Source organism: Choloepus didactylus, chromosome 22 (genome assembly GCF_015220235.1).
Source record: "Choloepus didactylus isolate mChoDid1 chromosome 22, mChoDid1.pri, whole genome shotgun sequence".
Lineage (NCBI taxonomy): Eukaryota > Metazoa > Chordata > Mammalia > Pilosa > Megalonychidae > Choloepus > Choloepus didactylus.
The window spans coordinates 36,981,310-37,223,589 of record NC_051328.1 but is presented as its reverse complement, the minus strand read 5'-3'; the positions used below and the strand labels follow the sequence as shown (position 1 = coordinate 37,223,589).

The 242,280-nt window shown below is 46.4% G+C and overlaps 2 protein-coding genes and 1 long non-coding RNA gene across 12 annotated transcripts; 2 read left to right on the top strand and 1 right to left on the bottom strand.

The window, feature by feature from the left end:
• Positions 1-9,285: 9,285 nt before the first annotated feature.
• SDR42E1 (short chain dehydrogenase/reductase family 42E, member 1) lies at positions 9,286-19,279 on the top strand. 10 transcript variants are annotated; one of them, XM_037816148.1, is made up of 4 exons: positions 9,520-9,741; positions 12,973-14,093; positions 14,347-16,078; positions 16,638-19,279. In XM_037816148.1, exons 3-4 carry the CDS (start codon positions 16,011-16,013, stop codon positions 17,749-17,751), a joined length of 1,182 nt encoding a protein of 393 aa, XP_037672076.1. In that variant the 5' UTR covers positions 9,520-9,741; positions 12,973-14,093; positions 14,347-16,010; the 3' UTR covers positions 17,752-19,279. The 10 variants fall into 10 exon arrangements, with proteins under 10 accessions (XP_037672080.1, XP_037672079.1, XP_037672076.1 ...); XM_037816146.1 differs by having other exon boundaries at positions 9,520-14,093; positions 15,122-15,220; positions 15,983-16,078; XM_037816144.1 differs by having other exon boundaries at positions 9,520-14,093; positions 14,347-15,220; positions 15,983-16,078.
• Positions 19,280-69,452: 50,173 nt separating this feature from the next.
• On the bottom strand, positions 69,453-234,924 carry PLCG2 (phospholipase C gamma 2). Its single transcript, XM_037816318.1, has 33 exons — positions 234,828-234,924; positions 228,445-228,673; positions 178,049-178,192; positions 174,420-174,513; positions 173,920-173,967; positions 165,703-165,787; positions 163,993-164,076; positions 151,996-152,039; positions 149,892-149,964; positions 145,788-145,889; positions 143,766-143,884; positions 142,140-142,225; positions 140,772-140,892; positions 137,751-137,919; positions 134,532-134,636; positions 133,429-133,518; positions 132,584-132,759; positions 131,023-131,223; positions 129,965-130,084; positions 125,685-125,865; positions 124,120-124,191; positions 120,689-120,798; positions 117,364-117,460; positions 116,025-116,091; positions 113,416-113,573; positions 108,907-109,009; positions 107,280-107,489; positions 105,747-105,892; positions 104,730-104,844; positions 102,513-102,680; positions 96,994-97,082; positions 74,216-74,400; positions 69,453-73,533 (listed from the first exon to the last, which is right to left on the bottom strand). Exons 2-33 carry the CDS (start codon positions 228,626-228,628, stop codon positions 73,491-73,493), a joined length of 3,789 nt encoding a protein of 1,262 aa, XP_037672246.1. The 5' UTR covers positions 228,629-228,673; positions 234,828-234,924; the 3' UTR covers positions 69,453-73,490.
• A 4,060-nt stretch (positions 234,925-238,984) lies between these two features.
• On the top strand, positions 238,985-241,793 carry LOC119518534. Its single transcript, XR_005213798.1, has 3 exons — positions 238,985-239,000; positions 240,549-240,690; positions 241,683-241,793. It is a non-coding gene; the product is annotated as an uncharacterized LOC119518534 (long non-coding RNA).
• The last annotated feature ends 487 nt before the right edge of the window (positions 241,794-242,280 follow it).

Here is a 242,280-nt window from a genome sequence, read left to right as displayed (position 1 = left end):
AAGAGAAGGTTATAAAGAAGAATATATAGTCTGATCATATCATGTCCTTATAACCTAAGTGTCAGCTGGAACTCTTTGGACTCTGGGATCCAGATAAGATTGGTTCAAATTCACAATCCAATGGCCTTGGGAAGTCAAAGACATGCCAAGATTTCTTCTAGTTCCTAGAGAACTACCCTCTCATGGTTCCTTCTGCCTCTTGTCAGACATCACTTTGCTTCACATTCTGACCTTAATGTAAAACACACAACCACTCTCTCCTGTTTGCAAAACAGTTAATTAACAGCAGTAAAGTCAATCTGATCAAAGTCCCTCCTCCCTTCAGTAGCTGGGGGTTGGGATGGGAGAGATGCAGAAGAAGAAGGAAATATTTACATCACCAAGCATGCACGACAGTAAAAGGAACTCTGATTATGAAGAGAGAACTTCACCTCCTTCCACCACCTCAATGGAGTTTCACTGATCTCATAGATGCTTCCTGGAGCTTCTCTCACTTCTCTCACTCTCTCTTTAACCTCTGCCCATATTGTCCCATGGACTCTAGCTTCTCTTCCCTCTATTCTGCAGAGTTAGCTCATGGCCCACTCTAACTCCTACTCCCCAACTTACATTTTCCAAATTTATGCCACTCACAGACTTCCAGTTGTCAGTTGAGGGCAATGTTTTCCTTCTAGTAGCACAGCACAGAATTGTTGGACTCACCCTTGACTCTGCTCTTTGACTCACAAACACATCCAATCCATCAAGAAATCTTGTTGGCACTACCTTCAAATATACCCAGATCCTGACCACTTCTAACCACCTCCCCTACCACCAACCCGGCCCAAGCCACCATCATCTCCTGCTGGATTGCAGCAGTAGCCTGCCAATAGGTCCTCTTGATTCTATCCTTGTCTCCCTGAAGTCCACTCTCAACCAAGCACCAAAGAAATTCTTTTATAACTGTACTCACATCACATCACTCATCTGCTGAAACCCAGCAAAGTCTACCCAGTCTCACCCCAAGTAAAACCCAAAATCCTTAAAATGCCTACTAGACTAGATTATCTGGCCCCTGAAGCTCTTGGATCACATCTCCAATTTCCCTCCCCTCCCTTCACTGCATTCCAAACTCAAGGGCCTCTTTGCAGCTCCTTAAACATGCAAAGCATGCTCCTGTCTTGGAGCTTGGCTCTGCCCACCCCTCTGTCTGGTATGTGGTTCCCCTGGTGTCCATTTGACTAATCTCCTCACCTCCTGTAATTCCTTGCTCAATGCTGTCCTACTCAATGAAGCCAGCCCCCGTGCCCACCACCCCACCTTTAACATGCTCTAAATTTTCCTTTTCTTTACCACTTTTTTCCTTCTGACATACTATATAATGTTCTTACTGAGTTTACTGTTTATTGTCTATCTCCCCCTCCACCTTCCCCCAGAACATAAGCTTCATGGGAAGGTGACCTTTGTTTTGTTTACTCTTTTATCCCAAACACGTAGAACGGTTCCTGGCACATAGTAAGTGTTGAATAAAATTATACTGAACAAATGTACACATGCCCATAAAAGTGTTCAAGAGAAAAAGGGCCTTCCATATAAAGGATCCCACTCTCCATAGGAGGCAACTGAGATTATAAATATTTATTACAGATGATTGATAGATAGATGATAGCTAGATTTTGGAGAGATTGACGGATGGATGGATGGATAGATAGATAGATAAATAGATAGACAGATAGATAGATCCAACAAAAACAACAGCAATGCACACCCTTTGCCCTTACTACAGTTGGGGGAGGCACAATTTATAATCCCAGGAGTACCGTAAACTGGCCAGACACTGGGAAGGAATCCAGAAGAATGTACAAGAAGTCTATGTAGAGTGCCACATGCCAAGTCTCAGCACCTACAGAGAGAGGAGTCTGGAAAGACTTCCTTCCCTTAGACGGCTCCTTCCACCCCCCAACTCCCCACTAGCTGTGAGGACCTGGATCTCTCCAGCCACCCCTTTGAGGGGCAGGAAACCTTTCCCTGGTGTTGTCTTTCTCTCCTTCCACCCTCCCAAGGCCCTGTGATCCCTGTTGTGTCTTTGGTCCCCAGGCCTTCCCCCACAAGGCCCCATATCTTGTCCTACCCTCCCACTCAAGGCTCAATTTTGGCTTCATCTCCTTCCACATGACTTGAGGGAGCAATGCAGGGACAAGCTGTCTCTGGACCCTGGGGTCGGCCTTCAGGCTGGATGGTTGAGAAGATCATCAAAGCTCACAGACTTCCAGGATCAACTTGCTGAAACTTGCTGACACTTGCTGACACTCTGTGTCAACATTCACAGCACTGCTTATACTTCTGCAGATGCATCTGAATAGATGCACATCACTTTCCAAGAAACATCACCTGAATGTTCCTTACAAACAAGGAAGAAGAAAGAGAAAGAAAAAAAAGGAACTTCACCTGTGTACTGTGCACCATGTATTAATATTACAATGTACTACCTTGGTCTCTGAGGGAGGGAAAACGATTGGGTATGCTGTGACTTAGGTAAATTCCCACTAAATATTGATGCATGTATAATTAGAATGACTAAAATAATCCCAGCATAAACTTACCCTAGCTGTTAAAAGAGAGGCAAAGTTAAGTAATTTGATCACAAAAATTAATACAAGTTGACTCAGTTTTCAGTGCTGCTAATTAAAAACCACTTATTCGAACCTCACTTTCACTCCTGGGTTTGTACTTTTCTATCCTTGTCCCAAGAGAGGAATGTGAAAGTTCCCATGAACACAGACTTCATTTTGAGATAGTGGAGGAAGAGAATTATATTTATTTTGCTAAGGTGACGGATCCTAAACCTTTACCCATATTGATTTCGACATCCATGACACACTTCCATGGGCATTCCCAGGGTCACAGACCATCTTGTCCTCTCCCACTCAAATAATATTGAAATAGAATGAGATTGGCATTATTGCATGTGTAATCTTTTTACTACAGTGGCTTTATGAAATAAAATTTATGTATCAGAAATTCATCCATTTAAAGTATACAATTCAAGGTTTTTAGTACATTCACAGAGTTGTGCAACTATCACCACCTTTCATCACCCTGAAAGAAATCCCATACCCATTACCCTTTTACCACAAAGCCCCTGCCCCAGACCCTAGCAACCACCAATCAACCTTCTGTCTGTATACATTTGCCCATTCTGGAAATTTCATATAAATAGAATCATACAATATGTGGTCCTTCACTTCTGGCTTTTTTCCTTTACCATGATGTTTTTGAGGTTCATCCACACTATAGCATGTTTCAGCACTCCATTTTATTTTATGGAAAAATACTATTCCTTTTATGGATATGCCATATTTTTATCCATTCATCAGTTGATGGACATTAGGGTTGTTTCCATTTTTTGGAATAATGCTGCTGTGGACTTTTTTTGCATGTGTACAATTTTTGCATGTGCAATCTTGAATCTGATCTACAACAAGAGCAGCTAACACTGCCTGGGGGGGTCTGCTGGGGACACAGGCATCATCTCATGTCATCAGTCCAGGACTCCTGTGTGCAGAGCCAGGACTCAGTCCTACAATGATATGAATACAAAATCCATGTTCTTAATCTTGCTACACTTTCTCTAAGTCCAAAGGTTAGAAAAGGTAAGCCATTCATAAACCTCAATTTAACATCTCTGCTATAAGTAAGCCATTAGTTAGAAAACCTCTTTAACAGATCACACACATGGCTTGAAAGCTGTCTCTCTCCAAGGGGTAGCCCCCTGGAGAAATTATTTCTAGGGGTAGAGGAAGGTGCCTCAGAATGTATCGAAACAGTGTCTCAGATGCTGGTGTTACCCAGGAACTGCAGCAGAGCTTTAAAAAGCTCCAGAAGCAATGGAGAGGTTGATGCTGAGAAAGAGGACATGTAGGAAAAGGGTGGAGTGAGGGGATTTGGATCATGCCCCCTCCGTCCTGTAGATTTATTTGGTCTTGCCGTGGCCTACTGGATGGAACCAATACTTGAACAAAGCCTTCTCCTTCCTCAAGATGCGTGAGCCTTCCTGGCAATGTGGGACACGGATTCTGGGAATGAGCCTGACCCTGGCACTGAGGGATTGAGAATGCTTTTTGACCAAAAGGGGGAAAAGAAAGGCAACAAAATAAGGTTTTAGTGGCTAGGAGAATTCAAATAGAGTCAGGAGGTTGTCCTGGAGGTTACTCCTATGCAAACCTCACCTAGATATGCCAAATGACCACATTATGATAGGCCCATATCAACAGTAGTCCTGAAAACCCTAAAGAATACCCAGATCCTTATGTGAGACTCTATAAAGGTTTCACTCACTAAGTTTATTCATCAGAAACTTAAATCCTTCAGAGTGCTCCTATGCCACTGAGGCAATAGCCTCTTCAAGAACATCAACTAGATGTATCCCCTTTGCTCATAAAGTAGACATCCCTGAAGATCAGGAAAGTGATTGAACTAGAGGAAGGGGTAGCAATAGACAAGATGGAATTCAACAAAGGATTATGAATACTGAATCTCTATATAATTTTCTTCTTAGTTGCTAGGGTATTAGAACAGTTAGAAGGAAAGAATTGAAATGGTGGAACTGTTATCCATAGCATCCTTTGAAATTTGTTCTATAGCTACTTGTTAAATTGTAAGTTGAAAGTTGTCACCTTTTTGTATATATTTCACAATAAGGAAATAACTGAAACTATGGTACTGTAACTCAAAACGTTTTTGGAGATTTCCTTTATAACTACTTGTTAAATCATACTTTCAAAGATATTACCTTTCTGCATATATATTATATTTCACAATAAGGAAACAACTGAAACTGTGGAAATGTAACCCATAACATTCTTTGAAATTTGCTCTCTACTTGTTAAATTGCACTTGGAAAATTATCACTTCTATGTGTATATGTTATATTCTAATATATATATGGTGTCTTCAATAAGTAACAGTACAGGTAATCTAGATTGCTGGAACTAGTGAGCCAGCTCTACTCCATAAGGTCATTCAGAGACCCAGGTTCCTCCTATTTTGTTGCTCAAACTGTCCCTAGGGTACTTTCCTCATCCACGTAGTTAAAGCCGAGTCACTGACCAATCTGAGTACCAGTCCAAGGGAAGGGGAGTAAAGAAGACAAACAATATCCTATTAAACATTTGATGCAGAGATTGCACACATCCATCACACAGAATTGGCAAAATCTTAGCCACATGGTCATATCTAGCTTCAGTGGAGGCTGCTAAATTTAGTTTTTATTCTGGATTATCATGAGCTAATAACACTCTATTATTATGGAAGAAGGGAAAGGCATATTTTAGGTGGCAATAAGCAATCTGCCACAAAGCACACATTGGTTTGGTTGGTAAGGGTAGAGAGTGTGTTCTTTTATGTGTGCCAAGAATCCATTCTTTTTTTGGGAAACCATATCAGACATGTTCTATAATAATCCTGCTCTGTCCAATAGTTGGGTGAGACCAAATCCCACCTGTGGTCGATTGGATAATGGCCCCCAAAGACATCCCATCCTAATCCCTGGAACCTGTGAATATGACCTTATATGGTAAATGATTAAATAAAGGATCTTGAGATGGGGAGATCATCTTGGATTATCCAGGCAGGCCCTAAAGTAATCACAAGCATCCCTACATGAAGCAGAAGAAGATTGGACTACAGGATAGAGAGATTTGAAGTTGCTTCACTGATGGCTTTGAAGATGGAGGAAGGGACCTGAGCCAAGTATTGTAAAGAATGCAGCTCCAGGAGCTGGAAAAGGCAAGGAAAAAGTTTCTCCCTGTGAGCACCCAGAAGGAACATACCTGCCAACCCTGATTTTAGCCCCATGAAACTGATTCCAGATTTCTGACCTCCAAAACTGTTAGAATGTAAGTGTGTGTTGTTTTAAGCCACCATGTTTGTGGTAACTGGTTACAGCAGTGATTAAGAAACTAATACACCATCCCAGGGTTAGTCAATCAGAGTATATCATCTCCCGGTGGCTGGTTAAGAAATGGCCAGAATTCTTCCTGGAATTTTTACTGGAACTAACAGAAAAAGACAGTCTTTCTCAGGGATCTAGCCTATAAAGGAAGATGTTAGCTTGCGGCTCCCAATAAACCCCATCTATGGCTACAGGGAGAGAGCCATACAACCACAGACAAGAGGAGCTGGGAAATGGAGAGAGAGAACTTTGATGATGTTTGAGGCTCTAAAGCTAGATCTACTTTTAGAGTTTCCAGTTATTTGATCCAATCATCTGAACCTTTGCTTTAGCTAATTTGGGATGGATTAATGTGATTTGCAACCCAAGGAGTCCCGGTTAATCTGGCTGGTAGCCATACTCTTCAGTCCCTGATAACACTGAAGGACAAAAGGGACAGGCACAAGCTTTACTATCTCCGGGGGTCCTTTGTGTGTTACTAGGAGAGACCCCAACACTCAAAATAACGTGCAGTTGTAATCAGCACGATTTAAACAGTTTAATCAATATTGAGAAAGGCATGGGTAATAAAAGTTAGTTGGTTCAAAAGTTGTTTAAGAGGAAAAAGGAAAACCATTGACCCAAATAGGATGCTTGATAATTGTGAATAAGTGCCATAAATGCTTACGAAAGAATGTTAAGATTCTTAATATGAAAGAATGTTAAGATTCTTAATTGCTGAATAAATGAAATATAAACAGTCATTATGTTACTTGGAGGGTTTTTGAATATGCAATGGGGAAAAACATTTTATCAAATGCACTGTAAGTGATAAATGCTGGTTTCCTTTCCTAATACAAATCAATCCTTGCAACCATTTGCCCCCATTAAAATGTAGTTCTATTTTTTCTATTATTTTCCCTTTTAATTTTTTTTCATTAGTAGAAGAAAACAGGTTTATCCAGGAGATAGAGCAGCAGAGTGGAAAGAGCATGGAATGTGGAGAGATTTGGAGCCAGAAACATTGGTTTTTAATCCCAGCCCTGTCACTCATTAGTTTCACGACTTTCCACAGTCACTTAACCTCAAAGAATTTCATACCTACCTCAGAGGGTTTTAGGGCAAAACACCTTTTAGTGCCATGCTTCTCAATCTTACTGAGCACATGAATTGCCTGGGGGGTTTGCCAAAATGCTGTATTAGGCCAGGAATGGGGCCTGAGAGCCAGCATTTTGAATAAGCACCCAGGTGAAGTTGATGTTGCTGGTCTACCCTTGTGGGTTTTGGGGTGTCTGCCAAGCTCACGATGTTTTCCCTTCTCTCGGAACTGCCCCAGCCTATAGCAGTGGGCTGTTAATAGTCATGTGTGTATCCCCTTGCCACAGCTGACCACAGCACAGGTGGATTTCTGACCCAAGTGAGGCCAAAAGGTCTCATTTGCAAATCTGAGGTCTGGACCATAAACAACCAGAGACATGGTATCTATTCACATGTTCATTCATTCAATGAAAATTTCCTGAATTCCCTTTCTTTACCAGGCACTATATCAGGCAGTGGAGATACACCAGTCAATAAGGCAGGTTTCTGCCCTTGTGGATCTTTCCTTCTAGTATCATACAAGACAATTTCAGGTCAGCTAAGTGCTGTGAAGAGATTGGAGAACTTCAAGGGGTCTCAGGAGACCAACCTTAAACAGGGGTGTCAGGGAAGGCCAAGCTCCTGCTTCTCCTCCTTCAGTGACCTTGGAGGCCACATGTTGAAGGTGGTGGCATTACAAATGAAAGAAGCCCAGTCTACAATCTAAGTGGTCCTATGGAACAGTGCCTGCCCCTCTTCCCTGCTCAATTGGACTATGAAGAGGGTGAGGAATATACTTTTATTGCATTAAACCACTGAGGTTTTAGGGTTTATCTGTTACAGAAGTTAGCACTCCTTCCCTTACATACATACAATTATTCAACTCTGAGATCCCCCAAATTGCCCTTTTTTCACTTAGCTAAAGTCATTCTCTATTACTTGACACCCAAAGAACATTAACAGATACAATTTCTGTGAGCATCTGATGAGCTAATAAGTAGGAAAGTGCTTTGTAAGGTATAAAGTGTTGTACACTCATGAGGAATTATGATGACAACAAACTGATGTTTCTGAAATGGATCCACTGTCTGGATCTGTTATGGGGGGTGGGGGTGGGGGTGGAGAACTAAACAAGCATTTACATATAAACTCACACTGATACCAGTTTCTTTCTCTGGTCATTTCTATCTTAGATTGGTTGTTCAGACTTTTACAAAATTAACTCACTAAATTGCAGTGAGAAGCTAAGGAAGCAATTCTAAAATTGGCCATTTTCCTTTAAGACCTAAGTGCTTAGATGAAAAAAGAGTCCTTGGTGACCAAGAATATTAACAGTTAAATTTGCAACATTCCTTCCCATGCAGTAAATCTGGGCCTCCCTCAGGGGATCTTGAAACCCCTAAAGGAGAACTCACTTCTGCACTGCATCTTCAGGGGGGGGTCTATTCTTCCTCGGCTCCTTGTCTCAAGGACACATAGTAGACACAGCCGATCTTCCAGCCCCCGCCGAACCCTTCCTCTAGCAGCCCGGGCAGAGCTGTCCCTGAAGAGTCCTCGGTACAACTCTAGCTCAAGTCTCCCAAGACTTGTGGCTGGACCACAGCTGGGGACAAGCTAGGAGCACACGGCAGAACCTCCTATCAGAGAGGCTAACGCAGGGGACTCAGCTTTCCTCACCTGTCTTAAGTTTTAGATCCCAGGGCTTGACTTTGTTCTTGTGACTTTGAGTTCTTATTGAAAACTGAGTGATCGTAAGGGTGTCTTTGAATCTAAAGGTTGTACCAGTTCTACCAGCAAGAGCCACCACCACGAAGCCACCGAGATTAAGTCCTTCCCCCCGGGGGCCCACTTAGCGCGCGAACATCCAGGGTGTGCACCCTTCCTTAGAGCACGCTCATGGCGAAGATGCAAAAGATGGGCACCTCAGGGAGACCTCCGAATACGCCGCCCGACCTTCCTTTCTACATGACTTTTAATTTCTTGGTTCCTTCAGCAACACAGGTTAGTCCTGGCATCATTGCTTGCTCAGTGGCCAGAGGAAGTGGGCTTAGAAAAATATGGAAAATCAGAGGCAAGGGAGAGCATGCGGGAACACATATGTGGAAACTCAAAGATTCTTCGAGACTAAGAAAGCTAAACGGAGAGCGAATATTCAAGAGACTCGCGGAGCCTGCTCCGTGCGTCCCTCCCTCCGTCCCTCCCTCCATCCAGGCAACAATGCTGACTGAGCTGAGCGCCTCCCACGTACCGGGCGCCGTGCTCCGCGTTGGTGGGGGACGCAGAGACGAGGAGGACGTCTGAAAGCAGAAATTGGAAGTGAGAACAGCAGGGCAGGTGACCCTCGAGGGCTCCCGCGAAGCCGGGACACAGGGGCTGGGGGCTGGGGGCGTGGGGGGGATTCCGGGAGCGACCCTGCTACCCCAGCACAGGTGGGCGCGGCCCGCACGGCGGAGAGGCCTGCGGGTCATAGAGCTGCGGAGACCTCCGGGCTTCCCAGAGCGGCCCGGAAGCGGCTCCCCGAGGGCGGGGTCGGGCCCACGGCCTAGCGCGCGGCTCCCGGGTCGGGCGGGTCCGAGGGCTGTGCAGAGCCCCGCCGCCGCTGTGAGGGTCCGGGGTCGCGAGGGACGTCGCCCCTCCGCGCGGACGCTGGGCCCGAGGCGGGGCGGCGCGTCGGGGAACGGCCGAGGGCGACCACGCTCTTCCCGGTGGCAGGTGGCGCGGTAGCGAGTGACGCCGACCCGGGTGGCGGAAAGGTCACCCCCCTTACAGTTGCCCCTCTGGGTTTCGAGGATCCGGGCTCAGCTTGGCTTTCTAGAATGTCGCTCAGAGATCCTAGGATGTCTTGCTTCCCTTCTAACAACAGCAACGAAAAGACGGCAGGCGCCAGGCTCAGAGCCGTCAACAGGCGTCTGTAGCTAGTTAGACTCGATGATCTGTCATCGCCCCCCCCTCCTTTTTTTTTAAGATTACTTTCCTTTTATGACATTATCGTGGTTTCCCATTTAAAGTGGTGATGTAAGGTTCCCATTTAAAAAGGTAAATGGACTTAAATAAAACATAAACAGTAGTACCAGGGTTAGCAGGTATGGCAGGAAGCACGCAGGTGCCAAGGTGGTGACGGAGAGAGAGACACTGCGTGTTCCCACCCGCGATGCCAGGCTCTGGTGAGGAGCACAGGCTGGAGCGTCGGGGACCCCGGCTTCAGGCCCTGGGTCAAACGGCCATTTGCAACCTGCCTAATTGGGGCAAGTTTCTTATCTCTGAAAAGTTGGTGGTAGTTATAATAGTATCTAAGTCAGAAAAGTGTCCTGAGGCTTCAATGATAGGCTCTACAAGTCTCCAACGCCTAATAAATAATAAATGTAGCTGTAGTTATTATTTCCATTTTAGAGAGCAGGATACGGTGTCAGAGATGTGCAGTGGCTTGCCCATGTTCACACAGGGCATTGGTGGAAGAGCCAAGTCTAGGACCCAAGTTTTCTGATTTCCAACCTAGGAATCTACCCTGCATCACTGCCACCTGTGCCTCAGGTGAGGCGAGGCAGAGCCTCCTCCCTGCTCCTTAGGAGACTGCAGAGCATGTCAGCTGAGAGATCCCCAGGAGACTCAGATCCCCAGTGCTTCACAACAGGAACTCTGCAGTGCCCTACATGCTGCTGCTAAGATGTGAGCTGTGGAGTCAGACATACCTGGATTCCAGTGGGTGTGCACCCCTGTGCCACCAGTCCCTCACCGTAAGACTTGAAGCCAGTCACTTCTGTGTCTCTGAGCCTCAGTTTTCTCGTCTGTAAAGTGGGAGGAACAATTTAGTACCTGTCTCAGATGGTTGTTATTAGGATCGAGGGAAATCATTCATGGAAAGGGCACTAGTACCCAGTAAGTGCTTAATAAGTGACAGCTGCTATCACACCTATTTGCAGACAGGGCAGATATGCTGACCTAGGGAGGTGAGGAAGTCCAACTGTAGTATGCCACCCTGCAGATGTGGGGGGAAAGGAGCCTTTGAAAAGGCTGCAAAGAATTCATCCCATTTCGACTTCCTGTGTCTTCTTCACTCTGCCCAAGACTTCCTGTCCTGCATATTCCTGGAGAAATGATCTGTGCATGGAGTTTATGGGGTGCTTTGGGAAACAGCTTGGAAATACCAGTTATAAAATTATTTGCTCTAGTCATAAGCATTGTGAAGTAATGCAAGAGTCTTTTATGCAATGAGTATCTGGGTTAAAGGAATGTGAGTGGGCAGCTGGACAAGCAAGTTTGGTGTGCTTAGAGATGATGTCCCCGAGCTAAAGACAGCTGCCTGCCACCTTCAGTTATGTTCAAAACATTAGACGCCAAATGCCCATATCTCTTAGGGGTATATCAGCTTTTCACTTAATGCTATGCTCTTGGTTAATCTTCTTCCAAAACATGTCTGGCCTTCATGTTTTAACCTCATGTTTCATACACCCTTTATCTGTATTGGGGTTACTCTCTTTATTGTCTTTACTTCTTCATCTTTATTGCCCTATTAAACACAATTTCCATGTCATGCATAGAATTGGAACAGCACCATTTCACAAACCTAGCATCAGTATATTTTCCTGATTTTAATACAATAAGAATGCAGTTACCTTTTACCTCTAGGAGTATTTGTGCTGTAATTTATAGGGTTAACCTACCTGGCGATAATATTTTGATCTTCTTTTAAAGTAAATATGGTAAAGTTTTATTTTTATGAAAGCAGTCTTAAATACTAGCTCTATGCCACATCTCTAGTGCACCTGGATTTGTATATTGCGTTGCAGTATCAGGAGGGTTGGTAGCCTCATCATCTTGGGCTCACGGGGCTGAAGGAACTATGTGGATAATCTAAGGTTCTTATTACTAATCCTTCGCATTTAATTAGGTCTCTGAAAATCTAAAGCACTCCCAGCCATTTTTATTAGTTTCTTCTCATAACTTCTCTGTGAGATGTCAGCTTTATTACCCTCACTTTTACCTGAGTATTATCAAGAGGTCAGGCATATTTTAAATTTCATTTTTTCCTGTTTGTAATTAAGATTCCTTTTCCTTGATCATGGACTTAACTTCAGCCTGTACCTGCTAAAATGACTGCTCGGGTCAGAAGTTAGCCTCCCACCAGAGGAAAGCAATTACTGAACAAAGTCAAATTTTGGAAGAACCTTAAAGCAATTCCAATTATAAACACTGGTGCCCAGCCCTAGAAGAAATCAGATGGAAACTAATTAGTAAAAGAAAAGCCATAAAGTGCATGAAAATCGGGCAGCTGGTTGAAGTAAAAATGTTTATGCTCTTTTTCTCCTTTCTGGCCGGGTGTTCATGGGAATTTCTTAGGGTTTTCTGGAAAATGTGCTGACTGAGATTTCCATCTGCTTGTTGATGGAGGAACCAGGAAGGAAGAAAGGAAGTAACCCTCGGAAGGGTGCTGTTAACAACTGGTAATCTGGCGGATAGGTTTCTGGTCATTGCTTTTGTCTTGCCACTTATTAGTTTTTCCATATTCATTACCATGTTCTTCATCCAACCGTCCTGATCAGGTCATTCAGACAAGTTCTCGCCTGGGATCATTCTGGAATTAGTTGGAAGGCAAAGAGAAGTAGCCTGAGTAGGCCTGGCAGGTGTTCCTAATTTGAAAGTGGGCGTACCTGGCATGATGCAGGAGCAGGTGGGCCACGACTGACCTGTGGTCTTGTGACTGGGCTGGAATGTATCATTTTAAAAACAAAGAATCATTGGAGATTAGGAAGCATTTCAGTTGGAATTTTTTTAAAATTGGGCTCTTTGAGGCTTTGTTTGTTTTCTGAATCCCATATGGTAGAATTTTTCTGGATATATTAAGATTATTTTACACTGTTATCTGGCATCCTGTTAATCAAAGTCATTGTGTTTTGAGGAAGGGTTTACCTTCCTCAAAACTTCCACCTGGAAGCTGCCTGCTGCCACTTCCTTCAGCTGATTGTGAACTCTTGTCCTAATTTCAGCTGGACACACTGGCATTCCTGTGCTCACGGAGACCCCTCTAGCCCGGATCCTTATCACCCCTTACCTGGACTTTTGCCTATCTCCAGGTTCTCCTCCTCCAATCCATTCTCAGCTTGATCTTTCAAAAGAACTAAGCTGCCCTGTGTGAACTTTCAAAGGCTTTCTATTATCTACAGCATAAATTCTAAGTCCCCAGAAGAGGCCTCAAGGCTGCCAACAAGCCGATCCCAGGCTATCTTTCCACCCTAAATCTCCTGCTACACACTTGGGCACTCTCCAGACTGTTTGCCCAGACAGCCTCCCTGTCCCACTTCCATTCATTCCTGACGCGCCTCCAGCCTGCAGGAGCCTCTCCCTCTGCTGGCCGGTGTCCTCCCAGCTGTCCTGGTTCAGCTCCAGTGCTCACTCTGCCGGGAAGTCTTCCCTGATCTGCCGTGTCCGAATCAATTTCTCCCCTCCACCACCCACTTGGTGTTCCCACTTTGTTTACACCAACATTGTCGCAGCAATCTGCTTTTGCCTTTTTGCCTTGAACTTGAGATGTTTGTACAAGCTTCTCTCCTCCAGTGTTAAGCTCCAGGATGTCTCGTTCTGCTTTGCGTCTCACATTCCATAGCTCGGAACTTTTTAGGAGGTAAGTTGAACTACAATAGCAGAATTGATTGGAACACGTAACAAGGACTCAGACACCACAGGACCCTGCACAATTCGTACCCATCATAATTTTACTAAATTAGCTGGACTTTATGGTGTTCGAAGTCATCCGTACATTCAACAAACATTTATGGAGCATCTCCTGTGTTCTCGGTTCTGGTAGGGGCCTCCTAGTGACAAAGGGCAAAAGGTCTCAATTCTCATGAGTTTAAGGTAAGCGGGAGCTATTCTAGATGGGGCGATCAGAAAAGCCCCTCTGGGTAAGTGACATTTGAGCTTCTCTAAATATTGAGAAAGATGCAGCCAGGCAAAGATCTGATGGATGAGTGTGAGGAGGCCTCAAGGCACGAATGAGCTTGACATCTTTAAGGAAAGCAAAGAAGGTACTTGGAGAGAATGCACCATTGGCAGAAGAGTGTGAGACGAAGTCAGAGAGGGAGATTGCAACCAGGTCATGGAGATGAAGGTAAGAAGTCTGGATTGAAAAATTGGTAGCTGTCATCTGTGTTTGAAAATAGAGCATTTGCAATCAACCAGATGTGACTGTGTTAAATACTAGAATTGACTGTATCTGGTTTTATAGCTATTCAGAACACAATAGGTCGCTCTTAGGTGAGTAACATACATAAAGATACATATGTTAAAGGCATGCTGGTGTGTTCATTCTTCATGTTTTTTTTTTTCTTTTTTTTTTTTTTTTTTCGTAATCACAACTGCAGCAGTGGCTTAGTTTTACCTTTGGAATCCACCTGCCTCCACACCATCTTGCTCAACTTTTTATTTCTCAATCTTCTTCTCTTCTGCATACCCTAAGAGGCTGGTTGACTCTTGTCTTCAGCTGTCACAACAACTGATTTCTGCATGAATGATCTGATTTGCTTTCCTGGCAAACTAATACATTCAGTTTAACTATCCAGAAGAACTCGTCAAATTTTTTAACCCCATACTTTTGAGAGAACGTGATAGAATAATCAAATGCCCAAATACAAGGCTAAGGAAATTTGAGAAATGATGTTTATGGAATATCCATACTATGTCCTGCATTTTGCTGGGCATTTTTTGGTACGTTATCCCATTCAGTCTTCATAAGCTTGGTGACGGCCCTACTTTTTAGATGAAGCAACAGGCTCAGAGGGATTAACTTGTCCGACTTCATATGGCTAGTAAAAGGGCTCCAAAGTTCATTTTCCTTCCATTTGTGGTCTAGTGGTAAGAGCATGGATTCCTGGGGCCAGCCAGCCATTGGGTGTTAATCCCGGCAAACTTGGGCTTTATTTTCCTCAGCCAAGAAACAGAGAAATGATAGTCGTTTTCTGATAGGATGCTTGTGAGGACGGAGTAGTCAATGTATGGAAAGTGCTTCGCATACTGCCTTGGCACCTAGGAATCATCATTCTGTTAGTGTTTGTCGCTATGACTGCCACTGCACCGAGCTGTTGTTTTAGAAACCTTAGAGTTCATAGCACATAGCAGAGCTTTGTGACAACTTTGCAGAAGAGTCTCAAGAAGTCTCGAGGATTTTCTTGGCAATGGTCTGGTGACCATTTAGGAACAGAGGGAAGACATCAGTCACCCTGTGGGTTCCCATCCCAGGTACGTGTGCACTGGCTTCAGACTTCCAGCCTCACCCTACGTTGCCCACCCTGCGCTGCTCCCACTCCCTGCCTGGCTCCACCCTCTTTCTTCTTCACATCCACTTTGGGGAGCATTAGTTGCAGTCGTGGGCCAGAGCTGGCACGGAGGAGGGAGAAACAGCATGCCTCCTTTGACCTTTGCACTTGCACTTGCCCTTGACCATACTTGTAAGATTTCCTGGTGGGGGTGGGGAGCGTGGTTTGCTATGGAAAGGAGTTTCCCCCATTAGTATAGTGCTAATAAAACACTGATATTAAACTAATCATGCTGCAGCGTTCTGTTTTAAACAAAAGATGTTGGAAATTTGTTTTCAAGTTCTGTCTTTGATTTTCTGGTGCATGGGGGCAGGGGGGGATGCCTTCTCCCACCAAATTTGAGTGAATTACTTTCAAACACACTCTAATATTTTCCAAGGATTAATAATAGTGCCTTACCTTTGAAAAATGCTTTGTGGTTTTGAATGCATTCCCAGGTACGTTACCTTATTTAAGTTTCACAAGGACCTTGGCAGGTAGGCAGGGCAGATAGTGCTTTCACCATATTACCTAGAAAGAAATTTGAAGCTCAAGAAGTGAAAGGTTATAGGGCCGTGACTAGAACCCAGGCCTAAGCTTTTCTTTCTACTGGAGTGTTTCCTTGTTTGTTTTTGTTAACCCCAATTTAGGGAGAATCACATGTACATTTGGCTTGGTAATAGTGTTGCATATTTCTTTCTTATAGGTCCAGTTATATCTTTCAGCAGCCACATATGGAGTTCCAGAAATCCTCAGAGGAAACTGTCCTCATAACAGGAGGCGGTGGCTATGTTGGTTTCCGGTCAGTGTATCTCTAAAATATGCCCATAGAATTATTTTGCTAATAGTTCCTGGAGAAGGTATAGCTTTCAGCTCTGACATTAATATAATGTAGACTTGAAAAGTGAATTGTGCTGTGTACTGCTTGGGATATTGAAATTAAGAACTATAGATATAGTCCATTTAAGAAGATTCTTTATAAAGCCATTCATATTGGGGGGTGGGGGGAGTTATTCACATCACCAAAACCAATTCCAAATAATAGATACTCTTTTACAGTTATGTTGTTGTTCATAAATATTTCAAAGAATGGGTGGTGGTCCTGGAAAAGAGGGGAAAAAAGTAATTTGTGGAGCCCACTGTCTTTGAAGATAAAACCTCTCTAATTATGATTTAAGAAGATACAAGGATTCTCATTTTGAAATATTTGAGTTGCATAAGACTTACACTAATGAACATGTGAACTCATAAGCCAAGGAGACTTGGATCAGCCCCATGTTGATTGGGAAATGATTTTATGCTCTTTTCCATGGCAGAGCTTAATAGTGACTTGATCTAATTTTTACTTTTTCTCATTTCAGGCTAGGCTGTGCGCTGAACCAGAAGGGAGTCCATGTGATTCTGTTTGACACACGCAGGCCTGTTCAAACTGTTCCAGAAGGGATGAGGTTTATTCTTGGAGACATTCGCCACCTCTGTGATGTCGAGAAAGCCTTCCAGGATGTGGATGTCACTTGTGTGTTCCATATTGCCTCTTATGGCATGTCAGGGCAGGAGCAACTGAATCGAAACCTAATAGAAGAAGTCAACGTGGGGGGCACAGAGAACGTCCTCCAAGTTTGCCGGAGGAAAGGAGTGCCAAGATTAGTTTACACCAGCACTTTCAATGTCATATTTGGAGGTCAAGTTATCAGAAATGGAGATGAATCTCTGCCTTACCTACCTCTTCACCTCCATCCTGATCACTACTCTCGGACCAAATCTATTGCAGAGAGGAAGGTGCTGGAGGCCAGCGGTACAGCCTTTGAAAGAAACAGTGGCATCCTGAGAACTTGTGCTCTGAGACCAGCTGGCATCTACGGGCCCGGAGAACAGAGGCATCTCCCCAGGATAGTAGGCTACATCGAGAGGGGCCTGTTCAGGTTTGTGTATGGGGATCCCAGGAGCCTGGTAGAGTTTGTCCATGTGGATAACTTGGTGCAGGCTCACATTCTGGCCTCAGAGGCCCTGAGCGCTGACAAGGGCCACATCGCCTCTGGGCAGCCCTATTTCATCTCTGACGGCAGACCAGTGAACAACTTTGAGTTTTTCCGGCCTTTAGTCGAGGGCCTGGGCTATCCGTTCCCATCCGTCCGCCTGCCACTGAGCCTCATCTACTGCTTTGCTTTCCTCACAGAGATGGTCCACTTCATTTTGGGTCGGCTGTACAACTTCCAGCCCTTCCTCACCCGCACCGAAGTGTACAAAACTGGTGTCACACATTACTTTAGCCTAGAGAAAGCCAGAAAAGAGCTCGGTTATGAGGCTCAGCCATTTGACCTCCAGGAAGTAGTAGAATGGTTCAGAGCCCATGGCCACGGCAGAAATCCTGCAAGTTGTGACACAGAGTGGTTTGTTTGGGACAGACTGTTGGTCTTTCTTCTGGTTCTAGCAGCTCTCGCATGGCTGTCGTCTTCTGTGATTCTGTCAGTATGATGAGGACCTAAAAGGAAGGAACTGATCATGCTTGCAGAGGTGTTTTTCAGGGAGCATGGGATTTTAAATATAGATAGTATCTCTGGTGCTGAATTTTGGCTCTTTAAATTGCTACTGAAGAGTAGATTTCTTGAGTTATTTTTTAACCCTTTGCACTATTCTCTGCTAGGAGAAAAAAAAGCAAAGATTAGTTTGAAATTTGGTTTCTTGTATCCTTACATGGGTACAATAGAAGTTATTTTTGAACTATATTGCTCAGCTTAGAATTGAATGTGAATTTCTCAAAAGCCAAACATGCAATGATTTCTGTTCCAGACATGATGCACCTACTAAAAATGCACTAAAAATTGGACTGATACAGGAACAGCAAAACACTAATAATAGGCTTGGAAAATGTGTAGGAAACACCACATTGGGCCAGATTTCTCAGACCAGCCTTCTGAAAAGGTTATGACTGTTGCAGAGGAGGCATTCGCTAGTCAAAGCCTAATTTTTATGTATTAGCTTTTGCCCTTGGATCTAAGAGTCATTCCACCTGTGTGACCAGATGGTAATGTTTGACTTTTAACAAATAGACCTTTACCCTACCTCACTGGGTTCTTGTGAGGATTAGGTTAGACACAGAACATGAAGTGCCATTCAACACGCACAAGACCTTTTTATTAATATTGTTCTTACACACCCACATGCGGGTTTTCCTCCTCAAAGTATTCTCTCTAGAGAGGCTGCTATTGCTCCTAACTGTTCCGGAACATCTTTTTAGTATGCTTCAGAGCCTGCAATAAGTGTGTTATGATAGACTCAGTGTTGGAAAAGTTTTGGCCTCTGAGGATAGATTGAAGTTTAGAAACATCTAAAAAACTGGTAACTAGGGGAGGTGATCAAGCTGGAAGATGCCATTTTTAATTTAAAAAAAAAATGATGCATAACACTAAACACAAAGCATAAACTGGATTTCTTCTGGAAAGAATTTTGCATCTCTGAAGGCAACCCCCGAAGAAGAATGTTTTGGACAGTGGCAGCAGGGTCCAGCCACCCGTGGGGACTGCTGTGGAAGACGGGCAAGTTATACCGGTGCAACAAAACTAAAGTGGGAAGACTACTGAAAATCTTTACCCATTCCATGATTCCAGCTGCAGAAAGGCTAGTATTGACAGACTTTAAGAGGGAGGATAGATTGCTGTAGAAAGTTAAGTTAGAGTTGTTCCAGGAGTATTTGTAGAAGATGGCTGCTGGGTGATTGTGGTCAGTCCCCATTGAAGGCTGCCTGGATTTTAGGAAAAAGAGCTGAGCTTGATGTCAGCAGACCTGCAAGCACAAATGTTTTGCATGGCCTAAGCCAAGTCACTGAGGCCTCTCTAGACCTGAACTTCCTCCTTGGGAAATGGGAATAACTATTTTTGCCTTTTCTAATCAACCTGTCCACCTCACAGGGTTTGTTGCGAGCATTAAAAATAAGATGTGGTGAAAGTACTTTTAATACATAAATAAAAACTTATTTCAAATTCCACTTGGACAGCAACACAAATATGAGGTGTTGGTGGTGATTGTTTTTAAGAAATATTTGTGGAGTCCTTTACATCACAAAGAAGCTTTTGCTTTAGTCTGGGGTTAACGCATATGAGCACCTACAGCAATATGTGACATTCGGGGTGCTAGACAATACAGGGGCCCTCTACTGACTTACGGTCCAGTGGTGACATGTCCACATGAGAAGGTCACTGATACCCCAAATGAGTACAGTCAGGCACTTATCCCTGGTCAACTGAGAGACAGCAAGACTTTTTAAATACAGTTTAATGAAGTCCTCAAAAGAATGATATATTCTCAGTTTTCTTAAAGGAGTATACTGAGCATAGTTTGGTTTGCAGTTTTTTTTTTTCATAATCAAGATATGTATGTGAAATTCAGGATCAATATGTAAACCTTATTGTCATCCTGGTATGAGACATATTTGACAAGTTCCACAATATTTGACACAGTTGTCCACTCTCTCCCTGAAACACAATTCATTTATTTTCATGAACTCAGACTCTTCTGGCCTTGTCCTTGTATTAGCTACCTATTGCTAGGTAACACATTTCCCCCAAAACATATCAGCTTAAAACAGAAAACAAGACTTCACAGTTTCTGTGGTCAGGAATGTGGGTGCAGTTCAGCTGAATCATTTTTGCTTTGGGTCCCTCATGAGGGTCACCTCTTGGTGTCAACCAGGGCTGTGGTCATCTGAAAGCTCGACTGAAGCTGGGGATCCACTTCCAGAACGTTCCATCCTTGTTCCTTGTTCCTCATCCTGTGGACTTCTCAATAGGACAGTTGAATATCCTCATGACGAGGCAACTGGTTTCTCCTAGAGCGAGGGATCCAACAGAGCAAGATGGAAATGGCAATACCTTTCATGACTTGGCCTCAAAAGCCACACACCAGCATTCCTTAGCATCATACTGGTTACGCAGGCCAGCCCTGTGTGGGAATAAGACATGGATGCCAGAGGTGGGGATTGTTGCCCAGACTACACTGGCTTTGTATGGGTCTTTGGGTCCCAACCTTCTCACACCCACCCTCACCCCTTTTGGCCTGTATAATGTCTGTTTCGTGTCTCAGCTTAAGTCTTCTTCCAGAAGTCTTCCCTGAGCCCTCTGATTTAGGATGCCAAATAATTGGTACCAGTAATTAGTCCTTTAATTCTAACACATTTAAGTAGAATAGTGGGTGTCACTCTGAAAAACAAGGGGAAAAAAGCCTGACTTGATCAATAATAGTTAACACAAAAGCACACTTTATATATGGGGAGGCAGGGAACGGGGTTTGTATGGGTCGACCCAAACACAGGCATTTGAGTCCTGCAGTTTCTTTTCCATGAAAGAGATCAGGGTTGATGGTTGAAGTTTCAAGTTCTACATCACTGGAAGTGTTCAGAGGGAAGAGAAATCTTAGGTAAAAACTTTTTTTTTTTTTTTTTTTTCAAATTCCACTCAGCAAAATAGAGGCCTGACCTAGAAGTTTCTCTGGAATCCCTTCCATCCTTACCTGGGCATGGTCCCCAACGTGCATCCGATAGAGGGAGACATGAGGCTGCCCCCTTGATTGAGATGGTCACACCTTGGGGATGGCTGCATTGCCTCATAGCAGGTGCTCTCAGCAGCCAATGCGGCACTGGGGAAAGAGCCAAGGCCTCGGTCAGAATCAGGCAAGTGGCAGCCACAATTCAGCCAGATGTAGGACTATTGGGTGAGGTCTTCACCTTTTGGAACCTCTAGTTTATCATCTGTAAATTGTCAGATGAAGTATATGATGTTTATGACCCTTCTGGCTCTGAGGGTTTATGATTTTACAACAGCTTGGCTGCAGGGAGGGGTCTTTGATGCACAGATGGGAGACGTGGCCTAGGTAAGAAGCACAGTTTTATAAGGAGAAAGTGAAAACAGTTTGTGGGCACAGGCAAAGCCTGGGTTGATGGCAGCACATGGACATGTTCCAAATGCTTCCCCTCACAACCATCCCAAGTCCTAAGTTCTCCTTTACAGTCCAATTTTGAGGTTAAGCATGGTCTCTGGAGGCAAGAATGGCTCTGAAAGTTCTTCCAAATCTCACAGTGCCCCAAAGGTCTGGGTTTCCACAACTCTATCTCCCTGAAAATCAGACCACAAGAGCTGGGATTTTTTTTTTCTCAGCAATTCAGGAGACAGTAAAAAATAGTATGTGCAATGAAAGGAATTTTTATACAGAAAATGTATTTTGAGGCCGCAGTGCAAAGGCCCAGTAGCAGGCCCTGTAGCAGGAGCCACAATTTCTTACATATCATTGAATCACCCAAACACATCCCAGGTGATATAACGATGCCCAAACACGTGCCTAGGGCGGCTCCACCAGAGACCCCCGCATAAACCAACCGCCCAGCGCGGCGCCCCTGCGGCTGACGTCACAAACAAGGCCTGGCCAATCAGAGTCTGACATCCTTCTGGCCACAGTTATTGGGCCAAGGTGGGCCAATCAGCGCCCTCTTTTCAACTTCTCTCCGGGAGCCCTGTGTGGAAGGCGCTGGGGACCGCTTCTTCGGAAGGAGAGGCGTTTGCGGCTGCTGAGTGTCCTATCCCCGCGGAGACTCCGAGCTCTGGGAGTGTTTGGGCTCCGGGATCTGTGAGTTAACTAAAGCAGAGCCAAGAATTGGAGAGGGAGAAGGTCCTTGATAACGCCGGATCTCCGGGACCCAGCCGTGCCAAACCTGACTTCAGCCTAGATCATCCTGACCTGTGAGTCTCGGTACATTTTCTTCTCTGCTCAAGTTCTCTTGAGTTGTTGGGTGTTTCCTCCCTGAATTCAAAAAGGTCCCGGCTTCCACTCCTGAGTCCACGCCCGGGCACAGGTGAACATATCCCGTGGTTTCCAAAGACAAACTAGACTCACCTGTGTGCCTTCATCTTGCAAAGAGGGTCCTCTTTTGGCCCCTGAGTAACTAAACATTTGTTGGAGTCTTTATTCCAGAATAGATTAATTTCCTTTTCTAGAATCGTGAAATGATAGTCTGTCAGGGCTGGGCTCGTTTAAAGCAGTCTATTCAAACTCCTGTGTTTAATAAGAAACTTGCCTGACAAAGTGATTTATTCCCCAGAATATAGACTTCCCCTGAGGACAGGGACCATGTCTGTTTTGTCTACTTCTATATCCACAGAACCCGGAATAGTTCCTGCATTTGCCCAATAAACACTTGTTGAATGGCTGAAGCTATTTACTCAACCAGTTGGCCCCTTATCTGAGATGACTGCTCTGATTTCTCAGCCATCCCTTCTTTTAAACCTGTGATTCCCAGTGCCACCTGACTCCAAACTCCTCTCTTGCAATTCTGATTCGGTGGTCTGTGGATTGGGAGTCCGCCCTCCAGGTGTTTCTTATCTGCCAACCAGTTTGCAGGTGAAATTGCTGCTAGAAAGGCTTCCCTTTCGAGACACTAAGTGGGAGGCTCCTGAATTTTCCATGGCATCTTCCCTTGAGGGTGCTCTGCTGTAAGAGTGCTCAGCACATCTTGCCAAATGGATGAGGGGGGAGAAAGGACTCAAAAAAAGGACCTTAGATTGAGGTGAGCTGCTACATCCTCTCTTATGTAGGGCTCAGTTGTTCTTTGTTGACTGGCAAGCACTGCCCTATCACAAAGTGGATTTTTCCAGCCCATTCAAAACCCCCTTCCTTTGGCCAAAGGGCTTCTTTTGTGACACCCCCCTCCCCACGTTGGGTCTAGTTACCTGATCTTTTGGCACAAAATAGACGTTTGCTGTTGAAAATGTAACCAGAAATCATAATATGCCCTATTAAATGGAGCCAACCAGTTGTGACATCTCTAAGCTGTGCAGATGCCTAAGATATCAATCACCCTTCTGTAGTTTAGAAGCCATGCACTCCAGGAAAGATAAGTCAGGCACTGAACTCAGGTAATTATGATGGATGCCAAATCGAGCTCACCACAAAGAAATTACATAGAACAAAGTGATCTGGGCAAGTGTCTGTCAGCCAACACAGGATTTATTGCATCTGCAGTAATTTATTATGTTTGTTTGTAGCATAATGATGTTATAATAATAACATTAATAAGGTGATTGATACATGTAAGTAATTTTAAAAATTCTTTGTTACTAGTATGTAGGATTTTAATCCTGGCAAATATCTAGGTCCTTGTCCACCGGTCTTCCGATAGAGCCTTATTACAGATCTAAAGCAAAATATTTTCTTATCAATGTGTATTTTTAAACATTTGTTATGAGGAATGTTTCTTCTTGTGCTCTTAATATTTTCTAGGAGTTAATGTCCTGAATAGCTAATAGGGATCTGAAGTGTTGCCCAGCTTTAAGGAGGAATTATTTGCTATGTTGCCGGAACAATTACTGCCACCACCCTTCCTCTGAGTTATAGTCGTGCTACTTCCATAGGAGATTTTGTTTCTGAGTATGTTCAACATGGGAATAACAGTGGCTATTAACCTGTCACCCTACTTAACTGAGTTACTCGAAGATGATCATTTTTAATACCATCTACTTGAGAGTTTGCTGTATGTAATGCTTTCTACATGTCTTAAGCTCATTTAATTCTCTCATGACTTTAAGAAGTAAATGCATTTTTTAGGTACAGTTTCCACGTAAGGAAACTGAGGCTTAGAAAGGTGAAATATTGTGTCCAAGGTCACCTAGCTAGGAAGTGCTAAAGCTTGGATCTGAGCCAGGTCTACTTGAATCCAGAGAACAAAATCTTGACTGCCATGTTTGAGGTGACTTTATCGATTTAGCATGGCACTATTCAACACGGAATATGACCCGAATTGCAGTTGCACAGGAAATAAATTAATTTAATTGTAGCAAAAGTGCTTAACTGCAAATTGTGACTTTTGCTGCACTAACTCACAAGTTACCATCAACAGTTTGCTTGCATTATTTTACTGTGCAAATTGGGGGGGGGGGGGTGTTGCTAATCTCTTGGAATCCCATATATTTTGTGAGGATCATGGCACATTTGAGCTGTAACAGCCCAGAGGACATCCTTCAAGAATAGCTGATTTGTTTTTATACCTAATAATATACTGACACTTTTCATATTGTGCATGTGCTATTCTCCTCTCCCCAAGTTACATTATGAATTAGTATCGTGAGAGCAGAGCCCAGGTAGTAGTCGCTGCTCACTGCCTTTCTCGTCCCCTGCAGTCTCTTACACCATTCATGGAGCACAGGCCTAATAAAAATCAGCCGAAGGAGTGAAAATGCAGTGTCCAACTTGTAGAGATGCCCTACCGATTTCCCACAGAACTTTTTCAAAGCAGGGCAGGGCAGAAGTTTCTCTAAGCACTGGGAAGACATTTCCTCTGGCCCAGTGGAAAAGAATTCTTTGGTGATGAGTGATCATGCTAGTCCGTGGTTCTTGCATGCTCAAGGGACTCACTTGTTTGCTTGCTCTTCCTTAGGCCAGTTCTGTTTGCAGTGTGACTTTGAACAGGTTATTACTTCCGTTCCTCATCTTTAAAGTGGAGATAACATACTCCCAACTCATCTCGTGGTGGCAGGGGTGGCAGAGGACTTGTGTGGATGCAGTGGCACAGAAGCCCTTTGTAACCTGCAAAACATGATGCCTGTAGATCTTTAATGGCGCGTCCACTGGCAGAGGCGGAGGGGTTTGGAGGGGAATCTGGGGGAGGGGCATAGGAATAGATGCAAGACATGTTAGTTGACTTTGAGACATTCAAGTGTAATGTTCAATAATTAATTAGCAGCCTGAGGCTGGAGTTTGAATGAAAAGAAAAACTGGATGCACAGATGATGGATGATTCATTACTACAGAGCAGGTGCTAGTGTGCTTACTGTGGTTTTAAATACCTCAGTTTGATGTTGTTTTGAGCTCTTAACTGAAAACTGGAGGGTTGTGGAGTTTTTGTTTTTGTTTTTTTGGCATTGCAGAGTAGATTATACCATGCTAGGGGAAAAAATAGTAATCTATGCCTCTCTGCTCTAAAATGCAATAAACACCACCATGGCATATCTTGGTTTTAAATCACAGTGGGCTGAAAAGTCAGTATAAATTGATGTCTTTGTCAGGCTTTTAAATCTATACTCTCAGAACATTTCTTTTAAGTTTCTTAACATAGATTCAAAAATATCTATACAAATTATGCACAAATACATTTCCTTGTAAAAAGTTTAAACTGCAAGTAAAGCCCCATACCCCTTTTGCCAACATCCCCCAAATTCTGGATATGTATGTATCTGTATCTATAGAAAATAATGTTGTCATGTGCATATCTTTCTCCATAATATTGTCTCCTACTCCACTTTTCCTTCTGCTACTTGTGTTTCTCACTCAACAGTATGTCTTGATGATGTACCTGTATTGGTCTGCATCCCTTATTTGATGACATAGGGGGCATGCAGGAATATAAATACGTGGCCATATGTCCCAGTTTATCCTGGAAAGTCCTAATTTATGTCTAGACTCCCACCCTAACTTTTTAGTGCCCCCTTTCACTTTCCTATAACTCCTATTTTGGATAATGAATTGTATTGGGCATCCTGTTTGTATGATATTACAATTATATAAAGAAGTAAGTATTTTTCTGCATTATGAAGTGTTTTCAAGGGGAAAACATCATTTCGTACATGTAAATATGGTATACTGTATGTTAGAATCTAGTAGGAAATAAAATTCTGCATATTCAGCAATATCCTACTAACAGTGAAATGAAAGTGTAAAATTACCGAGTTAAAGAGAATTTTATATATGTGTGTTTGACAGTGATACTTTTACGTAGCAGGCAACAAAATGCATTTACTGGTGTAAGAAGTAAATAATCTGACACATGGTAGTGTAAAAGCAAAGACTGGCCCTGTATTTCACTGAACACAGGTAACTAAAAATGAAAACCACAATCTAAAATACATTTGAAGGAATTCTTTTATCGTATGTGCAAATCAAGCTAATATCAGTAAAAACTGGTAGAGCCGTAACAGATTTGAATAAATTCCTTTGCAGGTAGTCATTGTGCATGTAGAAAAATAAATATCTCAGTAAATATTGGTATAAATTATGTGGCACAATGAAAGAATTCCAATATCAAGTTGTGAAGGTGGTAAAATAAACTTTTTCACAGCATAATATAGAATTCAACAAGCAACAGGGAGAACATTTTAATGAATTCAAATGGAACTTGATATTTCTGTAAATATAGCAGCATAAGTCCAAAAGTGTTTGTAAAATGCGTCATAAATGTTTTACTCTTCATTTCCTCAAAATCCTAAAAAGCCATCTGCACTGCCTGAATACAGGTGATTCTTGTTCTAATTGGCCATCACTGCATTGCTAGTAGAGTGGATAACAGCTTCAAACAGTTGTCCTTTGCATTGTGACTATTGCTGTAGGAATTCCCGTGCCTGGCGCTTGGGAGACAAGTAACAGATCCTGCCCAAGCCAACTCTTTTAGGAGCAGAGGTGTTCAGGGCAGGTGGCCCTCCTGCCCCCCCACCCCCACCCCCACCTCCCCACCCCAGGATGCTCAGGAAGCCTGTAGCTTCCCGGGTGGGGAAGGGCTCTTTGTTCCACGTGCCATGACAGAACTTTCCTACTCAGGCTTCCACTTATCTCTGGCTGTGCTACCACCACCTCCCCCTACCCCGCACATCCATCCTCCAGGGGATAACTGGTGAACTGGACTCCTGACTGCCTTTCTGCTCCCCACCCTGGGCCCAATGCAGGGCCACGACCTGGCTCTGAGGGAGGAGGGTCCACAGGTGAGTTTGGTGGCCCCCAGCCCAGATCTTGCCTTAATAATGCAGGACCATTGGATGTTTGAGATTTTGGATTGATAGTGGTACAAGGCGTCTTATATATAAAACCGCCAAAGAAAGTAGAGATTCCTTATTGTTTTAACAACTGCATAGTGTTCCATAGTGTAAATATACCACAGTTGATTTTTCATTTCCCTACTGGTGTTTTATTCTGTTTGTTTCTAGTTTGAGGCTTTATCAAATAGCACAGCCATGAATGCTCTTATCCAGGTCTTCTTTGCACACAAATGCATCTCTCAGAGAGATGCTCAAGAGTAGAATGGAAATTTTAATAGATACTACTATATCATTTAGACATGCGTTCCCCTGCACATTAATAATATATGTAATATATATGAATAACATGTATCAACAGTCCCTTAAGGAAACGTGGGGTTTGTTTCTCTCATGTAACACGAAGTCCACAAGGCAGCAGGTCTGGGCTGATGTGGCAGCTCCATGGTGTCAGGATCAGGCTTCATCTTTCCACAGTGGTACCCTACATCTCCTGGTCCCAAGAAGGCTGCTGCACTTCTGGGTGTCATTATAGACAAGAAGAGAGGATCAGCAAGGCCAAGGGGAAATAACAGCTTGCTGGCTGGATCTGTCCCTTTTCAAAAGTCCTCCCAAAAGCTCACTTAGTGATTTCCTCGCACATCCCGGGGTGGAACCAAGACACGTGGCCGCTCCCAGACTGACCGCGGAGGGTGGCCGGGAGATGGGATTGTGGATGGGATGGGGCTGCCACGCTGTTTCTTTGCCCTCCAGTGTGGCCAGGCACATGTCCACTCCCACCAGGCTTCCTGCTTCCCCACGCCATTGCCAGAACTTTCTCGCATTTGAATTTTTGACAATCTGGAGAGTGAAAACTGGTATCACTTTTTTTTTTTTTTAGTGCACATTTCTCTGATTACTCCTAAAGATAGCATCTTGTCAGGTAGTCAGGGGTTTCCTCTCATGTGAAATGCATGGTAATATTTTTCCCCCAGTTCTCATTGGTTTGTTCATCATTGCATGGATTTGTAGGATGTGTTCTGGGTGATGGTCTTTTATCACATGAGTCATGGATAGTTTCTTCCTCTCCAACACTTACCATTTAACTTTGTTTCACTTGTCTTATTTTAATCACATACTAATTGTGATTTTGTTGTCAAATCCATCAGTTTTTGCTTTTATTTTGATATTTGCTTATGAAGATCGTTCCCATTCTGAAGAAAAAATATTGAATGCTTTCTTTTAATACTTTTAAAGTTCTGGTTTTTACCTTCTCACTTTTATCTAGTTTTTGGTTGTTTCTTTGTTTTTGTGAATGACATGAAGTATAGTTCAACCTTAGTATTTTCTAAGTGGATAGTGGTCTCGACATAATTGGACTACTCATCCTTTTTCTGATTTCATATCTGTCGTTCTCTCTTTTCCCTCCTTCCCCCCTCCCTCTTTCTCTCTCAGTTGAGATATTTATCTTTTACTGTGCAGATAACATAGTTTCAATTATTAAGGATTTATAAGGTCTTTTAATTTGCTAGAACGAGTTGCCATCCTCTTTAATTTCTTTGCAAAATTGCCAGGCTATTTATGTACATTTTCTTTTCCATTTCAATGTTAGAATCAGCTCGTAAAGTTCTATGAAAAACCTCAAGGATTTTTTTTAAGTCGGTTTACTTAAATATTATAGATGAATTTGAAGATAATTGACATGTACAGTATTGAGGTGTTTCCCTTTTCAAACATGGCATATCTCTCCATACATGTTTTGTGTCCTTTTGCAAAGTTTCATAGTTTTCATATTAAGGTTTTGGGCATTTTTTGTTAGGTTTATTTTAGCAACAACATTTTTATTTCTGCTGTTGTGACTATTTTTATTGTAATCATTACATATTTTAATGGATTACTGCTGATAAATGGAAATACATTTGATTTCTGTAAGTTGATATAGCCACCGTGCTATACAGTTATTAGTTCTGGGAGTTAGCTGATTTTCTAGGTAGATAATTATATCAATCTGCAAATAATGATGACTTTCCCTTTGTTTTTTTGTTATCTGAGTTCTTTTCTTGTCTTATTAAATTGTCTAGGATAGCCTGTATAGTAGATAATCTTTTCTTCATTCTAAGTGCAATGAGATTGCTTTTATATTGATCATTAAGTATGACGTTTTCTGTAGGTTTCTAATAAGTTCCTTTATCACGTTAAGGCAGCACTCTTCTCTAAACTTTTTTTATGGAATATAATTGACCCATTTTATCAATTTATTTATGGAGAATATTAGTCTATTAATATGGAGAATTCATTAATAGGTTTTCTCATATTAAAGTATTATTGGGTTCCTGAGATGGAACCTATTTGATTACCAAAATCAATGTTTAAATTTGGGGATTTCTTAATTTCTTTCTTTTTTTTTTTTTTTTTTGAGATGAATTCACATATTAGCGTATTAACAATTTTAAAGGATACCATTTGGTGGTATTTAGTATATTCATAGTGTTTTTAAATTTATTTTTATTACAGAAGTTGTAGGTTTACAGAAAAATCATGCAGAAAATGGAGTTCCCATATACCCCCCCCTTCCACATGCAATTTTCCCTATTAACACGTTGCATTAGTGTGGTAATTATATGACAATTGATGAAACAATATTATTATAATTATACTGTTAACTATAGTTTGTAGTTTACATTAGACGCCACGGTTTATATCGTACAGCCCTAGGTGGTAATTTTCTTTTGTATTGGAGAAGTTGCAGGTTTACTGAAAAATCATGAAGAAAATACAGAGTTCCCATAGACCCCTTCACACCCGTAATTTTCCTTATTACTAACACTTTGCATTTGTGTGGTAACTTTGTTAAAATTGATGAAACAATATTAATATAAATTCTGGACTATAGGAAATAGTATAATTATATTAGGAGTCACTATTTTGTAAGTCCTATGATTATGTTAAAATTTTTTATTCTGGTAACACATACAACCTAAGATACAACCACATTCAAATATATTTCAGTGGCATTAATTACATTCATGATGTTTTGCTACCATCATAACCATCCATTACCAAAACTTTTCCATCATAATATGTATTCTAGTTTTATGACTATATTAATTTTCTTATTCTAATTATGTCAGTGAAATAATACAATATTTCACCTTTTGTGTCTGTTATTTCACTCAACATGATGTCTTCAAGTTCAACCATGTTGTCACAGGTATCAGAACTTCATTCCTTTATATGGTTGAGTAATAGTCCCTTGTATATATGTACCTCATTTTGTTTATCCATTCATCTGTTGATGGGCACTTGGGTTATTTCCATATTTTGGCAATTGTGAAATGTCGCTGTGGACATGGGTTGCAAAGGTCTGTTTTAATGCCTGCTTTCAATTCTATGGAGCATATACCTATAAGTGAGAGTACCAGGTCATAAGGTAATTCTATACTTAACTTTCTGAGGAACAGCCAAACTGTTTCCCATAGCAGCTGCACCATTTTACACTCCTTCCAACAATAAATGAGTGTTCTTATTTCTCTACATCTTCTCTCACACTTGATGGTTTCTATTTTTAACTAGTAGTTTTTGTAGTGGATGTGAACTGGTATCTAATTAATGTTTTGATTTGCATTTCCTAATGGCTAATGATGTTGAGCATCTTTTTATGTGCTTATTTGCCTTATTGGATATGTGGTTTTCAAACATTCTCCCATTCCAAAGGTTGTCTTTTTACTTTCATGATGAAATCCATTGCACAGAAATTTTTGATTTTGATGAAATCCCATTTATTTTTTCTTCTGTTGCTTGGACTTTTGGTGTAAAGTCTAAGAAAGCATTGCCTAGCAAGTCTTGAAGATGTTTCCCTATATTTTGCTCTAGTAGCTTTATAGTTTGGGTTCTTATATTTAGTTCTTTGATCCATTTTGATTTAATTTTTGTATCTGGTGTGACGTAGAGGTCCACCATCATTCTTTTGCATATGGGTATGCAGTTTTCCCAGCACCAAATTTTGAAGAAACTGTCCTCTCCAATTGAGAAGACTTAACACCCTTGTGAAAGATCAACTTGTCATCTCTCTTTCTAAGCCCACTTGGGAGGTAAACTTACTGCCCCCCCCCCCCCAATGTCGGACATGACTCCAAAGGTGTAAATCTCCCTAGCAGCATGGACATGACTTCCAGAGATAAGTCTGGACCTGACATCATGGAATTGGCAATGCCTTCTTGATGAAAAGGGGGAAGAGACATGAAGCAAAGACAAGTCTCGGGGGCTGAGAGATTTCAAATGCAGTCAAGAGTTCATTCTGGAGTGCATTCTTATGGGTTATGTAGATATCACTTTTTACTCTTTACTGTATTGGAATAGCTAGAAGGAAATACCTGAAACTGTTGAACTGCAGCCCAGTAGTCTTGATTCTTGAAGACAAGTGTATAACTACGTAGCTTCCATGGTGTGACTGTGTGATCGTGGCTCACACTCCCTTTATCCAGTGTACGGACAGATGAAAAATGGGAACAAAAATTAAATGAATAATAGGGGTAGATGGAATTTTTTGGGTGTTGTTCTTTACTTGTATATTTATTCTTATTTTTAATTTTTTGGAGTAATGAAAGTGTTCAAAAATTGATTCTGGTGATGAATGCACAACTGTATGATGGTACTGTGAACAATTTATTGTACACTGTAGATGACTGTAGGGTGTTCTAGTTTTCTAATGCTGCTGGAATGCAAAGTACCCGAAATGGATTGGCTTTTATAAAAGGGGCTTTATTTGATTACGCAGTTACAGTCTTAAGGCCATAAAGTGTCCAAAGTAACACATCAACAATGAGGTACCTTCACTGGAGGATGGCCAATGGTGTCTGGAAAACCTCTGTTAGCTGGGAAGGCACGTGGCTGGTGTCTCCTCCAAAGTTCTGGTTTCAAAATGGCTTTCTCCCAGGACATTCCTCTCTAGGCTGCAGTTCCTCAAAAATGTCACTCTTAGTTGCTCTTCGGGTGTTTGTCTTCTCTTAGCTTCTCCAGAGCAAGAGTCTGCTTTCAATGGCTGTCTTCAAACTGTTTCTCATCTGCAACTACTCTCTCAGCTTCTGTGCATTCTTCAAAGTGTCCCTTTTGGCGATTGCAAGCTCACTCCTTCTGTCTGAGCTTATATAATGCTCTAGTAAACTAATCAAGGCCCATGCTGAATGGGCGGGGTCACACCTCCATGGAAATTATCCAGTGAAAGATCTAACTTACAGTTGAGTGATCGCATCTCCATAGAAGCATCCAATCAAAAGTCTCCCAGCCGGCAAGATGGCAGACTGGTGAGCTGTATGTTTTAGTTACTCCTCCAGGAAAGTAGGTAAAAAGCCAGGAACTGCGTGGACTGGACACCACAGAGCAATCTGTCTTTGGGCATACTTCATACAACACTCATGAAAACGTGGAACTGCTGAGATCAGCGAAATCTGTAAGTTTTTGCGGCCAGGGGACCCGCGCCCCTCCCTGCCAGGCTCAGTCCCGGGGGAGGAGGGGCTGTCAGCTCCAGGAAGGAGAAGGGAGAATTGCAGTGGCTGCTCTCATCGGAAACTCATTCTACTGATTCAAACTCCAACCATAGATAGACTGAGGCCAGACACCAGAGACTCTGAGAGCAGCCAGCCCAGCAGAGAGGAGACGGGCATAGAAGGAAAACAACACGAGAAGCTCCAAAGTAAAAGCAGAGGATTTTTGGAGTTCTGGTGAACACAGAAAGGGGAAGGGCGGAGATCAGGCCTTGAGGCGCATATGCAAATCCCGAAGCAAGGCTGATCTCTCTGCCCAGAGCACCTTTCCTTAATGGCCCTGGTTGCTTTGTCTATTAGCATTTCAATAACCCATTAGATCTCTGAGGAGGGCCGTTTTTTTGTTTTGTTTTTTTTTTTTCTTTTTAAATCCTTTTTGCTTTTTCTAAAACAATTACTCTAAGAAGCTCAATACAGAAAGCTTCAAAGAATTGAAATTTGGGCACGTCAAGTCAAGAGCAGAACTAAGAGAGCTCTGAGACAAAAGGCAATAATCCAGTGGCTGAGAAAATTCACTAAACAACACAACTTCCCAAGAAAAGGGGGGTGTCTGCTCACAGCCACCATCCTGGTGGACAGGAAACACTCCTGCCCATCGCCAGCCCCATAGCCCAGAGCTGCCCCAGACAACCCAGCGTGACGGAAGTGCTTCAAATAACAGGCACACACCACAAAACTGGGCGTGGACATTAGCCTTCCCTGCAACCTCAGCTGAATGTCCCAGAGCTGGGAAGGGGGAGCAGTGTGAATTAACAGAGCCCCATTCAGCCATCATTTGAGCAGACTGGGAGCCTCCCAACACAGCCCAGCAGCCCAGAACTGCCCTGGGGGGACGGCACTCACCTGTGACATAGCACAGTCATCCCTCAACAGAGGACCCGGGGTGCACAGCCTGGAAGAGGGGCCCACTTGCAAGTCTCAGGAGCCATACGCCAATACCAAAGACTTGTGGGTCAGTGGCAGAGACAAACTGTGGCAGGACTGAACTGAAGGATTAGACTATTGCAGTAGCTTTAAAACTCTAGGATCATCAGGGAGATTTGATTGTTAGGGCCACCCCCCCTCCCCGACTGCCCAGAAACACGCCCCACATACAGGGCAGGCAACACCAACTACACACGCAAGCTTGGGACACCAATTGGGCCCCACAAGACTCACTCCCCCACTCACCAAAAAGGCTAAGCAGGTGAGATCTGGCTTGTGGAGAACAGGTGGCTCGTGGACGCCACCTGCTGGTTAGTTAGAGAAAGTGTACTCCACGAAGCTGTAGATCTGATAAATTAGAGATAAGGACTTCAACTGGTCTACAAACCCTAAAAGAACCCTATCAAGGACAGCAAATGCCACGAGGCCAAAAACAACAGAAAATTATAAAGCATATGAAAAAACCAGACGATATGGATAACCCAAGCCCAAGCACCCAAATCAAAAGACCAGAAGAGACACACCTAGAGCAGCTACTCAAAGAACTAAAGATGAACAATGAGACCCTAGTACGGGATATGAAGGAAATCAAGAAGACCCTAGAAGAGCATAAAGAAGACATTGCAAGACTAAATAAAAAAATGGATGATCTTATGGAAATTAAAGAAACTGTTGACCAAATTAAAAAGATTCTGGACACTCATAGTACAAGACTAGAGGAAGTTGAACAACGAATCAGTGACCTGGAAGATGACAGAATGGAAAATGAAAGCATAAAAGAAAGAATGGGGAAAAAAATTGAAAAACTCGAAATGGACCTCAGGGATATGATAGATAATATGAAACGTCCGAATATAAGACTCATTGGTGTCCCAGAAGGGGAAGAAAAGGGTAAAGGTCTAGGAAGAGTATTCAAAGAAATTGTTGGGGAAAACTTCCCAAATCTTCTAAACAACATAAATACACAAATCATAAATGCTCAGCGAACTCCAAATAGAATAAATCCAAAAAAACCCACTCCGAGACATATACTGATCACACTGTCAAACATAGAAGAGAAGGAGCAAGTTCTGAAAGCAGCAAGAGAAAAGCAATTCACCACATACAAAGGAAACAGCATAAGACTAAGTAGTGACTACTCAGCAGCCACCATGGAGGCGAGAAGGCAATGGCACGATATATTTAAAATTCTGAGAGAGAGGAATTTCCAGCCAAGAATACTTTATCCAGCAAAGCTCTCCTTCAAATTTGAGGGAGAGCTTAAATTTTTCACAGACAAAGAAATGCTGAGAGAATTTGCTAACAAGAGACCTGCCCTACTGGAGATACTAAAGGGAGCCCTACAGACAGAGAAACAAAGACAGGACAGAGAGACTTGGAGAAAGGTTCAGTACTAAAGAGATTCGGTATGGGTACAATAAAGGATATTAATAGAGAGAGGGAAAAATATGGCAAACATAATCCAAAGGATAAGATGGCCGATTCAAGAAATGCCTTCACGGTTTTAACGTTGAATGTAAATGGATTAAACTCCCCAATTAAAAGATATAGATTCGCAGAATGGATCAAAAAAAATGAACCATCAATATGTTGCATACAAGAGACTCATCTTAGACACAGGGACACAAAGAAATTGAAAGTGAAAGGATGGAAAAAAATATTTCATGCAAGCTACAGCCAAAAGAAAGCAGGTGTAGCAATATTAATCTCAGATAAAATAGACTTCAAATGCAGGGATGTTTTGAGAGACAAAGAAGGCCACTACATACTAATAAAAGGGGCAATTCAGCAAGAAGAAATAACAATCGTAAATGTCTATGCACCCAATCAAGGTGCCACAAAATACATGAGAGAAACATTGGCAAAACTAAAGGAAGCAATTGATGTTTCCACAATAATTGTGGGAGACTTCAACACATCACTCTCTCCTATAGATAGATCAACCAGACAGAGGACCAATAAGGAAATTGAAAACCTAAACAATCTGATAAATGAACTAGATTTAACAGACATCTACAGGACATTACATCCCAAATCACCAGGATACACATACTTTTCTAGTGCTCACGGAACTTTCTCCAGAATAGATCATATGCTGGGACATAAAACAAGCCTCAATAAATTTAAAAAGATTGAAATTATTCAAAGCACATTCTCTGACCACAATGGAATACAATTAGAAGTCAATAACCATCAGAGACTTAGAAAATTCACAAATACCTGGAGGTTAAACAACACACTCCTAAACAATCAGTGGGTTAAAGAAGAAATAGCAAGAGAAATTGCTAAATATATAGAGACGAATGAAAATGAGAACACAACATACCAAAACCTATGGGATGCAGCAAAAGCAGTGCTAAGGGGGAAATTTATAGCACTAAACGCATATATTAAAAAGGAAGAAAGAGCCAAAATCAAAGAACTAATGGATCAACTGAAGAAGCTAGAAAATGAACAGCAAACCAATCCTAAACCAAGTAGAAGAAAAGAAATAACAAGGATTAAAGCAGAAATAAATGACATAGAGAACAAAAAAACAATCGAGAGGATAAATATCACCAAAAGTTGGTTCTTTGAGAAGATCAACAAGATTGACAAGCCTCTAGCTAGACTGACAAAATCAAAAAGAGAGAAGACCCATATAAACAAAATAATGAATGAAAAAGGTGACATAACTGCAGATCCTGAAGAAATTAAAAAAATTATAAGAGGATATTATGAACAACTGTATGGCAACAAACTGGATAATGTAGAAGAAATGGACAATTTCCTGGAAACATATGAACAACCTAGACTGACCAGAGAAGAAATAGAAGACCTCAACCAACCCATCACAAGCAAAGAGATCCAATCAGTCATCAAAAATCTTCCCACAAATAAATGCCCAGGGCCAGATGGCTTCACAGGGGAATTCTACCAAACTTTCCAGAAAGAACTGACACCAATCTTACTCAAACTCTTTCAAAACATTGAAAAAAATGGAACACTACCTAACTCATTTTATGAAGCTAACATCAATCTAATACCAAAACCAGGCAAAGATGCTACAAAAAAGGAAAACTACCGGCCAATCTCCCTAATGAATATAGATGCAAAAATCCTCAACAAAATACTTGCAAATCGAATCCAAAGACACATTAAAAAAATCATACACCATGACCAAGTGGGGTTCATTCCAGGCATGCAAGGATGGTTCAACATCAGAAAAACAATCAATGTATTACAACACATTAAAAACGCGAAAGGGAAAAATCAATTGATCATCTCAATAGATGCTGAAAAAGCATTTGACAAAATCCAACAGCCCTTTTTGATAAAAACACTTCAAAAGGTAGGAATTGAAGGAAACTTCCTCAACATGATAAAGAGCATATATGAAAAACCCACAGCCAGCATAGTACTCAATGGTGAGAGACTGAAAGCCTTCCCTCTAAGATCAGGAACAAGACAAGGATGCCCGCTGTCACCACTGTTATTCAACATTGTGCTGGAAGTGCTAGCCAGGGCAATCCGGCAAGACAAAGAAATAAAAGGCATCCAAATTGGAAAAGAAGAAGTAAAACTGTCATTGTTTGCAGATGATATGATCTTATATCTAGAAAACCCTGAGAAATCAACGATACACCTACTAGAGCTAATAAACAAATTTAGCAAAGTAGCGGGATACAAGATTAATGCACATAAGTCAGTAATGTTTCTATATGCTAGAAATGAACAAACTGAAGAGACACTCAAGAAAAAGATACCATTTTCAATAGCAACTAAAAAAATCAAGTACCTAGGAATCAACTTAACCAAAGATGTAAAAGACCTATACAAAGAAAACTACATAACTCTACTAAAAGAAATAGAAGGGGACCTTAAAAGATGGAAAAATATTCCATGTTCATGGATAGGAAGGCTAAATGTCATTAAGATGTCAATTCTACCCAAACTCATCTACAGATTCAATGCAATCCCAATCAAAATTCCAACAACCTACTTTGCAGACTTGGAAAAGCTAGTTATCAAATTTATTTGGAAAGGGAAGATGCCTCGAATTGCTAAAGACACTCTAAAAAAGAAAAACGAAGTGGGTGGACTTACACTCCCTGACTTTGAAGCTTATTATAAAGCCACAGTTGCCAAGACAGCATGGTACTGGCACAAAGATAGACATATAGATCAATGGAATCGAATTGAGAATTCAGAGATAGACCCTCAGATCTATGGCCGACTGATCTTTGATAAGGCCCCCAAAGTCACCGAACTGAGCCATAATGGTCTTTTCAACAAATGGGGCTGGGAGAGTTGGATATCCATATCCAAAAGAATGAAAGAGGACCCCTACCTCACCCCCTACACAAAAATTAACTCAAAATGGACCAAAGATCTCAATATAAAAGAAAGTACCATAAAACTCCTAGAAGATAATGTAGGAAAACATCTTCAAGACCTTGTATTAGGAGGCCACTTCCTAGACTTTACACCCAAAGCACAAGCAACAAAAGAGAAAATAGATAAATGGGAACTCCTCAAGCTTAGAAGTTTCTGCACCTCAAAGGAATTTCTCAAAAAGGTAAAGAGGCAGCCAACTCAATGGGAAAAAATTTTTGGAAACCATGTATCTGACAAAAGACTGATATCTTGCATATACAAAGAAATCCTACAACTCAATGACAATAGTACAGACAGCCCAATTATAAAATGGGCAAAAGATATGAAAAGACAGTTCTCTGAAGAGGAAATACAAATGACCAAGAAACACATGAAAAAATGTTCAGCTTCACTAGCTATTAGAGAGATGCAAATTAAGACCACAATGAGATACCATCTAACACCGGTTAGAATGGCTGCCATTAAACAAACAGGAAACTACAAATGCTGGAGGGGATGTGGAGAAATTGGAACTCTTATTCATTGTTGGTGGGACTGTATAATGGTTCAGCCACTCTGGAAGTCAGTCTGGCAGTTCCTTAGAAAACTAGATATAGAGCTACCATTCGATCCAGCGATTGCACTCCTCGGTATATACCCGGAAGATCGGAAAGCAGTGACACGAACAGATATCTGCACGCCAATGTTCATAGCAGCATTATTCACAATTGCCAAGAGATGGAAACAACCCAAATGTCCATCAACAGATGAGTGGATAAATAAAATGTGGTATATACACACGATGGAATACTACGCGGCAGTAAGAAGGAACGATCTGGTGAAACATATGACAACATGGATGAACCTTGAAGACATAATGCTGAGCGAAATAAGCCAGGCACAAAAAGAGAAATATTATATGCTACCACTAATGTGAACTTTGAAAAATGTAAAACAAATGGTTTATAATGTAGAATGTAGGGGAACTAGCAGTAGAGAGCAATTAAGGAAGGGGGAACAATAATCCAGGAAGAACAGATAAGCTATTTAACGTTCTGGGGATGCCCAGAAATGACTATGGTCTGTTAATTTCTGATGGTTGTAGTAGGAACAAGTTCACTGAAATGTTGCTATATTTTGTAACTTTCTTGGGGTAAAGTAGGAACATGTTGGAAGTTAAGCAGTTAAAAAAAAAAAAAAAAAAAAAAAAAAAAAAAAAAAGTCTCCCAGCCAATCAACACCAATACATTTCCTGCCCACACAAGACTGCATCAAAGAAAATGGCATTTTGGGGGACATGGTACATCTAAACCAGCACATATGGTCTGTGAATATATCTCAATAAAACTGAATTAGGAAAAAAAAAAAAACAAAACAAAAGAACCAGCTGTACTAAAGTAGGAAACCATATTCTTTTGAAATAATTCCAGGTTAGGAAACAAGAAATACCTTTACTTTATTATTATATATATTAAAAAAAAAAAGATCAATTGGCCAGGCAGGCCAAGATTGCGGCATAGGGAGGTGAGGAATTTAGTTAGTCTCTCGAGTAACTAGTAAATAGCCAGGAACAACTATCAAATAGTCTGGAACAACTGTTTAGTGGACATAAATGACTGGAAACACATCATGCAACAGTCCGGAGTGGATGAAATGGCTGAGATTGCAGCAAAGTACTGGAAACTTGATACTGATTACACCCTCACCCTGAGGCCTTAGCCCATCTGGTATGGGAAAGTCTGATTGGGTAATCAAGGAAACCACATGCCTAGACAACAAAAAATTACATGTCACACAAGGAAAAATGAAGATATGGCCCAGTCAATGAAACAAATTTACATTTCAGTGAGATACAGGAGTTGAAACAACTAATTAAAGATGTTCAAACAAATATGCTAAATCAATTCAAAAATGAAATCAACGAGTTGAGGGAAGATATGGCAAAAGAGTTGAAGGATATAAAGAAGACATTAAGCGAACATTAGAACTAGAAAGTTTAAAAAAACTTTTGGCAGAACTGATGGGAATGAAAGACAAACTAGAAGAGAAAAAATGCACAAGAGAGACATACAATAGCAGATTTGAAGAGGCAGAGAAAAGGAATCATAAATTAGAGGACAAGATATCTGAACTCATCCACACAAAAGAACAGATAGGGAATAGAATGGAAAAATATGAGCAGGGTCTCGGGGAATTGAAGGACAACATGAAGCACACAAATATATGTGCCATGGGTGTCCTAGAAGGAGAAGAAAAGGGAAAGGGAACAGAAAGAATAATGGAGGAAATAATCACTGAAAATTTCCCATCTCTTATGAAAGACATAAAATTATGGATCCAAGAAGCACAGCATATACTCCAAACGGAATAGATCGAATAGACCTATGCCAAGACACTTAATAATCAGATTATCAAATGTCAAAGACAGAGAATTCTGAAAGCAGCAAGAGATAAGTGATCCATCACATACAAGGGAAGCTTGCTAAGACTATGTGTGGATTTCTCAGTAGAAACCGTGGAGGTGAGAAGGCAGTGGTATGATACATTTAAGATACTGAAAGAGAAAAACTGCCAACAAGAATTTTATATCCAGCAAAACTGTCCTTCAAAAATGAGGGAGAGCTTAAAATATCTCAGACAGACACTGAGAAAATTTGTGAACAAGATACCTGCTCTTCAGGAAATACTAAAGGGACCACTACAGACAGATAGGAAAAGACAGGACAGAGGGGTTTGGAGCACAATATTGAGTGATGGTAGTACAAAAATGTAAGTACACTGAACATAGATGACTGTGAGTAAGGTTGAAAGAGGAAAGTAAGGGCATGTAGGACTGTATAACTTAGTAAAACCTCGAGTGGTCAATGATTGTGATTAAATGTACAAATATGTTTTTACATGAGGGAGAACAAATGTTGACTTTGCAAGGTGTTAAAAATGGTGTGGTATTGGAGGAAAAAATACAATCAATGCAAATTGAAGTTTATAGTTAACAGTAACATTGTAATATGCTTCCACTAATTGTAACAAAGGCAATATACCAAAGCTAAATGTCCATAATAGGAGGATATAAGGGAGAGGTGTGAGATTCTTGGCGTTGGTGGTGTCTGACTTTTTAATTGTATTTTAATTTTATTTTTTCTCTTGTTGCTTTTTAGCTGTCACCTTTTTTTCTTTTTATCTTTTTACTTTTTTCACCCTTCCTATTTCTTTGTGGAAGAAATGGAAATGTCCTTATATAGATAATGGTAGTGAATGCATAACTACGTGATTATACAGGGAACCATTGGTTGTTTACTTAGGATGGAATATGAGGTGTGTGAATAAAACCTTCTAAAAAATAAACAGTGATACAGGTGCTGGATAAAATATGGAGAAAGGGACATACCTGGTCACTGTTGGTGGGGAGGTAGAATGGTGCTGCCCATCTGGGGGGCAGTGTGGTGGTTCCGCAAGAAGCTAAGCACGGGGTTGCCATATGGTCCTGCAATCCTGTTATTGGGTATATACTTGGAAGAACTGAAAAGAGGGACATGAAGGGACATTTGCACACTGGGGTTTATGGTGTCAGTATTCATGATTTGCAGTGGATGGAGGTGACCTAAGGGTACATCAACTGATGAATATAATTGTGAACTGTGAGTGGAATATTGAGCTGCTACAAGAAGAGTGAAGTTGTGAGGTGAATGGACCTTGAGGACAGTATGTTGAGTGAAATAAATTACAAATTAAAAGAAAAATATTATAACGCCTCACTAAAATGGGCTAAATATAATGTGCAGATCCTAAGAATTGAGTCTGAGAGCATAGACTCAGGGGAAGGCTTATTGTAAAGGTTCCTAGATTATAAGCTCTTACAGCAATTACATCTATTCCCGAGTTGTAATTGTTATTTCTAAATTCTGAGATGCTGAACTGTTTGTGTATAACCTGGTTGGTCCCTGGAACTTCAGGTATCTGTATGACACCTGAGACTCAGAGCCAGAGTTTGGCGCTATGAATGTTGGCATTACCCCATACAGCAACTGTTAAAAAAGGTGGAAAAGAGATCAGACTTCAATTAGAAATATGAACAAAATGCACTTGGTGGGCGCTAAAGTAAATCAGACTAAAGGGTAAAGGATGATACTGACTGTTTTTTTGAAACTTCAACTTCTAAGTAAGACCAAAGGAAGAGATGTTTGTTAGGTGCAAAATCTATATTTCCTGTAGCACACTATGTAATTTAACTTGTATGGTCAGTTTATTCAAATACCATAATTACATGGAACTTTGAATAGGGGGTGAGATCTGGTTGGTTTGTACAGGTTACCGTGAAGCCCTGATACATTCCAGAGTAATTTGGGCAGAGAATAAAAAGTATTTGCAAAGCTACCCTGAGGGACTGGGGGAAAACATGGAAATATTAAACTTCCCCAGCTGGGGAATTCCTTATATTCTTGCAAGTATCGGGGACTACCAATTTAGAAGGCTGAGCCCTCGATCTTGGGGCTTGCCCTTATGAAGCTTGTTACTGCAAAGGCGAGGCTAGCCCCATTTATAATTGTGCCTAAGAGTCACCCCTAGAGAACCTCTTTTGTTGCTCAGATGTGGCCACTCTAAGCCAGCTCTCCAACTCTGCAGGTAAACTCACTACTCTCCCCACTGTGTGGGACTAACTCCCATGGGTGTGTATCTCCCTGGTACCACAGGACATGACTCCCAGGGATAAACCTGGACCTGGCATTGTGGGATTGAGAAAATCTTCTTGACCAAAAGGGGAAAGAGAAATGAAACAAAATTAAGTTTCAGTGGCTGAGAGATTTCAAATGGAGTTGAGAAGTCACTCTGGAAGGCATTCTTATGCACTACATACATACCCTTTTTTAGTTTTTAGTGTACTGGAATAGCTAGAGGGAAATACCTAAAACTGTTGAACTGCAACCCAGTAGCCTTGATTCTTGAAGACAGTCGTATAACTATATAGCTTATACAGTTTGACCATGTGATTGTGAAAACCTTGTGGCTCACACTCCCTTTATCCAGTGTATGGAAAGATAAGTAGAAAAATGGGGACAAAAAGTAAATGAATAGTAGAGGGGATGGGGGAGTGGGATGTTTTGGGTGTTTTTACTTGTATTTTTATTATTTTTATTTTTGGAGTAACGAAAATGTTCAAAAATTGATTGTGGTGATGAATGTAAACTATATGATGAAACTGGGAACAATTGATTATACACTTAAGATAATTGTAAGGTATGTGACTATATCTCAATAAAATTGCATTAAAAGATACATAATGCCCAGTTGGATTTGAAATTCAGATAAACAAAAAAATTTTTTTTAGTTTAAGTATGTCCCAAATGTCACATGGGAGATACTTTTTACTTTAAAAGATTATTTTTGTTTGTCTGAAGTGCCAACCTAACTGGGCATCCTATATTTTATCTGGCAGCCCTACACCCAAACCACCCAGGATCTTACTCAAATGCAGAGTGTGACTCAGGAGGTCAGAGAGGGGCTGATGGTCTGTATCTCTACAAGCTGCGGGTAATGCGGATGTCTCTGGTCCACAGACCACACCGTGAATGGCAAGAGTCTGGAATCAGCATAGTCTGATGCAGTGGTACACAGGGTGGCCCCTCGCAGCATTGCCCAGGGGAGCCCTTTCTCCCCCAGCAGATTCTGCCTTGATAAGTCTGGCAAAGAGCCCAGGGGTCAATTTTTTTAGCACACCCTGAAGTTGATTCTGATTCACAGCCAGGAATATGAACCAAGAAGTATTTTAAAATACAAAATGTACTTATGCTTATGTAAGGAGTTGTTTTTATAGTATTGAGCTCACTGTGTAAAGATTGCTGCATCTTCTCTGGGCTTGGTGTATCCAGAAAGACCCAGTTTCTGATCTCCTGAGTGGTGGCTGATAGGATCATGCCCTGTCACCCTCACTTCCCAGTGTCCTCTCACAGACACCCCCTTACCCCTTGCTCACATCTGCCAACAGCCCAACTCATATATAGCCTTGTGTTACCCACCTGGGCTGTCCTCCAAGAACCCAACACGCCTTTGTGTAATTCAGTTCCAACTGGGTGCTGGAAATGTGCCGGTCCGAAAAGAGATGTGCTCTAATGTGTAAAATACACGTTGATTTCTGGCTTGTATGAGAAAAAGAATGTGAAATCTCTATTAATTTTATATTAATTGCATCATTAAATGATATTTGGGATGTATTAGGTTGAATAAAAAATAATATTAAAATTTAAAAAGATAACTTGGCCATAGCTTTGAGGGTTTATTTCTGAGCTCCCAATTTGATTCCTTTGGGCTATATGTTTGTCCTTATGCCAGTACCATGCTGTTTTGATTACTGTACCTTTGTAATAAGTTTTACAATTAGAAGAATTATTCTTCCAACTTTGCCTTTTTTGTTTGTTTGTTCTTTGTCTTTTTGGAGCTCCTACCCTTCCATATAGATTTGATGATTGAGTTTTCCATTTCTGCAAAACAGGCTGTTAGAGTTTTGATTGGAATTACATCGAATTGGTAAATTACTTTGGGTAGAACTGACATCTTTCTTAGTCTTCCTGACAGTGATCAGGGAACGTGCTTAACACATTTGTTTAGATTTTCTTTGATTTCTTTTAGCAATGTTTTGTAGTTTTCAGTGTACAAGTCCTTGATATCCTTAAATTTATTCCTAGAAATTTTATTTTTTGTTGTTGCTATTGTAAATGGAATTGTTTTATTGGTTTTCTCTTCAGATTGTTCATTAATACTATTTAGTGACCCTGTTGATTTTGGTATGTTCCTCTTATATCCTGGCACTTCGCTGAATTTGTAACTTTTGCTCTAGTAGCTTTGTTGTGGGTTTATCAGGATTTTCTATATATAGAATCATGTTATCTGCAAATAGGGAAAGTTTTATTTCTTCCTTTACAATCAGGATGCCCTTTATTTCTTTTTGTTGCCTGATTGCTCAGACTAGAACTTCCCATGCAATGCTGAGTACCAGTGGTGACAGTGGCATCCTGATCTTAGAGGAAAACTTTCAGTCTTTCACCAGTGAATATGATGTTAGCTGTGGGTTTTTGTATGCCTTTTATCATATTGAGGAAGTTTCCTTTTATTCCTAGTTTTCTAAGTGTTTTTAATAAAAGGGGTGCTGGATTTTGTCATTCTATTAATGCGTGTGTTGCATTAATTGATTTTCTTATGCCGAATCATCCTTGCATACCTGTGATCAATCCTGCTTGGTGGCGGTGTGTACTTCATTAAAAGAATTGGGTTGGATTTGGTTTGCTAGATTTTACTGTGGTTTTTGCATCTATATTCATAAGGAATATAGCTCTGTAATTTTCTTTTATAGTGGCATCTCTATCTGTTTTTTTTTTTGTTGTTGTTGTACTTTTTTGTATTTTCTCTGTGGTTTTTTTTCTTTCCCCTCTCATTTATCTGCAGTCTAATCCTTGTCATTTCCTTTCTCATGTTTGCTTTAGGTTTAGTTTGCTCTTCTTTCTCTAGATACTTCAGTTGTGAGCTTAGGAGATGTTTCTTTTTTAATGTAGACATTTAGAGCTATAAATGTCCCTCTCAATACTGCCTTTGCTGCATCCCATAACTTTGGCATGTCATTTGCCTCAAAATGTTTCCCGATTTCCTTTGTGGTTTCTTTTTTGCCCCATTGTTTGTTTGAATGTATTCTGTAATTTCTACACACTTGGGAATTTTCCAGTTCTCCTTTTGTTACTGATTTCTAGCTTGTGGTTAGAAAAAGAAACATTGTATGACTTTTGTATTTTTTAATTAGAGGCGTCTTTTGTGACCTAAATGGTTGATGTGCCCTAGAGAAGAATGCATTTGCTGCTGCTGCTGAGTGAAGTGTCCTATTTATGTCTGGTAGGTCTAGTTGGTTCAGATTATGGGCCAACTCTTCTATTTCCTTATTGATCTTCCGTGTAAACATTCTCTCCATTATTGAAAACGATGTGTTGACATCTCTTACTACTAATGTAGAATTGACTGTTTCTCCCTTCACATCTGTCAATATTTGCTTCATAATTCTGGTGTCTGCCATTAAATGCATTTGTGTTTATTATTATGTCTTCTTGTTGAATTGACCCTTTTATCAGTATATAGTGATTTTCTTTATCCTTCATAACAGTTTTTGACAAAGTGTGTTTTATCTGAGTATAGCTACCCCAGCTCTCTTTTGGTTATTATTTTCATGGTGTATTTTTCTCCATCTTTTCACTTTCAAAGTACCTGTGTCTTTGAATTTAAGGTTAGTTTCTTATAAACATATTATAGTTGTTATTTTTTTAATCCATTCTGCCAACCTTTGCCTTTTGACTGGAGAGTTTAATATATTTACATTTAAAGTAACTAATGATAATGCATAACTTTCTTCTGCCATTTTGCTATTTGGTGTTTGTAAGTCTTAAATCTTTTTTCTCCCTCAATTCTTCTGTTAATGTCTACTTTCATATTTATTTCATTTTTTGTAGGTACCATTTTGAGTCCCTTCTCATTTCCTTCTCTCTACATGTTTTTCAGATATACTTTTTGTGGTTACCATGGGGCTAAAATTTAACATCCGAAATCTACAACAATCAAGTTTGATTTGATATCAAATTAGCTTCAAGAGCTTACACTTACACTGTTCCTATACCTCTCCATCCCACCACCTTTCTGTTGTACTTGTTACAAATTATATCCCTTGTAAATTATATGTCCAAAGCCATAGATTTATCATTACTTTTTATGCATTTTCATTTTAGAACCTGTAAGAAGTTAAAAGCAGAGTTACATATGAAAAAAAATACCTCAGTATTGACATTTATAATTACCAAATGGTTACCATTACCACAGGTCTTTATTTCTTTATGCTGCCTCAGTCCAGTGTCTCATGTCCTCTCCTTCCAGTCTGAAGAACTCCCTTTAGCACTGCCCATAGGGCACATCTGATGGTGATGAACTCCCTCAGCTTTGGTTTATCTGGAATGTCTTAGTCTCTCCCTCATTTTTGAAAAACAGTCTCACCAGATATATAATTTTTAGTTGGCAAGTGTTTTCTTTCAGCACTTTATTTAATCCCACTGCTTTCTTGACTTTATGGTTTCTGATGGGAAATCAGCACTTAATCTTCTTTTACCTAGCATATTGCTTTTCTCTTGCTGCTTTCAGAACTCTCCATGATATGTTTGGGCTCAGTTCTCTTTGATTTTCTTTTTGGAGTTTGTTGGGTTTCTTGAACGTATATATTCATGCATTTCACTCAACTTGGGAAGTTTTCTGCCATTATTTCTTCAAATATTCCTTCTGCCCCTTTCTTCTTCGTGTAGGACTTCTATAATGTGTACTCTGGTACTACTGATGTTTTCCCACAGGTTTCTTAGGCTCTGATCACTTTTTGTTTTAATGCAGTTTTACTGAGATATATCCACACACCATACAATCCATCCAAAGTATATGACCAATGCCCCACAGTATCATCACTTAGTAGTGCATTCATAATCACAGTCAATTTTAGAACATTTTCATTACTCCAAAAAAAAAAGAGAGAACTCAAACACCCCATACCCCTTATCCCTCCCCCACCCCCACCCCATTGTTGACCCCTAGCATTGGTGTGTTACGTTTTTTACCGTTGATGAAAGAATATTAAAATATTACTGTTAACTGTAGAACACAGTTTCCAATAGGTGCATTTTCCCCATGTACCACTGTATTATTAACTCCTTGTAATAGTGACATACATTTGTTTTAGTTCATGAAAGAACTTTTTAATATTTTTACAGGTAATGACAGTCATTGTCTGCCACAAGATTAGCTGTTATACACTCCCATGTTTTAACCTCTAGCTTTCCTTCTAGTGACATACATGATTCTAAACTTTCCCTTTCAACAACATTTACATACAATTCAGCACTGTTATTTATACTCACAATAATGTGCTATCATCACCTTTTCCATTTCCAAACATTTAAATTCAACCTAGTTAAAAATTCTGCACATATTAAGCAATTATTCCCATATTCTAGCTACATTCTGTCTCCTGGTAACCTATATTCTTGATTTTATGTATATGAGTTTACATATTATAATTCATATTAGTGAGATCTTACAATATTTGTCCTTTTGTATCTGACTTAATTTACTCAACATAATGCCCTCAAGGTTCATCCATGTTGTTGCATGCTTCAGGACCTCATTCCTTCTTACTGCTCAGTAATATTCCATTGTAGGTGTATAGCGTATTTTGCTTATCCATTCATCAGTCGATGGACACTTGGGTTATTTCCAGCTTTCGGCAATCACGAATAATGCTGCTATAAACATCAGTGTGCAAATGTATGTTCACTTCCCTGCTTTCTGTTCTCCTGGATATATACCAAGTAGTGGGATTGCTGTATAGTAAGGCAACTCTATGCTTCGTTTTCTGAGGAACCGCCAAACCATCTTCCAGTGTCTGTACCATTTTACATTCCCATCAGCAGTGAGTAAGCGTTCCTCTTTCTCCACATCTTCTAACACGTGTAGTTTCCTGTTTGTCTAATAGTGGCCATTCTAGTGGGTGTGAGATGATATCACATTGTGGTTTTGATTTTCATTTTCCTAATAGCTAGTGAAGCTGAGTATCTTTTCATATGTTTTTTTAGCCATTTGTATTTCCTCTTTGGAAAAATGTGTATTCATGTCTTTTACCCATTTTTAAATTGGGTTGTTTGTCTTTTTATTGTTGAGTTGTAGGATTTCTTTATATATTCTGGATATCAAACCCTTAGTAGATATGTGGTTTCCAAATATTTTCTCCCATTGAATCAGATGCTTTTTCACCCTTTTGACAAAGTCCTTGATCATGCAGCAGTATTCAATTTTGAGGAGGTCCCATTTATCTGTTTTTTCTTTCATTGCTTGTGCTTTGGGTGTAAGGTCTAGGAAACTACTGCTTATGACTAGATCTTGAAGATGATTCCCTACATTTTTTCTAAGAGTTTTATGATACTGGCTCTTATATTTAGGTCTTTGATACATTTGGAGTTAATTTTTGTATAGGGTTTGAGATAGGGGTCCTCTTTCATTCTTTTGGATATGGAGATCCAGTTCTCCAAGCACCATTTGTTGAAAAGACTGTTCTGTTCCAGTTTAGTGGACTTGAGAACCTTGTCAAAAATTAATTGACCATCGATCAATCTATCTTTTACCAGAACCATGCTGTTTTGACTACTGCAGCTTTATAATATGCTTTAAAGTCAGAAAGCATGAGTCCTCCCACTTCATTCTTCTTTTCCAAGATGTTTTTGTCTGAGGCCCCTTAGCCTTCCAAATAAATTTGATAATTAGTTTTTCCATTTCTGCAAAGTGGGCTGTTGGAATTTTGATTGGTGTTGTATTGAATATGTAGACCAATTTGTGTAGCATTGACATCTTAATGACATTTAGCCTTCCTATTCATGACAACAGGATGTCCTTCCATTTATTTAGGTCTTCTTTGATCTCTTTTAGCAATGTTTTGTAGTTTTCTGTGTACAGGTCCTTTACATCCTTGGTTAAGTTTATTCCTAGATATTTGATTCTTTTAGTTGTTATTGATTGCAAATGGAATTTTTTTTCTTGATTAATTCCTTGGATAGTTCATTACTAGTGTATAGGAACACTACCAATTTTCGTGTGTTGATCTTGTATCCGACCACTTTGCTGAATACATTTATTAGCTCTAGTAGCTTTGTTACCATTTTTTTTTTTTTTACTTTGTAAATATAGGATCATATCATCTGCAAATAGTGAAAGTTTTACTTCTTCCTTTCTGATTTGGATGCCTTTTATTTCTTTTTCTTGCCTAACTTCTCTAGCTAGAACTTCTAGCACAATGTTGAATAACTGTGACAGTGGCATCCTTGTCTCATTCCCAACCTTAGGGGGAAGTTTTTTGTCTCTCACATTGAGTATGATGTTAGCTGTTTATTTTTCATATACTCCCTTTATCATGTTGAGGAAGTTTCCTTCTATTCCTACCTTTTAGAGTGTTTTCCATCCAGAAAGGGTGCTGGATTTTGTCAAATGTCTTTTCTGCATCAATCGAGATGATCATGTGCTTTCTCCCTTTCAATTTGTTAATGTGGTGTATTACCTTAATTGATTTTCTTATATTGAACCACTCTTGCATACCCAGAATAAAACCCACTTGGTCATGGTATATAATTCTTTTAATGTGCCTTTGCATTTGATTTACAAGAATTTTGTTGAGGATTTTTGCCTCTATATTCATGAGAGAGATTGATCTGTAGTTTTATTTTCTTGTAGTATCTTTATCTGGCTTTGGTATTAGGGTGATGTTGGCTTTATAGAATGAGTTAGGTAGTGTTCCCTCCTCTTCAGTTTTTTGGAAGAATTTGAGCAAGATTAGTATTAATTCTTGGAATGATTGGTAAAAGTCACCTGTGAAGCCATCTGGTCCTGAGCTTTCCTTTATTGGAAGGTATTTGTTAACCGAGTCACTCTGTTATGGTTGGTTTGTTGAGGTCTTCTATTTCTTTTTGAGTCAGTGTAGGTTGTTTGTGTGTTTCTAGGAAATTGTCCATTTCATCTTAGTTGTCTAGTTTTTTAGCATACAGTTGTTCATAGTATCCTCTTACAATCTTTTTTATTTCTATAGGTTCTGTGGTAATGACCTCCCCACCACTTCTGATTTTATTTGCATCTCTTTTTGTCTTTGTCATTCTAGTTAAGGATTTGTCAAATGATCTTCTCAAAGAACCAACTTTTGGTTTTATTGATTCTCTCTATTTTTTTTGTTTGTTTTCCAATTCATTTATTTCTGCTTTAATCTTTATTTCTTTTCTTCTGTTTGCTTTGGGCTTAGTTTGCTGTTCTTTCTTTTAGTTACTCCAGGTGTTTGTTACATCTTTGATGTTTAGCTCTTTCTTCCTTTTTAATGTAGGCATTTAGGGCTACAAATTTCCCTCTCAGCACTGCCTTTGCTGCATCCCATAGGCTTTATTATGTTGTGGTCTCATTTTCTTTCATCTCAGGATATTTACTGATTTCTCTTGTAATTTCTTCTTTGATCCACTAATTGTTTAAGAACATGTTGTTCAACTTCCATATATTTGTGAAATTTCCAGCAATTTCTCTTTCAGTATCTTAAATATATCATACTACTGCCCTCTCACCTCCATGGTGTCTGATGAGAAATCAGCACTTAGTCTTATCTGACTTCCCCTGTATGTGGTGAATCACTTTGTCTTGCTGCTTTCAGAATTCTCTCTTTCTCTTTGGCATTTGACAGTCTGATTAGTATATGTCTTGGAGTGGGCCTATTCAGATTTATTCTGTTTGGAGTGCATTGGGCTTCTTGTATTTCCATATTTATGTCTTTTATAAGGATTGAGGATTTTTCAGCCATTATTTCCTCACATATTTTTCCTGGCCCTTTTCTCTTCTCCTTCTGGGACACCCATGATGTGTATGTTTGTGTGCTTCATTTTGTCAGTCATTTCCTTGACACTCTGCTCAAATTTTTCCATTTGTCCTCCTTTTTTTTTTTTTTTTTTTTTGTCTGTTTCAGTTCGGATGCTGTCTTCTAGCTTGCTATCCTTTCTTCTGCATCTTCAAATCTGCTGTTGTGTCTCAAGTGTATTTTTAATTTCATCTATAGTGTCTTTCATTTCCATAAGATGTTATTCTTCTATGTATTCTTTCAAATTCTTCTTTATGCTCACCCAGTCTCTCCTTAATAGCCTTTATCTCTTTATCTACCTCATTGAATTTCTTTAGGAAATTTGCTTGAATATCCTTGTTTAGTGTTCCAAATTCTATGTCTCCTCCAACTTTTTAATTTGTTCCTTTGACAGGGCCATATCTTCCTGCATTTTAGTATGTCTTGTGATTTGTTGCTGGTTTCTGATCATCTGATCATCTTGTCGGGTTTATTCTGATGGTCAGTTTCTCTCTCTTGTCTAGGATTTTGTTGTCGGTTGGGTTTGTATTAAGGCTTTTCTTTGACAGCTGGATCATCAGTATTTCCCAGCCAGAAAAGGCCCAGGTAACCATGCAGGGGGTGTAGACCTGATTGATGTATTGGGCCCTGGGATAGTCTGGAAAGAGTCTCAAAAGCGCCTATTTTCCCTATACTTTCTGGCCTGCCAAGGAGATGGTGCTCTTTGGCTGCTAATTCCCCTCAGCCCTACAAAGGCAAGGTTTGATGGATTTTTGCCAAATTACCTCTGAAGTAGTTGAAACAGTGACACTTGGCGACATCTAACCAGGAGGGGCTGAAACTGCAGGGCTCCCATGTTCTCACTTCCAATATCTGGCTGTGTCTCCCCCGGTACTTGGGGTGGAGGACTTCTGCAGCCATCCCAGTCCACAGCCGTCCCCCTAGCAAGGATCAGGCCACCTGCTGCTGCTTCCTTCAAGGGTTGGGGATGGGTGCCGGGAGTCATGAATGGAATTACTCACAGTCTCTGTTCACAGTTTCTCAGTCTTTGTCCTGCACTTCCCTAGTCATTGTACTGCCCTTCCCCAGTCCCTGGATCTCAAAACAGTTGATTCAGATAGTTTCTGCCTGTCTACCTGCTGCTTTGGGAAGAAAAGTAGGTTCTGCCATTCCCTCCCTAATTCTCCATTTGGGAAGCTCCTTCTGGGGACCCTTTTGTGTTCAGCCCTCCTCAGCAGCTTATGTTCTGCCCTGGGTCTCCATGGACTTGGGTCTCTGTGTCTGGGTAAGCTTGGGATTCTAACTGACTACTGTGAGTGTCTTTATAGCCTGTGTTCCCGGTGACAGGTGGGAGGGATCTGGGGCTCTGCCTCTCAGCACTTCCCAAGTTACATGGAGCTGAGTGAGGGGGAGGGAGGACTGGCCAGTCTGGGATGGAAGTTTCCTACCTGATATTTTTTTTTCAATTCATTGTGGAGTCCATCTCTAGTCTCTACCTTCCTCCAGAGTTCTAAGCAAGTCTCTGATCACTTTTTTCAGTCTTTTTTCTTTCAATTCCTCAGCCTGAATGTCTTTCCAAATCCTTTTCCCATTTTTTAAATTCAGTTGTTCACCTTTTATTGTTTAGTTGTAGGAGTTCCTTATACCTTTATCAGATATATGATTTGCCACTATTTTCTCCCATTCTGTAGGCTGTCTTTTCACTTTCCTGATAATGTCCTTTGCACAAAAATTTTTAATATTAACTGAATCCAGTTTATCTATGTTTTCTTTTGCTGCTCGTGTTAATATTATTTTAGGACTTTTGCCTCTGTGTTTGGTGAGATCAGCATCTCCCTTCTGCCGTTTTCTTTGTTCCTTCCTCCCTTTTTGACTATCCCTCCTCTCCTCCCACCCCACCCCTACCCTAACCCCTTTGAGTCGAATACAACTCACTTGATAACTGTTTTAATTTTGGTGTTAGGATTTTGTCAGGTTCCTAAAATGAGTTGGGTAGGTTCTATTTTTTCTCTGTTACCCAATAACTTCTATTCTATGAAAATATATTATCTTTACTTGCATGTTTGTTAGCAGTTGCAAAAAAACATCTGGTGTTGATACCATCTGGTGTTAATGCTATCTAGGAGACAGACCCTTGGCTACTATTTCTGCTTCTTTGATGGTAATTGTGTTAGACTTCTAATGGTTCTTGGGACATACTTTAGTCACTTTAATTTTAATAGAATATTGCCCATTTTGTCTAGCTTTTCAAATGTCTTAATAAAAATTTGAGTTTGGTTGTGAGTATTCATCTTTTTCACTCCTGGTATTCATTTGCGCTTTCTTCCCTTTTTTTTTTTTTTTTTTTTTTTTACCTTAATTTATCTATTTTAGTCATTTTTAAAAGAACCTTCTTTTTCTTTTATCAATTCTATTAAATATCTGCTTCAAGAACTTTTTTGTATTCATTTCTTTTTTGTACTTTTGAGGGTTTTATTCCCTAGCTTCTAAATAAAAGCATAGTTCTTGTATTTTCACTTTTTCTTTTTTTTACAATAAGTGCATTTAAAGCATTAAATTTGTTTCAGAGCAGAAAGTTTTGTCCATTCTCTAACCTGAAAACATTTTAAAAGTAGAATTTTTAAGTATACATCTTTTCAAGTATACTTAAAATTTTCAAGTATGGAACTTTGAGGTCATATTTTTGTTTATAACTACTGTCTTTACAACTTTTCGAGTTTAGGTTTGCATTAGAAGAATTAAAAGTGTTTTTCTCTGTGACTTGTCATACAGGCAATATTTGTAAATGTGCTTGAACAGAATGTGTATCCTCTGGGTACAAAGTTCAGTGTGTATTTCTGTGAGTGTCTGTGTGTGTGTGTGTGTGTGTGTGTGTGTGTGTGTGTGTGTATTTGATCAAGCTGTGATCTGTACTATTCAGGTTCCCTGTATCTTTGTTTTGTGTCTCTTTAATCTGGAGTTTTCAGTGAGAGCTCTGTTCGTCTATGTTGTGAGAAGCATAAAAGTTTGTGTCTGTTGCAGTTTGCTGATGTAGTGTTATGATTTACTTTGAATTATAATTTGATCTTAACAGTGCTATGCCAGCTTTATTTTTATTAGAATTTGCCTGGTATATCTTTGTATGTAACTTCTTTTTCTTTTCCTCTTTGAAAATAAAAATTTTTAAAAATTGTGAAATGGAAAGAACACTCAGAATTATTATCTCTAATATTTTCTACTATTTCTTTGGTTCACCAACTCCCTTTCACCCTCCCCTTCTCTCTCACTTGCTTACTTTTCATTATTACGTATTCTTCTGCTTAGGTGTGTCACATATGAACCAGAAAGTCTGAATATGCTCTTATGATAGCGCAAGTCTGCTTTAACATCTGTGTGTGAAGCACACCTGCCCTTCCAATCTTTTAAAAAGAAATGAAAAACATCACAGAGATAGAACTACCCTACCCTATCTCAGTCCCACTGCTTCTGCTTTCCCCATCACCGCTCACTCCATGCCTTGACTTTGCAGTTTCCCTTTCAGTACACTTTTTTTTCGTATTTTTAATTGCAGAATATAACATATATACATAAAAGTGACAGCTTTCCAAGTGCAACTTAACAAGTTGTTAGCAAATTTCAAAGAATATTATAGGTTACAATTCCAAAGTTTCAGTTATTTCCTTACTATGAAATATATATACAAAAAGGTAATCTCTCAAAGTATGATTTAACAAGTAGATATATAGGAAATTTCCAAAGGTATGAGTTATACTACCATAGTTTCAGTTATTTCCTTATTGTGAAATACAATATATATACATATAAAGGTATAGCTTTCAAATTACCATTTAACAAGTAGATATAGAACAAATTTCAAAGGATGCTATGGGTTACATTTCCACCATTTCAGTTCTTTCCTTCTAGCTATTCTAATAATCCCAGCAACTAAGAAAAAGAAAATTACATAAAGATTCAGTATTGATAATCCTTTGTTGAATTCCATGTTGTCTGTTGCTACCCCTTCCTCTAGTTCAGTCACTTTCCTGATCTTCAGGGGTGTCTACTTTATGAGCAAAGGGGACATATCTAGTTGATGTTCTTGAAGAGGCTATTGCCTCAGTGGCATAGGAGCACTCTGAAGGATTTAAGTTTCTGATGAATAAACTTAGTGAGTGAAACCTTTATAGAGTCTCACTTAGGGATCTGGGTATTCTTTAGGGTTTTCAGGACTACTGTTGACTTGGGCCTATCATAATGTCATTTGGGATATCTAGGTGAGGTTTGCATAGGAGTAACCTCCAGGACAGCCTCCTGACACTATTTGAATTCTCTTAGCCACTAAAACCTTATTTTGTTGCCTTTCTTTTCCCCCTTTTGGTCAAAAAGCATTCTCAATCCCTCAGTGCCAGGGTCAGGCTCATTCCCGGAATCCGTGTCCCACATTGCCGGGAAGGCTCATGCATCTTGGGGGTCCTCTCCCACATCAGGGGAGGGTGATGAATTTATTTGCAGAGTTAGGCTTAGAGAGAGAAAGTCCACATTTGAACAACAAAAGAGGTTCTCTGGAGGTGACCCTTAGGCATAATTACAGGTGGGCTCAGCCTCCCCTTTACAGCTGTTAAGTTTCATCTGAGCAAGCCTCAATATCCAGGGCTTCCTAAGTTCACATAGCATATGTTATATCCATGATAATCCATATCTCACATTATCAGCAGTTAGTTGTACAGTCCTCATCACTCTCCATTTTAAACAATTTTCATGACCCAAAATATCTTGTAGCTCTTGTCAGCCCTTAATTATTTGTCCCTAGTATTTGTGTAGTACGAGTATGGTATTCCTATTAATTATAGTCCCTAGTATGCGATAGGTAGATTTTTCTCATGTATCCTTCTGTTGTCAATTGTCTGTGCTAGTGTCATACCTTAGAAGTATATCATGCAAGCACCTATCTTTGTTTGTGGTGCTGATCTGCGGGAAACATGCCTTTAAACAATGCCTTTCAATCCTATTTGCCTTCAGTACAGCTCTGATACTTATAATCCCATTAACAAATAATTGTTACCTCTTTTCTATTACCATACCTTTGAATTCACCATCAACATATCTGAACATATTAGATTATCATTCCCCCTCACTAGCTGCTGTCTATCACTAAGTTCCCCATATTCTATATTATAAGATGTTGATTTAAAAAAAAAAAACATATTTGTACTTTTTATTATAATCGTTTTTCTCTTTCAGTATCTTAAATGTATCACCCCACTTCCTTCTTGCATCCATGGTTTCTATTGAGAAATCTGCACATAGGCTTATCAAGCTTCCTTTGTATGTGATGGATTGCTTTTCTCTTGCTGCTTTCAGTATTCTCTCTTTATCTTTGACGTTTGATAATCTGATTATTAAGTGTTTTGGTGTAGGCCTATTCAGATCTATTGTTTGGGGTACACTGCGCTTCTTGGATCCATAATTTTATGTCTTTCATAAGAGATGGGAAATTTTCATTGATTATTTCCTCTATTATTGCTTCTGCCCCTTTTCCCTTCTGTTCTCCTTCTGGGACACCAATGATACATAAATTCTTGCTTTTCGTTTTGTCCTTAAGTTCCCAGAGATGTTGCTTATATTTTTCCATTCTTTTCTCTATATGTTCTTTTATGTGTAGGCTTTCAGGTGCCTTGTTCTCCAGTTCCTGAGTGTTTTCTTCTGCCTCTTGAGATCTGTTGTATGTTTCCATTGTGTCTTTCATCTCTTATGTTGTGCCTCTCTTTCCATAGATTCTCCCAGCTGGTTTTTTGAACTTTCAGTTTCTACCTTATGTATGCCCAGTGTTTCCATTATATGGTTCAGCTCTTTCACCATATCTTCCCTAAACTTTCTGAATTGACTTATTTTTAGTTGTTTCAATTCCTGTATCTCAGTTGAAGTGTAAGTTTGTTCCTTTAACTGGGCCATAACTTCATTTTTCTTAGTGTAGGTTGTAGTTTTCTGTTGTCTAGACATGGTTTCCTTGGTTAACCCAGTCAGGTTTTCCCAGACCAGAACAGGCTCAGGTCCCAGAAGGAAGACATATTCAGTATCAGGGTGTGTCTTAGAAAATTGGTACACCCTGTGATGCCTCAGGTCACTGTGCTTTTCTGCCCAGTAGGTGGCGCCTGTCAGCCTGTAACTCCAGACTGGTAAGGAGGTGTGTCCTGTGGCTGTTTTCCCCAGGCTCTGGGGTCTGGTTCTGAATGGAAGGCTGGTAGTAGAGCTGGGCCCCACCCCTTTCCTCTTAGAGAAGATAGACCCCCTAGGGAGAGGTCATTAGCATTTCAATGGTCTCTCTCTGCCTGTGCTATTTCCACCCTTGTCTGGGTCAAAGCACTGGGAACTGAAAATGGCTGAGGCTTTCTCCACTGAGCCGAAACAGGGACCGAAAGTCCCCTTCAGGGCTAGTCCACGGCGACCTTCCAGCTCTTCAAGGTCGGTTGACACCCAAAGCCTCTGTCTGCTTGTTGAGTATTTGTAGCTTGTAGTGAGCAGTCCACATTTGCTAATTAAAACCCCAGTTGGAGCTCAGCTGAGCTATATTCACTTGCTGGGAGAGAGAGCTTCTCTCTAGCACTATGAGGCTTTGCAGCTTGGGCTGTGGAGGGAGTAGTCTCCTGGCTTGGATCCACAGTTTTTACTTACAGATTTTATGCTGTGATCTTGGGCAGTCCTTCCAATTCAGGTTGGTGTATGATGAGTGGATGATCACATTTGTCCCCCCACAGTTATTCCAGATTATTTACTAGTTGTTCTTGGTTTTTTATTAGTTGTTCCAGGGGGGCTAACTAGCTTCCACTACTCTCTAGAGTGTTCATCAAGAATTCATAGAAGCGGTAACATACAATATCTCTCTTTTTTGAGATATTGTTCAGAGAGTTCATAGAAGTGGTAACATACAATATCTCTCTTTTTGTGTCTGAGTCATTTCACTCAGAATTATTTCAAGGTTCATCCATGTTGCCGTATGTTTCAGGACATTGTTGCTTCTTACTGCTACATAGTATTCCATTGTATGTATATACCACATTTTGTTTACCCACTCTTCTGTTGAAGGACATTTGGATTGTTTCCATCTCTTGGCAATTGTGAACAATGCTGCTATGAACATCGGTGTACAAATGTCTGTTCATGTCACTGATTTCAAATGCTCTGGGTATATACCAAGAAGTAGAATTGCCAGATTGTAGGGTAATTAAATATCTAGTTTTCTGAGAAACCACCAAACTGTCTTCCAGAGTGTCTGTACCATTATACAGTCCCACCAGCAATGAATAAGAGTTCCAATTTCTCCACATCCTCTCCAGCATTTGTATTTTCCTGTTTGTTTGATGGTAGACATTCTTATTGGTGTGCGATGATATCTAATTGTGGTCTTCATTTGCTTCTCCCTAATAGCTAGTGAAGATGAACATTTTTTCGTGTGTTTTTTAGCCATTTGTGTTGCCTCTTTGGAGACATGACTTTTCATATTTTTTGCACATTTTATAATTGGGCTGTTTGTACTATTGTCATTGAGTTGTAGGATTTCTTTATATATGCAAGATATCAATCTCTTATCAGATACATGGTTTCCAAATATTTTCTTCTATTGCATTGGCTGCCTCTTTACCTTTTTGACAAATTCCTTTGACATACAGAAGCTTTTGATTTTGAGTAGTTCCCATTTATCCATTTTTTCTTCCATTGCTTGTGCTTTGGGTGTAAAGTCTAAGAAGCGACCTCCTAATACTAGGTCTTGAAGATGTTTCCCTGCATTATCTTCTAGGAGTTTTATGGTACTGTCTCTTATATTGAGGTCTTTGATCCACTCTGAGTTAATTTTTGTATAGGGTGTGAGGCAGGGGTCCCCTTTCATTCTTTTTGTTAAGGCTATTGAGTTCTCCCAGCCCCATTTGTTGAAGAGACTGTTGTGTCCCAAGTTCAGTGGATTTGGGGGCCTTATCAAAAATCAGACGTGTGTATATATATGGGTCTATTTCCGAAATCCTAATTTGATTCCACTGATCAATATATTTATCTTTATGCCAACACCATGCTGTTTTGACCACTGTAGCTTTATAGGAGGCTTCAGAGTCTGGAAGTATAAGTCCTCCCACTTCATTCTTCTTTCTTAGGATGTTTTTGGCAATTCGAGGCCCGTTTCCCTTCCAAATAAATTTGATAATTGGCTTTTCCAAGTCTGCAAAGTAGGTTGTTGCAATTTGGATTGGGATTGTGTTAATCTGTAGATCAGTTTGGGTAGAATTGACATCTTAACAATATTTAGTCTTCTTATCCATGAGCATGAAATACTTTTCCACCTATTTAGGCCCTTTTTTATTTCTTTTAGTAAAATATTTTAATTTCCTGTGTAGAGGTCTTTTGTGTCCTTGGTTAAGTTTACTATTGTGATTGGAATTTTTTTTTTATTGCCTCTTCAGTTAGGTCATTACTAGTGTATAGGAACATTACCTACTTATGTGCATTAATCTTATTTCTTGCCACTTTGCTGAATTTGGTTATTAGCTCAAGTAGCTTTGTGGTCGAATTCTCAGGATTTTTCAAATATAAAATCATATCATCTGCAAATAATGACAGTTTAACTTCTTCCATTCCATTCTGGATCCCTTTTATATCTTTATCTTGGCAAATTGCTCTGGTTAGAACATCTAGCACAATGTTGACTAACAGAGGTGACAGCGGGCATCCTTGTCTCATTCCCGATCTTAGGGGGAAGGCTTTCAGCCTCTCATCGTTGAGTACTGTGCTGGCTGTGGGCTTTTCATATATGCCCTTTATCGTATTGAGGAAGTTTCCTTCAATTCCTGCATTCCTAAATTTTGAAGTGTTTTTAACAAAAAGCGGCATTGAATTTTGTTGAATGCTTTTTCAGCATCTATAGAGACGATCATTTGATTTTTCCATTTTGATTTGTTAATGTGCTGTATTACATTGATTTTTCTTACATTGAACCTCCCTTGCATGCCAGGAATGAACCCCACTTGGTAGTGGTATATAATTCTTTTAATGTGCCTTTGGATTATATTTGCAAGTATTTTTTTTAGTATTTTTGCATCTATATTCATTAGGGAGATGGGCCTATAGTTTTCCTTTTTTGTAGTATCTTTATCTGCTTTTGGTATCAGAGTGATATTAGCTTCATAAAACAAGTTAGGTAGTGTTCCTTTTTCTTCAATTTTTTGAAAGAGTTTGAGCAGGAATGGTGTCAATTCTTTTTGGAAAGTTTGGTAAAATTCCCCCATGAAGCCATCTGGCCTAGGGCTTTTATTTATAGGTAGGTTTTTTATGATGATTGGATCTCTTTGCTTGTGATTGGCTTGTTGAGGTCTTCTATTTCTTCTTGGGTCAGTCTAGGTTGTTCATGTGTTTCTAGGAAATTATCCATTTCCTCTGAACTATCTAGCTTGTTGACATAGTATCTCTTATGATTTTTTTTTTTATTTCTTCAGGATATGTAGTAACCATCCCCTTATCATTTCTGACTCTGTTTATTTGGGTCTTCTCTCTTTTTTACTTTGCCAGTCTAGGTAAGGGTGTGTCAGTCTTGTTGATCTTCTCAAAGAAACAACTTTTGTTTTGTTTATTATCTCTATTGTTTTTTTGTTTGTTTTGTCCTCCAGCTCATTTATCTCTGCTTTAATCTTTGTTATTTCTTTTTGTCTACTTGCTTTAGGGTTAGTTTGCTTATCATTTTCTAGCCTCTCCAGTTGTTCAGTTAGGTCTTTAGTTTTAGCTCTTTCTTGCTTTTTGTTACATGCATTTAGAGCTATAAATTTCCCTCTCAGCACTGCCTTTGCTGCATCCCACAGGTTTTGACATGTTGTGTTCTCATTTTCACTCATCTCTAGGTATTTACCAATTTCTCTTGCAATTTCTTCTTTTACCCACTGGTGGTTTAGGAGTGTCTTGTTTAACCTCCATATATTTGTGAAAAATCTGGTTCTTTGGTGGTTGTTGATTTCTAGTTGTATTCCATTGTGGCCAGAGAATGTGCTTTGAATAATTTCAATATTTTAAAATTTATTAAGACTTGTTTTCTGCCCCAGCATATGATCTATCCTGGAAAATGTTCCATGGGCACTAAAGAAGAATGTATATCCTGGTACTTTGGGATGTCATGATCTATATATGTCTGTTAAGTCTAATTCATCTCTTATATTGTTAAGGTTCTCAATTTCCTTATTGGTCCTTTGTCTAGTTCTATCTATAGAACAGGATGATGTATTGAAGTCTCCCACTATTACTGTAGACATGTCTGTTGCTCCCTTCAGTTTAGCCAGTGTTTGTCTCATGTATTTTGGAGCTCCTTGATTGGGTGCATAAACATTTATAATTGTTATTTCTTCTTGATGAATTATCCCTTTTATGAATATATAGTGTGCTTCTTTATTTCTTATGACATCTTTGCATTTAAAGTCTATTTTGTCTGATTTTAGTGTAGCTACCCCAGCTTTCTTTTGATTGCAGTTTGCATGGAATGTTTTTTCCATTCTTTTCACTTTCAGTCTCTTTGTGTCACAGGGCCTAAGATGAGTCTCTTGTAAACAGCATATTGATGGGTAATATTTTTTAATCCATTCTGCCAGTCTGTATCTTTTAATTGGAGTTTAATCCATTCACATTCAAAGTTATTACTGTGGAGGTAGTTTTTGAACCAGGAATCTTATCCATTGGTTTTTAGTTGTTAGATCTTTTTCCATCTCTCTTTTTTATCCTTCAAGTTACCCTTACTAATAAGTCTTCAGTTCTGTGCTCTTCTCCAGACCTCTTTCTCCTTTCTTGTTTCCTCAGCTGGTAGAGCTCCCTTTAGAATTCCTTGCAGAGCAGGTCTCTTGTTAGCAAATTCTCTCAGTGTTTGTGAAAATTTTAAACTCTCCCTCAATTTTCAAGGAGAGCTTTGCTGGATAAAGAATTCTTGGTTGGCAGTTTTTCCCTTTCAGAATCTTAAATATATCATACTGCTGCCTTCTCACCTCCCTGGTGCCCTCTGAGTAGTCAGTACTTAGTCTTATGTTGTTTCCCTTGTATGTTGTGAATTGCTTCTCTCTTGCTGCTTTCAGAAGTTTCTCCTTCTCTTCAGCATTTGACAATCCAGTGTCTCAGAGTAGGTTTATTTGGGTTTATTCTATTTGGAGTTCATTGGGCATCTTTAATTTGCATATTTGTGTCATTTAGAAGGGTTGGGAAGTTTTCCCCAACAATTTCTTTGAACACTCTTCCCATCCCTTTACTTGTCTCTTCCCCTTGTGGAACACCAGTGATTCTTATATTTCTGCACTTCATGTTGTCCATCATTTCCCTGACAGCCATTTCAAATTTTTAGATTTTTTTCACAATTCATTCTTTTGTGCTTTCACTTTCCATCACCTTATCCTCATGGTCGCTTATTCATTCCTCTGCTTCTTCAAATCTGCTGTTATGTGTTTCAAGAATATTTTTAATTTGATCAACAGTATTTTTTTATTTTCATAAGATCTGCTATTTTTTTATTTACTCTTGCAAATTCTTCTTTATGCTCTTCTAGGGTCTTCTTCATGTCCCTTATATCCTGAGCCATAATACTGATGTTTGCTTGTACCTCTTTGATTAATTGCTCCGAATTTTGTCTCGTGTGGCTTTTTAATTTGTTCATTTGGCTTGTCCATGTCTTCTGTATCCTTTAATTGCTTTGTAATTTTCTGCTGGCTTTGGGGCATTTGCTTGTCTTGATAGGGTTATTTTGGGAAGAGCAGAATTAATTGAGAATTTATGTACAATTTGGTTTGCTGGGGTGCAGTTTCCCAATTCTACCAGCAGGTGGTGCTTCTGAGGCACAGCTTGCTGGAGTGCAGTTTCCTTAAGCTACCAGCAGGTAGCGCTCTCAAGTAGGTCTTCCCAGAACTTCTGTGCAGTGGGCAGGATTGAAACTGGGTGGGGAACCAATCAGTGCACCAGATATCCATGCGCTCTGGGGAATCTGGGTCCTGGGGCTGCAACATGGGCCCCAGGCAGGTAGGCAGGGAGACCATTCAAAAGCACCCTGCAGGTGGGACATGGGCCCTGCCTGCCTGCCTGTTGTCTGCCTGCCTTGCACTATAAGTCTCCAGGGTGTGGGAGGGACTCCTGATTGCCGGTATGGTGCCTGTTCCTTCCCCACTTCTCGCCATTGCAAGTGCACATGCGTACGCACGCACACACATGCACGCACACACACACACCAGGGCTTGTGTGGGGTGAGAGCAATCCCTGCCTGCTGGGCTCCCTCACGGGAGCTCCCCACTGGCTGGGGAATCACCCCAGCAAACTGTCAAGATACGTGGACAGGAGTGGAGACCTGCTGCTCGCTCCCTTGCCCAGCAGCCTGAGGCAGCAGGGGGACAGTCTGGATGGGAAACACTCACTGCAACCCTCCAGCTGCCGTCTCTCCTCAGTTTTTGTCGGGTGTCCCCTTCATGTACTGTGGGGGACCCTCTATGGCTGGGCACACCCTGGAACTGGGTCCCTGGTGTCCTTTCACCCCTTTCTAGCTACTCTGATGGAGGAGAAGCCGGTTCTGCTGCACCTGCTCCATCATCTTCTCAGTACATTTTTATACTTGCACTTATTTATTTGTAGATTGGTCTGTCATAAGCAATACCTAGTACTGTTTGGTGTACAGTTCTAAAAATGTGTATAAATGGTATCACTGGTGTGCTGGTTTAGAGCTGTTACGGACCCCAGAAAGTCATGTTCTTTTATTCCACTCTTGTGGATGGGACCTTTGATTAGATTATTTCCATGCAGATGTGACCCCGCCCATTCAGGGTGAGTCTTAATTAGATCACTGGAGTCCTTAAGAGAGCTGAGAGCCCACACAGACCCAGATGCTTGGAGACACTTGGAGGTGCAGACAGAAAGACGTTTGGAGATGCTAAGCTAAGAGATGAAACCCAAAGTTTTTCCTGGAGAAGCTAAGAGAAGACCCCCAGACACACAGAGAAGTGCCCTGGGAGAACAAGCAAAGATGCACATTAGCTGAGAGAGACAAGATAAGAGAGACAGAAGCCCAGAGACATTTTGGAGAAAGCCATTTTGAAACTGGACTTGGGGAGCAAAGGACCAGCAGATGCCAGCCACATGCCTTCCCAGCTGACAGAGGTGTTCCAGACACCACAGCCTTTCGTATCCTCTTGTTGCCTTAGTTTGGACACTTTTGTGGCCTTAAGAACTGTAAATTTTTAACCTAAAATATCCCCATTATAAAAGCCAAACCATTTCTGGTTAATTTTGCATAACGGCAGCTTTAGCAAACTGGAACAACTGGATATGTATTGTTATGCATTTTGCTGTTTTTGTATACAACACTGATTTTTTTAATTGAGGTGAAATTAATATAACATCAAATTAACTGTTTTAAAGTGAAAAAAAGTGAACAATTCTTTGGCATTTAGTACATTCACAATGTTGTGCAATGAACAACTCAGATTCCAAAACATTTCATCAACCCTAAAAGAAACCCTGACTCCTTGAAGCATTTATTCCCCATTGTCCTCAATCCGCTCCCCCCTGCCCCAGGCAACCACCAATTGCTTTCTGTCTCCATTGATTTAACTATTATAGATATTTCACGTATATGGAATCATACAATATGTGACCCGTTCCAGTTTGCTAATGCTGCCGTTATACAAAATACCAGAAATGGATTGGCTTTTATGAGGGGATTTATTTGGTTACAAAGCTACAGTCTGAAGGCCATGAAAATGTCCAAATTAAAGCATCAACACAAGTATACCTTCACTGAAGGAAAGCCAATGGTATCCGGAAAACCTCTGTTAGCTGGGAAGGCACATGGCTGGCATCTGCTATGCTGAGTTGTGTTCCAGCTCCTCTCTCAGCTCCTGTGCATTCTTCAAAATGTTGCTCTTGGGGCATTTTGTCCTCTCTTAGCTTCTCTGGAGCAAACTCTGGGCTAGCATAAGTCTGCTTTCAATGGTCATCTCCAAAATGTCTCTCATTTGCTCTCCAAAACATCACTCACAGCTTCTCTGAGCTCCTTCTGTTTGTGATCTCTTTTCTATGACTCCAGTGATTTAATCAAGACCAACCCTGAATGGCTAGGGTAAGACCTCCATGGAAATTATCTAACCAAAAGTCTTGCCTGCAGTTGATTGACTCACATCTCCATGGAAAACACTCAAACAAAGGATTCCAACCTAATCAACACTAAAATACATCTGCCCCCCACAAGATTGCATTAAGGGCCATGGCATTTTGGGGAACATAATACATCCAAACAGGCAAATGACATTTTGTATCTGGCTTCTTTCACTTAACATGTTTTGCAGGTTCACCAACATTGTACACATGTCAGTACTTCATTCCTTTTTATGGTTGAATAATATTCCAGTGTGGGTATGTATCCCATGTTTGTTTATCCATTCATCCATTGATGGAAAGCTGAGTTGCTCCCACCTTTAGCCTCTTTTGAATACTGCTGTGAGCATGTGTGTACATATATTTGTTTACCTTTTTTCAATTCTTTTGTAAATATACCTAGTGGTGGAATTGCTGGGCCACGTGTCAGTTCTATGATTAACTTTTTGAGGAACCACCAATCTCTTTTCCACAATGGCAGAACACTTTATATTCCCACCAGCAATGTACAAGGATGCCAATTTCTCCACATAATCACCAACACTTGTTATTTTCTGGGGTTTTTTGAGGATAGCCGTCTTAGTGAGTGGGAAGTGGTGTCACATTGTGGTTTTGATTTGCATTTCCCTAATGACTAATGATGTTGAATAACTTTTCATATCCTTCTTGGTCACTTGTATATCTTCTTTTTTAAACCTTTTATTGTACATATATACAACCATAAATTTCCTTTTTTAACCACTTTCAAGCATTCAATTCACTAGTATTAACAACATTCACAATATTGTGATGCTATCACCAATATGCATCACTCTAAATTTAACACTTCAAACAGAAACTCTGCACCCATTTTAAGCAATAACTACTCTTCCCACTACCCCATCACCCCCAAAAAACTCAGAGACTTACTGTCTCTCTGAAATTTTCTTCTAGGTATTTTATATAAAGCAGTTGATACAATACTTGTCTTTTCTGTATCTGGCTTATTTCACTCTACATGATATCTTCAAAGTTCATCCATTTTGTAGCATGCATTGGAACTTCGTTCCTTTTTATGGCTGAATACTATTCCATCGTGTATATATACATTTTGTTTATCCATTCATCTGTCTATGAACACTTGGGTTACTTTTAACTTTGGCAATTGTGAATAATGCTGCTAGAACCACCACTGTACAAATATCTGTTCAGGTCCTTGCTTCCAATTCATTTGGGTATATACTAAGAAGTGGGATTGCTGGTTCATATGGTGGTTCTAGTTTTTTAATTCATTTATTAACTCTAGTAGTTTTTGTGTATGTGTGTGTGTATTCCTTTAGATTTTCTATAAATAAGACCATGTCATTCACAAATTGTTTTAATTCTTCCTTTCCAACTTGGATGCCTTTTCTTTTTCTTGCCTAATTGCTCTGGCTAGAACTTCTAGTACAATACTGAATAGCATTGGTGAAAGTGGACTTCCTTGTCTTGTTCCTGATCTTAGGGGGAAAGCTTTCAGTCTTTCACCATTGAATATAATATTAGCTATGGGTTTTTCATAAATATCTTATTCAAGAAAGTTCCCTTCACTTCTGAGTTTTGAGGTTTTTGTTTTTGTGTTTTTGTTTTTGTTTTGTTTTGTTTTACCATGAAAGGATACTGGATTTTGTCAAATGCCTTTTCTGCATCTATTAATGTGTCATATTACATTCATTGATCTTTGCATACATTGATTTTTAAATGTATCCACATTACATATGTGTTCCATTTTATCCTGTCTTACAAAAGTCCTGTATTTTATCTATATAGCTCCTACTAATGGGCATGTATATTGTTTCCTTTTTTCCTCCTTTCCTAATAAACTCAGTGCTGCAGTGCTGATCCTCGCACTTGTTCTCTGGGCACATGGGTTAGACCTCAGACTGAGTTTCTAGTGGTAATTATTGAAACCGTTGATGGGACAGCTTTTCATTGTGTGAGCCTCTTTTGAACAACACAGGATGTTCAGCATCCCTCACTCACATCTGCAGGTGCCAGTTATGTGCCCCAGTAACTGTGATGACACAGATGCATGCACATTTCTATCCCCCTCTAGGGTGGTAGGCATAGCCCTTCTGTTTGAGAACCTCCCAATTCTCCTCCTCCCCATCCTCTTCAGACGTAACCACTGTCCTGGCCTGGAAAACAGACCATTTCTGCCAGTTTATGAACTTGATATAAAAATAATCACCCACTCACACTATGTATACATACATATAAATCTGTATATGTGCATCTATTACATGTGTATGCATATAGAACATACATTTACTCACACACATGTATACATACACATATATACATTTGTCAGGTTTCCTTCACTCAACTTGTATTTATGACTCAACCATGTTGTCGCACGTAGTTGTTGCTCAGTCATTTGTCATTGCTCTGTGGTGTTCCATTATATAAACACACCACACCATCACAGTTCTTCAGTTGATGGACATTAGGACTGTTTTCAGCTTGGGGCTATTGTGAATAACTGTGCTGTAACACTCTTGTGGATGTCTTTTGGTGTGTTTATGTACGCATCTTTTAGGTGTATACCTAGGAGTGGAATTGCTGGGTTGAGTAGGCACATGTATAACTTTAATAGGTAGTGCTAAATATTTTTATCATGGTAGTTTTATACCACTTTACAGCCCAACATGTCAGCTGTTTTACATGCTTGCCAACATTTGCTATTGTTAGGCTTTTTAATTTTAGGCACTAATAGATGTGTAGTGGTTATCTCATTGTGGTTTTAATTTGCATTTTCCCTTATGAATAATGAGTGAGCATCTGTTCATATGGATATTGGCCATTTGGAGGTACTTTTATGAGGTGTTTTTTCATGGATTTTGCCAGCTTATCTATTGTATTGTCTTTTCATATCCATATTCTGATTGAGGTTATTTTTCAAATGTATCATTGCCAATATCGTCTACTCCATCACTTGCCTGTTCCTCTTCAGTTGTATCTTTTGATAAACACAAGTTCTGAATTTTAGTGGAGTCAAGTTTCATAGTCTTCCTTTAGGGTTAATGGGTTTGCAGGTTTTTTCCCTACTCCAAGGTTGTGAAGATTTTCTAGAAGCATTATTGTTTTACCTTTTACATTTTGATCTATAATTTGATTGGGCTTGATTTTTTAAGTCCAGTGTAAGGCAGAGGTCAAACTTCATTTCCATTGCTGATGCTGAAATAAATTCACTTAATAGTCACAAAACTGGCAAAACTGGTCAGTATCCACAGGGCAATAATCAAAGGAATTTCCACCCAACAAAATTTGCATTTCTGTAGACAAGGAATATTGCATTCCTCTCGATATTCTACAACTTATAAAGTTGTAAATTAGCTCAAGGTCAGCAAAAGGACTAGATTATGCTATAGAATCACATCATCTGGACAGCCATTGCCTGTTTATTGTTCTTTGAATTCTCCTTTGAACCAGTTGTAACATTTTATTGGTTTCCTCATTAATTAATGGATGAAGTAAATTTTTGACTTGTTTCTAATATTTGCATGAGAGTTACAACTTTACCCATTTTAACAAATGGTCCTTTCACAGTTCTTGTTTCTTCTTTGCTTTTTCCTAGTCCCTGTAGTCTCATGCGGGGGGTTTGTCGTAGGCTGTTCTTAAGCCTTTCTGGCCAGGGAGACTGCTGCAGCCACTGGTGGCTGGGTGATCAGGATGGTCATGGCGGGCACTTTGGTGCTCCAGGGTCTGTTGGCAGGAAGACGCAGTGGCTGCCAGGCCTAACACACACCGTAACTCAGCTGAGAAATGCAGATGTGAACAACAACAGCATTGCTCCTTCCACTGCTAAACACTCTTCCAAAGCCTGGAAAACTAAGAGCGGCCGTGCATTAATTTTGTAAACGTGGGTTTCTACATTGAGTAAATTTTTGCTGACAGACCTGTAACCTACAGAAAAGAGTGATAAATAGGATAGAAAACACATTTTAAAGATAGTATCTGTATCTCATAGCTGAAGTATTCCTTTTCTGTTTTATTTGGGAGCATTTTTTTAAAAAGAGAAGACAAGAAAGCAGCTCTGGGCAGATGCCATTTAATTTTCCACATTAACAATAGTCAACATCTGTATGACTCCTTCACATAATTCTTTAGGTACACACAAGCACACCCTATTTATATAAAAAAATAAATTAAGCTTTAATAATGAAACACAAGTTTACAAATGCAGTCTCTTAAAGCCTAATGAAAAATAAGAAATGTGGAAATTTCGGAAAGAGACGGAATCATTGGGGAGTCTTGCTCTGAAGGAGAAAGTATTCTGAAAATTGAAAACCTGGAAAAAACTATTCAAAATTATTCAAATGCTGATTTTGTAATCTGAATATTTCTTAATCTAATTAATTGTATGTTGATTAGAATACGGCTTTAGGATTGTCCTCAAAACTTAAATGTCTTGCAAGTTGAAGGATGTTACCTTCCTTTTTAAAATGATTGAACCCCTTTTAACCATCCTCTTTGCCTTCCAAATAAATTCATTTAGTGACCTCTGATCAGCAAAATTAAACATTTATGCTCAGATACCTCCTAAGTGTATTTTGAAAATCTATAGATTCCCTTGCAATTTGTAAATTGACATCCAGAAGTTTTCATCTTAAATATTGCCAGAGCATATAATTTCTGGTATATTGTAGATATTCCAACTTTAAATAAAACTGATAACATTCCTTTAAAAATTTAGCCAAGAGGCTCTAAATACAATAGCTACTCGATAGACACCAGCAGCTTTCCAAAAATTACATGAATAAGGCAATTTTCAATAGTAGGAAATGCCACATTTTTCTTTTTACTATGAATTTGTATTTCACGTCCCTCTCAATTTGAACCTAAAAATGTTTGCTTTTACATTGTTTAATTTATACATCTGTAACACAATCATATAAAATTATATAGTTTCCTTTAAGTATATAAAAAATTTCTTCTGGATTGAGTTTTAGTAACACTCAGTCAGTGATCGACTATAGTACAAATTGTAATTATTAAACATAGCAAGATTTCATTGGAAATGTATTAGCTAATGAGATGGAGAGAGATTTTCTCCCCAGGTGGTTCAAAGATTTGTAGATTAATATTATTCTTAGAGGGAGCCAAGATACAGCATCAATTTTCATCATTCTTTTCTGTCTTAGGTGTGGAATTGCTGACACTCCTTGTTCACATAAATATGGAGATGGGGAGGGAAAGGGTTTTGTGATTGCAGTATCACTGAATTCCTCGAACTGTTCTTGGTTATATGTAAGAAAGTCAGCCCAATTGGATCCACCTTGGATGTTGAAAGCAAAGAATTGGAAACCCCCTGACTTGCAACAGGCTTCGTACCCTGTTATTAAGGGTCTCTTCCATCTGAGCACCCTTATTTTGAGTGGATGCCCCCAAATGTTTTTATGCCTTGGGTCCTGCTCTGTGGTAGGGTTGAGGATGTTTTCTTTTGTAAAGTGAGGAAAGGGCATTTTCTGGGGTAGACAATTCTTAGGAAAGAACACTACATGAAGGTGAGGAACCAAAACTTGCTATCTGAAAACAATTCTGGCTTGCGAACTCCTTGGAGAGCTCTGGCACACCTTCTGGGGTAAGGCTGCCCTTGAAGGTTTAAGTTTAGATTTCTTTAACTAGGTCCCAAATTACACACATTATTAGGTCATGTTGCTAGGCTGATTTCTTAATTATGAGCAGGTCTTCCAACACGTTCCCCCATACACGAGCCCCTTGATGCAGTTATTGGCAAAAGGATTTGATGTCAGATTTGAGTAACGTAAGAGCTTACACCCCTCTCACTGTGCATGTCCAACAATAGAAAAATTATTCAACTTTGTAAAACCTAAATTTCCCAAACTCAGACAACCAAACCACCCTCCCTCTTCTATTTTTCCATGTGATAGCTGATGTTCTAAATAATGCACTAGGAAAATGGAGAACAAAAGCAATTCAACCCATAGACGGTTGTGGTTCTGACCAGTGTCGCTGCCGCCATCTTTCGGAATGCTCCCATCACTTCTCCTTTGGTGAACCGTCTGTGGTTTAACAGTCATGTATTAAGCAAGCCTACGCCGGATACTTTATACTTAGATTATGTGGCATCTGGAGCAGACTCTGGGAAAAGCAGTGATGCCATCTGTGCACTTTGCTGTGCCTCCGGGTGCCTTTCCCAGGGGAATCGGCTAAGTCCCCAACACCCCCAAGCATCAGAATAATGTGTTACCCTGTTAAGGGCAGGATGGACAAACCAAATATTAAGTGTGGAGTTCAAGACATGGTAGCACCTAGGAGAAGGATGTAGTTTTAGATAAAGGGTTATTCCCAGCACCGTTTGTATCATAACCTGGATTTTACACAGGAGCGACTAAAGGAAGGCTTCGCTTCTGTTTGATGTCCCACCATTTCTCAATTTCTTTAATAAAGTAGCAAAAAATCCATTTTAAGCAGAAAGGGGATCCAGGCCTTAACATTTCACTTTACAATGGAGTAAAATGGGGAGCTGTCTCTCTCATACTCACCCCTAAACTGAATGCAAAAAAAAAAGACAGCAGCCCCTGAGCTGTACTGCATAGAAGTAGCGATAGTGCTGTAAGGGCAAGGAATTTCCAGGGGCAGGAGTTATGCCCTGACAGCTACCTGGCCAAATGGTATTGGGGCATGGGTGAAAGAACCTGAAAATCCCTTCCCTGCAACACTCAGTTCAGACCCTTTGCCTCCAACCTTTCCTGAAAGTTGCTTTGAGCATGAGCCACCATCAGGCAGGCAGATTCTTCCTGTGGTTGCTCACTGCCAGTTAAAATAATCCGATCCAAGGAATAACTAAATTAATGTCGCAAAATAATAGCCCCAGCTTGGTCTGACCGCTTTGACCTATACTGTCAGCTTTAGGGAAGGTGAACTGCATTTCTTTTAGGAGCACATGGAGGTGTACTGTCCTTGAGAGTTTGGTTTTTGTTTTTAATGTTGTACCCCTAGACCTGGCACAGTGTCTGGCATAGGGGAGGTACCCACTAAATTTTTGTGGAATGAAGAAGTTGGGGTCTTCTGATCAGCCAGAGCCTGGTTTGTTTTGATATTTAAGTTAAGCTTGCTGCTGCAGAAACCTGGGTGACCCAGAGAACTTCCCCACGAAGCCTAATGTTCCTCTACCCCTTTGAAGCAGCAAACTACTGCTGGTCTGTGCAGTGGGGCAGACTGAGGGCCTTTGCTGTGGTCTCACAGCCAGCTCAGGGAGACGAGAGGCACAGGGGCAGTGAGGGGGGACAGGCAGAGTGTGGGTAATGAGCTGGCTGAGCCTTCAGCTGGTCTCTGAGCGGCCATTTAAAAACAGAGAGGCCCAAAGACTTCCACTCCCCACCCCCAAAATGCCAGTCAAGAAGCAAGTCTACCATTCATCGATCTTGTGCAGAAGGCATTTAGAAATTTTTCTCAATGAATACAGATTCCATCAACCAACCATCTCTCATCACTGTGGCAGGTCCATGCAGGAGGCCGGTCTAGCCAGCTGGCCAGCCGGTGGTAGTTCAGTGCATTGAGCTGAGCCGCTGACCCAGGGCAGGGAGTTTGGGAGAATGTGCCAGGCAGGGGCAGGAACCCCCTTGGGCCCTGGTGGAACCCTGTGGCCTGAACTGTGGAATCCTCTGCCTTTTAGTTAAAATCCTTTCCAGAATCTACTGCATTAGTTCCTTACATTTCAGGCTTCTCCATGGTCGTCAATCACCTGGTTCATTAGCGGCAGAATCCTGTTTGCCAGGAAAGTAATCCTGTTCAGCAGAGAGGTAACCGATCGAGACGCCCACTGCTTTTATTCAATGAGTTTGAAACACGAGAGGCCAAAAATGAGATGCACGTTTTCAGGACGCTCTACAGAGAATGTAAGTTAAGAAAGTTGTCCAAGAAAAAAGAGGAGAGCAGGAAATCACCCCAACTCATGCCAGTTGGGTCTTCTTGGGAAGAGTCACTTTGGTGACAGGCTTGAAGAGAGGATGACATCACAGATTAGCATCTTCCCACGGGCTGACTCAGGCATAGTCTCTTACACGCAGACACACGCAGGTCCCACCTGACATACTACCCCCGCGTCTATGAGTAAAACTTGCTGTTGCTGACTCGCTTCTCCCTTAACCTGAAATAAAGCAGATTTCACCATCATGAATTGGGCACAAGGAACAGGCTGTGTGCTGAACTCCGTGATATTTCTTGATGCACACACTTGCAGGGCTTCCCAGTTTTTGGAGTCCCGGTGAGCTGTCACCTCTCTGAGTCTCACTTTCCTCACTGGTAAGAGGGGCTAATAGCTACCCTGTCAGGCTGAGTAAAGAACCAATGAGAGTAACGTGGCTAAGGAGCTCAGCACAGTGTTTCTCATTGGAGGGGACTAGGGCATTTTTGTTGGGATCAGTCTCATTGCGTGGAACTCTCTGGCACATTCCAAGGTATTAGGAGCCTCTTGCGTGCCTGTAGCACAAGAGGTGCCACCTTCTCAGGGACTCAGCCGGGGCTTGTTATAAAGCAGCGGTCGTCATTTATTTTCTTACTATAGTGAAGTGTCCTTTGAGAGGTGACAGCTCTACTTAGAGAAGCTTCAGCTATTACCATATGTGAATTTATAGAGAAAAGGAAACTAGAGTCAAGGGTATCCCTCAAAGGATTTCCAAAGAAAGCAACTCAAGGTGCTTTCCAGAAGGCTGGCCCCGGGGGTGCCGGGTCATTGGGCTTGATGTGCTTGAAGGAGTGAATCCGCCCCTGCCCTACCCCCCCACCCCCCCACCCCCAAGCATCTGCAGGTGGAAGAGGGGCTGGCCCACCTCCGGTTGCACTTCTCCTGGTACAGCTGGAGCTGGTTCTCGTTGACATTGAACTCCTTCACCAAGGCATCCCGGTTGGCACTGCGCAGGTTCTGGTGCGTGTCATACAGAAAGAGCTGGTGGTTCAGCTCTTCCTGCCGCCTCCGCAGCTGGCGACAGGAGGAGTAAAGCTCCTCCTCGCTTTCCTGGGGAGTAGAGGAGAGGGCAACCGTCTGGTGACTGCATCCTTCACACACAGATGTGGGCCAAACCTCTTGCAAACGTGCCTGAAGGGAGTGGGGGCCGACGCTCCCCCCAGGGTAGCTGTGGAACCGTGTCTTGGGGGGTTGTTGCTGAAGGTTATTCTGACCATTTGCAAAGGAGCAGAGGAGTAAAAAGACTATTTCTCTTTTGCACAAGTTGTAGAGGAAAAACAGATGGTCCATGGTGACTAATTACATGGGAAAGAAATTTTGCAACTGGGATTATCCTTGGTAAACAAAGATAAAACTCACAATTGTTTATTCACTACAAGCAAAAAATTTATAAAATACATAATCTTTGTAGTGTCGCTTTATTGTGAAACAGTGAAACAAATTCATTGCCCATTGGTCCTATTTTTTAATCAAATTAGTCTTTTCGTTGGCTCACATCACCTTCTGGCCCTTATCCAAACACAAAGGCTCTGAGCAGCTACACGCTTCGAGTGGAACAGAGCAGATGAGGAAGAAAGTGGCTTAATACAAGGACAGAAATGCAAGCAGGAGCCTTACCATTTAGGGGCTCCTAGGGGCCTTAAAAGCCAAGGGAACAGGCTACAACATGGATGAACCTCAAACATCATGCACTTGAAGACACAGTGTATGATTCCATTGATCTGAAACATCCGGAACAGGCAAATCCATCGAGACAGAAAGTGAATTAGTGATTGCCAGGGGCTGGGGGGAGTGGTGAGGTTGGTGGGGGAGGAGTGATAGCTATTGGGTATGGGGTTTGTTTTGGGGGTGATGAAAATGTTCTATAGCAATCAATTGTTGCAAACTGTAAATACACTAAAAACCATAGAACTGCACACTTTAAATGGGTAAATTACATGGTATGTGAATTCTATCCCAATAAATCTGTAAGCCAAAAAAAAAAAAAAAGGCAGCAACAGTGTCTTACTCCCGCCACTACCACCAGGCACATGACCAAGCCAGTCCGATGCCAGTCCAGTGAGATCAGAATGGGACTTGTGCTGGAGCACTCAGTAAAATGATGGTTTCTTTTCTAGTTGCTAGTAGTCCTGTGTGGTCCCTTTGCTATCACACAGAGAAACTCAGCCTGGGAATGCGTCTGCACCTGGACCCAGCCATGACTGAGAGGAAACTGGCCCTTAACTATTCAGTGGTGTGAGCCAAATATTCCCTCTACCGTGCTAAGGAAAACCCACCAGGATAAGGCAGACTCCTTTTCATGGAAGGACATGTTACCTCCCTTATGGTTTTAAAAGACCTCTTGCTATCATGTGAAGGACGGCTGCTCAGGAAGCCAGTGAGGCAACTGCTGGAGTTCAAGTGAGAGACGCCGGATGCCACAAAACGCACGACACGCGTGAATGGGCTTCTTTTGTCATTCATTTTTAGGAAAAATGGACTCACACCATACCTCACTCTGAAAATGTGTTTCTCACCTATACCTTAAAGGTTTTCTTACCTTTCTTATTTGTCTTTCTCTTACCTGGTAATTGTTGTTCCCATAAAATGGTTTTCCTCCCCCAGGAAAACGGGGGGAACCGTGACGTTGCCCAAGGAAGGGTGGATGGTGAAGGGTATTCTGACCATTAGCAAAGGTGCAGAGGAGAAAGCAGACAGTTGTTGTCGCACAGGGAGTGGAGGTAAAGTAGACAGTGCCTGGTGACTACCTGAATGTGTTGAGTGAGGCACTGGGGAGAGCCTATACTGACTTCAGTTAATCTGTGCCCTTCCAAAAGGAGACCAGCTTTCCATCCTATTAAGAATAAAGCAGGGAGGAGAACCTAAGATGGCGGCTGGGTAAGACAGGGCAAAAAAACACCTCCATGAAAAATACTAGATAAAAGCCAGAAAGTGACCCAGAACACCAGTTCCAGCAATGCACCAGCTGGACAAGGTCTGCTAAATCCACAGGGACCATGCATTTGGTGAAACTGGGAGTCTGTGTTCTGAAACGAGTGAGTGAGCTGGCTGAAAGTCCGGTTGCCATGCTGCGGTGTGAGAAAACTATGGGTTGGCGTTGGGAGATGGACTAGTTCCTTTAAAAAAAAAAAAAAAAAAAGACCCGGGAATGGCTGCAGTTATAATGGCGAGAACCGCGCAGCAAAGCACGGCAGGAGCAGACTGTGCCAACGTCTCGGTGTCTGGCATGGAGGATAGCCCCCTGCTGATTGTCTTGGGGCCAAGGAGGCAGAGGGGAGCCAAAAGGAGAAAGAAACCCTCCTACCTGGGGCCCAACCCACAGCCCAGAGCCATGCCAAGAAACCTGATGGGGAGTGGTTCCCACAGCACCGCACACATGCCACAATATCGGCCGAGGACAGTGGCCTTTAGTGCACCCACAGCTAATTGTCCCAGAGCTAGGAAGGCGGAGCTGTGCGAAAAGGGGGAAATTAACATGCGCCATTCAACCATCTTTACAGCAGGCTGAGAACACCCCTGCATGGCCTGGCAGCCCAGGGCTTCCCTGGAGGGCCATCGGACACTTGTGACGTGACACAGCCTTCCTTCAGCAGAGGTTCTGGAGGAGCACGGCTGAGAGGGGGGACCAACTTGGAAATCCTGCGCCAATACCAAGGACTTGTGGGTCAGCGGCAGAGACAATCTGTGGCAAGACTGAAATGAAGGCTTAGACTCTAAATCTCCAGGAACACCTGGGAAGTTTGATTATTAAAGCTGCCCTGCCTCCCTAACCACTCAGACACACACCCCACATTCAGGGCAGACAGCACCAACAATACACCCAAACTTAGTGCACCAATTGAACCCCACAAGAATCAGATCCCCACACACCATGAAGACAAAGTTGGGGAGAACTGACTTGAGGGGAATAGGTGACTAGCGGATGCCATCTGCTGGTTAGAGAAAGTGTACGCTACCAAGCTGTAGATCTGACAAATAAGAGGTCGGTATTTTTTTATATCCGGAAAGAACCCTATCAAGCAAAGCAAATGCCAAGAGGCCAAAAACAACAGGAAATCTTAAAGCATATGATAAAACCAGACGATATGGAGAACCCAAACCCAAACACCCAAATCAAAAGTACAGAAGAGACAGTACTTGGCGCAATTAATCAAAGAACTAAGGACAAACAATGAGAGCATGGCACAGGATATAAAGAACATGAAGAACATGGCATAGGATATAAAGGACATAAAGAAGACCCTAGAAGAGCATAAAGAAGAAATTGCAAGAGTAAATAAAAAAAATAGAAGATCTTATGGAAATAAAAGAAACTGTTGGCCAAATTAAAAAGACTCTGGATTCTCATAATACAAGATTAGAGGAAGTTGAACAACAACTCAGCCTCCTCGAGGATCACAGAACGGAAAATGAAAGAACAAAAGAATGGGGAAAAAATTGAAAAAATCGAAATGGATCTCAGGGATACGACAGATAAAATAAAAGTCCAAATTTAAGACTCACTGGTGTCCCAGAAGGGGAAGAGAAGGGTAGAGGTCTAGAAAGAGTAGTCAAAGAAATTGTTGGGGAAAACTTCCCAAACCTTCTACACAATATAAATACACAAAGCATAAATGCCCAGTGAACTCCAAATAGAGTAAATCCAAATAAACCCACTCCAAGACATATTCTGATCAGACTGTCAAATACTGAAGAGAAGGAGCAAGTTCTGAAAGCAGCAAGAGAAAAGCAATTCACCACATACAAAGGAAACAACATAAGACTATGTAGTGACTACTCAGCGGCCACCATGGAGGCAAGAAGGCAGTGGTGTGACATATTTAAAATTCTGAGAGAAAAATTTCCAACCAAGAATACTTGATCCAGCAAAACTCTCCTTCAAATTTGAGGGAGAGCTTAAATTTTTCACAAATGCTGAGAGATTTTGCCAATAAAAGACCTGCCCTACTTCAGATACTAAAGGGAGCCCTACTGACAGAGAAACAAAGAAAGGAGAAAGAGAAAAATTTAACAGACATATATAGAACATTACATCCCATGTCACCATGACACACATTCTTCTCTAGTGAGCACGGATCTTTCTCCAGAATAGACTGTATGCTGGGACTTAAAACAAGCCTCAGTAAATTAAAAAAAAAAAAAAAAATTGAATATATTCAAAGCACATTCTCTGACCACAATGGAATACAAATAGAAGTCAGTAACCACCAGAGACTTAGAAAATTCACAAACAACTGGAGGGTAAAAATGAGGGAGAGATGAAAACATTCCTGGATAATCAAAAGCTGAGGGACTTCATCACCAGTAGATCAGTCCTATAAGAAATGCTAAAGGGAATTGAGCAGGCTGAAAGGAAGGGACACTAAACAATTGACTGAAACCACATGAAGAAATAAAGATTTCCAGTAAAGATCACATGGTAAATATAAATAGCAATACCTCTGTATTTTGATTTGTAACTCCACTATTTACTTCCTACAGGATCTAAAATACATAAACTGTAATGATAAATCAGTGGTTTTGGACTCAATGTAAAATATGTAATTTTTGACAAGAACTACATAAAGGTGGGGAACACTGGAGTATAGGAACATAGTTTACCTGTCCTATTGAAGTTAAGTTGGTATCAAAGAAAAGATTGTTATAGATTTAAGAGGTTAAATTTAAGCCCCACGGTAAACACAAAGGAAGTATCAGAGAATATGACCATAGAGATGAAAAGTGGAGTATGGGTTATGAGAAGTGGGGGAAGGGGCAATAAGGAGTTAAGAAATGAGTGTAGGGTTTCTGTTTGGGGTGAAGGGAAATTTCTAGTCATGGATGGTGGGAAGGTGATAGCATTACAACATTCTAAATGTGATTAATCCCACTAATGGAATGCTAGGGAGGGGTTGGAATGGGAAGATTTAGGCTGTATATATGTTGCCACAATTGGAAAAAAAAAAAAAAAGACAGTCTAAATAGATAATGACAATTAAATGCCAAGGATGATCCTGGATGGGATCTGAGGATGGAGGAGAGGAGGCTCAAAGGCACACAGTTGGGACAAAAGAAAGAAAAAAAAGAAATACAGACTGTTAGCTTTGTATCAATGTTGAATTTCTTGAACTTATCTGTGCTTAATGGGATTGCATAAAAGAATGGTCTTGTTCATGGGAAGTGTATTTGTGAATTATAGTGTTTGTTCAAGGATGTGTGCAGCTTGCTCTCATATGTTCAGAAGACAGAGCAATAGATGCATGATAGGGAGGGAGGGAAAGAAAGAAATGGTGGTGTGACACGATGTTAAAGTTGGTGGATCAGGGTATTGGGGGAGGGGGGTCAGGGTTTGTTGGAGTTCTGTGTATGGGGTTTGTATTGTTTTTGCAACTGTTCCTGTAAGTTTGAATTTATTTCAAAATAAAATTTTAAAAAAAATCAAAGCAAAACCCCCTATTCAAGTCTAAACACTGAACCACTCTTTTCACCTTCTTCTATTGACTTCACGTAAGTAGTGACTAATTCATCTTTAGGTTCAAGTTCAAAATCTATCATTTCCATTAATGCTTCTGTAACTACAGGGCTTTTTCTCCTTTTCTGAACCCCAAAGCGTTTATGGGCTATGTAGTTTAGTCTTTAACACTCCGTATATATGAGATGCACATTCATATATACAATTTAATGAATAACTATAAAGCAAACAGCTATGGAACCACCACCCAAGTCAAGAAATGAGAGCGTTGTCACCCAGCTGTCTAAAGCCACCAATGCATCCCCTACCCAATCAAAACCCCTTTTGTCCTACTTAGAAGTTTGTGACAGTCACTTCCTGGATTTCTTTTGAGTCTGAGTTTTCATGCAAATATCCAGATTATTTTCTTTCCCAAGCCTACAGTTATTTCTATTTTCTAATATATTTTACTCATTTCTTTGCCCACCATAGCTTCCGGCACTGCACACCTTGCTTATGTAAATGCTTCAGTAGTTCTTTTAGCAGAGGTCTATGTCTACTACATTATCTGTCTTTGTATGTCTGAAAAATACCTTCCTTTTGCCCTTACTCTTGAATGATGGTTTATTACGTATAGAATTTCTAGACTTAGAGTTTTTTGTCTTAAGCACTTGGAAGATATTATCCTTAATCTTTAAGCTGCTGTTTCCGTAGATGCTCTACGGCCTGCGCTATGGTCTGTCGATTCTTTGCAGGTAATCTGTCCTTTCTCTTGTTTTCTTTTATTTTTTTTCTTTATCCTGAGCTTCTGCCAATTCAATCTGATGTATCTATGTATGGATTTGCACTTTTTTATCCTGCTATGCTTATACTCTGAGGACTTGTGTCTCTTTAAATGCTGATTTAAAATATTTTATGTTGGGGCTCCTTGCACATGCTTATCGTGTCGTGCTGTGTTCAAGGCGAATTCCCCCGCACACTCAGTAAACCAATTCTTTCTTTATATCCTTTTTAGAATTTCCCACTTACTTAGCTTTAAAACATTTTTTTCTAAAGAATTTTCAAATTGTATTTCCAGGATTTCTAATTGGTTCTTTCACTCTTTGTTAATAGCATAGAAGGTTTGTTCTTCTTTTTCAAACGTACGTTATGTTTTGGATTCTCTCTTTTAAAAACCTTAAAAGTATTTATTTCAAAGTCATTTTCAGATTACTTGGAATGAATTCTCTTACTTTTCTTAGCTCTCGGAGCATTGTTTTCTTCCTGTGCTTTAAATTTTTAATTTGCAAGCTTGTCTTGAATGGAAAGAGCTTCCCTCCCTGAACTTGGTATTTGGTTTCCCAAATGCTCTAACTGGGGCAGCTCCCGAGGAAAGGGCCAGCAAAGGACCATGCTGCTGGCTCGGGGCTCTGCCCTGGCTGCGGGGCTGGGGCTGTTTTTTCCTGTTCCCGCAAGCAAGTTGCTGACCACTAGCCTCGGTTCCTGGGAACTTACCACATCCCCCCCAAACCTTCCGAAGGGTGACAGCCACCCTGGTCCCAAAGCATACATCTGTACCTACCCTTCGGGTCCCATTGCATTAGCAACCAAAAATGAAGTGAAATAAATGAATTAAGGAGTTATAAAAAGAACGGCAGTGGCCTAAGGAAAGCAGACTGACGCAGTGAAGATAAATGTAGAAGTGAACAAAATAGAAAACAGCCAAAACATAAAATACAAAATAAATGCAAGAGCTGGGTTTGTGGTTAAAAACACAAACACCTGCATAGAAACAATTAAGTAGATAATCCATCATCTAGCTTAATCAAGAAAAGAGTGGAGGCACAAATAGCCAAGTAAGACATCAGAATGCATATACAACTACTAATAAGAAGCAATTAAAAGGACTGCTGCTGGGAGAACCTAAGATGGCGGCCAGGTGAGACAGGGCAAAAAAACACCTCTGTGAAAAATACTAGATAAAAACCAGAAAGTGACCCAGAATACCAGTTTCAGCGATGCACCAGCTGGACAAGGTCTGCTAAAACCACAGGGACCATGCACTTGGTGAAACTGGGAGCCTGCATTCTGAAACGAGCGAGTAAGCCGGCTGAAAGTCCCACGGCCGCACTGCGGTGTGGGGAAACCGGGGGTTGGCATTTGGAGACAGACTACTACTTTAAAAAAAAAAAAAAACAAAAAAAACTCAGGAGCGGCTGCAGTTATGATGGTGAGAACTGTGCAGTGAAGCACAGCAGGAGTAGACTGTGCCAATCCCTCTGTGTCTGGCGTGGAGGAAAGCCCACTGCTGACTCCCCCAGGACCAGGGGGGCAGAGGGGAGAGCCAAAAGGAGAAAGAAACCATGCTGCTTGCAGCCAGCTCCCCGGCAGGCTGGAGACACTCCTGCCCAGGATCTTACCCACAGCCTAGAGTCGCGCCAGGAAACCCAGTGTGACGGGGAGTGTATCCCACGGCACCACGCACACGCCACAATATCGGCCCGTGGACAGTGGCCTTGGGTGCATACACAGCTAGTTGTCCTGGAGCTGGGAAGGCGGAGCTGTGTGGAAGCAGGGGGTGGTTAGACGCCCCATTCAGCCATCTTTGCATCAGGCTGGGAGCACCCCTGCATGGCCCAGCGGCTTGGGGCTTCCCTTGAGGGACGGCACACACTTGTGACATAGCACAGCCTTCCCTCAGCGGAGGTCCTGGAAGATCACAGCTGAGAAGGGGGGCCCGCTTGGAAAACCCAGGGACGCTACGTCAATGCCAGGGACTTGTGGGTCAGTGGCAGAGAAAATCTGGGGCAAAACTGAAATGAAGGCTTAGACTCTTGCAACAGCCTTGACTCTCCGGGAACACCTGGAAGGTTTGATTCTTAAAGCTGCCCTGCCTCCCTGACCACCCAGACACCACACGCCCCACATTCAGGGCAGACAGCACCAACAACACACCCAAACTGAGTTCACCAATTGAACCCAAGAATCATTTCCCCACACACCACAAAGTAATGTTAAGGAGAACTGACTTGAGGGGAGTAAGTGACTCGCAGATGCCATCTGCTGGTTAGTTAGAGAAGGTGTATGCCACCAAGTTGTAGATCTGGAAAATTAGACTGGTATTTTTTACAACTTGAAAGAACCCTATCAAGCAAAGCAAAGGCCAAGAGGCCAGAAACAACAGAAAATCTTAAAGCATATGTGATAAAACCAGATGATATGGAGAACCCAATCCCAAACACCCAAATCAAAAGATCAGAAGAGACACAGTACTTGGCGCAATTAATCAAAGGACTACAATCAAAGAACAAGAGCATGGAACAGGATATAAAGGACATGAAGAAGACCCTAGAAGAGCATAAAGAAGAAATTGCAAGGGTAAATAAAAAAAATGGAAGATCTTATGGAAATAAAAGAAACTGTTGGCCAAATTAAAAAGACTCTGGATACTCAAAATACAAGATTAGAGGAAGTTGAACAACGACTCGGTGTCCTAGAGGACCACAGAATGGAAAATGAAAGAATGGAGAAAAAAATTGAAAAAATCAAAATGGATCTCAGGGGTATGACAGATAAAATAAAACGTCCAAATTTAAGACTCATTGGTGTCCCAGAAGGGGAAGAGAAGGGTAAAGGTCTAGAAAGAGTAGTCAAAGAAATTGTTGGGGAAAACTCCCCAAATCTTCTACACAATATAAATACACAAAGCATAAATGCCCAGCGAACTCCAAATAGAATAAATCCAAATAAACCCACTCTGAGACATATTCTGATCAGACTGTCAAATACTGAAGAGAAGGAGCAAGTTCTGAAAGCAGCCAAGAGAAAAGCAATTCACCACATACAAAGGAAACGACATAAGACTAAGTAGTGACTACTCAGCGGCCACCATGGAGGCGAGAAGGCAGTGGTGTGACATATTTAAAATTCTGAGAGAGAAAAATTTCCAACCAAGAATATTTGATCCAGCAAAACTCTCCTTCAAATTTGAGGGAGAGCTTAAATTTTTCACAAACAAATGCTGAGAGATTTTGCCAATAAAAGACCTGCCCTACTTCAGATACTAAAGGGATTCCTACCGACAGAGAAACAAAGAAAGGAGAGAGAGATATAGAGAATTTTAACAGACATATATAGAACCTTACAGCCCAAATCACCAGGACACACATTTTTCTCTAATGATCACGGATCTTTCTCCAGAACAGACCGTATGCTGGGACATAAAACAAGCCTCAATAAATTAAAAAACAACAACAACAACAACAACAACAACAAAAAAAAAAAACTGAATATATTCAAAGCACATTCTCTGACCACAATGGAATACAAATAGAAGTCAATAATTTTTGAATTGTAACTCCACTATTTACTTCCTACATGATATAAAATACACAAACTCTAATGATGAATCAGTGCTTTTGGACTCAATGTAAAATATGTAATTTTTGACAAGAACTACATAAAGGTGGGGGAATGGAGGAGTATAGGAACATAGTTTATGTGTCCTATTGAAGTTAAGTTGGTATCAAAGAAAAACAAGATGGTTATGGATTTAAGAGGTTAATTTTAAGCCCCACAGTAAACACAAAGAAATTATCAAAGAATATGACCATAGTGATGAAAAGTAGAGTATGGGTTACAAGAAGTGGGGGAAGGAGCAATGGGGAGTTAAGAAATGAGTGTAGGGTTGCTGTTTGAGGTGAAGGGAAATTTCTAGTAATGGATAGTGGGAAGGAGATAGCATTACAACATTCTAAATGTGATTAATCCACTAATGGAATGCTAGGGATGGGGTGGAATGGGACGATTTAGGCTGTATATGTTTCCACAAGGCAGTCTAAATAGATGACAATTGAATGCCAAGGATGATCCTGGATGGGATCTGAGGTTGGAGGAGAGGAGGCTCAAAGGGACACAGTTGAGACATAAGAAAAAAAAAAAAAAGGAAATATAGAGTGTAAGCTTTGTATCAATGTTGAATTTCTTGAACTTCTTAGCTGCGCTTAATGGGATTGCATAAAAGAATGTTCTTGTTCATGGGAATTGTATATGTGGATTATAGTGTTTGTTCATGGATGTGTGCAGCTTGCTCTCATATGTTCAGAAGACAGAGTAATAGATGACGGATGATAGGGAGGGAGGGAGGGAGGGAAAGAAAGAAATGGCGGTGTGACAGCATGTTAAAGTTGGTGGATTGGGGTATCGGGAGAGGGGGGTCAGGGTATGCTGGAGTTCTGTGTATGGGGTTTGTATTGTTTTTGCAACTGTTCCTATAACTTTGAATTTATTTCAAAATTTAAAAAAAAAGGATTGCTGCTTTGCTAAACCCTCTGAAGTAAATAAAATGAATACATGTATGTATATTATATACTATAATAAGGATAGTGTATCTCATACACATGCACACACACATTTCTTATTATAGGAACTGACCCCGAAGAGACAAAAAATTGGAGACTAATTTCACCCTTGAAGAAAATGAAAAATTTGCTACAACTAGGCCCCAAAAGTTTCCCAGATGCTAAAATCTATTAGATGTAGGAAGCAGATAGCTCCAATTCTATTCAAAATGCTCCATAGCCCTAAGAAAGAAGGCAGGCTTCCAAGAAATTTTTATGAAGCCAGCAAAACAAAAACTGACCAAAATTCCCCAAAACCAATGAATATCAGGGCAAAAAATCCTAAATTAAAAACACAGAATATAGAAGCACATTAAAGGACTCGATTCCGTCTTTCTCTCAGAAATTCTTTTTTCCACTCTCTAAAGATGACAGTTTCACATCCCTTGTCCCAAGACCTCCCCACTCTTAGCCAATGACTTTGCTTCTTGCTTCACATAGAAAACAGAAGCAATTAGATGAGAAATATTTACTAAGATAAATCTCATCTTCCCACCAGTCTGCACTTATACCATGTCTTGCACTTTCCCAGCCAAAGGGCCCCTCTCCCCCCTCGGTCTATGTTTCCTCTCATACATATTCCTTTTCTCTCCTGCATCCTTCCATTCTCTCCTCCGCTAGGCCTTCCCATCAGCAGCCCTGTGATACCCGCACTCCCTTCACCCCTCCTCTCCCACCAGCGACCCACTTCCCTTCTCGACTTCATAGCAAACATCCTTGAACAAGTCATTTGGTTCCCACCACTGCACCATCTACTCCCAATGACATCTTAAAATTTAATTTTCCAGGTGTGTTTTATAGCTTTATTAAGATATAATTCACAGGCCATACAACTCATCCAATTTCAATGTTACTAGTATATTCACAGAGTTGTGCAACCGTTATCACTATTGATTTTAGAACATTTTCATCACTTAGAAAAGAAACCCCATACCCATTACCTATCTACCCCCTCCTTCCCCACCTCTCTTCCCAGCACCCACTAACCCACTTACTTTGTCTGTAGATTTGCCTGTCCTGGACATTTCATACAAATGGGATCCTAAGCTGAGTGGTCTTTTGTGTCTGGCTTCTTTCACTGAGCACGATGTTTTCAAGCTCATCCACATTGTGGCGTACTCATTCCTTTCAATGACTGAATACAATTCTGTTGTATGAATATACTGCGTTTTGTTTATCTGCTGCCAGCTGATGGACACTTGGGTTGTTTCCACTTTTTGGCTATTATGAATAATGCTAGCAACATTCATGTACATGTATTTATGTGGGCATATGTTTTCATCTAACTTTCATTTTTCACTAATTATATATGCCGAGAGTTTAAAGACTCAAAAATCTAAGGATTATCACCATCACTCACTCCTCATTTTCCCCGCTGCCTAAAGTCAATTTAGAACTATGAAGTAATTAACTTCATAGTTCTAAATAACTGCTTATATTGTAAGTTCTTGATTTTTCAGTTTTAGGGCTTATCTTCAGGAAAGAATGACTTCAGTATTTCCCACACATTCCCTCTTATTCTCCCCACAGAGATTTATCAGTTTGCATCTATATTGTGATTATATATCTTCTTTAATCTCTTGCTTTAGAAGGATTTTTTTTTTGTAATTTAGGATCCTTGAAATGGGGGAGGAAATCTTTGGTAGAGTTTTACCTGGTCAGTGACAAAATATGGAGTTATTTTTGTTCGGGATAATTTTTCCCTTACATATGCTTTTTTGTTTTTTTTATGTTGAAATAATTTTAAACCTGCAGGGAAGTTGCAGTGATGGTACAGAGCATTCCTGTGTAATCTTCACCACCAGATTTCCCAATGTTAAAACAAAATTAGTATTGGTGCCATTTTCAGATTTCACCAGTTCGTCCACTAACGTCCTTTTTCTGTGCCAAGATCCAGTCCAGGATTTAGTCATCAGTCTTCTTAGATTCCTCTGATCTGTGACATTTCCTGAGCCCTCCCTTACCTTTCAGAACCTCCACCCTTCTGAGGAGCCTAATGGTCAGTTATTTTGTATAACATCCCTCAATTTGAGTTTGTCTTGTATTTTCTCCTGATTCGTTTCAGGTTACGTGCTTCTGGCACAGAATGGCGCAGAACTAATGTTCCGTTTTTGTCGCATATCAGAGGCTACCTGATCTCTACCCAATGTCAACCATGACCCTTGGGTAGGGTTGTTGTTTGCCTGGTTTATCCACTGTGAAGTTACCGTTTTGCTCTTTGAAATTAATACATTTCTTAGAGGAAGACACTTTGATACTGTGCAAACATCCTGTTTCTCCTCAAACTTTCACCCCTACTTTTAGCACACATTCAAAAATCTTGCCTGCAGCAATACAGTGTTTTTCAATGTTGACTTTCTAATTCCCTCACTCCTGCATGTATTAACTGGAATTCTCCTCTAAGGAGAGCTGTCTGTTCTCCCTCGTTTATTTATTGATTGCTTCATTCGTGGACACATGGATATTTATTTTATTCCCTGGGTTCTAATTCAACATTGTCAGCACCTGTTTTATTGCTCAGGTTGTCCCAGCTGTGTTGACGCCTGTGCCCGTTGCATGTGCCCCACCCTGTTCTCAGCACTCCTACCTGTTTCATCATCTTCCACATTTCTTCTAGAGGGCTTTGCCTTGAAAAACATAAACGGGCCCTCTCCAAACACCGGGGTGATGACCATGCTCAGGGTGGCGGCCAAACTCTCCCCAGTCTCCGGGACACAGGCTCAACCCCCTCAGCACAGCGGGGTGGCGGCCAGACCCTCTCCGGCCCCCAGGGAATGCGCTCCACCCTTTCTGAAGACGAGGGCGGCGGCACGCTGCCTGCACAGTGGGACGGAGGGCCCGCCCTCTGCACGCATGGGGCACACTCACCCCTTCCACATCCGTGGGTGGGTCTGCGCTCCTGGCCAGACGTGTTTTTGCTCCAGACCTCAGCTTCCATGGTTCCCCTTTGAAGTCATTTTTCCTTCAGTCTGTCCCTTTTCTATCCCTTTTAGCTGGGCTGGCAGTGGTTCCGTTCATACAGATCTCACAAAAAATCTTGTCGAATTTGCATGCAGTATGACCCTCAGACAGTAGGACCATGCACAGATCCTTCCTGCATAGCTGCATTTCCAGTCCTGACTCGCAGTGAAATAGCTGACTGGATCCATGTGCCATTAAATCCTCACACAGGCGCTATTCTCTGGGGACTCGCTTTCCAGAATCTCAGATTTTTCCCAACCACCAATTTCTGGTTTCTTTGTACCCAGCAGTTCAGTTCTGAGCTTATCCCTCTCCTCACATTCTACTATGAGCTGCAAGAGGAAACCAGGCTGCACTTTCCACACTTAGTTTGGAAATCTCCGAAGCTAAATATCCAAGGTTATCACTTTCAAATGTTCTCTTCTGTCTTACACCAGGACTCATTTTGCCAAGTTCTCTGCCACTTTAAAACAAGGGTCACCTTTCCTCCAGGTGATAAAACAAGGGTCACCTTTCCTCCAGGTGATAATGACACATTCATCACTCCTGTCTAAGGCCTCATGAGAAGTACCTTTCGAGTCCGTATTTCTACCAACAGTCTCTTCAAAGCAATCTAGGCCTTTTCCATCTAGCTCCTCCAATTCTTCCAGAATCTTCCCCTTATCCATTTATAAAGCCATTCCAGCATTTTTGGTATTTGCAAGCTCAGCACCCTATCTTCTGGTACCAAAATCTGTTTTCAGTTTGCTAAAGCTGCTAAAATGCAATATACCAGAAATGGGCTGGCTTTTAACAATAGGGCTTTATTAGCTTATAAGTTTATAGTTCTGAGGCTGTGAAAATGTCCTAATCACGCATCAACAGGCAATCTGGAGATCCTGGACTCCTCTGTCACAGGGCAAGGCACATGGTGGCGTCTGCTGGACCTTGGCTCCCGGGTTTCCTTTCTTTCAGCTTCTGGCTGATCCTCCGCCTGGGACTTTCTTTCTGAGCTTCTGTGTCTTTCTCTCTCAGCTTCTGTGTTTTTTTTTTTTCTGTCTTCTGTGACTTTCTCTGTTTTTCATCCTCTTGTAAAGGACTCCAGTAAGAGGATTAAGACCTGCCTGGGGCAGCCTCAACTGAAATAACCAAAAGTTTCCACCCACAGTCGGTCCACACCCACAGGAATGGATTAGCTTTAAAACATGATCTTTTCTGGTGTCTATAAAGCCCCCAAACCATCCCAGCCTCATTTTCCATATTTACTATTGTATGTATGCCAAAAGTTCATTTAATTGGTCTTTTCAATGAACCAGCATTTTTTTTTCCCTAGTATTTTGGTTTGTTTTATGTTTCTTTCTGTTGGCTATTATCTCTATTTTGTTCCTGGTGTCTGTCAGTTTATTTCATTGGTCTTTTAAAAATTGCTTAAGATGAATACTTAGTGCATGTTTTCAGTCTTTGTTCTGAAACAATTTAAGGCAAACACTTTCTTCTAGCTATAGTAATGACCTAAAGGTTTACTACTTTTTAGGTAAATTACTTGTTCTATTTTCAAATAGTGACCATTGTGCCATCTTCTTATTATTTATTTCAGATTTTATCAGGTTATAGCCAGATGATGACTTGTGAATCGTTTTTTTAAATTCATCAAGTATGCAATCAACTTGTTAGAAATTCTGAAGAACAGGCAGAAGAAAACAGTGTATATTATCCATTTGTAGGATACAACGTTCTGTAATTAAGTTTATTTTGATCTTCTGTCCTTGTGAGGTTTTTGCATACTAGACTTTCAAATTCTGAAAGATTTTTTTTTATCAAGTTTCTTTGCATTGATAGAAGCTTTTGTTTTATACACTTAGGTACTCTTCTGTTTCCTATTTAAACACCTATGACTCATATCCCTTTTGTAAACAAAATATTTTATCATTACATATTGTTTTTCTTAATGCCCTTCAGCACATAAAACTGGAATTTAACGTAACTCTTCTGTTATTTACCTTTCTTTATAGAGTAAAGTAAAATAAAATGGCTGCCTGCACTGGGCTTTGCCAGGAGGGACCCCTTTCCAAGAAAGGATTTCCCAGTAGACAAAAACAGTTGACCTGCAGGTGCTTTCATTGAAAATGGAACAATGGGACGGACACACCCTACAGCACTGCAGATAAGAAACACCTGTTCCAGGAGAGCCCACTTATCCTACCTGACAAGCTTACCATGCTAATCAGCGTATCTGTGCACCCACTTTGGGTAAGACACCCCTATGTAAAAAGGAAACTCGTCAGAACATTTCCTAGCTTCCTATATTGCTGATATACAATATATAAGTACATGAATATCTATCCATCGATCTGTCTATCTAAGTACACATATAACATATAAATATACTGCTCACAGGACAGAATGCCATGTGGCCTTGAACAAGCCACACACTATGATTAATTTCCAAAATTTTCAAATGCATGTCACAAGATTCAGTGAAGGAATATAACTGCAGGACTCTATATCGTGAACATTTGATTAAGTTTGCCCTACATAAGCTCCCCCTCCTCAGTGGCGCTGTGGTCTCCTTTCTGAATCCAGTAATGTCTCATCTGGAGATCCTGAAGCGTGTGAAAAGTTTTTAGCAAAAGTTTGCTTTCAGGTTTGTTTCTTGTAAACATTGCACCATTGGGTTTCTTTTCTTCTTTTCTAATAAAAGAATTCAACCCAGTTACCAAATTGAATGTATTATTTCCATTCCATTTTGACTACTAGACACTTTTAATTTCTGCTTTTATCCTTTTCCTTATTTTTTCGCTCTTGGTCAAGTTTCTGTTTATCTCTCCTTCCCTCCTGATTTCTGCTCTGCTTTTCAATCCTTTTAGCGGTTACCCTCAGCTCTTTAATAATCCTAATTAAAATAACATTTTCTTTTTTCATCAAAATAGCAAAATTAACTCTCCCCTGGCAAGATGATTTATTTGTCTATTAATCCCCCAGCCGTCAAAGTTGCAACTTTTAGGGAACGTTTTACTCCCTGAGTTTTGCTGACGTTTGATTCTCTTAGCACCACAAGATTGTAATGAAAAATTTTCATACTGTGCTTCTTCTGTTTCAAGAACTCTTAACAAAATCACATGGTCGTCATCCTATAAGATGTAACCACACTGCAAAATGAACTATTCACTGGTTTCCACCTCATCATTGGCCTAGAAGTTTCTCTTCTGATTAAGGTTTCCATTGGATCAGGTGCCTTCTTGAAGTTTCCCTCAAATAGAATACATGATAGATCTAAAATCTGGCATATCCTCAGAGGCACATCCAATGCCTTAACACATGATGGCTGGACACCGACTGTGTGCTTGGGCTGTAGACCTTCAGCTTTGTCTTCAAACTTCCAGTGCTGAAGAGGACAAGTCCAGTGTTAAACTTGTTCGACTTTCTTTGTATATCGCTTTCTTTGTCTGAAAGTTTATTTGTCCTTGGAATTCAAAAATCTTAAGATATGACTAGAGGCGTGGTGTGGTGTGGGCATATTTTCCACTCATCCCACCTGGGACGCAGGGAACCCTTAAGCTGCAGATCAGGGAAAATTTCTTCCCTTAACCTGTTCATCCCTTGCTCTCCACCATCTGTTACCGTTTGCCCTTCTGGGTATGTTTGCAGTTAGGTTATTTGCACATGTCCCGCGAGCCTATCTTTTCCTTTAGGGCTTCCATCCCAAGCTGGGGTTTCTCTGGACTGTGGGACATTTCTTCCACATTCTTTCATGTCACTAATTCAGGTCTCAGAGACCGTTCTCTCTTGGTTTATGTACTGAATTTTTCAAGTTCCAGAAAGTCTTCTTCCATGCATCTTCCTGGATTATCTTGCAAGTGCTTATGACTTGAGTACTCAGGTCTTCATCTACAGCTTCAAAAGACTCTCTTGCAACTGCTCAGCCACCTGTACCAGGTGCTTACCAGCATCTTTCTTCAACTTGTTGCTTTGTACCAGTGTTTTTTTTTTTTTCCTTTGTGAGCTCATGGTTTTATCAGCTCAGAGCTCATGTCAAATTGTCGGGCCTTGAGTGGTAGACATAGCAGTGTCTGCTCTTTGGGGACAGCCTTGAACAAACTGGAAGATCTTTAGCCAGCTATCAAGGCAAAAGGAGGATCTTTTCCTGTGACTCCTGGTCTCCTCAGGTGTCAAGAAGTCTTCCCTCACCTCAAAAACCAGGACCAGCTTGCTGGCATGCAGCTTCCCCACCCCCCACCCCCGACACGCCAGTATTCCAGGATGCCAGCCTGTATGCTGTGGCCCTTCTCCAAAGGGACTCACCCCCCTGCTCAAGCTGAGCCCTTGCCCAGAGCCACCTCCTCCTGGTCTTCCCACTGGCCTTCCATCTGGGCACCTGAGCCCACCCAAGCATCCACCTGTCTCAGGACCAGTCCTCAAGAGATCCCGGGCAACCAGGTTTCTCAGGTGCTGCCAGTGCCCACATGGTGGTGACCAGGATGATATTCAAGCTGCCGTGCTTTCCTCAACCACCCTTGCTCATCTTTCACCCATAAAATTCTTCTAAATCTCACCAGTCTGGATCTTTTGAGTGGAGGCCACTTTCAATTAATGGCAAGACAGGCTATAATATATCAATTTAAAAGGAACTATTTACTTGCAGAGAACAATTTGACATACATAAAAATATATGGTCTTTTTTTCTTTGATCTATTATTCTATTACTAAATATCTAGCCTCAGGAAATGACATTTAATCAAAAAATGTTACTTACATGAAGACCTTCATCATTTATAAAGCAAAAAACTGCTAACAAAACTGTCCCTCGGTGGGAAGTGGCTGAGTGACTTAGGGTGCCTCTCCCTGATGGAATGGTTTGCTTTGACAATCACGTAACAGGTGGAAAAATGCTTCATGTCACAGATAAAATACAAAAAGAGCACACATTCATGTGTATGATAGGAATATAATTGCAGAAATATCACATGCAAAAAAATACAAGGCCAAGAAAATATACTAGATGCTAGCTGTGGTTATGTTCATGTTCCTGGTTTATGGGGACTCCTCAAACAACATCTAGGTGATAAAATAGTATTAAAAAAATACTCTTTACAACCCATTACACAGCTAAGAAAACAAAGGACTGAAAATTGATAAAGTAATTGTGACATGCAATTGGCTTCTCCAAAAGACGCGTAAAGTACTTATTGACAGTTTTCTGGGGATTTAAACACTATCTCAGCAAATGTGAGTCAGCTCCGTCTCAGCCCTTGACTGGATCAATCACTTGCTCAGACAATACTTTATGGAGGCTGTTTCCCAGTCGTTCCTTGGCATCAGGGAAGGGAGCTCAGTTCTCCCAAACACAACCCAGCCTAGCTCAGAGAGATGCTGTGCCAGTTTCGATATATTATGCGCACCCCCCCCCAAGCCATTTCTTTAATGCAATCTTGTGGGGGCAGATGAATTCATATTGATTAGGTTGGAATCCTTTGAGTGTTAATCAACTGGGTGAAATATTTAATTAAGTTATTTCCATGAAGATATGGACCCCTGCCCATTCAGGGTGGGTCTTGATTTAATCACTGGAGTCCTATAGAAGAGCTCACAAACAGAAGCTCAGAGCAGCTGAGTGGGACATTTTGGAGAGAAGCCAAGAACTGACACTGACATTTGGAGATGCTTGGAGACGTCTGGACATGCCAGCTTAGAGTTTGTTCCAAGGAAGTAAGAGAGGACCCCGACACCTAGATGCACAGGAGATGAAGAAGCTAAGAGAGACAAGCCCAGAGACATTTTGGAGAAAGCCATTTTGGAAACCAGAACCCCAGGACACAGAATCGGCAGACACCAGCCATGTGCCTTCCCAGCTAACAGGTTTTCTGGATGCAATCGGCCTTTCTTCAGTAAAGGTATGCTACTGTTGATGCCTTAGTTTGGACGCTTTTATGGCCTTAGGATTATAACTTTGTAACCAAATAAACCCCAATAAGCCAATCCATTACTGGTATTTTGCATAACAGCAGTATTAGCAAACTGGAACAGATGCTCACCCCCAGTGTGGGGCAGACATGCTGAGGGCACCTGGGATGGCTCAGAACCAAGTAACAGACATGGAAGTAAATAAAATCCCAAGAACCAGCAACTGAAATGAAATTCACACATACTCAACTTTTCCATTAAAACTCTTGCAGAAAGCAGATTTGTGTGAGTTGACTTTCCATTTGGAACTCCATGCAACTACTCCCGTGCCCACAACACACATGCGTGCACACACACCGTCTCGCTCTGTCTCTGGCTCCAGGGGCATCACCAAGAGCAGCCAAAACATTAAGCTTCCCTCATCAAGCAAGTCAAATCTGGATAAACATAATTTTCTTTTAAATCTACTAATCTTCTCTGCCACCAGTGATACCTAATCATTTAAATTATTTATAATGTTTCTGGGTTGTTTATGACAGCATTGCCGAGCAGTGTCTAGATAAATGCTTATCCTGCCACCATGCGAAACCACTATTATCTCTTTGCTTTTCTGCAAAATGTCTGCAGATGGGCTTTATGTACACAGAGAGGAAGTGCTGCTTCCCTTTCCCCAGAAGAATCCCAGATCCTTTGCTGAGCTGGGGCGAGGTGAGCTTGACCGAGCAAAGGGCCTTCAAGCGTCCCTGTTCAAGGATGTTGCTGAGGGCCCAGATTCTACAATTTTACAAGCTCTCCTGCTGAATTAATCCTACTAATTCCGTTTCTGGAAATGGATCCTAAGTCAATAGTTCTGAACTGAAGGAGAAAAAGGGTAACCACACGAGGATGTTCAGGACTGCCTTCTTCAGAAGTGGATTCCATCTAACTGCCCAACAGTGGAATGGTTAATCTGCAGTGGATCCATCTGATGGCAGAATCCACAGTCGTTTAAATGCTAATGATGATTATGCCATAGTTTGAAAAGTACTTCTATGCTAACTCTAAAGCAGTGCTTCTCAACCGAGAACAATTTTGCCACCCGGGGGACATTTGGCCACATCTGGAGAGTTTGGGTTGTCATAAGAGGATGCTACTAGTGTCTAGTGGGTGGAGGCCGGGGACGCTGCTAGACATCCTACAAGAGTCACACAGCCCAGCATGTCAGCAGTGCCACAGCTGGGGGAGGAGGGGACCCTGCCTTTAAAAAAAAAAGATACACGTACTTTTGTATTGTAACAATATTATCCCACCTATATAAAGAGTACAGACATCTCGGAAACAACAGACCAAAACGCTAAACTTTATTTACTCCCTTCCTCCCAAATTATAAAACTATTCTTTCCACAGAATCTGGCTATAGTTTTTTACTGTCAACCATTTATATAAAATAATACCTTCTGGCTTCAGTCTTTTAATGGACTTATTAAAGACTTCAAATCATGTTATTAATGACAAATTGACAAAAGCATAATTCATTCTAAAAGAGAAATTTAAAACTTGGGCAAATTCTCAAGAAGGATTTGTTGGCTGACTCAGTCACCCTGGTAAAAGGAGGAATTTATATAAACTTTCATGAAAGTCAGAGCATTTCTATCACAGGAAAAATCATGAAAGGTGATTTTTTTTTGATCCATAATTAAAGTTCAAGTGAAAACTAACTTTTATATAAACTTTAAATTTCTTTTTACAGTCAAAAGCACCACCATTTAAAATGGAAAACGGTCCATCATCCATCTCCTTAGTCACCATGAGCTTATTTTACACTAACAAAAAGGGACACCTTTCGCCCCCAGCCCCCGTGCCTTTTAAGTCTCCGCATACAGCTTTTACTGCCTTTGTCTTTTTGTCCTTATTTTCGCATCCTCTTCCATTCTGATGCTTCTAAAATGCTTTGAGGGGAAAACTACCAAGTTTGCTAAAACTGAACATAGAGGAGATGGCTATGCAGAAAAGCCTAAAATTCTTTCCTCTGAGTTAAGTTCATGAATTTTTAGCACAGGAGCATTGCTAGGGCTGTTTAAAAAGTCGTCCCCGTCCCCACCATCGCCCTCCCCATTTGACACTTCTTGGCTGTATTCTGGAAGTTGCCAAGTAAGCAGCTTCCAAATCACTGTTTAGTTCTTAGGGCCAGAGCAGCAACATTGCAGGCTGTGATTTCTCTGCCCAGGGAACGGCCAATTATTGGGAAACTTTATTGGCCACATATGAGACATTGCAAAACCACGCACCAAGGGGTTTGATTCTAGGGGAGAGGCCCTCGTGAAGATTCTCGAGCTCCAGAATCACAACCAATATCAAGACATTCTGCCACCATCTACTACCATCCAACACAAGACCTGAACTACCGACAGCTTGTGCAGCTTGTCCTGAGGGACCCTGTCTCATCCTTCAGTAGTCCAGTGAGCCCAGGATTCCCCCCAGGTCTTCCCCAACTGGTTAGTCGAAGAAGAAACCAAACGTCTTCAGGGCCCTGGAAAACTAAAAAGACCAAGAAAGGAGGCTTCTCCAGGCACAAAGAACCACAAAAGGACGGCCACTCACTGCAGGAAGTGGGATTGATGAATTCCCTTCCCAGGGACAGGCCAAGTCAGGCCCAGGCCCTCTGAAGGGAGTAGGCAAAGACCAGTAGGCAGGAAAAAGCACCCAAGAAGGATGAGTTTATCCAGGATAGCGTCATCTGGCTTGATCTTGCCCCAATGAAACCGGGAGGAACCCCTAAGGAGCCTCACCCTTTCTAACTATATTGCTACTAGAATTGTACAGCATTCTCCAAGAAAGAAGAATGCTGAGAAGAAAAACCCTGGCCCTCTGGGAAAATCTGTAGTGGAAAGGGATTCTTCTTTTAGGATGTCTCATGCTTGGGTTATGGGTCAAGTCTATCAACTCATGGGCCATCCCCATGACCCCCAGCAGGCAGAGCTCAGGGAACTGCAGATGGCACGCCACCACACTTACCAGGACGGGCCGCATCTCACAGAAAACCAGGAGGGAAGCCAGCTCGATGTCTTCACTGTACCCGTTCTTGAGAGGAACACATCTAAATCCTACGGCAAGAGTGGAAAAACAAACACAGAGGCAGTAAGTAAGGTGAGACATCACCTTCTTTGGGCTACCCAGGGATCCTCTGTCAGGTTCGAGGAGCGGAGCGGTCCGTGCCCAGTGCCAAGGCTGACTTTCTAGAAAACACAGTCACTACTCTGATGGTTCGGGAGAGGGGCTAGGGAAAGTGGGCTTGACTACCAAGTCCATACTGGGAGGCAAAGTAAAAATACCTGCCGTCCAGAAACAAAAATGATTCACTCAAACGAGAAAAAATTCAAACCCACAGAACATTCAGCCCTGAATTTAGAGTGAAGGCAGATGTGTTCAATTCCTTAAATACTCCTGAGGCCAAAAGACGTAAAAGTACTGACTATTTCCTCCACTTAGGCCTTTCCAAAGCCTTGGACAGCAAAATGTGTTTTATCTTTAAAGATTTCCGATGGGTGGAGATTTTACGGTCCCCGCGCAGTTCTGAGTGTCACTGACCGCCCCCCTCGGAAAGCTCTCAGAAAGCAGTCAGGACCTGCACTGGACGGTCAGCTCAGTGTTTCTTTTTATTGGAGGTTAAGTTGGTGCTGATTCTTTTGTCACCAGTAAGTAATATTTAAAGCAACACATCTCAAAGGTTGGTTGGTTTGCTTGTTTTAATTAAGTAGCATAAAATAGAAAGTAAAAATGGAGGTCTCCCCCACAGCCACCTATCCCAGAAGGAGCCGTCGTTTACGGCAGCTTTCCAGAGAAAGTCTGTAAGTATGCCTGAATTTCTTTTAAATCACAGATGACAGTACCTACCTAAGCAACTCTGAACTTTACAGTTTCCCTTTAACCCAGTGTCTTGGAGATTTACTTAGGTTGTTTTGAAAGCTTTTGATTTACACCATGTCTGCTGATTGTCCACCAGGGACAGTGACCACCTTAGGGTATTCCCACAGCTGCCACTTGCCCTCTGCCACTCAGGTTTGGGCTTGTTCAATTATTATTCTTAGTTCTCCCAGAGAACTTTGTACACTATTAGTGGATTTATCATCTTTAAGTATCTACCAAAACTCTTGCTTTCCACTGCTTAGGATGAGGAAATTGGCATGTTACATAACCCTGCGCCTTTCTCCCTTTCTTCTCCTAATTTGGGTAAGCTATGTTATTTCTACATCAACATAGTATGTAACATTTGCATTGTTTTGTAACCATAATTTTCCCATGAAATAAGGCTTAGTTATATTTTTCAGACGCTTTCTTGTGAGAAGTTTCAAGCATAGAGCAAAGGTAAGAGAACATTACAATGAATTCCTGTACACCCGTCACCTACCTTCCACCATTAACCTTTTCCTATACTTGTTTCATCAGTTATCCATCACTCTATCCGTCTTTTTCATATATATTTCAAAATCAGATGACGATGTCACTACACTTCCCCCTGAATACCTCAACTTGTATCTTATTAACTACAGCTCAATATTTGTTCCCCATTAATAGAAAATTTGCATACAAAGAAATGCCCAAAATGCACAAGTTTTCTAATGGCCCACTGCTCACCATCTTTTTACTGAACTTCTCCATGCATGGCCTGACCAAATTTGTCCTCTTTCGTTTTCTTCAAAATGACCTCATAGGACAGACCCTGAATTGCATATGTTTGAAAGCATCTGTCCTTTTATGCTTGAGTGACAGTTTGGGTATAAAACTCTAAGGTCACCCTCTTTTCCATGGAGGATTTGGGGGAGATTGCTCTTATTGAATACTACTGGAGAAGTCTTCTGGTCTATTTCCCCCTTGTAGGTGATAAGATTTTTTTGCTGGTTTGTTTCCTGGATAGCAGAATTCTTACAGTATATACTGGTGCTTCCCCAACTTTAATGTACATGTGAATCATCTGTGGATCCTGTTAAAATGCTCATCCTCACTTGAAGGTCTGGGGTGGGACCTGGAATTGTCTAACAAGCCGGTCTGTTGCCCATCCTTTGAGATGAGAAGCCTAAGTCTAGCCCCGATGGCCTTTCCATGCAGGGGTGCCCCAGGCTGGTTGGGGAGCCCGTGTACTGTGCATGAGCTTCCTAATTAGGAGAACTGAGCTCTGTCTACTCACAGTGTCTCTGGCTCCATGCGCCTCTGGTTACTGCCCAAGCCTCATTTTTTTTTTGCACAGGACAGCCAGCCCTTCAGGTCTAGAGGTTGTGTTAGTTTCCTAGTGCTACAGCATAAACCATGGGAATTGGCTTGTGGTTTTGCAGCTAGAAGTCCAAGGCCTCGTCAAGGCGATGCCTTTTTCCCCGAAGACTGGCATTCTGGGGCTGGCCGCCAGGGTTCCATGGTCCTGGGTTCCTCTGTCCCGTGGCGAAGCACCTGGTGGTCTCTCCTGGCCCCTTCCTTCTCTTCTGGCTGCCCCTCTATGGCTTTCTCTGTCTGAAATTCATTCCTCTTTTAAAGGGCTCCAGTGATAGGATTGAGACCATCCTGGTAGAGGTGGCCACACACAAAAGGTCCTCCTTACCGTGGGTTCACCCCACAGGAGTGGATTACATTTAAGAACATGCTTTTTGGGGGTACATACAGCTCCAAACCACCACAAAGGTAAAAGCTGCTTCCTAATGTCTGTAAAAACAGAGTTTGATCTCTTTTTATTCTTGCTGTCATGTTTTGTTGTTCCACAGGGAAAGGGAAAAAGAGGCTTGGACTTAAAGCATCTGGCGGGTCGTGAGAGGAACGCAGGGTTTGAAGTTAGACCCTCCTGGGTTTGAATCCAGCTCTGGTCTTAGCAGGGTGTGACCTTGAGCCAGTTAACCAGCACCCCATGCCTGAAAGGGAAGATGATAAACTCCTTTCACAGGATTGCTGTGGGGATTAAAGAAAGAGTTGAAGGCACCTAACATAGCAAATGCTGGTTTCTGCCCTTCCAGAGCTCCTGCCAGCTTAACAGCTTAAGTGTGTCCCTAATGACCACAGGCAAAGTTTCTTTTGGAGTTCAGAAGGCCCCCAGTGCCCTGCGCACCAGGGGATGGTTCATTTTATTCCATTCCCACCATGAGTTTGTCCGTGCAGGGGCCCTGCTGAGAGCAGGAAAGGAGGCAGGCGAGACCCCCGCTGAGCACATCTCACACAGTCTGGGGATGGGGTGGGGGGCCCCATTTGTAATCATCCTGGAGGTTTTGTGTGTGTTTGTTAATGCTCCAAGCTAAATCATGGGATTTTCTAGGTGAATCGGCATGATTTGGTGACCAGTAAGGGGGGGGGGGCGGGTTCCTCAACCCTGGTCTTTCTCCAAGGCCCCGGGAGGGGCCACGAAGCTCCAGCCCACGGTGTTTCGAGGGGCAGCGGTACCTTGGTATCTTGGTACCTGATGTCTGGTACCAAGAGAGGTACCAGACATCAGGCCTCTGCCACTTGCAAATGGACACTCTTTACTAACATAGTAAAGTATGAAAGTTGGTATTTCTGAAGTGCTAAAAAAAAAGATGGTTTAAATATTTTCCCAAATTCTCATTTTAATACACTCATTTGCTTAGGAATTCATGTCCTTAATGTGCAGCCCCCATCTAGCTCTGTTTTCTCAGCGCACCCCACGGTAGGCCCAGGAATCTGCATTTTCTAACCCAACCCCTGGTAGTTGGGTGTGGGGGTTATCAAAATCCTCTACAACTTCCAACAGCTTCTGACACCAACTGTATTGGGATTAGAAACCTCAATCAGCACCAGCAGATAGCTGCCAAGTCACTGGATCCACTTAGACTCAGACTCCCTAGGTGAGGCCAGATCCCACAGCTTGTGGTGATCCTCTACAAACTGTCCTTCAGGCTCCAGCCGCAAGTTCAGGGGTCCAGGCCGCCCGCACTTCTGATCAACTGGCTATAAATTTGGGAGTACCCACCCCACCTTGGGTTCAGTACTTCACTAGAATGGCTCACGAAACTCCCTGATAGCGCTAGATTAAGAAGAAGCTGGAAGAAGGGCAAGGGCTGGGAGGGTCCCAAAGGCGACCTTCTGTGACTTTCTCCGCGTGGAATCAGAACACGTCTCCCTCCCAGCAGAGATCTCCTCAATCGCAGAAGCTCACTGGAGTTTAGGGGGCTCCTTCCTTTGGCGCAACTGAGCTCAACCTGCAGGCCCCTCCCTCCCAGAGGTCAGGGAGGGGGCTGCTAGGAAGTGACTCAGAGCCCCAGCCCCCACCCTAAGGCTGCAGGGTGGTCCTGGGCCCACCACGGAGAACAAAAGCCCCTGCAGAGGGGGCTTCCCCAGGAACTGAGGACGAAGAGCAGCCAAACTTGGCATTCTCCTGCATCAGGCCAGTGCCCAGTAGTGGGAAAAGGTCAGATTTATGATACTAAGAAAAGCAGAAATTTAGGAAATAATCTAACACATTCCAAGTTTAGAAAAATAATGAAAAGAGGGCCTAGTTCATCTCCCCAGTGAGTCCAAGGTTTCCCAACAATGTCAAGAGAAAAGTCTCTATTTGTATACAAATAACTAAAATGATAGTGCGTTTTTATCTTAAAGGCAAACAAAATGTGATCTGGATAAAAATGGGAACAGTGACCTCGTGAGGAATCCAGAAGGATCTGTGATGTTACTTCTTGTGCATTGGAAATGCTGAGGAAGGGAGAAGAAGGAAATTCAACATCTAGCCAGGGCCCTTTGTCAAATGTTATACATAAAATCCAGCAGACTGTAGTACACTGAACTCCAGCGGGAGAGTAAATCATAGAAACCACATTCAACACAGGGTAGCCACGTTTGCAGAGTAGCAACTTTGATAAGTGGCCCTAGAAGCAGCACTGAGCTATGGGTCCCAAATCCCTCCCCGGAGCAGAGAGGGGCTCCTCAGTCTGTCTGGGATCCACTGGGGTAGGGCATCCTGATCCTTGAGAGCTGGTCCTAAACCACACGGAGGGTTGTGTTTTGTTTAGCATGGATGAAAATCACAACAATTTGAAGAAATAAATCCGACCATCCACAGCTTAACATAACTTGCTCAAGACCACTCAGGAGATGTGAACCCAACTCAGGCCAGGGGCTCAGCCTTGCCTTACCACCAGCCTGTGTTGCTAACCAGGAAAGTAGAAGAGCTCAGACCAGACTCAGCCCTGGCTGGGGAGAACAGCTCCTCACATTCCAAAAGGGACTCGAACCATGGTGTTGCAGCTCCAAGTTGACAGTCAACATCTACTGTCACGTGCAGATGTCCCAGCTTTGAAGTACACAGCCTCCCACCGCACCTTCTCCCTCCCATAGTGTGCTAAGTGGCAAAGGACGGGCGGTCAGTTTGCCAGCTCACAGCGCACATCAAGAGGAGAAAAGCTCTCCAAGCCACCCAGTCGTTTTGCAGTGATCTAATGAAACTTTGGGGATGGGGGTGGTTTCTCCATTCTTTTTAAAACCAGCAGCACACACCAAAGCATGATGCTAACCCAAATTGACCATCAAATTAGACGGCCTCTTACCTGACTTGATCCCTTTAATGGGGTAAGTGGCGTGAGCGAGAAAATTGGGATCGCTGAACATATCTTCCTCATAAACCACAAAGCGCAGAAATGCGAGGTTTGGGTCATAAATTTCGAATGTCACCTTCTCCTGTGTGGCAGCCCAGATGGGGCTTAAGCCATTGTCATCTGGGAAGAGATCACAGCTCATTAGAGGCCGTCTTCAACCAGTTCCTCTTGGTACAACTCTCTCTGCATCCTGTTAGCAGCCTTGTGAATAAATATGCATCTATGCCAAGATCTAAGAAAATCTGAATAATTACTGCCCACCACCACCTCCACCACACAGGACACAAGCCTGGCACAGCTGCCATGACAGGAGACCACCTGCCCCTGTGTACATCTCCCACCTCAACTCCCTGGGAAGGCAGAGAGGTGGATGGCAGAGCAGGGGTAGGTGGTTTTCAGAAGGGCAAAAAGGAGAAGGGGTTCTCAAGAAGGGAGGGCCTGGGAGCTGCATCCCTTAATCTGAGATAAGGTGAGTAGGTAGAGGCTCATTGAAGAGAGAGATAGTTGCATGTTCTAGAACTGTCAGGGAAGAACCCCAGCCTCATTGAGGAACGCAGGAAGGATTAAGCCTGCCACACTCCGTAAATGCCGACAGCAGACGAGACCTCATGCAGGAGAGCAAAAGGGTTGGTTCCCTGCTCAACAAACAGTGTGCGGTGGCAGCAGTTGTGCCAATGCCCCTTCCCCACCAGATGACATGACAGGCTGAGAGAGATGCTACGTATACAGTGGGTTGTGCCACATCTGCGGGGCCCAGGACCTAGCAGTTTTGGGGCAAGCAGTTCCTGGAGTCACCCTGTGGCCAGTTGCAGGAGCCGCTCAGCACCTGGATGCCTGCAGTCTGACCCACGCAGCAAGAACGCGTAGGGGTGCTCAGAACCCCTGGCCAGCTGCCTCCCCCCACAGCATGATGCTCTGCTCTGCAGCTCTGGGGGGCTGCTGTATTGGAGAGCAGGCTTCAGGCCCCCTGGTGGGAGTGCCCCTTGGAAAGGCCAAGACTGACTGTTGGGGTAAATTCAATGCCCACAAGCACCACCAGCTTTAGCATCAGCCAAGAACCTTCCAGTCTGATGATCCCACCCTCCTCCTGAGACTCGATGTGGCAAATGTCTCAGTCTCTGTCCCCAAACATCTCTTCCCTGTAGGACATCACTGACCCAAACACCACCGAGGCCCACGTTATGCCAGAGCAACAGTGAAATCACCATTTCTCGGGACCGACTGGCCAGCCTCTGAATGACCCAGAATGCCTGACCTCCCCTGGCTAACCTCTGCCAGGCAGCCCACCCCCCCAGAAGGCACAAGAGAAAAGGAAAGGAGCCCCAAGTCAAACTGTTTTGTTTCAGTTTAGATGTCCTGAGTAACATTGTAGGTACCAAATTATAGGCTGAGTAAGAGGCGGTGTGAATTATCAGTGGATTCCTTCTTGGCTTGATGATCTGTACGTGATGTATGTGAATTGCATCTATACCAAGAGCTAAGAAAATCTAAATAAATTTTTTTTCCAATAAGCAACACAGCTGCTGCAGCAGCCCTGGCTCTTGGTGAGCAGGCAGAGGAGACCACCTGCCCCTTTACACCTCTCCCAGCTCCACTCCCCTCCAGAGACCCGACTCGCCAGTTTAACTGGTCAGTGCTGGTGTCGGTCGTCAGGCCGCCTTTTACTGGGGGGCAGGGATGTTGCACCTCGAAAGGCCCCAGGTCAGGGTCTTCTCCCGGCTTCCCTGAGAACAGCAAGCATTTCTCTTGTCCCTCCTGCCACCTTGGAGTAAGATCACCCAGCTCGGCTGACTCCCTTGGGACCGGACAGCCCTCCTTCTCTCTCCCTCCGTCTCTCTCCTTCTTTGCCTTTACTACTGAGCAGATACACAGGTCGGGGCTGTTGCACAGAGATGACCACCCCTACGTCATGGCGCTCGGGGTGGGAGCCTCACCCAAGATGCCCCACCTGAGTTGTGTGCACAGACACACCACATTGGGTACGGGCCCCGCTCCGTAACAGTGCCCGTGTTCCCTGAGCTGAAGCTTAGCAGGGCAGAGGGAAAAACGAAAGGACCCAGACAGCAACACTACACTACAAAATCCCCAATGCCCCAATAAACAGCATCCCCGACATACATTTCGACTTGCTTTGGGGTTGAAAAGAAGAAAGAATCATCGGCAACTTACTCACAACTGTTGTCTTAAACTTGTTGTTGTCGTACTCAGTGCCGCATATTTCCACCTCTACAAAGGGACAGGCGATGCTCCGGCCAAGCTTGGGGAGATGGCGAGCACCAAGAACCTAGGACACCAAAGGTAAGTACCCAAATCCCCCAGATATATCCTGCCAAGAGATAAACACACCAGGCACGGTGGCCGAGCGTGGAGGCCAGTTTGGGTTCAGAGTCTGTGTGAGCCTGCATTGCCAAGAGGATTAATTTACTGGAGAAACCAGAGCTCCTGAAGTGGAAACCCACATGGTTTCCCTTTCAGGAAGGCAGAGAACTGATTTGGATCCCCCAGGGGACTCCCCAGGGTTGCAAAGCCATCTAAAGATGGAGCCAGGATCTGACCTCCCCATGACATCTTCGCAACAGGTGGCTCCCACCTGCGCACATCAGTGAGCACACCCAGCCCAGGTGGGCAGATAGAGAGGGGAAGGCTGGTAGCCTTTTGGTAACTGGTCTTCATTTAAAGACTTTGGGGCACATATGCTTTCTTTATATTTCCTTAATCATATGAGAAACAGTTCATTTCTCTACCTTCCGCGGTTTTCAATAGAGTTTAGAAAAGCAAGACCACAAAGTTGGATGAACTGAAAAAAGATTTGAGCCCTGAAACTGGCCAATGCAGGACAAACTTTCTCCCTTGGTAAAGGACCAACTGGCCAACTCTCCCCTGCTTGATTTATACCTTTTCCTGGCCAGGGGCTGACCCTGCTGGGACACCCGAGTCCCTGCCGAACCCTAAAGGTGTTTGGACCCAGTGGGAAGTGGATTCAGACCTCACCCCATAATGACAAGGTTGGTGACCTGCATGGGTTTGGAGAAGACCCCTCTCCCTTCCCCCAAATGATTCTATACAACACCCTCCCTGGTGTTAACAGTTGAACTGAGAGGACCACAGCACCAGCACCAGGGACCCCTGAGAATTGGCGGAGGGGAGCCCCAGCTACCAGGCGAGGAAGTGGGGCTGGGGCTTCACCTTGACCGTCAGAGTCATCCGGATCTTCCTCTGCGACTCCGGAGGTGTCGGGTCGTACTTCTCTGATCTCATATTCTCAGGCTGCAGGACATAGCCCGTCCGCCCGTTGAGGGAAAACAAGGCGTGATTCATCTGCATGTACTTATCTGGAAGCAAGGTGAACACGAGCTCGTGGGCCTCCTGGGCCAGGACTCACTAGGTGCTAAATGACCTATACTTTTTTCCAAAAATAATTTGAGGCTGTTGTTAAAATAGATATCTGAGTAGAAGAAAATATGGGATTTTTAAAAAATCTCAGGCTGGGGAATACCTTTCCAAGTATGCTAGCAAACCCAGAACCATAAAAGAAAAAAGTACTTAAAAACTGCTAGAAGATAAAAAATCTCTACATAGAAAGAAAAGTCATTTTAACTCAAATGATCAGTCAACATATATGCATAAACTTTTTAACCTGTTGAGAGCTCAGATAAGATTATGCTATAAATACCTACACCTCGTTAGAAAAATTGGGTAAAAAGCATACACAGTTCACAAAAGAAATGTTCCAGTGGTCAGTGTTACTGGTAAGAAAAGACATACCAATAAGAGATTCAAAAGTGCAATAAAACTAAGTTGGTGAAGTTATGCCCGAAATGGTGTTTTCAAATGTTTTACCCATTCACAGTCCAACCCCTAATCTCCAGGGAGTGCAGTTTGGCCAAGTTTCTTAGCTCAGACACAGCTGGTCCAGGGGCTCAACGTCTCTCTCCAGAGCCAAGTGGATCAGAATGTGTAAATGCACATGCTGTGTGACCCACACTGCAGTTCTGAGCATCTCATTCCGCAGGTGTGCGCCTACATCTGTGAACGACACTCGTGGGAGGTCATGGAAGGCAGTACTGTCTGCAGTGGTAAATGATGGGGAATAACCAACGTGGGTGTCGACAGCAGATGTGTGAGATCAATTACAGTCCCATTCACAGGAATACTCTGCAGCTATGGTGAAGAATGTAAAAGGAGTTACAGATGGTGGATCCCCAAGAGAAGCTGAAATAAGAACAACAAATGTGCAGAGCTTCGGGCTCTTTGCTACTATCTGTATGAAAAAAGCTTTGCATGCTGGTTTTTCCCAGCATATGGATACCTCTGGAAGACAGCCTGAGCATGAAGCCCTCAAAGAGGGATGGACCAAGAGGAGAGAGCCCCAAATACAGCCATTGAGCACCTGGATCCAGCTGTGCCTGAAGCTAAGAATCAACTCCTGGACTTTCTAATCCCATGAGCTAATGCATCTCCTGTTCCTCCCAGGCCAGACTGACTCAGCTTCTGTCACTTGAACTCAGGAGGCCTGCCTGACTCAAGTGCCATCGGTTCCCTCCGTCACTCCACTCAACTGATGGGCCTGGCTCTAGCATCCTGGGTGGATACTGAGAGCTCCTAAGACAAGGAGTGCTTGTTCTGGGACACTGGTATCAGCCCAGTGACTCCAGCCACTCCTGCCTGGAATGACCCAAGGCCTTTTTGATATCCTGGCCACACTCGGTCCTCCTTTACCTGCAGTCTGGAAATTGAGCGCCACCATTTGTGAGCCACACAGCCAGAGGCGGAAGGGATCGTAGTTTGACGAGTCAACCCTTTGTCCCTTTGGGTAGACACGGGTCAGGCCCTTTTGGTTGTACTTCACAAGATCGATAGGTTTCTGTCTGATGATGCTGTCAGCCTTGGTCTCCACAAAAGAGCGGATTTCTCGGAAGTCGGGGTTTTCTGCACGCACAGGGAAGGAAGCCACTGTTTGTTTTGCGTTGCAGCCATGCATTTTTTCAATACTTAGTGCAGTGGTTGGATGCTCAGGTTGTAAAATAAAACAAGTTATTTCTAAACTCTTTGACAAGACATTCAAGTGGTTATGATGATATTACCCTGTGACTGCTATGGATTCTTACCTTCCAGGGGTCCCAGATATTAGAAGAGGTCCCAGTTTTCCCACAGCTTGTAGTCTAGGATTATTGCAGTTTATTTTTTGTTTAAAACTACCAACAGCCTTGATCAAGAAAACCCAAAAGTGGTACAGTTGTGGAAAGAGGGAGGTGTGGATGGTTTTAGAAATGAAGACGCAGAGAAGAGATCGGGCATCATCATCCAGGATGTTAGACCCCAGACAAACAACCCAAGCTGCTGCCCAGAGGTAGGGATGTGATAGGAAGGGGGGGTGCCTGGTGGGTGAGGGGAAGAGGAATGGTAGCAGCACAGGGTCGCGCAAGCATGCTTGGTGGGACACCCAGGTGACGAGCACACGAGCATGAGCCTGGCCAAGTTCGGCTCTAAGCCTTGGCTTCCTGCTCTGGCTTGGGAAGGTGCCTGGGGACCAGCCTCCCACTAACAGGTAACTGCGGTTTACTACTATCTCTCCAGTCCTCCATCCTGGGATCACCAATTACTGAGATCAAAGATAATTTCTCAAAAGGCTCCAAGAAACAGGGAATAAAATATGAGCAGCTTCGCTCATTACGGGATCATCAAAAAACTTGCCACTGGAGAATCTGGCAGACGATCCATGTCTGCCTCCCTCTGTGGTCAGCTGAATAATGACCCCCCAAAGATATCCAGGCCCCGTCCCTGGAATCTGTGAACACTACCTTAGGTGACAAAGGGGTCTCTGCAAACCTGAGTAAATTAAGGCCCTCGGGATGGGGAGAATATTCTGGATTATGCAGGTGGGCCTTAAATATAATCACAAGTATCCCATAAGGGAGAAGCAGAGAGAGATCCGACCCATCAGTGGAGGAGGCGGCCACTGACCTCAGGGACGGACATGGGAGGGGGCGGCCACAGCTCCACAACACCCAGAGCCACCGGGAGCTGGGCGAGGAGCTGGGGGAGCGCGGCCCTGCCCACGCCTCGATTCAGTCCCGGGAAAGTCACTTGGAAATTCTGGCCTCCAAAACAGTGAAGAGAACAAATGTGTGTTCTTTTAAGCCACCGAGTTTGTTGTAATTTGTTACAACAGCAATAAAAAACAAATACCCTAAGAGACTTCCTACTGAAGCCACCAGAAGGGCCTGTCGTGCCAGCGTCCCCACGCCGAGGACAAGCGGTGAGGCTGCCGCCCAGGGCAGGTAAGAACGAGCAGGAACCACACTCACTTCACCCCCTAGAAGACCGAGCCACGGGGAGAGGTTACCTAGATTGTCCTTGGTTTTGCTGGTGGGTTTGCAGTAGACGACCAGGTCGGAGAGCTCAATGGCGATGGACTGGTTCTTCTCCCAGTACCTCATGTTGTTCTCCTGCATCGAGTCAATCGTCGTCAGTTTCGGCCCCCAGCCCCCCACCTCTTCTGGTCAACAGTTTCTTCCGCTGCCTCTTCCCCACCCCAAGCACCAACCCCCGACCCTTTCTCCCTCTCTCTTTTCCTCTAGGCCCTCAACCCCACCAGCCCCTTCCCCTCTCGCAGGCTCGGATCTTTAATCCCTTACTTAGGAAACCCCTGCCCTGCCCCTCATTCCTTCCTCTCACTGCCCAACTGCTTGACCAAGTCGTTCCTTCCTCAGTTTTGTGTCCAGCTCAGCCCCTGGCATCACCCTCGTCAGGACAGGGTCCTCTTCTGTCACCACTCCACCCTCCTCAGCCCTCTGCTGTCTGCCTCTTGCCCTATCCCCTCCCACAAAAACACAGTTATCACTCAGCAGTTCTAGTCCCCGAAGTCCATGACCTCCCGTCCTCGTGAGCCCCGCAGGCCACCACCCTGTCCTCTGCACCCCTCCGCCCTGAAATGTCCACGACATCCTCCCGCCCCGACTGTGCCCGTCCCTGCTCTGCCCAGGCCCACGTGCTCCGGACCAGGAGACAGCTCCACTCCAGGGAAACCACGGTCAAGTCCAGCTCCTCCTGAGGGAGATGAGCTCCCCACCTGACCCCAAACCAGGAAACCCCTCAGGCCTCCCCATCTCAGACGCTCATGTTCTCCTTGGCCAAGTGGGGCCCTGAGAGACTGTTGTAGAGAGTGACAGTCACCATTTGGGGATGCATCTTAGTACACGTCACATGCCATGGGCTCCTTGGATAGTATCTCCGAGAGTCCACACATCCCCCTGTGTGGCAGATTTTATCTCCATTTTGCAAAGAAATCGCAGCACGCAGAGAGGTTAGGCAGTTTACCCCAGGCTGCGTAGCAGTGACAGAGCCAGCCCGACCCAAAGCCCCCATCCCCACCCCACACTTCGACTCTGCGTGGCTGACATGCCCCAGCGGCCACCGGCTCCCGGAGGTGACTTCTCTACACAGCCTGTTGTGTCCAGCCCTGAGGTTCACACCCTGGGTCCTTCTGAACCACAGCCCTAAGCTCCCGACTCCCCACCCTGTGGCCAGCGTCTCCTCTGGACTCTGCCCAAGCCACTCCCTCTCTGTGAAGCCTGCGGGGATCACTGTCCCCCACACCAGGAAAGGGGCCTTGCCTTCCTCAAGCCTCCTGGAACACTGGCCGTCTCGCTCTGTCTTAGCATTGCCCAGCCATGCACCGTGCCTCCCCGACTCGCTCATCAGTGCAGTTCAATGCTAGTTCCCAGGTCTTATTTCCCACCGAGATACATCCCTCGAGAGTGGGTCTCGGCAGGTGCCATGTGCTCAGGTGACAGGTAGTGATTAGTGAGAGAAGCGACACGGCACAGTGGTTAGAAAAGGGGGAAGTAGAGCAGAGTCCCAGGTTCAAAACCTGGCCCTGCTCTTTATCGGCTGTGTCATTTGGGCAAGTCTTACAATCTCTGTGCCTCAGTTCCCGCGACTGTAAAACGAGGCTAACATGAGTCCCACCTTGTGGGGCTGGAGTGAGAACTAAACAAGGGGGCCTTAGCTCCTGCCTGGCATGAGGCAAACACTCAACAAATGTGACAACTCAGACTGCCCTGGAGATACCTCCCCTCTGCAGAGGCTGGGAAAGTCCATTCCTGGGAAACAAGCAGGCATGGCCACCCGATTTCCTCCATAAGATTGCCCCAGGAGGGCACATCACCAAGACAGCTTTGAATGTGGCCACAAGCCTCCAAAATTTTGCCCCAGCCCATCAACACACACCCAAGTTTCATCAGACCTTACTACACTCCCTGGGCGCAAAGCAAGGCATAGCAAGCAGCAAGGCTAGAGGGGAATGCGGGGATGGAATGGGGCCGAAGCAAAGCAAAGATGATGTCGTCCAGACAGTCAAGAGCAAAATGCCTGTTTCCCTGAAGCCAGAGTTTGTTTCTTTTTTCAAATGTTGGAATTTTCTCCTGCTCGTTGGGTCAACGTGCCTTTGTGCTCCAGTTTTCAACATGGAGTTGTTCTGGGTGAGGAAGCCTCACCTCTCAGGACAACAGAATTGATTAAAACGAGGGTGGAGTGGGGTAGGGCACCCTGCACTGGTGACTGATCATGGAACTTTGGCTTCAATCACAAAACACAGAGCCACGACAGTGAGTGGAGCTTCACGTTTTTCCCTAGCTCAGCAGGAGTCAGTATCAATTCAATATGAAATGCCAGTGGCTTCTTCAAAATTGTATAAGAATAACTCTCTAGACCGACAGACTTGGCCCATCAGGCCATTTAGAACACAAAGTCACAACACACTTCAGTGGTTAGGCTTCAGATGAATTTTGTTATTGATCTACTGGTTGCCACAACTGAAGGAGGATGGTGACTGGATAAAAACATAGAGGCTGAGCAGGTTCTTAGGGGCAGGCACAATTGTGAGCTCCCTGCAATGAGCTAAGAGTGCATCTCAGGTTGGTTTCCCAAGGGCAGAACAGGGACTTCTCCTCATGCCCCCACCAGCTCCTGGTACAGGGTGGTTGTGCCCAAGCAGATGGGTGACTCTTAGTTTTCAACCTTCAAATGCAATAAGAAGGATTTAAAAAATATTTCTTGTGAAATCTTAACAAATATAAAAACCAATTAAAAGGAAATGTAGATCAAAGGCATAGAACAGCAGCCTTGGAGAGAGCCAAGCTTAGTTTGAGAAAGATATTACTCAGTGGAGGCAGGAAGTGGGTGGGGGTGGAGTGTGAACGACAGCAAGAACTTGTAAGTGAACTCACATTGTTCTCCATTAAGAGAAGTGGAGACAGCCAGTGTGTACCAGGCAATATAAAGGGGCTAAGAATTTGCTCACTGCTGTTTGTCTCTGTTTTCAGCTAGAGGAGCCTGGATGCACTAAATGGGAGGATCACGTGCTGGTGAATCAGCGGGCACACAGATTGTGATGACAACCATTCAGCCGGCAATGAGCACACACCCAGGGGGAAGGGGAAATGACTTTTCAAGTGACCCTCGGCGCGGTGGCGCCCTCTTGTGCTTGAGAGCTGTCCTGTGTCAGAGGCACCAGAGGGCAGATGCCTCCATCAGGAAAAATGGGAACAAACTCATGGCTCATCCCAAGTGGCTGGCGATGGTGTGACAAGCCCGGGAAGACTCGGGAGCCAGATGGAAAGCCTCAGGCTGCATTCTGGGACAGGGAAGAGATGAGGGCCCCTGCCAGGAAGGGCGCCCAACTGACCGTCCCTCCACAGAGAGGCTTCTAAAGAAAAGGATTTCACTCCAGGGGAGCTGAAAGAGTGATTCGTGGGTCCTCTGCGGACCACAGACAGGCCAAGATGTGAGGCCCCCAGGATAAAGGGAAGACAGGCTGATCACTCTCTGGACCCTAGAAGAGAGCAGCTCATTGACTGCATCAGAAGTCAGAGGAACCCAAGAGGTCCCAGGAAAGTTTCATAATCAAGCTGTATGGATCAAGATCTACCTTACAAGCTAGTGGGGACATTGGAAACCCTAAAATTTCTTCTGTTTTCTGACCACAAGAAAAAGCCATCAGCACCTTACTCCATCATCCAAGATGTGACAGTAGTCCCCCACATCACTCTGGTATGATGATACGATAATTAAATACCATCGTGGACCGAGCCCTTGCTGTGTGTCGTGCACTGAGCCTAGCACTTTCCATGCACTGTCTCGTTCCACCTTCACTTCGTCTTTGGAGCTAGGTATTCAGTTCCTCTTGTTGCAGACAAAGAAACTAGGCTCAGACCAGTTTGGGTCCTTGCCCAGGGCCCAGCCCTGCTAGCATTCAGACTCCTCCAGTCGGCCTAATTCCAAACCTCCTGTTCCGACACAGGATCTCACACCTTCTCAAAACACTTCTAGCCAAGTACTGTCACTCCAGAGTAGCACTGCAGAGTCCATTCTCTAAGTGGAATTCCTCTGCAAGAATACCAACCTTTGGAGGGAAAGAACTGGGTCTTATTTACTGCTCTACTCCCAGGGCCCTCCGGGTCTAGAGCAGCAGAGCCCACTGAATGCTTCTGTGTGTAGGATGCAGGACGTGTGGTACAATGTTTAGAAAACAAGAAAATGTTCCCTGGGGATGGCAATGCTTGCCTGGTAAGCTGAGAAGGCAGCCAGGCCCTAAACATGGAGAGTCACTGAACACCCACTGAGCCTTCTGAAGCTTCCAGCTGGACCCAGCACTTCCCGTGGGACCTCCAGTGTCCCTTCCCTCTTCCTATGAGTGACAACCCCCCTCTCTGAACCCACCTCATCTCCCCGCGTTCCACGTGGCCCCCGAACCTGCTCCTCCTGCCACCCAGACCTGCCCAGGGCCTCCGCAGTCGGCACAAGGCCCCAGCACACCAGGCCCACCTGAGCGGCAGGGGAGAGAGGTGCCCACCTTGGCGCTGATCTTCCAGGTGATCTCCCGGATGCTCTGAAACCACTCGAACAGCTCCTCCACCCTGTCGGTGGCGAACTCCACCGGAGGGTCCCCCTGCTTCTTGGGCTCCAGGATGAAGACAAAAGGCTTCTGGTTTTTCCCTTGTGGGGATTTCACTGTGGGAGGGAATAACAAAAGACCAGTCGACCTGGGAGAAGGCCACACGGCCAGGCTTCCTGCACCCCAGTCCTTTCTGTCCTGGACCAAACCAAGCTGCCGGTGCGGGGGTCACTGCCTGGGCATCTGCTTTGTGGCGCAGTCTCAAGATGCTTCATGGGCGGTGTGGGTGAAGCCCATGGCCGGGGCAGCAGGGCCTGCCCGAGACAGAGCCGGTCCTCACGCCCGGCTCCTGGAATGTGGCTTATTTGGAAGTAGGATCTTTGCGGGTATAATTACATTACAGATCTTGGGATGGGATCCTCCTGCACCTAAAATCCAATGGCAGGTGTTCTTATGAGAGAAAGGAGAAGGGAACTGAGAAACTGGAAAGGCCACGTGAGGACAGAGGCAGAGTCTGCAGTGAGGTGGCCACGAGCCAAGGACACCAAGGATGGCCGGCAGCCAACAGGAGCAAGGACGGGCTTAGGACAGACCCTCCTTCAGAGCCCCCAGAGGTCCGACCCTGCCAACACCCTGATTTTGGACTTCCAGCCTCCAGAACTGTGAGGGGAAGAAACATTCTGTTGTTTTTAAGCCATTATGTTCCCGGTGGTTGGTTACGGCAGCCCCAGGAAACGAATACAAGATGCAAAAGTATTTTACGGATCTGAAAATTAAGGCTACGAGGAGAAATCACCTGCCGAATGTTATAGTTGCTAGCGTTTCTGAGCTCTTTTATGCCAGGCAATATGCTAAGCAGCTTGCATGCACAGTGTCTTGTTTAATCCTTAAAACAGCCTTGGGGGATGTTGCTGTTAATATTCCCATTTTATAGAAAAGACCACTGAGGCTCCCTGAGACAGGGGAACAGGTGTGGGGAGCAGGGGGGACACACCTGGCAGTGGCAAAGCTGAGGCTCAAATCAAACCCGACCCCAAATCCCTCCACACAACCCCAGAGCCATGTGCCTCTGCTCTGCAAAGGCGGCCGAGACGGTGCAGAGGGCATCTGAAAGGAGGCAGGAAGCCACATCCCCCAGGCCCCGATGCCCACCAGCTCCCCATGGGACTTGGGCGGGCCCTGTGCCCACTTAGGGCTTGATTTTCTCCTCCATTCCCTGCAGCAAAGAATCCCCCTCCCACCTACCCTACTGGATTGTCGTGAGGAACAAAAAGGGCAACAAATGAAGAAAACAAAGCACTGGCAACAGGAGCAAGAAATTCCGGGGCTGCTTTGCTCTGAGGCTGGACAGATGCACGGGCTCCCCAGGAGGGTCCCAGAGAGAGCGAGCCCAGGCTACGGGATGGGCAGGCTGCAGGGAGGGCACAGGCCTGCTCCGGGTAGTGGGGGCTGCCCAGAGATAAAGCTTCTTTGGCTTTTTGCCCAGGATGCCTCTCCCTGCTGTGTCCCTTCACATGGGAACAGCAAGGTCCATTTAAAAGGATGCTCAGAGGCCAGGAATCCCAGCACAAAGCCCATCCTCGCCCCCACTGGGTGCACCTGCGTGCTTGAGCCCCATCCTTGCACCCTCCCCACCCCCCTGGCAACAGCTCCAGCCAGGAGGCCGAGCCTCGGAGAAGAGAAGTGACGGGTCTGTGGTCTTAACTGGGCTCAGGACCCGGGCGCCCCGCTCCTGCTCCCTCTTGGCCCGGCCACCGCCTCGGCCCATCTAGGAAAAGCCTGGGAAGCACGGACAGTGGTGGCAAGGCTGGTAACAACAGCTGACACATCTCACACTTGGATGCCAGCTTCGGTTCCAGCACATTGCAGATATTGACGACGGGCAGACACCACGCTCAGTGACCACCTCGGCCCAAATGCTCGCCCCTCGGCCAGGGAACAGGCCGCATCAATGGCCAGCGCTGGACGGGGCCCGCGACAGCCACCTCCCTGCTCGGCCGCGGCAGCTCTGGGCGCAGGATTTGGGGGTGTGGGTGGGGGTCCAGGCTAACACTATTTGTGCCCACTTCTAGGTATCTCCCTAAAAAAACTGACAGAGGGGCTCAGCCGCGTACTTGTACACCAGTGTTCCCGACAGCCAAGAGGAGGAAGCAGATGAAAGGAAAATGAACTATTATCCAGCTGTAAAAAGGAATGAAGTTCCGGTTCATGCTGCCACGTGGCTGAACCCTGAAGACATCACGGAGAGTGAAATCAGTCATCTGCCAAAGGACAAATGTATTATTTGTTTATATGCTATACCTTAAATAAGCAAATTCTTAGAGAAAGAAAGATTAGTTTACCACCGGTCAGGGGAGACGGGCATGCAGAGTTACTGCTTGAGTGGTAGAGAGTTTGTTTGGGGCGATGAAAAAGTTTTGGTAACGGATGGTGGTGATGGTAGCACCACATTGTGAACGTAATTAATCCTGCTGAACTGTAGGGGTTGAAAGGGGTTAAATGGGAAATGGAGTTGTGTGTGTTACCAGGATAAAAAGTTAAAATAAAGAAAGGCGGTGTGCACGTACCAACGTTGTAGGTGTTGAGATCTAAAATCCCTCTGCAAAGAGACCCCAAGGGGTTGTCTTCAATAATCTGTGAAGAAACAAGACATAACTCACGTTCGTTTTAACGGGAATAATAAAAAGACAACCGGTTTCCCAAGGACACCGTTCAGCAGAGACACTGCCCGTGGAGCTGTTTAAGATGCATTTCCATTACAGGCTCCGTCCGCGGGGAGAGTGCCAAATAAGGAAGCACAGGGTTGATGTAGACAGGTTCTGCGTTTCATTTTCCAAGACGTAGAAATGTGCCTTGTGACTCCTAGAAAAGGCTTCAGAACCTTCCCTCCGCTCTGGTTTCAGCAAACATCCTGGACCCTTCATCTGACGTTGTGGTGACCGAGTGGGGCCCTCTGGCCCTACCACAGCCGGGCTCAGAGGCCCACGGTGGCTCCCATGTCCTGCGGAGGACAGGGCCGTGCTCCATAATCTGGCCTTCAATGCTTTCCTGCCCCAGCCCTGCCTCGCAGGGTCCAGAGCATACAGAGAACCCCAGTGTCGGGAGAGCAGGTGGGACTGTGCATCTGCCTGTCCCTCGTGCCACCCGCCCTCCACTACCAGACTAGCTGACCATGCAGGCGAGGGCCGAGCTGGGCAGACACGGCAAGGAGCACTCGGAACACGTCCACATTCCCACCCCCATACCTTTGCTGAGGCTGCACCTTCCACCTGGAATTCCTTCCTGCCGGTCTCTTGCAGTTGAACTGTAACTTGTTATTTAAAAGCTCAAATGGCGCCTCCTCCAGGAGGCCTTTCCGGATGCCCCTCTTCCCTCAGAAGATGCCAAGAACTCTAACAGGACCTCACAGTCCTCGTGGCAAAGATTGCATCCTGGGTGCGGTGCTGTCACACTGATGGCAGCCACTCTTCAAAGGCAGACGGACATGAACCAGGTTTCCAAAGTCACCAGGAAGGCCTCGGTTCACCTTCCAGCGTGGCTCGCTTGCTTGCTCACCCTAAGCACGTTCCAAACGTCTGGCTGTCCAAACTCAATGCATTTCATTTGCAAGCTGCTTCAAGCAGAGGACAAATTCCCCGTTTGGCCATTCTCCCTCCAGAGGGAATTCTGCATATTGAAAGCCTTCCAGCCCATACAGCCTGATTAAAACATGACTGGCTTGTCACAGTGACTTTCGCCCACAGCAGCTCAGGGACAACCCCAATTTCCATGTCACTCTGTTTTCCGTGTTCTGCACGCCAGCGGGACCACACGGCAGCCCGAGGTAAACTTCATACACTGAGCTGGCTCAGCTGACTCCCCGGAAAACAGGATGGGCAGGCCCCTGTGAGAAGGGATCAAACTCACCTGCTTCTCCAGCTCCTCAACATCAACCGTTGATATGTCCTCAACGTAATTCGACGGGAAGTACTGCTGAATTCTGGCCCCGTAGTCTCCTTTCCACCTGGACAGACAGAGAAGACATCAAGAGGCCTTCCAGGGCAGCTATCAATAATCCATGACTGCTCGTTAAAACCCCGGCCGTGCTGGGGCGACGGACAAGATGTGGTCATTATCTGTGACCATGGACCATTTTGAAGGGATCTTCTGCTTTTTCATCAGTGATGAGGGATTTGGGGTCCTTGCCTTCCCATTAACCTGATCCTTACACTTCAGCCAAGACCCCAAAAGTCAAAAAGCTTCAGTGCTGTAAGTGGAAATCAGAGACCACAAAAGACAAGAGCTCAGCTATCTCCAAGGCCCATCCCCACCCCGACTTCAGGAAGGCGACTGAAAAAGATCCTGCAGCCACACGGCTCAGAACCAAATCCCAGCTCCATCCAACTCCGTGGGCTCCGAACCTCGGACCCTCCATCTATAAAATGGGGCAACAACAGTGCCTCCCTTGGAGGATCTGACTGGGACTTAGGAGTTAGCATATCCTGCGAGCTTCCAGCATGCCTAGCGCTCAGGAAGTGCCCAGTAGTGTCAGTGCTTGTCATTCTTCAGCCAAGCCTGCTTCCGGCCTGCTCCCCACCCCTGTAGCAGCACCGAGCACACAGCACCCACCAGACCGCACCCTCCCAGGCTCCACCCCAGCCAGGACCAGCACCTGGGGCGCAGCAGCACACAGGCCCCTCCCTCCAGCCCGGGCCCCCGGTGGACACGTTCTACCTGCAGCCAGGAGGCTCCTTCCCAAATACACTCATGGCCAGGCCACGCTGACGGGCTCCCCAGGGCCTTCCGAACCAAGGCCGGTCCCTTTAGCCTGGCAATCAGAGCCCAGCACAGTCCGGCCCCAGGGCCTCCCAGTCCCCACCTCCTGCCTCTCGGTGACTTGGGGTTGACATTCATTATAGAACATAGGCCCCCTGCTGCTCCGCGTGCTGCCAGGCACCTCCACACCCTGGCCCATGCCCTGTGAGTCCAGCTTGCTACCAGCCATTTAAGGGCAGTGCAGGCATTTCCTCCTCCAGGGAGGCTTCCCAGACTGCCACCTAGACAGAAGGCTCTTCCTCGATGCTCCCAGGGCATCTTGCCACCGTGGCCATCCAAACAGCCTGCACCTTAGATTTAGCTTATAATTATACATCTGCCATCCCCACCACACAAGACCTTTCTCGATCTTAAGCAAATCTGTACTCTAGTGTGGTAGGAAGCACTTAATAAATGTTTGTTGATCAAAATAAGCAGGAGGTGGATTGATAGTCCATTGGGCTGGTACTGCTCAGCTTGTAAAACCCCAGAATTACCAGTTGTTAACCCTTCGCCTTCCACTAGTCCAGACCCATCTCGGGCACAGGCTGTCCTCAGTGTCACCAAGGCCCTGCCCACCTGGGCCTGAGCAGTCTACACCTGCTGATCAGGTGTCACGGCTAATATTCCCTTCACTCTAAAGTGCCCGGATTGGAAAGGAAATGACTGGTCCTCCAGTTATACTGGAATCTGTCTGGGAGGAAGAAGAAGGTGTTCTGTGGCAGGCCCCACTGGGCTGATTTATCCATAGCCCTTGGCCGAAGGAACTTAAAACTGTCTCTGGATCCAGCACTGACAAGAGCCTTGGAAATGCGGAGAACTCAGCCACGGAAACACAGAAATATGGATAACTCAGCCAGGGAGACAGGGAAACGTGGAGAACTCAGCCACAGAGACACGGGAAGGCCTGATGCTGTTTTAAACACTCTAGATACTGTGATATAGAATCATCAGTTCCTTTTCTCCTGATTTTAAAAAATGTTTGGGAGCTCCTGGACTAGCACCCCTCCCAGGAGTATGGGGGGGGCACCCAACATGCAGGGGAGGCCGAGAGCTGGGCAGCCTGGGTCCAGCCTGGGACGAGTTATTGCCACTTCTCGGTGCCTCGGGATCCTCATCTGTGGACTGCAGGTGACAACAGAGCCAACCTCACGGGGCCATCGTGGGGATTAAATGGGCTATTTTGAGTGGAGGACTTAAAACAGTGCCTGACGCAAAGATGCGGGGAACACACATGCCCTGCTGTTCATGTTCCTAAATCAAGTTCAGCTATTAGTGGGAAGAAGAGACGCCAACCTTGGGAGGAGCTGAACCTCTGCCAGTGCTCATGCACTGAACAAGTTCTTACTGCTCTAAGGTAGAAATCAAATCCCAAAGGCCACCAGCCCAGGACCTATTGTTGGGCAGGGAATTCTTCCCCCGGTAGGAAAAGGAAGAGTTAACCAAACCCTAGTGCATCTGGGTACCTTTGGCTTAAAAATGTTCCCTTGTCAATCCAGGATGGGCCATTACATAGAGCACAGGACCAAGTAATAGCAGAAGAATTTGAATTTGAAATAACGCCCTGGCTCCTGTAACAGAAGAGCCTGCGGTATTTAGCAACTGTGCAACCCTGGAAAGCCTCGTTCCCCACATTTGTAAAGTTGGGGTAATCACGGTCACAACTTTGTGAGGTCATAGGGGGGATGTGATGAGATGCATGAAAGTGGCAAACAGCCCTCAGTCAGTGCTGGCTGCTACTATAGTTATAATAATATATAACATGTGGTATAATAATGTTATAATATTACAATGTAATACAATAATACAGTTATCCCTTCTATATCATGGGGGTTAGGGGCGTGGCACCCCTGTGATCTGGAAAGACACTTTTTTTTTTCCTGGGTTTCAGTAAGCTCCCTAGCTGCCTCTTTATTGTTTGTCACTGCCTCTCCTGTTACTTTTACATTGCATAGGCTAAACCTTTTTTAAAATTTTTCAAACCAGCTTTCGCTGACCTGAAAATCCACAGGCTAGACCCTTCACCTTCATTTTCCTTTAGGGAATTCTACAAGGACTCAGCCTTGTCTTGTATGATGCCGAAGTCTACCAGAACGCCTTTTTTATGAGAATCCTGCAAATTCCTAGCATTTGTGTGTCATCTGTTGGCCTCGTGTCGTCTGCAGCTTCACAAAACTCCCCCCAAATTCCCATTTAATTTCTTATGCCAACCCATGATAAATCGAAATAGCAATGTGGAAGGGATAGCTGTATACTAGAAATTATCTTTGTTGTTCTTCCACTTTCCGGAATAAAGCATGCCCCACGCCTCCTTCCAGGGACTGTCTAGAGCAGGTCCGAGCCAGCCCACAAGGGCAGGTGCAGGAGCACGGAGCCAAGCCAGCGCCCGAGACTCGCCACCAGGAAGCCACGAGACAAGCCAAGTTCTCAGCCTTACCAGCCCCCGGGCTCCTTGGAGACGTTGTGGATGAGGGCGCCTCGGCAGAAGCTCAGCTCATCGCTTTGCTTAGCTTTGTAGTCGTACAGTGCTTTCACGGTTCTCTGAGGCTTTCGGGGAAAACAAGAAGGAAAAGGTCAGGCCAGGCAGCGGGAGCAGGGAGCCATCCGCCTTCGCAGGCACCGCGAGCAGGTGGCCGCAGCCCAGGGTTGCAGCGCCATCTGCTGGCGAGGGGCGGGCACTGCAGCGGACTGACTGCCCCAGGGCTCACCAGCCAGGTCACTGTCAAGGGCATCTGGGAGTGACCCAGTATAGCTCAGCTTCCTCAACAAAGGAAGGGTATGCCTTTTGGACTATGCCACAACCGCCACCTCCCAGGAGCCACTACCACTCCTATTTCTCTCTAGGCCAGCGGTCCCCTGACTGGGCTCCTGCAGGACGTTTTTCAAGAGGAACTTGGATGCTTCTCCATGAAAGGCATGGAAAGGTGTTCTCTGCGTTAACAAAAAAAGTAAAGCAGAACTTGGTGTAAAATGTTCTTCAATTGATATTTTTTAATCCCTGCCACCTGGCAAGTATAAATCTGGGACAAAACAGACACCCACAGAGCAAGCAAACACAAAGGGAGAGTCTCTGAGATTGTCAAACCTGCTTAGATAAGCAGCTCCCAGTTCCTCCCTGAGAAAAGGGGAACATTTTACAAGGAATCCAGGAAATTGCTCCCATGGCCTGGACTATGGAGTCAGGCAGGGGTTCAGTTCATTGCTCTGCCCCTTATGAGCTATCTAAAGTTGAGGCTTTCTGAGCCTCAGTTTCCTCATTTGTTAAATAAAGAGGAATTAAAATGTTACAAACTTCACAGGGTTGCTGAGACTTTTAAATGAGATAGAGCATGTGATGATAAAAAAATGGCAACCGCTAACATTTGAGTGCTCGCTAGAATAAAGCACTGTTCTAAGCATTACACCTGCTGTATTTCATTTTATCCTCACAACAACCCCAACAGGTGGGTACTGTCAACCCATTTTGCAGTTGAGGAAACTGAGGCAGAGTTTAGTACTTGCCCACAGTCAAGCAGCTGGTAAGCGGCCAAGCCCAGAACAGAATCAGTAAATACAAGCAACGATCATAGTTCATGATGTTACATAAAGAGCCACATGGGTTCTGCAAGCTCTGCCTCGGAATCTCCAATGGGGCCTGACCCAGCTCCTGCCCTTCTGTCCCCCACCTGCAAACGGAGCTGGCTCTACCCATGTGTCCCGCTTCAAGGCAGACATGAGAAACTGAGTCAGCTTTCTCCTTGGGGCTCCAAGGCCATTCCAAGGCCTCGGGGGAGGCAGAGCCAGCAGTGAAGGAATGGCCACATAGTGGTTTCCCCAAGGGGCAAACCTGCAGCCAAACGGAGCGAGAGGCCCTCTTCTCAACCCCCACCCCCCAAAACAGGAAAACAAGCCACATGTTGGAGTGACGAGGAAGGTGTGCGAGAGAACCAAGTGGCTAAGGACACACCTGAGGGCCAGACCGCCTGGGACACGTTCCAGCTCCACATCCAACTATTATTCCACTATTCAACTCTATGTTCCTCAGTTTCCTCATCTTTAAAATGGGGGGGGACGTACCCCCCAGGGCTGCTGCAAGAATTAATGAGCTAACCGCTGTCAAGTGCTTGGAACAAAGCCTGATTTGTGTTAACCTACAATTATTGATCTAGTCATTCTAGTTCACAAAATCCAGATGGCCACTAATGGAGAAACATTTATGTAAATTAGGACATAGTCACCTAGAATATTCTGCAGTATTAAAAACAATTTTTTTAAAGTTAGAATTCAAAGCTGTGTATTTTCATCTAAATTACTCAGCTTACAATATTCAACAAAAAGTCATAAAGACTATTAGCAATGGAGAAAACCACACATGACAGAGCAGAATGTGAAGAAAGGAAGAAAGCAGAATAAAAACCACAGGTGCACAGCCACGGTGACTGTAAGATCCATCTCTGGAGGGGCAAAAACTAAAAGGGAAGTAACACCAAAAAAAGACAGAAGACAGCTATTGTGGCAGGATGGTGAGATGGGGGCTGATTGTTTTTCTTTTCTTTCCAAAATGTTCTTCATTTTTTCAAATAATTTTATTTCAAAGCTTTTATCATAGACTGACACCTTGAGATCAAACTCAGCATACAATCATATTTCACTTGACTCATTTAGTTATAGGATGATTTTCCCTAAAACTTGCCAAGATCTAAAAATTGGCTTATTTCACAGAGTACACCCAGAGTTTTGGTTTGCCTTGAAAAAAATCAGAAGACCTGGCCTGCTCTCTCAAAAGGCAACCGCTGACAGCTACTGAATGATGGGGTGTGCTCCTCGGTTTACCATGGCCTCCACCAGCCCTGGCATCCTGTGGACACGAGGCCAAGTGCCAGCTGCCGCTTATCACCAGACTCGCACTGCTTTGATGTTGTCATTGCGGAGTAAGGCGATTCTGAAATATTTTTTAAGCCTGCCCAGCTCCCTTCATGTTATCTGTCTGGCCTTCATGAACACTTGAATTTGCAGCCCCTGTTTTAAGAAATTATTTCTGAAAAGATAGAGAGAAACTCAAGCCCTTCAAAAACTCTAAGTGCACCATCCCATCAAGGGGTTAGAGATGCAGTTTTCTTGGAGTTGTTCAGGAGGCTCAGTTAAATTTGCAAAACATGCCTGGGGAGAAGGGGGGTTATTCTCATTTCCAAAGCAACCTCGACTTCTAATAAAAGTTTTCACTACTTATAAGTCTCCTAAAGTGTTTCACACAGCTCGATTTGCCCACAACTTTTCAAGACTTCGTTTCTTGCTGAAAGGGGTTTGCATTGGCTGTAGGTTATAAGTGAGAAAAGAACTTCGTCTCTGGATTTCTGCGGAGCCCACAGCAGGGCACCTTCTAAAGCAGGAGTTGTACGCTCATCACACGCCAGGTGGCCCCCCAACTAGAAGCTTCCCCATCATTCTTCCGCTACAGGCTCAAAGTAAATTTGAGATGAATCCAGAGCCCGGAGGAGCTGGGAGCTAAACGTAAAATCCATGCCTACCTGCCTGAAATTACCCAACAGAGGCAGAGTGGGAATACGAGATAGCATTTGCACTGCAAGGAGTATAAAGAATGTATAAACACCACCGGCTCAGTCAGCGTGCAAGAAACCTTTCAAAGACTTTTAATTAGAAGCTGTTTGGCCCAAAGGTGGTTCATCAAACCTCAGAATTTTAGCAAGACACAGTTGCATTGAGATGGAATTCCATTAACCTTTTCCCTGAAACTAGATGTCATCTTGTCAATCATTTCCTCTCCAAAAAAAAAAAAAAAAAAAAAAAAACACATTTTTGGCCAAGTTTTCTAACACATCCCATTGCCCTGTTACAACCGCAGGTCAGTTACAGTCACCAGCACCGTACCATGGAAGGATTGATTTCACTCGGATCCACGTACATTCGGCTGACATCATAGAGGGAGCTGATGTCTCTCTCCTGAAAGAGAACAAAGAAAAATAAACAGATCAACCCATGCTCCTGCAGTGGCCCCTTTACCTCTAATGAGGATTCGAGGCTTTGTTACCCATCCGTTGGCAGAAGAGCTGAGACCTCATGGAGTTTAGCTGCATTTTGAGGGTAGAGACAAGCAGCAGCCACAAAAATGTTTCCCCCGAACTTGGAAAGGTTACCCAAAATGAGAGACGCCCCTGTCCTGGCCTACTGTGTGCCAGGACCTGCACTCCTTTGTGAAAACACTCAAACCCTAAGAGCTAGTGGGGTGCTGGAGCCAACTCACTGCCCACAAGAGCCCGCTGTGCACCTGCCCCCGCGAGCCAGGGCACCATATTGGTCTGCAGTCGGCCATGGTGGAAGTTGTTATACCAGGAACACGAGCAGGAGCCGCAAACTGGGCTTCTTTCCCCGGGAGAGATGGTTCAGCGTCTACCTGCATCCTACTGCAGGCTCTGTCCCCACCCACTCCCTGCCCCCTCTCTCTGGACCTCTTTCGGCGCCCCTGGCATATGCCATGCTCCTCCCTGCTGGAGCCACCTGCCTCCATGCCTCCCCGTGGCTGACCCCTTCTGCTAGGTCTTGCCTCACATTTTTACCCGCTCAAGGAGGGCTTCTCTGACCGCCCCTCCTTCTAATGGAGCCCCCCACCTTATCAAATCACCCTGTTATCTTTTCTTCACTGTAACTCTGTCTGCAGTCATCTTATGTATTAAAAGCAACTGCACATGATCCAACCCTCCTGCAGACTTTGCTCCCCAGTACCTAGAACAGCTCCTGGCACACTGTCCGTGCACAGCACATCTCTTTGGAATAAATTCATGAATCCATCGGGATGGAAATTGAGACGTGGTTGTCAGATCAGGTCTCTCCTCCACTGGAACCTCTTCCATGGCTCAGACTAAAAGCCGGGGTGGTGCAGTGGTCTACCAGGCCTTAACAATCCGGCCCCATCAACACCCAAACTCGTTAAGTTCTCCTGGCCCCGGCTCCCCCCACTCCAGCCACACCAGCTTCCTCTCTGTGCCTGCAGGCACCACCTCAGGACCTTTGCACAGGCTGCCCTCTCTCCCTCCAGGTATCTGCATAGCTCACACCTTTACCTCCTTTAGGGTCTGCTCAAATGTCTCCTTCGCAGAGAGGTCTCCCCAGATCACCCTTTGTAAACTGCAGCCCCTTTCCTGTCACTCTGTATCCACTTATCCACCTTCCCAGGTTCGTTTTCCTCCAAAGCACTTACCACCATCTGACACTGCAAAGTATATTTTTTAAATTATCTCATTTATCATGTTTCCCCGCACTAGAATGCAAGCAACACGAGGGCAGTGGCTTTGTCATGTTCAGTTTTGTATGCCCAGGACCCAGTGAGGAAGGCTCAATAAAGGGCTGTTGACTGAATGAACAGACAAATGCAAACCTCAGACAAGGCTTTCTCTTGGTTATCGTTGCACCAAATCACAGGAGGGCCAACCACCTACCATGCTGTAGCGCTCCAGGAGCTCGGGGGTCACCGGGTAGCGCAGCCTCATCTTCCGGTAGAGCGCGTGCTTCTCGTAGTAGCTGACCAGCTCCACCAGGCTCTCAAAGTAGGCGGAGGTGCCCAGCACGAAGTGCCGGCCGTCCCGGCTGATGCGGCAGTGCTTCACCTTGCCCCTGGCCCTGGAGGGGGAGACGACGTGGGTCAGACACAGCAGCGTCCTGGCAGCCAGATGGCCACTTGGCCAGCCCATTATCCATCCTCAGGGGACCCCTAGGTAAGCAGGGAGCAGACCTCCTACGGAACGTGAGTGTGTTAGAAATGACGACGTGGATCTTTACACAACAGACATAGAAAAATCATCAAAACACAGTGGTGAGAGGGGCTCAACATCTCCCCCCACCCTTTCCCTCCTGCCCAGCTACGTGGACTTGATCTGGGGAACATTCTAGGTGTCTGGATCGCGGGTTCACAAACCTGACCCACTGGCTGTTTTCGTAAATAAATTTTTACTGACACACACTTGTTTGTGTGTTGTCCGTGCTGCTTTAATTTTAACTGCTACAACAGCAGTTGTGTTGTAGCAGAGGCCACACAGCCCACAAAGCCTAAAACATTTGCTGGCTGACCCTTTACAGAAAAAGCTCGCCAACCGCTGCCCTAGAACTCTGAAACTCAACCTCTGAATCCTTAAATCTTGTCTTCAGTGGCCCAACTGGTACAATAATGGGATATTTTTTTTCCCAAAAAGGAAGCAAGCTTTTTATTTCTTCTTGCATTTGAAATAAGAGGCAGAAGAAAACATCCAAAAAGCACAGGCTCTTCAATTTTCTTAGCTTTAATCAGCAAGAAACAAAACACTTGGGAAATTAAGCTTTGCCCCGAACTTTATAGCCAAGGGAGTCTTTTTAAAAACGTCTAAAGGTGCAGTTTCTGTGGTGTACTGCTCATCTTTCAAAAATTTTGCACTGTAAAGATTCATTTATTGTTTTTAAAAGCACATCCTATTAAACCATTCCTTCCAAAAGTCTTATAAAAACAAATGCTAGATGACTTCTGCTTCAGCAGTTACTTGCAGTGATATTTTATTAAATTAAGTATTTTTTTTATAAAAGAGAAATGAAAAGAAATACAGCTGAACAGGAAAACGATTTGCAGAATGAAACTACAGTATGACCCCATTTGTATTTTTTTTTTAATGGAACAAAATATCCACACGCAAAATTCCCACAGATCCACACAGATGTAGGCAAATGCAATTTAAAAAGACGGCAGCAGTGGCAGCTAAACAGAGATTCCAAGTAGAAAACTGTGCTTTTTACCAGGATGAGGACTGAGATGAGAAGGACCAAAAGGGGCTTTAGCCTCATCTGAAATGTCTTAACTTTTTATAGGGAGGATGTATTTATGTAATACTCAATGTAATTAAACATTAATTTTAAAACTTTCCCCTGACACTCTCTAGGGCAGGAGGTAAGAGTGTGGAGTGGGTTCCGGCTCCTTCTGTATGGAACTGTGGGCAGGCCAGTCGGCCTCTCGGCCTCAGTTTCCTCATCCGTAGCCGTTGGGACCCACACCCACTGTCATATAGGGAGCGTCAGGATCAGAGGCTGTTGGGCAACCCGGGTTAAGCACCTGGCACTGTGTCTGGCATGCAGTGGGTGCTCAATAATGAACAGCTTAGACCAAAGTTGCCCCAAAACCAGCTCGCAAGGGGAAGATGGAGAAGGAGGGCCCGAGCGGAAGCTTCTCTGGCCTCCCTCCTGGAGTGTGCTACCAGCCAGTACATGTCAGAGGCTGAGCGAGGTCTTAGCTTCACCGAGAAGCCCCTCAGCCCACCGAGGGCTGCCTCCCACCGATCCCACCCCAACACCAACTTCATCTCTTTGTGTAGATTTGAAAGCACACCATTCTTTGCTCCTGTGGAAATCTACCCACAAGTTCAGTCTGAGTTCCCAGAGCCTAGAACCGGGAGGAGGGGAGGAAGGGACGGAGGGAAGCAAAGCTCCTCCAGGCCTGGGCCCGAGCTCCCTTCCGCCTGGAGCCCCCCGCCCCGCCCCCCTGGAGAACCCCTAACCATCTGTGTGACCCATCTGACTGCTCTCTCTGTACACCCATCGCCCAGTGAGTGATCTGCCCATGTGGATGAGCCTTCTGGTGGAAGCAGCACTTCTCAGCAAGGGACACCGTTACCCCACACCCCAACCAGGGAGAGTCTGAAAACATGAGGGGTATTTTTGATTGTCGCCGTGACAGAGGGCACCCCAGGCACGCAGAGGGCAGAGGCACAGGACACCCCCAACCCTCCCTCCTCTCCACTGGCCTGGACTAAGCATCCCTGGCAGTGGAGACTGTCCTTGTCCCTGACCGGCTCATGCATTTACTGACCACCTACTATTTCCCAGGCGATGCTATAGAGGAGCCAACAGTTCAAAAGCAAGAAACACTGTAAGTAACACGGCACCGTCTTCCACCCCCAGTACCCTGGTGGCCTCGCAAGGGCAGGGAACGGGGGTGACCTTCTGTCACCACTGTGTTTGTGGAGCCCAGCACAGGACCCGGCACACAGTAAGTGCTCACTGAGTATCTATCGATTACTAAAAAATAAACATTCTAGTTCTCAAGGCGCTCCCAGTCTCATGGGGTGGACAGACCACAAACAGAATGAAGGACATACAGAATCGAGCATCGCCCTGGGGAACTGCCCCTCCCCCAGTCTTCAACCATGTGGTTTGCTGATGGGGCTGGAAATGACCCCAACCCCATCACCAGCTCCAAGGTGGCCATTCAGAATCACGGCACCAGGGAGAGAGCATCTCAGGACTTGTCCTTCCTGCTGGTGACTGCTCTGCTACCCCAAAGTCAAGCCTCCTGGGAACGAAACCAACCAAAGTCAAGCCTCCTGGGAACGAAATCAGAAGCACCAAGATGAAGGCAGAGGTAGTAGCAGGTCAAGTATCTGCAGCTGAGGCCCTGGGTCCAGGAGTGTCAGAAGCCAATTTTGCCTCAAGCGTGTCATCTTTGCTTGTTTCAGCCGGTTGAGTTGGGTTTTGGTCACTTGCACCCCAGCAGCATCTCGACTGATGACAGCACAGGAGGACACAACCCCGAGCCCAAGGCCTGGTACACAGGAGATGTTCAATTAAGGCTCAATGAATGAGCCTGAGAAGACACCACCCAGAGCTTTTGGGAAAAGGGCAAAGGGCAAATGCATCAACGAGAAGGAAGTCCAGGGCCTCCTCGCCAGCAGCACGAAGCCCCAGGGGGCCGGGCTGGGTGGAGACTCCCCTCAGGTGGGAGCTGGCATACAGCCGGCGCTCAATAAATGGCAGTGGCCAACAATAAATGGCATCACCAACACCACCTCCACTGCCACCGAGGAAGCAGCTCAAGGATGGCAGAGAGGAAGTGGGGGTTACAGGTTGAATCACATCCCCCCAAAAGATACATTCAAGTCCGCACACCCAGTCCAGCCGGGTACCTGACCTTATGTGGAAAAAGGCTCTTTGAAGATGTAATTACTTAAAATGATGCCAAACCGGATTATGGTGGGCCCTACCCATGATGACTCGTGTCCTGATGAAAAGAGGGGAATTTGGGCACAGACACAAGATATGGAGAGAAGGCCACGTGAAGACAGAAGCAGACACTGGAGTGACGCGTCCCCAAGCCCAGGGGTGCCGGCAGCCACCGGAAGCCGGAGAGACGCACAGAACGGACCCCTCCCTCAGAAGCTCCTGAAGGGCCAGCCCGCTGACCCCTCGCCAGACGCCAGCCTCCAGAACTGGGAAAATAAATTTCTGTTGTTAAAGCCACCCGTTTTGTGGCAGTGTGTTGCAGCAGCCTGGGAAACAGATGGCTCCGACGGCCTCCCCACTGGCCACGCTGGGTGGCAGCGGCAGGAGGGAGGAAACCAGACCTGTCAGCCTCGGGCTGCGCTGCCCGGGTTCAAGCCCCAGCTCCGCCACTGACCGGCCGCCCGCCTCGTGGTATCCCGGGTTCCTCCACTATGAAATGGGGGTGATGTTAACGCTGAAGGCACGGAGCTGCTGGGAGAACTGAGGCACGCGCGCCCACTCCTCTAGGGAGCGGCTGGAGAACGCAGCCCGGTGCCTGGCACGGGAAGGCGCCGTCGCGGAGGCTGCTTGCGCCCGTCTCCCGCCGCTGCCGTGGAGGCTCCGCGCAGAGGCCGCGAGTCCGGCGCTGGGGCCCCCGCCAGCCGCCACCCGAGCCCCCCGCTGCTCCGCGCTGCCCTCCCTCGGCCTCCCGGGGCGCCGTTACCTGAAGGTGATGGCGTAGGAGTCGCTGCCCTCCCGCCTGCGGACCAGGAAGGCGCCGTCGCGGGGCACGCGCATCAGCATGTCCTCGGCCTCCCCGCGGCTCAGCCCGGCGTAGTACCACCTGCGCGGGCAGGGCGGGCAGCTGAGGGCCGGGCGGGGGCGACGGGCCTGGAGGCCGCCCCGGGACCCCCCAGCGCCTGCCCCCGGCCCCCCGGAGCACGGCCATTTCCAGGAGCACCAGGCGCGGCTCGGGGGGACCGTCCCGTGGTGGGGCCGCGGGGCGCGCGAGGGAAAAACCGGCCTCATCTGCCCCGACCCTCCAGGCCCGGGCGGGGCAGCAGCAAGGGGCGGCCCACGGCTGCCACGGGCCATCGAGTTTCAGAGAGTTTTTATGTTTGGGTTGGGGTTCTTTTTTACGATGTGAAACAGCAAACTTGAAAAGGCACAGAGGAATAGAAAAGTGGAAAAAGTCAAGTGGCTGTAAGTTAATACGGCTTCCTAAGAAATGTGAATTTTAGCAGCCTTTGCTTAAAAAAAAAAAATTTTTTTTTTCTTTCCAGAATCTGTTAATCCTCTGTGAGGCATAACTGATGTCTTAATTGCTGGATGGAAACAATCAACGGGAAACCTTTACAGTTACTTTTTCCTTGTTTGTTTTTAGAACAAACAGGAACGAGCTTTGACAAGCAGAGAAAGATCATCAGGTCAAAATGAACCCAAAATAAGCCCAAGACCTCGAGACCATGAAAAGAAAGAAAGGGAAGAAAGGAGGAAGCAAGGAACAAAGGAAGAAGGGAGGAAAAAGAAAGAGGGGGGAGGGAAGAGAGAGAAAGGAAGAGAAAGGGGGTGGGGAGAGGGAGGGAAATGAAAGAAGGAAAGGAGGGAGGGAGGAGGAAGGAAGGAAAGAAGGAAGGGGAAGGAAGGAAGAGGAGGGAGGGAGGGAGAAATAACCGTGGGTCTTTGGGAACCGTGGCCACCCTCGGGGATTCTGGGAGACGCGGGAGCCCGGGAGAGGGTCGGCTGGGAATGGGAGGCCGGATTTTCCGCCCGGGGACGTACGGCTGGGACTCGTGCGGGTTGGGGTTGGGGACGGGGTCGGTGAGCCGGAGCTCGAACTCGGCGCAGCGCAGGTGGCTCTCGCGGTAGTGCTGGACGAGCGCGTAGATGCTCCCGAACACGAGGTTGTCCGTCAGGTAGTACTTCGGGACCCCGCCCTCCGCGGCGGAGCGGATGTGGCAGTGCTGCACGCGGCCCGACCGCCTGCGGGGAGAGGGCGCTCGGTGCGGGGGCAGGGCGCGGGGGCAGGGCGCGGGGCGCGCGCTGGGCAGAGGCCGTCCCCCTCGCTCCTAGAACAGGCCCCCGGCTGCGGCACAGGCTGCTCCTTTGGCCTGATTCCACAACATTCTGCCTATTTCCCCAACCCACTGCCTCCTTGTACTCCTACTCTGGAGCCAGACTGCCTGGGTTCAAATCCCTACCCCGCCACTTAGGAGCCACATGACCTCGAGCAAGTTGCCTGACCTCTCTGAGCTTCTGTTTTATTATCCTTGTGATAAAACATGGACAGTAACTCAAGGATAATAACAGTATCTATCTCATGGAGCCCTCCTGAGGATTAAGGAAGGCTGCACATAAAATGAGCCTGATGTGCTGCCTGGAGGCGGTAAGCATTATATAGATGTTAGAGACCACTGTCATTTTATTTTATTATCAGTGTTTAGCCTCCGGGTCTCATCTTAAACACTCTCTCTTTCTGGAAGACCTCCCTGGCCATCCCTGCCCCCCATATTCCATTAGATGTCTGTTACAGTTTTTCAGAACCTGCCCCCCCCCAAACACACACATATTTTATTAGGTCCCTCTGTTATAAGCTTTCATTAACACCTTGCATTTTTTTCTTTCTTGGCACTTATCACAACTGTACTTATACATGATTTGTGTGATTAGCAGTTTCCCCCACCAGACTTATTCTCCATGAGGACAAGGACCCATCTGTCTGTTCACTGTTCATTATTGTCCCTAGCACATGTCTACGGATGAGGATGGATGGAGGGAGGGATGGATGGAAGGATGGATGTATGTATAGGTGGGTGGATGGACATGTAGGTGAGTGGATAGGTAGATTGGTAGGTGGGTGGGTGGATGTGTGGATGGGTGGGGAGATGGATGGATAGGTGGATGACCAGATGAATAAGCTCGCTACATCCTGATGACACCTCCGTAAGGCCACCTTTAGAATCCCTGTTCTATGGATGAGGAGATTCCAGCTGGGTAGTGAACTGCCCAGGGTCACATCATCCACTCAGGGGCCAGGACTCAGGTGAGATGAGCGCATGCAGTGGGAGGATCCTGTCTTTCTTTAATATGTTAATACTTTGATCATGGATCTTTTTGCATTACTTTTGATTTTTTAAATATTGCATTAAAATATCATTTATCTCAATTACTGAGTTTATCTCGAATTCTGCACAGAGGTGAGTGCCTTCCCCGCCTCCCCCAGCCCTGGCCCTGCCCAGCTCACTAAACTAAGTCTGGGATTCTGGCCCCGAGCCCCCCATCACCTCCCACCCAACAGGCGTGCCGGGAAGGCCAGGGTGCCCCGGGCAGAAGGGCCAGTTACCAGAAGGACAGGGTGTAGTCGTCGGGGAAGGTCTCACTCTCCCGCACCAAGAAGGTCCCGTCCTTGCCCCCAGTCTCGGCGCAGTATTCCTGCAGCAGCTTCTCGGCACTTGTCCTCGTGTCTACGTTTTTGTGGAACCACTTCTCCCCAAAATGCATCTCTGTGGGGGGTGTATCCTGGGCCCCAAGGAGAGGAGGAGGGGTGTCTGTAGGCAACCCGGAAAAGCCTGGACCAGATCCCCAGCTCACCACGCTGGTCCCTCTGGCCCACGGGATGCAGCTACCTGCATGACGGGAACCAGACCCCGGAAAGAGGCTGGCCTCGGGGTGCACTCACCCCGAAAGGTCTGGGAGGGCAGCTCCCGCTCACCTCCGCTGCCTGCCACCCACTCCTGGCTGTTTCCTGGACTCCTGAGACAGAGGATGAGGAGACCCCAGTAGAGCCCTCGCTCATATTGCACAGGACATCTGAAGGCCATAATTCCTTGGGAACTGCACTCAAGGAATAGTCCCAGTGACAGAAAACAGCCGAGGGGAGAGGGCAGGAAAGCCTGGGACCAGGCCAGGTGATGGGGCAGGAGAGAGCACCCGAACATCCCTGTCATCCCCAGCAAGCATTGGCCAATGAGGCCCTTGGGAGAGCAGGAAGGAGCTTGAACCTCATTGGTTAAGCATATCGGCCAGCCAGCCAATCAGAGCAGAGCCAGCCAGGCCCTGGTACCCAAAGAGGTGCCAGGAGGGACGCCACTCCAGGCTGTCAGAAGATGCAGAGAAGCAACACAGCCGGTCTCCGGGCACCCACGGGACCAGCCCGGCTCAGGAGATGAGCCCTGCATCTCCACCTACCTGGGGTGGTTCCTCTTCTACAGTCTGTTCAATGTCGTCGCTGAAGGACAGCTTGGCATCGGCGATGGCGCAGTAGTGCCGAGTCCATTTCTAAGAAGCAAGACAGTGTTAGCTTCCCCCCAAATCTCCGCCCCCTCTGGGTCTCAGCGCTGCCCTTCATTCCTGCCTCGTCACCCCAGCAGTCACTGGGGAGTCACCTTTCCCAGTTTTTTGGAAATTTGTGGTAATTTCACCAAATCTGCTCCCCCTTGAGATGTTTCTGTTTATTTTGACACATTAAGGATTTTTAAATCAGCATGTCTAAGAGTAGATATGAGTTAAGAGTCAATTTCTATTGCATATTTATTTTAATTTGCGGCCTTTTAGGAAAGAGGGAATTGTGTTTTGTGTCCTCATGACTATCTTCTCCTATTTCGTCTAATTCTTCATATCGGGGAACATTTCAGCCAATTTGTCTAGAAGCTCTTTCTTTGACCTTTACTTGTGACTTAATTTTCTTATTTACATTTTAACCATCTTCTGTTTATTTCTAAGATACAAGAACAAATGTGTGAAGATATACCAAAACGGGTGTGCACACGAGGGGAGGGACTGTGGGCAGGGGCTGCAGGCAAGGGGAGGATTGGCTCTCGACACGTCTTACTCTCATCAAAATATTAAATTTCAGGCAGAGCTGTCTCAGATTGGAGGACACTAGAGAGTTCAGCCAAAGAGATGCATTGGAGGAAACTGGATTGGTTCCTGGTCCAGAAAAAGGACATTAGTGGACAAACTGGTGAGATTGGAACAAGCTCAATAACTGAACTGTGACTATGTAAGGGCGTTAATATTTGGGGAAAATGGGTGGAGGGTATAAGGGAACTGTCTGCACTTTTGGGGGCAATATTTTTATAAATATAAAATTATTTCAAAATAAAACCTTAAAAAATGAAAAAAATATATATCAAGTTTCATTATGAAGATAAAGCTACTTGGCAGCTAAACATTCACTGGGGTCAAAATGGGAGGAAGACGGGGATATCCTCAGAGCTCTCCAGCTCCTGGGGGGCCTTGAGAAGGGGCCGGGAGGTGAGTGCCGGGGTGCGGGGAACGCCAGGCCCCACCTGGTCGATGGAATCCCACATGTACAGCTCGCCTTGCTGCTTGTGCTCCTCTTTCTTGTCTTCCACGTTGATGTCCACATCACCTCGCGGACCCAGCTTCTTGTGCTGAGGGAAAAAGACACAGACTATGACCCCCGGTGACCCACATCTGTGAGCCAGCAAGCAGTCATCAGCCTCATCCCACCCCAGGGCCTTTGCACTTCCTGGTCTGCGTGCCTGGCTTACCACTCAGTGCCACCTCCTACAAGAAGCCTTCTCTGATTACCTGATCTGAAAATACCCCATCTCACCTTCCTGTCCTCGTCACTCTCTAGCCGTGCTTAAGTTTTCTCACATCTTAGCCCTATGAGATCTATATATCTATATGTTTACTTGTCTTCTGTGTTTGCTGCTAGAATATAAGCTCCATGAAAGCAGGGGCTTTGTTTAGCCCCCTGTTGAGTGTCCTGGAACCAGTATGGTGGTTATCATAAGGGAAGTGCAAGATAAATGCACACAACCCCATCTGCGTGCCTGGCACTGAGAGGGACAGCGGGACCGCAGCCAGCCCAGGGCAGTAGAGGCACACTGGGGACTTAGAGCAGGAAGACTGAGTGCCAGGAGCAGGGCTGCTGTTGGGTCGATTGTGTGTCCCTGGGCAAGGCCTCACCTTCCTCACCTGCAGGAGGAAGACGGGGCTTAAGCCAGCAGTCACCCTGTCAGGCCCACCTGCGCAACAGGCAGCACTCACAAGTCATAGATCACAGCGACATGGTGGAGAGAGCTTAGGATTTGGAGTCAGCCCCGGCTTTGACTTTGGGCCTCTCACTTAACTAGCTGTGGGACCCCCAGCCTGGTGAAGTAGACCCTCTGGGTCTCAGTAATGCCCCCTGTAAAATGGGCATAATGACAGTCCTGCAGGATCACACAAGCCAGTGGATGTGAAGGAGACTTGTAAGCAAGGAAGACGTATGTGCCCCCTTTTCAGGGGTGGTGGCGTACAGGCTGGGAAAGCAGGCTTTGGAGGCAAACCTAGCCTTGAATTAGCTGCTCAGCAAGGACAAACTGTGAGACCTTGGCTGGGTCACTCAACCTCACATCTGTAAGGTGGGTAGGGGGTAGGGGGCCAGGATTACCCATTTTGCAGATCTGTGATGAGACTGAATAAGAAAATAAGAGCCCAGCGCACAATGATTATATAATAAATGCTATTTCCACCCCCTGTCCCTGAAATAGAAAGGGGTGAGCCACAGAGTGTCACAGGAGGGGCAGCGGACACCCTACAAGGGGCCTTCACTACTCCACACCCTAAAGCACGATCCAGAAAACCTCTGGGAGAAACCAGGGAGCTGTCCAAAGTGGGAAACTGAGGAAAGCCAAACAGAAGCGCAAATGCAATGAGGGCACCCTGAAGATTTGGTCAACAAACGCCCCAGAAACCACCCCTCACCTTTGTCCTGCCCCCAACAGCCCGGAAGCTTTCTTCAGCAGCTCAGTGAAAACTGCCCCAGGAGCTGGGGGTCCGAGCCAAGCACTCCCCCTTCACTGATCTGCTCACCACTAGGGGCACAGACAGCCCCTCGTCTGGCCACCCTCAGCCAAAGCCCCCAGCCCACTGGTTGGTGCTTCCCCATTTATGGGTCCTGTCCCCCCACTAAACTCCTGGGACCTAAGGACTGCAGCCAGTGCAGCCTGGAGGCCCAGTGGGACCCCTGAGGGAACCTGCCGCATGTCCCACGCCACCCCAACTTTGGGCATGGACCTCCCGCAGCCTGGAAGGTCAGCCCCCCATGCTCTGCCCGGTAAATGCTGCTTCTCCATCCCCGCGCGCCTGCTCACTTCAACGAAGCCCATCTCCCACCCAGAGACAGCACATCCCAGCCTGCCTTGCAGGGAGGGGCGGTCATGTGTCCCCACTCCCACCACAGAGCACGAGAGGAAGTGACCTGTACGTGTGGCACCCCACTCGCTTGCCAGACCCCGTATGCCTTGGACCCCCCCTCGTCCCCCTCCGTAAGAGGGGACCTCAGGTGTGCCTGCCCCTCAGCTTCTACCTCACGAACAAGGACGAGCCCAGGACAGGAGCTTTCACCCTGTTTGTGCCACGGGCCCCTCTGGAGTCTGGGGAAGTCCGGGGTACCCTTTTCAGAACAATGTTTATATTGCGTAAAATTACAAAAGAAACCAATTATATTAAATACAGTTATTAAAATATTAAATAAAAAACAAATTTGGAATACACTAAGAAATGTGCTTCATTAACATACGCAATTATAAGATCTAGTGACAGATCTAATAAGCACCATAACTTCAAAGTAGTGATGAGCATAAACATAACTGTGAGATATCTGCACCAATTATAAATGCAAGATGGAAATATCCATGATTTCAGCTACTGACAAAGCCCCAAGTGGCTTGTCGGCAATGTTCAGAATGAAAGGAAATATTAAATTTTACTGACAAGCTAATAAAAATAAAGATGCGGTACTTTCTCCCATCAAAAGTCAAAGACCCCACTGAATTCTATCCATAGGTTTTTGGGGGCAGTTTCTGCAATCCCAGTTGAAAACTCCTGCCCTGGGAGGTTGTAGAAAAAGATGAGAGGAACCTGGTCCCTGAAAACCTTATGGACCAGAACCCAAAGCTTCTAGAACATTCTCCCTCATACGAAGAAGAAATAAACTTTTACATGCTTTAAGCCACCGTGCATCTGTTCTCTCTACTGTAATAACACAATACCTAAGACTACCACCTCCACGTGGCACTCCTGGCTCTCCTGATGTGTTGCTCCCCAGAGGACTTGGGCCACCATCTCCATCCCCCTTTGCTGCATATGTGCCTCTGTTTGGTAATTGTCCAGCTCCATGTCTGTCTCCCATGCGAGAGGGGAGCTTTCGAGGCAAGAACAGCGTGTGAGTCCCTGGAACCTCCAGCACCTTGCACAGAGCCTAACTCGGGGCAGGGGCATGGCAAAGGTTCACCAAAAGAATGAATGAATGATAGGGAGCAAGTAGTCACATCGCACCTGCTCTGGGCCAGGTGTGGTTCTCGGCACCTTGCCCACACCCAGTCACGTCCCGCTCGCAGCAAGCTAAGGTGGGTTCTGTCACGTCCCCCTGTGGCCAGCAAGAACTCAGGCACCCAGAGCTTCAACGACCTGCCCGCGGTCCCAGAGTCAGCAAGCAGAGCCGGGCTGTCTGTCCCGGGTGGGGGTCAGCTGCTCGCCCGCGGCGGACGCACCTTGATGATGATCTTCTCCCGCAGCTGGCTGGGCGAGGGCAGCTGGTCAGCGCTGGCCTCCGTGGGCTTCGTGAGCAGCTGGTCGCCGAACACCTCCTTGAACACCTTGGCCATGTGGCGCTGCTGCTCCACGCCGCAGTGCTCCTCGATGGACAGGATCACCGGGAAGCTGCGGGTGGCAGGGGGGGGCGTCTGCGGGGCCCCGGGGCAGTGGGGGCTGCGCCCTGCTCAGGCCGCCCCACCCGGCTCACCCACCCAGAAGGGCAGACCGCACGCCAGGGAGGTGGGGGCCCACAAGCCCCAGGGCTCCAAGCAGCTTCTAAGCGGGGTTCCCGAGCTCGAGAGCAGCGACGTTTTCAATACCTTTCCTTCCATCCACTCACTTTAGACTTAATATAGAAAGTCCCTAATTTATTTTTTAAATCTCAAATCTACAGAAAAAGTGAAAAAAGCAGACAACAAGCACTCCTATATGCTTTTACCTACAGTTGCCAACGTTTAGCTTTCTCCACGTGCTTCTGTGTTTTAATATTTATTTTATATATTTATGCAAGATTGGTTTTAGATTTTTGGATATCATTTATATATATATATATTTACATATCATTTGTATGCATATATAGATTTATATATCCTGTGGGTATATATTTATATACTATTTGTATGTATATATGTATATTTACATACCACGTACATATATTTACATATCATCTGTGTGTATGCATTCATGTATCATTTGTATGCATGCATATAAATATATTTACATATTTTGGTATGTCATTTGTACATGTGTGTATACATACATACTATATGTCATTTGAGTGTGTGCAGATACACTTTGTCCTGAACCATCTCAACCTGACCCTTCACTTTGCAATCTTTTACGTGTCTCCTAAGAACAAGGACGTTTTCCTACATGGCCAACACCCCCACACTACCATCACACCCCAGAAAATTACCATTAACCCAATATAATCCAACACATAATCCATTCTCAGATTTCCCCACTTGTCAAAGAAATGTCACTTATAGCTGGTATTTTTAGATCTAGAATCCACTTGACGTTTGTGCAGTGCCTTCGTTGAGAAACAAAATTATTTTAAGGCAGCTCACATCACTCCCATAAGTGGAAGCCCACATCACTGGATAGAAATGAAAAGTAAATGTGAAGATACACGTATGATTCTTAAAATAACATCATTTGCCCACAAATCACACAAGTCCATCACGGCCCTGTAAGTCCTGGGGAGCACGAATCCAAACATGTCACCACTCAGGGCCACAAACCCTTAGTGAAACCCAACATCTAAAAAGCTTTAAGAACAAAGTGGTTTTTTAAAATTTTGATGCCAAAATTCAATTGGCAGCAACATCTGTTCTGAGTTGATGCTATTTACAGTCTCGTAAAAATCCCTCTTAATATGAATATTCATACATTTTACGGCAAAAATGGTAATGGGTTTGATGACAGGCTTCTAGCCGCGTAGGTGTTAGATAAGCGATTCTGGACCTATTTTAACCAGAAAAAAATTCTTCTGGCTGTGACTAAGGCCATGTTTAAGAACAGGGATCAAATCACAACCACAGTCACCTACAATCCGGGAAATCAAAGCAAATTCTCAAAGAAGCCCGAAAGCAATTCCACCTTCTCAGCTCACACGGGCTCCTGCATTTTTCAGTCCAGCAGAGGACCACTGATAGTAGGTACTAAATGGGTGAAGGCCACCTGGGGAAAATCTTAAATGGAGAAACCATATGCAGTGATTTAAAAATTTCCTGCCAACAGGAAAAGACATTTGTGATCTCCTTTTCTCAGAGCATCCCCCCCACACCCAGCCAACTGAATGATTGTCTGAAGTAACTGCAATAAAATTTATCGATCATATTTCCTGAACGCTTACCACACACCAGGCAGCCCGCTAAGAGCTCAGTGGGCATTGGCTCACTTAACTGTCACAACAACTCTTCACCCCCAATTTTAAGATGTGGAAACCAAAGCACAGAATGGTGGGTGGTTTGCCCAAGCTGGTCATTGACAGCTGGGATTCTACCCAAGAAGAGTGATTCCAGAATGTACACTCACAAGGGCCCTTCCCCGTACCATCCGGGAGAGAAAGAGCACCATCGTTCCGTGTTAGCTACAGAATGCCTCTTGCCAGCTCACAGAAATTACAAGGAGCTCAGACCAGTGGTCAACAAACTATGGTCCACAGACCAAATCCAGCCTACCAACTATTTTGTAAATCCAGTTGTACTGGTACGCAGCTGCACCCATCTGTTTGCATATTGCCTGTGCCTGTTTTTGCATTAGCACAGCAGTGTTGCAACAGAAATCAGACAGCTCCCCGAGCCAAAAATATTCCTATCTGGGCCTTCACAGAAAAGCTTGCAATCCCCTGGCCTTGCCTGAGATCCACTAGTGGAACAGAAAAAGACTAGACCTGGAGTCTGAAGTCCTGGAAACCACTCTAAATGTTGGCAATTGCACAGTTAACTGCTCTGTGCCTCGGTTTACTCATCTGTTAAATGAGGAACACCATGCCCACCTTGTAGTGAGGGACCAAGAAGACCACGTGAACCAAGAAGCTGGCACAGAGCCTGGGGGTGTTCAAGAATACAAGTCCCCATGTTCCCCATTATTGTACACGCTGGAGTCCACCTGTAGAAGCAGGTCCAAGGGCTGGGCCCAACAGAAACGAGGGAGTTGGGACAGGAAGGGCATTTTAATCATCTTTCACTCTTGATGGGTTTTCAAAGTGGGGCCAGGTGGAGAATGATGAGGTCGGTGGGAGAAGACGACACTAAATAGCCAAAGGGTTTCCCCACCAGAGCCTCCTTTACACTAAAGAAGCATGACTTGCCCTCTGGGCCTGGGATGGAGGGCCACTCGCTGGTGACGACTTTGGCCAAGATGGAACCCAGACTTCATGTATGGGTGTGTGTGTCTGTTCCAGAAGGCACCTACAAAACCCTGGCTGCCTTCCCCTTACAGGTGAACCACCTGGAAATCAGCCCACCCACCTTGAGGTGACAAAGGCGTGGTCTTTGATGGCCTGCACAACGTCATCAAACTTGATCTTGGTGGTCCGTGTCCAGCCATGGTAGATGATGGGCTTCCCATCCGGCCCGTCCCAGCAGTCCACTAAGGGGAGAAATGCGGGCTGCTCATCGCCCGTCCACTCCGCTCTCCCTCCCGTGCGTCCACTGATGGGGAGATGCCCTGCTCAGCTGCAGGGGCAGCCTTGGCCCCGGGTACCCACAACCTACTCGGTTCCCAGGACACTGAGGCTCAGACTCAGTAACTGCACTACGAGGCCTCAGGTGTGAGGACGTGCGCTTACCTATGTACCTATATTTACCTGGGGAGTTTTAGGTGTTTTCATTACAGGTCCCTTTGTAATGCAACTGATTTGTTTAAGAGAAATTAGCTTAAGTGTTTCTTTTTTTTTTTTTTTAAAGAACAGATACATTTAACATGCTTCATTTTCTGATTTCACCTGTTTAAACTTTGGCTTACTTTTTCTGCTAATGGAAATAACATGAGCAATAAGAAATTTCTTTTTAGAGGTTGATGGTCAAATATTCAAAGGGAAATAGATTACGCACTAAGTGAACGTCCCTTATATTCTCAACCACCAGACAGTTTCAAACTTTATTTTTCACATCTGCTTTTTCCTCAGGGGAAAAAGAAGAAAAGAATACACTAGTTAATAGTCCAGAAGAATAATCACTAATAAAGTTCAATACCATGGCGAATGTTTTCAATAAAATTGGAGCCCAAACTGCTGGTTTGTGCCTTTTCTCAGCCAGATCCACTTATGAGCCTTTGGGGTTAGAGTGAGGTCCCGAGAGTAAGACCTGAAGAGGATGAAAGAAGGCAAGGCCTCCACTGTCTGCAGCCACCACAAGACCATCCTCTTCACGGCTCCCCAACACAGGTGATGCAGTGTACCTGCCCACACCCCAGAGTCACCTGCTGTTCGTCTGCCTTCTTCTCAGAGCAGCCCAGAAAAAGCGGAGGAGGACAGAAGGCAAGGGGGGCAGCCTTTGCTGCTGGCCTCCAGGTCTCCCATGACAGAAAGTCATGTTCTAAATGCCCAAAACCATTACCTGCCAGGAAAAGGGTTTGTCCACAGGATATGGTGCCACCCCAAGACTTGACACCACTCCCTGCCTTGGGGCCAGCTCTCTTCTGGGGAAAGGTCTTTGGCCGTTGACGGCTGCACTCCTCATTGTGGGGGCTACGGCCCAGGCTCTCCCTCCGCCTGTCCCACCCATCCCCACCATTCAGGCCTTTAAAACAAAAAAGCTTCGAGGAGCTACACGGTTAGCCCCGATTCCCTCTGTGTGCTACATCCGCTCAGGCGGGCCCGGGAGGAAGCTACTCACGCTCGATGCAGCGGCAGCCCATCCGCAGGCAGCGGACGTAGGCCTCCGGGGACGACTCGCTCCGCAGCTGGTCCCCCGTGAGGTACCTGAAGGAGAGGGGGTGTGTGGCCAGCGGGGAGGCAGCCAAGGAGGGCACCCACAGAGCCTCGGGACATCCCTGGGGCATGTCTCGCCTAAGCCCCAACCGGCCCCGAGTTCCTCTGGTCTGGAAAGACCCCAGGCTAGGTCTGCGCCAGACGTGTGCAATAGCACCGTCACACCAGAGTGGGCCTGGGACTCGGGCCACCACTGCAGGATATGAACGAGACGACCACAGCCACCCCGTGAATCTCAGTGGAGGATGAGGCTGTGTTCAAGGAGAACTGGGTCAAAGGCTGGCGGGAGCGGGCCAGACAGCAGAAGATAGATTAACCACTGCCCACGGCTGCCCACGAGGCCCTCAGCCCCAACGGGACAGGGACTGGACCTGGACTTCCACACAGGGCTCCAGCCAGACACACGGCAGGTGTTTCAACAACTATTGGTGGGATGCAGCAGACGAGAACTATGTCCACCAGATTGGCCATAAAAATACTCCTTGTTTTTATGTGCTCTCTTTCTCACCCTATCCCATTTGTAAAAGAGTTTACATTCCCTAATCATCATCTGGGTTTGGTAGAATCCACCATTCTAAGACACAAACTCTCAAAACAATGGGAAATGATGGGAAAGAGTAAGGACAGTGACATCAGTTTGCCCAGAAAACGACTTTGCCTTCTGAACTGCCCGGTGGATGAACTCCAAGGCCTTCTCGCAGACACCCACCTGGCATGAAGCTTGGGAAAGTACCAACTGAGAGCTCTCTGGGTGCCTGTGATCTGAGGACTTCACACTTTCACCTTCTTAGGCAAAAACGTTGGAAGTTGAGCGCAACATCCACTTCTCCCTTCCAATCTACTTTTTCACAATCAGGATAATCTTCCAAAGAAGTACATTTGAGCATCTCACTCTCTGGCTTAGAAGCCGTCATCCCCACTGCCCTCGTGATAGTGGTCAGGCTGCTACCTGTGACTTACAAGATCCCACTCAAGCCGTCTCTGCCTCTCCTGTCACTCGTGCTCTCGGATTCTACACTTCAGCACTGGCACATCTCTCTCGGCTCCTCCTGCCCCTGGGCCTTTGCACCTGCCATTCTTGCCTCCTCCTTGCCAACACTCCTCCCTGCCTCACCCTCCCAGTCCTCTCGCCAACCCCTTTCCTCCCTAAGAGTCAATGGATGCGTTCTGTACGGGCACCCTGAAGACAGGGACTTCTCCTGCCTTGTTAGCCACTCGAATCCCCAGCACCCAGCGTCCTGGCTCAGGGGAGATGCTCAGTAACTATTAGTTCAATGACTACTCAGATTATTGATGTCACTGTGAGATGTCCCCGCCATGAAACCAGGTTTGCTAACTTGTGTTTTATGACCACATTGCAAGGCCAACTAGAAAATGAGGTACATTTTTCCCCCAACCCAGAAGCTTTTGACTACTGCAGTGTGAGGGGCCTGGACCTACACCCTCTGCCAGCCCCACAGCACACTTTACCAAGAGCGGCCCATTGGAGCACCCGCCACGTTGCCCATCACAGGCTCGTCAGGAAACTCACGTGTTGTGTGACGAGGAGATCCAATAATGAGACAAGGGGTTATTCATGTCCTGCATGTCAACCACATCGTACTTCTCATCCCAAATGCTGTTTTCTCGTGAAAACAAGTATGTGAGGAACTGAAAGCATCACAAACACAAAGACCAAATTATTCCACTGATGAGATCAATCACATCCAGTTCTTTCTGATCTGTGCCAACAAGAGGATAGGGCAGCTCCGGCGCCGGAACCCACCGGTGATCCCAGACCTCAAAGCAGAAGGCTCCAACTGCAACAGGCCACATGGGCCCAGAGACGTTGGGAGTTGAATCGCATCCTCAAAAAGACATGCACCCAGGTCCTATGACTGTGACCCTACATGGAAATGGGGTCTATGAAACTGGACTTGGGAGGGGGAGGAGTATCCAATATGATTGATTTCCTATAAAAAGAGGAGACTTTGACCCAGACAGACAGAGAGAGAAGGCCCGTGAAGACAGAGGAGGCACGAATTGCAGTGATGCATCTGCAAGCCAAGGAATGCCAAGGATGGTCGACAAACGCCAGAAGCCGGCAGAGGCCAGGAAGGACCCTCTCCTACAGGTTTCGATGGCGTGTGGCCATCCTGACACCCAGCTTTTGGGCCTCCAGCCTCCAGAGCTGTGAGACACTCGGTGTGTTACTTTGGGCCTGCAGCCCGAGGGAATAAGGAAGATATGCCTCACTGACCTGTACAGTATTTGCCTTTTAATGTTTATCCTAAAATGTTCGATATATATGTGACTTGTAACATACCTGAGTTATAAAGCATGACAGAATGAACACCTGGGGACTCATGTACCAATGTAAGAAAGAGAACATTACCACTGTCATAACATCTAAAAGGCAGGGAGTTTCATTAAATATCCCAATTCCTGGCTCCTCGCTCCAAAAAAAAAATCAGAAGATTGAGAAACACTGGCCTACGCTCTGCTGCCTGGGGATAATCTTCAGATGGGCAGATGCCGCCCACATCCCCCAGTCCCACCTCCCCTGCTGCCTTATGCGGGGCCCATTTCTACCATTTCCGCAGCTCGCATGCACCCCATAAACGCCTGCATTCTGTTACTGTATTTGTGGTGCTTGACAATCCCTGGAAGCAGACTCCCTCCAGTGGCAGAAACGATGACTTCACCCAGACACCAGCCATAGGGAAGGACGGGAAAAGGAAAGGCCACAGTTATCCAGAAACTGGGAAGAAAGCCAGCTCCTGACCAGCAGTCGGTCTCAGGACATTGGACAGCAAAGCCTCCAAGGGAACAGGACCATAAAAAAATCTTTGGAGGGAGTAAAAATGAGTCAAAAAATCATGACAGTGCTGGGGAGGCTGTGGAGAAACCGGAGCCTCGTGCCTTGAGGGTGGGAAGGTAACACGGTGCAGCCACTCTGGAAGACAGTGTGGCGGTTACTCAAAAAAGTTAAACATACAGCTGCATTATGACCGGGTGATTCCATTCCTAGGTGTAGACCCAAAAAGAACCAAAAACAGGGAGTCAAACAGGTATTTGTACACCGATGTTCACAGCAGCATTACTCATGATTTCCAAAATCTCCATCAATGGAGAAATGGATAATAAAATGCGGCACATCTCTACAGTGGAACATCACCCAGCTGTAAAAAGGAATAAAGTGCTAATACATGAGACAGCATAGGGGTTCCCTGAAGTCATTAGTGTGAGTGAAATAATGCAGACACAAAAGAACAAATATCACATGATTCCACCTGTATGAAATCTCTAGAATAGGCTAATTCATAGGGACAGAAAGGGGGGGAGGGGTGGGGAGTTACTGCGCAAGGAATATAGAGTCTCTGTTTGGGGTGATGAAAGGTTTTGGTTATGGATGGTGGTGATGACACCCCAACATTGTGAAAGTAATTAATGCCACTCCACTGAACTTACACTTAAAAATGGTTAAAATGAAAAATTTTATGTTACACGAATGTTACTACAATATTTTTTTTTTAAAGTGATGACAGCATGACAACAAGCTCAGTTCACTCACCTCATCAACAAACAAGAAGGGCTCGGCCGTTTCCCTCATCGTGTCGTCAATAAACTTCGTCATCCGCTCCCGGACTTTATTCAGATCCTGAGCCCAAAGCTCCTTAAAGTTACAAAGAGAAGCAAGAAATCAGCACAGAGAGGACTGACAAAATTCTTAACCTCTCAGGGTCCAGTTGAGGTCAAAGACCGAAACCGCAACCAATTGTGAATTCACACGCAATCGAGCGCCATATATTGAAACCCCACTCTGTACAAGGCCCCTTGCCAGGGGTCAGCAAATGCTTTCCTGAAAGGACTAGAGAGTACACATTTTAGGCTTTGCAGCCACAACCATTCCACTCTGCTGCCATAAGACAAAAGCGACCCAAGACGGTGCACATACAAACGGGTGTGGATGCATTCCAATAAAGCTTTATTTACAAAAACCGGCAGTGGGCCGGATTTGCTGACTGCTACCCTCTGCTAGTTCCTTGCACCTGTTGGCATGAGGCGGCCGTGGAGCCTGGTAGTTCCAGCACGTGGCCAGAGTTACGCACATGGCCTGGCCTCTTGCTCTGCTCAGGTGACCCTGGGCACGTTGCATGACCTCTCTGTGTCTCCTCATTAAATGGGAGAAATAACAGCATCTGCCGCTCAGGGTTTCTGTAGGCAACTGTAGGAAATAAGGTCACGTGCTCAACACAGCACCTGCATTATAGAATGTGCTAGAAGCCTGGAGGCGTGTGTAAACTAGTGTCGTCTTTACAGTCATCTCATTTAGCCTGTTTGACTCTAGGTCTTTGTTGCTTTGGAGACCAGGAAGCAGAGGCTCAGTTAACGTGATGCACCCAAGGTCACGCAGCTCATCAGTGGCAGAACTGGGGTTCCTACTAATTTAACTTTGGGAAACTGACAGAGAATCTGCTGGTTTGTCCTCTTTTCATGGAATCAGCCAAGTGATGCTGCTAGGATATGGAAAATGTCTGAAAATCTCATGATGAGTTCAAAACAGCTTTTACACAGTCTTAGAAATTCAGAAGCCCTTTAGGGGGGAAAAAAGCATTAAATAAAGTAGTGTTACTATTTTCCTCTTCAAGCCCGAAAACCCCAATGTCCATAGGCCAAAGGGATGACTGAACTTTAATCCTTCCTGGGTTTTGACTATTCTAAAATCCCCACCTTTATGAATAAAATAAACAAATGTGCTCCCCTCCGTGGGTAACATTGGATGGGAAGGATCAGAACAGGCCATTTCAGAGAAAGAAAAGCGTAAGGGCAGATGCAAATGAGGTGGGGAAGAAATGGCCTCACTGGCACAAAACACAATGAGGCTTGCTGTTGACTCTCGCAAATCTACCTGGATACGGGGGGCAAAAGGTGAGTTCATTTGGATGCAGAGGCACTAAACTCTTTGAATCCCAGAACTCGAAACTACACTTGTAGGACACTTAGGGAAGGCATCATGACTGGCTCGGAATTCCCCAGAGAGGCTGGAAGTCCTCTGTCCTTCCCCTGCAAAGCTTTTTTCATTTACCAAAAGGCATGGGGACTTAGCTAACACAAACTGGAACTGCACTGCCTGTGAATACAAAAATGTCTTCTGCCTCAAGGAGTTTAAAAGCATCCATTTGGTACGGAGTCTTGAGCTAGGCACCTGTGATAATGAAAATGATGATGAGAATAATGGTGAGAACAAAAATCCATGGCGATGAGATCAACCCTGGGCACTTCCAGGACACCAGGCCTGGTGCTGGACCCTTTTCGTGTAATGTCTCGTTGTGAACTCACCACAACCCCATGCAGCACGAACAATCCCCCGCATTTTATAAAAGGGGAAACTGAAGCTTCAAGTCATTAAGCAACTTGATCCAATGACAGACCCTGAAACATGCTCCCAGGCACGTCCAGCACTGGCCTCTTCACCCACCCCACCCCACCCTGTCCACCCCAGGGCTGCACAGTGGCATTAACCAGCTCCCTCAGGAAATTTAGATTATTTTCAAGTTGTCACTTCTATTTTACAAAGTGTTCCATTATTTCTTTACGATAAGTTCCTGGAAGGGCAATTGCTTAAAGTATATTTTTTTAAACGTTTTTTGAAGTTTTTATTTTAATTATAGAGTGCCAATGTACCTTCTAGAAAAAGTAGCACTAACTGGCGACACCAAGGGCTGCCAGTGGTTATTCCACATACAAACAACCATCACCCCAAACAGATACCCCGGATGACAAGCTCTGCTTGGTCCCAGCATCCTGCAGAGCGTGCAACACACAGGACATTTAAGGTCTGAGAAAGTGACGGCCCATGTTTCCCATCCCTGACACCCCGTGGTGCATGCTCACACAGACGCTCACGGGGAGGGAGCTCCTGCACCCTCTTCTGGCCCAAATCCCTGCATCGCCCAGGCAGCCCCCACCAAGGGGGCAGTTTGGGCAGCCTGCGACCCTCTCCTGTATTAAAATGAACCGCCACCAGGTGGGGCTGAAGAGTCAGCCTGCCAGACAGCAAATTCTAGGACCTAAGGAGTTTAGCCAACCTAACTTGACTAGTTCCCTACAAAACTAGATAATCCAGCACAAGAAAGAGCATAGCAAAAAAGGGGGAAAGTGCACGTGCCTTCTGTTCCTCTGCCAGCAGCCCTGTGTCCCTCACATGTGGTCGTGCCCAGGAGAATCAACTAACTCCTTCACTTGACCTCCCCTCTCGCAGGCTGGGGCAAACCTCCTCTCTGGCTTCCATCCCACCCCACACGGGGGAGGCACCGTTCATGAAGTCACCACTCACCACCACAGCTACCCCCAGCGCCTGCACCCCACCCGCCATGCGACGGCCACGGGCAAACCGTGCGTCCTCTGATCACTGCTTTCTCTCCGGTCAGTGAAATCTGAACGCAGGCTGGGCACTGGATGATATTAAGGGAAGTGTAATAGTATTGTGGTCCTGTTTTTTAAAAAGATGTACTTAGCTGTGAGAGAGACACACTGAAGCATTTACCAATGAAAAAATAAGATGTCGGGCGTGCACTTTACAATTTTCCAGCAAAGAAATGAAGGGGAGGGGAGATGTGAGCATGGGGATGGAGGGGAATGAAATGATGGAGGCAAATGTTAGTCCTATTTTAATCTGAGGGATAATGGGGCAGGGGGGTTCACTGTACTAATCGCTCCACTTTTGTGGATATGTGAGACTTTTTGCAAAACAATGTTTATGAAAAAGTAAATAAGGCTCCAACAATATAAATAAAAATTTAAATATATATGTACTTATTTACATATGCATGCATATCACACAAACATCTACGTAATAGTCTCCAATCCTCACAATTCTAAGAGGTGGGCCTCACTCCCATTTAAAGAAGAGGACTCTGAGGTACAGAGGGACTAAACCTCCTGCCCAAGGTCACCCTGGCAGAAAGAGGACATCAGCCCAGGCTCCTCTCACCCGCTCAGAGTTTCTCAACCTCAGCACAGGGGACATTCGGGTTGGCGACTCTGGAGTGGGGGCCATCCTTTGCATGGCCTCTACCCACAGGCACACCCCACCCCCAGCTGTAACAACAACAAAACACATTTCCAGACATTGCCAGGTACCCTCGGTGGTCAACGCTGCCCTCGGTTGAGAACCGCAGTTCTAGCACAAAACTCATTCAGTTCTGCTGCTTGGCTCAGAGCCAGACGAAAATCCTGCCAGCAAGGCTCATCTCCGTCTCCATGTCAGGTGTCTCAGGACAGCTATGTTGTGTTATCTCCCAGTGCACGTGGCAGGCCAGGCCAGCTCTGTTCCCACATCCATCAGGGAGGGTATCTGGGGTCATGCCACCTGAGGCGAGCCTGGATGATGAGCAGAAGCCAGCCGAGCGAGGGAGCCAGCCAGGTGAGCGCACGCCTGCCGCCCAGCCTCAGAACCTTCTCTTTCTGCCCTTTCCTCTATTTGTGCCTTGAAAAGGAGCCAATGAGGCTGTTCTTATTCCAGACCATCAACAGGCTCTCAAGTATCCGGCATCAAGGAGACACCAGGTGTTTCCTGACAACAGGCCACCAGGTGAGCACAGGTGGTGGAGGTGAGAAACCATTTTGGGCACCCCACCCCCATCCAGTCTTGCAGGCCTTGCTGCTCTCTCACCTGCTGTTCGTGCAGCAGAAACCTCTGGAAGTCGTGCAGGTGGACAGCAGAGGCATCCGGCCGGTCGGTGTTCCTGCCCACGGGAAAAGCGGGGTGCATTTAGAGAGGGACCCTCGACGGGGGAGGCAGGTGACCCCGGGCAGGTGGCCTGCATCCAGACATCCCGTGGCCATCCAGGCACCAGGTGGTCCAACAGGAAGATGCCGACGAATGAGGAGACGACCCTGACTTGGAAGGAATCTGAGGGGCCACAGATGCCAGACCCTCAGAGGCTCAGCCCTGGGCTCTGTCCTTAGCTCACTCCAGGGGGTGCCAATGCCGAGGTCTCGGAGCACCTTAGGGAGGGGAGGTTGGAAGGTGACGAGTAAACCAGGCAACCTAAGAGAGTTCACAGAGACCGAGGGGAGCAGAAAGGGGTGGGGGGTGAGGGGCGGACCAGACTTGAAAGCCGGGGGCTTCCTGGAGGAAGAAGTGCCAAACAGAGACCCAGAAAAGGAGGAGGTGGAAAGAAGCCACAAGTAAAGGGAGCCAAATACGAAAAGGCGCACAGGAAAAGAGAGGGGAGGAAGGAGAGGGAGGAGGAGGGAAGGAGGAAAGAAAGGGGGGCAGAAATGGGAAGGGAGGGAGGGAGGAAGGAAGAGGGACAGAAAGGGGGAGGGGGGAGAAAGGAAGAAAGTTGAAGGCAGGGAGAGGAAAGGAAGGAAGAGGGGAGGGAAGGAAGGAAACAAGAAGGAGCCAGCGAGAGAAGGAAAAGCCCAGAGGGGAGGTGGAGAGCCAGAAGCAGGGCAGGAGGGAGCCGGGGCAGCCGGACGGCAACACCAGGGAGGGCTGATGCTGGAGAAGAAGCCAGAGGGCCCCGAGCAGCCAGGGGACAGAAGCAGAGGGCCGTGCGGGGCTCTGGAGTGCGACAGGGGCCCGAGGAAGGTCCCCTGGACTCCGGGGTGATGGGGAGCACCCAGCTGGGGCATGCTAGTGCCGGCCCGGGAGGAGCCCAGGCCCTTGGCTGGGAGGACGTGCCAAGGGTGAGAAGGCACTGGTGGCAAGGGGAACCTCCAGCCCGGTGCAGACACATGGCTTCCCGGGGACCTGGCCGAGCACAAGCCGCACTGGTTTTGCTCCAACATGGAGCCGTCCATGGAAATTCATACTTTTCCCTGAGCACTTGCAGGTGGGTGGGGGGAGGCAAGGGTCGTTTTCAAGTATTGTGGGCTATAAAACATGCCTTAAGCTTTCTCCCTTTGCCACAGACTAAGGCATAAACATCTGCTGTCTTTAATTATGAGCGTATTTCTAACCTTCTTTCCTTCTTGAATTATGAGCATACTTCTAACCTTCTTTCCTAAACTGCCTCATGATCTAACACTACCCTTTTCATTAAAATATTATGTACAAAGCAGATTTATTTTATATGCACTCTGGAGCCTTGGGGCTGCTGAATTAGAAGGTGACAGAGGGACCAAGGGCTGGAATGTCTTCATCCATGAGCACTGGTTCAGAAAAGCTGGCCAGGCCAGCATTCCACAAAACTTGCTCCAGGATCTGTTCATGAAGGCTCTGGGGCAAATGTTCCTCATAGTCAGATAAGACTGGGAAACACAGAATGCTTTCTAAATCTCCCCCTTGGGAAATCACAAAATTCAGTAAAGGTCCTGATAAGTCCTGCAGCCATTTTTAATAACATTAACAACCAAGCAGTTACTATTTATGGGCCCTTTCCACATGTCAAGTACCAAGTGAATAAAGCACATCATGTGTTTCCATTCACTTTAATTCCATAACACCTGCTTCAACCGGGATTTCCCAAACTTACTTGACCAGTAAAATTATTTTAACACTTGTAAAAATCCCACTGCTCCATCATCTTCCATGGAGCACACTCTGTTTCTCTACAGGCTCCTCTACAGAACCTTCCAGGCCAATGCCCCCAATACTCCCCCAACCCCTTGCTGCCATTCCTCTTTATCCACGCCACAAGCTCAGCTTGGCCAAAGCCCTTATCAGATCAGCAACAGCACACAGAGGCGGCCCCTCCGGGGCACCCTCGAGGGCACCCAAATCCAGCCCAGCCCCCCTGCACACCATCACCACACAAGAGGTGCCTCACCCCAGGATGAACACCGAAGAATCTTTCTTGAATTCGTCAAGAATCTGAAATAGAAAACAGTCACACCACAGAAAAGAACAGTCAGGCAATTGTCATGGGTTTGTGTACAACGAAATAAGCAGCTCTTTGGCGGTTTTTGGGGGTTTTTTTTTGTTTTTTTCACTAAAAAAGTTATAATTGTAACTGGTGTTAGTTGTGAATATTTGTATATAAAAGAAACTTTGGGGGAAAAAGTAGTCTTCCTCATCCCCTTTCATAGTCTTACTCCTGAGAAGCAATTGTTCTTCATAATTTGTTAGTTTCCTTCTAGAATTGTCTAATAGATATTCATTTTATTACATTATATTACATTGTATTATATTATATATTATATTATACTATATTATACTATACTATAGCATAGCATGGCATATTGTTATATATCTCAAGTTTTTGCTGTTGTCATTTCAAGCTTTACACAATTATTCTGGAATCTCAAATAGCCTACACCACTATCTGAAACATCATCTTGCATTCCATAATATGTCCATCATTCAAATTTCTGCTATTATATCCAGCATTACCATCAATGCCCTGTATGTATATCTCTGACCACTTGTGCCAGCAGTTCTGCAGGGTCAGTTTCTAGAAGGGGAGACTCTGGATATTGCTGACCTAGACACATCCTGCCAAATTGGTCTCTAAGCAGGCGTCCCGATCGGCACCCCCAGTGTGTCAACCACTGATGCATAAAAGGCTCCTGCACCAGGGGTCCTGGAGGACCCCCACTCCCAGCTTCTACTCACACCAACCGTGTGCACAGTTTACAAGCGTGTGTATACACACAACCACACACACACACACACACACACACACCCCTATACCCTGTCCACTTCTGATTAGGCAGCATTATGTTGACGGGCTTCAATGAGCTTGTGATTTGAAAAAATTACATTTGAATAAAACAGCAAAAGAAATGAAAACGTAGCCATTAGCGTGTTATAAATGCTAATGATACAGAACAACTCCTTCTCTAAACTGCCTGGATCTTCTTGCCAAACTGCTTGGAGTCCAGGACAACACATGGAAAAACAGAGTTCTAGAAAGGATATTCCACAGACCCCTAGATAGCATTGGAAGTTCTGCATAAGTTTGCGTGTGTGTATATTTTATTTTTCTGGAAAGATCACCCACAGCTTTATTCAGCATCCCAAAGAAATCAGTCACCCAAAAAGGCTAAGAGTCACTCATTTAGCTTTACTAGTATTTCTTTTCATTTATGTGTGATTTACAGCACAGTTAGATCTTTAAAAGGAAAAACAAGTTTTAGGCAGCACATGCTGTTATTTAGACTTATCTGGAGTTTAGATCACTAAGTAAATCTGGTACGTAAGGCCTGTGAGGCTAAATCCTTTCCTAACCCACAGCCCCAAGACTGTTTTGGTTGTATCGTGAGAAAGAGCAATCCATGAGCCATGCTCCATTATCCACCCCCATGGGGCTCTTAAAGCCAGTCCATTCCTTCCAAGTGACCCACATGAAGCACAGGAAAAGCTGCGCCCCATTTTAGCCACTCAGGAGCTGGGACAGAGGAGGAGGTGGCCCCCCCACAAAGCCAGAAAAGAGGATGAGGCACACCCTGGCCCCTCCTCCCCTCTGCCCCGCAATCCCCAGCCAGGGGGATTTTCTCAACTGAAGGGAAGCCAGCTGGAGCAGAAGCCCGGGGGTGTGTTTGCAGGAACCAGCCCCTGTGATCCAGAGCAGGGCAGGGGATTCAAAGCAAAGAGGCAAATGCTACCAGAGAAGACCTCATCTCTCGGGGCATACAGCAGGACCCAAACCCAGGGCTCCCAGAACTCAGAGGCTGAACTGTCAGGAATGTACCAGAACAGTGAAAGGACTGTTGCAGCATCACCTGCAACCCTGTCTACCTCCTGAGTCAAAGACATTCTTCAGGACACCGAGAAACCTTGCGGCCACAATGCACAAACCTGAACGTCAACTGCTGCCGAGTTCGTTTCCAGCCTGTGGATGTCAGACATCGACTGCAACATCAAATCCTCTCTGGGTTTCCAGCCTCCTGCCAGCCCTATGGATTTTGGATTTGCCAGCCCCCACAAGTGCATGAGCCAATCCCCTGGAATAAATCTCTTAATATGTCTGTATAGACACACACACGCACACACACACTCACACCCCTACTGGTTCTGCTTCTCCAGAGAACCCCAACTGATATGGTGACCAACCAGGACAAATGCCACCGAGTAGACAAGAGAAAGGCCTGGGAATAGACCGTGGGATTTGCAACAAAGAGGTCATGGGTGAAGATGGCATGATGAAGTACAGGGAGTGACAGGGGTGAAAACAAAATGGGAATTACCTCAAGAGATAGTGTGCCAGTTTGGACGTATTATGTCCCCCAAAACGCCATGCTCTTCAATGCAATCTTGTGGGGGCAGATGTATTAGTGTTCATTAGGTTGGAATCCTCTGATTGAGTGTTTCTATGGAGATAAGACTCAATCAACTGTGAAACACTTGATTGGATAATTTCCATGGAGATATGGAAGGTCTTGATTTAATCACTGGAGTCCTATAGAAGAGCTCACAAGCAAAGAACCTCAGAGCAGCTGATAGGGACATTTTGGAGACAGCCACTGAAGGCAGACTTTTGCTGACACTTTGGGGATGGTAGCACAGTGTTCGCTCCGAAGAAGCTAAGAAAGGACAAAATGTCCCAAGAGCAACATTTTGAAGAATGCACAGGAGCTGAGAGAGGAGCTGGAACACAACCCAGAATCACCAGACACCAGCCACGTGCCTTCCCAGCTAACAGAGGTTTTCCGGACGCCATGGCCTTCCTTCGGTGAAGGTATACTTGTGTTTATGCCTTAATTTGGATATTTTCATGGCCTTCACACTGTAACTTTGTAACCAAATAGATCCCCTTTATAAAAGCCAATCCATTTCTGGTACTTTGCATAATGGCAACATTAGCAAACCAAAACAGATAGTGTGAGGGAGGGAAGTAGAGACGGCGGGTGTGGACAGCTCTCCCGGAGCATGTCCTCTAGAAGGGGACAGAGAAACAGAGGGGTAGCTGGGGGCAGGGAAGCAGTCAAGGAGAACATTCTGAAGACGGAAGAAGTGACAGCAGGTTTGTGAGCAGGTGCACAGCCGCCAGGCCCTCCATCTCTGCTCACACCAACCCTACTCCACAGGCCATAAAATAAGCCCCATTTCAAAAACAAGGAAACAGGCTCCAGAATTTTTCCAGGATAACACACCTGGCAAGTCAAAGGGGTCAGAATTCCAACCCAGCTCTTCCTTTGTAAATGCCCAATGCTCATAGTATATCGAGAGAGAAATAAGCAAACACATAAAATAATGAGGCCCCAGCAATCAGAGAATATTCTAGATGCCATGGGCACACAGCATGGGCAGCAACTAATTTATTTTAAGGTTAGCATGTGGGGTTAAGTGTTCAAATTCCACCTAGCAAGGGGACGTGCTTTGTCTGCAGTCTGGTATGACTCTGGGAAAGGCCCTTAATCACTGCCACCCGGCCGAGCGGCCACTGTGGCCAGGGGCAGTGCCCTCTCCAGTCACTCAAACCTCTGCTGAACGAATGAATAAAACCACGGGAGCCAAAAGGCAGCAGGAAAGTGTCACGTTTGAGTTGGGCCTCTGGACAAGAGAAGTCACCAGCTGGACAGGGAAGGCGTGGGGTGCCGGAGGGAGGGACTGGCCAAAGCAAGGGCCTGTGGGTGTCTGGGCCCACACAGGGCCAGGGACTTGCATTGCCCACATGGCTGGAAGCAACACACCTGTTGGGAACCGTCTGGTGCTCAGCAGGTTGTATGAGTCACGTGGCTCGAGGCGGCCGATGGGAAAACTCACAGTGACTAAGTTAAGTGGTTACTCGCTGCCAACTTCTACAGTGTGGCCTCCTCTCCCCCCTGCCAGGGATTCAAATAACCTGCAACATCCACTGGTGTCTGCTGCTAAAAGGTCATTACAGAACGTTCGTCAATCACCTCCCCCAAGTTTGCACACGTGTCGAGTCTGGAAGAAGGATCATGAACTTCAAACGGAAAGTATAATGACAGGCAGGATCACAGGCACTGGAACCTTCTCTTCTTATGCATTGTCTCATTTTACATAACGAGTACATATCACTGTGCTGATAATAAAAGTACTTCAAAATTCAGAAATGAATTTCCTATCAAGTGCTGCCAGACCTTCTGCTTTAACACAGTAAGGTATCAAAGGACACTCCTGGAGACGCACTGATTTGGACCAAGTCAGTCTTCTCGATAGATGGCAGAGAGCAGAGGACCAACTGCCCTCACGTCCTCCGGTTGATTCCGCCACGTGAAAGGGCAAGCCGACAACAGCGGTCAAGGCGGTAATGGACCAACCACAAACTGGAAGGACACTCTGCTGGGGGACTGACAGCAATGAGCTCTTTTAAATCCCCTAATAAGCATATAGGGTGGGAACTACCACCCTCAAATGCAGACAAGAAAGAAGTTCAGGAAATCATCTGATAATGCTCTCAGCTACAACAGATGCTACAAGAAGATCTGCATCATCTTTGCAAAAGAGAAAGTTACAGCAGAGTTGCTTTGTTGCTTTAAAAGGCAAACAAACAATAGAAAATACCTCCATTCGGGCCCCAGTGCGGTATTAATGGGATAGTGGAGTGTCATGTGTGTTGGTGGCATTCGGTCTTTGATTTGCAGTGGAAACCATTTCCGAGCTGCTGGAGAACAACTCTGCAAGAGGGTCCACTGGAACCCATGGTGGGCAGGCTTTTGAGTCTCCTGATGCCTGTGCCTTTGTCGAGCCCCCACCGCTGGCATGTGGCATGGCCTGTGACCTGCTTCTAACCGGTAGCATGGCAAAGGTGATGTTTTTTGCTATGATGTGATTATACTACATAAGACTGTAGCAGCATCTTGCTGGAGGCTCTCACTCCCTTGTTGGCTTTGAGGGAGCAATTAGCCATATTGGGGAGCCTCATGCAGCCAGGAGAGGCAGGCAGTCTTGGGCCAACAGCTGCCAAGAGACTGAAACCCTCCCTCCTACAATGGCAAGGAGCTGAATGCAGCCAAAAACCTCATAAGCTTGGAAGCAGGTGTCTCCCCAGCCGAGCCTCAGCTGAGCCCGCAACCCTGGTCAAAACCCTGATTGCAGCCTTGGGAGAGCTCGAAGCAGAGAAGCCAGCTATACTGAGTCCAGACTCCTGGGCCACAAATACTGAGAGCTCCTAAATGTGTGCTGCAACCATATTATCTAGTGATAGGTGATGACCACAGACCCCTTAGACAGTTTCAGAGGAATCTATCAGAGGATGGATGATAGGAAAGGGCAGGCGGTAAGTGCGGAGGGACAGACAGAAGGGAAGCAACACAAGCCTCCCACCCCACCGGCATGAAACTCAAATCCTGGGCTGGGTGGAAGGCAAAAACTCAGTCCCCATCCTTCTGATCAGGCCTGGAAATGCCTGGCCCCCAGCCCAGACTCACCATTTGACCAGGAGGAAGCAGGTGGCAGTTCAGAAGTTGGGTGTTAAACTAAAATATTTATGGGTGAAATGACCAAATATCTGAGATTTGCTTCAAAATCATCTGGGAAGAGGGAAGCAGGCAAGGGCAGAGATGAAGTAAGATGATTCTAGGAGATGGGGTGCTGGGGGGGTAGGTTCATTATACTCCTCTCTCTACTTACATATATATGTTTGAAATGTCCCTTAATAAAGAAGTTTAAAATATTAAAGAGCAGCAGCAATATCGGTGGCTTGGCACTAAAGTTGGGCAAAGGAGAAATATCCTAGCTCCATAGCTTAATAGAAGCCTGATCTCCAGTGAGTAACCTCTCTAAGCCTCAGTTTCTTCTTCCATAAAACAGGGATAATAAAAATATCTCCCTCATAATGCTGTGGGAGAATTAAAAGTAAAACCCTTCGCACAGTGCCAAGCATACAGTCCACGCTTAGGAACCGTTAACTTGTATCTTTATTCATAATACTGTTATTCCAGCCTAGTTAGAGGTATACCCACCCTCTTTACCAGTGGGACCACCCATGCAATTTAATTTGTCATCTTTCTGGTGCTGCCAAACTTTTAGAAATGCTGAACCTTGAGGGCAGCTTGTGAACAGATGGTGTGATGGTTAGTTTCATGTGTCAACGTGGCCAGGTGATGGTGCCCAGGTGTCTGGTCAAGCAAGCACTTGCCTAACCATTACTGCAAGAACATTTGTGGATGGTTAATAAACCAGAAGGCTGGTTTTTAAATCATCAGTCATTTGGCTGCAGCCGTGACTGATTACATCAACAAAGGGCGTGTCTTCCACAATGAGAGAATACAATCAGCTGGATTTAATCCAATCAGTTGAAGACTTTTAAGCAAGACAGACAGAGGATCTTTACTTCTTCTTTGGCTGACCAGCAAAGCATTTTCTGAGGAGTTCTTTGAAGTTGCCAGATCGTTCCTGAGGAGTTCATTGCACACGTTCATTGAAGTTACCAGTTTACTGCCTGAGGAGTTCGTCGAACATGTTCACTGGAATTGTCAGTTTGCTGCCTGCCCTACGGAATTTGGACTCATGCATACCCACAGTTGTGTGAGACACTTATAAAATCTTGTATTTATAGACATCTCTTGTTGATTTTGTTTCCCTAGAGAACCCTAACTAATATAACTTGGTACCAGGAGTGGGGTGGTTCTTGAGAAACAGAATCTTAAAATGGGTTTTACAATTGGTTTTCTACTCTGATTAGATTCAAAGGCACTGATGACCCCATTTCCAATAATCAAGATGGCACTGACAGTCCGTGGCATGAGTTGGCAACAGAGATACACAAAATATCACCGTTTGATTCTCCTAATCATACTCTTGTACGAAGCAAGGCTCTGGGTGACAGCATTTTTGACACTCTAACAGAGTTTTGCAGAGTTAAGAGGTATAATGAAGTTGGCTCGTTGCTCTTAGATACACTGGATAAAGTTATAAGAGAAAGGGATGAGCTAAAGGCTTCAAATTTAAAACTTAAAGTGTTGTATGACAGATGTAAAGGTTTCTATGTGTGCCCTGAAAGAAAATCTTATTTCCTGTGGCCACAGACTTGAGATTTCTGAAAACCAGACCCAGAGTCTCACTGTGCGAGTAGCAAATTTACAACGTAAACTAAAATCTCAACCTCACAGGGTGTCTGCTGTTAAGGTAAAGGCACTGATTGGAAAAGAATGGGGTCCAGAAACTTGGGATGGGGACATATGGATTGATAATAATGGCAGTGAGGACACTGGAACCCTGGATTCTGCCGAATCTTTGTTAGATTTACCCGTAGTGGTCTGTCCCAAGGAAACAGCCCACCCCACCTCCAGTATGGCCTGAGGAGAGAGTTACCCAACCTCCAGCTTGCTTTGAGGAAACAGTTTCCAGACCTCCAGTCTGCCCTGAGGAGCCCGCCATCCAACCTCCACCTAAAGAGATTAACCCTCCAGTGCCTGCTAAACCTGAAATCACTTCCCCTGAAGAAGCAGCCCTCACTCCTCTGTCTGGAGAGATTAATGCTGTTTCACCAGATGAAACTGCAACAAAATGTCCTGAGGTAAATGGCTTGAGGGATACTTCTAATTCCCAACCCCCTCACCAGTCTTTGCTTCAAGACCTATAACTAGACTAAAGTCCCAATAGGCCCCGAAGGGTGAGGTACGAAGTGTGACCCATGAGGAAGTACACTATACTCCAAAAGAACTGTATGAGTTTTCCAATTTATACAGACAGAAATCAAGGGGGTATGTATGGGGATGGATATTAATGGTGTGGGATAATGGAAGAAATATAAAGTTGGATCAGGATGAATTTACTGATTTGGGCCCATTAAGCCGAGATTCTGCATTCAGTGTTGTAGCTCAAGGGGTCAGAAAGGGTATTAGTTTGTTTGGGTGGTTGGCTGAAGAACTGGCAACTTTAAGTTGGAACCATTTGGCTACTGAGGAGCACAAGCCCACTCCGTGGATGAAGGTCTCGGACTGTCAGCCGCCATAATGCGCCCTGGCTCCCCAGGGAGCCTGAGATGTCCAGCTGAGCCTCCTGAGAACACCTGGCTAACGCTTTTCTTTGCCCTGTGCTTCCAGAGAGAAGCTCAGGAAGGAAAGGGATCTGTTAAAAGCTTGGGGGAGGGAATTTACGTAAACAAAGCTGTGAGTTTTCTCAAGCTGGTCAGAAACAATTTACAGATGTAGGGTCCTGCTCTTCAAATTCCAAGTCACCAAATTAAAAACTAGGGTACCCACTGCCCTCCCCCCTACATGGCACCTCATTCCAGGGGTGTAAATCTCCCTGGCAACGTGGGACATGACTCCCAGGGATGAGTCTGGAACCAGCAATGTGGGATTCAGAAAATCTTCTCCACCAAAAGGGGGAAGAAAAATGAAACGAAATAAAGCTTCAGTGGCTGAGAGATTTCAAATGGAGTTGAGCGGTCACTCTGGTGGGCATTCTTACGCACTATATAGATACCCCTCTTTAGTCTTTAGAGTATTGTAATAGCTGGAAGGAAATACCTAAAACTGTCAAACCGCCTTGATTTTGAAGACGATTGTATAACTACATAGCTTACATGGTGTGACTGTGTGATTGTGAAAACCTCGTGGCTCACACTCCCTTTATCCAATGTACGAACAGATGAGTAGAAAAATGGGGACAAAAATTAAATGAAAAAAAGGATGGTTTGGGGGGATGGAAAGTTTTCGATGTTCTTTTACACTTTTCTTATTTTTATCTTTTTTTAGAGCAATGAAAATGTTTAGAAATGGATTGTGGTGATGAGTACACAACTATATGATGGTACAGTGAACAACTGATTGTACATTATGGATGACTGTATGGTATGTGAGCATATCTCAATAAAACTGAATTCAAAAAAAAAACAAAACTAGGGCATCCAAACTGGAGAGTCATCTCCTAGAACGGTAGAGACCAGGGATTGCAAACTCAGTGTCTCCGGGGGCCAGGTAGGCAACAGAAGTGAGGAGAAAGAGCTAGGGCCAACCACAGAATGAATGTTTCCTTCCTAATCAAAGGTCACCTGGGGGAACAGTGGGCCCATTTATTGCCATATCTCAATTGTTTTCCAGGCAAAATCAAAAATTGGGATTTTAATATACAATGCCCTGAATTTTAAATGTGGGCAATTAGTTTTTCAAATATTTAAACCATTATAGACACCAACTACAACCAGCTACAGGTTAAATGTGGCGTTCTGGCCACCAGGGGGCAACCTTTGCCACAGACGACTTTGTTGTGTGATTTCCCACACTAGGTCCCCCATTTGGCAATCTAGGGTACCCCGGAGGGTGCAGGGATTCTGCAGAAATGCTGGCTCATATTTCTTTCTCTCCGTCTCTCCCTAACACACATACATTAGCCTTAAAAAAAGAACCGCATGGGAAACAACCCCAATGTCCATCAACAGATGAATGGATAAACAAAATGTGGTCTACCCATACAAAAATATCATATAGCCATAAAAAAGGAATGGGGTTCTGATATATGCTACAATGTGGATGAACCTTGAAAACATCATGCTGAGTAAAAGAAGCCAGATGCAAAAGGACACATGTTGCAGGAGTCCACATACATGAATTATCTAGAATAGGCAAATCCATAGAGACAGTAAATTAGCGGGTACCAGGGGCTGGGAGTAGGGAGAAATGGGGAATTAATGCTTAATAGGTGATGGAGTTTCTCTTTAGGGTGATGATAAATTTTGGAAATAATGATGGTTGCACAGTACTGTGACTATAATTAATGCCACGGATGGTAAACTTAAAATGGTTAAAATGACATTTTTTTAAATTAAAAAAAGAACTGTAATAAAAAGCACACGTTGAAATACATCTTATGCAGAACGTTATCACAGTGGAGACAATCCATGTGTTGTTACCTTGTGCTGGCAGGTGAAATAGCTTTTCATGTAAACCTTATTCTCAAGCTTGCCAGCCATCTGTCTCTCCTGACATTTCATGCAAACTATTATAGAAACTGTTATTTGCAATTACTTATCTTGGGTTAAGGAAGCTCTTGCCACACGTAAGGCAACAAGTATCCTTATTCTAGATTTCACATGTACCCAGTCATCAAAACATTTTCATTGTTCTCAAGGACTGATTATAACTTTAAAAACACTTTCATCAGCTTTTATGCAACAGTTTGTTTTGAAAGATTTTATACAAAAAACGGGGGTTCTATCGTCTAAAATGTTTTGTAAACAGTGATCTGATACAATACCCTCATTTTATAGATGAGGCTCAGTGAAGGGGAAAAATGTTTACCCCAAAATAACTCGGTCAGTAGAGGTCACTTCAGGGCGACAATCCAGTTCTCCCAGAACTGTAACCTTTCTACGCTGTTTGGCAATCCAAGAACCAAGGATCACATACATGGAAAAGCGAACAAACTGCGAGTGAATCTTTAATCTATAAAGTGTGTGATCTTCCCCAACATAGGCAGATGTGGAATGTTCTCCCAGTTCCTACCTCAGATACATCCAGAAGAGCCCCAGGGTCCAGGGCCACCCCTGCAGTGACCTCACCCAGCTGCCAGCCTGCAGTGCCACCTGCACGTTGAAGGCAATTCTAGCGTCTTTCACACTCATCACTTATAGCCGCCTTCATGCCTAACCCCCAGCTCTCATCCAGTCCTCCCAGAGCCCAGCGTGAGGGATGGGGGTGGGAACCGTCCCCTCCATTGCACAGAAGGGAACACCGCAGCTGGAAGCAGTCAGGGGCTGGCCCCAGATCACACACCAGCTAGAGAAACCAGGCACCAAGTACCCGGCTCCCTCACCTCTGTTTTGCACCCTCTATCACAGACTACAATTCACTTCTGCAGCAGTAACTCCAGCAGCTCCTCCCTGCTGCCTGATCGCCAGCCCCCAGCCTCTATGCTCACCACCCAGGGCCCTTGCTCTCTAGATTTCATGTGTTATCGGCCCTTTTTTTAACGGAGAAAGTATTGTGCTCCTTGGAACAAGTCAAAGAAAACTGAGGCATGCAAAGGAAAAGTTCGGGCCCTCTCCTCCCCGTCTCTCCAAGCCCCCAGCAGGTGCACACACAAAACCATTAAATGTCAGGCGTGTATGCTTCCACGCTTTCTCCTAGCTCACCAAATCACACACACACATTCACTGAAGGACTGACTGATTCTGTCTATAATGAAAAAAATCAGATGAAACTCCTCGCGTGAACCTGCCACTTGCTCTCCTTACAAAACATCATGAACATCCCTAGCAATCAACAGAAAGAGAACCGATTCATCCTTAACCAGATGCATATCGTTGCACCGTATGGATGAGCCACGGTTTACCAGCTATTCCTCTCCTGGGAGGCAATCAGGTGGCTCCCAGGTATTTCACCAGCATAAGAAATGCTGCAATAAACAATCTGGTAATAAATTCTTAGGTCCAGGTGCTTTTATTTCTATAAAACAGAGCCCCAAACATGCTTCTGCCAGGTCAAAGTATATATGCATTTTAATTTAACTGTAAAATAGCAGATGGGTTTAATTGAAAATGTTCTCATTATAGAAAATATGAATATGAGTATAAAAAGAAGGAACGCACACACACTCCCTCAGTGCAGAGAGCTACTATTAATATTTTGCTAAATTTCCTTCGAGAATGAGATAATAGGGTAGAGTTAGTTGCATGTTTTAATTTTATTTTTATAGACTCTGATTAAATTTCACATGAATTCATGGCCATTTATATTTCCACCAAAAAGGTACGCGAGTGCTACTTCCCCATATTTTCTCCATGTCTTTATCATGTTTAAGAAGTTTTAACCAATCCAGTAGGTTAAATCAGCACATTACTGTCCTTTTCATTTTATACTTCCTTGACTAGAAGGAAGGCTGAACCCTTCTTATGGGTTTCTTAGGAACATGCCAAAATTTGAAATGCAGGGAAAGCCTCATTTGATCATTTGTTCAGGAATCATCTTACCGATTTTTGCTGTTCAAACATAAGTTTTTTATAGAAGAGATGGAACTGTTCAAAGCTGAGTTCATCTTTGTGTGCGCCTATTTCCTGTTTAAAAAAAAAAAAAGTGACCACATGATTTTTTATGTCCACCACAAGAATGCCTCCTCCCTGTTACAGAAACAGAATGGTTTTTCTACAATGCTCGCCAAAATCAAGCCCACATTCCTTTGAACCAAAACCATCCATGAATTTCCTAATTTACCTCCCTGGGAGAACCAACTCACCAGTGCCCCTCCCGCCCCGTCCCCACCCCAAGTAAGACCCTTCCTTGAGCCCCAAGAAGGAAGAGTCCCGGCCAAGCTTCCAAGAGCCACAATGAACAACTCCTCTTTTTGGGGGCAGGAGATACATCTTTTGGGACTTCCAAATCCAGACATATTTATAGGGTTTGTATATACAGATCATTTTTTTTAAAGTATAAACAAGTAAACTTTTTAAACTGAGCTACAATCTGAGCTTTACCTCCAAATTGCTGTATGGCTTTGGGAAATTTATTTCACCTTTCAGACCCTCAGTTTCTTCATCTGTAAAATGGGAAACCCTCCATGATCTACCTAGGGACTCTCTGAAACCAAACAAAATAATATCTACAAAATGCCTGGCTCAGTAAACACTTGATAAAGAACAAGATTCTGATTATGTTGTTATCAATGGCAAAATGCTTGTTGCATCTCTCTCCTCTTCTTAAATCCCCATCCTTCTCCTCTGCTTTTCCATTCTTAGGACATTGCAGAATATGGGGGCAGCTCAAAAGATGCTTGAAAACAAGCACTAAAATGTTTCCAGAACTCGCTAGTACAATGGAGGCACTTTTTCAGCTGAGAAATCCTACGAATGTGGCTGTCATCGGCGTGGCCACAAGGATGCCCTCCATCTGGGGCTATTACGGCTGTTGTTCTTTTCCTGGACAAGAGAGGCAGCTCTCCAAGGTGAAAAAGGTGCCCATGCATCACCACCGTGCTTGAGCCGTTCAGAAAAGCTCCACCTGAACACTGGGTCCCTTCACAGGTGAGTGGCTCCACCTGCCACAGATCTCGCAGCAGCTTGGTCACGCAAGAACATGAACTAAATGATGGACGGATGGACTGATGGTGGATGGGTCGGGGCAGAAAGGTGGGAAGTGGTTAGACAGGTAGGTGGGTGAGTGGGTGGGTGGATGCGGGAGGGTGGGAGGAGTAGAAGGGGGAAAGGGAAGGCAAGGGGAAGGAAGGACAGGAGAAAAGAAAGAGAAAGGAAAGGAGAAAAGAAAAAAGAAAAAAACTGACCACAACTACTATGCCACCAGGACTTGCATATGAAATGCTACATACCTGTAACCCACATAAGGAATCTTCTGGAATATTTTCCAAAAGAAACACATTTATTCATGTTACTAGGAGGAAAGTAGGCTGTAGAAGGTTGGGAGAAATGGGGAAGGACGGACTGGTGAAAACAGAGCTGAGTTTAAACATTCCAAGTCAAGCAGCTCAGTACACCCGGCCTTGGGCAATTCCTTCTTCTGCTAGGATCGTGCACACAGTCCAAGATATTATGTGCCTCTCCGTCTGGACGACAGCAGATGCACCTGAAGGTCAACGGACCACTGTGGCACCATTTGGTGGCTTCTTGGGAGAGGCACGACGAAAACAGCCCAGAGTTCATAAAACCCCCAGGCTGAGCGACACAACTTACCACAAACTTATCCTTGAGGAACTTGACACTGCTCACTTTGAAGTTGACCAGGGGCAAGATGGTCTTCAGCTCTCGCAGGCTGATGCTGCAAAAAATAAAATGGGAAACCCCAGCTCCATCACCTTCGAGGGTGCCAATGGTGGAAGTTTAGCTTCTCCCATCGGCTCCCACCTTGGGGGCCTCTCGGGGAGAAAACTTGGCCAGCGGTTTGCGGAGCACTGGCTGGGAGCACGGGAGCCTGAGTCCAAGGAGGCGTGATGCCTCGGGGAGCAATGGCTGGTCCCCACGCTTCAGGATGGCTGTAGGGGTGGGCTGTTTAGATAGAACATGGCGTCAGCCAACCAGGGGACCCTCACTGATGAAACCCACCAGGGCTCGGAGCACGGCCCAGTCACCCAAGGCCAGGGAGGGGGTGGGCGAGGGGAAGCTCACACTGGCTCCTGCTATGTGCCAAGCTGCCCGATGTCATTGGGCACCAATGTCACTTAGCCCCGTGTCACCATCGACCCCCTAAGAAGGACACTGTATGCACCCCCATGTCCAGAACAGGCACCAGCTGCAGCACCACGCTGCTGGAGGCCAGGGCTGGGCAGCAGCGGAGCCGGAGTCTCAAGCAAATTCAAAGCGTAGTCGTTTGGCCCCATCACAGGAGTCTTCGTGAGCATGTTCCCCATGGGCCAGATACCAAAAGGCACAAAAGATTCACTTTAGGGGGAAAGTTTTGCCCCCTAAGCAAAAGAGATATATATTCAGAGTGGTAACAAAAGCAACAACAAAAAGAGTAACAGCTGCGACTTAAAAAGGGCTTATTCGGAGTCAGGCATTGTGCTAGGGGCCTTCTGTATTGTGCCAGTTTGAATGTATTGTGTCCCCCAAATGCCATTATCTTTGTGGTCTTGTGTGGGGCAGACGTTTTGGTGCTGGTTAGATTTGCTTGGAGTGTGCCCCACCCAGCTGTGGGAGATAATTTTGATGAGATGTTCCCATGGAGGTGTGGCCCCGCCCATTCGGGGTGGGCCTTGATTGGTGGAGCTACATAAATGAGCTGACTCAAAGAGAGAAAAGAGAGTGCAGCTGGGAGTGATGTTTTGAAGAGAAGCAAGCTTGCTAGAAAGGAACGTCCTGGGAGAAAGCCGTTTTGAGGCCGGAGCTTTGGAGCAGACGCCAGCTGCCTTCCCAGCTAGCAGAGGTTTTCCGGATGCCACTGGCCATCCTCCGGTGAAGGTACCCGATTGCTGAGGTGTTACCTTGGACGCTTTGGGGCCTTAAGACTGTAACTGTGTAGCTAAATAAACCCCCGTTTTATAAAAGCCTATCCATCTCTGGTGTTTTGCATTCTGCAGCATTAGCAAACTAGGACATGTATATTACTCATTTCCTCCTCGAACGACCTTAGGCGGCGGGCACCGCCATCATCTCCCGGTTGGAGGAGAGGAGACAGGCACAGAAAGGTCCGGGGACGGGTCCCAGCGAGGCGAGGAGGCAGGCTGCAGCCCCGGCTGGGGGTCTGCACACAACTACACTCCGGGCATGCACGAGCGATGTGGGAGAGGCGGGGTGGGGGGGTGGGTCAGGGGTGGGAGCTCCGGACCCTTCTGGCTGGAGAGGGGAGGGTCTGGCCCAGCGAGGGAGGCAGGGCGGGGTCCAAGAGAACCGTCCTGTGCGTTCCCGGAGGTGCCAGCCTGGGGAGGCCTAGGCATGGCCAAGAAAGGACATCGAGTGGGGACAGCAAATGGCCCAGGGTCCCCCATGCGGCAAGCTCGGCCCCTGCGAGTTCGCACAGAAGGAAGCAGCAGGTTACTGCCTAGAAGCTTCCCCTGGAGAAAACCAGCAGTGACTCCTGGCTGCCTCCGCGTCCCCAACACCAGCCTCCTTTACTCCCGTTCTAACGACTTCTCTAACACTCGAGACCTGCGAGATGCTCCCCCAACCCAACACTACCAGGGCCAGCCCCGAAAGCCTTGCACAGGGAGACGTGGAGAGCAAACAGCCTCTGCTGGAGCTGGCCAGGCAGAGAAGCTGGGGGAGCAGCAGTCTAGGGGAGGAGCCCCTGGGGAAAGTACAGACCCCTTCCCAGGGGTGGACCAGGGAAGACCCTGGGCAAGGGCAGGATGAGGGTGGAGGGGCGGGGGGGCTGGTGCTGCAAGAAGAGGCAGGCAGGGAGGTTTGGAACAAGCTGGGGGCCTAGTGGGACTCATCCTGGGATCGAAGCAGCAGTCAGGGATCCCTGAGGAGCAGAAAGCATCTCACATTCAGGCAGAGAGAGACTGAGGGGACTGGGGAGCCAGTGCAGTGTCTCAGGGGCTCAGAGGGTAAATCCCTGGCATAGGAGAGCAGGAATCTGAGCACCTGGGACATCCAGGCCCACCTGGTCCAAAGACCCCCTTGGACAGTGGGGTAACTGAGCCCCTGGTGAAGGTGGGGACAAAGCTTCTCTGGGCTCCTAGTGCCAGGATCTCCCCACTCCACCTCGCCAGGAGGAGGCCCATCGTGCTTCAGTTCCAGACCCCCCCAGAGCCGGGACACTGATTCCCCAGTGGCTGCAGTGGAGGAAGCCCTGGCTTCTCCAGGCATTGTCATCAGATGAGGGGAGCTCATCTGGCCAAAGTCACATCCATTCCACCCCCCACCCCCAGAGGCTTCCTGTATCCAAGGCTGATCCCTTGGTCCCTGCAGGGGAACAAAGCCCCGGATGCCTGGCCTCAGCTCCGGACAGCTCTTCAGGGTGGTCCCAGCTCCAGGGCTCTCCGTGGGGCCAGCTGAGGCCTTGGGTTGTGACTGCGTCACAGCCCCACTTCCTCTGCAGGCCCCTGCTCGATTCCCTCCCTCGTGGCCTTAATCCCCCCCCACAATCCCTGATATGCATCCTGCACACACATCTACACCTGAGATTCTATTTCTCGGGTGCATAATACATGACAGTGCATTAGGAACCTGCAAAGGAAGGCTGGCAAAACTATTCCCCTACATGCCACAGCCGGCCATTCTGGCTTCCAGGGCAGACATCACTAAACGATCCCCGTGCCCTTTCCTTCTCCACCTGGCTGCCGCCCCAGAATCCTTCAACACTGCACACTGGGCAGCCTTTACCAAACAATCAAGGTGGCATGGCCCAAGAAACTCACCTGCCACCCAGGTGCTGGACAGACACCTGCACCCCTCCCAGCTTTTCATAACCAGAAGGATAATAACAAGACCGTGTTGAGAGCTTGCTGTAAGCCAGGCACTATCTAAAAACCTTTTTACATATTAACTCACTGAATCTTCACACTGACCCTCACACCAGCCCTACGAGGTGGGACAATCAGTGTCAGCCTTTTACGGATGAGGGGCTGGTGGCTGCCACATGGGACAGTGTCGTTCTAGAACCTTGTTTCCCCAACTGTATTCCCTGGACCAACAGCATCGCCTGGGAACTCACTAGAAATGCAGTTTCTCAGGCCCCACCCCAGACCTGCTGAATCAGAAACTCTGGAGGAAACCCAGCAACCAGTTTTTTTAACAAGCCCTCCGGGGGATTCTGAAGCACCCTCAATTTTGAGAATTGCTCTCTAGAGAGCCTTCAACTCAGGCTTCATAGTGGAATCACCTAGAACTCTTTAGAAGGCCAACGCCCAGGATGATGGCTCAGAATTGCAGTCGATAGCTCTCTGGCAGCTGGTTTCTAAAATTCCCCAGGTGGTTCTGGTGTGCAGGAGCCTGAACTCTCAGCCACAAGACGCCTATTTGCATTTCTGTTGAAGAAGAGTCACCGGACCCCCACACCTGCCTCCCATTTATGGCTCCCTCATCCTGCCACTAAACCCTGGCTCAGTCTCCCCCCTGGCCCTGCCACGGCTGAAGGAGAAAGAGAAGTGCACCCTCAGCTGATGCAAATTCACTTTTATACACTACGGGGGCAAGGGCAAAAGAGAGGAAGAAACTGGCACTAGCCAGTGTCCTACTGTCCCCTCTGTGAGCCTCACACTGAGAAACGCAATTCCAGGGACCCACACAGGAGGCTCAGGGCCTTCTCCAGGGTTATTCTGCTCACAGGAGAGTCACATTCTGCACTGACCTTAGGTGTTATGGCTGCAACTGCATCCCCCAAATAGATACATCCGTCCTCACTCCCAGTCTATGAATGTGAACTTATTTGCAGATGGGACCTTTGAAGACAGAGTAGAATGGGTCCTCCCCAATATGACTGGGTCCTTATAGGAACAAGGACTGTGGACACAGGATGGAGGAGACAGGGAAAGAGAGGACACATCACAGAGGCTGCCACAAACCAAGGGGTGCCATGGGTGGCCGGCCAGCCAGCAGCGGAGCCCCGGAGGGCTGGAGGAAGCCCACCCTGCTGACACCTAGACTTGGAACCATGAGGCAGTAACTGTCTGCGTTTGGCTCACCTGGTCCATGTGCTGTGTTACAGCAGCCCTGGCTAACTAAGACACCAGGTAAGAGGCAATGAAACACTAAAGGCCCCCCAAAAGAAGACTCTGTAAATCTGGCCAAGATGGATATTAAAAAATCCATGCCCTGCAGCGTAGGACTGCTTCCAAAGCAAGAAAGTTCCATTTGTCCGGTGATATGCCTCGGAGTGGGGGGGGGGGGGCGTCATTCAATCTACAAACACGAACCAACAGGATACAACCAAATAAGCCAGATTCCTCCCCTCCAGGAGCCGCCATCCACGGAAGCAATGAGCGAAAGGGGAAAAGAAAGCAGAGCCCGTTGCTCAAGGGGACGCTGGGGAGTCGTGGATACCAAGCCCGTGAAACCCTGTAGGAACACTGAAAATGCTTCTCATACGGGTGCAAGTCATAGATTCACTTGAACCCAATTCAGTGAAAACATGAATTTAGGGAAAAAGCTGGTGTCTTAACAAAATGGTAAATGGAAACTTTCAAGCCAAACATCAAATTTCTGTTGGTTCAACTACAATATGGGCATTAATATGACACTTCTGAAGAGTTGCACTGAGATGTAAAAGTTCTATGGCTAAGTGGAAGGCAAAAAGTGCTTTAATCCCTGCTCTCCGCCCACCCGCCCTTGAGGGTGGGTTGGACTTAATGACTTGCTTCCAAATAATGGATTATAGAAGAGGAGGGGGCACTTTATATTATAGTGGAGAACTCTGACAAGACCAGTTTGATCACCTTGGCCAGGTGATCAAGGTCAACATCAACCATGATCATTCAACCTGGCAGCAGGGACGCTTAACAGGAGGGAGTGAGGAGGAAACATCACCTCTGGTTTGCTTCCCAAACCTCATCACCTCCGTCTGTCTGTAACTCCAGTCTCACCATGGAAACTTATCAGACACCAATTGGGGACAGTCTACAAAATACCTGAGAAGTGCTCCTCAAGAGTATGAAGGTCAAGGAAAATAAGGAAAGACTAAGAAGCTGTCACAGACCAAAGGGGACTAAGGAGACATGACAACCAAACCTAAAGCGATGTCCCAGATGGGATGCCAGAACAGTAAAAAGGCACTGGTGGAAAACTGGTAAAATCCAAAGAAAGTCTGGAGTTTAGTTAGTGGTAATGCACCAATGTTGGCTTCTAAGCTTTAGCAAGCGTACATGGCAACGTAAGACGGTAACCTTGGGAAACTGGGTGAAGGAAGTACGGCAGCCTCCTGAATTATCTTTGCAACTTTTTTGTAATCCTAAAAGTATTCCAAAATTTTAAAAAAATTATTTAAGAAAGAACAGGATACAAGTTCATATAGTTAGGTTTTAATAAAATGAAATAAACAAACAAAACAAGCAAATAAAATATGAGCATGAAACGCTACCAAAAAATGTAGATGGAGTTTGCCGTCCTTGACGTTTGGATGGACAATCTTTTTTTTCTTTTTTTTTCCTAGTTTTCAGTATTTCAAAAAAATTGTATAATGAACTGGAGTTACTTTTATAATTGTTTTAAAAGCCCATGTGCATTTGTGCTTTTTAAAGGTGGCAATAAATGGAAGTGCAAAAATGGAAAACAAAAGGATGTCTATGCCTAGCACATGGTCAGTGAATGCTTAGAAATTTATTAAGGACCAAAATCAAAAGGTGATCAGTTAGGCTGGGGAAAGCAAGACCAGTATTTTCCCAGTTTTCCACAGCACGATTTTTAAAAAGGGGTGGGGAAAACACCACCACATCATGATAGGTGAGCCTCCAAATGCCGGCCCAGCTCTGACAAACTGGGTTACTCTGGACAAGTTACTTAACTCCCCTGGGCCTCTGTTCTCATGTAAAACGGGCCCAGGGTGGCACCGAGGCGCAGCGGTCTGCAGAGCACCTCACAGGCCTGGAAGGAAGTGCTGCCCACACTGCCCGCTGCAAGGCTAGTTCTCAGCCAACACCAGCTGCCGCCATTTGCCTCTCGAGATTGTGAAAAGTGAAACAGAGAGCTTGGGCCAAGGACAACACCTGTGAGGTGGGCAGCGGACAGCCTGCCTCCTGCCGCCTGGAGTCTTTCCTTTGCTTTTGTTAATCTTTTGTTTTCCTTCAGGAAACGCGACTCATGGTAGGCGAAAGGAAAGGGAGGGAAAATTGGCAGACCAGAGGTCGGCTGCCCATTCATTGGCACCTTGGTAAAAGCTCCTTTGGAAAAACTCCCTCCGGGCCTCACAGAACCACGGGACAGGTGGGGCTTTCCCACGCGTCGGCCGAGCAGCAGGGCTCTGCCCCCTGGGAGGGGAGGCGAGGAATTCAGTCCAGAAAGGGGACTTCCCCTCTGCTTAAGGTTCTGGAGCAGCCATGGGAAGATGTGCATGATGGATTGTGAGAATCCACTCTGAGCAGGGGAGCAGGGGTGACTTCTCCATTGCTCGACAACTGAAGATGGAGAAGCAGGCTTTGGAAGCAGACCACCGTCATGCAGAGAACAAAGCCCAGGAAGCCCCATCTGCCAGCCCCGTGCCAATTTCAACCGTGCGTCACCCACGAGCCACAGAGCAAGGACACTCAGGCAACCACCTGCAAGGGTGAAAGTGTGCACAAAATCTTCCAACTCAGGGACCTCACTCGATCCCCTCTCTTAGCCCCAAACAGTGGATGTTCAATGAGAGGACAAGGAGGGTGAGGAAGGCAGATGGAAAGGAAAACGGGCAACGAGCTACTGGCAGACTTAACATCACTAAACCTTAAACCACTTCATGGTCAATATTTCCAAATCGTCCGTGGGCCTAGGTGGAAGGCGCCACAGAAGTGCACCCGACCCCCAACGGATGTTTGTGGAGGAGACGGGAGACACTGGCCACAGACAAAGTCAACTTAGAGAAGGAAAACGTCCAGGGAAAAAAGAGGAGTGTTGGTAGCATTGAGTTTTCTCCCCTATGATATTGACATATCTTAGGAAAGAATGGATGAAAGGCTGTTCAACCTCGTTCTTAAAGACAGAAATGAACATTTAAGCCAAATTACTCTGTTACTTTTCACCCATCAGACCAACAAAAGTCAAAGTCTGGGAATACAAGATGTAGGGAAATGGGCATCTCTTGCACCACTGATAGAAATATAAACTGTCACCATCTCTATCAAATTATTAAACTGGAAAAGCCTTCGCAGCTGATATTCTAACAATTTATCCTTGTCATATCCTTCTACAAGCTTATAAAAACATATATCCAAAGGTGTTCATAGCAGCATTATTCAAAATAATAATAAAGGATTGGGAACAACTCTGTGTCCATAAAAAGGAAATGATTTCGGAAATTACACCACATCCATCCAAGAAAAAATGGACGTCTGTTGGAAAAGGCCTGGCCCGACTGGAACCTGGAACCTCTCCAAGACTATGTCAAGTGAAAAGACAAGTAAATAAGCTCCACTACACGCCATCACCTCAACTTTCCCATTTCAGCACAGTCCATACAACCATCCCTACTTATGGTCAGTCTCCCTCCTCCACCAAAGTAAGCTCCAGGAGCTGGGCACACCGGTGACCCCAGGCCACAGAAGGGACACAAGCATTGGTGACGGCCTGAACGATAAGCTCGGAATGCTCCGTGGCAGAAGCATCATCTCTGCAGAGAGCCTAGAATTTTCCACTAGAATCGAGGCTCCAGAGGGCCCAGCCTCTGACCTAACAGCACTTTGCGGGTCAAATCTGCCCTCATGAGGACCTCACCCAGCCCAGAAAACATGCTGCAAGCCCCCGAGAATGTTTAAAGAAAGAAATGAAAACTAGAGTCCAAAATCACCAGAAGAAAACTGCAAGAATGTGAACGTGCCTTACCTGTTTCTTCTGGTTTGATCCACAGAATAAATCTGCTTCCTCAGCCAACTGGGAAGAGAGTTAGGAAGGAAGGGAAGGGAAGGGAAGGGAAGGGGGGAGGGAAGGGAGGGGAGGAAGGAAGGAGGAAAGAAAGGAAGAAAGTACGTTAGAAAACGGCACCACTCGAAGTGTGGTTAAATCACTAGCTGGCTTAAATCCTTATGAATTCCTTTAAAAGGGAAACCTCCCCATTCTCCCCTCAAACACACCACTGGGCTTTTCTGTCTCAATTTCCATGCAAAGTTCACCCCAATAGGCCAAGGTTAAGGGTCAGCACTGAGAAGACTCTCATTTGAGAGATTGCAGAAAGTGAGAAATTGAGCGCCCACTATCTATTCTACATGACACTCAACTAGCTCAAAGATGAAATGTGCCACTTTTCTTTCCATGTTGGCTAAAGGGAGCAGAATAAATAAATGAGTGAGTGAATATAGAGAAAAACAGCCCAAAGCCACAGGTACCTCTCAATAATCGTGGGGGTAGGTGCACTCATTGCTTCTTGGTGTAAGATCTTCAGGCCAGAAAGCCACTTGACCGCATCCTCTTTAGAGTCAGCTGGAGAAGGGAAGGGAGCAGAAAGCCGGATGACTCCCTGGAAACCCCTCAGCTTGGAGACCCCCGCCCCACCCCCCCAGTCTGTGGGGAGGGGGAGAAGCTGTGGGGGTTCCCGTTTCACCGGCATCAGCTTCACACCCTCAGAGCCCTTAAGAACCAGCTTTCTGTCTGAGACGAGGCTACAGCCCCAGGATGAGCTCTAGGCAGAGGTGACAGGTGGGTTTATTTCCTGTGCCAACTGAAGTGAGAGTGCTGCTGGTGGTGGTATAGCTGGTTGTTGTTAATTATTATTATAGAATAGCAACTAACATTTTTGAGCACTTCTTATATGTTCTAAGTGCCTCCCTATATCAATATATCTCGTTCTGACAAAAAGCCCATGATGAACTATTATTATCCCCATTTAACATGTGGGGAAACTGAGTCTCGGGTTCAGCAATGGCTTCAAGGTCACAGGCCCATGAGTGGCAGGCACAGGACCCCAACCAGAGGCCTCTCCCCTGTCTGTCATCCACACTGGCTCCATAATGAAAAACTGAGGAATTCAAAGCTGGGCATCGGCCTCCAGAGCAGGGGTCTCCACCCTGGCAGGTCAGAATTGCCAGGGGGGCTTTTAAAAACCCCTCTACCTAGGTTCCACCCCAGAGTAATTAAATCAGAATCCCTGAAGGTCAGGCCCTGGCATTAACAGGTTCAAACTCCTCCAGGCGATGCCAGTGTGATCTATTTGTTTCCTGTGGCTGCTGCAGTCGCCGCCTTGGTGGCTAAAAGCAACTTGGAGGTCAGAAATCTAGAGCAGGTTAGCAGGGCTGCATTCCTTCCGGAGGCTCCAGGGAAAAACCCATTTCCAGTCCCTTCCCAGCTTCTAGAGGCCGCCTGCATTCCTTGGCTTGTGGCCCCACATCACTCCAACCTCTGTTTCCGTCATCACGTGTCCTCCCAACTCGGACCCCTCGGCCTCCTTCTTGTAAGGAATCTTGTGATCGCCTTTAGGCTCACAAGGTGAATCCAAGAGAAGATTCCCAGCTCAGGATGCTTAACCACATCTGCCAAGTCCCTCTTGCTGCAGATTCCAGGGATTATTAGCACATGGATGTTGTTGTTTAGCCTAATGCAACCAAGAACCACCGATTCAAAGGTTTAGCTTTTATTTTTTTTTTTCTACTTTAAGAGATTTAGCTTTTAACCCCATGCTGATGCCTGAGATGCAGGATCTGGGATCATCTGTACCACAGTCCCAAGCAGCAGTCAGTATTTCCCATTCCCAGTCAAGGCAGGAGACCTGCTCTGCCCCAGTAAGGTGGGGGGGGGGGCAGGGTGGAGGTGGGGGGAGTAGGTGATTCTGATGCCCGGGAAAGCAGCAGCAGCAACAAAGGGCCTGGCATCTGGCAAAAGGAAACCCCGGTGTTCAAATCCCACCGCACCTCTTCTGGGCTGTGTGGCATTCAGCACGTAACTTAACCCCTCTGCACCTCCATTTCCTCATCAGGAAAGGAGCTGGCAATGCAAACACCTGTTCCAGTGATTAGCCATCTAACCACCACGTCTGCAAACTAGAGCAATCCCAGGTTGCTGCGTTCCTGCTTCCCACGTAGATAAGGGGAAACAGATTCAGAAGGGCTCAGAAACTCGTCCCAGAGCCAGTCAGTGGCAAAGCTGGGACTGGAGTTAGGTCGTGCCCCTCTCTCTGCCTGACCTTGGGTTCCAGGGCTCTAGCTTCTAGAAGAGAGGCCTCAGAAGGGGACAGACACCAAAGCGGGCATGCTGTGCTCCAAGCTTTGGGCTCGCCCAGTCTCCCAACCAAGAACAGTGGGCAGGGCTCAGCCTGGAGATGGAGCCAAGTGAGTGAAGCTGAGAAGGTCCACGGCCCCAGGCCTCCCTCTCTCTTGCCAATTTCCCTCACCTTCCACACACCACACAACAGACACATGCATCACTGCCCACATCCAGCTCGCTACTTCCCTCCTCCGTGCCCATGCACGTGCCATGTCCTCTGCCTGGACTGCCCTCCCTCCTTCCTCCCAACTCCTACTCATGCCTCAAATCCCAGTTTAAAAGTCCCCTCCTAGAGTAAAGAGACAGTAACGATTAAATGTAACACATGATCCTAGACTGGAAAGAAAATGTTATGGGATATATGAATTGAATACAGACTGAGCTTCCTATCAATGTCAAACTTCTTAAACTTGGTAACTGTTCTTAAGGTGGTTACATAAGTGAATATCCTTATTCTTAGGAAATATACATGGAAGTATTAAGTGTTCAAGGAGCATGAATTATTCAACCTACTCTTAAATGTTTAGAAAAGAAATAGATGGACAGATAAATGGATAGATGGATAAATAGATGGAATAATATGGCAAATGAGGCAAAATGCTAAAAAATGGTGGATCTGGGTATCTGGGTGGGGAGTACGTTGGAGCTCTCTATATGGATTTGTATTATTTTTGCAACTGTCCTATAAATTTAAAATTATTTCAAAAGAAAAAGTGTTTTTGGGGGCAGAAAAAAAAAAAGTCCCCTGCTCTACAAAGCCTTTCCTGGAATCGGGATACTCTGAACTCCTAGGGCACACTGTATTACACTTGGCCCACAGCTCGTACCACTGTACTGTCACCTCCTGTCCATGTGCCTCCCTCCCCCAGTCAAGTGTGAGCTCTCACAGGCAGCCACTGAGTCCAAGTCATCTCCATACTCCCACTGACACCTACTGCAACCTAGCACAGAGCACACGCTACAAGAGCCTTGGTGAGAAATGAGTGAGAAATTAAATGTACGAGCACTAAGCAACCCCAAATTAAATGTCCCTATATAGATCAACTTTCACAGACCCCTCTTGCCCCCCCCACTTTGGGCTACTTTTAATAGCAATTATTTTCTCTCTCATGAGTCAAGATATGAGGCACACTTCCATGTCACCAAATTCTTGGAACGGACCTGAAGACAGCTACAAGCTTCTGCCCATCAGTAAAGTGCCTGAGTGTGTGTGTGTGTGTGTGTGTGTGTGTGTGTGAGAGAGAGAGAGAGAGAGAGAGAGAGAGAGAGAGAGAGAGAGAATGTGTGTCTGTGTGCATGTATGCGTACCACATGCGTGTGTGTGCGCATGTGTGCATGAGTGACAGAAGACTGCAGGACAGTTCTTTCAGATCAGTGTCAAGTTGGCTGGAGCCCTGTCTGCTGGAGGAAGGCAGCTGCAGTTTTCATCCCCCAGAGCCCGACTCGTAGCAATAATCCTTTCTAACCAGCCTTTGTTAAGCTGTTAACATGAGGCAGGCAGGCACGTAGCATAGTCTTCAAACCCCCTGATGAGATGGATATTATTACTCTCCCCATTTTATGGCTGAGGAAGTTCAGAGAGGTTAAGGAGCTTGTGCAAAGGCACACAGCTGGAAAGAAAGTGGCAGGGTGGGGATTCGGAGCCCCAGGTGCGTGTTAGTGGTCTGCAGGTGGGCATGAGCATCCTAATCCCTGAGAACTTCCCAGGAGGGACACGGAGACACGGGAAGAGAGAAGAGTGCAAGGAATGTGCACCCACCTGCTAAACTTAGTGTGCTGAGGACAAACTGGGTGCCGTACAAAATAGTGAAGCAGCAGTCTTCCTTCTGGCGGACTGTCTTTGCACGCTCAAAATCCTTGGAGTTTTTCCCTGGACGGATCTCCTTTATTTCCATGATATCCACTAAAAGAAAATTAAAACCAACCAATGAGAAGCCAGCATGCACTCCACCTGAGAACAAAGCCACCCCTCTGCACTCCAGAAACAGACCAGCTCCTTCATTTCCCAGAAGGGACCCCAAGGCCATCTCTGCATCTGGCTCCCCATCCCAGCCCAGGGCCTGGTCTTCCCGGAAGTGGGCAGGTCACTGAGCCCACCAGGCGTGTGCCACTTCCCCACAAGCTACGGGACTATAAAGGGCCTGGGGGGCCCCCAACCCCCTCCTGAGAGCGACACACATTCCAAGCTAGGACAACAGGCCTTTTCTAATACAACCCAAGAGTTGAGGAAAGAGACAGAATCTTCCACTAGAACAACAGACAGGACTGATGCCAAGGTGATCACTCTGGCAGGGTGAAAGGTCCTGCTAGTATATAAAAGGATGGCCATGACGACGTTTTCCCTTGAGTCTCAAAAGCTACAACTGCTCTCTGGCTCAATGCAAGTGGGAAAAGAAAAAAGAAGGCAACGAATAACTGTTTAAAAGAACAAGAGGCAGGATCCCGGGTGGGAGGAGGTCAGAGGAGACTGTGCTGTCTACTGCAAAAGGATGAGGTCGACTGTGACCTTGTGGCCCCAGTGGACCAGGGCTCCCAGGATTTGTGCCTTAAATAGCCACCTGCCATTGAACCCAGGCTGTCTCCACGACCTGCTTTATCTAACAGAATACAACATAAATGATGCTGCACCAGCTTGGGCCCCCACTTGAGGAGGGCTGGCAGCGTCCATTCTTGTGCTCTGGGGGAAGCCAGCCACCAGGGACGAGGCCAGGCTACTCTGAGCCCGCCATGCTGGGAGAAGGCCCACCCGGCCACACGGAGAGGCCACGTGAAGAAGAACAAAGGCCCCCGAGCTCCCAGCCAATGGCCAATACGTGGCGGCGCCATCTTGGAAATGGACCTTCTAGCTCCAACGGGCTGCTCCAGCTGACACCACGTGACAAGGTGCCCCAGCCCCCAGCCCTGCCCAAATTGCAGAATTTTGTGCAGATAAATAAAACGGTGGTTGTTTTAAACCACTACGTATTGGGAGAGCTTGTTATACAGCAATAGGTAATAGAAACAAAGAGGAAATCAAATCCATCCTTCCTATCACCCTTGCGGTCATATGACCTCCCTTTCCTGGTCAAAACCTGCTAGGCCACTTAGCCATGGGTGACCCCCACAGGATGCCCGGTGAACTGTCGGCTGACAGAAAGGGAAAAGCTGGACCAAGTCCTTTCCTCCTTTTCTTCTGCCAAAAAAAAAAAAAAAAAACGTCCCAGGAAATGGGTGGACTCATTCCTCATGCTTTGGATGAAGCTGGCCCACCCCTTCCCGTCTCCCACCACCACAAGCCAAAGAGGTGGCCAAGGGGCCCAGGAACGACACCTGCATACTAGGAATGACTGAGTACAGACAAGCACATGGCCCAAGCTGGGCCCATCAGTATTTGCCTGGGACTTGTTTGGCCAAGGCTGTTGGTAAAACTTCTCCTTCTGCTTCCACTGCTAGGCTGGTGAAACTTGAGGCTGAGGGTAGCCAGGAACATCCTGTCCCTGACAGAGAGATCAAATCCTGATACACAATTTGAGCCCCTGGGTCCAGTTTGTCTTGAAGCCACTTCTGCTCTGGGATGTGCTACTTCCATGGGCCAACAGATTCTCTCTTCGTCTTAGGTTAAGTCTGAGAAGAGTTTGTCACTTGCAAAACAGTCCTGGCTCATGCAACTAAGTACTTGCCTTGAGAAGGGGAACGGGAAAGAAGGGCATTCCTACAAAGGAGGAGGTGAGGAAGATCTCTGCTTTGCATCCCGAGGAGGAGAGACTGAGAAAGAGGCTTTAACCTGGAATTAAAGAAGAGGACAGACCCAAGTCTAGACAGATAAACAAAGGAATTTCAGAGTCAGGGTTGAAATGGCAAGAAAGGCTCACGGCAATTCACAAGTAGCAAGGGGAGTCAGTGGACGGAAAGCAGAGAGTTCACTTAGGAGAAAGAGGGAAGGGAATGAAGTGCAAGCTTTCTGCTTTCTTACCATGAGTTTAGCTCGCTTGAATACACTTTGGGGGACAATAGTCAAGAAGCAATGTGAAAAGACTTTAAAAAAATGATTTGGTCTGCACCTTGTCTGTGGTGGTGGTTACACAAACCTATCATGTCTGATAAAATTCCCTAGAACCACACACCCAAAGCAAAGCAAAACAAAAAACAGGAATGTAAAAAATGGCAAAACCCAATTAAGGTCTGTAGTTCAATTGCCTGGTTTTGATAACTGTCCTACGGTTATTAATGATTTTCTCACTGAGGGGAGCTGGATGAATGGCTCCCAGAAATTCTGCACTAGCTTTGCAGCTTCTATGTGAATCTAAACTTTTCTCAGAATAAGTAGTTTTAAAAAGTCCCTTGGCAAATATGAGTGAATTTATTATTGGGAGTGGGGGTGGAGCAGGATGGGGTCTCTAAACCTTTCAGGAAAAAACCCTGCATGTTTCCCTATCTTCCTTCTTCACCAGCCCAGAAACCTGGGAGTATTTTTTTAAAATATTTCTGAGGAGTTTTAGAAATTTTAATTGTAGTAACATATATACAACATAAAACTTCCCATTTTAAAACTTTCAAGTATCCAATTCAGTGGTGTTAATTACATTCAGAATGTTGTATTACCATCACCACCATCCATTACCAAAACTTTTCCATTAACTCAAACAAAAACTCTGTACTAGTTAACCATTAACTTCCCATCCCCCCTCCCCCACTCCTGGTAACCTCTAATTGACTCTCTGCCTCTGTGGATTTGCCTGTTCTAGATATTTCATATAGGTAGACTCATACAGTATTTGTCCTTTTGTGTCTGGCTTATTTCACTCAACATGATGTCTTCAAGGTTCATCCATGTTGTCACAGGTATCAGAACTTCATTCCTTTTTAACGCTGAATAATATTCCATTGTACGGGTGGAGCATATTTTGTTTCTCCATTCACCCACTGGTGGACACTTGGGTTGCTTCCATCTTTTGGCCATTGTGAATAATGCTGTTATGAACACAAAGCGTACAAACTTCTAGAGTCCCTGCCTCCAATTATTTTGGGCAAACACCTAGATGTAAGATTATAGAGTTGTATGGAAATTCTATGCTTATCTATTTTTCCTCAGCAGCTGTACCATTTCACATTCTCACCAACAATGCACGAGGGTTCCTATTTCTCCACATCCATGCCAACACTTATTTTCTGCTTTTTAAATAATAGCCATTGTAGTGGGTGTGAAGTGGTATCTCACTGTTTTTGATTTGCATTCCCTAATGGCTACTGATATTGAGCATCTTCTCACATGCTTATTGGCCATTTGCATATCTCCTCTAAAGAAATGTCTATTCAATATGTTGCCCGTTTTTTTAACCGGGATATTTGACTTTTAGTTGTTGAGTAGTGGGAATTCTTTATATAACCTGGATATTAAATCCTTATCAAATATATGGTTTCTCTGGAGTTTTTCTTATCTGCTCTCTTTACTTTCATTCCTCAAATTCAACTTTCTACTCAAAAGGGAAAAAAAGAAAAGAAAACCTCCCTGGGACAGACCCTTTTTGTATGCAGAAGTCAAAACCTGCTAGAGGAAATTAGCATTGCTGATTTAACTGCTTTAGTAATTATGGAAAAACTTTAATTGTAGTAAGACTTGTTCTCAAAAATAGTCACATGCCCACTCAGTTGGCTAAGAGACAAGACTCACGACTTTCAGCATTCTTTTCTGTTTCCATCCAGTCTAGCAATGATTATCTAACAATTCTCTTTGCCTCTAAAAGACCTCTAAAAGGGATACTTTGAATTGGTCTACTGTGGGGGATATTCCCTGTAGCCAAATTCTAATAAAAACCTAACGTATGTTGATAACGAAACACAAACTTTCAGATGATATAACACTATCTTCAGGCAATCACCAAGCCTTATCAATTCTACTTTCTAAATTGTCTTGAATCTGCCAACTTCTGTGCATTTCCGCAGCCAGTACCATAATCCAAGCCATTATTACCCCTTGCCTGGCCTGCTGAAGTCACCTCCTATCCCCCGAGTCATCTTTATGGGATACAGACATACCCTTGTCCCTCCATTGCATCAAACCTCCCAGTGGGGTCTCACTGCTGGCAGCACTAAGAACCGAGGCCGTGGGTGCTCAGACCCACCCACCCACCTGCCACCATGCAACCCTCTCTCCCCTTGCCCCAGCCCCACAGGCCCTCTCCCAGCAGAGACATCGGCAGGCACTACAGCTCTGCAGCACTGCCCTCAGCCTGCTGGACCCCAGGTCCTCCCAGGGAGACTCAGCTCTACCCCCTCCAACCCTCAGAAAACCTTTCTGCCCCTGCGACTACACCACGCAGCAACCCTCCCAGCACTGAACAGATGCAAGGCCTGATTGGGCCACACTGCGAGTTACTCTCTCTCTCCTCTCAACCGTAAGCTCTGCCATACCCCGTCCTCATGGCTTTACCCCCATGCCTGGCAGAGCAGCTGGTACATAGTGCAGCCCAATAGGGGTTCACAGGGGACAGGGACAGTGACAGGGCATAGATGGGGACAGACCTGGAGATGGGACAGAGGGGAAGCAAGACACAGATGTGAACGACACAAACGGAGACACACAGGCACGGACAGAGAAGGACTCGCCACCCGGAAGATGAGGGAGCAAAATACAAACACACATGTACCAAGGCAGAGAGACCTGGGGCAGGGGGGAGAAAGAGACAGATGCACAGGCGCTGGGGAACGCCCATGGCCGAGCCCCTGGCCAGCGTCCCCTCCACCACCTGATCACGCATCCCCGGGAGCCACGCCTGTCCTGGGAAAGCCTGAGGGCACCCGCCTTCGCCAGCCACCTCCATCGGGTTTTCCCAGCCTCTTCCCTCTTTCTTCTCCCCAGATGAGCACAGGCTTCTCCACCAGACTTTCATGCATCATCCACAAGCCAGACAAGCTGCCAGATGCACTGGTCCTGCCCCGGGGGTCCTAGCACAGCAGCCTCATCCTCGAGGATGCAAACAGAGGCGATGATAATAAGATAAAACTCTTACAAGCGCTAGGCCACATGCCACATGCAGTGCTGAGCTTTGCCCGCTGCCCTGAGTGGGTTTCCGGAGGCAGAGCCTGAGGCTGGGATGCTCACCCAAATGCTGCCAGGGATGCTCACAGGGGTGGGGAGCGAGGGGAGCAGGCCCAGCAGGGGAAGAAAGCTAAACATGGCCATGGCCCCAGTGGGCTCTGAGCGGGGACCCCCCGAGAAGCCGACCCTCCTGGCAGCTTGCAGCGGGCACCACCTCCCGGTGAGGCAGCTCCCTTCCGGCAAGGGCAGACCTTGGGAAACAGGGTCAGAGCGGGGACCGGCAGCACCCTCTACCCTGAATCACCCATTCCCCCACCACTGCCATGAGGCAGGTGCGGTGACTGTCCCGATTTTACAGATGAGGAAATCGAGGCAGGAAGACATGAAGTTACTTGGGGAAGGTCACCAGCCAGCAAGTGGGAGAGTGGGGATTTGGAGCCTCATGCTTCTGCCCAGAGTCAAACAAGTGAGTATGAGAAGCAAGAAAAGAACACGCAGCCCCCGTCTCCAACCGCCACCCACCCAGAGCCAGGTCCCACCCATGAGAAGCAAGAAAAGAACACGCAGCCCCCGTCTCCACCCGCCACCCACCCAGAGCCAGGTCCCACCCACATAGATCACATTTAAATGACCTCTCTACAACCATCCATCCTTTTATCTCATTTCTGCCCTGTAAAGCCCCTCGCTGGCACTGGGCACTATTTGTAATTATGTGATTATCTGTTCACCTGTTTGCTCACTCCGCCTCTGAGCCGCAGGAGAACAGGGATCACAGGGATCACAGGGATCACAGGGATCACAGGGATCACACCTGCAGCCTCACTGCCCCCTACCTCAGCCCAGCCCAGAGCGGAAACCCACGTGTCCAAGGAATGAACAAACCAGGCCTCTCAGGAGTCTTGGTTTGGGATCCCCCAGAAGCAGACCCTGAGATGAGGATGTGAACGCACGGAGTTTATTTAGGAGGGATCCGAGAAGCAGCAGTGGAGGGCGGGGAAGGGGCAGGGAAGGGAGGGAGCCAGTAAAGGGGCATCATGGGCCTGTGCACCCAGAGTGCAATCCCCCTGGGCACTCTGGGAGGCAGCGTCGGGTTCGCCTCACACTGTCCCTGGGGAGGGCGAGGGGCTGGGGCGTCCACCCCCAAGCCCCATGGGCCACGGGTGCAGAGGTGCTCCCAGAGCACAGACCCTGCTACCAGGGCAGAGTCACGGGGCTTCACCTCTAGCGGCCCACATTGTGTCAGGGCAAAGGCCACAGCGAGCAGGGCTGGCCAGCGGCAGCCCCTTCCACCTCATGGATACTGTAATTCCTGGGCCACCCCCAGACACGCAGGATGGAACCTGTGAGGGCTGGAAGTCCCCATGTTCTCTCCACTTCAGGGAGAACAGAGATGGGATCTGGATGAGTCCCAGTGCTTGATGAGAACACCTGCCCTGGGTTCCCCAGACAGGAGGCGCTACATGGAGATGGAGTGATGTGTTGGCGCTTCTGTACCCAAAGATTTCTGGGATCAGAAGGTGGTTCTGCAATCACAGATATGAATCATCTCTCTCTCTCTCTCTCTCAACAACTTTGTTGAGATATAGCTCAGATACCACACAATTCACCCAATTAAAGCACACAATTCTACGACTTTTAATATACTCACAGATATATGCAACCATCACCACAGTCAATTATAGAATTTTCACCACCTCAAAGAGAAACCCCATACCTTTAGCGATCACACCCCATTTCCCCCAAACCTCCCCAGCCCCCAGCAACCATTAATCTACTTTTAGTCTCTGTAGATTTGCCTCTTCAGAGCCTTTCATATAAATGGAATTATACAATACGTGATCCTTTGCATCTGGCTTCTTTCAATTTGGCATAAAGTCTTCAAGGTGTTTCCATGTTGTCACATGTATCAATATTTTATTCCTTTTTACAGCCAAATAATATTCCATTGTCTGGATAGAGCACATTTTGTTTATGCATTCATCCACTGATGGACACTGGGTTGTTTCCACCTTTTGGTGACTGAATAGTGCCACTGTGAACATCAGATACAAGTTCTTTGTGTGACCACCTGTGCCAGTTTGGATGTATTATGTCCCCCAAGTGCCATGTTCTTTGATGCAATCTTGTGGGGACAGACTTATTAGTGCTGATTAGGTTGGAACCTATTGATTGAGTGTTTCCATGGAGATGTGACTCAATCAACGGTGGGCAAAACCTCTGATTGGATAATTTCCATTCAGGGTAGTTCTTAAATCACTGGAGCTATATAAAAGAGCTGACAAACAGAAGGAACTCAGAGCTGTAGCTGAGAGACACATTTTGAAGACATAGGAAGCGGACACTGACATTTTGGAGATCACCATTTTGAAATGCAACCTAGGAACAAGCAGATGCCAGCCACAGCTAACAGAGGTCTTCTGGACACCATTGGCCTTCCTTCGATGAAGGTATACTTGTGTTGATGCCTTAATTTGAACATTTTCATGGTGTTCAGACTGTAACTTTGTAACCAAATAAACACCCTTATAAAAGCCAATCCATATCTGGTGTTTTGCAAAACAGCAGCATTAGCAAACCGGACCACCACTTATCTTCAATTCTCTTGAGCATATAGCTGGTATATACCTGGCAGTGGAAGCCAGTCCTCTCTCGGCCACACCCTCAGGGCTGCAAGTGCAGTGGTGTGGCCCAGGAGCTGCTGACCATCCACCCAGGCCAGCGTGGGAATGTCACCTGCTGTCTGTGACCCTGCGGCTCAGACCCCCCTGTAACGAGAAGACAGCAGTGGAACCACCACCCAGCCCTTCACCGCTGTTGCCACCACTTCCCAGCCCCCGAGGCGAGCAGCGGGGACCTCCAGCGGCCACCAGAGGGCTGACCTCTGGGCGAGCACCCCCACTGAGCACCGGGAGCCCCAAGGAGGCAGGAAGGAAGTCCCTCTCCACCAGCGGTGGTTTTCTTTGGTAATCAGCAGAGCCTGCAGAGCCGCTGGGCATGCTTGTTGAAGTGCCCAGACGTGGTCTTGCACCACCTGGGGGCACCCTGCCGAGTGCCAACTCCACCAGCAGTGGGGGCGCAGGACAGCAGGAGGCGTGAGACCCGTTGCCCTCAGTTAACCCGAAACCAGCTTTCTGACCTCAGGCCTGCATTAAAACCAGCAGCAAACTCAAATGTTCCCAGGGGCCACCCAAGTCATGAGACACTTGGGGACTGGGAGGTTGCACCCTGGAGACAGACCACCCGGGCTCCAATCCCAGATCTCCCCTTTCAACAGGTGGCTTCAGGCAGTAACTCCACCCCTCTCTACTGCCATTTCCTAATGGGAAAATGGGGACAGTAACAGTATTTACCACACACTATCGTGAGGGTTAAATGAGTGTGTGTGTGTCAATTAGAATAGTACCTGGCAATTTTAACTAGCAAAAATGTAGTAACTTCTATATACTGGTTAGCTATTTTTTTTTTTTTAATTATTAAAGTAATTGAATACTGCTGGACACACAGAAGGCATAACAAATGACACAGTCTCTTAATTTACCTGTAGGGAAAACGGAGGCAAATCCGTATGTAGAGACATGGGAAAAACTCCATGACAGTTCTGTAAATAGGAGACTGGCTGTATGTGTCTGTGTGTGCACACAGACATGCACATGTGTGTGTACCCATCATATACAGGCGACTTTCACTGCCAAAACCCCAGCTGAATATTCTCTAGAATTACTTGCAAGCAATTTTTACCTAAAATGCACCATCAAGATAAAAAACATGCTACAGGAATTCATGCAAGCACCAGCAAAAACATTTAAGCTGTGCATCAGTCTGCAAGAGGAGGGGAGCACGCCCAGGTTGCTTCTTGTTGAAAATCGTTGAACACAATTCCTAGAGTTTTACCCACACTACTGGACCCTTTTGAGTACGAATGTTTACTTCTGACAAGCAACCAATCAACCAGGGTCCACTTTAGATGACATCTTTTGTATCTTTAACAGATTAATTTTCATTGTTATTTCCATTATAGTACAAAGTAGCTGGAGGACAGAAGAAAACCACAATTCAGAACCAATACCATATAGTACTCTACATACTATTTGCAAATGTGCCCAATAATGGGCTCATTAAAGCATCAAATAATGAAGTACTTGTGGTTATTAATGCTTTATATTCCTATAGAAACATGTGATGGATTGTTTCACTGATGTTTAAGAGTGTTAAGCAAGACTAGGAAACGGGATGGAGTCTTGGGTTGGTTGTGACAGCCTGGGAAAAGGGTACCGAAAGACCCCTCCAAACTGCTAACAGTAGGGGTTACTTGGTGGGGGGGTGGACATATGAAAGCCACAGGGACTTTATCTGATCTGGTTGGAGTTCTTATCAAGGACATGTAGTCACTGAGATGACCACCATTGTTTTTAAGGTAGTCTCTGAGGGTCAGAGCTCAGACCCGGCGCCGCTGAGCGGGGTGAGCCTGGGGGGGAGCACCTCCTGCTCGGAGAGGTGAGCAAGCACAGGTGCAGGAACGAGGCCTCATCTCCACACAGATTCCCTCCTTCCCGGCGTCCCCTTGGGCCTTCCCCAGTCCAGCCATCCCTCCCCAAGGCTCCTGGGCTCTGCACCAAGGGCCAGCACCAGCTTGCCCACTCGCCCAGCACCCCCCCGATGCACACGTGGGGGCTCCACCAACACAGCTCGTAGCTTCCTCCCGCTGTCCGCCTTACACCGCTGCCCTCATTGCCAACTGTCCCCGTGACCTGTTCTTCAAACTCCTGCTCCCTTCTTCCTCCCACTCGACTCCAAGCCTGTCTCGAGCCGCCCCCCACAGCGAAACCTCCTCCTCCACCTCACACCAGGAACGTGGCCCCTTTCCCCAATTCCTACACCCGAACACGGGTGACACCATCTGGGCTGACAGGCTGAACAAAACCATCTTCGCGGACAGTAAAGGAGGAAGTCAAGGGAAAGAAGACAGACGGAAGGTGTGGACACCCTTTCCCATCTCCTCCAACCTCCTTTCCTTCTTTCAGTCGTCAATCAGGTAGGCACCGAGGGTGGCGCTGAGGGACGGGGGTGCCCTGGGAGAACTGGGGGCCTGGAGGGAAGAGAGCCTGCCCAAAGCAGCTCACAGGGGCAGGGCAATCCACGGTGTGGAAGGATCTGCAGGGAGAGCAATGCCGTCTACACCAGGAGCCTCCCCGGCGAGGAGGAAGAGGAAGGCAGTGTCCCGGCTGTGCCGAAGGCTGGCGTTAACCGGGCGGAGGGGTGGAGATGGTCCCCGCCTCAAATGCCAGCTCTGCTTCCCCAAGGGCACTGTCTCCCTCTCTCCGCTCTGTCCCCACCTGCACAGACAGCCTGGGCCACAGCTCCTTTGCTGACGTGCCGGGCAAACCAGATGAACCAACCGCCCGACACCCCGCTCTGGTCTGATCTACCCCACCCTCCCACCCCCCAGGACTCAGCCAGGGCTGCCTCTAAAACAGAGCAGTGCCGGCTACAGGGCGGGCAGGTCAGGGGTCAATTCCAAGCACACCCTCTGGACAGCTCATGCTATTGGTCAGTCACCCAAACTCAGGAGAGAAGAGAAGTTGCTTTATGGACCGGCCCACTAAAACCTCAACACTGACCATCACATGATCCTCTAAGCGTTCACTGTTTTAGGTTTCCTTAAACTTGGGGTCCTCTCCCTCCTGCTGGAAACTAAATGAGAACAATCCCAAGTACGTGACATGAAGACTTTAAAAGGCATCCCCCTTTGATTTTAATATGTGTGGGAAAAAATATGCACCTGGCACTCAAAACTGTGAAATCAAGTTTCCTTCCCAAATAAATTTAAGTTAAAAGAAGTGAGTCCATTTAAAAATATGTATTAAGTATAAAACGGTACATGTGGTGTGCAGATATAACAAAAAACACTAAGGCGGTAAAGGAAGGGCTCACCACCTTAGACACGGCTCATTCAAATAGCTATTTGCTTTTCTTTAAACCAATGCTGTACATCAAAATTACAGACAAAAGGAGTATGTATACCGCTTCACACCCAGAAAGATGCTCTTTTTTGAAAGAGGAAAACAGCAAATGTTGGTGACAATGTGGAGAAACTGGAACCTCAGGCATTGCTGGTGGGACTGTAAAGTGGTGCAGCCACTGCAGAAGACAGTCTGGCAGGTTCCTCAAGAGCTCAACACAGAAATACCATCTGACCCGGCAAGCCCACTCCTAGGTACATCCCCCCAAAGAACAGAAGGCAGGGACACAAACAGACACTTGTACACCAACTTCACAGCAGCATTATTCACAATGACCAAAAGGTGGAAACAACCCAAGTATCCATCAAAAGACAAACAAAATGCTGTAAGTGGTACACACACACAACAGAATATCATTTGGCCACTGAAAGGAAGTTGTGATACACCCTACAACATAGATGAACCTCGAAATCATTATGTGGTGTGAAATAAGCCAGACACAGACAGACAAATATTCTATGGCTGCACTTACATGAAACAACTAGGATAGGCCAATTCAGAGAGCCAGAAAGTAGATTCGCAGTTGCCAGGGGCTGGGAGAGGGAAACAGGGAGTTACTGCTTAACGGATACAGAGCTTCTGTTTGGGACGATGACTTCTTGTAATGGATGATGGTGATGGTGGCACGACATTGTAAATGTGGTGAATGCCACTAAAATGTAATCTTAAAAAGGGTTACAATGGCAAATTTCATGCCACGTTATCACAATAAAAAATTTTTAATTAGAGATAAAGCCCACATTATATAAGACTGCAGATTTTTTTAAACATGAATTGACTGGTTTTTTATTTTTGTTTTTTGGTTGTTTTAGGAGCCATATATGTTGCTGACACTATTTCTCAAACTTCAGTCATTTGATCATCAACTTTATGAAGTCTGCCACATCTGTATACTAACTGATACTATTTATCTAACATTTTTCTTTAAATCAACTCAAACTTTTCCACTTAAATTGATATATTTTAAGAATTATTTTATAAGTTTTGGGTTAAAAAAAATACCACACACCATATATAATACGAATTGCAAAGTAAAATCAATTAACACAGGACAGTATTATTAAATACTCCCTAGAAACAGTTGCCTGCCAAAGGTAAAATCCTTGGCTTGGTTCTCTGTGTCATAAAGGGGGAGAAGCGACTGCTGGAAGGGAGTGCAATGGTTACCTTCATGTGTCAACTTGGCTAGGTTATGGTGTCCTGTTGTTTGGTCAAACACTGGCCTAGTTATTACTATGAGGGGATTTTGTGGATTTAAGTCATCAGTCACTTGATTGCATCTATGGCTGATTGCATCTACTATCAACAAAGGCATCTGCCTTCAGCAAGGAGAGGAGTCTCCTCATCCAATCAGTTGGAGGTCTTAAAGGGACAACTGAGGATTGCAGCATACAGAAAGAATTTCTATCTCTACTTCAGCCAGCCTGCTGCTTTTTTTGGGGAATTCATCGTCATCTTCTTTGGAGTTCCCAACTGTTTTTCTGGAGAACCCTGACAAATACAGGGAGTGAAGTCCAGATAACTGGGCAAACCCCATGAATGGAGACATCAGTTGGAGCAGTGGTAAGCTGGGGTTGGGGGTGAGGGTCTCGAAGCATGCGGAGGGGTCTACAGTAGGATCTGGAGCAACAACAAGGGTTCACACACACACATAAAAATTTGAGCTGAACACACACCATCTGTGCACTTTACCAAATGGATGTTTACCGTAGACAAGTTGCACCTTGATAAAAAAAGATTTAATGCCTTTCAAAAAAAGACGTGTTAAAATTTTAAAAGTTGAGGCTGGGAGGAGGGAGGTGGGGCCCTTAAGGTTATGGGGACATGCAGTATCTTGACTGTTACGGTGGATCCTGAACCGACACATGCAATACAATTGTCTAGAACCAAATGCACGTGGGTGTCTGCAAAAGTAAGTACAGGGAAAACTGGAGAAACTGGAACAAGATCAGCAGATTGTATCGATGTCAAATCCTGGTGGTGACCTTGTACTACGGTTTTGTAAGATGTGTGCGTTGGGGGGACCTGGGTGAAGTCCACAAGGGGTTCTCTCTGTATTATTTCTTACCATCTCAATAAAAATTTCAATTAAAAAAACACATGTACTAAGAAAGAAAAAAAATAAGACTTATACCAGACGGTCTCCTTGACCCAATCAGAAGGACTGAAAAGGAATTGAGACAGGAATTGTTTTCCCGTCACTGACGCAGAAGTCCTTGGGCTCTGTCTGCGAGTCCTGCTTTGCAGAGGCCCCGGTTCCATGGCCCACCCCCAGGACACCAGAGAAGAGCATGTCTCAGCCCCCTCCCACGTTGTTACTTCCTAATTCTATGAGCCAACACTGCACTCTGCCTTCTGCCAGTGTCCATGCTATTTCTAGCTGGGCCAGAAATAGGCGCTCATGGGGCCTTCTGATAAGCCAGTCATTGAAACCTAGAGGAAGTGGTCGCAGCCCGGGGGTCCGTTCACGCGGAAAGGGCAAAGGTCACCGCTCCCGAAGACCCACGGGGGCCCGACTGCTGTGAGTGTCCACACTGAGAGCAAGAACGCGCAGCACCAGCAAAAGAGTAACAGAGATCCTCCTTCCAACCGCACAAACCCTTCCCTGGCTTCCTTCTAAGTAGTGGCCCTGTACATACAGATCTTCTCTTCCTCTGAGTTTTATGGTTTGTCTATTTTGTGTTTTTTTTACAGGAAAAGAAAGGTTTTGAGGATATAGACAATTATCTTGGCTTTGACCAGTTTGACTGATCTTGAATCCTCCCATGGAAACCACTGGTCCTCATTTCCTCACCAAGTACCCTCTTGGCTTCCGAGAAAACCAAAGAGGAAAAAGGGAAGGGAGTCACGTTTACATCAACATCTAGTTCAGTGCACCAGGCAGCCCGCCAGGGATTCCAACATCTGGATGTCTGTGGAGGTTGAGATGTTCCTCCCCATTCCACAGATGGGGAAACTGAGGCAGGGAGAACCAATGACTTGCTGAAGACCACCTATGTGGAGCTGGGATTTGAATTCAGGTGTTCTGACTCCAAAGCCTGCTCCCTGAGTCACTGCTCAGGACCTCATGTCCTCTGCCTGCTGCTGGTCACCAACCGGACAGCAAGAAGTTCTGTGCTCCAGAAGTGGCAACAAGGGCCTGTGGCTGGCAGATGGGCCAACGAAAGCCAGCAACTCAGCAGCGTAGAGCAAGGTTCGGGTCCCATCTCTGCCTGTAACTTACTCTGTGACCCGAGAAGAGTCATTTTAGCCCCCTGGGCCTCAGTTTCCCCATCTGTAAAGTGCTGGGATTGGGCCAGCGCTGGCATTCTGTGAGTCCCTAAGGGCATAAAAACACTGGTGGACATCAATTCAGGTCCTTCCCTCTGTGCCCCTGGAGAGAAAGGAAAAATGGGTAATAACAGGTTACTCTTATTATTTGCATTATTATTTCACTATTGAGTGTGCAATGTGTGTAAGGCACTTCATTAATTGTTTTACCTGAATTATCTCATTTCACATTCTCGGCAACCCTATGATATAAGCGTCACCATTATACCCACCTTACAGATTAAAAAATTAAGGCTCAGGGCAGACAAGGAGCTTGTTCAAGTTCACACAGGCAAACAATGGCAGAACCGACACCAACCCCAGTGGGCGCGAGCCGGGCAGCCCACGCTCCCCAGCCCCATCAGTTCCTGCAACTGAGAAAAGCAGCACCCAGCAAGCAGCACTAGGCCAGCAAGGCACCTCCACTGGCTCCGCAGAGTCTAATTTAAGCCCAGAGAGCAGATTACAGCAGACTTTGCCACTTGAGCAGCACAATCCATCTCTGCAACGGACAAAGGCCTCCTCCTGATCTACCCCAGAGGAATGCAGAGTTAGCTTTAAAAACAAAATGAAATGAAAACTCATCTTCAGCTCTGAACCCAAGGGCTGAAGGAAGTGACCAAGGCTTGGTTATAGAAGTTCTCCGTCAGGTGGATCCAAGCTCCCTTTGGAAAGGGGGCTGGGCTGTGGTCCCCGTGGGTTCCCTCCCGGGGGAGACCGCCCTGCCCTGGCCCAGCCGGGTCCTGCCACGAAGCCCTAAGAGCAGCAGCAGCTAAAGCAGTTCTGAGGATTTGTGGCGAGTCCACCTCCAGGCTGAGCGGCACCTCCACAGCCCTCCAGGCCACCACTCTCATTGTCTCCATTTTGCAGAAGAGGCCCCCAAGGTTCAGGCCGGCCGGGTGAGCTGGGGTCTGTGCCCCTCAAGCATGCTGCTTCCTGGGTCGAGATGCTCACGCCGGACTCACCTAGCAATTCTGCCGGTGCCCTGCGGGACACTGGCCAAGGTCAGGTTCAGGGCAGAAACGCCCAGGTGGAAGGAGAACAGACCAAACCCTCCGTCCTGAGTATCCAGGAGGTGGCCGAGCCGCCTCCACCCGCTCCTTGGTCCTCCCGCCACCACCAGGAAGACACCCCGTTGTCCAGGCACAGCTGAGGGGGGAGAAGGTTTCGCTCATGGCCACGTGGCCGGGCTTCAATGCCAAAGACACTGGGGGTGTGAGACGGGGGCCTCTCGCGTCACTCGGGCCAGACACCTGGAGCCAAGGTGAGCCCAGCTACCTCCCCTACCAGCTTCCATTGCCAGAGAGCTGCTCACTCAACCACCTCTGCACACCCGGGTGAACCAGTTCGATTCTGGCTACAGGTGGATCCTTTCTTTGAAGCCTGGTCTGTGCAGGCAGAGTCAGATGTCAAAAGTATTCAGGGCCCCGAAGCCAAAGTGAAGTGCCTTCCCGCCTTGGCAGTGAGCCCCAGGAGAGGCAGGGATTTCCAGATGCTTCCCCCACATGGAGACCCCCCCTCACTGCCGGCAGGAACTGGGCTGCCTGGACAGAACGCCGGCTCCTGACCTCCAGACTGACCGACAGAGCAGGGTCAGGGAAGGGGTTCGGGGGACCATGGCAACATCACAAGAGAAGGCCCTGATCTTCCAGGAGCCCCTCCCAGCGCCCCAGGTGGCCCACCCAGATTCCTTGGCCTAGACAAGCCCTTCTGTAGAGGAGCGGTTTTTATTCTGGGGTCCATGAATCCGAAATGCGGGGCCCCTCTCAGGCGTATTCTTCTCTGTGGGGAAGGGCTGGGTTCTCAGAGGGGTCCCTGAGCAGGGCAGGATGGTTCTTGTTCAGCTCTGAGGCCCTGCTCAAAGCCCCCTCCCCTGCCCTCCCCTTCCCCTCTCGACTTCCCCTTTCCCGCTTCCTACCGCATTTTCCGGTAATGACTATTTCCCCGCAGTCCCCACCAGGGCCCTGGTGCAGAGCTGGGCATGTGTAAGGCCCTTGAGTGGCTACTGGGTGGACGCCGGGGCCTCCAGCACCTTAACCCCCTCCCTGCTGTCCTGCAGTGAGCTGGTCCCCAGGAGGGGCCCGGGGGTCTCCGCCTCACTCTTCAGCTTTGTAGAGCAAAGCCCGATCCCCACCATGCACTCAGTCAACTGAATATCAGACTTCCCACGGGAGTGTAATTAAAATGGCAAATTCTGCTCCCAATGGAAAAGGAAAGCATGCACTAGGGGAACATAAAACCCCCATTTACCAGAGAAGATGCCTGAGGCTGAGGGGTGATAAGGCCCCCGAACTCCCAGGCCCTGAGTGGGCCACGACCAGGTCCAGCAAGCAGATGGCCTGCCCCAGTCAGCCCTTCCCTTTGCAGGGAGAAGGGACCCCCCACCCTAGGCTGCTCTGCCTCTGCAAACGAGTCCTCGCTGCGGTTAGCAAACCAGCCCTTCGTTTCCCCACCGGCTCCGAGTTTTGCAAACCAAGGTTGGGGGGCCAGGGGGTGGGGACAGCGAGGGCAGCCTCCTGGCAGTTCCTGTTAGGGCACATTGGAAGGTGCGTGTCTTCCTTCCCTTTCAGGGTGGGATGGGCTGAGCGGCCTGCAGCTCCGGCCCATGCAGGTTCACCCCTATTCCAGCCCGGGGGGGAACCCAGGCTTGTCTGACTCTGCAGCTGGGGCTGAAGTCCCTGCCTCCCCCCTGGCTGGCACGCCCGGGACCCAGCGTGGAGTCCCAGCTGCAGCGCGGAGCCAGGCAGAGTTTCCACCTCCAGCTCAACCACATCACAGCCACCCTCCGGCCCCACAGCCCCACCTGTGAAATGGGGACAGTCACTAGGGCTGACGCAAGACTCAGGGGAGACGCCAGTTCACATCAAAGCACGCAGGAGTGCCTGACACACAGCTGGCCTGCACGTTTGTTGCCGTGGCAACGGTCACGTCCACTCACCCATGTGTTCATTCAACCAGCAGGACAGGGCCTCTGTGTCTAGCACTGCTCTAGGCCCAGGGATACAGCAGGGAATGAAAGAGCCTAAGTCCCTGTCCTCGTGGATTCGCATGCCAAGGAGGAGACAGGTAGCAAGCAATAAATGTACACTGCATCCAGCAGAGGTTAAGTGCTCTAACAATTCAACCAGGCAGGCAAAGGCCCTGGGAGTGGTGGGGTCTGGGACAAGCGCCTGTAGGTGTGATCAGAGGCCTCACCAGAGAAGGTGGTGCCCGAGCTGAGGCCTAACGGAAGGAAGGCTCAGACCACGTGGAGGTCTGGGGAAGGTGGTTCCCAGGGGAACGAGCAGCGAGTGCAAAGCCACCAGTGTGGCCACGTGCGTGGGGTGGCCTGGGAAGAGGGAGGAAGTCACTTACCAGGACTTGCTGCCTATGCAGCTTGGAGATTCCAGGGCCCTCAGCACCTGCCTGCCTCTCCTCTCCGGCCTCCACACTCCAATCCCACCAGCTCTGCACATGGACACCTGCACGTTCTGTGATTCCACCTACCTGGAATCCTGGAACCAGGACCTGGACACTCAGTCACTCCACCTGTCTGGAATCCACACCTGGACAGTTATTCCACCCACCTGGAACCTGCACCTGGACATTCCTTAGTTCCACCTGCCTGAAATCCACACGGCCACTCAGCGATTTCCCCCACCTGTACCCTGCACCTGGTCACTCCACCTGCTGGAACCCACCCCCTCCTACCTTGCCCTTCTCATCCCTCTCCACCACCCCCACTGCCATCTGGCTCCCTCTGGAGTCCTCTGGGGTCTGCCATGGTCCCTCGTGGTGGTTTTGCCCTTATTTATTTAGTGCTGTCTCCCCTGCTCCTTAAAGCAAGGAACTATCCTGCATAATTCCGCATCCACAGGGCCCAGGAAAGCACCGAGCAGGGACTCAGTCAGGAGGGAAAACAAGATCCCCAGAGAGCAACGCGGCGATCTGATTACACTGAGGACGTGCCATCCCTGCCACCCAGCAACCCCACCGCCGGCACAGGCCACGTTTACAGCAGCACGGAAGCGGACGTCAATGTCCACCGCAGGCTGACCACTGTCCTCGGTGGAGACTCCACAGAGATTACAAAGAAAGAGCGAGCCCTGTTGGCACGGACCTGGATAAATCAAACAAGGGCAGAGTGATATCCTGGGTTCGATCTTTGACCAGGGAAGGAACATTAGTGGAAAAACCGGGGAAATCCAAACAAAGTCTGGAGTTCAGTTAGCAGCTACAGACCAAAGTCGGCTTCTCGGTTTGGGCCGATGCACCCTGGTTTCAGAAGTGGCGAGCACTGGGGAACGGGGTGAGGGCTGGACGGAGCTCTCTGCACTATCCTTGCAACTTCCTTCAATCCAAAATCCTTCCATGTAAAAAGTTTATTTAAAAAAAAAATGCTAAGCAAGCGAAAGGGGAAGTTGCAAAAAGATTTTAAATTTATAAAAATGGTAACAGGTAAAAAATACAAAGCCATTATTATGGGTACCTGTAAATAAAAGCATAAAGGGAAAATTACATATCAACTTTAGGAAACAGTTATCTCGGGGAGAAAGGCCAGAGGACTTTATAGCCAGATATGCGACTTTTTTTTTTTAAATGATAAAAGATCTTGAGCAAATATGATGAAAAAAATGCTAAATGCTGTTAAAGCTGGGTGGTGGGTATGTGGGTATCTTTTATATTATTTTCTATATTTTATATTTTTGAAATATTTTGTCATTTAAAAACTCACATATGTACATATTAATTCAAATAAACAGATAACCACCCCATAAAGGAATGAAAACCCCAGAAGCAGAAAAAGACAGAGTAGGGGACACCCCATCCAGAAAGCAGAGGTACACCCCAAGTCATCATTAAAACCCAGATTTGACAGGGTTTTTTCAATGATTAGTGCTAGAAATGTTTGAGAAAAAGAACACCAACAAAAGATGACATTCAATGATCCAGGATGCCCACGGGAAGTTGGTGAGAATACGAGCAGATACAACCTCTTGAGTGTTAACATGACACAGGCTATGAAGATGTTCAACGTGCACACCATTGACCCAGGAATTCCACTTCTGGGAATCTGTCTGACAGAGATCCTAGCACGAGAGCACAAACAGGCAGGGGCAGGAAAATGACCTGCCCATGCAGCAGAAGGGACTGGTTAAAGACACTGCAGCCAAGCCACCCTGATTGGGCAGCCACTGAAAAGACTAGAACAAACCCTGGGGGCTGAGCATAGCAAAGGAAAAAGGCAGGGGCAGGACAATGTGAAGCATGGAATCCAATTTTTGTTTAAAAAAAAAAGCTGTGCATTTGTGAATATAGGATATATGAAATTAGGGACCCCCTATGCAATAAGTAAAGCCCTCAATCTTGAGGCTTGCTCTTACGAAACTTACTGCTGTAAAGGGAAGGCTAAGCCCACCTATAATTATGCCTAAGAGTCACTTCCAGAGAACCTCTTTTGTTGCTCAGATGTGATCTTTCTCTTTCTAAGCCCAACTTGGCAAATAAAGTCATTACCCTCCCCCTTACGTGTGGGACATGAATCTCTCTGGTGACGTGGGACACGACTCCCAAGAATGAGCCTGGCCCTGGCATCAAGGGATTGAGAATGCCTTCTTGACCAAAAGAGGGGAAAGAAATGTAACCAAATAAGGTCCCGGTGGCTAAGAGATTTCAAATGGAGTCGAGAAACTATCCGGGAGATCACTCTCATGCAAGCTCCAGCTAGATATTCCAAATGGCCATAGTATGCCAAGCCCAAACCAACAGTAGTCCCCCAAATCCTAAAGAATACCCAGATCCCTATCTGAGACTCTATAAAAGTTTCACTCGTCATTCCACTTGCTGGAATTTAAAATCTCCAGATTTTTTCTATACCAGACAAGTCCCAAAACCCAGAGGCACCGGACTGTCCCAGAACACCAACCAGCTGCATGCCCCTTCCACATAACGTCGACACTCCTTTTCAATATGAACAAGCTACGGCGATCACTGCCCAGATATCTCTGAAGACTGAGACACTGATCAAATGAGAGGGAGGAATAGCAACTGACAAGACAGGATTTAGCAAATGATTATGACTACTGAATCATTATATAGATATTTTTTAGTCTCTAGTGTATTAGAACAGCTAGAAGGAAATAACTGAAATTATGGAACAGTAACCCACACAATACTTTGAAATTTGCTCTATAACCACTTGTTAAACAGTGCCGTGAGTTATCACTTTTCTGTATATATGTCATATTTCACAAAAAAAATGTTTTTAAAAAGTGTATTTGTGCGTGTATGTGTATATGTATGTTCACATGTGCATGTTTGATTGTGAATGTAGGGGGCTATTGAGTTTGTGTGTGTACATGTGGTGTTAAATTGTGTATCACAGTTTGGACATGTTTTTCATCCCAGTCTTCATTCTGATGTGTCCATTTTGGGCCTCTCCCAGCCTCAAAACCATAAGCCAGTAGATTCTCATGGTTTAAGCCAACCCATAGCATAGTATTTGTTTGAGCAGCAGAGAAACGAAAACAGTGTATGTGTGTATGTGTGTACATGCATGTGTGCATTTATGTGTCTATGTGTGTGTGCATGTGTGTATGCCTTGTATGTGTGTACATGCATGTGTGCATTTGTGTGTCTATGTGTGTGCATGTGTGTATGCCTGTGTACGTGTGTACATGCATGTGTGCGTATATGTGTGTGTGTGCATGCGTGTATGCCTTGTGTATGTGTGCATGCATGTGTGCGTATATGTGTGCGTGTGTGTGCCTGTGTGTATGTGTACATGCATGTGTGCGTATATGTGTATGTGTGTGCATGCGTGTATGCCTGTGTGCGTATATGTGTGTACATGCATGTGTGTATGTGTATATGTGTATGTGTGTGCATGTGTGTGTGCGTATATGTGTATGTGCGTATGTGTGTGCATGCATGTATGCCTGGGTGTATATGTGTGTACATGCATGTGTGCATATATGTGCATGTGTGTGCATGTGTATGTGTGCATGTGTGTGCATGTGTGTATGCCTGTGTGCATATATGTGTATGTGTGTGCCTGTGTGTATATGTGTACATGCATGTGTGCATATATGTGTATGTGTGCGCATGTGTGTATGCCTGTGTGTGTATATGTCTACACATTTAAAAATATCTTTTAAAAATACAGGCTAAATAGTTAATACTGGTTACCTCCAGGATTTGAGGGCAGAAGAGAATGCATCTTTTTCTTTCTTCTCACTGACATGATTTGAATTTGTTATAACAAGCATTATTTTTAGAATAATAGGGCAAGAATGAGGCCTCCTGCCTCAATGTTTCCAGTGGCAAAAAAAAACAAATAGACAGCGAGGTAGATAGGTGGATAGGTGGATAAAAAAAATACAACTCCCTCCACCCAAAAATTAAAAAAAAAAAAAATCCCTGGAAACATAGCAGATGTAGAGAAATAACTGAATAAACTGTGGTTTGTCCACACCGTGGGTTATTATGCAACCAGTAAAAAGAGTGAATGAGCCTGTCTGCACCGGTTGAATTGGAGACATTTCCTGAGCTGCTGTTAAGGGTTTACAAGGATAGTAAACCTTTACAAAAAGCAAGGTGCCAGCTGCCGGCAGCGACAGGCTCTGGTTCAGCACCGCGGAGGGGAAGAGCAGGGAGGTGCTCACAGGGGTGTGGGTGAGGGGCCCTGGGTGCTGGCAAGGCTCTAGTTCAGGACTTAAGACGTGGTTACAGGGTGGCTCATCTTATAGTTATTTGTCACACTGAATATTTCATGTGGGTTTTCACACAATTTAAAAACAGCTTAAAAACACAAAGAATGGTCAGTGCAGTGCGGTGGCTGTACTGACAAGGAGCCCACGGCCCGCTGACGTCATTTCCAAGCGCTCTTCTCCCGGTCCACGGCCCTCGCCTGTATCCGACACCCACCCTCTTGCAGCACCCACGCTTCCCCGGGTGCCACACTGCCTCGGTGCATCTCCAGGCGTAAGCCAGGCCTGTGACCAAGTCTACGTGTGATTCCTCAGGGACAACCAACACGAACAAAGAAACAAGAAACCAGAACAGCTGGCTGGGGGCAGGAGGGAGAGGCGCGAGGTCACTGTGGAAAGAGGTCTCCAGGGAGGGGGGCTCCGGGGCCCTGGGCTTTCTCAGTTCCTTTTCTGCTTCTTTGAAAACTGAAATTTGGAGAAAAAGAAGGAATGCAAATTGCAGAGGTTAGCCGCAGTTATGGAACCCCTTCCAGATACCAGACACTTGGCCGCATTGTTTGGTGTCCATGGCTACCTTCAGAAGGCTGGCGTGGTGAAGGCCGGCTTCTCCATCAGGAAACTGAGACTCGGGCGAGTTTTATAACTTGCTTCAGGTTACACAGGCGCATCATCCCAGGAGCCTACGCCAATCCCAAGGGCTCGCCAATCAAAACTGTGGCCGATACAACAGTCTCATACAGACTTTATAAATTGTTGGCTTGTGAATTGCACGTGGCTGCAGACATGTTTTGTTTGGTCAAGATTATGTTGTGGGTTGTTTATTTGTTTAAATGAGATGGTACTTTTTAAAGAACAACCCAAATGTCCAGGTGCAGCTCTGACAACCTTGAGCCTGCAGTGAGGGGTCCAATCTCCCCACTTCTGAGCAGGCACACCTGGGCTCCCCACTAAACCATGGTCCCCACCCTCCCTCTTGTATCCCCACTCAGCAGCCCTGAGCTTGTTGGCATTTGTTCCCTGAGCCCCACCCATTTCACTTATTTCAGTCACCTGCCTGGCCTCTTGCAGGTCTCCGAGTTTCTGACCCTCATCTGGAATCAATGAGGTGTGATTCAAAAGGAACAAATGCAACGTCTTATTCTTCAGTCTGTAAACTCACTTGCACCTAGACAGAAGGATCCAGAGCTCCAAAACAACACCTGATAACTGTATTAGACATTAATTTGCTATGTGTCTTTCCATGCATTCCATATAGGGGATCCCGTGAAAAAGTCTAGTAAGTCTTATTTTAGCACAGGATCAACAGGAAAACGCAACCTTAGGACACCACGTGAGCAAGGGGATAGAGAACCCGTGGAGCAGGAGAAAATTTGTTCGAGGACCTGGGGAGACTGGCTCTGGAGAAATGTCGGGGCCACATGCTCTGAATTCAGTGACCCGACTGACCATCCAGAAGAAGCAAGAAGCTCATCTCAGAAGTTCAGCTGTAAGAACCAAGGCTTTCAAATGGATACGGGATGAAAACTTCCCAGAAACCTAAGGGCTGCTCAAAATGGTCTCAGGCTGCCTCAAGAGACATCCTGGAACAAACCCTGACAGAGCCGTGCCAGCTTGCTGGCTTCAGGAAGCTTGCGTCACTTTCTGAGGCTCACGTTCCCATCTGTGAAATAGGGAGACTCATCAACAGGCAGAAGGCGACTTTCTGAAGACCCAGAGGCAGTGCTTCTCAGAGGGCCTGGCTAGGAAGTGGCAGCTGCTGTTATGATCTTCAGGACTGAATACTAGACAACCACCACCATCAGTGTGTAGTGGGCACGCACTGTCTGAGTCCTCTTGATGCAAGAGCACATTTAATGCTGCAACATCCTTATGGGATGGGTACTGTTATCACTCCCAGCTAAGGAGTGAGGAGACTGAAGCAAACAAGATTAAGCAACTTGATGGCTGGTGGCCCATGTGAAGCTGGGACTTGAACCTGGAGAGTCTGTCTCCAGCATCCACCCTTTTGGCCTCCTGCTGTCCTGCCTCCTGCTCCCTGAGAGAATGAAAGAGATTGTACTGAGTGCTTCTCTCAGCCTCCTCCACCTCTGAGCCTGAGATGCTAGTGCTCGTCCTGTGACAGGATGGAAACACGTCTCCAAATGGGGACAAACCCCACAGAACTCAGGGATGGATTTCACCCGGGAGATGAAGAAGAGAGGGTTGTCGAGGAGGGCTCTGGCCTTCTGGCTTGGGCAACCGGGTGGGTTACAGAGATGGGGAACACTGGAGAAGGTATAAGCTAGAAGGGGAAAATCTTAATTTTTTAGGTGGCAAGTTCCAGTTTTGGACAAGTTGAGTTTGAAAAACTTTCTAGCAACCCAAGCAGAGAGGACCAGGAGGCAACTGGACATTTGGAGAGTTGCTCCTCTCCAAGATCAGAGTTCCTCTTGATGCCTGCTGCTCGGAGAAACCTGCCCTGGCTGCCCAGTCTGGTTTCCACACCGTCCTGTATGAACCACCACGTGTGGCCATGTGTGCCCCTCTTAGCACCGCCGTCTTCTTATCCATCTCCCCACTTCAACCATGAACTTTATCCATCTCCCCACTTCAACCATGAACTGTCTCGATTATGGGTTCTTGCTTTATTCAATTTGGAAACTTCCAACACATGGGTGGTGCTCTGTATTTACTAAGTGGATACATGAAAGGGATCTCAGGAAATGCATATCCAGGACTGTATCAGTTTCCTCTTGCTGCTATAACAAGTAACCACACACACAGTGGCGTAAAACAACACAAATTTATTATCTTATAGTCGTGGAGGTCAGAATTGCAAAACAAATCTAACAGGGCTAAAACCAATGTGTCTGCTGGGCTGTCCCCTCTGGGGGCTCCAAGGGAGAATCCATTTCTGTGCCTCTCCCAGCTTCTGGAGGCCACCTCCTTCACGGGCTCGTGGAACCCCTTTCTCCATCTGCAAAGCCAGAACCTTCAACTCTGTGTCTGACTCCCTCTTCCACTTTCTGAAGGGCCTTTGTGACAGCATTGAGGGCCACCCAGAAAACCGAGAGACTCTCCCCACCTCAATCGCCTTAACGTAACGTAAGTCCCTTTTGCCGGGTAAGGTGCCACGTTTGCCGGCTCCAGGAGTGAGGACTGTGGGCATCTCTGGGAGACCAGTGTCCTGCTGCCCACAGGCACTCACCATCCCATAAAGACGAAGCCACGGGAGAGGACGGGAAGGACGGAGGTCACAGACGGCAACCAGCACGTCGATCCCAGCCCTGGGGTGGGTTTCATTTCTTAGCCTCAGTGCTGTTCCATAATTACAGTAGGTATTACCAGCTCTGAATGCTCTTAGACAAGGTATGTGCTCGCTGGTTTCCCCAGTCCTCACCAGGCCCCATTACCTTACAGCCACAGAACACGAGGAACCCGGCAAGAGGGCCCAGGAAAGACCCAGAGCCCCAAAGAAGCGTCAAGACCAGAGCCAAGGTCTCGGGCCAAGCCCAGTTCTTGCTTCCCACCCAGGCCGGGGGTGGTCTCTAACACTCATTTTCCCAGAGGCCTTTTGCTCCTAAATTACAAGAAAACAAGAGCTTTAAAAAATTAAGCACAAACCCACACTTGGTGGGGAACAGCTCACTTCAGAGAAGCCCCTGCTCCCCACCCTCACCCTCATCCCGGACCCCAGCCTGGGGGGGGCGGGCGGCCGTGCCGTTTCAGTGACTGGCCAGACAGGAAATCTGGCCTCGGCGAGCGAGCAGCTCTTCTCTCTGTGTTTCTGCTTGATAGCGGAAGCCTCCGTGCAAGCAATTACCCTGGTCAGAGGTTCCGCGGCCATCCTGACCACAGAAACCGAGTGTCTGAGCCCCAGGGAAGCCAGAGGCACCCCAAGTTCCAAAGGCCTGGGCCCTCCAACTCAGAAGGGCAAGAGCATGAAAACAAGGCACAAGGCACCACCATCTGGGAGGCAGCCCTACTACCAAGCTCTGCTAACTCTGTACTGGTTTCCTCTCGCTGCTGAAACAGATTAGCACAAACTCAGGGGCTTCAAACAACACACAGGTAACATGCTTCAGTTCCAAGGCCAAGATCAGTCTCAGGGGGCAAAAGTCAAGGGATCAGCAGGGCTGGTTCCTCCCAGAGGCTGGGGGGAGACTCCCTTGCCTGGCCTTTCCCAGCTTCTAGAGGCCGCCCTTGTTCCTTGGCTTGTGGGCCCTCCCTTGTGCTGCTCCCACGTCTGCTTCCTTCCTCATCGCGCCTCCTCCACACTCTGACCTCCTGCCCTCCCCTCAATCCAGGACAACCTCCCCAGCTCAGCCACCAAGTCCCTTTTGCCATATAAAGTAACACGGGTTCCAGGATTAGGATCTGGGGATATTGGGGGGCTATTACTCAGCCACCACCCCAATCACTACCCACCCCCCACCAATGCGTACCCTTCAGCTCACTGTCCAATGATCGCTGAAGGACACGCGTATTATTTCAAGATGTTTTGAAAGTATCTTCCAAGAAAAGCCAAAAGCATACAACTCCCCTCTTGCCTGCACCACTCAGGAAGCTGGAAGAAATGGAAGCACAAGTTCTGCTACAAGAAAAGAAGTCAAAATGGAAAATAAAAAATCATCATTTGCAGCAACGCTACCATGTGTCAAAGGCTGGGCAAGGTGCCTGGCTTACACACATGAGAGATTGGTCTCATTTTCACCACTTAACACAGAGGCTCAGACAGGTTAAGGAACTCACCCAAGATCACACAGCCAATGGTGGATCTGGGAGTTGAACCCAGACCTGCCTGGCTCTCACTTCTGTGCTGCTCTGAAACAAACTTAGACCCTTCCGGAATTTCGAAAAAAATTTTTTAGCCCCAAGAAGTAGTTCACAGTAAAACCCTTTTCTTTGGGGTAGGAAATTATGCAAAACATTTGCCGCTGCCCCCACTGCCTCGGCAACTAAGCAGAGAAAGATCTATTTTGGGGCTTTGTGCTCCAGTGGGCTGCTCGCTGGGCCTGACCTGCACCGCCTGCTGCTCATGCATTTTTTCTACAGAGGCCACTTCCTGAGGCACAAATGAGGCAAGCTGTGGGTCAGCCCAGAAAGATGAGGCCCAGCTCAGAGCAGAGCCGGGGGTGAGAGGGGGGCCAGAGCACAGCAGATCAGAGACCCCCCAAAAACACCTCAAAAGGGGCCAATCGTAGAAGAGACTCATCCGGGAGACACGCAGCATCTGAGCCCTCCAGGAAGACAACGGCCATCGAGGCTGGACAATTACAAATTTGCCTTCCTATTTATTCATTCATGTGATTCAGAATAGCCCCAAACTGCAGACACCACAAATGTCCCACTGCAGGAAAGTGGGTAGCTGGTGTGTGGTATGTTCGGACGACGGAACCCGACTCAGCAATAGAAAGGAAAAAACTACCCACACACGCCACAACATGAACGAGCCCCTGTTGCAAGATGTTGGGCAAAACATGCCAGTGCAAATGAGTGGACATCACACAGTCCCATTTATACAAAATTCTAGAGCAGGTAAAACCAGCCACAAGCAACGCGGGGACATCAGGAATTGCCTGGGGGCAGGGGTGGGGGGTGCTGACGGCAAAAGGGCCCAAGGGAACTTTCTGGGGTGATGGAAGTGTTCTTTGTCCTGATTATAGTGGGGGTTATACGTGTGTACATGTGTATCAAAATGCAGTAAGCTTCATAGTTAAAATGAGCACATTTTACTGCATGTAAATTATAACTCAATAAAGTCCATTTTGTAAAGGTCAAAGAAAATACCACACACACCTTCTTTCTCCCAGAACACCATAACCTTTAAGGATGAAATACAGCATCTTCATAGAAAAATACTAATTCTAATGCTCTCTGGATGGTGGATAACAGGAGATATTTTTATCTGCTGCTTTTTTCCCCTAACTGTTCTGCAATGAGCATGTATTTCTCTTGTAAAGGAAAATAAAACCATAGTAAATGTAGTGTGAAAACCTAAAAGGGGATCTAACCCAGCTTTCCTGAGATGGCTTGGATGGCCACATCCCCAAGGAAGGGCAAAAGAGCACTGGACCAGGAGTCAGGAGGTGGGCCGGCCTCAGCCCCAGGTTCTTCTGTGCCCTGGGGCCAAGTCCTTAACTTCTCGTCTCTGCTGTACAAAGGGGCTCCCGCGAGCTCCTGCTTGCCTCTTTGGGTGGATGTCAGGCTAAACATCAGAAATGGGCCATGGAAAAAGTGGGAAGGGACAACTCCTGAACGGGGTACGAGATGGCATTGTCACTTTGCGACTGGGAACCGGACACCCAAGGGCCTCTGCAACTCTGCCCAGCCACGTGGCCGGGGAAAGAACGTGGACAGCCCTTGGCCTAGCCCAGGCATCCTCAGGAGCAGCCCTGAACCCAACAGGGTCTTTAACTTCCATGCCAGAGCCTTCGCATCCCCCACTAAGCCCCAGAGTCAGTCCGACTGAGATCCAGATCCAAACTCTGCTGCTGCCCGGCTGTGTGGCCTTGGGAAAGTCACTGGGGCTCTCTGAGCGGCTTCCTCAACTGTCCATCAGGGGCAGTTCCTCTCGCCTGATGGGGTGGCCAAAGGATTAAATGAAATGACAGTATTGGGTACATCCCAGCTTTCACTAAAAGGCTATATTTGTTTTTATTTCACTCCAAGAGACCTACATCAAAGGAAAAAAAAAACAAATAAAAAAACCATAAGTCCCTACTAATTCTTAGAAGCAGCAGCAAATCTCCTCCACTCTTGCTCCCTGACTGCCATGATGCTCCCATCCACACTCCCCTATATCCAGGGAGATGGGCTGGGCAGGCCTCAGTTTCCACGGAAACACACAGCAAGGGGCATCCTGACGGAAGCTCTTCCCGCCATTTCCCTCCGCCTGCCAGCGCCAACCAGGCCTGCCACATCTGCCAGGCGGGTGTACCCAGCTGGTTGGCTGCAGCCTGGCTGCCGTCCAGGCCACCAGGGCCTCCAGAAACACAGATGTTTTCTGAAGCTCAAGCCTCTAGTGCGTCGTTTCCCCGCGGCAGATGGAACCCCCAAGGCCCAGGCAAGAGGGCAACAGCACTCACTCGCTTGGATATTGTCCATGGCTCACCAAGTGTGCAAGGTGCTGGAGCTGCCAGCAGGACAAACATGGCCCCTCCAAAAGGCTGACCATCTAGGAGAGTGAACGCCCACATGAGATTTTTTTTTTTTTTAACTCAAAGTTTATTAGGGCATTTAATCATACGAATGTGCGGGTTCTTGAGTTCAACCCCAAGTGTTCACTTAACCCATGAGTAAGGGACACTGGACTACATGTTCCATGAGAGCAGGAAGCTTGTCTCGTTTTTATACAACCTGGTCTGGGCCTGACACTCATTAAGCGTGTGTTAAGTAAAAGAATCACAATGACCCCTTTGATAGATTGCGTGCATATCTGGAGTCTCCGTGAAGGTCAAGTGCAGTTAGAACTTCCATTTTGCAAACTGTGTTGATGGAAGCTGTCATAACCCTGAATGCCATTGATACAGGATGTTTTCAACCCGGTTCAATTTTGTCAAGGAGACGAGACGGTGACACTAAAGATGCTGGTGCTGGATGGAGAGGATGCCGCCATGGTGTCAGCAAAACAAGGCCATCACCCCCTGCAGCAGCTCCCATCCCGACGACAAGCCCATTTCCCCACCCCTCAAACCTGGGCCGGCCTGGTGACCTGCTTTGACCAAGAGAACAAAACAGAAGCGATGCCGGGCAAGTTCCAGGGCCCAGGCCTCAACAGACTTGGCGGCTGCCACCTTCCCCCTCTGAGGATGTTCCCCTGAGATGGCCACGTTTGGGAAGCCGAGCTAACCTGCTGGAAGATGAACAACCATAGAGAACAGAGCCCCCAGCCAACAGCCAACAGCACTGGCCAGCCACGGGCATGAGGCCAGCTTAGACCCTCCGGCTCAGCTGGAAGAAAAACATGCGTGAGCAAATCCAGCAGAAGAACCATCTCCGGACTCCACAAAGTAATAAACCGTTGCTGACTAAGCCATGACATTTTGGGGTAGTTTTTGCACTTTAATAGATAACTGAAACTATTATTATGACAATCAACAACCACCATCTGCTTAGCACTTGCCATGTGCCAGGCACTGTTCTAATCACTCATATATTAGCTCAATCCTTATATTATCTATTTTGTTCGGTTGTTATAACTGAGGTACTGTTATGGGTTGAATGGCGTCCCCCAAAAGACACATCCCCAATCCTGTATTCATGAACTTACTACTCATTTGTAAATAGTTCTTTGAAGATGTTATTAGTTAAGATGAGGTCAAACTTACATTTATCCAGCTTGCCTGGGTGCCAGGCATTGAATCAACTCACTGAAGAGTCATCACAACCTAGGAGGTGGTGGCGGCTGCTCTTTCCTTTTGGTAGATGAGGAAATAGAAGCCCAGAGAGGTTCAGTAACTTGCCCATGGTCACAGAGCTAGAAGGAGAAACAGAGCCAGCATTTGAACCCAGGACAGCCTGGTTCCAGGGTGCTGGCTTTTGGCCAATGCCCCATAAATGCCTCTCGTCTATGATGATAAAATGCTTTGAGCGTCCCAAACCAATATGTTCATTCTGCAGCCACAAGTCTGTTTGCCTTTTTATTACCAGTGCTCATTTCTCATTTGACAAGTAAGCTGAACTGTGTATCACTGTTGCATGGCCAACCCTCAAGCTTAGAAAACAGGCTGCAAACACCTGACCTTCGGGCATCAAAAGAGCAGAATCTCTGAAATGTAAATTTGGGTAAGAACCTCACAAAGGCCCTGTGGGGACTGAGGTACCGACAAGAACACCTGTGCCAGGTGAGGGCAGCAGCTTCCCTTGCATCATGCTGGGTCCCACCGCCCTGGCGTCCAGCGGCCTCGGCTAAGGCGGCGGATCCTGTAGGAGGCTGGCTGTCCCCTTTACCCCTGCAGGGCAACAGGGAGAGAAGGGGACCCTGTCACAGCCCTTTGACCTCCTCCTGCAGAACCCAGCACGGCCCCACCGCCCCCACCAGCACCTCTGCAACCAGGGGAGGGCACCCTGCCCTTTAGAAACACCCCCAGGAGGCCCCCAAATAATCAATGGAGGGAATACAGAGACACCCAGGCAGGCAGCTGCACACATGCACACACACAGATGGGAGAGGTTAAGAAAAAAAAAAAAAGATGTCCTCTGCCCATAATAATAATTATATCCAAAATAGCTGTTTTTTGGTTCTTAGTAGAAAGTAGGCACTTTACGTGCATTAATTCATGCCATCTTCAAAACTGCCTAAGAGAGAGGTACTAATATTATTCCCATCTGGCACAAGGAGAAACCGAGGCACTGCACGCTCTGCCTGAAATGCTCTCCCTTCAATCTCCCCCTCCCCACAAAGGCCTCTCCTGACCACCCCTGGCCGGGGCCTCCCTGCTCCCCAGGCTGCCCACCCTGAGCTGTCCTCATTGGTAAGGACACATCTCTGCCTCCATTGCCCTGTTCATTAGCCATCTCTTCCCACCAGCCCGCCAGGTTTGGGAGATGGACCTTGTCGTTGTCACTTGCCTCTGTTTACCCAGCATCTAATGCACCTTCCAGACACTAAATGGGTGGCTGTGCCGTGGGTGCAGGAGCAAATGAAGACAGCTCAGAGAAGATGAGGACACAGCCAGGAAGAGGCAGAACAGGGGCCACCTGGGGCCTCGGGGTCCGGAGTCTGGGCCCCTGCCCCCCGCCCGGCATCAACACAGCAGCTCAGCTCCTCATTCCGGAAGCCCATAGTCTGGGGGGGGGGGGGGATGAGCCATCGTGTCTGAGGGATGAGGCCCCCTTCTCAGAAGACTCGCCCAGTGGCCCTTTCCCACGGCCCCAAGTTGGGCCATGTGTAGAGATTCAGAATCCCAAGGCCAGGTCTAAGGGCGCTAAATAGCAGCGCACAAAGGCTGCCCCAACCCCCGAGGGGCCCTGTCCCGGGGTCAGAGGCACATCGGCCACTAAGACTGGGGCTCCCAGCAAGGACAGATACCCCCCAAGTGCATAACCCGAGCTGCAGGAGAGGGATGTGTGTTCCCAGGGACTTTCAAACCCGCTGGGCTTTGAGAGGAGCGGGGACCCTCCAAACGACAGACGAGTCCGAAGACCAGGCAGGGTGGCTGGGCAGGAAACGAGTCCCCAGCCTTGGCAGATGGTAAAATCCAAATGCTGCAGCTGGGGAGGGGGTGGGAGTATCCTAGCCCGAGGCTTCTGCCTGAAGGGGCAGGGTCCCCCGGAACTGTACCTTCTACCTTCAGGAATCGGGGGACTCAGCCAAGCCTAAGGAGCCAGCTGTCATGTGGCCCCCAACCCACCGAAGCCAAGACCCCTTGGAGGGCACAGGAGGCTGGGGGACCGTCGATCAGCCTAGCCCAGACCCACCCAGGAGGGCTGAGACCATCCAGCTGAAGGCCCCCCCTTCCCTGTCCAGTAAGTCACCACATCTAATAAAACCACCTCCTTTCCTGTAACCCCAAATGACAGCCATCCCAGGAGGTGGCATTCCGAGGGGCGTATTTAAGCCTTCCAAACTCTCAAACCATCTACAAAGGACACACATTTCTTTCAGAACTAGGGGAGGTGGTAGGGAACAAATGTTGAAAAAATAACCTCATCAACTCAAAGGTTTCATCTTAGGAGATTTGTAGATTGGAACAGCTACTAAAACAAGCAGTCCTGAAAATGATGGAAGTAACGACTTATTTTCCTCAGCAGCTGGCAATGCATTAAGCACTTTTTCTGTGCCAAAACTGAGGTGTATTAATCATTTACTCTCTACCCAACCCTATGGGGTGGGCTCCATTATGATCCCCATTGTACAAGCAAAAACACTGAGGTTTAGAGAGGTTAAGTCAGATGTCCATGGTCACACAGCAAGAGGGTGGTGGGGCCAGGACGGGTGCCTGGGCCTGTGCCAATCTCCCTCTGCTTCCCTCCCTCTTGGTGTCTCTCGGTCCCATCCATCTTGCCGAGCCCAAGGCATCCTGAAGGCTCAGACCCGAGACCGTATCCCAAGGCCCTTGTCTCAGCTCTCCCAGCACCGATGAAACAGGCAGCTCTCCCAAAAGACGCCCCTGCCCACCAAGGAGAACGGTGACATAAACAACCAAAAAACAGAGAACAAAAACACATGCTCTGCCCCAGAGCTGGTCCCGCTCAACCCACCAGGTTTAAGGCATCGCTACTCAAGCCCTAAAGGGCCAGCACAAGCACCAGCCCCTGGCCTGGGCTCCCTGCCCCTCTCTCCTCATGGAGGGCAGACTTTTCCTATCCACCCGCCAGAGCTGCCTCCCTGGGGGGTCTTGGTGATCCCAGGTCAAGACTCAAGAGAGGCAGAGCAGTGCACCTGGCTGTCACGGTCTCCATTCTCCCCATCAAGAGGTAGAATCTCTCCCTCCCCTTAAGTCTGGCCAGCCTTGTGACTTCCTCTGACCAACAGGATGTGGCAGAAATGACACTGTGCCAGTTTCAGGCCTAAACCTCCAGGGGCCTGGCAGCTGCTTCTTGCTCTCTGTTGGAAGCCAGCGCCATGGAGGAAATCCAACCACGGGGAGGCCACCATGCTCTAAGGGAGCCCAAGCTAGACATGAGGGGGACCGAGAGCAAGAGAGAGGAGATGTGGAGGAGCCCCGAGGGGCCAGACAAGGGAGGGCAGTCTTCTCGGACCTCCCAGGCAGCACAGCCATCAGCTGAACATAGCCGGGCGCACAATCCAGCCAACGCCAAGCAGGACAGAAGAACCACCCAGCCAAGCCCTGCCTAATTCCTGACCCCCAGGATTGTGGTTTTCAGCCACTATGTTGTTATGTAGTTTGTCACACAGCAACAACAATGAAGCACCATCCCCAAACTGGCTTCCAGGCCCGGGGAGCACCTCTCCTTCCAGGTGATCGACACCAGGAATGGTCACCTCACGGTGCACCCTGGACCCTGCATACCAGGTGGAGCCAGTAAGTGAAACCTCCCCATTGATAAAACTGCCAGAAAAGTCTCTCCACGCTGAAGCACCGAGCCAAAGGCTGCACAGACCCAGCCTGAATCTTCACACCAGCCCACAAGGCAGGCACCACTGTCTCACCCACTTCACAGATGCAAAACACTGAGGTCAAGATGCAAACACTGAGGTCCGGGTCACACAGGCAGATTGGCAGAGCCGGGTGTCAAGCCAGGCTTGTCCAACTCAAAAGCCGTGCTCTTATCCGTGATGCCATGTGACTGCTCACAGCCCACCAACCACCCCAGGGACACCCATCCAAGGACACAGGTCGGGCATGGTGGCTTCGGCCACACCGCACTGCCACGGGACCAGAAAGGTCACCTTTAAGTCAATTTGGCTGCTGCTTCCTGGCCTCCACGGACCCTCTTGGAGAGGAGCAGAACGTACCTTCATCTTTATTATAAATGCATTCATACAAATAAGTGACTGTTTGCCCCACCCCTGCCACTAAACCATCAGCTCCAAGAAATCAAAGACCACGTCTATTGTGATCAAAAGTTAACAGTTTCCTTGCACTTAGATGATCGATAAACAGTTACTGAATGAATGAATGAATAATGGGAGGAATGAATGAAATTGTGACAAATGAAAGCCTGAAGAGGGTCAGCTGGTGGCCTCCACCTCCGACTGGTCTTTGCACCTCAAGACAGTCTCCCCACGCTCATGTTTCCAGCACGCCACTTCCAAACCACACAGAGCAGAGGAGTTGTTGGATTACTAAATAATGGCACAGGTAATAAAACAGCTCTTAGAACTGTAACAGGTATGTCATCAGTACTATATAAACGTCAGTGATGACAGCAGTCATGGTGATGGTGGCGGGGGTGTGAGTGATGTTGGGGGGTGGACAGAGGTGAGGGGGTGGGAGGTGTCGGCGATGGTGTTGCTGGTGCTGGTGGTGGGGAGCTTCCTGTCTCCACAGCTCCACCAGCCAGAAAATCCTTCCTTGTATTAAGCTGAAAGTAGTGTTTTTGCACAAAATCGACTCTCTTTGTAAGCTGGACCTCAGGCTCTGAGGGCCAAGCCCGGGCTCCCAGGGCCCTCCCAGCATTTCCTCCTCCCAGATCTTGGCTTCCCCTTTCACTGCAGCCTACAGAAGGGCCCACTAGGACACCTGCTGTTTTCCCCCCACCCCCAAGCCCTAACCCTCCTCCTGTTGTGGGAGAGGGGAAAAGTCCAGATGACAAACCAGCAGCTGCTTCCAAGAAGTCACCTCCCTGACATGACTTGACGGGCCTCTGCCAGGAGGTCCCTGCAGCACTGGGGGGAGGAGAAAGTCTGCAACCTGCAGAGGAACCAGCACCCACAGCTGGCACGAGACACAAAATGGGAACTCCAGACTTGGAACACAAACCAGGTAGACATGGTCAGAAGTAGAGCTACCAACACATAAGGCCAGTCTCAACTCAGCAGCCAGAGGGACCGCGGCGGTCTCCCACTGCAAACTGTCCCACACATGGCTCCTCCCGCCACTGAGGAAAAGCCAAGTGCTACATGGCTCCAGCTTCCTCTCCGACTCTCCCCTCCCCTCACTCTGCTTCTCATCACCTGGCTTGGCTCCTGGTCACCCCGCTATTCCCAGGATGTCAGACCTCGAGGGCTTTGCACTGGCTCTTCCTTATGCCTGGAACCCCCTCCCCGAAATAGCTATAGAGCGCACTCCCTCACCTTTGGCAAGTCTATCTTCAAATGCCACCTTTCCAGTGAGACCTACCATGCCCCCAATTGCACCCCTGGCCTTCACTACCCCACCCCCATTCTCTAGATCCCTCCATATACATATAATTTATTCATTTACAAGTTAAAAGACAATTGACAACCCATGCCAAACGTCAACACAATCCTATGCCCTGTGATAATGCACAGACTCTCCCCAGTCTGCAAGCTGATTGGTGCCATCTGGGACACAGACAGCCCCCAAGAGAGAATTCTACTGTGACTACACAGTAATTTGCAGAAATGCAGCTGGAAACAGATTTTCAGATACAGTAATCAGATCTCACACCTAAATCCAAGCCAGAAACCAGGCAGATGGCAAAGCTAGCAGACATACACAATTCTGCATTTCCAGTCTCTGTGGGAAATCAGTCACCTGACTTCAGGAAGCAGCAAAGCAGAACTGTCATCATGATCATCACAGCAGCTACCACATGGGGACCACCCTCGCTGCTGGGGAAGAAGGAAGAGGGTGGGGAGAGCAAAGGAGGTGTCCAATACAGTAGCCACTGGCCACGTGTGGCTATTCAGCACTCAAAATGTGGCTGGTCTGAATGGAGATGTGCTACAGGGATAAAATACACACCAGATTTTGAAGACTCCATACCAAAAAAAAAAAAAAAAAAAAAAGAATGTAAATGATCTCATTAATAATTATATTATGTACATCTGTAAGTAATAATGTTTTGGATACATTGAGTTACATAAAATTTATTATAAAAATTACGCTCACCTGTTTCTTTCTTTTTACTTTTTTTTAATGTGGCAACTAGAAAATTTAAAATAATTACACACACGGCTTGCACTTGAGGCCCACATAATGTTTCTACTAGATTATCAATGGTCTAGAAGTAACCCAGCTTGGCTGCAGCAGGATGGAGAGCTGGGTGGATGAGACACCGCAAGTGGGATGAGGAAACGTGGGCTTGCTTTCAAAGCAAGATGAAGAATTTGCCGTGGGGAGCCCTAAAGGTTTTGGTGATGGGGGAAACATGACATAACGTAGATTCTCTAAAAGGCTCAGTAACCTTGGACAAATCACTCAAGCTCGCTTTGCCCACCAGTAAAACAGGGAAAACTTACAGGCTTATTGTGATGACTGGAGACTACACATGAATAACCATACACTCAATCACATGACTACATATGCCCCTGTAGTGCCCAGCAGAGAGCTGACAGGTGCTCAATAAATGCAATAATCGCTTTGCCTTCAAGGTGCTCCTGAAGTTTCAAGAACACTCCCTGCCCTAGCACCAGTAGCACCTCCCAATGCCTTCCCCCCCTCCACCTCCTCTTAGGGGGTGGCTGACAGCCAAACAAGAGGGTGGAGGGGATGGAGTGGGTGGTTAGGAAATGAGCAGATATTTCCAGGGCTCCATGGAAAGATTCACTGAATACGGACACTCTGGACTGAGGCTTTAAACCCTGAGATGATGGAAAACTCGGCCACACCACACCTCAGCATCCAAGCAAACCTGAACATCTGTTAAGGAAACAAAAACAGGCTACCACCTTCAAAAAAGAGTTCCTTTATCTCCCAAAAGCAGAAGTAATGGTCAAAATTAGTTGTTCTAGACTTGAGCCAGGAATCACACCCCTGTTGATCAGGGTCAGTGCCCATGTGCTAAAGTTTCCTCACTCATCTATCCAAGACTTGGTACCTCATCTGTGCCAGGTGGCAATACTAGACTCTGGGAAAGTGAAAGTAAGAGAGGGCCACTCACAGAGAGCATGTGTTTGAGGGAAAACATCATATCAAGTAAAAATCATATAATCACTTCTATTTAACACAGAACAATGAAATGCAAAGCAGAAACCAAATCAGGAAATGCAAATTGGAACCACACTGAGACATCACTTCACACCCATTAAGACAGATAATATGTGGCAGAAAGGATGTGGAAAAATTGAAACTCCCATACATTCACTGCAGGTGGGAATGCAAAATGATGCAGCTCCTTTAGGAAACAGTCTGGCAGGTCCTCAAAAGGTTAAACATGGAATTACCATATGACCCAGCAATTCCTCTCCTACGTATTTTCCCAAAAGAAATGAAAACACATGTCCACACAAAAATGTATACAAGAATGTTCATAGTGGCACTATTCACAGTGACCAAGAGGTGGAAACAACCTGGACCCCAAGTGTCCACCAACTGATGAATGGAGAAACAAAATGTGGCACATCCGTGCAATGGGATATCACTCAGCCATAAAAATGAATGAAGTTCTGATCCAGGCTACAACATGGATGAACCTCAAAAACATGATGCTAAGTAAAAGAAGCCAGCCACAAAAGTCAACCTACTTAATGGTTCCAATTATATGAAACATCCAGAATTGGCAAGTACATAGAAGACAGAAAGTAGATTAGTGGTTGCCAAGGGCTTGGGAGAATGGGGGAGGGGGGGTGTTGTGTGACTGCCAAAGGTTATGGAATTTAGGGGGAGGGGATGATGAAAAGTTTCTAAAGTTGATTGTGGTGATGGCTACACAACTCTGTGAAGATACTAAAAATAACTGAATTTCACACTTTAAATGGGTGAACCATGTGGTTTATGAATCATCTCAATAATGTTATTTTTAAAAATTAAGAAAATAAAATCCTTAACAACAACAAAAAGAAAACCAGAAGTATGGTCAAGGTGCTAATTGTTCATCCAACAGCACACTTCACCGATCACCCAGTCGAGGCACGCACTGCCAGGAGCTGGACGTACAGAGACAAACAAGGTCCTGCCTGCCCAAGGAGCCTGAGTCTGGTCTTTTCGTCCAGAACTAACTCTGGTCGGCACCTCTGCACACCGATACGTTTCGTCTTTGTTTTGTTTTGCAGCATATCTACCATGCAGCATTTATTTCAGTTCATTTATCACAAATTTTCACACTCATTACTTATTTCAGCTTTGAGAGTATAATATATATTTTAGTTATAGCATAAATATGTGAATTCTATTTTTCCTTTCCACAGTATTTTCCTCTCTTTTTTTAGCAGCATTGCATTCTGCTTTATTCACTTAAGATAATAACATAAACTTTCTTCATGTCATCCAAACATTTTTGCAACCAACATCAAAACAGAAGGTTACTCAAAGCCTTATCACGCAAAAGGAAAATGGTACCCAATTCATACCCCAAGTGCCAGAGATGGACACCCCATTCTACCAACAAATCCATGAGCTGAGCAGTCAGAAGGATTGGAATTACATCCCAGCTGCCAGCCTTGGGAGAGTTACTTGACTTCCCTCAACATCAGATTTCCCATAGAGAAGATCAGGAAAGTATCAGCTTCACAGGGTTGTCGTGGGGATTAAATGGGGGCTCAGCAGAGGTCTGAAGCACATTTCTCTTTGGGGTGATGAGTAAGTCTGGGTAATGGCTAGTGGTGATGGTAACCCAACATTGCACCCCTGGAGCTCACATCTGGGTAAGAACAGCTGGGGGGCACCACTGGGAAGGAAGACACGGGATGCCGGGAGGCTGGTCTTCAATCTGGAGCTGCACAGCACTTAAGGCTCTTCCACAACAGAACACACAGCAGTTTGCTCGCCCAATTGGTGAAAATCCAGATTTATGTATTAGATAGATCAGAGGAAGGGCATGACTTTCTTTCCAAACAGATTCACTACCAGATGCCTTGTGGCAGATCCTTCTCTCAAGAACAGGTCGAACCACACCAGCTCTTCGGAACCACTAACTACACAGAGCAAGACACCGGAGCCCCGGTGCTGGCCGCTATTTTCCAGGAAGGCTGCTGCTCCCTTATCCACATTCCAGCTGCTTCTCTCGCCGCCCCTCACCACCGATGGCCACATGGGAGTTGTGGGCTGGGACGCCAAGCTCCCCAGAGCCAGAGAGAAGGCCCTCGGAGCCCCAGAAAGACCCACGTCCACATCCCACAGCCACAGGAGCCCAGAGAACTGGAAAGCCACACTAAGTGGACACGCCAGGGGCCCCTGCAAAGGCCCGGCCACCCAGAGCAAGGGCCCAGGCGGGTGTAGCTCCAGGAGACGGGAGAGGAGCCGACACTCACAGTGCTTTCCTGGCTCTTTGTGGGCTTTTTAACCCCAGGAACTCACCTGAACCACAAAATGACTCTGAAAAGGAGGTACTACCCTATACCCATTTCATGGATGGGGAAACTGAGGCACAGAGAGGTTTGGCTCTTGCCAAGGTCATGTGCTACTAAGAGAGAGAGTCAAAATTCAAACCCGGGCAGCTGGCTCCACCGTCCACGTGTAACCACTGTACCATCCTCCCCACCCCCCACCATGGCAGCAGGCAAGACCAAATCAGCTGAGAGAGAAGACGACTGTGGAAATAAAGCAAGGGCTCTACATTTCTTTACGGCAAACTCTGACTTGTACAGAATATCAGCGGCCGAGTGGATTTATCAATCGCTGGGCTCAAGCCAGCCCCGCCTGCAAGCCCAGAAGGAGCGAGAAGGCGTTCTCTACGGGAGAGCACGCCGGACAGTCCCGCTCCCAAAGGCCGGCCAGAGCTGAGCTGACCAGCCCAGGCCACTTGACTGGAAAGCAGCCGACCTGCACACAGGGCTCGAGGAGATACATTCGCACCCTGCAACGTGGATGAACCTGGAAACACCATGCAAAGTAAACCAAGCCAGGTGCTAACTGTGGTGGGATTCCACATGGGTGAAATATCTAGAATAAGCAGGTTCATGGAGACAGAAAGTAGATCAGAGGTTCCTGGGGGAAAGGGCGGGGAGGAGTAGGGAGTTATTATTTCAGGTGAAAATCCAGATTCTTATATAAGATAGATCTAGGGGAGGGCATGACTTACTTTCCCAACAGATTGGCTACCCGATGCCTTGTGCCAGATCCTTCTCTCAAGAAGCACATTTCTCTTTGGGGTGATGAATAAGTCTGGGTAATGGCTAGTGGTGATGGTAACCCACGTTGTGAATGTAATTAACGCCACTGAGTTGTACATTTAATAATGGTTAAAATGGCAAATTTTACATTATATACATGCTACCACAGTAAAAAAAATAATAAAGAGATACATTTAGTCAATCAGTGTTTTCTCTTGGGAGCTTATTCTTGGGAGGCTCAAACCAAAACCGTCGCTATGGGAGTGCAACAGAAAGCCAAGGCCTGGGGAGGAAGATTTTGCTGGGGAGGAAAGCCAAGGAGGGCAGACGATATCTATCAGGAGAGGAGCGAGCCGTCCCCATCGGCGGCTCCTGCCACATCGTCATGGACGGGGCGGGAGAGTCCTTGGCGCAGACACTCTTCCCACGTGGCCCGGTGGTGAGGCCCTCCATCTTCCTGGATGCCTACCAGACCCACCAGTCCTTACAATCTTCTACTCTTTAGCCATCCGTGGGGGCTCCTGCAGCTGCCCCTGCACCCTCCAAATTTAAGAGGCTGTGGAAGAGCCTGGCAGGATGCCCTCCAAGCCCACTTCCTGTCCTTCCTGGCCCAGGGCCGGGCCACATTTCCCAGCATCCTCTGCAGCTAGGGGCACGTGGGCCAAGTTCTGGCCACTAGAATATGTGTGGGAAGCTGGGCGTCACCTCCAGGCCTGGCCCATAAGCCTCCTGTGCCGCTCTCCATAAGCTTCATCCTCCCCCATGGGAGGGCTGGACCCCGTGGGGTGTCTGACACCTTAGCGGGTGGTGGTACCACCAGATGGCACACAGCCCTGCCCCAACCCCAGTTGGATCATGGCTCGAGCCAGAAATACACTTTCACTATGTAAGAAATAACCTGTGGGGCTGGGGTGGGGGGATGGATGAATGGATGGAAGGATGGATGGATGGAATGTATGGATAGAAGGAAGGAAGAAAGGAAGGATGGATGGATGGAAGGATGGATGGAAGGATGATGGAAGGATGGATGGGATGGATGGATGGGATGGATGGGATGGATGGGATGGATGGGATGGATGGGATGGATGGGATGGATGGGATGGATGGATGGATGGATGGATGGATGGGATGGATGGGATGGATGGGATGGATGGGATGATGGAAGGGATGGATGGAAGGGATGGATGGAAGGGATGGATGGAAGGGATGGATGGAAGGGATGGATGGAAGGGATGGATGGAAGGGATGGAAGGGATGGAAGGGATGGAAGGGATAAGGAATGGAAGGGATGGATGGGATGGAAGGGATGGATGGGATGGATGGGATGGATGGGATGGATGGACGGGATGGACGGGATGGACGGGAGGGTGGGATGGACGGGAGGGTGGAAGGGTGGAAGGAATGGATGGAATGGGTGGAGGGGTGGAGGGGTGGAGGGGTGGAGGGGTGGAGGGGTGGAGGGGTGGAGGGGTGGAAGGGTGGAAGGGTGGAAGGGTGGAAGGGTGGAAGGGTGGAAGGGTGGATGGGTGGATGGGTGGATGGGTGGATGGGTGGATCGGTGAATGGGGGGAAGGGGGGAAGGGGGGGAAGGGGGAAGGGGGGAAGGGGGGAAGGGGGATGGGGGGATGGGGGGATGGGGGAAGGGGGGAAGGGGGGAAGGGTGGAAGGGTGGATGGGGGGAAGGGGGGAAGGGGGGAAGGGGGGAAGGGTGGATGGGTGGATGGGTGGATGGGTGGAAGGGTGGAAGGGTGGAAGGGTGGAAGGGTGGAAGGGTGGAAGGGTGGAAGGGTGGAAGGGTGGAAGGGTGGAAGGGCGGAAGGGCGGAAGGGCGGAAGGAGAGCCTGCTCAATGGATGAAGGGTTTACTATGCAGTGACTAGGTGGAGGTGGTGGTTGCAGAAAGCTGTAAGTGGACTAAATGCCACTGAAGTGTCCAAATGGTTAGTCTCAGGTGAATTTCACCCCAATAAAGTATTTAAAAAAAAACAAACAAACATGGATTGTATGGTATGTAAAGAAAACTGCTTTAAACAACCAACCAACCAAACACTACGAGTCTAGAATCACTGAGCCAGCAAACTGGAGGTAACCGTGTTATTGCAGGGGTATTTTAAAACACTGGGAGAAGGAAGTGTTATTCAGTGAGTGACCCTGGACACTTAGTTAGCCAAAAATTTATACCAAAAATTGCATATTATATGAATTTCACCTCAATAAATTATTTTCAAAAAGAAAGCAGGCAAGAGCTCGTTACTGTAGTTAGCCATCCAGGCTAATACGGTGGCTTCAAGCCCAGGGACTTCACAAGCCCAGACAGTCCTCTAGCCTATTCCCTGCCCAACGGCGAGAGGGATCTTCATAGAACATAAAATCGTAAACTTAGTCACGTCGCTGCCCTGCTTCCTGCCGCTGCTGAATAAAGCCTGACGTCCTCACCATGGCCTACAAGCCCTTTCGTGACCTCGTCCCTTCTATTGCATCTCTGTGTAGCCTCCTCCCCACTCGGTCATCACAAACTCACAGCCTTTATTCTGCTTCTTGGTTGGGCCAATCTCTTTCCAACCTCTGAGCTGCTGTACATGCTGTGCCCTCTGCCTGAGATGCTGTTCCCTGAGATTGTCCCATGGCTGCCTCCTCAGGGAGGCTCCCCAGAGGCCTGCCTTAGCTGAAAATAGGCTCTTGGTTGGTTATCTTTATCACAGAACCTTTTTTTTTTTTTCTTCCTAGCATCCATCATAATCCAAAATTATTGCATTCATTAGTTTGGCTTATTCTGTCTTTCCTACTTGTCCACCCTCCTGACAAGCATAAAACTTGATGCACGCCAAGGTCTCTAAGTATTCGCTAAATCAACAAAGGAACAACTTCTAAGAGCACTGGCAACTGTCATACAGAACAGAGACAACCCTTCAGTATCCAGCCAAACCAATTCCTCAACCGCCCAGCATAAAAACAGGGCTGTATCAAGGGCAGGAATAAAAACGGCTACTATCAAAAATAGAACTGACAACCCCAATGTGGAGCTGGAGTATAGGCCCAGGGGGATGAGCAGAAATGAAAATCGTTCTATCAGCAGAAGTTCTAACATTTATCCCATCCTTTCTGAAATGCTGTTTCCCTTTAGGGTTGATGAGGATGATGATGAACATTATCAGCTAAACAAACAAAGTCAGCTAAAACTTGAGCCCCTCTTCTGCGGCCAGTGCTGTGGAAAGTATTTTACACATATTAATTCCTTTATCCTTGGGCACGGGTTCTTTTACTATTCTCATTTTATAGATGAGAACATGGAGGTACAAAGAGGTAACATCAGGGGTCTAAAGTCACACCCCTAGTACAGGGATGGGCTTTGAACCCGGGCAATCAGAGTCCGTGCTTGCGTACCCCGTAATTGCACCTCTATAATCAAAAAACAGATATGCAGACACTGCCGATGTGCCAGGGGAACTTTATGTCTGCTGGGATGCTCGATCGAGTTTGGGAACCACTTTTGCACAAGGGATTTCCTCCTAGGTCGGAGCTGCCAGCAGGAGTTTGACATATACTTAATTGTTTTTAGATGACATAACTTTCAAAAATATTCATTTTTTTAATAAGAAGTCAGGACTAGCCAAAATACGGTAAAACCCGTTTCACAGTCTGGGCTCTCCCAGCAGGTCCCCTCCTGCGGGTCTGTTGCCCTCCCCACCACCCCCCACCGCTCACCCGGCCCCTCCAGGAGGAGGCCCAGCTCCCCTTTCTCTTGGGGTCCCAGCTCCTGGCAGGGTGCATCCTCTGCACACGCAAGGAGTTGGTGCCCTTCCCTCCCGCAGTGACAAAGGAAGTCTGAACAAAGCTGCCGTTCCTGGGTTCCAGGCAGGGTGACCCTCTACGACATACAGAAGCGAGACACCCTCAAAGCTCATTAGGGGAAGAAAGCAACGGGGCAGGAAGAACATTCAAGGCCTTGAAGGCAGAAAGGAAGAGTTCAAATGGCAGTTCTGCCCTTTCCTGGCTGCATGGCCTTGGGCTTGTCACCTGGTGTCCCCAACAGTGGAGTGGTGATAATTCCCACCACACAGGGTCACTGTGAGTATTCAGTGAGCTGTTGTATGTGACGGGCTTATCAGCACAGGGACTACTGCCCAGCGAATGCTCATTAGAGGTGGCTCTCATCACCGTCACCATCAACAGCACTGTCACTGTTACCATCACCGTCACCGTCACCACCACCATCGTCATCAGGCAGGCAGACCAAGAACCTAATGCCAAGGAAACAAAAACAGCTCCTATGTTTGAAAACGCCCCCTTCACCAGCAGCCACAGCTTGCCAAAAATAACCAGGCAGAGAAAACATGCATGAGCAAAAGTGAAAACCTCAGGATAAAAGTCTATTCAGTTGAGATGGACACAGGCCAAGCCCTCCAGGGTGGCTCATCACCCCTAAGGTTCAACTTACAAAGAAGACAGAGTGGACTCCTTATCACCAGCGACTGCTCGATGGGTCCCCATTGGAAGGAAACAAAAACCACATATTCAGCACTTTTTTAAGCTCCCACCCCACACTCTGAGATACCCAACTCAACGTCAAGGAAAGCCACACTACTGAACTGCAGATGCAGGAGGCTGGCAATGAAGGGATCCCAGCCTGCCTCGTCCAACATGCTCAGATAACGAAAGCAAGATGGAGAGCAAGGGCTGAAGTGGCTCACTCAAGGTCCCTCTGTCTTCTCTATTAAAACCCAAACGTTGCAGCTCCCTACCCGGCGGGGTTTTTCTTCTTTATCTTATTTTAATACATTTCAGTTATGAAATATTTCCCACACACAGAAAAATACATAAAAGAAGATCTACTTAGTTCTCACCCAAAAAGACAGGAACTATTATTAACCCACTTGATAGCTAGGGAAACTGAGGCACAAAACAGTTAAGAATTTGCCTTGCGTCATGCTTCTAGGAGGTGGCAGAGCTGGGGTTTGAACCCAGAAATCTGAATCCAGAGTCCATGTTTTTTCGAGGCAGCCAGTGTCCAAGATGGCAGCTCTCAATTCTTTCCTCCCTGCATGTAACACCACTCCCTCTCTAAGGGGTGGAGTCTAATTCCCCTTTCCTTGAACTTGAGCTGGCCTTGGTGACCTCAGCTGGTGCAAGAGATGTTCTGGGACTTCCAGGTCAAAGTCATAAGAAAGAAGCCTTGCAGCTTCTGCCCAGGACCTTTGCAATACTCACCCTGGGGGAAGCCAGTGGCTATGTGTTAAGAAGGCCACTGACCCTAAGATTGCCAAGCAGTAGGCACTCAGGTCAAGAGTTCTAGCCAACCCCAGCTTCCAGCCTTCCAAGGCCCTAGGCATGATGGTGAAGATTCTGGAACCTTCCAGATCAGGCCATGTACCAGCTGAGTCCCACAGAGAAGCCTCAGATGATGCAACAGAGAGTAGAAAAATCACCCAGCTGAGCCCTGCCTGAATCTGAGATCCACACATCTACTTCCTTACATTAAATGGCACCCCTTGATCCCACATCTGCAGCGCCATCCCCGCTGGCTGCCTGGCAAATCCTTCCTTTGACACTCAACACAGGCAGCTCTGCCACTGTGAGCCCACCCCCGTCCCCACCACCACCACCCCACACCCAGAGAGACGGGGGCCTGCCCTCCCCACAGGGCCTGGCACCCTCAATCCAGGGCACTAATCCTGCAATCCTGCAACAGCTGGTTTCTGCCTCTGCTGCCCTCTCTCGAGGGCAGGGACCCCCTGCTTCCCCTCCCTCTCTGCAGAGTCTAACCCCTGAAACATCGGCCAATGTGGACTAAACAAATGAAAGGGCTCCGTTCTGACGCATTCAAAGAAAACGTTTCACCCAGTGACATTTTGTCACTCTAAGGAAAGCAAGCATATGACTTCAGGCCAGGGTGTCTTGACCTCGAGCACTGCGACATTTTGCACTGGATAATTCTCTATCGTGGGGTGGCTTGTGCATTGCAGATCTTCAGCAGTGTCCCTGGCCTCTGCACATTCCATCCAATAGCACCCCCTCCCCCCTCAGTTGTGACATCCAAAAACGTCTCCAGACATTGCCAAATGCGCCCCGGGGAGGAAAACTGCCCTGGCTGAGACCCCTGGCAGCATTAAACGGTGGGGTCCCAGCGTCTCTAGACCCACCCGGGCCTGCACACGGCTCGCGGTGCCATCTGGAAGCCCAAGTCACTGGCCACGTGCCTCGGGGCCACACCCCACACACACCCCCTTCCTGCACCCCGCGGACCCCGCAGTAACCACCAAGTTCCTAGGCATGTCAGAGTTGGGGTGTGCCCCTGGGGACATCACTCACAACAGCAGCCAGGAAATGGGGCCCTAACAAATCCCCACCCAGGCCAAACACCTGTGCTCCCGAAGTTGTCAAGGGAGCACCAGAGCCGAGTTCTTTACTCCAAAATGGTCCCATGTGCAGCCCCTCTACAAACAGCAGCACAGCCGCTCCACACAGACCTGCTGGGCAGGCTCAAAAATGCAAATCTGATCACATCACCCCGTGTCTGAAAACCCTTCAGTGGACCCCTGCTGCTCCCAGATAAAGCCCCAACACCCCCACGAGGCTTTGAGGCCCCAGACAAGCTGAAGGCTCCCCCACACCCACCAGCAACAACAACAATGGCAAAAATAACAGTACCAGCAGCTCCCATCTGCGGGGTGCTTGTCAGGTGCTGAGCACTGCTGACCCCCTTTCGTGCATTTACTTGTTTACTTATCCACAAGCACAACCCCATGAGGTGAACACCAGGATGATCCCCATTTAGCAGGTAAGGAAACTGAGGCAGAGCTGAGGTGACCTGCTCAAGATCACATAGCAAAGCTCATCAAATCAAAAAGGGCCAGAAGTCAAGCCCCAGGCTGCCTGTCACTGATAAAACAATGGAGGCGCAGGCAGGGTTGGAATCTAATTGAATGACTGCTGAGGCTCCAGTACCTAGAACAAGGGGGAGAGAAGGGAAAGGAGGAGGGGGAAGGAGGGAGGGAGAGGGAAGAGGAGGGGGTAGGAGAGAGGAGAGGAGGGGGGGAGGAGGGGGAGGAAAGAGGGAGAGAAGGAATGATGGAGGGAGGGGGAGGGAAGGGGGAGGGAAGGGAGGGGGGAAGGGAGGGGGGCCCTCCAGTACCAGCCCTGGCTAGTTACCAGGATCACCACCTGCGGGACTTAGGAAGCTGATTCCCAGCCCACCTGGTGCTATTAAATCAGAAGGGGCCGGTAACCTGGATTTTTGAAAGCCCACGAGGCACTTCCTGCAGGTCAAGAGGAGCCAGGGGCCCACTTGCATTTACCACCTGCCTGTCCCACCCCCTGGCCCCCACCTCCCTCAGCCCCCACCCACCTGAGCCACCTGGGAGGTCGAGAGCAGCGACACCAACAGGATTTATGTGGGCCTCCACGCAGAGGCATTTTCAAGGCCAGGCTTCCAGCTCTCCTGCTGGGCTCCAAGGCCAAGAGAAACCCTTAATCTCACTCACCAGAGACATCAAATTCAAAACGAGGCTGAGCTACCAGAGTCCACCTGGCAACCGCCAATTCAGACGCCAGCTCGCTCACTGCAGTGTGGACGAGGGCACAGGTGACTCTGGGGCCCCGTGGTCTGGAGCGCCCAGTGGGGCACCCTCTTTTGGGGGATGCCCTTAGGCCACCCTTTAAAGTTCAAATGCACTGTACCCTTTAACTCAGAAACATATCCAAAGCCATCCTTGGGATGCGCCCGGTATCTGTGCCTAGAAGGACAGTGCAAGGAGGGTCACTGCAGCACTGTGATCCTAAGAGCCAAAGGCAGGAAACAACCCAAAACGCCCACAGCTAGGGGTCCAATTGTCATACTCTGGCCATGGGCAGGGAACTTACTGACCCTGAACAAATGGCACAGTTCAACACATGCTGAAAAGGAACTGCCTCCAAGAGGGTTATTAAGTAAAAGAAGAAGTAGACGTAGTAGGTTCTCATTTGTGTGTTTAAAAAAACAAAAACCATGACACTCATATTATGCTAGGATGGAATATTTCTGGAAAACCAAAGAAATGGGTAGTGAGCTTGTCTCCAGAGCACGGGATAGGGGCTGGGGAAGACAGACACTTATTTATGAGTTGTTTGATATTTTTGCCCCTGTGTATAATTCAATTTTTCAATTAGAAAGTAGTAAATAACCACGAGATACTACTTCACAACCACTAGGATAGCTATTATTTGCAAACCAGAAAATAACAAGTGTTGGTGAGGATGTGGAGAAATCGGAAGCCTCGTGCCTTGCTGGTGCGAATGTCGAATGGTGTCGCCGCTGAGGAAAGTTTGGCAGCTGCTCAAAAAGTTAACAAAGAATCACCATGCACCCACATATCATAGAATTTTTGGTATATACCTAAAAGACTTTAGAACAGGGATTCAGATCCTGGTTCGTAAGTGTCCACAGCAGCATTATTCACACTAGCCAAAAGGAGGAAACAACCCAAGTGTCCATCGACCGACAAAAGGAGAAACAAAATGTGGTCCATCTGGGCAATGGAGTATTACTCAGCTGTAAAAGGAAAGCGTCCTGATGCCGGCTACAGCACGGATGGACCTTGAAAACACTGTGCAAAGTGAAACAAGCCAGACACAAAAGGTCAACTATGGTTTGATTTCACCTACATAAAATATCTAAAATAAGTAAATTCGTAGAGACAGGAAGCAGATTAGAGGTTACCCAGGACTAGAGGGGGAAATGGGGAGTTATTGCATAATAGGGACAGAATTTCTGTTTAAGGTGATGAAAAAGGTTTGGTAATGGATGGTGGTGATAGAAGCCAAACACAGTGACTGGAATTAATGCCAGGGAATGTTACACTTAGAAACAGTTAGAATGGAAGATTATATGTTACATACCTGTTACCACAATTAAAAAAACAATAATAACTAGGTTTAAAAATATACAAATTAAGACAAGCACCTGCAACTGATAATTGCTTAAGTCCCCTTACTCTGTTAGAAACAGTCTCAGAAACTTTATGAACCAAGCCAATTGCCCAGACTAACGGGGCAGGAAGGAAAGGCACCCCCAGCAGGTCCAGAACTTCATTTGAAAGCTCTGAAACATTCAATGACTTGCTCTCTCAACATGGAGGTTAAAGCAAAAGCCTCTCACCGCTGTGGTTTGCAGTAAGACGAAGCAGGTGTTTGCCCACCAAGCCATGACTTTCCAGAAGCTGGTGAGGGAAGCTCCAGGGCCAGCTCACCCCAAAGAGGGCAGCCAACGTGAGCACCCCCGGGAGCCAGACGACCCGACGCTGCCAGACAGAGAGCACAGAGCCCTCCCAGGTGAGCCACCTGCATCTCAGCTTCAGGTGGCCCACTCTGGCCTCTGCTAACTGCCTCACCAGCTCTTTCCTGGATGACCTTCCCCCGTCTGCCCCAAAGCCCCTCAGAGACCCAGACAAAGAGCTCCCCGTGGCTTTCAGTTTCGCAAGGATGTATTAATCCAGCCATGACTGCAGTAACAACCAGCGGCGGGTGGCTAAGGCACCGGGAGGGCCGGGCGTGGGGAGGACAGCTGCCCAGCATTACTCACAGAAGCCCTCAATCTTGTCAGCAGTCTTGCTCCAGGCCACCTGCCGGGTCTCCATGACCACCTGCACGGTCCTCCGCTCGGGCGTGGACTTGCGAAAGCTGAACACAGACATCACCATCCCCAGCTCCAGGGCTCTCTTGATCTGGCTCTTCTCGTATTCGGGAAGGGTGTCCACGGTCGCCATTGTTGGGCACTCAAGGGCAAAGGAGGATGGGAGGGAACCAGGAGGCTGCAAGAGAGAGAGAGAGAAGGGTGAAATGAGTTTAGTTCACCGGAGGGAATTTAGTTAACAGAGCACGGATTTCAGACGCCAAAGTCCTGCCCCGTGCCCATCAGAATGAGCTTTGGGAGAAGGTTCCAGTGGCAGGGAATCATGGCCGCTTGGAGAGCCCAAGCAGGATATGGAGGTTTAAGTAGAAGTCAAGGTGCTGGGAGGGGCCCCTCCCTGCCCCAATCATTACCCCAGCTTTGAATAACCAAAGCACCCCTGCCTGCTGTAACACCTCTCCTCCTCCTCCTCCTCAGCTTTCCTACTGTAGAATATTTGAATAGCCAAAGCAGCTTGGACCAGCTCCCATCCGCCAACCTCCGATGCCACACACAACGTCCTCTTCTGTCCTGCCTAGGGATTTCGGACCATCCCTTTGTTCCTGAGTGAAGCTAGGAACTGGGCTGGGTTGGACAGTGTCCTCCCAAAATTCATGTCCACCTGGAAGCTGTGAACATGACCGTGTGTAGGAATAAGGTCTTTGCAGATTGAATCAAGTTAAGATGAGATCACATTTGGCAGGGCCCTAGTCCAGTATGAACAGCATCCTTCTAAGAAGAGGGAAATGTGGACTCAGAGGACGGACAGCAGAAGCAGAGACTGATGTGATGCAGCCATAAGCCACGAGCGCCAAGGATGGCTGCCAACCACCAGCAGCTGGAAGAGGCCAAGGAGCGTCCCCTGCAGGTGTGATGTGCCAACACCGACTTCAGATCACTCGCCTCCAGCTCCGGCAGAGAATGGATTCCTGTAGGTTTAGCCACCCAGGGTGCAGTGCATCGTTATAGCAGCCCCAGGAGACTAAGGCAGGAACAAAAAGAAAAATTCAGAAGCAACTGATTTCTCTGCATGGAAAGGGGGAAAAGGGACAGAAATGTCAGAGCCCAGGAGTCTCAAGTTCAAATCCTGGTTTAGGTCCTTGCTGACTGTGTGGACCCTCTAAGCCTCATTTCAGACTTTTCTAGAAGGGGAGCATCATCGGCATTAGGAAGGCTGAAATGCAACGCCACTGGCAAAGCCCGGCGTGACACGAGCATCCAATAGGCGTTCTCCATCGGTGCCGATTCTCACGCATAGTTGACGTTTATCAGACAGGTGCTCAGACCCCGAATCTTGGAGTCATCTTTCTCTCAACTCTCTCATCCCCATATCCACTCTGCCAGCAAAACCACAATCCTCACCTTTTCACTGGTTCCTTCTATGGTCTCTTACCTGGATTATCTCCAATGCCTGCTCACGGATCTCCCTGCTTCTGCCCTGGTCCCCTAAAGTCAATTCTCAGACCAGGAGCCAGAAGGATCCTTTTAGAGCATGAGTTAAATCATGTCACTGCTCTGCCCAAAACCCTGCAGTAGCTCCCCATTCCACATGGATTCAAATCCAGACTCCTTACCAGGACCCTCCAAGGCTGCTCCCTGCCCCCTCACTTCCCACCCCTCTTTGCCCTGCCTGTTCCAGTGATGTTGATCTGCCTTGTTTTGCCCCTGACCACCCCAAACTCAATGCTGCCACAGGGCCTTTGCACATGCCTGGAGAGTTCTCCTTCCAGAAATGCACTCAACTTGCTCCCTCCCTTCTTTTGGGTCTCTGTTCAAATGTACCTTACGGGTGAGACATTCCCCAACCACCCCCTGACAAAGCTGCAAACCCCACCCATCTGTCATCACTCAGTTTATTTCTTTGTTCATTTTCTACCTCCCCCACTGGGGGAGATCCTGTAAGTTCTAGGTGGACAAGACAAGGTCTCTGCTCCCTGTTTTGTCCCCTGCTGGGTCCTCAGCTCTTAGAATGGAGACCAGCAAATATTTATTCCTACTGAATGAATGAACCACCAACAACCCTGGCAAAGTAGGTACTATTAATATGTCTGTTTTACAGACGAAGAAACTGAGGCTCAGACAGGGGAGTTCATTTAATTAGTCACACAGCTGGTAAGTAGCAAAGATGGGATTCAAAACCAGCTCTGCCAAAAATGGGAGTGCATTTACACCACGCTGTGCTATGTCAGCGGGCAGCAGGGGGTAAAAGCACAGGGCAGCTGAACTAGAAAGATGGAACCAGGCAGCAAGGAGCTGAGAGCCCTTGGCAGAGGCAGGCTGAGCAGGGGGGGCAGGGGCTGCCTCAAAGAAGTACAAGGAGATCCCCACCTGACAACAACAGCGATAGCTCACGATCAAGGGCTTGCATGTGCTCGGGCTGCAGCCAGCACCTCGCAACCATTTTCACACTTAACACCACAGAGTAGAGACAAACTATTAGTATCGGCAGTTTCAAAAGAGGTTCAGAGATGGTGAGTAACTTGCTCAACGTCACGCAACTTATAAATGGTGGAACTAGGATCTGAATTCAGGCAGTGGGACCCTGAGTTCCAACACTGAACCACTCCCCTCTACCACACGGGCACATCTGCCCTTCAGGAGGGGCTGACCCCTGCCTTGCTGGCTGCAGCCCCCAGAACAGCCAAGCACTCAGCCCTCTGAACCTCAGTTCTGTACCCGTAAAAGGGGAGGATAACAGTATCCGCCTCCTAAGGTTCTCTTTAGGATTGAGTGAGATAACGTGTCAAACTCTTGAAACAATGATTCAAAGTCACTGCTGGTTAGTTTATAGCTATCCTTACCACCACCACCACCTCGTCTGTGTGTCTTTCTCATCTCCTCCCCCGCCCCCAGAGAAATCCATGGGCCAGTGTGCAGTTGTCACTCTGAGATCACAGGGCAGCTTGAGACAGGCCTCTCCAGAGACCAGGAAGTGGAAAGCAGGTGTTCGGCCCGAGCTGTCTGGGCCTCCACTCTGGTCCTGCCTCCACGCAGCCTCCTGCCAAATGGCTCAAAATCTGGGCCTCAGTTCCCTCATCTATCAAATGGGGATAACAATACCACCTGAAAGCGACAATGAATGCCCAGCCCCGGCATGTAGCAGGGCCTATCAAGACAATCAGCCAGTTGGCCAACTGTTTGAGGTGTTAACCCTACGGCAGCCACCGAGCAGGGACTAGGGTGCCAATAGCTGTCCTTGCCCTTTGCCCCCTCATCCCTCTACGTCATGCCCATAAGCAAAGGCCCTTCCGCAGGGCGTGCTGGCAGCTGGAGAGATAACCATGAATTATACCTGTTCTCTGCCCATTTGGAAACAGAGCAGTGAACTGGACGATTCTAATGTAAAAAGGGTGAGTCATCAGCAGATACACGCTTGGGGGGCAGGGAGCAGCCAGAAGAGGTCCCAAAGCCAGTCTGGAGTGGACTCAGGGAAAGCTTCTGGGGGGAAGAGGGCAACTGAGCGTGCGCTTCATAACGCAGCTGTTTATTGGGCCCTTCCCACGTGCCAAGCGGCTGCCGTGTCTGGTTCATCTCACTTATCTCAATGAGAAATATAAGTCTTGCGAGGTGAAATTACCTGACCGAGGTCATGCAGACAAGGGAGCACCAGGATGGGAACCTCGGTCTGAATCCTGAGCCCCTGCTCTTTCAGCACCTGCCATCTGGAATTCAGAATCTCCTGGCAGAATACAGCCCAAAAATAAATAAATTGGCAGCTCCTGTTCCTCTCAGGAGAGAGGTTAAGTGACTTGTCCAAGGTCACACAGCTGAACCTAGTTCCAACTCCTCAGCTCTTTGCTGAACTCACATCATTATACTGACTCCCCTGGCCAGCCAGACAAGGCACCAGAGTCCTTCCTTTCTCTCTAGCTCTAGGAGGGCCTTAGACTTAACCTTCCCTGGGATTTCCCTTCCTTCTGGCTCGGAAGCCCACTGGACCCACTCAACCATGCACCAGGTCTCTGATGCTGCATCCCACCAGGAACAGGAAACAGACCCTTGTGGCCATAAGATCCTCCAAGTCAGCCCCCAAAACCCAGCCAGCTTCCAGCCCACGCCTTCCAAGTTGCATGCTTTAGCAGCCGAGGTGAGGACAGTCTCAAGGCCTTGGCCTCAGGGGAGGGCACTAGCCAGCACAGGCAATTTCCACTTTGCTTCTGCTTTAAAAAAAATGAAATCCCTTTTTGTTCCTGTTTCTCACCCCCTATGGGCAGCCTTGTAAAATGGCTTACGGTGTGACTACAAACACAGCTGAGATTTAATAAGAGGTTTTGCCATTTCTGCATTTCATGCCCTTCTCTCTGCAAAACACTTCTGAAAGCCAAGAGACCAGAACCAGGAAATGGGGACGTTTTCTCCTTTTCGATGCTCTGTGCACACGTTGGGGGGGGGGGGGGGTGCAGGATTTCATCCAAAATCCCATGAAACAATTGTTAGAATTCATCACAGCCACATCCCTGAGCGGTAACTGCCACCCCTAGAACACGAGGGATGTTATTTCTGCATCTTATACCCAGCGTGCAGCATGGGGGGATAAAGATTTTCATCAGAGGAATCAGGCAGAGTCACCCACCCTAGGTTGGGAGTGTAAATTGGTTCAACTTTTTTTGAGGGCAACCTGTGAGCCTCTAAGGAAATGTAAAACATGCACATGCACTGATCCAACAAGGCGCATGTATAAAGCTATCCATGGAGGTATTATTTGTAAGAAAAAGAGAAAGAAAGAAAAAAAGGAAACAGCTTAACTGCCCATCAGTTGGGGGTCCCTTAAAGTATGGAACACACACATTCAAGAATGGTAGTGGCTCCTGCCAAGAATGAGGAAGATTTATGGGCACTTTGAACTTTTCAGATATTCATGCAATATTAAATGGGGGAAAAAAAAGAGAGTTGCAAACCAATAAGTAGACTATAATTCCATTTTTAAAGTTTTCTTTGGGAAGATGGAAAAGGGTAGAGGAGATAAACTGACTTGAGAATAATTTAAGTGGTGTCATAAAGAATGAGTTTTTCTTTTCTTATGTGTTTTGGCCGTTTTCTAAATTAAGAAGTGTTTTCAAAAATTTTCTCACCAGCAATTTTCCACTGCCTCCACCTCCAGAGTACAAATGGGCTATTCTTGGGGGTCAGAGCTATTCTTGGGGGTCAGAGCTTGTGTGCTTTTTCCTCTTCAAGAGAAGCTTCACACACTCCACACTGAGGGGTGGGGCGGGTAGCATCTTAGGTAGTTTTAGCATCTAAGAGACCCCCAGTGAGTACTGTCAGGGGCCGGTACAGACATGGCTCACGCTCACACGTGCACACACTCACACATGCACTCACCCTGTACTAGCAACAAGAGCCTGGGGGCCACTGAGGCCCCAAAATTCAGTAATGCCTCCCTGCACAAGTGTAGCAAAGGACCACCACGCACACAGCCCCCAGCCTGGGCACCTTTTCCACAGATAAGCTCCAGTTCTCAACACAGCCTTGGAAAGTAGCCTCGGATAGCCCCGGTATCCAGAGGGAGAAACGAAGGCTCAGAGAGGTTCATAAACGTGCTCAGGGACACACAGGTGGAGCTGGAATTCAAATTAAGGTCTGCCAGCCAAGACCACCTGTTTCTCTCGTGCCTCAGGGCACTCACAAAAACCCGGCCCTGGACTCCGCTGGACTTCAGGAGCCAACCACGCTGTCCAAAGGGGCCACATCTTTCCCTCGAATTCTTCCCCTTTGGGGATAACAACCTCTTTGGGATTCCAAAATTTAACCAGGAGAAAGCACACAACGTACACACAAAATAATGCCTACAATTACTGCGGGAGAAGGTCATGAATCTCCTGAAAACTCCCCAAGTGTTTCCCGGGGCAGGGCTGGGCATTTCGGGGTATCGCCCCACACGGCCACCACCTGTTTAATGGGGAGAAGTGCCGGGGGCCGGCCCTGGTCACAGAAGCTGGCAGGAAAGACGCCGCCCCCACCCCATCCCACCCCACGCGGGACCCCTCGGCCAGACAAGCCTTGAACGCCGGGACTCGCGCGACCCCCCAACCACCAGCCGCGCCGCGTCCTCCGGGTCCCCACGCAAAGCCGCGGCCGCCTCCGAGCACGGACCCCCGTGCCACCCCCGCCCTGGGCGCAGCGGACGCGGCGCCCGGACCGCCCGCCCCAGCCCTGCGCGCGCTGGGCGCAGATCCCCTCCCCGGGCGCGAGTTCCTCCTCGGGCTCAGGTCCCCGCCTCCGGGTGCAGGGTCCTCTGCGGGCGCGCGTCCCCCCTCGGGTCCCCGCGTGCGCTCTCGCCCGGCCGCGCCACTCACCTGGCGGGGCCGCCGCCCGGGCGCACCCGCCGCGGGTCCGGGGCTCCGGGGTCCCGCGCGCAGCCGACCGCCGTCCGCGCCCGGGGCACTCCCTGCGCGCTCGCCCGCCGCCGCCGCCCGCGACTTCTGCTTTGGCCCCGGCCCCGCGCCACGTGACCCCTCGGGGGCCGCCCCGCGCGCCCGCCGGCCCCACCCCCGGGCCGCGGCTCCTGGCACCCGGCGCACCCCGGCCCCCTGGCCTCCGCGGCACGGGAGGAAACTGAGGCAGCGGCGGAGGGAGTAACCCGCGCCCAAGGGCTCTGGGCGAGGTGGCGGGAGAGGATGGCGCCAAGCACGTGGCATTTATGGGGCGCCTCCTGCACGCAGGTGTTCTGCATTTAATAGACCCCTCGCAATCACCTGCAGGGAGCTGGCTAATTTGTCATCTCGGAGGCTGCCCTGAAGTCAGACTGCCTCTTGTGACCTCGAGCAAGCCACTTAAATACCCTCGGCCTCAGTTTCCCCATCTGTAAACCGGGATCAAAATAGTGGTGCCCCAAAGGTTTGTTGTAAGAAATGAATAGTACAAAGCAATTCAGCTCCCATTTTCCCAGCTGAGATATGTTTTCTTATTCACTTCACTTTATAAGCCAAATGCCCCCTTGTGGTATTTGTTTGATTAATTTAGCAACAGGTGCCTATTTCAAGTCACATATTATATGATTTAAAATGTTCTTTAGGAAATACTGCTTTTTTCCATTCTCATGTTTGGTGAAACAATTTTATTTCAATCTGTCACGTGTCTAGGGCCATATGAAAGTCACCTCCTGGGCGGTCAGCACATCAGTTTTACTTCTAAGTCTCTGGTTACAGCATCTTGTGAATCTGTCAATGTTGTTCTCATTGCAAACGTCATCTCCCAAGCCACAGGATTCAGTCGGTGACTTTTAGATGATCTGTTGATTTATTTTTCATTGCTCTTTTCTCAGTCATGTACCAGCTCAATTCACTACAGAACCATTTACTGTCCTGCTTTTTAAAGCGGTTTTTAAAGGGCTTGTTACAATGTCAACCTCTTAGAATTGTGGAATAATGTACATAATTTATGAGTACAGCAGTCAACATGTAAAATTTGTTATTACCCAGTATACACGTGTAGGCAAGCCTGTTAAATCTCTTGCTGATCACATGAGACTGGATGAAATCAGAGGTTTTGGAGGGCACTCTAAGGAGCCCGGGCCCTAAAAGTCTGTCCAGACAGATGCTAACTCTCACTGGAGTTTTCTCTGGTCCACGGGGATCAATCAAGGAGACCATATAGAACATGCTTCCCTTTAAAGGCCTCTCTTTTAATCTGTGGTTGTAAGCCTACAACATTTTTGGTTAAAATATCCATTGTGTAGGAGATGATGGCCGTATTAGATGGTAGTTTCTTTTTCTCACATTTTTTAAATTCCTTTTCTTCTTTGCCTCATTTTTTACCAATCCTCTCGAGTAACAGCTAAAGGTATCCAATGTGAGGGACGAGCATTTGGGACACCTGGTGTCTTTCGCAAATGTGACTTGGTTGTTCAAACTGAAATACAGGAGTTGAGATGGCAGGCCCAGTTTGGAGAGACTGTGAGGACTCAAATATAAGGTGACACCTCTTTTCTGACGGATAACAGATAGGGTAGAAACTGTACTGTATGTTCAGCAGAAAGCCTTGTCACAGGTTAGCTGTCGCAGGGCTGGAGGGTGCTGAGCCGGTGGGTGGTGGAGGCAGGATTTGAACCCGGGTCTGTCTGGCCGTGCTCCCCCACACCCCAGCATCACTGGGGGACAATTGGGTGGGGAGGGCTGAGTTTGTAACTGCTCCACATGGAGGCACAAATGGGTCAGGAAGTGACCTCAGAGGGTGGAGGGAACTTTCTTTTCCTTTTCATGTAAAAAGAAAGAAGGCAGAAAAACAAAATAACAAAGAATAACCGGAAAGAAAAGTGTCCTTGAACCAGCATGAGCTCAACTCCTGCTGTTTGGCGTCCCTCACCAGGCCTCAGATATACACGGGCTTCTTTTCCCCTAATTTCTTTCCATTTGCCAGGAGCCTTGTTGCAATGGACTTTTCACCTCTCTATGCTCAGTTTCCTACCCTGGAAAATGGGTATAATAACTGTACCGACTCCCGAAGGTGACTGGAAGGATTAAACGAGATGATGCAGGTAACGCCCTCACTACAGTTCAGCAGTCAGTGCTGGTGATGTTTAGCATCATTCCTGGGAAGAAGAAAAAGCTGCATGGTGCAGAGGGGAAGTGCAGACCTGGATTGCAGGGAGATCTACACTCACGTCACCAGCCTGCCACTTCCTCAGCTGTGTGACCTTGAGCTGGTCACATACCTTCTCTGAACCTTCCGGTTTCCCCATCATAACACCCACCCTTGAAATATCCAGAATAGGCAAATCTATAGAGGCAGAAAGTCAATTTGTGGCTGTCTAGGGCTGGGGAGGTATGGGGGGATCGGGAGATGATGGCTAAGGGGTGTGGGGTTTCTTTATGGGGTGATGAAAATGTCCCAAAATTGACTATGATGATGGTGGCACAACTCTGTGAATATACTAAAATCCATTGATTTATACCTTTTAAATTGGGGACATATTTTTTATATGAATGATATCTCAATAAAGCTGTTTTTTTTAAGAGCTGCCTCTATAGTTAATAGTACAATTATAAAAATGTTCTTTCAGGAATTGTAACAAATGTACCACACTAATGCAAGGTGTTAATAATACAGTGGTAGATGGGAGCTCTGAATTTTATGCACAATTTTTCTGTAAACCCACAACTTCTCTAATAAAATTTTTTTTTTAAAAAAAGGAGCTACCTTATAAGATTGTTGAAGAATTCGAAATAATGGATAACAGAGCCGAGCATTCCAAGGCCTTCAATCAGCGACCCCTGCTTATTGTGACAGTCATTCTCGACTGGGGGGGCCTCCAAACCCCAGCTTCCTCTCCCCACCTCCGAAGGCCCAGGGCCCGCCCCACAGCTCCTCTCGGCAACCATACCCCCTCCACCCCCAAAGCCAAAAAAGACCAGAAAACCCCCCAGCACCTCTGAGTTCAGTTTCCTTTCCCGACATTGTTCAGAGAAGTACACGTCCCCTGGGGACAAGCCGAGTCCCAGCTGCTGGCCTGCGTGACAGGAAGCACCACCCAGAAGGGGCCTCCAGACCCCAATGGGAGGGGGCGGCCTGGCCCAGCAGCCTCTGCGTGGTGAACCGAGGTCTGCTTAGAAGGGCATCTGGTCCCGTGTTTTTCCTTCAGGCCTCTCAAGAGCCTGCCACTTCCTGTGCTGCTCAGTTGTTCATTCAACAAACACTTGCTGAGTGTCTGAGTGACCAGGGGATGGAGCAGAAACCAGGACAAAGTCCTGCCCAGTTGCATTTACATTGTAGCTTGGGGGGACACACAAAGGGGGCTCCAGCATCAGACTGGTCCATTTCTGCCTGTCGCTCTCCATGGCCCTGCACAGATCTTTCAGCCTCTGTGAGCCTCAGTTTCCTCAACGGTAACATAGAGTTGCTATGGAGAGTTGAGTCAGCCAAGGCACAGCCAAGTCCCGGGCTGGGTTCCTGGACCCATGGTAGGCGGGGCCCCTGGAGCTGACAACGCAGTCACTGTGCTGTGATGGGATGCGCGACACACCTGCCCTCCCACGGTCCTCCCTCCTGCCCTCCTACCTGCCCCCACAGTGCTGGCAACCAAGCTGTAACCAGGCCTTTTCCAGGCCCAAAGCCTCTTGTAAGATTCAAGAGAGATGGTTTCGAATCAAGAGCGATGGTGTGCCAGAGCGGGGAAGGGACTTCCCCTCCCTGAGCCTCAGTTTCCCAGTCTGTACTGCTAAAGAACAAAAGCCTCACCTCTAATGTTGGAGCAGCAGTGAAGATGTGCTCAGCTTCAACAGCAAGGCCACTTCTCCTCTCACATCGCTGGAAGCCCGGGAGTGCAACCGGAAGTTCAACTACACAACAGGGACACAGGGTCTTTCCGTGTGCACCATGCCAAGCAGCCAGACCGGAAAGGGAAAAAGCCAGAAAGAGGAAACCTTCCCCCAGAGCCCCAGCATTGCCCCCTGTTCCTCGTGGGATGCCGTGTTTGGCTGGGAGCCGGGGATGGGGTCAGCTTCCACCAGGTCCTGAGAAGGAGCCTGTGGGTATGTGACAAATGGGGTAGCTGTCAGGGAGAGGGAACATGGATGTCACCTAGCTGACCCCATGTAATAGTCCTACGGTTGTCACAGGGCTACCCGAGGGGGCTGGCCCAGAGGGAGAAATCACCCATGCGCCTCCCTTTTGTTCCCACTGCAGGCAAGCAAGCCCCTTACCCAGTTCTTTTAGTCATTCAGCAAACACAGAGCCCTTATTTGACACCAGACCCCTGTGCCTTAGTTTTCTGGGGCTGCCATAACAAATGACCACAAACTTGGCAGCTGAAAACAACAGAACGTTTATTTTTTCATGATTCTGGAGGTCAGAAGTTCAAAACCAGGGTGTGAGCAGGGCTGGTTCCTTCTGGAAGCTCTGAGGGAGAAGGTGCTGCCTCTCTCCTAGTGCCTAGAGGTCGCTGGCAATCCTTGGCCTCCCTTGGCTTGTAGCTGCATCGCTGCCATCTCTGCCTCCATCTCTACGTGGCCTTCTCTCTGTCCCTCCCTCCTGTCTCCCCCTCCTTCCTCCCAAAAGGATGCCAGTTGTCCCAAATCCAGGGCAATCTCACCTGGAGATGCTTAACTTCATTACATCCACAAAGACCCTTTCTCCAAATAAGATTACATTCATGGATTAAAGGGTAGGATGTAGACATATCTTTGGGGGTTTCACAACTAAACCTACTATACCCCATATGAGGGAAATGGGTCAGACCCAGCCCTTGCCCTCGAGGGGGAGACAACCAGGAAGAGGCATTTTCTAAGGCAGGATGGCAGGGGCACCTTTAGAGAGCTGACCCTCTGCCTCGAGGACTTGGGAAGACTTCCCAGAGGAGGTGACCTCAGGTTTGGGTCTTGAGGGGTGAGTAAGAGTTCTCCAAAAGAGCCAGAGGGAGAGATGCTTTGTTAAAAACAAGGCAGTTTTGGCAAAGTTAATCAGTGCCCTTGGAAGTCAGAACAGTGGTTGTCTTTGCCCAAGGAAGGATCCTGGGGCAGAGGGCAGGGGTATGTCCTGGATTTTCATCTAGCAGCTACACAGGGAGGTCACTTTATGCACAATTTCCTCTGCATACACCTCAATAAAAACTTAACTTTTAAAAAAGGCTGTTAAGTATGCTAACAGATTGTTTTTTCATACTTTCAGTGTTCTCTAAATATTGTTTACTGAGCGTGTCTTAGGAAATTAAAACTTTTTTGAAAAACGAGGCTGTTAGAAGTCAGGAGAGTGATCACCCTGGGAGGGTGGAGGTGAAGGGAGGTGAACTGAGGGGGTCCCTGGGGTGCTGGTTTCTGGGTCAGGGTATTGGCAGAGTGGGTGTGTTTAGTGTGTAAAAAGCCAATGAGATGTACACATATGGTAAAGGCATTTTTCTGTATTATGCTATGCATCAATAAAATGTTTCAAATACAAAGCAGTTAGCTAAGGGGGAAGGGACCAATTAAAATCTTTGAATTTATAAATTCACTGACTTGTTTCTATACCAGCCTTGTGCCAGGACCTTTTGTGCAGTAACAACGAAGCCAAGAAGCGTGACTATTTTCGCGTCTATTTTACAGGTGAGGAAACTGAGGCTCAGAGACATTGGATGCCTCACGGAGGTAACCAGCATGTTGGTGGCAGCACAGCTGGAATCCAAAGCCGGCAAGCCTCCTTACAGATGGGAGTTACATCCGCTCCCAAGGAGGGCTGCTCCATGAGGTCAGAGGCACACCCAGGGTTGCTGGGCCAATTGAATCAGAACCTCAGATTGAATCAGAACCCCTTGATTCTTTTGCACCCTCTAGAATGAGCACCAGTGCCTTCCTCTGAAACAACAGAAAGCCTTCCAGAGGTTGGAAAGCAGTTTGGGCACTTTGGTCAAATATAGAAAGGTATTAGCCATAAAAGCAAGGAGATCATGCCTGGGACCACCATTCCAAAGACCACCCCATAATGGGGTGGAGGCATTGACTAAACCCCCCAGGGGATCTAAGACAAATCCACCTTAAACACCAGTTACCTTGCTCATCATTCAGTTATCCCATCCACAAGCTTTTAATGAGCACCTACTATTCTGCGGGGCCATCCTAGGCCTGGGGACATGGGATGAAAGATTCATTCTCTGTCCGGAGGTCACAGATGAACAGGAGAAACCAGCAGGTAAAAAGATGATCACACACATTCCAGTGGCTAAAATAACACAACCCACAATACCAGTGCTGGTGGGGACAGTGCAGCAACAGGTAGGAATGTGAAATGGTACAGCTTCTTTGGAAGAGTTTGACAGGTTCTTAAAAAGGCAGACATGCACTTACCACATGACCCAGCAACCCACTCCTAGATATTTTCCCAGGAGAAATGACATCTTATCTCTTATCTGGCTATCTGTACAAAAATCTGCATGCTCCTGCGTACAGCAGTGTGTAGCTACATTCGTGAAGGATTCTGGGAGCTTACGTGCTGAGAGCAGGGGTGCAGCAGAGCATGTCCCTGTGGCCTCACCCAAAGATTAATATATAACATCTAACTAATAGAGGTCCATGGGAACATGTACATAAAGCTTAGTGTTCCATATCCTTAGGAATAGAGCATCCCAAATAACACCAGCAACGTCACGGGGGTGGGGCTTGCCTTGGAGACGTGAAGTCTGGACAGCTTCAACTTCAGGGGAACACTCTTAATTATGACAAATGTGTTTTGGACTTTAAAAGGGAAAGCCCCTCTTGGATTCCCTGAAGCCTTCGCCTGCAAGGTGGACGCACTGTGTATGGCTGATGAATTCCCTTTCCGGGCTCCAGGGACCGCCGTGGAGTGTTCCCGGTGTGTTGCTTTTTAAACCTGTGGATGTTGCTGCCCAACTGGAGAGTGACAGAATCTTATTCTCTCTTTTGTTCTATTTCTGTAATATCTGAGCTAGTCATTTAATTCTAATCATTTAATTTCTTTAATATTTTCTTAATTTTGCTAATACCAATAAAATTAGCTTTTGAATTCTAAAGTAGTTTGAGAGCATCTATTTCTTTCGTTCGAATCCAATCCTATCAATTAAGCAAACAAGTAGCTTTATTCATAACGGCTGAAAATTGGAAACGGTTCAAACATCTTTCAAGTAGCGAATGGATGAAAACACGGTGGCACATCCATTCCACGAGCAGCACTCGGCAATAAAAAGGAATAAACTACCGAGACGCGCAACTCCGAGGAAGACACTCAACCCATCGTGCTAAGTGAAGGAAGCCAGAACCGAAGGCTCCCCAGTGCGGGCTTCCACTCACGTGACGTTCTAGAACAGGCAACGGTGCAGGGAGA

Excerpts from the sequence above, each read along its gene's own strand:
- SDR42E1 (XM_037816152.1), top strand. The coding sequence starts at position 16,011 with ATGGAGTTCCAGAAATCCTCAGAGGAAACTGTCCTCATAACAGGAGGC. Across the intron at positions 16,079-16,637 it reads GGTGGCTATGTTGGTTTCCG|GCTAGGCTGTGCGCTGAACC; the intron begins GTCAGTGTATCT and ends TTCTCATTTCAG.
- PLCG2 (XM_037816318.1), bottom strand. The coding sequence starts at position 228,628 with ATGGCGACCGTGGACACCCTTCCCGAATACGAGAAGAGCCAGATCAAG. Across the intron at positions 133,519-134,531 it reads TGTGGGATTCCATCGACCAG|AAATGGACTCGGCACTACTG; the intron begins GTGGGGCCTGGC and ends CTTGCTTCTTAG. Across the intron at positions 117,461-120,688 it reads TCCAAGGAGCCCGGGGGCTG|GTGGAAAGGAGACTACGGGG; the intron begins GTAAGGCTGAGA and ends CTGTCTGTCCAG.